The 249,158-nt window shown below is 42.1% G+C and overlaps 2 protein-coding genes across 2 annotated transcripts in view; one reads left to right on the forward strand and one right to left on the reverse strand.

The window, feature by feature from the left end:
* Positions 1-6,088, forward strand: part of SEC22A (SEC22 homolog A, vesicle trafficking protein) — a 17,888-nt gene extending 11,800 nt beyond the window's left edge. The window contains 4 exon segments of the mRNA XM_086615695.1: positions 741-806; positions 5,108-5,144; positions 5,147-5,272; positions 5,275-6,088. Coding sequence (XP_086471821.1) covers positions 741-806; positions 5,108-5,144; positions 5,147-5,272; positions 5,275-5,306 — 261 coding nt within the window. The 3' untranslated portion in view covers positions 5,307-6,088.
* An 8,934-nt stretch (positions 6,089-15,022) lies between these two features.
* ADCY5 (adenylate cyclase 5) lies at positions 15,023-243,063 on the reverse strand. The gene is made up of 21 exons (XM_086615250.1): positions 242,053-243,063; positions 106,386-106,535; positions 101,182-101,303; positions 73,365-73,476; positions 73,061-73,188; positions 69,342-69,500; positions 68,169-68,310; positions 58,974-59,114; positions 45,873-45,895; positions 41,126-41,270; positions 39,383-39,480; positions 36,553-36,640; positions 29,771-29,887; positions 28,043-28,207; positions 25,639-25,814; positions 21,668-21,694; positions 20,704-20,836; positions 18,054-18,317; positions 17,529-17,733; positions 16,606-16,730; positions 15,023-15,151 (listed from the first exon to the last, which is right to left on the reverse strand). The coding sequence occupies exons 1-21, from the start codon at positions 243,061-243,063 to the stop codon at positions 15,023-15,025; spliced, it is 3,660 nt and encodes a 1,219-aa protein (XP_086471376.1).
* Between the last annotated feature and the right edge of the window lie 6,095 nt (positions 243,064-249,158).

Raw genomic sequence — 249,158 nt, forward strand, 5'->3', positions numbered from 1 at the left:
TTCCTGGGAAAGTTTCTGATTGTCGCAGACGTTTGTTGGAAATGCAGTTAGAATGATCACCGAGCATGTACATTTATTCTGCTCAGCCCTATAGAAACTATTAACAACCCGTTTGAATAAGTTAGAAGGAATTTTTGTTGTTTTGTTTTCTGAATGCATAGTGAAAAGATCTATCCCTTCAAGTAAATGTTTCCATCTTTTCCATCAAGAAAACTTAATTTTCCAATACTCTCTCTGATGCCTTCATGAGCTTTTGTTTGTCCTCACCGCCATGGGCGCTGAGCTGCCAGCCTTACGCTCTGGGTGGAATTTTACCACACCCTGGTGGCCAGTTCGTGTCTTTTCCTTTTATCTCGTTTCCATTTTGTGAAGCTGGAGGAAGGCACAGTTCTACCAAGTTGATATTAAAAGTAGTTGCCGGTATTTAGACTTGGATTTTCAAAGGCGTCTGAAGACAAAAAGTGTCCAGTGTTAGCTGCCTTCAAGGCTTTGAAAATCTCAGCATTAGTTGTCTGTTGTGAATAAACATTTTGTTCAGATTCCAGATCGTGGTGGGTTTTTTACCAGACATATAATAAGCAATGATTAGTGCTAACTCTTTTAGTTTAGCTAGTATAGGAATTATTATAAATCTCTATGTGAGACTATGTTAACATACAATAATTAATAACTTTTATACTGTAAATATCTGGTATTCATGGAAACATTGTAAAACATGGCTTTTTGTTTTATTTTCACAGAATGAAGGCGAAGATTTCAGCTATGTTATTGCATTTTTTCTTGGAACAGCAGCCTGTTTGTACCAGGTGAGTTCTTCTGCTTGCATAATTCACTAGAGTTTAGAAACATTACTCACTCACGCGTAAATGTCATAGTGTTTTCTTAAATGTCACAGATACTTGAATAGGGCAATTAGAAAAATAATTTCTGCTCTGTTTTATTTCATTAATCATAAACTGTCGTACAGTAGATTGATACAAAGAGCTTCTGTTCGCTGGCATTTTTCTCCAGTTAGTTGATTAAGATTTGGTGTACTTTTCTGTCTGGAGCTTACAATTTATCTCAAGTCACAAGCAGCAGAGGTTATGTTGTTTCCTTAAAGTAGCAATTTCATAGTTCAAGTAAACTTAACCATCTGAACAAATGCCTTACTGCTTCTTTCCTTTGGGAAGATTTGAGGTAAATACAGAGATACCTAGGTACTACACCTCAGAATTTTCCTCACTTTGTATGTTATCGTGCATCTTCTTCCTTTTCAGAGAGCTTTCAGCCACTTTTCACTATGTTTTCCTTCTCATGTCTGATATTTCACATTGCATTTCATGTCTGTAGGTTTTCTGCATTTGAATTTGACTTTCCTGTATAACGTGTAGCAAGGTATTCTGGTGCCCACTGGCATTTATCATTCAGTGGCACTGCTGTTATGTTTATCTGTGACTAGAATGTCTGTCATGCTTAATTGCTGTTACTATAATTCTTTTGACTTTTAATCTGTTGCACTTGTGGATTATGCAGTTTCTAATTGTTTCTGTATGCCAATGTTTAGTACTGTGTCAGACCATAAAATAGAATAGTGTCTCAGGATTTTCCTTTTATATCAGTCAGCCTTTTGTCCAGGTTACCTGTAATCTCCATTCTCTACATCTGTAGCAAAATGTCACAGTACAACTTGTGTTCTTCACTCCTTTTTGACTTTTCATCAGCTTCTGCCTTAAGTAATTCTTCAGATTGGTGTTAATTTTCCATGCCAACAGTCTGTTCCATATCAGAGAAGGTAGAGCTTCTCCATTCTTTATTTTTTGTGTGAGAAATACACATTCTTCCCTCCTTTACCAAATTAGAAACCTTGTTCTTTATAAAGTATTCATATCTTTGCATTGAGACATAAAGACAAATGTCTTCCCCCACTGTCTGACTTGAATAGATCTGTTTTAAAGAAGGAATCCATGCAGTTTGGAATGTAAGCTTTTTCTTAATATTCAAAATATATCTGGCAAGACTTTGTTGTGCACCCTCTAGTGTGATTGATACAATATGTAGTTGGTCATTTTCCTGAACTAAGAGGGCTGGCAGTTCTGTGGCATGTTCTGATGTTCATTTGCCACATTTAGGAGTTTGGGAGATTAATTCCATATGTTGCATGACAGCACATTTCATTACCATTCACCGACAAGGCTTCCATAATGTTGTATTCTCTTATTCACTTAATAATAGCATAGCAGTGTGTTTCTTTTTCTGGTTTCCCAGCAAATGTTTGTAAACTAGGTGTGCAGGCAAAAAATGGGACTTAGATGGAGCAGGGTATTTTAGGCTCACTAACAGTGTGCAACAATGAAGAATGTAATTTTGTCATGATCATTAGGAGCCAATAAATGCATAAACTGAAGAGTTTCTATGCCAGCTCTTTCTGCATTTGAAGTGAAGCTCTTTGGACCACGATGAGCATCTTCGCAGTCTGTCTCTAATACTGAGAACAAGTGTGAGGGTAGACAGCATTTTTGCTACTTTTGAAGTATTGTAGTAATTCATGGGATGTATTGAGTGGTCAGTTAAGGCTGCAGGTGTATACCTGCATGTATCGAACTGAAATGGTGTAGTGTTCCCTTTACATTTTCACATACGGTATGCAATCTGGGTGTTTTCACATTGTCTAAGAAGAAAAGTAGCAGCTGTTCTAGTGTTGCGGGGGAATAGTCCATCACCATACCATATACTCTCTAAAACCTTTCATTTCAAGATGATGCTATTAATATCTAGGTTTGCTTTTATATAAAAATCAAATGTAAAGCTTTAGGACACTTTCTTAGCAGGATTAAAATATAAACTATGATTTTTAATTGCTCAAGGTTTTTTTTACATTTGGGATTTTTTTTTTGCATACTTGAAAGTGCCATTTTAAAGTAAACTCTTAAGTTACTCTGTTTCTGGTTTATGGCCTATTTTGCTTATAAAATTGTAACTGAGTATTGCAATACTGACAAAATAGCAATGCTATAATGTTCACAGGGTAAAATAGCTAAGATTAGGAGCTCTGATAATACATCCAAGAAATCGAGAAATGCTTGTTCCAGTTTAGAGCTGACATGTTTAGTGTTCCTCCATAGTTTCTAGTCTCTTCTGAGGAAGAAAGTGTACAAAAGTAATAACTGTCACAGTTGTAAGTGCAAAGTGTAAGGAGCTGACCTTTCAGTTATTTAACTTTTCTTAAAAATAAATGAATAAAAATCAAAAATAAAAATCTTTTCTGAAGTAGCAGAGAAACCTTCTGCCTAAAAACGTGCTCAGTAATTGCCATGTTAACACTTCCCTCCACTACAAGGCGAAAAGCCCTCAGGAATTTCATAACAGCACCTGTAGCAAGGTGTTAAAACCAGTGTTTTGGCCTTTTAGCTGGTGCTCTCTTTTATAAGTGGCGAATCTTCTAGCATCTCAAACCCAGACTACTGAAAAAATAAGCCCCAGAATTCATTTTAAACAGATTTTCAGTAAAATTCTCAAAAAATTCAACATCATGGTGCAGTTACATTTTTAAACCTCCATAGTATTTTTGGTTTTTAAACCCTACAAGTTTATTAATCTTTTTGATGAAGCATATCCTGACTCCTCATTTTAATCTTGGAAGCAGTTACGCTTCTTCATATGTTGTCAGTGGAGTGACACACTAGGAAATTATCTGAATTCTTACTGCTGAGATACTAGTACCAACTAATGCTCTTTTAGATGTGATTTGTAAAACTGTCAGCTCAAGTAGCTTGCTTTTGCTCTGCTCAAAATGCCAAGCAGGCTCAGAGGAATTCCATCTAGATTCTGAAACACGCAGGTTACTTATCCCTAGTTTTACTTTGCTGTGGAGGAAGGACATACACAATCTTACCGATTGTCAGTACTCACAGCTCTGAAGATACTTAGATATCCAGAAGCCACAAGTAGTTTCCTTAATCTGAGCCACAGCTACAGTGGAAATGCATGCTTTATGATAAAGTGGTGAAGTTTCGAATAGAATATAAAGTAACTTCAATAAATTGCATTGCTCAGTTGTGAGCGTACAATGCTTTTGCCCTTTTGCATTGAAGCAATAGAAAAATGAAAAAAAATTAAGTAGAGTTTCTCTGACTCTTATAAAATGTTGCAAACGCGCAAGAAGAACAGAAATGACATGTAGATAATCTGATGATGAATGCTGTTAAAAAATTTGTGTAGTATAGATATATATCCTCTGGGAACAGATTTGGCGAATACAAAGTAAGCCCAGCTGATGTTGTTCGTCTGCCTTGAAGCTCAGCAAAAACTGTCTTCATCAGACAGAAATGGCTAGAAGCCAGAGGGGGCAAACAATTTTTTGTGGAAGTCAAGGAAGTAGTTTGAACAGTAACAGAAGTAAAAGTAATGTCCACAAAAAAGTATTGGACAGCTGTGTCCTTTTAGAGGTGAAAACTGAGGTGAGAGACTCGAACAGGTTTCCAGTTGCAGTAGGAAGAAGGCGGAGTGGGAAACTGTGGGCAGTCCTGATGTTCTGCACGGCTTGCAGAGACTGACCCTTGAAACGTGGTAGAACTACAGGGAAGTTGCTGTGCATTTCCAGATGCGATCCATCTTGCCACCACCCAAAGAAGGTCAGCAGATCCTTGTGGCCCTCTGCATCCACCAGTTAACCTCTGCATTAACCCTAACAGGACGCTGGGTTGGTGTCTGGGGGATTACGTGTGCTGAGTACTCCTGGTTTCAGGGCCCTGTCCTTCCCATTGCTTTGCCTGAAGAATACTTAACACTGGCTCTCGTTCCTTCTCCATTGTTTGGGTGGAACAGAGTGTATTTTGACTAGAGATTGCCAAGAACATCCACTTTCCTTTGTCATGAGCCACTCGTTTATTGCAGGTTGTAATCATTATTATGAGAGTTGTTCTCAAGGGCTGAATTGAAGCAAAATGTAGCCTGGTATTGAGAGCAGGTACTTTCCACCCTTCCCTGACCACTAAATCGTACCCTTCTTACATGTTTGATTTAGAGTTCTGCTTGTTTCAGTTTGTGATTTCTCAATAACCAGTGAAGTTTCTTCAGTGGCAATGATTTTCTATGTGGTAATCTGATTTCTTTTTTCTTCCCACAGTGTTACCTGTTTGTCTACTACACAGGCTGGAGGAATGCCAATCCTTCCTGACTTTTGGGTTAATTTGCCTGTGTAACATGTATCTTTATGAACTGCGCAACTTGTGGCAGCTCTTCTTTCACGTGACTGTGGGAGCATTTTCTACCTTACAAATTCGACTGCGACAACCACAGGGAAGTCCCCTGATTACAATGTCTGACAAGTCCTGGAACATTCAGAGGCAGCCTTATTCCAACAGTTACTCACTCTCAGGAATGTAAAGCTGTTCTCCGAAAGAAGAAGCTGTCTGGATGGGGCTTTTTTTTTCGCTTTTTTTTTTTTTTTTTAATAAAACAATGCAGGATGGCTGTGGACATTTTCACTTGATAGTTAACTTTTTTTTTTTTTTTTTTGAAGGACACAAAGAATATGGGACTAGAGGAGGAAAATGGATCATATCCATGGCAGTGCAATGTATGTAGGGACACCAAGATTGGGGAATTTGACTGGCAGCATAAAAAAGCTTCATTTGAAAGTATGGTAATGGAAGGAATGTACAGAGTATGTCTTCTGCATATCATGTAAGCTCTTCACTTCCAAAATCAATTTTGCCTTTGTGAGGCAGTAGAGGATAGGCTAAATGAAAAATAATAATAATAATAATGCTATTGCATATTAGCAAAATAGATTTGGAATATGTAAGATATTAAATTTGGAATGTTTGTTTCACATTGACACATGTGAATGTTTCTTAATTAAAAGGTAACCTGGAAACTCTTTCTGGGGATCACCTTTATGGCACCTGTGGCCCCTCTGTCTAGTGCTATAAATAACATTTTGCCATTTATAATTTCCTTTTAATTATCTTTTGAAAGTGATCTATGTGGACAAGGTTTCTCTTTAGTAATTATTCAGAAAGTTTTGCCACTTAACCCAGGATTTTTGCATCTGTTTGAACTCTGGAAAGGTTGAAAGGAAATTGATTGTGAGTAATGGAGTGACTTGTGCCTGTTGGACTATTGTTCTTCTTTTTGTATACTTTAGAATGGATGAATAATTAGCTCAAACCTAAGATAAAGAACTGGTGACAGGAAAATAATAAATTAGTCTGATGAGCTTAAGCAAGAAAAGACCAGGGATTTGTTTATTTTTCTTGCCTTATGGGTTGGGTGTTTTTGTGCTGGGGTAGAACCTCCTTGATCTAGACTTGTATTTGAGAGAACTGTTGTGTATGGCTGAAGTTTGTGAATCAAGTAGCAAACCCCAAAAACTTAGAATAGCAACTATATAGTACCACCATCAGTTACACTGGTTTTTTTTACAATTACATGATGGTTATTTATGATGTTTCATGCTGTACAAGTAGAGAGATACGGATAGATTTTTATATGTGACCTGGAATAATGTAAGGGTTCACTGGAATGCTGAGGGGAAAAAAATAAAAGAAAAAAGCAAGCTTTAATGTCAAGGAGGTTGCCGTGCTACTTGTGTTGTTGGATTTGGGGATTGACAGAGCTTTGCTGTGCTATGAAGTGTTGCTCCAGGCAAATTTCTTTGGGCACTTCATACCAAAATGTTATGTGTTTCAGTAAGTTATTTAGTGTCAGATTATGACCAAGAAGAAGGGAGCTAGATTTTTTTTTTCTTTTTAAACAGGTGGTATTAGTCAAGAAAATTATGCGTAATACAACCAAGAAGAATTAGAGAACAAAATTGTAAAGCGAAGTGAACAGGAGCAATATGTGTTATATTATTCATCACGTCTGTTTCTCAGACCGATGTCTGAGATCAAGACCTTGAAAACGCCTTGGTCTGCAGCCTCAGAGATTGGTGCTGGAGGTGATGTCCTTTGCGGTTAATTCTCTTCCCTCCCCGCTTTGAGACAGAGAAGAACAGGGTCTGCTTTTGTTTAGGGAATCCACAAGACAGGGAAAGGATAAAGAGGAGGACTGGATTGAAGTTTACAGGAATTGTAGGAAATGTTTACACCATGAATATTTTAAAAATCCAAAACAACAGAGAACGCCTTTGCTTAGTGCTGAGAAGTTTGCTTGTTTTAGCATTCAGTGCACGTTTCCGAACACTGGACACCAGACAAGGTGAAAAGCCGTCCTTTAGCGTTTTAAGTCAGTGATGGAAAAATAGAGCTGTTCGTGTTTTAAGTGTAAAACCAGGTTTTTATCTTGCTTAGCAAAGTCTAGGAGACCCTTTATACCTATCTTTTCACTTCATCTGCATTGATGGGCAGGGAAGCTGTTATGAATGCCTGAAGTACCGCTTAGTTTTTAACTCAGCTGTTGTGCACGTGAAGAATTTTCTGTTGCATCATTTCTTCAGTTTATATGTTGGCAGAAAATCTTGTTTTCTCTGAGACTCCTTCCCTTCTTGCTATTCCTAAATATGCATTTTTTAAGGAATGAAAACTTCCTTTGTCATAACCTCTGGAGCCATTATTCCATTCCAGTTATGCTGGCGTTAAACTAATTGCTGATTAGCAGGTATAATGAACACCTGCAACAGTCAGTGTAGTGGAAGACAGGGTTTTGTTTGCTTGTTTTTACGGCACTGATAAAAATCCCATTTCACAATGCGAAGTTAATGAGCATGACTGTTCTTCATTACCTGATATTACTAGGTGCTAAAAACATGGCTTTTGAACATACTACTTTAGTTTGACTATATTATTAGAACTTGCTGAAATTTTGTGTGAGATGAGAAACAAGACACACCAGGCGAAGTTGGAGGTGAAAATTAGTGAAAATTCCCAGGATTTCCCATTTGCTTATACAGATTCAGCATTCAGAGAAATAGTAGGTGCTTCCCTGCTGATTTTACCAGATACTTGAGTTACTAGACTTAGGAAGATGAACTTAGGAATGATTACTCTCAACAACATGGGCTGGTTTAGTTTGAATGGCACAAGGCCATTTGTAGTAGCTTGATATTTCTGTGGGGTTTAGTAGAAGCAGAGCATTTCATGCTCTGTTTATAAAGTAAGCCCTCTTTAAGGTTGGAATGGGTCCATCCAACACCCGCAATACCAGATTTTTCTGAATAAAGTATCACTGTTTACATTCCCTTTCAGGAAGGGATGGCCAAAAGTTTGGCTGACTTCCACAAGGTATATATAATGCTGTTTGAGGTTTGTTTACCTCAGAGTCCCCTATTTGAGCTTCTAGAGATGTAATGACATTCTTCCTTATTGTATTTTTCTTTAATATCTGAGGTTTTTCACAGTGGTCTGCTCTCTTGTATTCAATGTCTGGGCCAATAGCTGAGGATGAGATCTGTATCATTTGTGAATTGTCAGATTTTGCTAGGAAATAACTTTTCAGACCCTGGAAATGTGTAGACCCCTTCTTCTTTCACACTGCTTCATGGAAGACTGACACACATACATGTGTATAAGATACATAAGAATATATCTAGAGTGAGAGAAAGGTTGTAGAAAAGAATGCAGCCTTGTATGAGGGAATGTATGCATGTGTTACTTGGATTGATTTTAGCTGTGTCAAAGCTAGCAGAGAACAAGAAGATGATGGAAGCTGGTTTCCTTTGGAGACATCATGATTACTTAACATTCACTGTGGCTTCTGTAATAAATTGATGGTTTCTTTATCAAAGGACTGAGGAACGTTTTTTTAGGGATATTACCTTTCAGCCTCCTGCCTTTCATTCCCCATTTCCATTGCAAGTACTGTGACAGGATTGTTCTTGCTTTCATGGTTCGCATTGGAAAAAAGAAGCCCATTAACATTTGCAAACCCTAAAGACATGCTGCTTGCCTCAGCTCTTTGTCAGAATAGGTAGCATTCTAGATATGTGTTATGGCTTGCAAAAATCCATGCTTTCTGAAGGGCGTTAATATAAAGGCATGTATTACAGGAGGGCTTTTTGCCCTGATTAGAGGTAATTGATGAGAAGGGTAGCAGTAGGGAGTCTGCTTCAATGGCAGCTGCAGCCCTGTGTTGACATGAGTCCAGCTGATTGCTCACCAGGAGTCTGAGGAAGTCTGGAACATCCAGCTATGTGTGCAGTTCCAGTCATGCTGGTCAAACATTCCAGGTACCTGTTTACTTCGGTAAGGCCGGGTGATTTCTCAGTGTCCTTTCGTTAACAGAATCGCGGTTCATGAGTTTTATTGATCAAATTGTTTGCCAGTGAACTTTATGGAGCATGTTGGTCAGTTGGTACACTTTCATTTGCTATCCTGGCTTTACATAGCTATCCAAAAGTTGTTCAGACCTCTTGGAGCATTTTTGGAGTCTTCGTTTTCCTTGGTAATGTTTCTTTCTTCCTCAGAGGCAAAGCTTCCTGGGACAGGTAGATGACAAGTACGTGTTCAGAAAGTTTGGGGTATGTTCAGTGGGGGTTGCCCAGGCACTATACGGGTACCTGCCTCCTGTACAGCATGCAAAGCTCCGACCTGGGCGTCTGGCTCAGCTTGCAGTAGGAACGTAAGATGTCCCTGTAGGTTAGCCCACTAACCTGTATACTGAGCAGAGCTTAAGAATGTGCTGTAGTTGTCAAGGACCATGCAAAGCCTGAAAGCAAATGGAAATGTGCTGCATGTCTCATACTGAAGCTGCTGCAGGAATGGCATGAGAAGAGAGGGCAAGAGAGAAGGATGTTATCTGCTGGGTGTTCCTGCAGTCACCTAGCCAGGGAGGCCTGGTGCCTGCTTTCAGCATGAGCTTAAATAATGCGACAGTAAATAATTCCAAAGGCAGAGCCAGCTCTACTCTATCTTCTCCCTGTCTTTTCAGGACACAAGCTGCATCACTTTGGTTCTTCAGGCAACTTACAGTGAGCCCTGTCTCCTAGCAGAAGGTGTGTAGCACCAAGGCAGCACTCTGGACCCCTTTATTCTGTTCTCTCTGCATGCCCCGCAGGGCTATGGTGTGCTCCGTGCTGAGCAGGTGGAAAGGAGAGGTAGGATGTCCATTAGCCCCTATTTCGTTTCAGACCAAATAGAACAGTCAGTCACTTGAAGGACAGGACAGTGTTAAGCATACCTGAGTGGTAAGAGCAGGAGGTTCTTGGCTCTTACTCCCTCAGTACAGGAAGGACTGAAACCATTGTGCCAAGGGCACAGCAGGGTCACTGGTAACGGCTTTGTCCTGGGTTTGGTGGAGCTCAAGGTACACAATGCCAGACCAGGTAAAGGAACAGAGTAACATGATTTGGCCGCCACAGAACAAGGCGTTTTATGGCTCCTGCTGGAACTTGGGCTGCACCACACCAGAAGTTTGTCATGAGGTGGGGAGGCCTCCTCTCCAGGGACTTCCTAGGGCCCTCTCGTAGTGAGGAGCAGCAGCAGCAGGGTATGTATGGTAGGGTCTTGTTTTGTTGCACTGCTGTCTGCTGGGCTGTCGGGGGCGTTGGGGGGGGGGGGGTGGATGATGACACACATACCTCGGATGATTATTTTTTTTGCTTATCTGTAAGTTGCGTTTGACAGTTTGTGTCTAATCAGTTACTTTGGAAGGAGGGACGGCCTTTAGGTTGTGACGTGCTCCCCTCCCTGCCATGGAAGGGGGTTTTGTGCAGGCATGGACATCTCTCAGCCTGATCCTGTGCAGTACTGGGGAGCAGCGGTAACATCGCCTGCCTAAGGCTGCGCAGGTCCGTTTCCAGTAGGTGGCAATAGTTATTTGCATCGGAAATTCCGTGTTTAAAGGAAAGATCTCGGGCCAGCTGCTTACAGGGGAAGCTCACAACTCTCCAGCGGTTCTCCTGTGGGACTTTTAGTTCAAGCGGCACCTGTGCTGTGCTGCACCAGCGTGGCCGCTGAGCCTGTCAACACTGGGCTCTCACTGTGCCGCTGCAGTTCCCACTTGGCACCTGCCACCCGCTTACCCGCTCTGGTCCGCACTGGCTTCCAGCGGGAGCCGCAGGGGATAGGGCTGGCACCAACAGCGTGGCCTCGCCGCCTGCGCTGCAGGCAGAGCGCCAGGGCAGAGCAGGGCAGGGAGGGACTGCGAGGTGCTCAGGGACAGAAATTAAAAAATACAAGCCTGCTTTTTACAGCAAGCTACATGGCTGCCAGATGGCAGAAAAATGTTGCTGCTGCTGTCCCCCATCGCTCCTGAAAATGTTCTCAGTCCTGGCCCCTATCCTGTCCGGGTTCCTCTGGCTCCTTGAATGGAGAAGCCTGTGACAGAGAGGGACAAGAGAACAGAAACTGAGTTTTTTCACCTTAAACCAGCTGAACTGCCCTTTTTCAGGCTGCAGTCCAAGCTATCGCTCCGCGCCAGCCCCTGAACTTTAAACTAGAACTGATGATGCCCTGAGGAGCAGTCAGGAAGGTTAACAGAATGAAAATATATGCCTCTGGGCATAGTTTTTAGCCAGATGTTTGTATGTTGTGTAATGCACAGACAGCAAGGCCAGGGATAGTGCAGTGCAGGACACACGTAAGAAATTTGGTGCATCCCAAATGTATCATTTTATTACGTGCAGGCAGACACGTGACATAGCCAGCTTTGTGTCAGGGAGGAGTGGCTGAATGCCTTAAAAATTCATCAAAATACCTTCTGGGTAGGGAAGAGATGTATTTAGGGAAAATAGTTCAGCCAGTCAGTGGTACAGCAATTTAAAGGAGCGGGCACAGCACTGGAGGCTACTGGTTTCCCTCCCCTTGGGAATACCCTTCTCCAGAGAGTTTCAAAAACTGCCTACATCAGATAATGTCCAAAACTGCTGTTTATATGCTTATGTAGGAGAACACGTAAGGTATTAAATAGTTCTTCCCCATCTCTCTTAAAGACTGATATTTTAAGTACTTGTGGCTTTTTCTTAGTGCAGCTATGTTCTCAGTACACTTATAAAATCCCTCCTAACAAATAACACATTGTAAGTCATTCAGTTTTTTGTTGCCTAACGTCTCCTGAACTAAAAAAGTCAGTTTAAAGCTGGAGCTTTTTGTTTCTCAGTTACACTTCAGACTTCTGTTAATTGGTGTAGTCATGTAGTCATTTACTGTTATCTATGAAGATTGAAAATGTTGCATTGGCCAGCCCTGCCGCCTCCTTCCAGGTGTCCTGGAGAGTACAAGTACCGAGGTACCTGGGGAATTCTTTGGCAAAGGTGAGGTACTTTTTTAAAATACACAACGTTTTCTTTTTTTTTTTTTTTAAATAGGATAGAAAAATTTTCTAAGCTGTTCAGTTTTACCAATATATTTAACCACAATGCCACAACGAGGCTTTGTCAGCTATCCTGAGACTGGCATTTCAAGGCGAGTGGGTGCACAAGAGGGACCCTGGGGATGGTCACAGTGCAAACAAGCCCTTGAGGCTCTGTAACTGGGTGTTGTGTAGTGCCAGTGTGGTCCAAACGGCCATCCATCCATCCATCCATCCATCCATCCATCCATCCATCCATCCATCCATCCATCGCTAGTCAAGAACTGGATGTTTCTACGTGCAAAATCAGTATCATCTCCTGCACAACTGATGCCCGATCTCTTCACTGGCCAGATGCAGCTAAAAGAAAACAGAGACACTTTACCAGTGAAACAGTGTTTAATATAGTTAAATTACTTAAATAGATTTCAATTTCCATGGGAAATCATAACTGTATCCATTTTTGCAAGATCCAGAGTAAAGAGTGTGTGAATACCCCTTGAAATGATCATGACACACTGTCAACAATCACAGCTAGAGATACCGGGGACTTGAAATTTCATTGACACACAACTTCGTAAGATGAATCGAAAGTTAAGACGACTGCAGACTTTCGTAAAGCAGAAAGCAAACCTGAAAACCGAGTGGATGGCACAAAGGTAATGAAACTCAGTGAGGGGGAAAAGGGATGGAAAGGGGGCAGGGAGGGGAGAAAGGCGTGACAGCGTGATGCAACTTAAGTAATTTGCAAACCAGGAACGATGTAAAGGAGCAAAAGTATAGTACAAGGGCAGACTTGGCAGTTTCACAGAAGTCAATATACTATACTTTTCGGAGATGTTTCCTAGTGGAAGCGGGAAGGAAAGGGGCGATGCCATTTAAGCTCACGTTTAAATGGCTTAATGCTCAGGTTATGCTTAGCAATATGGCAAATTAATTAAGACAGGCCCATGGATTATCACTTATTCTCGTTGTCAAGTAGGAAAAAATAAATCACCACCACCATAGTGCAATCATTAGGCTGTTAGTACTACAATAATTCTGCCCTGAGAAGAGTGGAAAAGAACTTTATTAAATGTCAAAAGATTGGAGTCATTTTTAGTGCTAGCCAAATTCAATATCAAAACTCTCCCCTCATAGAATATAAAAAATATAGCTTTTTTTAAATTATTTTCTTTTTTTTTTTAATAAAATATCAAGGGATTTTTCTTTAATAGTTAAAAAAGGTACATAAATGATAACAGTGAACTATTCATAAACCCCCCCCACTAGTGATAAAGATGCCCAACACAATATCAATGGCACTGTATTTTAAGGTCAACCACCTCATATACACATTTGCCATCATAACCTTTTTTGAAGATCACCTAATTCCTGAAAATTGAAAATCTGTGACTCAGTTTAAATGAGTGCCAGCTACAGGAAAGTCAACTCAATGCTGCAGTACATAGTTCCTTGTAATGTCAAATGGCAGTTACAACATCAGACAACTCTCGTATCAGCAGGATTCTATTAAGACCATCTATGAAAAATGATTTTTTTAAAAGTAAAGTTCAAATGAGCTTATTTTTTTTCCTCTTCTTATGAGAGCTCCTGTTACAGTTAGTTAGAAGATTTGCTTAGAGCTCTTTTTAACAAGTTGGACTGATACCGTCTCAGTAGCTAAAACTCAAAGGTCCTGTTTCCTTTTAAGATGCCACCCTTGGCTTGAATGCTGCATGGAACAACTCTGTGACTACAGTGTTTTGTGTTTTCCTCTTCTTTGGGGTTGTAGATTTTTTCTGGATTTTCATTTTAAAATGCATCTGATTCAGCCTGGAAACTCGCCTGTTTGTTGTTGGTTGAGTGTATAATGATAATCTGAAAACTGCCAAGTCTGTGTTCAGAGTTTTACGCACAAAAAAATTACACAAAGTCTACAGGTTATATACACTCCCACCACACCTTGGTGTGGACAGCCTGCCTTCTAATTTATGTATAATTTACAAAATATAGAATTTGGTATATCTGTTAGATCTCCATGTTTTCAATATTACAAAATAAAAAATACAAAAAAAACCACAACAAATTTCAGGGGAGTTCCCCCCACAAAGTGTCTCTTGTTTACATCTTTCCCATGTAAACTGATCTATACCAAAGAAGAGCACAGAAGACGTTTTAATAAATATGGTTGTAGAGCCGTCCTGCTTTATCTCCATCTTCCCCTCCATCGGATGTGCCAGCCCCGCTCAGATGAGCAGTTATTTAGCCACGTAGAAGAGGGGAAAAAGAGGGGGCTAGGCCTAGAATGTCTTCCACACTACTGATGCCCTTCTAAAGGCCTTTTGTGTGCTGCAACAGTGGGTGTCAATTTTGAAAGCCCATTCAAAACAGCTAATAAAAGCACAGTGGTACACCCTCAATAGCTGGCAGTATGGGATGGAAACATTATGGCAGTGCAAATCCATTCCAAAATAATGCTTTGTAGTGAATCATACATTCCTTCAACCAAGTAAATGTTGCGTTGCCTCAATAAATACTTAAATAGCTTCTCATATCATCCCGTGGTAGCAGCCTTTTTAAAAATTCCAAATTCAGGTCTTATCTGTGAGCTCTGTAGTACACATCTTTGGTCGATTAGCACTCAGCCAGGAACAACTCCAAGGTGGTTTCCTTCGATTGCCTTTCATGATGGGTGGCCAAAGAGTTTGCTGACACCAGCTCAGAGTCCCAGTGTGAAATCTCAGCTTCACTGCCAAAAAGCGAGTCTTCTCTGATTCACAATCTTGGGTAATGCAGGTTCCGTCATCACGTGACGCTGCAATCGGTGCTAACTGATGGGAGGCCCTTCGTTTAGAAAGTAGGTGGTCATTTCTCCTTTGCCTTTGACTTTAATTACCCCTCGATATTCCAGCTGATAGTTGTTGGCTGCTAAAACCTGGTACATGTCTGTAGTTACCTGCAGAATAAACAAGAGTAAGCAGATGCTTGTTGTGCCTTCCACACAGTCATTTCATTTGCTTTGGGAGTAATCCATGGACAAAATTAAAGTAGGATCACCTATTTCGTTTCTAAGTCAACTTTTGCATATCAGTTACTAAAAGGTTGGCACAAGTTGCAGAACAAACACCACCTTTAGAAACGGAGAAACTACAGAATTCACGTGGGGCACACAATTTGAAGAGAACCGCATTTTTCGAGGAGGTCAAAGGATAAAAAGAAACAAGTCTGGTTTTTACAAACACCTGGCAGTTCAGGGTACTTGGATGCATTCATTGTATCACTGGAGTGGTAGTAGGAAAACAGGTTAAAAATATTTTAAAAGCTCTCAAAAAATGGCTTAAAAATTATACAGTGGATGTGTAATTTAGAAGGTGTCATTCAGGGATTTGTTTTTATAGAAGAGAAGGTAAGGGGCAATGAGAAAGACCAAACAAATGGAATAATCCAGCCAGCGTCCAAATTCCTTGGGCAGATGCCATTAAAAAATAATCACTTGTACTGCAGAGCAGAAGTGTAAATACCAGATTTCCTGGGATATTTATTGCAGTGTATTTTCTCACCCTTTTTCAGGTGGCTTTAAATATTGCCACTTCGGACTTCCTGTTGCTGTAACATTGCTCTGCTGATCCGCTTAACTAGAATAAAAATTGTTGAGGGATTGTCTTGTAGGAAAGTCGAAAGGGTGTTGGATAAATATTGATCCAGTTAACTGACAGCTTAATTGGAAAGAAACAGCATGGCTTCCCCTCTTGGGTTTTACATCAGTTACTCAACTATTTTTACATCCCTTCAGCACTTTCCCCAAGGAATGACAATTCGTTGCTGTGGACATTGACTCAGCGAAAGCAAGACAGTGGAATTGAATCACTGGAAAGGTCACTGTCTGAAGGCCAAGGAGATGTTGGGTTGCAAGACAGTTTCCATTAACCCCTTAAACTGTCGTCTTGCTCTAGTTGTATATTCCCATCCTGCTGACGCCTGGATCCCTGCTGGCCTCACGACACACACAGTGTTGTGAACAGAGGTGTGATTTACAGAAACACGTATCTGAATCAAGCCCCTGGGAAACCAAACGACCTGCAGTTGCACGTAGCCGGACAGCAACGCCGGCAGCACGAGTGACTCATCATCGCAGCAGGACTGTGCTCACAGTGCCAGCAGTGCCAGCTCAACACTTCCACCCACAACTGAACCGCGAGTTTTTGACCAGAGGTGGCAAAGTTGGTCAGGATTAACAAGCAAAACGTGATGGTACCGGTAGCGTTTCCCAGTTGGCTTTCCTTTCAGTACCGTGTGAAGAAATATATAGCATAAAGGAATAAAATGAAACCAAACTTCCAGTTCTAATTACGTTGCAAAACGTGAAAGTGGCACAGGGCTGGCAATGCAGTTTTCCAGTGAATTCCTTACCTGAATCCGGTCAGGCACACCTGTACTGTCCATTCGGCTGGCTACATTCACCGTGTTGCCCCATATGTCATACTGGGGTTTGCGTGCTCCTATCACCCCAGCTACGACAGGGCCAATATTGAGGCCTGGAAGGAGAGAAGAAATCCCACAGCGCTCAGATCCATCACATGTGAACCACATGAAGCTCGAGGCAAGCTATTTTTCAGACAATAAAATACATCCTGAGGTTCATTGGTTCTAGCCATGCTGACATATGTCTAGCCAAAGTGTGAGGAAAGAAACTTTTAAAGAAAAGTTGGCTTCTTTGATCCATCATGCCTGTCTGACTGGTAGCACGGGCTCAATCTGCTCAATCCAGACCTACCTTCCAGTACCAGATAACAGGATAAGGTTTATTTGCCATCTGGCTGCCAAGCAAACTGTTCACTTGGAAGTCAGCACACAGCTGCAGTGATGCTGAGTGCCTGTGAGGCAGCAGCCTGGTGGCCTTCCAGAACAAACACCACACAACATCCTCACATTCCTTCTCCTTCTCCTTTTCTGAATCCTTATATTCCCTGACTTGAAAGACAATTTAATGTCCAAAAACGGCAGAGCCGGTGACCACAGGGGAGGGCAGGGAGCGCATCACAGGCAAAATGAGCCCAAGCTCAGCGACCATGTGAGCCCATCCTGTGGTAAGAGCTTCCCTGCGCCAAGGTCAGTTGCCCAACTGCTCCTGATTCTCCAGGGAGCTTCAGTAATAACGCTGCTACCCTAACAAAACTGCTTTGATGTTTCAGAGAGGCCAAAGTGGTCACCAGGCATAAGACAATTAACGCCACTGTACAGCTAAAGGAACGTCTATGGTTTTTACTCTCCATAAAATCCCAGCTGGGAATGACCACTACCTGTACTTAATCCTGTAAACACAGTGACATTACCTATCTTCATCTGGAAGTTGTTGAATGAATGTTCATTAATGTATTTCATTTGGTCCATTAACCTCATGGCAAAATCAGCCAAAGCTTTGATATGCGTCTTCCCTTCCTTGTCGTAAGTGGAATCGTTGAGGCCCGACGCAGCCATGTATGTACTGCCGATGGTCTTGATCTTCTCCAGCTGCCGAAATTGGTCTTCACTTATAATCTGTTTCACAAGAGAAGAGCAAAAGATGCAAATAAACCTTGAAAAACACATACATGCCGGTAATGTCCTTGCCACGCGTCCTCCCTTGGTGCAAGCACTGGACAGAGCCTCCACTACTCAAGTATAGGAAGAAAGGGGATTAGATATTCAGAGGAGCAACAAGGGAACGGAAGAGATTTTAATGGGGGGAGGGGGGAGAATGAAAGACTTCTAGAGCAAGGAAAAATGAACCATGGCACAAGGACTCAATAAGCCACCTTCCTTCAGGAGCTCAGCAAAGCCCAACCAAACTCATTGATTCGGTTCACTCTGTGACTTACTTCATCAAAATCGGCAATGATCTCGTTGAGCAGTCTCAGACACTCCACCCCTTCGTTGTTGGCCTCCAGCTCCACGTAGAACTCTGAGAAGTTGCTTATGGAGGCAAACATGACAGCCACGCACTCACAGGACTGGTAGTACAGTTCATCATTTCGCCGCTCCTGAGCCAAGAAATGGGCTGCCACGTCCTTCGGCAAAATGTTGTGGAGGAGGCGTCTGTTATAGGCCTGCAGCTCCTCCATTTCTTCTTTCTCTTCAGTGGCCTAGTTTAGGAGAGAGAGACAGTGATGTGTTTACTCTTTTGGTAACCGCTCTGGGGAGGGAAAAAAAAGCTGAAAATGAACTTGCAAGGAAGACAGAAACAGAAGAAAGGGGAAAACTGCAAAGGAGGGCAGAACCAGAGAGATGCAGGAACTTGTGTTTTGCAGTGGAAGATGGTCCATCTCTTTGTGTGCACACATGTATGTAAAAGCAGACATAGAATAAAACCAAAATCCAATGTTGCTATATTTCTGGGCCCAGAACTGGGTAACCTCTACATGTTCTGTTCCTTTTGGGGAACTCCACCACCATCCTACCATCCACAAAAACACACATTTGGCTTTCCCAGTCAAGCACAACAGGTTTCAGGAGAACAAACACAGCTCATCATTGCTAAAGTCTGACTGTGTGAGTGGCATTGAATTCCAATCCTCTCTCTCCTCCCCAAACGCTCATGTAGCTAAATAAAAGGGCCCTCCCTTTCCACAAGGTTTTCTAGGGTGCAATGACAGCCATGAAGTACAGGTACCATCGAGCCCATGAAACAGGCAGGTCTGACACTCTGGAGAGGACTTTTCAGCAGCCTGTAAAGCCCCTGTCTCCTGCGCTAGTGGGGGTACGGCGGGTGAAGGGGAACGTGAAGAGGATGCGTTGTCTTGTTTCTGCACTAATGGGTATGGATTTGGGTTTAATGTTCAGATGGAACCAGAGCTTCAGGAAGGATGCACCTAGGATGTACCTAGGCCACTGTGACTAAAATAAAAGAAGCATTCAGAGGAGTTCACTAGACTAATCAGACTCCAGAACCAGATTTGATTTCTCTTTGCAGACTTGCACGGTACCAGCATTACCTCAGTTCATTGCTTCTGGTTTGTTTGTGTACTGATCTCCTCTCTCTCCCGCATTACCTCATGACAGCAGTAGCTTCCCCTCTTGTTTTACTTTTTGCCACTTTGAATATTTCTGAGCAAAGGAAAAAACTGGGTCAGGCAAGGACTGGGGACAGCACAGCTGAGACAGGGGTCGCACACAGTGGTTCGGCTAATGGGAGCCCCGAAGACCTGTCCTGTGTACGGCATCCTCTGCTTCAGCAAAGGCACCAGGCAAAACGTACAGCCTTTTGAAATGGGTTTTCTTCAAACCTTTTTTCCCCAGAGACTTTTGTCATAGCTGGAGAGCTCAAGCCAGAAAAGGGAAAGACTTTCCTAGCACACTTGGGTCTTGGCGTGGACAAACATAGCTCAGCCATAATCTCCAGCCCTCGCTTTGAGAGGGGAGAAGGGATAACCTCCCTGCATCCCTTAATTACATGTTGGCAAAGGCACAAGCAATACTTGCAAAGCGCTTATGACTTTTCTCGTGGATGCTGGTCTCTGAAACAGGACATTTGAAACTGGAAATGAAGTTAAATAAGGAAGGACTCTTGAGGAGGTGATATGTCTGGACAGAACAAGGAAAACTCTTGACTCTGCCTGGGGAAGCAAATGCTTTGGCCAGCTGAGCCTAGATCTGGAACAGGCAAGTCAGCTCATCCCTTCCATTGTTTTACCATTTATAAAGGAGGATAACAATGTTTATCTGCTTCCCAAGGAGCTTTAATTAAGTGGTGCTTCCTCAGCGCCTCCTAGTCAAACCGCTGAGACCTGTTATTAGAACGAAGCCCTGCCATCCAGAAGGCAAAAAACCTATATAAAACCTGCAGTCCTGCGGTCCTCCAGCTACGAGTCCTGGGCTGAGCTGGTATCTGTCCTGCTTACTTGAGAATCACATACGATGCCCCAGCATCACCCATGGGCACAAGTAGTAAAAAAAATTAACACGGACCCCAGGGACAGGAGCACAGTGGCATTACCTGTAACGTGCTGGTTATCCGGTACTGCTGCCTGGGGGCTAATGAAGGTTGGATATCAAGCCAGTTCCCACTGCTTAACAAGAAAGTGAATGACAATGCAAATGTGAATCCTTCACACCCCTGAACACAGCGAACTAAAGCTCACTGAACTCTGGGAAATAATTCAGCAGCGAATATGAGCTTCTTATATTTACAAATGGTGTTGTTACAGGTTCCTGCAACAGTGGCAGGCTCAGTTGCCCAAATTCATTAACCCAGAATTCATTCCGCTCTACAACCCTTTACTGTGGGGACCATCCAAAGTGCATTTACAGGGAAACAAGAGGTTAAAGTAAATAACCAGGATGAGAGGCATTGAGTATGCAAAGTAGCAAGGAAGAGCAGAAGGTTACTAGTATGCCCAGTTACAAAGCAGATCTAAATTAAATTCAAAAGCACTTTATAACACTCCTCAACTCGACAGTGAATAGCTCAGTAGTTTTGTACTAACGTCAGTGACTATGTACATTCCTCCAACACAGCAAACACCCACTAACCTGGAGTTTCCAGAGGAAATCAAGCCTTGCAGTGGATTCCACTTGCTGGGCATGCAAGTACAGTGCCAGGACAAAGACAGTAATGATGACAGGGGTCACAATCTTCAGCGCAACTCGTGTCATCGCTGGAGAGCTGCAGCCAATGGAAGAGCAGAATTTCCAGTAAGACTCAGCGTGGAGGAACACAGCTTAGCCACATGCCCCAGTTCTCACTTTAAGGCTAACCAACCTCCAAGAAAAGGCTTTTTTCTTTCTTCTCAAAGCACGTGTTCGTAAGGGGACAAACAATATCTGCAAAAAGCTGAGGATTTTGGCTCATAGGTGCTGGCTTCTAAAGCAGAACTTTGAAACTGGAAATTTAATCCAACTTCTTAAAAAGGGTTAACATCAATATAAAAGCCATTTATTAGAGAATGGCCATACCTGTTCAGCCACCACTATGCTTGGCAAAACCAAAATGCTGACAGCTCTTCAGATTGCATTCACTGTGTTTCCTGCACTGGCTTCCCCAGCCTCCTAAGTCTGGAACTGTTCTACACTTACTGCTTCTCTAATTAGTCACTTCTTAATGGCCTTTGTTTTGTAAGTATTCTATAAACTGAAAAGAGCACTAAGACACATTCCCACCCCTCCTGACAAGCAAGCAAATAAAAACTGTTAAATCTGAATTACAGGGTTATACAGTATGAAAATATTCTTTTAATAAAACCTTTGACTTGTAATTACAAGTAAGCTCTATGAAGTGCTCTAAAGCAAGTTGACATAAGTCCCACAGGAAAGAAGATGCTCTGAGAATAGGCATACATACAAAAGGGCAATACTGCGGCCACTTAGGGCATTTGCAGTGTCTTGCACCAGCTCACAGCAATGCATAGTCAAGTACCAGACGTGCTGATACTGCACCCTGTGAACAGAAAATGCCTACTAAAACCCCATAAAAATACTTCATGCCAAAGTGACTCACCATGATAACGTTGCATTTGCAGACACACTGAAAAAAACCCATAAACACAAGGTTAGCAGAGTGTTTGCTCCCCCCCAGCACTCCTCCTCCTGTACTTCAGTCAACAGCACCTCTGCAATGCGGCGCCGCCAACACTGCGTGGGGCTACAGCTCTTTAAAGCAGAAAACTACGAAAAGATCGAGTGGGGGAGAAAAAAGGTCGACAGCGCTACACTCAAAGATCCATAGTTAATGTGGTTAAAATATCTAAGAAGCATTAAGAGTCAGAGAATCATTAGGGATTTTAGTGTCAGTGTGGGATACTTAGCAAAGGCTTGTGCATCCGTCACTACTTCATTAGGTCAGGCTGGAAAATTTGACCTAAAGAAGGAAGCTTTGAGGCTGCTATTTTGTGAGGGATAGCTCCTCTCCTCTCCACGAATTGTGGAGATGCATTTAATTCCTTTAACTCTAGCACTACTCCCTTCTTCTGCAAGTTGCTCCTCTCCAGTGCTGTGCCTAGCTATGGGCACCGCACACGAGTACGTACAGAAAGCCCTTGCGCGCGTTGCTGTTACTATCCACAACACGGCAAAGTACTCGTAGGAAGCAGAGCTGCTGGAGAAGATGGAGGGTGTGCTTTTCTTACAGTGAGCAGATGGAAAGGAGTTTTCTGGTAGGTAGTAGCTGGCTGAGTTCCTGACTGATCGATTGCTTAACACTGCTGAGTTTCTTCTCAAGTGTGGGTGGAGTATTAGGTGGCTGAGAACCAGGTACGTGTATCTTTTAAAACGCTATTGAAATGGAAAGGAGGAGATCAGTGCTAAAATTTGTGTAGTGGCATTGATGCAATCACAGCTTTGCAGGCTACTAACATGATACGTCTTTACCCTCAGAAACTCATAGCTGTCCTGAGAGCTTCAGGCCACAGTTTTCTGGGGCTGGGGAGGACCTCTCACTACAGAATCAGAGCTACAAATCATCAAAATCAAAATAGGTGAGGGAGCCTAACTGGGCATAAAATTAAAAAATAAAAGCATAATGACTCTCTAACCTTGTTTGTTCCGAGATATTTTCTGCACGTCTGAGCATGGCATTTTTTCTGACATGGATTTTGCAACCCACTGTTGTCTTGCACACGATCTATTGTGGGGCCTCTCGGTCAGCTCCAGCACTGAACACGTGTGCTTAGATGTGGACCCAGTTGGGGAGTCCCGGGGACAGCAGCTCCCATACTAAAGGTTGGATCTAGTTGGAGCTGGAGACACTTCCCACATGCAGTGTTATTCCCCTACTCCCCTAAATCACTACCTGGCCAAGGATGACTGATTGCCCCCCATTATCACACTGTCTTATGATGGGAGCATGGCAGATCTGACCCTCTGCACTGGGGCTGCAGCTCACTGTGGGTGTTACGTTTGCTCTAAAATCCTCAGCAGAGACTATGAAATGGAGCAAACCCAATATTTACAGTAACGCTTTGGAGGAGTGAAAATGCCCCATGCAAGCAATAATGCTGTTGCATTGGTAGGTTGCTCTCACATGGAACAGACACTTCCAGTAGCAGATGGCTCTTTACTGGAAGGTAACACAGAGAGAAGCGTGCCAAATACACTCTTACTCAAGTTAAGTGCACATTTTTAGCAGGAAACGTGGTTGATTCAGGGACAGCTCCCCTAGGACAGGAGCATCTCCCTTTTCACAGCCACGATGCCAAGGACAGACAGCCTTCAACCACAAACCAGAGCTCAAACAGAATTGATGGGCTTGATGAACAAATCACTGGGCAAAGCTCTTTGGGCTCCACTATGTAGGAACTCAACTTCGAAGATCACATTGGTCCATGACATCTTTAAAACCAATGCATTAGTTTTACCGTCTGCACAGGGAAAAGGTGACATGACAGCAGCAACATGCAACCAGTTATACTTCACACGTCACCACACTGGTGTGTCGCTGCAGTCAAGTCTAGCAGCTCCCAATGTACTATCATCAGCCTTTCAGTTGCTTGCATGCTGGGTTGGTTTGTACACAGAAGTGTGAAGTGACATCTGCATCACTTCTAATTAGTCAGAGTGCCATAAAGGCTGCAGAGCAGACAGTAATTATGTAGCTACCACAGGCACCCAATTAAAGTAGTATGAGGTCATGGTGTTTTTTTTTTAATACCAGCTGGACAATAAGGTACACCTCTGAACTATGTGCTACACGCTGAGCTCCCTTTTCCCACAACACACAAATGGACTGCCAGATGTCGGGACAATAAACAGCAGTCCATGGAGCTCTTCGGACAAAACAAATACCAGTTAGTGAGAGATAATATAGCATCACAGCAAGCTATTTCTGGGAAAACATGCTAACCTTCTCCACTTTATTACTGACACTTTGATTGTGATGTAAATCGTACTTCTAAGTGCTGTAATTTCTCTTACTGCTTGACTTACAAGAATGAAATGATATTTGGGATATAAAATGCTTTTATTTCTCTAATTGTGCTAGAAAATGCTCAATAGCTTCTGCTGTTGGAATACATAACATCTGCAAAAAGAGGAGGGAAACCTCATTCTCCCCATACCCCCACAGAGAGCTCCATGGAGTTTCCTACATAATTTCGTTTGCTTGAGTTAACAAAATAATTTAAGTGATTACTGCCAATGGCAGTAAAAGCCTTACCTCCATTAATCATTACTGGGCACACAGGAATGCTAAAATCATGGAATATTTATGTGAAGGACAGAAGTAACCAGATGCATCCGGCTTGAAAGGGTTAATGACTGTTAAGAAATTTGAGCAACTACACAAGCTAGTTTATAACATACAAGATAGTACTGGGAAGGACCATGGGAATCCTCTCAACCACTCTCCTGTCCAAGACAGGAGCAAACACAGCTATCATCCTTGACAAATATTTCACCTAAATTGGTGCTTTCTAGATCTCTGATTGTTCTTTGCTGCTCTGGACTCTCCATTATCGTGAACTTGCCTTCTTGCCCCAAACTGGAAAACATATTCCAGGTTTGGCCTTCCCACACCCAAATACAGCAATGGTCTACTTCTCATGTCTTACAGGCAACTCTCCTTATTACACATCCTAGCACCATGTTCACCTTTAGACAACGTCATGATTTTATTGAGTCACATTCAAGTGATTCAAGTACTATTGTTGCCTACAAGGGGAATTCATCAAAACAAGTAGTTAACACAGCAATGCAGCTCCCAGTGGGAAATCAAACTTGTGGAGCAGAGCAGGTTGGCAGATGTGCTAAATTTCCCTCCCCGGAGTGACCTTCAGAAGAGGGGTAACCATGTCAGGGGAAGGAGGTTACTATCATGATTGACATGTGACCTGGTGATGACAAACTACTTTTTGTATCCAAAAAGGCAACTGTCAACTCCCACTTAGCCTAGACCCCTGTGCTGGGAATTGCGCTGAGACTGGCTGCGATGCTGGATTTTCAAACGTGGACATGTGTCCAACGGCAACTGACACGAGATCACTAGTCAAATGTCAACCACCATTCCACCACCCCAACCTGCGCTGAACAGACCAGATGTCTGAACATCTCAGTGGTTCATTATCACACCCCTGAGCCAGCTCAAGTTTGATGGAGTTGGTTTTTTTCTTTTTTGAGAAAAGACATTTCTATATTGGGAGCGTAATACCAGAAGAAGTGAGAATGACTAACTACAGCTCCCCATTTCTGGAAGAAAAAGAAACACAGATCCACTCCGATTCCAGTTATATTTTCTTATTAATAGATAGTTCATTAGTCAAGTTCCAGATTAAAAAGATCTTAAAGGGAACTGTGTTCTACTCTTCAGAGGTGGAGAGCAGCATTTACAGAGCCTTTAGTTTACAGTCACGCCTTCTCTGGTATCATGCACTTCCCTTGCTCGCACCACAGCCTCGGCGCTCCCGTCTATCTAATGTCACACTGAAATCATTGGGTGAAGGAAATTAGGTGAAGATTTCAGAAGTGAAAGGCACTTACTAGGTGTTAGCTGTAACCAGGAGATCTGCATTGTCAAAAAGGTTGACCCCTGGCACTTCCACAATGAGAACATATATAAATTCAATGATTAACATAAGGATCAGTTTTCCAATACAGCTGATCTGAAGGAACACAGAGCAGGCCAGGAGACTCAATAAGACACTGTAGGTAAAGTACTGTATAAAGACAAAAAGGGAAAAAAAACAACAGAAGAGAGATGAATGTCAGCTGGATAAATCAAAACTGAAAACAAAGGAAACTAAACAGAGGGATAGAGAGGGATTGGGAGTTACGTAGTTGAGCTGACCAAACATGTAAACCTGGGGCTGCCTGTGGGATCCTCCCACGTTACAGGGGATTTAAGTGTTAAAACTGAATCGATGGAGAAGAAAACTCTTGCATTCTTCATGATTTGCCTTACACTCAAGAGGCATAGCGGTACCCAAGGTTGTGATGTAGGTTTGCCCTGGACACGGATACCAAATTAGCAGAAAGCACCATCCAGTTATGCTGGAGTACTTCCTGCTTTAAGGTCAAATTCTGGTCTCAAATTCAGATATCTACACAATACATGAGACCAAGGGTATTAGCAATTCACACCAGCAGGACAGATACCCACTTGGGGCCGGTTGGAAAGTATTGCCCCTGCTGATGTGACACACTGAATCCACCAGCAAGATACGGGCTGGACAAACTTCTGCCAATGCCCAACACCACGATCATTTTTTCTGCCAGTGGTTGCAGAAGTGCTCGCATGTGAGGTAGTGTCGGCCTCCGCCACACCTGGGTGTTGAGGGAGCAACTTCTGCCAATCTGAGAGCTGAATGTTCAGCATTCCGGTGCTTTCAAATGCAATTGCAGACTGCAGGTGCCATTTATGGCTCCTGGGAAAGCTAGCATCGATGTAAAACGAAGAGAGGCAGGTTATCCACCTCATCACCTACTTGCTATCAAAACTGTGAAGATTTAACCTTCCATTCTGTCTGACCAAAAACCTCTATCAGATGCCTGAGGCAATCCATCTTTTCAGTTGAAAGCAAGCCTAGTTGAAGTAGAAATATGCTTATATTCTGAGCTCATTTATTAATAGTTCATCACTGATATATTAAATTAGAGAAAATAACTTATACAGCTTGTAACTCGACCCTTCAGTTTCTACAAAACGGTGGATGTTCCCTGTGGCTAAGGAGTAGGATCCCACCATATCCTGAAAGCACACTGAGAGCAACAGACAATGCCTGTACCAGATCCAACATCTGCCCTGCAGAGCACAGGGGAGGGAATCCTCACTTCTTATCCCACTGGCCAGCATGACCTGGCTCGATGCTGCCATAGCACCCTGAGCACGCAAAACCATTGTTCCTCATTGCTTAAAATCCCTCTCTGTCCTGATCCAGCACTCCTGCCAACTTCATGATGGGCACAGATGGTTTCTGGTTCTCCATTGTGCCAGATTTTGCTCCTGGGTCTTTCTGCGGATATACTAAGAGTCTTTGCAGGGCTGAAAGTCACAGTAATGGTGGTCTCAGAAACCTCACTGAATCAGATAGGGATCATATTCCTGTTAGGCTAAATGGAAACAGGTTCAGCGGGATATCAGGGCTTTCAGTAGCACCTTGGACATCTGGATGATAACAGATCAGCCATAAACCTCTCAGGTCCCCATAAATCCAGATGATCTTGATGTAAATTCTGCCCCCATTCTAGACAGATTTTTTTTTTCCTTTTCAATTTCCAGTAGACAACACACATAATGGCCATGATGTAAAAACTCAGAGAAAGGTCTTGAATAGCTATGCAAAAAGATCATTTTTCTTTGGCAAAGTATTCTACCAGTGTGTAAAATATATCTGGGTTTTTTTGGCATTAGAAGCATTTTTATCTGAAGACGTAGGATTTGCATTTGCAAATTGAAGTAGACCACCATCAGGGCTGCTAACCTGCCTGAGGCCAGAATCTATCATACCTAGTGAAAGAAGATATAAGTGAAGTTTTTCATCAGGACATAGAACAATGGAGGGAAGCGTTATATCTATGACTAGACACTGATTTTCAGTGAACCGATTTTCAAGTCACATTGAGTGCCCACAAACTCCTTTGAAATGACTTGCAGTTCTGCATGCCATTAAGGACTTCATGGGGAAAGGCCATTTCCTCTGCTACAGGCAGGATCCAACAATTATAAAAGCCTACTGATTATTCAGCCCTGAAAGAACTTAAAGATTAATGTGGACTCATGGTAATAACTTCAGACACTTAAGTTTGTGCGTAGTAGCCTTTGTCAGTCCTATAACGTCAGTCAGGAGCAACCTTGCTTTCCTCTGAATCACTGAGATTTATCACACAGGTTTTATAGCCCCTTCTTGGATCAAGCTCTGCGACTCATTTTTTTTTCAAGCAATACCTCTGGAAAGTTGCAGTTGGGCAAAGGACTGTCACAGAATCCCTGCAAGGTGCCCAGGCTGTAGTTGGAAGTCAGGTTGCTGATAAGGCATATGTCTACCCGGTCAGGAGTGATGTTGTATTCTGCGGCCATGCAGCTGGCAAGATCCACAGTGCTGCACATGAACTGAACAAAAAGATGGTATTAAACTCAACAGCATAGACAAGGAGAAGAAAACAAAATAATTCGTATCAATTAAAAAGCCTCTTGGAAATGGTTGCAACAATGTGCAAAATATGCAAAATGAAATCACCGGCTTATGTTTTACAGCATGGGCAACGGCCATGATTTTTCTCCCCCAAAGTATTAATTAATAAAATCCAGGCTGTGCCCTCTAGAAAGCTAGTTTTGTGCTCAACTTCACGTACAACTTCATGTCTGAAAGTTCGCAGGCAGAAGCGCTGTAGATATTACACATACAAATATATCCTGCAGTCTGTGATAAGGTCCTGGTGTTGCTCTATTTCTGCTGACGGGAATTTCTGAGCTGATAACTTTCCCCTGCTATCTCTAAAGCTTCTGCTGTGGAACCTTCTACAGGGAAGACTTTAGCAGCAAGGCTCAAAGGCTGATGCGCTATGTTATGCTGAGGAGGCAGCAAAGGCCCATTCTGATCTCCTCCACGTGCAGCTCTGACTGTCCATTTTGCTGATTTTTACACTAAGCAGTTTATGAATGCAGAGAATCACACACCATGTAGAAAAACACAGCTCTAATTCCTGCATGGTGCTTAGCAGCCCACACCAGCTCTCTGCAGGTGCCTCTGGGGGAAGGCAGTGGGGTGTCGATGCCACTGAGCTGGCACCTCCCATTCAAATGCCTCAACAGAGCATAAAACTGTTTCTAAATCTCCACTATGTGGGAAGATAAGGCAAGAGGAAGTAGTGGTCTGATTTTTAGGTGTTTCAGCCTCTCTGTGCCAGTGGAAGTCAGCGCTGCCTCAGCGAGGCCATAACTGAGAGGACCAGAGGGCCACGGGAAGTCTTGGTAGCTATCCCTGAGCTCAGGGCTTTAACCCCAGGCCCATCTCCTATTTTCCTCTCTCTTAGAAAATGAAATAGATGCATGCAAGGTAGAGAACATCCAAGTGGTCTCTTTAAAACACATTCAGCCTTCAAGCCATTTGTACAAGTGAGACACAGCAGCTGCAGGGTGCTGAAGAACAGCCTGTCCCTTGCCCAGCCCGAGATCAGCAGCGGCGTTGGGATACGAAGCTAAACCACCCCAGCCCCAAAAGTGCAAGTCAAGACAAAGTCTTCAGAGCCCCTGTTAGGCGGTTACTGCTCTCGGAGCAGGACGCAGCACCGTGCAGGAGGCCGGCACAAAGCCTACGCCACGCTTCAGTCCCACTCAATGTGGTGGGAGTTAAATGACGCATCGGCCTCGTGCTGGCCCTTCACGCAGGGGTACGCTTCCGGGTCGGCTCACGTAGTTGGAGCAGAAGCATTTAAAGAATTGCAAAGGAACATGGGCACGAATCGGTGCCAGGTATATAATGTGCTATAGGGATGGCAGCTGTCAGGCTCCATTTCTTTTCTGTGCCCGAAAAGCACACAGGAACTGATCACAGGCACTGGAAGCATTGGGCAGAATTTCACTAAACCCAGGGGTTTAAGGGTTAGGATGCTGCAGAGCACCATCAGAAAACCATGCAGAACCCAGTGGGTCAAAAGGAAATAACACACATACCATGTTGACAAAGGCAGATAGAAAAACCAGGATAATGGCAAAGACTCCAACTAAGGTACTATTGGTCCTGGACTGTACAATCTTCCTAGAAAGAGTCTGGAGAGGAGCTGGGAAAAGCTGCATGTGGAAAAAAAAAAAAAAGATTAAATAAACATGTAAGATAGTTGTTTGTTTTACAAATTACAACCTGCATTTGAGCTGCCCGCATCCTTCAGTGTGGCATCTGCGCAGATGCTGCACAGGGGTTAGAGAATGGTGATGGGGGATGGCAGCTCCAGGACAAGGGTGTGCAGGAACGTGACCGTCTTGTGGCAGCAGGCCCAGCTGGCTCACCAAATCGACTTAGTCCTTCCTAATGGGAATGATGGCTCCCGAGCCAAGATAGCATGGCTTGCAGGGCTGTGTTCATCCTGTCGTGAGAAGCAAACCACAAGCCATCTGTAACCAAAATAGCCAGGAGCTTGAGCCTGTAAGTTACTGGATCAAAAATTAAAAAAAGCAGAAATGAGAAAACACATGCCATGTCCCTTTGATCACAAAGGCGTATCACAGGACTTTCTGGTGCCATTTCAGAAACAGACTGTTAGAAAGCCCAGGCTAGTCTCACGATCTGTCAGACCCTCGGTGAAAGGCACTGGAGAAATCAGCTGGCCCTGTCTGGTCTGCAGTAGTCAGCACCACAGATACATGGGGCTAAAACCAGCCGCTGGTGAGGGCGATCACAGAGGTCCCCTGGACAGGCTGTCCCAGTGACTCACTGCTATCAGAGCTACAAGCTTTCTTCTAACTGCTTTCTGACTGCAGGCCACCAGCGTGCCTTGCTTCAGGTGCTGCATCGTACCCTGGGTAGAAACAGTCCCTGTGTTGAAGGGGAGACTAACCAGGCGCCCTTTGCAGACGGGCCACCCCTCGGCGTCGCACGAAGCCTCCTCGCATTGCGTGAGCTACCAGAGGAGTCCAGAAGACAACGAAACCAACCCCTTCTCTTCATGTGCCACCACCGCCCCAGGGTAAGCTCAGGGCTGGAGCAGGAGACGGACGGCAGGAGACCCTCGCGCACTGACGCCCTCCCGCCGGTGAGCGTCAGCCCCGTGGCGCCCTTCCCCTCCACGCCATCACACCGCGGCAGAGGGGCTCTGCTGAAGATGGTCAAAGCTTTTTCCAGAACCCGACTCTCCTTTCCCCACCAGCACGCTGCATGAAAAACGAATCCACTACAGGGTATTTTTAGAGACACAAAGAAGCCAGCAGCGCGGCGACACGGCACTGCAATTTAACTATGACTAATGTTTCTATTAAAAGTCTTGCTTTTCCCTTTTATCCTTCACTCTTACATCTTCAAAGATGCAACATTTTGTCAGTGCATAGCTTCCCACACAGCAGTCCTACAACGTAATTACGAAGCGTTTCAACGGCCAAAGCACTGATTAGCTGGTGAATTTTACAGGGGGAGAGAGAGGTTGTGGCAAGAGGTTTGAAAGAGCTGATTTCACCTGCCACCAGCACGCGCACAAAAATCCAGCTAACTCCAGGCGAGAGGAGAAGGCACAGCCCTGTGCGGGACGGGAGGAAAGGGGAAATCGGGGTTATGACTTACTTGCACTGAATGAGGATTCATTCAAATTCACCGAAAGCTTATGCAATCCTTCAGGCTCAGGCAGCCATTGTAAAACAAAGCAAAACACCTCTCAGAAATAAACCTTGCTGATACAGAAATCCTTGGCTCTGTTGACAAGCCGTGAACCAGAACACCTCCTTGCTCTACCATGTCCAGCTGTTTCCTCTCGGACAGCAGCTAACAGAACTCTACCAGCGCAGGGATGTTGGAAATGCCATGGGGCTCTCCTCTACTCTCACTTTTATAGGATTTGGAGGGAGGAAGAGGATTTGTTCTGCATTTAGACAATTTTCTCACTAGATTAGAGCAGGACAGGTTTTCCTGCCATCTCTTTGTTTAGGCCTCAAGGTCAAGCTCCACAAAGGTACACAGGGACCTAACCTCCTTCTGTAATCTCTGGGAAATCAGGCACCTAAATAAAACTTAGGAGTGCTTTGTTGTGGATTTTGGCTTAAGCCCCTGCTGCCAATGATCCCAAAAAAGCCTGAATTTGAACCAAGCCTGAAATATCAAGCAAAGCTATCAGTGGAAGACACTTAAATTCTAATGAAAACATGTTTTCTTTGTATTAATTTGGGTTCTCGTTACTTTTCAAACTAGGGAAAAATTTCGGTCAGTAAACAAGTACAGCTGGAGAAAGTCCTGAAGAGGAAACAAATGCCAAAAACCATAGGAGGTCATGATTGCAACAGAGAACACAACAGCACAGCCACACTGCACATCTGAGGAACCTCTGCCTTGCAAACAACCTTCATGGAGGCTCTATGAGTAATACTCTCCCCATTTCACAGGGGCAGATAGAGACCAGGAATACTTGCAGCTTGGAGGACTTCTGTGGTAGAAATGGAGGACCTGTCTCAGCTCTGACAATTCAGCTCCACTCTAGCAATGATCCCTCCATAAAAACATCCACAAGTCAGGGGTATGACAAAAAAGAAGAATAAGAAAAGAAGATGACTTCCTCTCCCATTCTCCAATAACAGAAAATAAAATATAAAATAAAATAAAATAAAATAAAATAAAATAAAATAAAATAAAATAAAATAAAATAAAATAAAATAAAATAAAATAAAATAAAATAAAATAAAATAAAATAAAATAAAATAAAATAAAATCCCTTTTGTCCTAGGAAAAGAAGTGGATCATTAGGACATTAAAGTACAGTGAAAATCCATGCACTGTTGCTGGTTAGCCCATTGGTTTGTACTGTCCAACATCATTTGCTCCTTTTAACAGGACTCAAATCTTGCCTCAGTGAAGAACAGGACAACAGAATGTCTGATGAAGTGACTGCATGTGCACTACCGGGAACAAAGGCTGAAAGAGAGGATGTGATCTATTTGGGCAGCCAAGATTCACGTTTTGGTTGCCACACAAGCTTGAGGTCACTCATTAGCCCTCTTAAAATCCCCATGTAAAGAAAAATAACCACAGTGGGAAAAAGGAAATTGGATTGTCCAGTTGATTCCAGTTCATTCTGAACTGAAATGCATAAATGCTCCTCCAAGACGTTATCTCCCAGAAAGGAGAGGCTCTGAAAGCATGCAGGTACCAAGGAATATAGAAGTGGAAGGTAGGGCACTGTTGTACAGGCGAAAGTCCGAATTTAAAAAGTGATCCAGCAAGTACTAGTGGCACACACCCTCCACGACCTCCACTCCTTTGCATGACAAAAATACACTAAATAAAAACTGTACTTTGCAACAACAGCTGATCACGGACAGAAGAGTAATATTTCTCCTTTTTGTCTTCTTAACATATATTGTGGACATTGAAAGCTGCTTAGATAATTGCTGTTGTGTCGTAAGATGAAAAAAACTGAGGTCTTTAAGTTTTAATTTTTCAATTTGTAATAAAAGCCTTTGAGTCATTTTGAAGTACATTAAGATGCTTCTGGAGCAAAAGACATCATCTCCAGGCAACTTGATGTTGCAAGTCTATTTATGGAACTTATTTCACAGTGATTTATTAGTCTATTAAAAAAAGTACAGTTTTCAGAGGTATTATTCCCCTTGCTCCCTTCAGGAACATCTAGAGCACCTTTGGGAGGCAAAGAAACAGGTAGGCAAGCTGCATTTATCTAAGGCTACAGAAAAACTTGTTTTCTTGTAAAGGATAACTTGAAATTTCTCTTATACATGCTCCCAGGAACATGTAAGAAGTTCAATTCCACCCAGCAGTGTAGATACCAGAAGTTAAAGATTTTAAGAAGAAACACAAACTTGGTAAGTCAGTAGCAAAACAGATGTCTGTCAGTGGAGTATTTGTAAAGAGACTCTGATTCCCACGACCTTAGACTCTGTTGGGAAGGAACACCATCTCACAGTGGCCAAGTCTTCATGGAGCATCAAAGTGAAGAACTGGAAGTCTCTTGTTTATTACAGCTGAAGAAACTTGGAAAGCCAAGCTGGCTGCATTGGCAGTTCCAGGATCAACTTCTAGTCCATGGAGAGTTTTATAGTGGAAGATAATAATGACAGCAAAAGAAAATAAAACATGATCAAGCTGTCCAGAAAGAGCCTGCTGGCCACTGTCAAAGCCAGACATGGAGAGGCCAAGACGGGGAAGGAAAATCTCACATGAAAGCTGGAAAGAGGAAGAAAAAAGAGCCACTTATCATGTAACAGCATGGCAAACAGGCAAAAGTTATGCTTATGCAGATATCCTGGGGGGGACACCTGCTTTCTAACTTCGTGTGGAATGAACCATTGGTATGTAAAACACATGCTTTCCTGTCCCACATCCCAGTGTGAAACAAAACAAACAATGTTGACATCCCTGTGTCTTAAAATTGCATCTAAAGGATTGGTAAAAGCACTTTTCTTGTGCATATATGTAAAAAGGCTTCCTGGAGCAATGCGGACTACAGAAATAAAGTAACGCTCCTTAACCAAGAGCTGGGTAAGCCCATTGCTTAAAAAACTCTGACTTGAAACACCAAAACCTTTAATGGCAGAAGCAGGTTGCAGCTACTGGGAGCTGCTGCCATAGACAGGTAGCTGACAAGCTAGAAGTACCCATCCCCCTAAACAGGTCGTCTCATAATCAGATGTGGTCAGCAGAGGCTAATTTGGAGCACTAAAAAGGGGTAATCAAAAAGGTACTGGAGCTAGAAGGCCAAATATATTCAATATCTGCAATCTTTGCACAGAAGGCACCAGCTACACTGAACACTACACATAAGCACCTTGCAGGTCTGGGCCAACACGCTGAAAACTCACTTTGGAAATACCAGGAGCTTCGTGAAATCCCATTGAATTCTGATGTTAGTCTGAATTCCCACTGATGTCTTATGTTTCCAGGGCCTGTGCACTGAGCCAAAACCAGACTAAAAACAGTCGCAGGCACCACCGAATCGGCCTCTTCTACAGGAATTTGGAAGATCAAGGCAAAGAAGGCAAGATTGAACATCCACCTAGGGTCATGGAGACTGAAAAATCCTGTGTGCCTTTTAAATTAATCGCTAATTAAGATCAGTAATAATATTAAACCGAAAAGCCCAAACCCAAACCCAAACGTCTGAATGATGACAGGAGGAGTGAGTGCTGCTGTCAGTATGTGTAAGCAACCCAAGCCTGTCAGGACCAGTGGGTGCCAAACATCTATGCGCCTTGAAATCCATTTGGTTGCAAGTCAGGCAGCTCAAATGCTTCAGACGTCTGGGTCTACCACAGCTCCTGCCCCAGTATTTCTACAGCACCAGTAGAGCTGGTGTGTTGGTGTGGCTCTGCACAGCTGGCAGTGTGCTGGGATGTTGCTGCCGGTGGCACTGCAGCATAAGTAGGCTCCAGCACACCTCTGCCTCGAGTTTCCAAGTCCTTTGTGGCTGTAACCAAAAGCTTTCTATGTTGTGTGTTAATCAACTGCTAATCATATTAACTGCTGATATCAGTTTACAAACTAATGATACTCAGTAGCATCCTCATGTACAGTGGACATACTAAGTATATAACCAGGCATCTTTGGGTACCATTTCCCAGCTCAAGGGATCCAAGCCTTCCTATTAGCACTGTTATTTCTGACTTGCAATTGCTGGTAAACAAGCAGGACCATCAGGATGTTGTGCTTATGAGCTAGGCTCCCTTTCAAATTGTCATAAGCCCAAGGGAAGCCCCGTGAGTGAGTTAAGTTCAAATATAACCTGAAGCTTCTTTCACTGGGAACAGTTTGGAGCTCTTATTAAATGAGAAGGCAAAGCTTAATTCTCCAAAGCTAACTTTCAAAAATCAGAGAGACGTGAAAGGTGCAAGTCTGTCAAGAGCACCCACATTCAACTGTTGAAAATAGCACAGAGAAGATAATGAAAGTGAGGCAAATCATCTGCCTGACATAATCCATTACCCCACTGATTCTTCTGCAGGAAACATAATGCTACTGAGCTATTTTATTCCAGGCTCTGAGGAACAACACTGAGCTTGGGCGAAGGAGCCTGAATCTGAACACTTTCCACGTTCAGACACTGCTAGACCAGAAGGATCCCCAAAACTGCAAATACAACCAACTAGCATCAACATTTTAACACGAATACCTTTGAGCGAAAAAGATGAGCACAACACCCTTCCCAAAGCACTGACTGCCAATTTACCACAGACTGCCAGGAAGAATTAATATGTTTTCAGATTTTACACAATGTATGTATTTGCTTATCACAACCAGTTCAAGAAAGTGCCCACTGAATGTTGGAAGCTCTGTACACTCATCTGAGAAAGGCTGATAAACTTCTGTATGTTTACAGCTTTTACTTTCCCCTAGGACATTTTTCCTTGATGATATTCTGCTTCTGATTATTTGCCCAGCCAAACATGCATATGCAGCAGGGGCCAGTACACAGGCGACTCTGCAGGAAGTTTACAGGGAGGAAACGAATGGTCAGTGTTTTGTTCCACATTGGGAAATGTATTCTTCTCATATCAATATGAGAGTGCCTGCAGGGGACTTAATAGACATGCAGATCCACACAGCGATTACTTCTCGCTGAGCTAAAGAGATGCCAACCCTAACATCTGTTTGCAGTTCATTCTGTCTTATCAAAGGCTTTTTCTGTAACCCTTATCACATAGTGTGGAAAGGACGGCTAACAAAACATGCTCTGTTAGCTGAAGAAACAGATTGCTGATCCGGTTAGCTTAGGCAAAGGACTCTACAAAGAAACCAAAGTACTCACCTTGACACAGGAGTAAATGACCGAAACAAACACCACTGTGGTCAGGATCAGGAAACAGGTCAGGTAGAAACCCAGCATAAATGTAGAGCTGAAATCAAGGAGATTTTTTTTTTTTTTTCAAATGCACACCATATAGGATAGCTACAGCTCTGCTCTCCAGAATATGACATTTGTACAAGCTATGACACACTGCATGGGCTTTCCAATTAGGCTAGCAGTAGGAGACACGAGGTGCCTTGAATACCAACAGATACTCTGTCCTATTTCGAATTACTCACGCAGGTTGTGGAGCAGACAATACTGCATCTTTTACAGCAATCCCCTTCCTGCTGGAGTGACAGCAGAGGGACTGAGGAATATTTCATGTGCTAGAGGAGCTGACAGAACAATTTGTTATGGCGGGTGGGCCCCCGGCTGGCTGTGGGCAGGAGACCCCTGGGAAGGAAAGCGCGCTGAGCGCTGCACTGCAGCTGAGTGGGAATAGCCTTAGTGGGAATAGCTACCCGTCCTTGCTGGGCACAGGGAATGCCTGTGCTGCACCATTCTCCGTGCTCTGTCTTGTAAATGGGACAGGAGCAACCATGCCACAAAGATAGTCAGGGGAAACAGCCTTAGCTCAGCCAACTTGATAGGTTCCTGTTCCTGCCAACTTCGAAGTATAAACAGGGCCAACTTGGTACTATGCATTCTCATCTGTTTTGACCATGATGACATTCAACAACAGTTTCCCAGTGACTGGTCTCAGTGTGACAGGACAGGCCTCCTCCCAGGAGTTAGCCTTGTCATAATTTAAAGCAAGTATTCTTGCAACGTGATGTTGAGGCCAACCACACCAAAGCCAGGTGGCCTCTGTGTTCTCTCATGACTACTAAGATAATTGCACTTGCTAATTCACTGTTTGAGCCTTTGTGAAATTCATTAAAGCTATTCCTCTTTATCATCATAAATGATCATTGCCATTTTGTCTCTAGTTTCACATTCAAATTCCATGTTGTATCTTTCATGAAGCTCTGATGGTGACACGTATACACCTGTGGTTTCAGTTGCTGCTTAACCGTTACCTTCAATAACAGATCAAAACTATGTAATTGAAATATAAGGAAAAACAAAGCAAAAGGCGAAGGAAAGTATATCTAACCTGCAGTTAAAATAAGGAATTTTATTTACTCTTGAACCAAATCATCTTTGAGACAGGCCAGGCTGTGCAAGGCCATTTCAGAACTTCCCAAAAAAACCCAATCACCACCCTTATGGATGGTGTGGAAGGAGACTGAGCAGCGTGACATTTACACCATGCTGCCATAAGGGATTGGCTCCTGTGTAATACAAAGGAGTAAGCCATATGGTTGCCACAGATCAAAAATTGTCAAGTTGTCATTTAAATGTTAAACTGGGTTTTATGGAAACAGCTTAGAAGCTGCTTAGGGAGTTTGATGAGCAATACAAAGGCTGGTAGAGGGCCTCTGCAGGTGTGAAATCACAGCAGTAATACCCAGAGATCCAAAGCGTAAGCCCTTGCTAAACCAATTACTCTCAAATAACAGTTTTGGACGTAATTAACGATGAGTTAATTGCTGGGACTGATCTAGTTTGAATTTTGAACCCCTTTCAGCTTCACTTCCAGTTTCCCAAAGTGGATCTCTCTGTTTACACAGTGCATCTGTACTGATGTTGTTTTGCTGATTCAATCTGTGAGCAGAAATGAATGTCCTCCTGCCTGGAAGAGTGAATGACCTCAAACATCAGACTGTGTGTTGTTTCACTGACCTTATGAGTATCGGATCTGAACAGTGCAAACTAATCTCTACTCTGAAAAGATCTGTGGTGTGAATAGAAGCAGAAAGCCATTGTAATGGTGTATAAGTAATATCAGAGTTCTCTTTAAATAATTTTTTGTCTTCTTGTAATGAAGATGAACTTGGAGCATTTTCAGAGCTTCTGTGATCTTGTTCTTCAGATTAAAAATGACTAACTCCAAATTTATTTCCAACACAGCAGTGCTCAGTGAATGATATATTATTGCTACTAAACTAGAGCACGGGAAATACCAACATGCTTTAATTTTAAGAGATTTTTTATGAACTCTTTGAGAAGAAATACCATGTCTGCAGAGTTCACTGCTGGAACAGACCCAAAGGCCAGGGTTACACTGTGCCTTTCAGACAAAGCATTTCACTGCAGGGTCCAAAAGCACTGTGCCCCACAGCCCTGAGGAGCTTATGTCACTCTTGCCCAGGGAAGAAAATGACTGCAACCCCCAAACCCTGAGTGAGCTACCCAAAGCATAGGCAACTGTAGCTCAACTCCTTCTCTGCCTTTCTTCTTGCACTGGTACTCTGAGTCCAGAAGAATAAATGCATGAGAAGTTATGCCTCATCTGTGAAGCAGACCCTGAGACCTCAGTGCTCTGAGCAATGAGGCTGTGATGAGTTTTTCACCTCCCTGTCCCACTGCCTTCAGATAAGAGGACAACCTAGCTTCATGTTGTGAATGCATACTATGCCTTAGTAGGCAATTCTTCCTACTTAGTGATATTTGTTTTTCAAAAGCTTATAAATGTGCTGAACTGAATTTTCTAAGATGGAGGTAAATGGTAAGAGAAATCACACTGGGAAAACAGAAATCCTCACGTGCCAGTGAGGAGGTTTTAATCTGCACTAGAAATGAATGAAAACAATAAGCACCACGCATCACTTGAGCATGAATTATTTAAGGAGTTTTCTCTTCCCCTTGGTGCTCTGAATCCTCAAGAAAAAAAAAAAAACAAAGAAAAGTAGGCCAGAATAGAGGTGGGGAGCAGATGGGAGCAAAGGGATGAAAAGGTACTCACTGTGGCACGATTATGATTTGAACAAAGCAGATGAAGAGGAAGACTAGGGAGGCACAAGCCACGTAGGCTCCAAACCTGTCATCCACCTGCTTGGAGTACTGCGAAAAATGCAAACAGGGTTATGTTAGTGGGAAATTTGCCTGGCTGCCTTTTCTCCACAAAAACTTCTTTCTTGGCTTCCATTTAGGTCCTTGGAAAGCAGGACTGGTAGGAAATGACTAACATTACAAACTCCCCTTCTCCCTGGGCAAGCTGTAAGGGCATGAACAGACCCGAAGGCCAGGGAACAAACCCACACAGCTGGGTGGAGAGGAGATTCGCCATCTGCCCCTTGCACGAGAGGAACAGGGATGGATTAACTGGGGCCAGGATTCTAGGTCACCACCGTCAGACATAAACTTCTTCCATGGGAAGTTTCCTCCAACAGGCATGAATGTTGCTAATGAGAAAACCTTGTATGTTGTGCAGACGGCTTGGCTCGTTTTAATGATAGTGTGAGGATGCTGCGGTTTTCACATAGTCACTCCTTCCAACTACTTGTCAACATATTGGTCACATGGGAGCTGCATCCGATTCCCAAAGATGCTTTATTTAGCTTGAAGCACGGTTCTCACTACAGACAGTCTCAATGTTTGAACCACAAAATAAAAGGTGCTCAGAACAGGTGAACTGCTAATTTCCCTGGCAGTTTTCAGCTATAAAATTGAAGGGAAGGAGTGTGGGGAAATTACATGCTTGAGCTTTTATCAATTCCCACACTGATTCATTGAATAGCCGTAAATCCTGCAAAGGTCTGCTTTTGCAATAGGTTGTAATTTCTGTCATTGAAAGAGTGTTTCTAAACAAAATGATAAATAATTAGTGCAAACTTATTACTGAAGCATTTTCCATTGAATAATGAGTTTAATCTGAACACCACTCAAGTGTTTCGAGGAGCTGTGCTTGGATTAAAAAAAAAGGAAAGAAAAAAGACTTTGACTTTCTTTGGGCAGTTAAAACCAGCAGTTTATATAGTGCCCTCAATAACAGCATCTGGGTACCTCTGGACTTAACTGAATTTAACTTTGCAGACATCTAGAGTAGATGCTGTCTCTATTATGTAGACAGAGAAATTGAAATAATCTTTGCTTCACAACAATGATATCTGAAACAAAATCAGGAAGCAACCAGCTATTGGGGAGCCCTAGGTCTGTTAATCCCCTTTCTTGCATTTGTGAGATAGAGAACTCTACTTGTTGCTTAAAATGGGCTCTCAAAAATGACCAGAGTACGAATTGCATCCCAATGAACCGTAGTAGTACCTGGGGCTCCCTGAGGCGGAACAAAGGGCAGGGAAAAGCCCCTCCAGAGGTGATTTGGAGCTCAGGCAGGCAGAAGTGGGTTTCTCCAGTGATTTGAGGGAGATAAGGGGCGACTGTAATCTCAGTTTGGATGCCTGAAGGTCAAAGAAACAAATCTGGTTTATTCTGGATTACCTTTCCAGCTCATCATTGTATACTCGTGTGTCTGACAGAAACGGCTCGATTTTCCTGCCCAGTGCTCCCTTTGGATGACTGTGGCTTTCTAGGGACATGGATATTCAGGTTTCCATGAAGAAGCATGGATTTTTTAAGTTCACAACCCCACCTCCAACACCTACAACCTAGCTTTACAGACAGATATAAAAACTTGACCTTATGTAGGGGTATTAAAACTCACAACAAGCTTGACTGATATGTTGCAATGATTTTTAGACAACGTTACCTTTTTCTCCAAGTCAGGTTCCCTGAATGTTAAGAGGAACTTGCGCACATGCTCAGAGCGTAACCGATCAATACTTCTGGCATCGATGGCACGGCCCAGAAACTCATCCACTTCATCTTCTGGGTTCATACTTTCCTGTGTATTCCTGAGGATGTCAAGAAAAGGGAGCATAAGAGGACAAGATAATTTCCCCCTCTTCACCATATGTTATCATTTCACTGCATAACAAGCTGGAGGTTAATGGCATTTTGCTTATGACAGCTTCAAGTCGGAAAAGGGATTATGAGCTGAGAGGAAAATGATATCAGCTCTAGAGCTCATTGCTAGTCCTGAGTCCACCTCTGAAAGGATTTGATTTACTTGCCCTTTTTCTATACCACATACATCTGTTTTCTTGCCTTGCAGTCTCTGTACCGTCCCTCATTCTCTAAAACTGGTCGGTAGTCTCCTACTAGTCCTCTGACTTACTCTTCCCTGCACTGCTGTGCTGTCATAGCTGTTAGTGCTTGAACTGGCAAAATGATTTATGCAACCAGTCGTATTTCTTGCTTCCAATAATAATTTCTGTAAATATTTATGTGAAAATTTCCAAACTTGAACAATTCTCCATTTTTGAGAAAAAATTGTTCACAGAACAAACATGTGGGGAAAAAAATGTGTCCTGACGTCCCACTGCCTCCCCTTCAGGCAGTTATTTGAGTGTAAAGTATAAACCAGACAAAACTTTCTGTTTACAAGATATTTACTTAACTGAAGGAAAGGCTGCAAAAGAAAAAGGTTACTGAAAGAAAAAAATACAAATTAGATTCTGCTTTCTAAATACATGGAACAAGATTTCTAAATTGCTTATAATCTTTAGTATCAGTGTGTTTCTCATGCTCAGTTATAGCTTCAGAAAAATGAGGCTGATTTTCAAAAACTGTTGTAAAAATAACACTGAAAACTTAATCTCCCTGAGGCATTTTGCACTGAGGATCAGGAAACCTGAAGTACCTCTCCAAACTTTCTAGTTATTTTTAAAATCTAACAGGATTTTAATGACTTGATGCTGCCACTTTAATAGCTACAGGCAGAAACTAAAAGCTAATCCTGAAGTGCTGTTTTTCTGCTCTGCTTGCATGATTGCTAAGGTTATCCACAGGATATGCCAATAGTTATCCATTGGAATACACTCCCCACTTGCACTGGGGCATATTCCAGCTAATAAATACTTCTGTGTGCAAACCCCATGATGGCACAGCAACTTACAGCTCATGTTCTGTGACCTTCCCCTTAGGCACTCTGGAGGAAAAATCCTGAGGTCTGACAAGCATGATGAAAAGCTACACTGCTTTATTTTCTTGGTTTGTTTGTACCGCATGACAGTGCGTAACGCACGAACCCTGTGTTGCAGCCAGTGGGCCCCTACAGGTACGACTGTGCTGTAGAGCAGAGACCGCCCAAAGCAGCTTACACACCAGAATGTGACACTGTTTGAAAAGTTAAAAAGGTCCCTTTCCAAAAGAAAGGGTCTCCAAAGGCCTTCTGCAAAAACGGACTAGATTTCAAGAAGCCCTGTGTACCCCAACTCTACCATGGACCTCTTGCCAACAGACAAATAAATCAGGTCTATCTACTCGTTTCCATTCCAACTCCCTCTGTCCCAGCCAGTGAGCTGAACGCATCTACACCTCAGTTGGGTCATGACAACACACCATGGCATCTATTTAGTGACCATATGGCATTGCAGACCTAGTTTGTCTCGAGGTCTTATCTCTATTTTAGCCAATCTTAATATTTCAGTGGAGATGGAGAAAGTTTTTTATTTTCGGGCTCTAGAGTTATTTAATTCCTTGAACTGTATTTATTCCACTTTGAAATTAAAAGTGGTTTTGCCCCTAGAAGGACGGACATTTGATTTACTTCTAGATGCTTCTTTATAGGAAGTACATTTGCCTGAGCATTCAAGATGATGCTGTTTATTTTCATTCAGCTCTCACAATGTCTTTGGGACTCATAAAAATGAGCAAGGAAATCATTAGGCTTCATATTTACAGGATGTCTTCCAAGATCCTGTGGGTTATTTACATATTTGGGTCATTCATATTTAGTCATTTCATAGCACATATGAGAGATGCAATACGTTTTCCCCCAAAACTAAAGCAAAAGAGTCGGCTCAGCATCTTGGCAAATCTCAGTTAGATTTCAAATTCCCATCTAAAAGCGTCACTCAGGAAGATGCAAAGAGAAGAGGAAACTGCCTGCTTGGGCTTTGGCCTCAATTGCCTCCGGTTTTGTAATAGGTCATTATACTGCTGAGGGTATCTCCACTACTACAGCAACTTCTGTGGCTTCAGATGTTGTAGAAATACCCCTGCAGGTTTTCAATTGCCTTGCTGGGATATTTGCCGTGCGGCAGCCATCTTCACGTAGACCACATGGAAGCTTAGTCAACCTGCATACACCTAGCTGCTCAGGTGACTTCTACAGCCAGTTGTACCCAAATTAAATTACTGTACAGTAAGTTTGGGTACATTTGCATAAATTAAATTTTAAATTCAAATACAAAATTTCCCTGTGCTAAGGAATGCCTGGAGGCAGTGCCTGTAAGTCAGAGCTAAGGTACTGCCATAGACTAATGAAATTCATATGTGGAAATACTTATTGATATATTGATCGTGTGAGTGAGGGGGGAAACCAAGGATTTCAGGCTGTCACGAAACTCCCAGAAACACCTCTTAAAAGCACGTCTGAGATTTCTCCAAATGCAGTCAACAGAAAATTGTTGCAAGGGACAGGAACAGCACGAACAGAGCTCGGAGCAACCTTTGCACTCTGCTCGCAAATGTGAACGCTAGCAATTAACCCAGAGATGCTGGCTTCAGAGGAATCCAAAAATGTTCTGCTGATTTAATTACTTTCTGCAAATGAAGAGTGTGATCACTGCCAAAACTACACGTATGCTATAATTTTAAATGCTGCATGCCTAGATTCAATAACTAAATCTGCATTCAGGAACGTAAGTGTCGAGTCCTGTTTTCAGACATGTGTTGTGCCTACATCTTCCTTCGCTGTAAGAGGAAAGTATTGATGCTCAGTGTTCCTGGACGTGAAGGCACTGGGTGGAGTGCTTAGCATGGTTTAGGTACCTGATTTTAACGAATATCACCATGAACATTTTCTGCTAGAGGTTTGTTTTGGCCGAATCTTAGTTCTTGAGTTAAACAGATTTCTGGATCAAGAGAATCTGAGGCAAATAGTAGCTTCTTTTGGTGCTGAACAGAAACACAAAAATCCTGCAGTCTGTATAATCAGATGGTGTCACACTGAATCAGCACTGTAAGTACACAGCTCTTAGCTACTGGCCGTAACACCTCAAGTAACCTTTGCAAACTATACAACGGAGGAGAGACATTACCGTCCTTGGAGCAACAGTGGAGATGCCATTCTTTGCCAGCTGTGTAATTCTGTTGTGGACCAACACTGAGGCAGCTGAATTTATGTTTCCTTGCACAAACTATGAGGAGAGATGCTGTTTCATGAGGGATATTTGAAATTTCTGTATTCCTAAGAATTATTTTGACGTTATCTGTTAGCTCTTTTTCCATCTAAAGTATATCTAACATCAACTGAGTTTCCAGCAGCCACAGATGCAAGAAGAAACCCTGGTGACACACCTTGTAGCACCAGCGAAACATTCTGGGGTGCACAGAGCTAAACGTTATGAAAATCAAGTTTGTAGTGAAGGGCAAGGGAAGGAGAGAATGATTCTTAACATTGCCATATTCAAACTTATCATTTCCCTTTACTTTTAGGGAGTTGCTCTCAATACTCAATCACCATAATGTGAATTTTCCCAAAGCCAGACAGTTAGGGCCCACAGAAGCATTTAGCTGTCCCAGCTCACAGAGGTCCACTTAGTCCTGACTGGCAACCTGAGAAACATGATAAGGAGCATCAGCAACATATTTTAGGCATCAGTTTCCTCTACTGTCACCTCTCTTGCTCTAATCAAGCTCAAAATTAATGCCATTCAGTAGCACTGAACATGAAAATATTCAAAACACCTTCAATACAGGAAATGCTTTTGTTATGTCCAGCTGTAGAAGTTAAAAAGTGAATATGGTTGGGTTTTTTTTTCCTCCAAAATCAATTTTTGAAAATACCAGTCTTGTTAAATTGTTATTTTAACCATTTTTTTTAAAGTTCTATATAAAAAAAAAAGAAATTGCTGCTTTAATGTGGCCATATTTTAAAGCATGAAAGTTTGAATTTAGTTTTTCAAATAAGCTGTCATTTTTGAGTTCATTTTTATATAGTGAGATAAGTAATATGTAATAATAAGTAATATAAAATACATATAAATAATCTCAGAAACTAGATATATTTTTCAGTACATACATAAGTTTTCTTATTGGAGATATTCAACACTTAGACATACTTTACAGTAAGATTTTGTTCTTGGGATATTTTCAAAGCAGCAAATAGCAAAGAATATTGAGGGCAAGGGGAAGAGTAGCAAAAGAATTTTAATTACAAAAGCAAGTTAGAACCACACAAATGAATAAATGTTTTGGGGGCAGCGGCAGTTCTGAATGCACATCAGTCAAGGCCGTGCCCTCGACTGGCTGTCCCTCCAGAAGAAACCTCTGGGGAGTCCAGGCATTATTCTTGGCTGCCGGGCATTAATTTTTGTCTTTTTTTAATATGAGAAAAAAATCCGAAATGTGCAAACATAACAGTGTATGACAGAAGTGAATTTGCTTACTTGTCCTTGGGGTCCTCAAAACCCTGAAAGAAAGGAAAAGGACACAAGGGTTAGGAAACAGGCTGACCTTGAGAACACAAAGTATCCTGAGAAGAGCATTTCACAGCGGAGTTTACAGGGTACTCATTTGTTAGGTGTGGATGGATAGCCTTACTCACCCACAGCAATTTTTGTGCTGCCGTGTCATCAGGCAGACAGAGCAGTTTTAGAAAAACACATGCCTTCAGATACAAATTTATGGAAGTGGAGATAATGGAAATGCTTCAGCTGACTGCTGGCACGCTTTATTTCGGGTGTCTTCTATTTTGCAGTCACCATTACAAATGATACAACAGAAATTATGCTGATATTATAACTGAAGATGTATTTTACTTGAAACAAAACTCAGAATGGTAACATAGGTCAACTATGGTATTTCCACAAGGATGGACTTCTTTGTGTCGGGGCTTGGCTAAGGGAGCTGGATGCACTTTGGTTTTCATCTTTTCAGAAGAAAGCTCAAGGGGTCTCCTTCCTTCTCCCCTCACTGCATGCACACACAAAACATGTTTTCTTGAATAAGATAACAGGAATTATTTATAATATCTGTAATAGCCAAAATGTTCACAATTCCTTCAGGGCCACCTGACCTGAGTAAGTGTATGTATTTATGGGTCATTCATAGGTTAAGTGGCTAGAAGGCCTCAGAGAAAAATATGTACGGAGGCATAATTTCATATGTTTAGCATTAACATACCTAACAGGCCAAATTGCATCAAAATGGCTATTTTGCATGGGCTGAGACAAAATCTGCCCTCTGACATCTTGGCTTAAATTTAACTGAAGTCAAAAAAAGTTGTATATTTGACAAGTAGGGTCAAATACTCAGGCACAGAGTTTGTACCCTGTGTTCCAAAACATAAACCAAATGAAGCTGGGAGATAGGAAGAATTCCTTTTGTTTTCCTCCCAGAGACCTCAGGGCAAAACTGCTCAGAGCATATGAGGATATCCCAGCTGCTGGATCTGCAGCTGCTACCAGGCTGGGGGCCACAAACTGAAATCCGTCCTGACTGTAAAAAAGTAAAAAAGTTTGGGCAAAAGTCTTCCCATGGCCACCTTGTCCAACACCATCAGAAACAAGAACGTTCACCAGATACTAAACGAGAACAGATTTTACCCTCGCAACTAGCTAGTGCTGTGGCAATATGGTGAGAGGCAGAAGTAAAGCCAACACAGTCCCCCGGAACAGCATCATCCTTGCAAGAGGAAAAAAGGGGGTTTTGCCACTTAGGTCAACAGCCAGGACTGTGATTCACTGAGAGAGCAATTTCCATCTTTACACTCCCTGTTTCAGACTAAAACCACACTTTAAAATAGAAATTGCAACTCCAACTTAACCCATTAGAAATTCAGATACAGGAAGTCTCTCAGTCCCATGTAACATCCACCAGGAGATACAGTGGGAAGAAGGAAATAGTGGTGTTGATTAAAAGGTAGCATGTCCAGCTTTCCAAGCCAAAAAAATAATGTACTTTTTGATTTCACATTGAAGAGTGATGAAGTGATCATTCAACTTCTTGTTGCGTGGCTTCTTTTTTTTCCTTTGCTTAATCATTTTACAGTTGTCAGGAATATCTGATTGATTTATTTATTTATCCTCTAAGCAATGCTACAACACAGTGCCAAAACTGAAAGCTCACTGATTAATCATGGAGACAAAATGCTCACTAATTTATCTGGTGTCATAGTTAGTTAGGCTGAAAAAAAAAAAAAAAAGAAAATCAGCTGAACATGAATAGCTGCCAGACAAGAAATAAGAGGAGGGAACCGATGAGAAAACAGCCAGTACTTGCTTATGAGATAGACATCAAGTTCACATTTTCAAGCTCAGCCACATGGGAACTGGATGACTGACTGCAGTGGGAGAGTCCCCTAAAATGGTCTGATTTTCACGGTCAGCTGCGTAACCATTCATCCCACTGAAATCCTGAAACTAAACACAGATCTCATACTCCTGCCTTCTAGGTGCACAAGTTTGACGATACAGGCCAACCCGGTCAAGTTACCAAAACACCTCAGCAAGCATATCCTCAAAAAACTCTCTACTATTTCAAGTGTGGAAAAATATGTAGGTTGCATACTTAACTGGTCGTTTATACGGGTGATCACTTGACCAACATGGAATTTGATTCTCCCCTGCTTCTGTCCCTCAGGAAAACTGTTACAAGGAAAGTCTCTAAAATAATACAGAACTAATTGATTGAATTTTTCAATTTAAAATACTAAATTGTGCTTCACATCCTGGAAATTATTCATGCTGGTAGCTCAAATTAAGTCGGTATTTCAAAATTTCAACTCAAAAATGTATGTATCAGGTAAAGCAAAAAAGGAAAAGATTATTACATTTTCTTTCCTGGATCTTCATTTAACGAGGCTAAATATTTAAGAGTGACTTGAACTTTAATTAGCAAGAATCAGCTTAAAATTAAATATAGTAGGAACCTCTTTAAGTTAAGCAAATTAAATTATTCGCTCCAAACGTTCCCATTTCATACGAAAGATTCTTCAAGCAGAATTGCCAAAAATGGAATTGTTATGGAGAAGGGTCTGCATGATTACTTTAGGAAGAAAAACCTCAAACATAGCTTCTTAAAAACTGCTCATTTATTACAGGAGATCTTTCTTATTTGCACTGAAAGACTTTGCCAGGATACAGAGCAAATATACCTCTAGGATCTGGCTGTGACCAGAGATTTTCTTCCCTATCCACTAATGTGTCTGTGTCTCAATCACATACCAGGAAGCCTTTTAAAGTGGAGGAGACGATCGCACGCACAGGGTCACAATGCTCACCCTGTTTTGGGTTGGGAGGGAAATTTCCTCCTGGGTTTTGGTTAATGTGTTTTCACCTCCTACTACTTCGTCGGCACGCTCGGTGCATTGAAAAATCTGCACTTGAATTATTTCCTTCCCCTTGCACAAGGCTTGGGCACTAATAACACATTAGTCTTTTTTCTCCTCCGCAGCTGGCAAACAGTTCAGCTTCTTTAGGACTCAGATGCTTTGCGTCCATTAAAATCCTTTGGCTCAGCATAAGGCTGCTTGCAGGAATTGCAATGGTCTGTGTTACACACAGGACAAGCACTAAGCACCATCAATCCTGTAGAAATACGGTCTACATGGATTTGCCTTCATTCCTGAAGGACTAACACACTCATGATCTAGTAGACAAATTTCCAAGGTCAAGCAGGAAAGTGAAATAATGGGGGCTGCTGCTGCGAGTGTGTCTATAAAGCCACTCTCCAGCCCCCCTGATCTCACCTGTCTGTGCTCGCTGCTGCAGGCTGGGTAGCTGGGCTGGGGCTGTACCCAGCCTGGTCGGGTACAGAACAGCTTTTGAGCTACACAAAGGTATGTCAAGATTGGCATTTCTGCGAACACATATATAGAAATTTAAATGCCCAGAAAACAGCTGATAAAAATGAGGTGCCTATCATTTAGGAGAGGTGGAGTAAGAGGGTAGGAAGAGAAACAGCCAATTCCTGGAGTTAAGTATATAAATGCCCTCATGACTTCTTATGGATATGTGCCCAGCAGACTGAAGCACTGCTGATGGCTTTCTAGGGTACTATGAAGAAAAGGCTGGGAATTGTCAGCACGGATGAAAATGGCAAAAGTGGTGATGGCTACAAGAATCAGACAGATAGGAGTTCAAGAATAGCTCCATAATCATGGAGTTCAAGAATAGCTCCATAATCATGATGACAAAGTAGCCTTCGTTAAGGCCAAAATTCCTTTTCTCTAAAAAGGAACATAAGGCATGAGATAGGTCTTATTGCAGTGCAGTACTAATGGATTGCTGCATATAGGACCTCATGCAATTTTTATTCAGTCTCATTTTAAATATCCCTGATACTGGAGTTTTCCCCCTTCCCCCAGGAGGCTGCATTATTCTGCCATCAGATTGCAAATCTAAAGGTAATAGCATTTAATAATTGCTCTGAGACCAAGACAGTTCTTTCTCTGACTTCAGGAATATTAACCCAAACTTAGCTGAATCAGCTCCCTTAAAGGCACTAGTACCTACTAAAGAACAGTCCTGATCTTCTTTTCTACATGAGGTCCTTAAAAACCCGTATTTTTTATGGCAGGTCAGGTGGCTTTGAATTTACAAGCCCTTACTTTTAATGACCATCCTCAGTGGGAGTAGACATGTGCAGGAGGAAAAGAAGAGGGAATGTTATATTATTCCATCTGTCCCTAAGGCTTACTATCTTATGGGGGATATTTTATGAATATCTATTGTGATAAAAGCTCATATGACTGCCATCTCTCTGCTTGACTTCTAAATTAACTAAGCCCTTTTCTTTGAAGATTAAAACTGCTTCCTTAAATAGAACGATAAAGTGTTTGTCAAAGCCATGACAAGCTGACTGCTATACCATAATGCTTCAAATCAAGAGCCATTAGAAATAATAACTCTAACTTTGAGAACATTAGCTGCAATTATTAACATATTGTAAATATGCAAAGAAAAGTGGAATAGACTTTACATCCTTTTAACTTTTCATTTAGCTCCAAAAATAAGACAGTAGAAAGGCTGATGAGCTCTGTGACCTTCTTAATGGCAACGTGGCTGGAAAGCATGGATTCCACCTTAAAAACTTCCCTAGCAACTCCAGCAAAGATTCTACGAGGAAAAATAACAGAGAAACTAATTTTTTTTCCCCTTTTTTCGTCTCTAGAACAAAGGTAAACGGGACTTACATGATGTTAAACCAGAAATTGAAAGAACTTTAGACTTAGGGACAAAATGAGCTTTGTAAGAAATGAGGCCAACTTGCAAAGCAAAGGCGCTTCACAGAGACAGTGACCATCGGAAACAGAAGAGTGACAGGCTGAGAGTGGATGTAGCTAAAAACAAACCTGCTTTGGCCCCACTGCAAAACTAATTATTCACATCTGTTTTCAGCAGTGTTATACATTCTGCTTTTGTCCCTCTGGCCAACAAGACAAGGCTATGAAGACAGATGCTGTCAGGTGTAAAAGCAGAAACAAAACTGAAGCGCTTCAAAGCACTCAAGCCAGAAATAACACAATTTCTATACCAGAGTCCAGAAAGAACTGGCACAGAAAATACTAAGCCTGATAGGAAGGATATTTAACAAGCATCTAAGTGCAGAACAACAAACTGGCAGAAAACCAGTTTATGAAACAGATTAGAGGATGAGTGTGTCTGCCATAGCTGGAACACAGACTAATGAGCTCCAAAAAGGAAAGCTGAAGTGCTCCCTTTCTGCAACCCACCCCACTTGATAAATAGACTTTCATTCCTCTGCACTGGTCACAGACGGTGAAACCCTCTACTTTGTTCTACTCAGAATGATTTTGTACATCACCCCTGGCTGGTAGACTGGACCTGGCCAAATCCATGAATTTATTTGGCCCATTAGATTTATATCTATAGAACATAAGTAGGTGATGTTGAAATAGACTTTCCCCCCTTACTTTTAATTAACTTCTGGCTCTGAACTCACAGCTCTGAGAAGCGCAGGTTGCTCACACTTCCCATTTTTTTGTGAACTTTGAATCCAAATTTCTTCAGTTCAAAGGCCACGTTTTCCAGTGAAATGGTATGTGGTTCTGCCCCTCACTTGTGAACAGTCACCAGAACTTGCAAAACAGAAAAAGACATAAAAATAGGTAGTCCTAGAAATGCTCTGAATCAGTTCCTGGCTCCCTAATCTCTGTCCTTTCATCTCTACACTGCAATCGATGACAAACACAACAAACTCCTACAGAAACTACTGTCAAATAGCCTTCTAATCAGATGCAGACAGACTGAATCCAAGTCTAACCAGCCTTAACTGAAATCGCCCACTGGCGCTGGCCAGAGCTGCTCACCCTCTCTGAAAACCAGACCCAAACCTGCTGACCTGCATCCTCTTGTCATTAAAGCTTACTGTCTGCTTTAGGAAGCTTTGGAAATCATTCTGGTAAGCGCCAGAACTCCACATCTGATGTCCACCGGAGCAATGCTGCCACAAACATCAGAGGAAATGCTTCTGTGAATACAGGGGAATCGGTATCTTTATTTCTGTAAGCTTAATTTAGTCCCACTCAGAAACTGTCTGATGCTTTTGAGTAGTGTCTCGATCCAAACTGCCTTTTCCCATGTGACTACGGTCTGCTCAAGAAAAGGGTATTGGATAATGGAAAACTATCAGTGCAAGACTTCCAAGCAAACACTAAACTCTACGTAAGTTTGACAAAAGCAGCTGCAGATCAGCTGTTGCATCTCACTGATTCTTATCCCTCTTTTAAAGAATTAATCAAGAATGATAGCAAGCCCTGATCAACTGGAATAAAAGTTAAAGTTCGCAGATGAGGATACAAAACTGTACGAAATCTCTGACAATTTGAGCAACATACAATGTTTTATACGGCTCCCACTTATTTATATGAGATCACACGCAACATGTGAATCAGGCAAATCCTCTTTTCAGAAGCACCAAAGCAATTGTATAGCATAACTGCAGGATAGGATTCCTCCTCTTGCTGTTTGTGAGCTAGCTAAACCAAATTGGCTACATAAAATCTGACTAGACTAACAATTTCCTCCCAGGTCTACAGCAATACATGGAGATTACAGCAGAAGGGGTTGCTCGAGGGTTTCTCCCTGCTTGATTAGGAGTTCAGGGGATTCTGCATACTACAATAGCAGTGAAAAAATGCTGAGTCAAATCCTTCTCCATTGGGTGCCCCTGTCCAGCTCTGCTGAAGTCAATATTGCTACTACCAGATTTAACAGATGATTGCTGGAAAAGAGGATAATGGTGACCTTCAGTTAAATGAAACCTTTAGAAGGAGGGTGAACCCTCGGTGCCTCATTCATGGACTCAAATCCACTTCTCTTTGCTGGGGCTGCACTATTGACTGAGGAAAAACTTGCCCTACTGAGTTTTATTTTAATTTTTTAATCATGTCTGATGTTTAAGGCGTAGAGTTGGCACAGAACCAGCTAGAGTATCTGTTTCTCTGATGCACCTGTTCCCCAATTTTGATTTCTGAGTAACAAGAAAATCTATTGTAAGGGCAAGACATGAAGGAAGTGAGCTGTATTTGCAGTGCCACATGCAGAGAATTGTTTGATTTAGGACAGGGTGAATGGGACAAAGAATTATATTTTATGGTTGAATGACCAGGCTTCCAGATGAGTGTTGTTTCATTAGAAAGTAAACGCCAAGCAATCAAATAACACGTAGAAGACTCTGCAGAGCTCTGAGCAGCGCCGCAAGGAATCAGGCAGTGCCTACCTGAAAGAAGAGCTTGTTCTTTATTGCACTGGCCATATCCAGGATGCATTTTCATGGCCTTGCCTCACATTTTAAACATCTGCATTCAGTCATTCCCTAGAAGTGTATAATCCCTGTTTGATTCTATTTCAGTTTTTACTTTTTAACTGACGTTGATGTCATACACAAATTCATTGCAAATTCAATGCTTCATTAGTTGTACTCAGACTCATGACAAAAGCATGGTCAGACTGAAATCAGTATTGCAGATCTTCAGGGTTTCCTCTTTCTGCTGCTAAACTTCCTCATGCTAAACCTTTCCAGTAGCCGAAAAAATAAAAGGAAAGCTGCCAGGCACCTACAACTGGGCTCAGTAATCACATTAGCCACTCTGCTCACATTTGATTACAAGGACTCAGAGGTACCTGTTTCTGAAGTAAACCTTCCCTAAAGCATGTATCACTGGAACAAGCTAAGCTGCTCAGTCATACTAACCAGTGTAAAATAAATATAATAGCTGCATGGCAGCCTTAAGATCCAACAGCAGGACTTTCCACAGCTGAGTACATCTCATGACACAACGACTTTTTTTTTTTTTTTTTAAGTCAGACAGCATTAGGCTGTGTCAAGTCTGGTTGTAACACCTCAAAAATGACCGATGTCTTCTGGACAGTACTAATAAAACCCCAGTAGGAGTGCTGAGTTCAGGGTGGGTGCTCAATGAAACAGCAAGTGCTCAGAGGGGAACAAAAACAACCACCGGGCTGGAAAGGGAACAAACTTGAGGAGGGAATCAGAGCTGAGCAGAGACACAGGAATAGTCTTCGAATACAGACAAGGTAACTGTAGAGGGAAGAAAATTAAACTGTCCTCTGTCTACTCCGAATAGCTCACACAGCACTGTGTTTTAAAATTGAAGTGAGGGAATGTGAAACAAAACATCAAGAAAAATAATCAAACCGTTCAACAGGATGCCCAGCAAGACTGTGAGATTTCCATCCTTTGAGGTTTTTAAACAAGGGCTAGATATCTGTCAGAAACGTTGTGGGTAAGCAAGCTGGCTCCTGTACAAGGGGGGAGATCAATGCCTCGAAGTTCTGTGCCAGCCTAGACTGAAAACTTCATGAAATCTTTACAACTACCTCATATTATTCTTATATTCTTTATTCCCTATAAATTCTCCTAATATAGTTTTTTTTTTATGTTACTGTTTCTATATTTGCAAAGGATTTTGTGATGCCCCTTCAGACTGGAAAGCCCTAAATAAAATAAAATGTTTTCAGGAAAATCCAGAATTCCACAAGTTCCTTATACAGTCTATTCCTTCCATCTAAGCTTTTTCTTAGCTTAGATCCTCCTCACAGCAAATTAAGATGGTAATTTTTAATCCTGCCCTTTGCAATCATGAAGAATGACTTATTATTATCTTCTGTCCTTACAAACCTTCATGTATTTGAAGACTTCTGTTTCTGCCAAACCTTTTCCTTTCTAGACTGAACAAATCAAATACTTCAACACTTCTTCACAGGTCACATTGTTGAAATTCTCCTAATTTCTAATTTTCTCCACAGGACTGTCTCCAATTCATCCATGTTCTCCTAAAGGATTGTAATTGCAAACTGGATGTGGTTTTCCAGCTACGACCTTAATAATGCTGAGCAGGGTAAAAGATGCAAGAGAGTCATTTGTCATCTAGAACAGCCGTCATTTTGGAAGGTATCAACATCTCCCTTTTTATTGCTGTTTACAACAAACCTCTTTCAGTTTACAGTCAACTACAATCCCCAAATTGTTTTCTTTAATAGTAGTTTTGTTTTGCTGATGAAAACTGAGACATGAGTATTAATTCCAAAAGTCTCAAATCCATCAATATTTATAAAAGCACACCAAAATCTATACTGGGAAAAGCAAAGTATTTTTCAGCGGTGCATAAGTATTGTTATAGCTATAAATACACCTGTACTCTCAAATACTTTCATGTCAGTTTGGTTTTGACTCTTGCAATCGAAAATGGACCAAAGAGACAGTGGGGAAGACAAAGCTGGTGCTCAGAGACTTGGGAGAACGCTGCTCCTCTGCATAAACCATGAGCAGTACTGAAGTCTGCATTTCCAGAGAGATATAGCCACTGGTCCTGGACTGACCGCTTTTGTTTAGGAAACAAAAAAACATGCTGTAAAAGCAATGGAAATAGAAAGCAGCTGTGCTGCTCTTCTGCTGTGCTCTGGCTCTTTCCACACTCTGCATACAGCCACAAAGCTGATCCTGTGCAGGCTTCTCCGCCTGCCCAGAGCAAGCGAGGCAGCCCTCAACCCGCCCCGTGCCGGCACCATCACCCTGTCCAACAACTTGGGCTCCCACGACCAGGGCTCCAGCAGAGGCTGCCAGCTCTGAGCAAGGCTCTTTGCCCTCCCACGCAATTTGTAACTGATCTTCCTCAGCTGCAAATTTACCATTTTTCAGGGGCAGCCACTGAGCCGGTAGCACAACTGGCTTTCTCGGGGCAGTGGCTCCACCAGCTAATGGGATCAGGGTCAGCAATGGGCAACATCAGTGTCTCCTGCTTGCTGCCTCCCTGGAGGCTCTGCACGGCAAGAAAGGTCACTGTTGAGCAACGGGAGGGGAAAAAGGAGGATTGGGGATGGTCTGGAAAGCAGACTAGTGCATGAGGGAGACGGAGGGGCTGTTGGGCAGGTTGGGATGAGCCAGCACAGCTGCAATCTCAGCTGACTCGGGCTCCAATTAGCTAGGACAGAACTAGGAAAATAACTCTGGTTTTCCAGGACATTTTAGATTACTGCTGCATAGACATGTGTAGGATATTTTGTCTTATGTATATGTGTGTGCAAGTGCCTAAACAAACTCCTGTGTGCCCAGGGGAACAACTTAGTCTAAGAGCATTATGGAAAGTCAGCTGGACCCAGCAGAGGTTAAGCTCCAAGCCACAACACGAGAAGCAGGGACCAAAGACCTCCCCATGCCGCTGGCCAGGCTGCCCTCCCGCTCAAACCCCACCACATGTACTGCCAGTGTGCCCAGGCATGGCAGCATGTTGAAATGCCATGACAAAATAATACGGGGGGCAGGAAAAAAGGAGTATATGGCTACCTTTGATACTAATCCGTCTCATCCAGGACTACTGATAATATATTCTAAGAATAGAGACAGCCACCAGAGCCAGCATTCAAAGGAAAGAAAAATGGCTCAAATAATTCTGTTTTCTATTAAATATAACAGTTGCCTCCCAAAAATGCAGTTCAGGGAACTTTAATATCCTCTTTCAGGGAATTGTAAGCAGCACCACAAAAAACCTCTCTCTTTTTTCTGGAAATATGGTTGTCGTTATCATGAGAAATGTTCTATGTTTGTGACAAAAAACTGTGTCCTTTATAACCATCCATATTACTCCCTACCCACAAATGTATTCATCTCTACATATCAATATAACATAACTGCACATCACTGCAACATTACCTGGCTCCTGCCTGAGGACTATCTCACAATTACCCTTATAATCACCTGTTTTGAAATTACAGGGCTAAGGAGCTCTAGGTTTTAAAGAGAAAGGCAATGTTTCGCTGCCTGCCTTCGGCGTACCACTTTGACTAATCCAACCTTACACGTTCACAGTTCCCAAGAAAAAAGGCTACCTATAATTACATGCAAGAGGTCTTGGGGAAAGGTGGGTGATGTGGAACAAAGAGCACATTTTCAGGAGCTTTGAAAGCTGCTGCGGCTTACTAAGATCAATGACTTGTCATCCCAGAGGAGCACTGAAAAAAGCCTTTGTAGTTCTGCTCCCCTTCTGTCTGTCTATATTTTGTATTTCTAAGCAGGCAGTTTGCAGCCAGCATGCATGTGCGTGCAGCCAGTGTGAACTGTGCATACATTTAAGCACACATGGCATCTATGTAATACAATGTTGGAAATTACAGGTTAATAAGTACTGTGCAAAGGTGAGTGGTGCAAAGAAATGCGTATTTAAATTAAAAGTTAGCACAAAGAGAGAGAAAGAGTTGAGACAAGAGATGGAGAAATTGTTCCTATGATCTAATCAATAAAATGTCCATCTAGCAGATATTAAAATGGTCTCTAGGCCACAGAGAGTAGTATGTTTTCATTTTGACTAATGCATCTCAGACATAAAGCAGTGGGAAATACTGTAAATAACAGGTTTTTAAAACCATTCCCCAAGAACAACAAAAAGTCTAGCTGAAAATAATACATCTGAATCAGGTTTAAATTGGTTTTCAAAAAATAGCCTGACGCACGCAATACAGACAACATCAGCCTCCCAAAAAAGAGCTTAATACAGAAGGCAGTACAGAAGCAGATTGAGTCGAAAATATTTTCTGAGCTCCTGAATTTATAAAAAGGTAAATACCATTACAGGGAAAGTTTCAAGATAAGGAGGAAAAAAAAAAAAAAAGAGAAGCTTTTCCTCCTACAAGTGAGGTGCAGTGACATTTTTAGGACTCAACTTGATATTTCAATAAATAATTATGTTTTTCCAACTGAACAACCAGCTAGACATGGCAAACTGTAATTAACACCAAGAAGCATAATACTATTTGGCATGCTTACACCTTGTTTCTGAACAGGAGGCTGCAAGAATCCCTTAAAAGCTATTCAAAGAAACTTATAATTATGTGCTAGCGTGATTAGGCTCTTCTAATAATGTCGTGCCTATTGAGCGTGCCCTATTGAAAAGCCCCCATGAAAATGCACAGTTCCACTGATCTGTACGCTTGTGTCAGAAGCCCTCATTTGGAGATCTGAGAAATGAAAGAAACATTACTATGGAGATTAAGAAACTCGGTTTAGCACTGTAAAATAATATTATGATTGAATAATATTAGCGCCAACTATTAATAAATGTGCCAGCATTTCCCATTAGAAGCCACCATACGCAGTTGCTTACAGCTATGCCAAAATTGTTAGGCCGTGGGAGCGAATCTCATGTTAAAAAGTTCTTTGTATACTGTAAGGCTTTGGTGACCTGGAGTGGAACTTCGACTATCAGCAACAAAGTGGGCAACAAATACACACGTTTGACAGGGTATGAAGGGTCAAAACAGCATTAAGAAGGTCACAGAGCAATCTATTTACACATGCAATTATAGAGTTGCTGCTATAATAGAAACTATCTTTTCTTCATCTCCATCGGAGGAAACAAAGATATCATCTACAACTTTATGTAAAATAACCCATAAAAGGGCTCTCAGTCCAACTGCAGCGGTAACTAGCTCTTGTTCATTTTAATTTAGAAGGACTGAAGGGTATAAGCAAGAAATGAAGATGCCTGCTACCTTAGGCCAATTAATCCATGTACTTGAGGATTTAGTCTTGAGAGTTTAACACAGCAGCATGATTCCTGGGGATCCATGAATATACATGGGCATGTAGCTTATAGAAGGTGAACAGCATCTGGCTGTTATCATGCAAGCAAGAAATCTTTGCAGGTGCTGAAGTGTCTAATGATCTAGTACAAATGTATGTCAGCTGCTGTTTGAATGCTTGGGCTACTGAGCAATTTTTGTAGATAATCACATCTCACACAGCCTGGATGAGTTTTCAGAACATGGGACAAGTCTTCTTTGTGCCATTCAGCTCCCCTTCCCCTCTCAAACAACCTTGCGCCTCATCTTACAATCATTCACATCCAGATGTACCAATTATTGTTATTTCTGGAGTCAAAGTAGAATTTACCACCCCCACTTAGAAAATGCCTTTGGGGCTGCAAAAACATTCAGACAAAGCAGGGAGGGATATATAATGCTGCATTAGTAAGAAAAGAAATTAATGTCCATAAAGGAAGGCATTACCATTCTCTTCATCTCCTTGGAGACCTGGTGAGCTCCAAGGTGGTTATAAAAGGGCCGGTCAACACCCCAGTGTGGCGGGTTATGGCTGATGGAATTAGCGCGCTGACGGTTCATCTTGGCTATTGTGGCTTTCTCGTCTTTCTGAAATACAAATGAGAGAGAAATGCAGAATAAATTTTGAAACATTTACATGGCAGTCATTCCCCAAACATCTCTCACTTCTAATCTCTCACTCCAGAAGTTGGCTTTGCGCCTTGAACTTTATGAAGTGGCTGCTGACCAGGAGTAGTCCCAGTCCACCATTATTTTTCTTCTCATTTTTTGGAACGCTAAGTGGTGCCCACCATTTTACTCCTTCGCTTGTTTTGAATAACCATCATAACCTGTGTAAACACTGGGAGCATTCCAAAATGGAGACATCTATTTTCCTTTTTAGTAAACTGAATCAAACTGAATAACTTCAGACAGGAAATTGCAGTTCCAAGCTGAGGTACTACATAGAGGGTCCTGAAAAAAAAAAAAAAGACTGATGTGTCTGCAAAAGAAACGACACATAGAGCGATCTGGTTGAAGAAAAGGAGCCTTGAATCTCCTTGAAGCTATGGGAATAAAGAGCATCTTTCTCTGTAGGTACAGGCAAATCATTCTCCACATTTGCAAGAGCATCTTCCTAGACATGCTAAGGGAAGCATATAAACCTTGCAAACAACTTAATTGTGTACCTGTTACGGGTAATGGTATTGCAGAGTGCGACAAAATGGTCCACTCTACCCTAATGCTACCTGCAAATTTTAATCATTGACGACTAACTTTCCTGAAGTTTGGACAGAGTCTTTGGTTTTGTTATTAGAGCTGGTTTTGAATCTTGGTTGTAATTGAAGCTTGCTGCAAAGTTTGCATGGGATCTGTTGGAAAGGTTTCATTCAAGCCCAACACAGAAGTGCAGCATGTAACCAGGCTAAACGACAGGCTGGTTAGTTCCTTATTTTAAACACATACTCTAGCTAAAAAGACAGGCAAGTTTTCATGTGGAATATGTTCTGTGGAAAGACAGGAGTTTATTGCACAAGATCAAACCCTTTGATCTCTGACAAGGACTGCACTGGAGACTTTCTCAGTGAGGACTGTGTGATTCACCTGTACTGACTCAGAAGGCAGAGAGGTGGTAACTATTACATCCCTGCTTAAAAGTGACAGACTCTGGAGAGGTTGAAAGTTCCGACAGTAGGGATAGCTACAGCTTGGCTGTTTATTACTTGAGAGATTAAACTTTTTCAAGAGAATTGCTGCTTCCATGAGATTACTGAAAAAATTAGACGTAATAGTTACTTTTTGATTTCAGAAGCATTCAGACAACTGAATAATTTAAAAAGAAAGCATCAGTTGTTTTAAACTCTAGAATTTTGGTTCAAGTGTTGTATGACAATACAGGTAGGTTTGCATCTTTTTTTTGCCTGGAGTCTGCTTTCCCTACCTATTTACTTTGATTCTCCACTATTCACTGCAACTTGTACCGGTCAGGAGTTTGCAAAATATCTGGTGTTATTTCCATGGTAACCAGAGAGTTAAATGTCAAGTGTTATGATGCCTTAAATTATTTTTTTTAAAAAGAAATTTTAAAAAGCCTGCTAAAATTCAGTGCTGGGGAAAGCTGCCCGATTGACAAGCATGGGAATTCATAATCTCTTTTCCTTGCAAAGAACAGACAGCTACAATGACAACATTTCCCATGAGGCCACAAGCTCACCACGCAGGCACCAAACGTTCCCGGGAATGTAGTGCTGCAGGCTTCATGGCCACTAGCTGGGGACACGGTGCCACTTGTGACAGGAGCCCTGTGTCGGACACCCAACTGGCCCTTGTGACAGTAAGCAGCAGTGGTCACTGCAGCCCCAGGGTGCCTGCAAAGATGTTTTTCCACTCAGCCAGGACAAGTGTAGGATCTCAAGGAAACCCAGTGAATTTCACATAAGCATTCATGACAGAGCCACTGGATAGCCTCCAGGAGAGCTGGGTTTCAAATGTTTCTAAAAATACACTAGTGTGATGCAACACTGATGTCCAGATATGAGTTGGTTTGAGGTTTTGTTTTTTAAAAGTCACTGCTCTTTATGGTCTCTGTCATCATTTGTAGCACTTTCTTGAGTTTTTTCAGTTATGCAATCTTTTTCACAGTTACGCTTCCTTCTCTGTGATGTCATGCCAGAAAACCGATAGGAAATACAGTTTCATTATCTTTGAGTAAATATATATTGCTTTCAATAATAGAAGTGACACTGTCAATCCATTTTTTTACAACTTAGTGAAGGGTTTTCAACCAAAAGTAATCAAAAAACCCAGACCAGTCTGAGGAGCTATAAAAGCAAAGCTGTTTGGTTACACTACAAATGCCTTTACATCAACAGATGATAAAAGATACGTACAGCAGGTTTCCCCCTTGAGTTAGTAAATGAGTTAGTAAATTTGGTTAGAATTTGAGAAAAGCCTAAAATCCAAGTAGATGTACTAAGCCCTCTCAGCCAGTGAGTGATCCTTCTACCTGCTGCTAGTGCTGGTGACTCTGAAGCATCACTTGATTAATTTCAAGGGAATAAAAGACCTCATATACATGTTTATTGCCACATCTGGGTTGAGGTAAGAGCAGGGAAAATGGGTAAATATGTACTTCTGAGATCGTTTCCAACCATGAGGCCAGGCACCATAAATTTTCTGTGGCTACACAAACTCTAGCAGTATTTCCCCCCAGCCCCTGTAGAAGGTTTCCACTGGATTGTGAACTATGTTTCAGTAATATTTCCAATCAGATTAAAACACATATATACAAACACAGTGAATTTTTGGTTTCCCACATTACCTACTGTGCTACTATATTATCTTGAACAATAGGACTTTGTTGTTAACATCAATACTTATTCAAAACTTTTTTTTAAAAACCTGATATTTTTAAAAGCTGAGCTAATTTATTTTCTGAAGAATCACTTGTTCAGTGGGTGGTGATAATAACGAGCCCTAAAAATGAAGAATTAGAAGGATCACAGCTCCTCTGTAGAAATTTATGAGGCTCCTTCCTCTGTTTCTTCCTGGCTAAGTGACAGCACGAGGACAACTTGCACACAGGGCTACCTCAGGCATAACAAGACTGGAAAGAAGAATAAAGAAAAGGAAGCGATGAAAACCTTTCAGTCCTACTCATTACAGGTACTATCAACAACAGGGGCAAGTAGAATAGTTTCTGACAGCACTGGTTTTTCAGATGTAAAGTGGCTAAACTCCAGAAAGCTGTTGTGGGAACTTTTGAAATCTGGACTCGCAAAGAGACTGTAAATCTTATTCCCAGAGGTTTTATTGTGTTCCCACTACCAGTTCCCACACACTGAGCTACAGTAATGCTATGGCAAAACCGCAGAAATAGTTGAGATTTTCTTATACTTATCAATTGTATCAAGAATGCCTGCTACTTCTTTAGTGTGTGATAGGACTTTCCAACATATTGATCACTATCAGTGCAACAAAGCAGTGAAATCTGAGCATAGATCAGCCATTTCAGATTCAGCTACATATTATTCTTTAAATTGTCTTGAAGACCTATTGACACGTGAACGATATTTCTTGCAGTGCTGCATGCTCCAAACCATTGCCTTCACAAATCTACATGGGTGAAACCCTGCCGAGCTGTGAATAAATTTCTTAAATTGAGGAATCATCACACTAGATTGATTGTGTTTTAGGAAAGTCACATGCACAACATTTAAAGGACCACTTTGTTTCTTCAGCTGGATGGAATTGCAGGACACTATTTAGAAAAGAACGAGAATTGTTTTTCTAGGAGGTATGGCCAAAGTTTTGTTGAGATGTTTTAAGGCCACCATCAACAATTCTTTCTGAAACTGTTGTGTACCTGCTATTGTTAAAAGAAACACACGTTTACTGCAACTGAAAGACATTAGAAAAAAAACAAAACACATTTTTTTTCAGTTTGCCAACTTTGTGCACACAGCACAGTGTGTTTGGTCAGCAGTACTGCTCATCTGTTGACAGTCACGTTTGGTTTCCACTTGTGTTCAAAGCAAAGCGTTTCCCCAGACTTCTGACAATTCTGAGGACAACAAAACTAACTGTAAACCTAATGTGCTGTTAAAATTCTGTTCACCTTAAGGTCTATTTCTCACTCCTCCAGACACATACTTTTCCACCCTTCTTGGAGTAAAGCTGTTATCAATTATTAGAAATGATGAGAAAAGTAGTTGTGATGGTTCTGCAAATTAATGCAGCACTTGATCCCAAAGAAGAGCAGGAAGTTGCCAACAGCCACCAAGTGACGCACTCCTGTACAAACTCCAGAAACTTGGGACAGCACTAGAACTGAGACTACTGGATACTACAACAGTAATTAAACTGAGTATTGTAAGAATAGCAGGGGTGTGATAGGATAGCAGTAGTGACTGGGACTGGTGTCTTAAATAAAATGCAGAAGGACAGATATAAAAGTTGTGGAAGTGGAGGACAGAGCTGTGTGTTAGCAATGCTGCACTGCGAAGGGTAAACTTTAAAAATAAAAGTATAACAAGAAAAAAAATGGCTCTGTAGAAGGATAAAGACATTGTACTGAGTAATGCTGGGTAGTTCGCTACAATGCCTCAGGGTTGAGTTTGGGAATCAGTACAGATGTGGGTAATAGTGCTAGTAATTCTAGCTGATAATTCACTGTTTATCTGGAAACACAGACTTTCAGATAAAGAATAAAGATGTAAAGCCAGTAATGGAGGAAAGGCAAAGATCTCCTTGGAGAACTGAATTCCTTTCACTCTAAGGTACTAAGTCCATGAGAAACGCATATCCAAATGAATGATAAAAATACTGAATAAGGATAGAAATTACTCTAAGTCACCCTATATCACCCGAGGATAACAGAAACTTTAAAACCTGCATTACTCTGGAACTGAAGGAACAGGTTATTTCTCTTCAGATAATCGCTACTGCCACAGTAGAGGCAAAAGGGAGGAGAGATCGTAATTGCAGGGTTATAAATGGAAAACACGACTAAGTTGGAAGAAAAACTTAAGTGTGATGTGCTGAAGTCAGAAGGACAACTTCCATCCCAGATCTGTACAATACTGCCAACTGCAATTTCAGTTCTGGTAACAGATACTTTTAATAACTATTTAGTCCGGGATCATGACACAGAACTTGTAGAGTAGCAAATGCTGGGCTTAGATTAATAGCCCTGAGAGCATCCAAGTTTTTCTAAACAGAAAAAATATACAGTAGCTCTCACTGGCCTTGTTTTTTCCATAGAGCATTTGACAGAGTGCTGTGGTGGAGACTAATGGCTAAGACAGATGGGGGATACAAAGCTGGGCAGAGAGCTGTTTACCAGTAAAATAGCAAGAGATAGTTTTGAATGAGAAAGTATTTGGCTGGATAAAACTTACTAGTAGAGTTACTCAATGATTAGTCTTGGGGCAGACTTTGTTTAATTTTTTCTTATCGCATCTAGCACCAAGTGTAGCAAAGATAGACTTTGCTAATGAGAGAAGCAGGGGTAGTATCTGATAGATAAGAAAAAAAAAGAGTATTAGCACCTGATATTTGAGGACTGACATAGTAGAAAGGGGATCTGAGACATTCAAGTGCACAAAATGCATGATTATTCACTTAGAGATTACAGTCAGAAACTTCATTATCAGGCATCACATTAGTTCATCACAGAATAAATATCAGACACCAAGATAATGCAACTATGCAGAAGATAAAGGTTTCCTTTGGCGATCATGAAAATGAAGAGCCTGCTGTAAGAGCTTCTGCTTGTCTCTTCTTCATTGTGAGAAGACATTAGAAGAGTTTGTCTTAGGAGAAAAAGAGCTGAGAGAGAGAGAAGGGATACAATTGCTGTCTGACAGCAGACACCAGACAACCAGAGCAACCAGGCACCAGAGCAAACAGGTTTTAGAGCAGCCCACTGTTAGCACTAATGGGAGCAAACAAACCACAGCAAAAGATTCAACAGACCTTTACGGTGGAGCCTGCTAATTTTATGACAAGAATTACTTAATATATATAAAAATATTTATATACATGTCTCTCTGTGTGTGTATATATATATGTTCATATTACAATGAAATGCGTGGCACCCTTTGTATCTCACACAGTTAAGACTGTTTTATATTTTAATTATCAAAACCCTAGCCTAAGGAATTGAAAGCAAACAAAAGAAAAACAAATTTGGAACTTTGGATCTATGCTTTCAAAAAAAACCCCGTGAAAACTTTTATCTAGGGAACATAACACTACAATAATAAAGTTGCTTCTGCACTGCTCTGGGGTATCTGAGCAGCATCATCACAGGACATGGCAAACAGAAAGGTGAAAGCAGATCTGGAGGTAAAGACGAGGAGAGAGAAACTTGAACAGACTGGTTTTTAAAACTTTGCAGTTTATTCTCTTTCAATAGAAAGCAATTGTTCTGTGTACCAGATAGAAAACGACGACTATGTTTTCAGCTCTACGGAGGTTATTTAAAGACTGTGTGATCAGAATCTAGCTTTTTTCCCCCCTAAAACTCAACTAAATATATTCCAGTTAAGAGCATCCTTAAGAAGGAAAAAAAACTAATTTCAAAGAAGGAGCTAGTTTGAGTTCCTGGAACGAAAATATTAGATAAATGTTCCTCCCATTTACTCTGTGCCAAGAAATGGCATCAACACGATGAAAAAGTCAAATAAACAAAAAAGATGGGAAATATAAAGTTATGGCTCCCCATGGCAACAGTAAGTAGAACGGGTATGGAACAGATGCCGTCATGTTTTATACATTCATCGTAACTCCTGGTATTGTTGGGTTTTGATGGCTGATGGGCCAGGTACTCAGATAGTTCAAGTCTGCCAATGTGAACTGAGGAATAGCTCAGACAAACAGTTACTTGGGTCAACTGTGCATCTGCTCTCAGGCCAATGCAAATCCTGTGCCTTGTGTATGAGGATAGCAGGAACCCAGACACACCTCACAGGAACCCATTACTAAGTTAGGTGAACATTTTATGGCCATTACTGGAATAGACTGAACTGAAAACCTCGCCAAACACATCACAAAAAGTCATTAAAATCAAGCAGAAACGGAAGGAAAAATTGAAGTGCTAGAACTTTGCCTAGCATCAAGCAAAATATTCAAGACTGACTGAGCTGACTATGGGAGAAAGCTTTTCTCACTTCTGATCTTCATATTAAGTGAAAATGAGTTTTTAAAGAGGGAGAGAGAACTTGAAACTATTCACAAAGGGATGTAAAAGGGCTATGGGAGCAAGGAAGTTGCAGCAGTATGGGCAAGCCAGGAGCCCCTCAAACTCTAAACATTAATATCCATGACCTTGGGTAGCAGTTTCTTTATGTTTCAATTTAGCACAATAATTACACAGGCCATGCGCATGTCCCAATTCTTAGTTACTCTGGGATGCAGCACATTAGAGCAGCATTATAGTAGTGCCTAGAGACTTCAGCTAAGGGCTACACTGGGCAACAGAGCTGCAATAAATACATATAAAGCAGTGAAAGAATGATGGGGGGACAACCTATTTTATTTTATCATGGAAAATCAAGGCATAAAGATGCAAGTTCCTCAAAATCTAAGTCTGGAATGGAATCCACATCTCTCCTGAGTCTCTGTCCACTCTCCTAGTCGAAAGACAGCCCTGCGTTCAAAAATGAAGCAAAGTCCCAAGTGCTCTGTGTTTCTATTTCTGAGTTTTTTGTCTGTACTGGCAAGGAGCAGAATCCTGATTTTAGGTCTTCCTCTTCTCTCCAGAGAAATGTTCTCCACAAGAACATGCAGATAACTTGGTGAGTGCATGATTTAAGAAGTCAATATAGCTTCTCCATCCCAGGAGATGGGGCCTGACCATAACAGCATTTTGGTTTATATTCTATGATCTACTCAGCAAAGAAAAAGTGGTTTAGGTATAAACATCAACTGGCCCACTGACAGGCAGTGATGCTCAGGAAGCAATAATCTTGCACTGCAAGCTCTAATCCTCTTTTGAAGATTGACAATTGTTAATGAGATTTCTCTTATGAGCAGATAGAAACCAAAACATCAGCTTCTCTCTTTAGCAGATGATAAGGGATTTTCTTGGAGATTTTTTACACAATATCCATTAAGGAGATTTGAGGCTTCCATTCTCTCAGGAAATGAGGCAATGGTAGCAAAATATTTCTGTATAGGTGTTACAGCTATTGAAAACAACCATGCTATTGGAACACGTCTCAAAACACTAATTAATTTAATCTCACGGTAGTCATATTTACGGCTGTGGGGAGGTTTAATTGGTCTTAGATTCAGAAATACTTGCAATGATTTTCAGTTCAGGACAATCACTTGCCCGTACTGTGAACAGTAAAGCAGTCTCTATAGTGCAGAAATCACTTAGAGAAATATTATTGGCCAGGCTCAACTAAATGATCAAAAAAGTCCTTTGCTAGTATTACAGTCTACCATTATTTAAAAGAATATAAGCTAGTGATAACATTAACCCATTAACCCTAACTGTTATTAGAAGTGTCACAAAAAGAAGATATATTGGCTGAAGTCCACTTGAGTTTGACTTGACTCAAGTTCAAGTCAGTAATGCCCTAATAGCCTTATTTTGTGCAGCCTGACCTGTGTCACAGCAGTAGGTATGATCTCATTCCACTGTCACAGTGATCATCCATCATTACAGTAGGCCAGATTTTCCCATCTTCAGAAACAGAGGCTGAACAGTAATGAGAACTGCTCTAATCTTTATGTTTATGGCAATACAATGAGCAGGTGGACAAAACCACCTGTCTGTAATGTGACAGGGAAGAAATCTTTGTGGCTTTAATCTATTGCTTTAAGAACTTTTACAAGTATCAAATTTAATGGGAAAAATACACAACTATATTAAAAACATTCTTCAAAATTATTTTGAAAACAACTCAGGACAGCTTCTTTGATAGATCTAGAAAGTACTTGGTGCAGAAACCTTATTCAGAAGGTGGCTACACTCTCTTCTATGCATGCAGAAGTTTAGGAAGAGGAGAGAGAAACAGGAATTTTTGTCACTGAAGGTCAGGTAGTCAACTCACTCACCTATAAAGGTTGGTGTTCACTCTACTTTGATGTTTTGGAGACCACCTAGTTATTAAAAGTACCTAAAACCTGCATTAGTTTGTTTGGTCTTACCCGCTTCTGGCTGCACCGTACAATCAAGAAGGTCTCAATACTGTGCTCTTTCAGATAAGCGTTGCGCTCCCCTCCAAAGCCCAGCTCCACCTCATAGTCTCCATTGAGATAGTTCAGGGTTGCTTTTGTTATGTGGATGCGCCTTGAATGAGACAAAAGACAAGCCAGTTTTGTAAGCTCTGAAAACTTGTCACCTAAAAAGCAGTTTCTGTCAGTGACAGGTTCCATGTACTGGAACAAACAAGCAATAAAAAACAATTTATTTAGCCACACCACTACTCTTACAGATGTAGTACAGGAGTTTCATCTGTTTTAAAGGAAGCAGGCCAGGAGGCATCTTCTTAAAGAGAGAGGTGTTCACGTTAAGCATCTTACATATCCATTTATAAGCACCTCCTTAGATACAAAGCACTCATTCTTTTATTCACTTGGCTCTAATGCACAGCAGATACATTTTTTTGGCAAACATGGGCCCTTCCCAAGGACATGTCTGCTCAGCAGACACAGGTAATATATACTGTAGCATGTATCTTTTTTGTTGTATCACATTAATCACTGTGGTACAAGAGCATCTTTGTAGATGTATCCTATCAAGTACTATAGTCTCATGCTTTCTTCCAGAGCAGAGAAAAGATGGAAAGGCACATAGAAAAATTATCTCATGAAGTCAACTTGGCAGCAACTCAGTCTTCAATTGGTTCATATAGTGGTGAAACAAGAACTGATTCTGCTCTCTCATGGGAATGTTTCAAAACAAAAGCCTGGTCTGAAACAACACTTCATACAACATCCATGGATAGCTGTGATGCTCTCCAGCAAACGCTGTTAACATACGGTCATATCTCTTTGTAACTGTGACCAGCTCTGCTAGTGTTTGCACAGACCTGCTCACTTCTATTGTATCTATCAGCTTTGTTTCAGAGAAGGAGTTCAGTTCTTGCCACAGAAGAATACGCCCATCTTGGGATTTTGTAGACTTTCTGTAACTAAGGACATATAGACAGGGAACCTTGCTAACATTTGTACGTGCCTAAACCACTACACCCATGGTTCATTTTACAGCAGACATACAGACTCTCTGAAGCTCTGTCTCCCATTTCCCCACCTCACTGTGACAGGTTAGGCACAAAACGACACACAGATTAACACGACAGCTTTGATGAAGCAACTTACCCAGCTTTGCCTCCTGCTTCCATGTGGTTGGCTAGTGTAACGTCATTGGACCACACATCAAACTGCCACTTCCTAAGGCCCAAGACCCCGCAGTGAACTCTCCCGCTGTGGATTCCAACCCTCATATTGACATTTACTCCTGTCACCTCCCGGACTAATCTGAAAAGAGATATGGGAAAAAAGGACATTGCTAAGAACTGCATGGTTGTAGTTGGCGGCACAACTTGCACCCAGAACAGAAAAATCCATAATGATCCATAAATTATTCACACATACACACGGTGCCACTCATTCACGACAATAGGGCAACAAAACAAAACCAGACTGGCTGTACTGCTCTTGGATGGCCTGGATGGCCAAGCAGAGCACTAATTAGAAAGTGGAGCCCTTGGAGTAAATCCATGTACTCTGAACCCATGCTCACATCGAGAAGTCATTAAAAAAATATCTTTGGGGCAGTAAAAGGAATAAAGTGCTGGTCTCTGATTTCCATACCAAAGCTGGACACAACCTGCCAGCACTCAGCCTCATTAAGAGTAATAGCATGTTGCAAAGAGAAAAAGGAAATGATTTCAGAGATCTTAATTTGTCTGTATGGCACCAAGCATCAGCTCTTCCACAGATGAAATATGATATGTGTGTGAAATACCCCACTGCAGTTGGAAAGCTTGAACAGGGCTTACAGCTGCAGTCACAGCGGCAAAACCAGAGAACCACATCTATTGCAGTCACTCCAAACAGGCAGCTACAAATACTTAAGCGCTGATTTTAATGAGGTTTTGGATGCTCTGCTTAATCCCAAAATGACTGCTGGAATACTTTGTGGGTTTTGTCCTTTTAGGGCAAAAGTTAACTTCAAGAGCTGTTCACATGGAAAATATATTTAGGAGTACGGGTAGGGGAAAGTCTTGACGAAGCCATCAGAACAACTTTGCTTCTCGTTATTGCTGATCACATCATTCCCAGAATGTCCATGTTTCATAAGTCAATTCACCTACATCACATAGCACAGTCCTTTTCTTTGAGTTAGCTACTTGCAGCATGAAGTTGTACTTTATACTTACCAGATTTCAACCTCTTTGGTTTTCAGGTTCTAGTCCTTTCTAGATAACATCCTCTGGACAGGTAAGTCCTCCTAACTTCCTAATATCAAGACAGATCTAATACTTATGCTTTAGTTATTAATGAAAATGAATGATTAAAGATAGACCAATTCTGGACTCTAGCTCACTCATCACAGTGTAATATGCCCCTTAAAAGACCGTTCAAGATGATTTCTTGTTGAAACAGCTCCCACCCTCTTACAACCCCTAACTTACATTTCACTGTCTACTCCCTGAGTGACATTCATTATTTTTATTAACAAGCAGCAGAGATTCTCTAGCAGGGAAGAGAAGCTGCATATGGGTAAGGTGCCACAGGCTTATGAACTGAAAGAGCTCCAACCACAACACTTGGGAAAGCATCAGGAACCAGGGTAATGACAATGCAGCTGCAGTCAGAATCCTTCCAATGACAACAGCAGCTGCAGTGTGGGTACAGCACCAGGGAGGGAGGAAGAACATGCTGCACAAGTGCTACAAATCCTAATGCACCCTCTACCAAGTCACATTACTGACACAAGACCAGGGGACTTCTCCCAGTACAGTCATTGATAAGAAGGTGATTTTCTCCAAACTTTGCAGTAAAAAAATGAGTTTGGTTATCCTTTATAGACAATTGAAATACACTTTGTTACCTTTCTATTTTTTTCTTTCATTTATACCAGCAGTACATTGAAAATAATTCCGTCTTTCTGATCTGGGATCACACTCCCTGCTGTTATTGCACACAGATGAAATCAGCCTGTGGGCAGGGCCCAGTGTTGGTGAAGGCTGCAATCAAATGTTCACTACCTATTGGTTACATTAATTGTGAAACCTCTTATGTTGATCCTTTGGGGAGGAGGACGTGGCAGGGGCTGGAGAAAGGGGAAGCAGGGGTAGTGAGAACAGAGTCACCTTCCAGACTTATTAAGAGATTAAGATTGTTAAATGCGTTCATCATGCATAAAGTGGGAAACAAGTTTTAAAGGCTGCTGAAGAGCTATTTGTAAACAAACATTGAGTGCACTTCAACTCCATGTTTATTTGAAGGTAAGGTGGGTTGCAGTTAATCAATGAAGTCTAGACATCCTGGTGTTACTCAGCCTTGGGGGGGATTACACAGCAACGTGTCAAGGTCTCTGGATTTCATCAGGCTAACTACTGAAGAAAGTGAGACTCTTCTAGGCAATGTACACTGTACCTTCTTTGTAGGGCTCGTGGCTAAGAATTGCTGCTTCTCGTGTTTGACAAGACATATTGTCACCTGCCACTTAATTGTACTTCACATGGAAGAAATAGCATCCTTTCAAGGTCTACTGAAAACTAGTTACTTCCAACTCCTTTTGTGTTTTGTATACAAACTCTGAAACAAGACTAATGCAAAGCAATAGAGTTTAAAACCAGGTAAGTAAAGGTAGGAATCCTGACAGCGTTCACTGTATACAAAGCAAGGGAATGCTGCTGCGTACTGCTCTTTGAATGGGGTCTTCTGGGTGAACACACTGCTTTTCAAACTATGTATCTGTGTTATGAAAATGAGGCTGAAAAATGTGAGTGAGTATTCCTGTCCTTGCAGAAATTCAAATGTAAGGATGTATTGTATCAAGCTCAGCAAATATGTAGCTCTAGTTTTATAAAGATGAAGTGGAAACTCCATCAATTTACTGAACAGAATGAGAGGAGAACTGCACAGAGATCTTATGCTTCTCTGTTGGTACCATTGATACTTTAGAAAATGCTTTCACAAAATAAAAAAATAGAAAAGAGGGGAAAAAGCAGAGTCTGTGCAGCAGGGATGATGTAGATATTAAGGTCAGCTCAGTTACCATTCAAAACTGACTGAACTCTGTGCCTAAACTTGCATACACTTCAGATGACCAAATAAATCTTCCTTCCCTGAATTCAGAAAGAATTCGCCAGTGAAAGCTCATCTGATGCAAACAATATTCAACATTGTCTGCAATCCCCCAAGTAATATAACTAGATATGAGTCTCATATTTGTTCCTCTCTACAGACAGGAATGGTCTGGACAAACACTGGATTGCTAGTCTGACCTCAGGAGCAGGCAAAGCTTCAGAACGGGTTTCAGAAGGGAAAATAAAGACGGGGAAGTAAGTGGAAATAAAGGAAAAAACACCCTGGATCTGTCCCAGTCTGTGCCAGACCAACTTTATGGTTTTCTTCAATAATTAATTTAAGTAAGAAGGATTAGTTAAACTAGACAAGACAGACTTTAGCAGAGGAATTGCAAGGTGAGTAAAAAGCTCGTTTAAAGACAGATAAGTGAACAGTGACTGAAATGTAATAAAGTTATTATTAATCCTCTGATTTCCCATTTCTGTAGTTCACTGGAATCCTCCTTTGGGAATGAGACTTCCAGTAATTACAGTAACCTTTGCCTTTCTCATCAGCAGATTGAGCTCTGATAACCACGTGGCTGTAATGGACTTAAGCGTCTGTCCTGCTGTCAAACCTTTACTGTATTTTGTTTTCTTGTTCCAGCTGGTTTCCTTTTTTGCTGGCATCAGATCCCTGGTTTGGCTACCTTGCTACTAATGTAAGGAAGATCTAATGGGAAAGAGAATCTACAGGCTATTTGTTCTGAAATTCTCCATAGGGAATACAGTACTTACGAGATGGCCTCTATCATATCCATTCCCATTTCAACACAGCAGTGTGCATGGTCAGCTCTTGCTTCTGGCAACCCAGACACACAGTAATAGCAATCACCCAGGATCTTGATACGTAAACAGTGGTTCTCCTAAAAGATAAATAAATAATAATAAGAAAGGAGAGAAGTATTCAGCTTATATTCATGCTTGCAATAGCTTGCCTTTTAGGGCAGTGAATATTTACAGAAATCCAGTGAACCAGCACAGTATGTCATTCTTGCAACAGGAAAAAAAAAAAAAATCAGAATTATAATAGAAAACTTACAGCTGCTAGCTTATCAAATCTGGCAAAGAGCTCGTTCAGCGTCATGACCAGCTCCTGAGCAGTGCATTGGGAGGCCAGACTTGTGAAACCCTCTATGTCTGCAAAGAGGATGCTTGGGAAAAAAGAGAAAAAAAAATATGAAAGTGTCACAAAATATGTTGTTGATATTTATGTAAGTTCTAGGCTAGAAGTCCAGGGATAGGGAGGCACGGAGGGGTGTCCCATCTCTACAAAAGCAAGATGATGAGCACCCCTCATGCCACCTTATGCTACAGCCTCTATCACACTTAAAGCCCTGAGGGGCACAGCCTCATCTATGAGATTAGAAAGGGCGAGAAAACTCCACAAGCCTTTCATCCCCCACCCCTGCCTCATGTCCAGAAAATTTACAGTACACTGGGAGCTGGTGGTGGCATGATAATGCTATCGGTCATTATTAACAACAAGGCACTCCTAGACAATGACCAAGTTAGCCCAGCTATAAAATCAACACTTACCCATTTTGTTCACATTCCTCAACCTCTCAGCTAATTAACGTCGCCTGTGTCTTAACTCTGCTGCAGAAAAGCCACACTCCTCTGCCCGCTTCCCCCGCTGTCAAAGCGCAGCCACAAAATAAAGTCCCTCTCCAGTGAATAACCTTAACATGCCTACCACAGCTTCCACCCCCGCTTTGGTGGTCTGCTTCCACGGACGCGCCCCAGCCCCACGGCTGGCAGCACCCTGCCCTGTGCCCTGTGCCTGGCGGACACGCTCCGGCAATGTAATAAATGCACAAAGCCAGGCGCCACGGCACCGCGCGCTGCCAGGACGAAGGGTGCAGCGGGGCTGGCTGGCCGTGCCCTGACACACTCGGCTGTCCTGGTGAAGACTTACCATCGGGCTTTTATGCTCTTCGTTCTCCGGAGAAGGAATTCTACGCTGATTTACTCTATTCAACTCCCAGCTGTACATGCTTCTCACTCACTGCTTTTTTTTTCTTTTTTTTGCTCAGCTTCTACAGAACTACAGAACTGAAACCTCCCATATGTACCACACCTTCCATCTGGCTTGGCCCCTGAAACACTATAATAATATACACCTACAGCACTCAGGAGCTCCTCTCAGCAAGGCTGCAAGGAGGATGACAAGTACAGCCCTTGCCAACTAAGGCAAACCTCTGCTACTGCAACAGGGACACTGAATCGCTCCCATCCGCCCAGCATGGACCAGGAAAGCCCTCTGAAAGCAATATGGACTGTTTTGAAAGCACAATTATTCAAATCACAAGTGTTAATAATGATTCCTTGATTTCAATTAATCAATTTTAATGTTGTACTGCAAAGATTTTTTTTGTTAAACAGGTAAAAGATTCTGTCTCATTGATAATGACAACATTGAAAATATTGATTTGCAATCAAATACAGTCATTATGCTAAATTAAAAACTGTTCAGTAAAACAAGTACCAGACTATGTCTATATAGGTCTAAAATAAAATGTATATATGCACATACATTTACAGAAATATAAAATTCATAAGCTATATATTGCAACATTTATCAAGTAGTGGATTTTTTCTTTGAAGTTGATTATTGCATCAAGCTGTACTTGAATAGGAAGAGAAATTAAAAGTGTAAACAACGAGCACTTTGGAATTGTTTCTGCTTTGAAAAATAAAACTCCAACATGTTTTAAGCAAATTGTTTTCAGTTGGAATTCCCTGCAATGTCTTCAGATGGAAAGCAAAGACAAGAAAAATATTTTCACAAGCATTTTTTTTCAAAAACCTTGAAACACATTTCAATTCTGGCATGCTTTTCATATTTTCCTTCTACATTTCAACTCAAATAAATCATCAACCAAACATATTGCATTAAATATTTCTTTGTTAGTCAGACTGAAACTAAAATGTACAAGAAAAAAGCAAGAGAGGAATGCAGAGATGTCTGAATCAAAATATACTTCGCCATTTTTAAAATACTTGAGATAATACACAAAAACCAAATCAAGATTTCACATATTTACAAATAAAAGTAAACCTCCCAAAGAAATACAGTTGAAATTAACTGAAATCTTAGTGATAACTATATTGCTGGTTAAGTAACTTCAGTATGTTTTAATATGCAATGCACAAATAAGAAATGTCTCCAGTTTTTGTGACAGCAGCAAAGTGTATCTTGTTGCAAGCATGTTCCTTTTCTAGCATGGGGCAAATTGCAAATTACAGAATCATAGAATCATAGAACAGTTTGGGTTGGAAGGGATCTCAAAGATCTTCTAGTTCCAAGCCCCCTGCCATGGGCAGGGAAACCCTCCACTACACAAATTCCTCACTAGTGGACACGCTCACACTCTTTGCTTGTGTGCGTGTTGTAACAGCCATGTGTTATATATAACAGGAGGGGTAGAGCAATTGTTACTCTGATGTTCAGACAGCAATGGATATATCTGAAAACACCACACGGGGATGCCCTGAGTCACCTCCTCATGCCTGATTCAGAAAATTAGTGCTACTGTAGCATCCTAATAAACATGGATAAACCACTGAAGGTTGCCCTTCCCCATTACTAACACGCCAGATAAATGGATCAGACTTTCCTAGAAGTTAAATGGTGGCAATATTTTCTACCAGACAAATGAAGCAATCAGCAGAGACTTATGGAGCCAACCTATGCACAGATTTACGCCTTTTCAAATTGAAGCTAATTGATTACAACATTTTCTCAAACTTGTAACCTTCTATGGGTGACCAGTAAACTGTTCTTTGTTCAAATTTAGCAGCTATCTCCTTCATCTTGATCCTTGTCTTGCACTTCCAAGGACAGCATGGTTGCAGCTCCACATGCAGCTCTGGCTGACTTCTAGAAAACTACAAGCAACTATGAAAGGGTTTACTATGAGAATAAAACCTGGAAAGGTTGCACAATGGGACTCAGAAATGCATTCTGCATGTGAGCCACTACCAATATTGGATAGTTAACATTGTCTGACACCTCTGTTAGGAGGCTAACATTTACTACATGAGATGTTTCTCTGGATGAGTGTTTTGTTTGAAGAAAGAGGGATGCATGAAACATTTCAGCAAAGCCAGTTTTATAATTTTGGTGAGGGAAGTCAAGGAAAAAGAAGTTTGCTTCAAGTCTCGTCTCACTCTTGAACACGGACATGAGTCTTGGCAATAAGGGGAAAAGCTTCATCTGGCACATACCTTTTGCTCTTTACATGAAAACTTACTCAGAATCATAGAATGGCTTGGGTTGGAAGGGACCTCAAAGATCATTGAGTTCCAACCCCCCTGCCATGGGCAGGGAAACCCTCCACTACAACAGGTTGCTCAAAGCCTCATCCAACCTGGCCTTGAACACTTCCAGGGATGGGGCATCTACAACTTGCACAACTCAGTTTTTGCACACTTTGTGATTAACATAGACGTCTCTACCTGCACGGTCCATCCCTTTGCACCTCTTCCATGTCAGCTATCCAAATAACATATGTACCTGTTGCAGCACCTGAGCATATTCCATCACAGGCTCCAGATAGCTGTGTGACCTGCTCTGCTGCCAAATAGCTATGCCACTGAGCTGTCAGAAGACACTGCCTGGGACACATGGGCTTCAGGGAATGGAAAACCTCATCAGGGTATGGAAAGGCCACATGGGAGATGGCAGAGGACACAGCAGTGATCTGGGAACTAAAGACAGAGAGGGGAAAGACACATTTGTGGCAGGAGACTGGAGAAAGGACAGCACACGACTGTCAGAGAAAACAGCCTCTCTGCAAACAGGAACCCATCCTGAAGCCTCTCTGTACTCTGCTCTCAACAGACAGCTCTGAAAGCCACTAAATCACATTTTACTCCTCCTGCCTAATCTGTTCCCTCCACACACTCCTGCTAGCACTGCAGCTCCAGCAGCAGAGACAACAACCAGGTTTATTGCTCCCAACCCTGCTAATGACCCGCAAGGGAGGAATGGGGACCCGTGTACATGGTGCTGTGCCATGCCACTTCTGTTCCTTTTGTTATCAGCCCCAGTAACCCTTAAATTCAGCCTTCTCCCTTTAAAATATCCAACAGCCCAGAAGCAACTAGGAAAAATGTAGATTTCTCTTACATTAGCCATTGGGGAACAGCACATGATCCTCACCTGTGTTTAGTCAGAGTTTTTCTTTAAAAACAAAGCTCACTATATCTCCTTACACACACAACACGCACGCAGTGAGGTTGCAGGAGCATCTCTCAGTCCTGCCAGTGCATCTTATCCAGACTAGGAGCCTTAGAGTTTAAACACAGCTTCCCCACTACCCTTATGTCCTCACTCCACACTTCCAGTCCTTCATGTCAGACTAGCCTTAGCAATGAAAAGATTTTATTAAAGGATGATGGTGATGGATGGTTGTGATGAAGGGCATAATGCAAGCCAACTATTTGTCAGTCTTCAGAGGGATAGGCATTTCCTTGCTGGTGGGAGAACAATGCCAGTAATAAGCCTTCCTTGTGCCAAAATGTGGGGTAAATGACAGTGGTCAACAAAAGGTCAAATGAAATAATTATTATAGCTATAAAATATCGTGAGATAAGTAAGGCAATGGTTTAGAAGTACTATTAGCTGAAGCTGACTGGAAGGGATTGACCACACAATCTGCCGTCTGGGTGTCAGCAACCACCATCAACCCTGAGTCTCAGTCCCTTCATCTGGAAGGCTACTGCTTTGTGGAAAAAACAGTTTAGCATGTAATTAAAATGTTGTAATGGCTTCAAAGCTCTTGATATATTTTCCATTCTGTCACTGCTTTCAGATTTACCATCTGATTGGGTTTTGTCCAGCAGTAACCAGGGTATGACCTCAAAAAAGACAAAAAGAGTTTATTTCTGGGAAAGACAGACAAAAAAAAAGAGGAATTATCATTCATTTTATAAGTTTTTTTAAAAAATTATTTCTGTTTAATTTTGGTCAAAAAGTACCACAAATTGTGTTATAGGGTAGAGGTGAATACTTTCCTAATCTCCTATTTCCAGCAAGGACTGGCTGAAGATTTCACAGCTGTACAAGGCAAACTCAGTTTTGTGCCTGTTGCCCTATGTGGGTCATGATGCTGACAGGAAAGAAAAATGAAAAGGAGCTTGGGTAGCTTCCAGATCCTACCATCCTCCCCTCTGCTTACGGACCAGCCTGATACCTGCCTGCTCTCGGTCAAGCTCCAGGCAGGGGAGCAGGAAAAACTGATGCATGGACTGGAGCATTTGAATCCTGCTGATTCCAAGAGGCCAGGGCTGATGGGCAGCACAGGGCAGGCGGGGCACACAGCTCTAGCTGCCGCTGCCACTGAGATGCCAGCCTCTGCCTAAGCTTGACCCTTAACAAAACCACCACCACCACCACTGTGGACTGTGAGACCTCCATGAGCAGGATGTCTAGATGCTTTTTGCACAGTGCTTCACATAGGTGCAAAGGCAGAGTGAGGCGAAATGGACAGAGAAGCAGCTAAGATGCAGAGCCAGGAGGAGAAAATTCCCAAAGTGCTTTCCCATTTTTTGGTCTGTAATGCATTCACAGAACAGTTAAGATACACACAACCTGGCAGAAGCCTTGCTGCAACACCCCAGAGCTCAGCAGTGTTAGTCTGCCCAGCCTGGGCTGCTTTCACAGTTTGTGCTCAGGTCCATCCCACTGCACCTTGGGTCCTACCACTGCAGGTCATTTAAAACTATCTCCCGTGATTCAGGTGATCCTTCATGTGACTGCACTGCTAATATACTCTGAGGCAGAAGCATCACAGGATCTTTCGGATGGCAAAGGAGAAGGTTCTTAGCAAGAGTGTGGGAATGGGAGAGATCTTGGCAGAAAGCAAAGAACAATGTAAGGAGTGGAAAGAGCTAAGGACAAGGTGGGAAGCGGGAAACCCACGAGACATTTTGAATGATTTTGAAGTGCAGCCTTAAATGTCTGAAGCTAACAGAGTTATCAAAGAAGGGACACGACACAGCCAGGTTTCCCTGCAAATGCAGGATTATCCAAAATGCTAAATTAAATTATCAGTGCTTCTAACGTAAAAACAAAAAACCAGTCGTGTTCTATTTCGAGACATGTGCGTGCCACGCACGCCAGTCACAACATAAATCAAGCAAGGCAAGAAACACAAACCCTATCACCATCACAACCGTAATGCCAGTCATGAATATAAACACCATGTGTTACTGGAAACTGAGCACCACAGGCACTGCATGGGAAACAGAACAAAACCCCAGACTCGGTGAGCTTTAATGACTTACAAAAACAGCAAAGTGCATCTGACTGCATGTGAATCAAAGCCATGGTATTTTACTGCAATGAACACTACCTACAAGAGAAGATGTACCATAACAAAATAATCACTGGTCACTAAATACAAGCTCATTAATTTGCATTCACGAGCAAAGGTGTAACAAGAGAAAGCCATTTGCTGTAGACAAGTCTGCTCTTGTCAGTGAATTCACTTGGCTAATTGGTAAGGACAATGTCTCTGGGTGCTACTGTTATTTTACACCACCATCCACTACTATTGGTGTTGATGACAAACCTCTCAGTTGAAGGGCTGGGTCGAGCCCTTAACACCAAACTAGGCTTTCACAGAATCACAGAATGGTTGAGATTGGAAGGGACCTCTGGAGGACATCTTGTCCAACCCCCTTGCTCAAGCAGGGCCACCTAGAGCTGGTTACCCAAGACCATGTTCAGACATCTTTTGAGTGTCTCCAAGGTGGGAGCATCTCTTGAGCAGTTTGGTAAATGAGTCAATTTTCACACTTGGACATCTGTTTAAAAGCCAGTTCCCCGCCAGCACTGTAAGCCCAGAAGTTATTTTCCAGCTCCAGCAGCATAAACATAGTATTAAGTTCATCTAGAAGTTCCTAGAATAGACATGGCATCAAGATACACCCAGTCTCTCTTTCCTGGCTATAGTCACTTGGGGATGGGATGATAAGGACATCTCTGTGTGCTCTCTCTTCTACAAAAAGGATTTAAACTTCCAGAAACACTAAATGAGAACACAATCTCACAATACTCTTTCCCTCCTGAATTTAACAGCAGCAACAACAAAAGGACAAAACAAACCAAGCTGAGGACAAGTTCATAGCAGTGGCACAGTGACCGCCGTCAGGCAGCACGCCTAGGTAAAGCAGAATAAATGTGAGCAAGGGCAGCAAAACACACCTACGGAAGGTGAAGTGGCCCACACAGATCATTGTGCTGACATCCCAGTGACTGGCCCAGCAAAGGCTGCAAGCTACTTCCAGACTAATTCAGGTCTCAACAGCACGTCAGCCTTGCTCTCTAGGGATGTCTATGCGACAGGCTAAGGTCTTAGCCTTAGCGATACAAAAATGTTCTCCAGAACAGCAGGACATCAGACAGACCAGAGGTTAAAATATTTCCTTTTCTTACAGTCATGGAAAAAAAAAAAAAGTCCAACAGTAAAAAGATACACTTTCTTTCCTAAACTTATATGGTCATTTCAGAGAAGATCCATTTACTGTTGGAAATCACCTATTGTTTCAAATGAGCCCTAGCACTTCTGTGACACACCAGCTGGCACAGCTGCTTCTAGGGAAGTGGGACTCCACCATGCACCACAACAGTGCTCCATCTTAAGATTAGTCATGCTGGCTCCCACTTGCTCAAGAGGGTGAGGAGACATGTATGTACATAAATGCTGTGATGAGCAAAGCAATACTTTAGAGAGAGGAAGTATAACACAAAATAGGAGGAATTACACACAAAACCCCTACAAAACCAAAACCCCAGAAAACTGTGCGCCTTTTCACCTTTTTCTTTAGAGTAAGAGGCAGAAAGCCTCCTGTGCCTCTTCCAAAGCAGCCAAAAATGTACACGAATCCACATCCCATGTTTGAGAAGTAGTTTGCTCTGTAAGACCATACCAACTGAAACTGGTGACAGAGTAAAAACTGATAAAGAAGCAGGGGACCAGATGGCTCTCAGAGACACTGGTGGCAACGTGCAGACTGCCATCCGCAGAGTCACTGCATGACGACAGCAAGACTCATTGCAAAGATATAAACTGCAGAACCCTGCCTTTACTTGATTTTCCCATGTTTGCTTTCAAATGAGCGTTACCGGAGGGTAGAATTGCCTGGGGGACTCAGCTGGGAGATGCACATCTCCAGCACAAACTCTCAGCATTTGCGGTTGCAGCTCTGTCTGCTTCAGCAATGTGCTTCTGGGAATGCCCCGCTGAGAGCGTCTGACACTGCTGGCACTCAAGAGCTGCTGAGAAAAATGGCACCATACTTTCCATCATGGTCAATGCTCCTCATCTCGATGCCTGTGGTCTGTCCTTCACTGTCAATGCAGGAAATGAGAAGAAATTAAGATCCTGAGATCACCAACCAGAAGGGGAAGACTGCACCAGTCATACAGGGAACAGTTTTTCCATGACCTTCCTAGGTTTGCAGTTTACAAGCATGAGCAGCAACTCCAGTTATTGGAATTTAGTTATAGCTAAGCAGCATCAGTACTTGTTATTTTTTATTTTAAATATGAAGAATTTGCTACCCTCTCCCTCTAAACATCTTGAGTTAAAAGATTTTCCTATTTCAGCAGGCTATATTTAACTAGATTGATTCTTCACTGGAAACAGGAGTAATAAATAGCCTTTTGGGAAGAAAAACTATTTGGGGAAGGCAAAACAAATAAAGATAGACATGCAGTGGCTACCAGCCAAACTATAGGTGGAGCACGTTATAGATGTCTTTGAGACGAGTGGAAGGAATTTTATTACTCCATCATCACAAAGAAAATTAGATCTCGCTGTCTGTCAAACATAAAGAAATCCAAGTGGCCTGAATGAGATTTTTGGCTATTAAGAAGGAGGGATTTTGGACCTTTTTCATGTATGTAAGAAGGAACTGATGGGAATGTGTAAATTTTTCCAATCATTCTGGTCAGGGTAAAAAAAAAAAAAAAAGTGTGAAAGATGCCAGATCTATTCCAACTCCAAGGAAGTTTAGGAAAGAAAAGTTGAAGGATATACATGACCTTTATGACCTTTTGCAGAAAGGTGCAAAGGAATCATGCGTATTGCTGACCTTGACTGTATGTCTTTGCTTTGGCTCTGAGCAAGCCCAGGCCCATCCGGGTCTGCCTGACCAGTGCAAAAGAGCCAGCAGGTCTGTCCAAACTGGAACTGGATCCAGCCCACACCAAAATAAAACTCAGATTCATTTGTCCCACAAGACAGAGCAGATGAGGCGCTTTATAGCCAGATAGGAGCAGCCTCGCGGTCACAAGCCCTGGTCCTCATGGGGGACTTCAACCACCCTGACATCTGTTGGAGAGACAATACGGCAGGGCACAGGCAGTCCAGGAGGTTCCTGGAATGCGTGGATGACAACTTCCTCCTGCAGGTGATAGAGGAGCCGACAAGGAGGGGTGCCATGCTTGACCTTGTGCTCACCAACAGGGAGGGACTGGTGAGCGATGTGAAACTTAAGGACAGCCTTGGCTGCAGTGACCACGACACGGTGGAGTTCAAGATCCATGGGGCAGCAAGGAAACCATTCAGCAAGCTCTGTACCCTAGACTTCAAGAAGGCGGACTTCGGCCTCTTCAAGGACTTGATGGGCAAAGTGCCGTGGGAGGTGGCCCTGGAGGGACGAGGGGCCCAGGAAAGTTGGTCCACATTCAAGGAGCACCTCCTCCAAGCTCAGCAGAGGTGCATCCCGATGAAGAACAAGTCGGGCAAAAAGACCAGGAGGCCTGCGTGGATGAGCAAGGAGCTCCTGGACCAACTGAAAATGAAGAGGTTAGCCTACAGAGGGTGGAAGCAGAGACAGCCTGGGAGGAATACAGAGAAGCTGTACGAGTGACCAGGGATCAAGTGAGGAAGGCTAAAGCCCTGAAGGAATTGAATTTGGCAAGGGATATAAAAAGCAATAAGAAATGCTTCTATAGGTATGTAGGGGACAAAAGGAAGTCCAAGGAGAATGTAGGCCCCCTCCGGAAGGATACTGGTGCTCTGGTCACCCGGGACATAGAGAAGTCTGAGGTACTCAATGAATTTTTTGCCTCAGTCTTCACTGATAAAGCCTCTTGTCTTACCACCCAAGCTGTGGAAAGAACTAGCAGGGACTGTGAGGATGAACCACCGCCCACTGTACTTGAAGAGCAGGTTCGGGAACATCTGAGGAACTTGAAGGTGCACAAGTCCATGGGACCTGATGAGATCCATCCACGGGTCCTGAAGGAACTGGCGGATGAAGTTGCCAAGCCACTGGCCATTGTATTTGAGAAGTCGTGGCGGTCTGGCGAGGTCCCCGATGACTGGAAGAGAGGGAACATAACCCCCATTTTTAAAAAGGGGAACAAGGAGGACCCGGGCAACTACAGGCCGGTCAGCCTCACCTCTGTGCCTGGCAAGGTCATGGAGCAGATTCTCCTGGGAACCATGCTAAGGCACATGGAGACCAAGGAGGTGGTGGGTGACAGCCAACATGGCTTCACCAAAGGCAGATCGTGCCTGACCAACTTGGTGGCCTTCTATGATGGGGTGACAGCATCGGTGGACAAGGGTCGACCAACGGATGTCATCTACCTGGACTTGTGCAAAGCTTTTGACACTGTCCCGCACGACATTCTTCTCTCTAAACTAGAGAGGCATGGGTTTGATGGATGGACCACTCGGTGGATAAGGAATTGGCTCAATGGCCGCACTCAGAGAGTAGTGGTCAACAGCTCGATGTCCATGTGCAGACCGGTCACGAGTGGCATCCCTCAGGGGTCCGTGTTGGGCCCGGCCCTCTTCAACATCTTTGTCGGTGACGTGGACAGTGGCATGGAGTGCACCCTCAGCAAGTTCGCCGATGACACCAAGCTGTGTGGTGCCGTCGACACGCTGGAAGGGAGGGATGCCATCCAGAGGGACCTCGACAGGCTGGAGAGGTGGGCCCGTACCAACCTCATGAAGTTTAACCAGGCCAAGTGCAAGGTCCTACATCTGGGTCGTGGCAATCCCAGGCACAAATACAGACTGGGCGGAGAATGGATCGTGAGCAGCCCTGAGGAGAAGGACTTGGGAGTACTGGTGGACGAGAAGCTCAATATGAGCCGGCAATGTGCTCTTGCGGCCCAGAAGGCCAACCGCGTCCTGGGCTGCATCAAGAGGAGCATGGCCAGCAGGTCGAGGGAGGTGATTCTCCCCCTCTACTCTGCCCTCGTGAGACCTCACTTGGAGTATTGCGTCCAGTTCTGGAGTCCCCAACATAAGAAGGACATGGACCAGTTGGAGAGGGTCCAGAGGAGGGCCACGAGGATGATAAGAGGGCTGGAGCACCTTTCCTATGAGGACAGGCTGAAAGAGTTGGGGCTGTTCAGCCTGGAGAAGAGGAGGCTCCGGGGTGACCTTATAGCGGTCTTCCAGTACCTCAAGGGGGCCTACAAGAAAGATGGGGAGAGGCTGTTCAGGAGGGCCAGTTGTGATAGGACAAGGGGTAATGGTTTTAAAATAGAGGGAGGTAGATTCAGGTTGGATATTAGGAAAAAATTTTTTACCATGAGAGTTGTAGAACACTGGAACAGGTTGCCCAGAGAGGTGGTGGATGCTCCATCCCTGGAGACGTTCAAGGCCCGGTTGGATGTGGCCCTGAGCAACCTGATCTAGTTGGAGATATCCCTGTTCCTTGTAGGGGGGTTGGACTAGATGACCTTTGAAGGTCCCTTCCAGCCCTATCGATTCTATGATTCTATGATCCTATGACAGTCTGAAATCCAGAACTGCATATAAAACTAAAAGGAAAAGCCATGTTATTTTCTGGTTTTCAAACTTCAGGCATGCATTTTGCTGTGGGCATTCTTGCAGTCTGTTTTCTGGCATTAGAGCAATCTCTGATGACAAAATTCTGCCAAAAACTAACAAGAAGGAAGATAGAGCTAAGAGAACTCTGCAAGAAGGGACTATCCATTACCGCCACAGCTGTAAGAGTCTGTCACTCTTCCTCCCTGTCCTCTCGAGAGAATGGCTTGCAAAAGTCTCTGACTGCAGCCAGAGAAGCAGCACAACAGGAAAGAGAAACAACTAAAAACTTAACCATTAAAACAAAAGATAACCTGTTGCATTGAGGCTGTGTGCCAGCAATCAATCGTCAGAGAAAGCAACGCAGTAATAAATTTTGGCATAAACAGATAACAGTTTCACATGTATATCCCAGGTCAGGCACATGGGATAGAGATTGAGTAAGTAAGTTGCACCTAATCAAGTTTGGAAAGCTTTCTGTTATATATTTCTCAGGTCTTTGTCTTTGATAGTGAAAGAATGAGCTCTTCATAGCTGTGGAAATTGCATTCAGTCTGTTACTCCCTGGTATCAGGGATATTCAGTCAAACAATGATGTTTTTGAACTCCCTACCCAAAAAATTGCAGTAATTCTGCGTGCAGCGGTCATTTCAACCTAACCTTACTTCTTCCTTACTCTCTCCACTAGCTTCCTCAGTGTCTTGTCCTTTTGTGATTTATTTACTCTGCAATTTCGGTAACTTGGGGTTTTCCCTCTGGAAAGTCAGTACATAATGAAAACATTACATTAGTATATAAATGTCAGAATTTAAAACATTAAGGAGCAGCTACACCTTTCCTATAGTTAGCTCGTCTTCCCAAGGCGAGTAGGTACCAAAATATGCAGACTGCTTCATAGATGAGCTGGGAACGGACAAGTGATGTGATGTTCTGTATACACAATTACCATTTGTATTTGGGAGCTTACTAGATCTATAATACTGAAGTGGCCATTTTCTGGGAAAACATTGCTGAAGAAAAGGAACATGAGTCTTAGTACCCTTTTTGGAACAGTCAACATGAGTTGACTCACCGTCTCTTCATTTCATACTTTTAAACGTAATCAAGTAGTTGTGCTTTTGAGGAAACTAAAAAGAAATGGACCCAAAGCATACAGAGAAACTTAACTGTGCACACTTTATCATGGCTACTTTTCTGAGAAACATCAATCCAACGTCAGTGGAGAACTTTAAAATGAAGACATAATCCTCTGTTAGTTATTCTGAAAGGTAAAATGGCTGGTGAAAGAACATGGTACAGCTCATTAGATGAGGGATTAACTTGTTATTAATTAATAAACAAACCTGATAAATTTAATAATAAAACACATGATGTTTTCAGTGAGAAGGGAGATTGGCTGTAATTTCAGAATTAAATGAAAAGGAAAAAATCCTGCAGGAAATTGAACTCGTTATCTGGTTATTGCACACCACATTAATATTCCTTACCTGATAAGAACCAGTAATGAATAGATATCCTCAGCTCACGAGCAAAGTTCTCCCAACTTTACGAGGGCTACAATTTAATGTTAAGGGATTTTTTTTCCTTTTTTAAGATGTGATCTACCATCACATCACAATTAATCAATGGCACTTAAGCTGAGATCTATCTTTTGTTCCCTTTGGAAACAGAAAACTCCAGCTGCCATGCAGAAAAAATGTAAGCATAATGAAATTCTCTACAATCAATATCAGCAGTAAAAACACTCCCCCTTAGAAGGCGGTATAGGTGAGCTCGCTAAATGAGTATTTCTATGCAAAGATCATCCTTGAACAGGAAGTATTAAATTCTCTGCACCCCTTCAGCCCCTAATGTACCTCAAATTCCAAATACATTGCATATGTCCATTATTTCACAGGCAGTAAGCAGTGTTAAATCTACTTAAGTGGCATTCAGATCATATACTGTAATATCAGAAAACATTTACACCACTTTTGTTTTATTATGCTGCTCAAGATACTAGCTATCAAGACACCTTGAGTCTAATCTTTGACAGCCCATCATTTGACTCTGTGATCAGTTACTTAGTTGGCTGTCTCAAATTTCTTTCTTTATAAAATAAAATGGACCATTGCATCTCTCGCTTCTTAAGCATATGAAGTCTTCAAAATGGCATTAAGTGACTGTTAAAATGTCATTAGTGCTAGAAAAGTAACACCCCACTATTTTGCACAGACAGCAGTATGGTATATAAAGGGGCTCAAGGTCATGTGGGAAAACCATGGTAAAGCAGGAATGTAAATCCTGGCCTTATGAGTTCAGGGAACATCTGCACAAAACCTACTCCTGAGATGCTGGAGCAGGGAGTGTGGTAAGGCAAGTCTGCCCACTGCATATGAGCATCTTTGTAACTTTCCACTGAATCTCCCCTGATCTTTGCAATCAGTGATTTCTTCTCATAATGAAGCAGGCATATAATTTTAACTTGATTTCAAAAGAATTACTGTAATTTCCACCACTAGAATAATAGATCTGCATATAAAGAAATGGCTTTTCTCTTGCATTTTCCATTGGAAAATTTAATTTCTGTGTTAATGCATTACGATATTTCGCTAAGTCATTTGCTTCCTACACTCAATATTCGCCAAATATCATCTCCAAATGAAGTTCCTGTAAACAGTTATTAGTTTACCAGTGAACTAATACCTATAAAATCAATAGAGTCTAACCAGATCTTTTCTGCAGCATAGAAAGTCACCTTAGAGACCACTTAGAATATGTTTTATGGTAATATGTCTCAGATCATAAAAATAAGAGGAAAGTTATTGTGTCAGATCTTTCTACATCTATGCAAGACCAGTCTAGCTGACTTCTGCTTACTTTGTATGCCGCTACAGTAGCAGCAATTTTGGCTTGAAGATTAAAAAAAAAAAAAAAAAAAAAGAAATAAAGTGCCTGGCATTTGAAAGAATAAGTTCAGTTCAGAACAATGAGTGTCACAACTTCAAAACACTTCAGTATATTCATCTGTTATATATACCACAAAACTAACCGCTACTTCAAGCACGGAGTGAAACTGGAGACGCAGCTTGCTGGTGTTCCAACGTTAACGGTGGCCTTTCACAAAGCCACATGAAACAGAATTGAAGTGCCACGGAGGACACATGCCCAACTGAAGCCTAACATAGCTGGCAAGAACATTGTGGCTAATGAGTCACAGGACAAACAGGTTGGGACTTTCCCTGTGAGGGATTCAGGGAAGCCAGAGCTAAATTCACTTGCAGAGCAGGAAGAAGTTTCAATAAACTGTCTCGTGAAATGTCTTACAGAGCACGTATATTAACAGCAACACAGCTCCTGTCTGTAGCACAGATGCATTCAGGTTTCCAAACAGATTCCTTGGATTAGAATAATTTGCTCTTCCAGACAGGAGTAGCCATGGCTGTAGTAAAGTGTTTCTAAAAGAACATATTTGTGCTCTCACTCGAGGGGTTGTACTGTGACTGCACGAACCAACACTGTCCAAGTTTCCAGCGTGAACTGGGCGCGAGGCTGTCAGGTAGACCCAGAGCAATGGAGAGGGGAGCGAAAGGAAACAGCACGCAAACAAAAGACAAACCGTAAAGATCTTTGAACAAATTGGAATTTGCAAGATGCACACTAAGGCAAGTAGCAGCTGTGGTATTTGATGTTTGTGTAGCTGTTTTTAATGCTCCTGTAGTTCAAATATCAAGAGATGATTCTCTATTCTTCAGTATCAAGCCACTCTCCGGAAGCCTGAAAATGCTTAGTACAGCTACTCTATTTCTTATATACCACAATAAACAAACTTGCAAAGGAGCTGGATTCTAAAAGCCAGTGCAAAGAAAGAAAGAAAGGGGGAAAAAAAAAGCAGCAGCCCACACAGCGTCAAATGTTGGTAGGCTCAGTGCTTAACAGCAGATGATTCTTACTGAATAACTGCCCTAGATTTTGCAAACAATACAAGGAACAAAAATAGAAAACCATTTACATATTGCTGTTAATAACTTTATTTATAGTGTCACAGCTAGAGCACAATAACTGCAGCCACGGCTTAACTTGAAAGCCATTCATTGTGGCAGAGTCAGACAGATACTGTTTTCTCAGTCCTTACGCAACCAAAAAAAATCCTGCTGACAACAGCCAGTCACCAGAATCCTTACAAGCAGAACCAGAAAAACAGTTAACAGTAGTCAAAGGCAAGAGCAAATCATCCCCAGGATCCCACTGGCCTCTGTCCCTCCTGGTTGCTTCAGACCACTGAGGCTAGAAAACCCAGCAGATAAATTATCACTTCATTTTGAGACTTGTGACAACATCTTACAAGAATACTTGACTGGGTTTGGGGTTTTTTGTTGCTGTGTTGTTTGTTTTTGTTTGTTTGTTTTTAATTAACAAATACAGACAGGGCTCAGATTAAGTCAGCAGCTACAATAAAAAGGATATGTGTCCAGCATTTAAGAACATCCCTACCACATTCACGCTGCCTGCTACATGACTGTAGCCAAATCTTTGTTGGGAGCCCATGTTCCTCCCAGCTAAAATACCACTGGCCTGTCACAACAGACTGGCAGTCTTTAAGGAACAGAAATGTACACAGAAATTTGCATCCTTGTTTCCTTAGGATTTTGCAAACACCTGATATGTTGAAGTAAATGGAGTGAGAAGGCAGAAGAGGAAATTGTCTCTTAAGACCCTCTGCCTGAAAAGTGAGAAAACATGGATCTGATTTTTCCTCTGACAACAGGCTATTTTGGACTGGGAACGGGGGAGCCCTCAGGACCTTGTGCTGCAGCTGCTCATTACATATAAAATAGTCAGAATAATTAGAGGCAGAGACAGCAAGCACCCCGCTCTGCCCTGCTGATTATGGCGTGCTCTGTGACATGGGACAGTGGGATGCAAGCCACTGCGCTGGGGTTGGATTCTTTTATATAAAAAAATGAAACAGAGTTAACAAAAGAGAATGAGGACGCCTTCTTCGGTTAGGAACTCTCCTAGGAGATGTGGCCTCAAACGCCCTCTGGCACATGGGAAAACAGAATCCAGATAACCTACACCAGCATGTGGGTTGAACCTTTATGCTCCTGGATGAGCACGGCACGCCTCATCACTTGTGTCTCTTCAGATCTTCACTACCTCTGTGTTTTACTTTCTGCCACCTGGAATGTCAACTCACTGAATAAATTGATCCAGGTTTTCATTTTAGTGAGGAACAGAGACAGACACCCGTTCAGTGCGGCAGCCCCGCTGAAACGTCGCGCCAGTTCTCCCTGCAGATACAGCCAGCAGTCACGAGAAGTCCCCAGCACAAAGAGTGCATGTGTTTGTGCACACTCCCTGCTTGTTCCTTCTGCACAACTCCTCTGCAGCGCAGGCAGGGCAGAGCCTTCCTGGTCTAGTTGTTAGGACGTTTCTGTAACGGGAGCATCTCTGAGCTCTCATCAGCCTCGCTACCAAGTCAATCTCAGCCCCTCCATTCTCCTGCCCTAACCTCTCCTGTGGAGTCGACTGGTAGCAGTGGATACTTACACAGAGTTTGTGAGTGTAAGGCACTAAAAATGCAACGAGGTGTTTCTAGGCAGTGCCCGTTATCCAGCAAGACGACTTAGAATTTGTTCAGTTATTAGTAATACAATAAATGCTGTGTCTGATATGCATAATGGAAAAGTAAAAAGCTGCGGGGCATGACAGACCAACAAAATACAGCTTTTATGATCCTCCACTAGAAATGATTCTTGAATCTGCAGGAAAAATAACCTAAAAAGAGATGAAAGAATACACAAAAGACATTTAAACAAGCCAGTGAATGCACGTATTTAAGTGAAACACACTGATCTCATAAATGCTAATGAAGTCCATATCGGGCTTCTGCATTACAAAAATCTAGCCCTGGATGACTCTCAGCAGACATGCCATTTCATAGTGGATAAACAAATATTTTCACCCTCCTACGCTGTTCTCAAAATTAGAGGTCCCCCAAAACCAACACCTTTCATCCTTAAACACAGCTTTAGTTTTGCACAGTTGTTCTCTAATACTAATTTCTCTCTTTTTTTTTCCCAGCTGTTTTTAAGCTTTCAGAGAAGTTCTGAGAAGTTGTGTTAAACCATAACAATATCATTTTTTATTTATTCATTCCACCATTACACAATCCCAAGGAAAAGGAAGCTCAGCAGGTAAGTCACATCTGCAATTTCAAGCTTTCTGGGCTTTGCCAGAAATTTGTAATTGCTTCCAATGTCAGTGACAAAATTTTATTCAGTTTGCAGCTGTAAATGACGAAGAGTACTGGATCTTAAAAACAGAGTATCACTTACCATTTATATTCTGTAACACAACTTTGTCTCTACATTAGACCTGTCATCCTAATCTGTGACCTGCTGGCCACTATTCTGCAGAAGGGAAGATCCTTAAGGAAGAAAGGTAAGGATGACATGGGTTTTTTCTCCTTTTTAATCGAAACAAAGTAGAACTATAAATCAAAAGCCTTTTTTTTTTTTTTTTTCTGGAAAGAAAAAGAATCTCACAAAGGGGCTTACAGTAGTTTTGAATGCAATCCAGAACAAAAGGTTCCAAATGAAACAGAATAATTACACTTTTATGGATCAGCATTTGGCTTTTGTTGAAGCCTGATTTGCAATTGCTCAAGCTTCTCTAAGCAGAAGCCAAAGTTTTGTTTGCTTTGTTCTACAAACTGATTTTTCTTAGCTCATTCTTTTGAAACAGCCATAGTGGAAAGCAGCAATGCATTGGTGTGCAAGATACCAAGACTGGAGGCTCTCCACCAGAACTGCTATAGCACATAGCTGTCCACTACCTAAAACTGCATGCATGTCTTCCATTTTCTCATCTCCTCTCCTCCAGTCATGAACTAAACAATTACAAAATTTGCTCCTTGCTTTCCAAGTTTTTTTTTTGTCTTTCCCCCCACAAGTATCCCATCAGATCCGTGACACAGGTCTCTCATCTCCTTCATGGTCCGCAATGTTACAAAGCATCTCTCCAACTTGCTACTACATTCAGCACTGATGTATGGGTCTACCAGGCCTTGGAGATAATAGAAATTAAGCCGCTGTCAGAAGAAGGAAGTTTGTCCTGGTACAAAGTAGGAAATGGAGCCAATGTATTATCAGACTCTGCAAAGAGTCACGCTTAAAGTTAAAAAAAGTCACTCAAATCACCACCACCAAAAAAAACCCCAAGCAAATGAGCTGACACGGCATATCAACAAGCTGTCACTACTATCTCTCTGCTGGAAAAACTCCCCACTGCCTCACACACTCAGCCTTCCTCTTCATGTGGAAGGGCAAGTTGTGCTTCCAGACGCTCTGCACAGCTACTGGTGGGGACAAACAGGCATTTACAGGTGATCTTACAACTGAACAAAGCCATGGTCATCCAGCCTTCTGCATGCCACTTACTGGGGAGATCTCTGCAACAGGAGGCTAGGAGAGAATATTTGGCTGATAGTCACACAGATCTCAGTTTCACAAGTGGTCACTGCACTAGGTTTTTGGGCTTGGGGGTTAGCTCTGTAGAACTACAGTTGAGGGAGCTGATTTCAAACCTTGATGATACTCCTATATATTTAAGGGATTAATTTAGGAGTTTGGCTCAAACAGCCACATGGTTACTGGTCAAGAACATCCTTAGAATTTCTCACAGTCTTTGACAGTCTCAGATATTCGCCAAACACACATACAGCAACCACAGACAAAGATTCCAGCTGGCCATGGTATCAGGAAAGCTAATATCTAAATTCCTGTATTTTGTTTGGTTTTTTTATAGTGTATCACACACACACTTCTTTCCAAATTCTGAAAACTATTTGTAAACTTTCAACTCCTCAGAACCTACATGGTCTTACAAATCCTCATTCCCACCATTTAAAACTGTGTGCATCTTTCTGTGTAACAGAAACACACATGGACACAGAAAAATCTCAATTTTCTAAAAAGAGCATCTCTATCACCCCACAAGGCCAATGCCCTACCAACGGAGTGTGTGTGTGTGCTGAAATTAACTTGATCTCCTTGGTCCCTTGCCTCCTGTGCTGTTTTGTGCAGTCCTCTGTTGCTTCTCATTTCTGTTACCTCTGCTTCTGAAGTAACCTGTTCTCCCTTAACTTTTTAACCACTTAGTATCAAACAAAATTAATGAAAAATAAGTTTAAAAATATACTACAACTTTCAGTTACTGGAGGACATAGACTCAAGTTAGCAATGCATTAACTTGAGTCACAGGATACCAGACCACTCGAGAGCTCTTCTCCACTAATTGGTTTCAGCTTTTGCCTCTTCTTCATCATTTACCCAGTGTCAAAATTATATACAAACCAGTAAGAACAGATGCACAAATTAGTAACAATTGTTGAGGGATATAAAAATAGTATAAGACAAGAGAAGTTAATCTATCCCTATCCAAAAAGGTGTCTGTTTTACAGCTTCTGTAAGAGGGCTTTAAATAGTTTTGCGAAGTTCAGTGTGTTACAGAACAAAAAGTTTAACTGATTTTTGCTTTTCAGTCATTATAGTCTAAGGAGGAAGCAAAAAGGTAGGATGATATTAACAAGAACCTCTTCAAACATTATATAAACTCAATGTTCTTAAAAGCACTTTGCATGTTAACTACATGATGAAGTAGTTCGTTAACTGAAATTTAACCAAGTCTTTACAAGAGGAAAGCAAGTCTGTACAATCAGGTGTCCTGGTTTCATCTGGGGCCTGAACCATGACATCAAGTCTTTACAAAAGTAAAGTTTTGGTCAGAGAAGACTCAATTTTCTTGTCAAGGTTACACCAAAAGAGAGAAGACTGGGGCTGGATTAATTTAATAAACACAATCAGACATATTTTTTTACTAGAAGTTCGATACATTTGTTTTTACTACCAGGCCAATCAGCAGTCAGACTTACATTTTTTAAAAATTTAATACATTTTTAGTACTATTGAAGAAAAAAGAGAATCCAAATAACCTTGATGAGTTAAAATACTGCTCTGTAAAATTCTGCAGGCACCTTCATTATTCTCTTCAAATTACTATTCATAGTATTTCATCATTAAAACATCTAACACTCTTCAATCCGTCACCCTGTGAACTTCACAGACCCTTGTGTAAACTCAGAATAGCAGGGTGTGAATTATACATCACAGGCCCTTCCTAATTGCTGATGGCTTGTTAGTGGCTGCAGAGCTGCAGTCACCTGGCACGCTGCACTTTTGGGATGTTATCTTTATTACAACATAGGTGTTTAAGTAACACATCCAGTGGGGTGCCTTGCAGCCAGTTATTTATCTGTTTTGTTCTTCGGAGGATACAAGGTTCTCTCATGCCCCTGAAAACACCAGGAGTTCCCAGTAGGGACCAAGATCACAATATATTCCCAGTTCAAAAAGAAAGATCTGCAGACAGTCAGATGAATACTGAAACAAGTTAGCACGTATTTGTTCTTCTTAAAGGGTGTTGTGCACATGCACAAAGAGGCAGATTTGATAAAATATATAAACCTGCTCTATTCTTTGGCTTAAAAGTTTTCAAGGCTGAACCATTGACACGCCTGTATTGAAAAGAGAGAGTGATCCTGGTTGAAACACTGCCTTTAATATCAATGGCCAGACTTATTGCACAGCTTTGATGTCAAGTTCAGGTATCACAATGGCTGCAAAATAAGCAAATTCCTTTAGCTTGAACATCTTTCTCCAAGAGACACTAACTTTTCCTCTCAAAAAGAACAAATTGGCTAGGAAGAGTTAAGCAATTAGTGGTAGTAAGAGCAGAGTAGTTCACCTTCACCCATAGTTGAAACCTATTTCTACTTCCTAAAAATTATTGCTAACTTAAAAAAAAAATAATTAAATTTTCTGGAAAATTAAAAAGTCAAGATTCACTCCAGGCAGACATAGATGAAGTTCCCAGGAGCTGGCTCTTGACAGGGAAACAGAAGAGTTCCCATGTAGTTAAAATTCACTGCTGTCATTTGGGGAGAGGTGTGGGAAGCCTGATCGTTCCCCTCCTACTCACTTTTCTCAGCCTACAGCCTCAACTAGAAGTTATGGCAATTAAATGCAGGGGGCCCCTGAATCCACATGAAACCCACACAATTTCCGCCTGCCTGCCTGCAAAAATAACCTTCTACTGCTTATGGGCATATGCCTTGAACAAGGAAAAGAAGGTAGAGGTCTTGCTAAGACTTGATGCTGAGCAACAACCAGCTGACCTAGGAACACATTCTGGGAGGAGACTGAAGCTCATGGACTGGTAGGGAGAGCAGTACCAGGAAGCAAGACGTGAATAAAACCTGCTCTTGGGCTTCCTCCTGCTTAATGCTCGTCTTTCTCATCTTCAAACAGAAACCATCAATTTTCATTCTGCCATCCTCCAAAAAGAGGAGAAGACAAGGAGAGAGATTGATTATGTAACAAATATAAAGAATATAGTAAAAATATAGAAAGAGTTACTGCTCCTGCCCTTTCCTGGCCATGAGGCTTTCTACAGAAAATAAAACTAAATAAATTATGGCTGAGATGAGAAATTTGGGGAATCTTTGAAAATATCCATGTCAGAAGTTTATACACACCATCTTGTAGTTTTATTTATTAAAGATGGTAAAATTAAACTGGTTTCCACTTAGCTTCAATAATCTCTCATGAAAAAGTACGAAAACAGAATTGGGATTAGCTCCTGAACAAAGCCAGCCCATTGGCGTAACTACTTCCAAAGACAACCCACTGTGTCACCCGTGCTCGGTTAGGTTATGCCTTGTTGTAAACCTATTTAGCTTTTCAAAAAGCACTGTTAGCAAGCCAGAAAAAACACCCTCAAGCCTATACTCACCAACAAGAATACACCACTAAGCAGCACATTGCTTTGGCAAGCGATGGCACTAACACGTCCTGCTACAGCTATATCCTGGGAACCTCCTACTAGCTACAATCCGAGCTCGGCTTTGTACTACTGGTTACATTGTTAAGTTCTTCAACACCGAGAAACATTAAGACTAGATGTCCTGTGTGTGAGGACACTGGGAGGGAGGAAAAAGATGTCCGCTTAGTTGAAATGTCACCAATTTCATAGCGCACAATTACATAGCACCTCGCAATCTAAGAATTTAACACACTTCATAAGCAGCTAATTAAGCATCACAATGCCTATAAGGCAAAGAGGTTAAGTCAACACGGCTGCTCTGAATATCCTGACACTCAGCCAAAGTGCAATTATTTGGTCGTTTCTAAGGGGAAAATTTTTGGTGTTAGAACGTAACAAAACCAGAAAGCTAGTTAAAAATGTTTTTTGTTTACCAAGCTGAAAGCAAACAGACTGTTTCATTTCTGCAAATGGTTTAGTTCAAGTTGTCAAGTTCAGAGTTTAAAAAACTCTGAGATCAGGTTAATGTTGTTGATTACGACTCATAGAATTATGTGAAGGGGAGAAGAGAGGAAACTGACACTTTCCCACTTGGATGCCAGCCCTAAAGTAAGCTTCTTGAAACAGTTCATCAAAGGAATTTCAATGACAAAGCCAACCTTTATCCCTTCACAGAGGACTTCAAACCTCCTTTTATAGCACAGAGATTACTATATTTGGCCAAACCTAGATAACACGAAAGTCATTATCACTGCAGCAAGATGCTATAAATAGCAATAGCAATGTAAAACATTTAAAATTCTGCCTAGGAAGCACATTAGATAAACAATATTATCTATGCGTATTTTAGGGTTTGTCTTTCAGACATAATCTCATTCATGATAACGTGAACCAATTTAGTTACATAATGCACCTTGTTGTTTACCCAAAATTACTTGCATAGTCTTGGGAACTCCTTTCCTGATTGCACTTGACAATAGACTTTATATTTAACACGCACATATGTGGGAAGGGTCAAATCAGCTCTAAGGTTCTGGATTTGTCAAAGTTAATTCTCATTCAATAAATCAGGATGGGAAACAATTCAGTTCTCTCTTAAATGGTTCTGTTCATTTGCATCAAAAAAGAGCGTATTAACCCCAAACCCCTTCATCTTAGTTTCATCATCATCTTAAATTCTTCAGAAGAATATAATCCTGAGACAAATTTTGTTGCCAAAAAAAGACAGGAAATTTTATTTTCATTGTGGATAAATTAGTCTCTGAACTTTACTTTCCATAACAATAAGCAGGAGATTATGAACTCATTCACAGGAAGTCCTGATAAGGCTCTAAAAAGATTTGCTTTTACCCATTCAGGTCAGAAGGACCACTGTATTTTGCATAAAAACATCATCTTTCCCGAACAGAGAGATAATCCACTCTCTATGAGAAATGTAACACAATAAGCAGTATCAAGGCAGAGTTGCTCCTTATTGGAGGATGATGGCTGCGTTCTACAGATCTACTACCGGCACTTGAGGAAGATGTCTTTTCTACATTGGTTTTAAATAGTTTCTTGTTTTGTTTTTAAAAAAGAAACATGTGACCTTTTTAAAAAGAAAAAAAGAAGCGTGTAACCTAGTATCTAAAACCAAACATATCACAGCAGAATTGGTCATTTAAAGACTCCTAATTTTAAAACAGAAAAAAAAAACCAACACAGTAACTTCACATAATTTTAGAATAACATTTTCTGCTGGTAGAGTGGTTTGGGTTTGGTTTTTAATTAAAATTAGAAGTGGTCCCAAAAGCCTGGACCCAATCATCCCTGAAAATTGAAATATTTAATCTTGTCTGGAACAGAATTTAGTAAACCACTTCTCCCACACAAAATGTCAAACCAGGCTAAGTGCACGAGGCTGCGCTCCTGTGCCTCCCAAGTTCAAAGGGCCAACGTTAAACCCGGATGGATGGAAACCTCCAGTATCAGTAAGACTCATTATTTCCTCACTGACTGTGGAATCAGTGAGCAACCTCACTCTGAAGATCCAGTAAAAATGAGGATCTCAAGATCCAAGCATTATGATGGCAATGAAACTTTTAAATCAATTGCTAATTAAAATTCCCATCTGTTATACTTTACTTTATAATCTTTTTAACTAATCTGGGAGAGCGGGAAAAGAGAATCACTGGATACAGCTGATGGAGGAGGGAAACCCGCACCTCTGTGCAGACACGCAGACCTTCCCACTTGTGCGAACTGCGGAGGAAATGCTCCAGCTCATAAATCATCAACAGGAAGCCAGATTCAATGGCTGGGCACAGCACCCTTGCAACGACCTCACATGCTTCTCAATTGCCTTGACACAATAACATTTAGCTCATAGAAACTTAGATCTTATGACATTTTTGAATAGTGACAAAACCAAAACAAAATTGCTTGGAGCGTTCTCATCTCAAAAGCCTCCCCTTGAGCATTTCCCCATGAAAATTAAAGAGCACACTTGCTTTCATTAAGCCAGTTCATTAATCCACATCATTGAGATGCTACCTCCCCACACCAGTGTGTTTCTGTGTGCACATAAACGCTTCAAAAATCATCCTCAGTCATTCCCACTAGAGATGGCTGCAGTGCACTCAGGCAAGAGCAAAGGCTCCATGCTGAACTCCTAGTGTGAAATGAGTCATTTGTTCCAAACCATGTTTCCTTTTTTCAATATTCGTACTTAGTTATTCATTTCCCTAAAGTACATGAAGATGAGATGTTCCTAAGTTACCTTCTATTTGCTCTCAGTGCATAGACTGTTTTATTTGTATCTCTTATCTCCCTTTTCCAGCCTTTTCCATGATCTCAGTGAGCTTTGATTTAGGACCTTGTAGGCACAGGCGACAAAGTCCATACTTTGAGGATGATACCATTTAAGTTGTTTCCCCTTGCAAGATCTTTTGAGATCTCAGCCTCCCTTTACACTGGAGACAGTCAGCACCTGCAAGGGCTTGATTCTTAAATTTTCATTACTGTGAGGAACAAAGTTAAAATCACTTTTAGGCTGCAGAAGAGAATCTATTACAGAAATGTTCATATTATTCAATAAACACGTAAGATGTGAAAATTAAATGTTTGAAAGCTTCCTGTCAGCTACCCATCAGGACAGCCCAAGGAACTGATTGGTGCATATACTCATTTATGTACACATTTTACCTTTCATGCTGCCTCACAGCCATAATTTCAAATCATAGCAAACTGTTTTCTCTTTCTATACTCTGGGTCATGTATAATTTTTTGTTGTATTTTTTGAGATCTCCATATGTCCATACCAGCCATTATCTTTGGGCTACTTCTTCCCATCATGATAATTCCATCAGCTTCCTCTCTCCCTTTAAAATTGTTCATTTGTAAATTTAGTTTATTATTATTATTTAATTTTTGTTTATTTACTGATATAGTTAAAATTTCAAATCAATATCACCTTGAAGAGATAATCACCTTTACTAAGATTTGACTGCACTGAACAACTTTCAAACCTGCAAATAATGACATATGGAAATTGATGTGAAAGACTATAATACCATACTGACTACTCTCATGTTATATCTAACAAATTGCATTCAGTTTGAATGTCAAGCTGACCTTCGAGTACTGGAAAAAAGTAATTTCTCTATTAAGAAAATTCACAAACAGCATCCATCACAATAAATTTACACATCTTCTCGAACAAGGTCAATGCCATTAAGGAAAAAATGAATGTAAAGACACAAAATAATCTAATCTACTGTAGCACGTACTCTGCTGAGGGCACTCTGGACGGCCTCTTCCCTTCATCTTCATCACCATGTATATATTCTTTATTTTACATCACTGAACCGTTATAGTCTTTGATATCTGAAAATGTTTTTGTCTTCAATGTTGCTAGTGGATCTTTATCTGTTTACTGAGTCACGCCAAAAACATGAAGGGCGAAACAGAAGTCCATCCAAGTCAGCACAAATACTTGCCCTGATTTCTGTGAGTTTTATATCAGCCTCTACATTCAACAGTGAGCAACCTCCTCCCCATTTTCTGCTTGTACATTACCTCTCTCCTCTCCCCTTAATGATAAGGAAATGTCTTCAAATGCTTCAGAATTTCATGTGAATTTCACCACATCATCCATTGGAGATTATGCAGGGTGCAATATATTAGAGATGGAAGAAATCCACTTTTATTTGTTAAGCACCAAGTATCAGAAAATATAATTCACCAACATACTTAAAGCTATATCAGAGAGGGCTATGCAAGCAGTTTACAAGAAAAACTCTTGTTGGAAGGGGAGATGGAGAGGGGAAGAAGGGAGCTCTCTGTCCCCAGTTTCTGTGTCTCAGTAGAAGTATTTATAGACTAACAGAGCTGTTGCACATTTCCAGGACCTGGCTTAGAGACATAAGTGATCTGCAAAGCGGTCAGGTACAACAGCAGAGGTGAAACGCCTCAAGATTAAGTTAAGTTTAACTTTGTAACTGCAGTCCGTAAAGATACCAAGCAACTAAAGTACTAACTTATTGCCTCTTCTCTAGGAAGTGGACAGCGGGAATCTGGTGATGTTCAGAAGCTCATGGGGCTAGACTACCCCAGCAACACGGACTGGGTTTGATTTTGCATGACTTGTCAGAAATTGGATATCCATTTCTTCTGCTCATCCAGGTAGACCAAGGAGCAACACATTGCTGGGTGACTGAACAGGTGCCAATGGCTGTCAGCAACAGATCTCCTGCTTGTAATTCCAAACTGGCAGAGACCACTCCAAGTGATCTCAACCTCTGCTGGGCTCTAAACCCCACCTTATGGGAAAGCATTGCCAATCTTTAACTTGCATCCCATCATGCCTTATCAGAAGGGTGCTTGTAACTGTCAAAAAGTAACTAAACCCAAATATACCACCTTCTCAAAACCACCGAGATTCACTCCGGGAAAAGAAGGGGGAAAAAAAATAATCTAAGGAAAGAGATCAGTTAAAGTTGCTTCTCAGAGGAAGATGTTGCAGGAATGTGGCAATTCTCCTCCTGTCCTATAAACAAACTTTCAAAAGTCAACTGGTGACACTTTAGAGTTTTTACACTTATTTTGGGTTACATGTCGCTGTTATCTTCGTCCCTGGGTGTTAAGTGCCAAGCACTGGGAGGGTTCCTCCAACCCAGCAGCTGGGAGACGAGCTGCTGTTCTTACCTGACATTGTCATGTTTCTGGATGTAGATCTTATGAAACATCATATCTTCCTGTTTGGCATTAATGTCAGCTTTCATCTCCATGGCAACATGTCGAGGAAGTACAGAGAGCAGGAGACGCTCCTGTGGAGTCAGACAGATGAACCAATTAAAACACCTGCTGCCCAGTTAACAAACACACTTTGCTCCTTACTGGGGAGAAATGAGTCATCAGTTTGGTGAGAGATGAGTACAACCAAGTGAAATGGTCTCCATAAACCCAGCAGCTAATCCCCCAACAAGTCATATGTAATTCTGTCCCAGCCCCACAATAAGAATCCAATTATTTTAGAAGAAAAATTACAATTTTTCATCTCAGCTGCACTGGGCTTGTGACTCATGGTTGCCAATTCTTGCAAATGAAAGAGCCATGCAACCCAAAGTGCCCGTGCACCATTCTTGGAAGAACTCCAATAAATGATCCTGTCTGACCTCCCACAGAGCCTCTCCACACCACCATGAAGTCCTCCTTCATATAACACCAGAGGACTGATGCCCCAACACCCTTGGGCACCATTTAAAATTCCTTCCTTTCCTATCTAATCATCTAAGCACATTCCCCCAACAGGCACAAACCTGTTCTTAGCAGCTAAAAGTCAATAAGAATGCCCCGATAAAACTAGCGTGAAAAGCTACTGGCCCAACTGTACACTGCAATATTGTACATCTACACTTAACACCGCTATGAGTGCCCACTTGCATTAAGACCTGTAAACCCACCCACTCACCTACAAGAGTGTTTTCAATAACCACCTCTGTCGTCAACAATTCATGGCTCTCCACCCTCACCTGGCACTTTTCTTTACTGGTAATAGCTTTAGTGTGACTTTCATAACATTATTTTGTAAGCTGTTCCGTATATAGTTTTGCATGCTAGACAAAAACTAGATACATGACAGAATGATGACTTTCTGGTAATTTTCCTAAAAATTCACACAAAAGCCTGTGCTTGTTATTATTCTAAATTTGGTGGCAATTTCATGCAGAAGCTACAGAATTTAAATCTGCAGGTAATATGTGCCCCAGGGATGTATTTGTGTATTTCAGGAATCACACCTCAGAAATTCTGCCCACACCTTCATTTTATTCCCACTCACACCCTTTGCAGTTTGAAAGAAGTTTTTGCTATGACTGGAGAAGGTGGGGAGCATCTCCTATGGGATCAGCTCCACTGGGTCCAACCTGCAGGCAGTGCTCTGCAATAGCTGAAGAATCCCAAAAGCTTGTGCCACTCTCGTCTTTATTTTTCATTTCCTGCAGTGAGCAGAGAGAAGGGCCTGCCTTCCTGACGACACAGACACAATGTGATGTAAACGGAGGTCTCTAACCTTATCTAACAGCTCATTAATTCTCAACAACACAGGGAACAGTAGGGCTTAAATGCAGTCCTGACTCAGAGGGGTCAGCAATCCGGTACTAATTACTCACATCGTCAAACCTCTTGCCCATACTACAGTTATAGGCACATTCCTGGTTTCTAATTCCTAGTTTTAACTGAAAGTTCCCCATTTATTTCTTCCTCTAAGGAGAGAGAGGAACTCTGGGGGAATAAAAGGAAGATGAATTCACTGGAAATGTGCTCAGCATGCTCTGAGACATTTTATAGTCTGCAACACTGCCCAGTATTTCCTTTTTTTTCCCCTTCAATGTGTACCTTAAAGAGACTGATTGTTGTCTCCAGTCTCCAAAGAGTAGTAATAACACAGAAGATGATGTGTTGGAGGGATTTCTATCTCCTCTGCTAAAAACTGCAGCAGTCCTGACAAGATACTTGTTTTTTAAAGCACTCTCACCTCCGCTAGTGTATTGCAGGTGCTAATAGCTACATGTCCAAGTTTTTTTTAAAAAAAAGATCATAAATCATGCACACGTCCTCAGGCTTCTGCCAGCTACTAGCGTACTCCCTGAGCGCAAAAGCACAACACATTTTTATGCTTTCCAGAGTAACTGGTATACACGCCGTTGTAATTTGCATATTATAATAGGCATGTGTGAAAGCTGCTATTTTCTGTGTGATTTTACACAACCTCTAAACACTATGGAGCTTAATGGGAAGTTCAGGGGCACTCACAGGTTTGGAACATTCCCTGTAGGTGCATGAGCATGCAGGGATGTTTTTTTTTTACTTGCTTGCAAATCAGGGACACGTTTCAGGGGACTGAGTTTCTCTCACTAGTACTCCAAGAGATTTTTACATACGTTTCTGGGTAACTTTTGCTTGAGAGCCCCCACCTCTACTCTTCCTGACATATAGGCACTTGCTAGATTAAATCACCAATATTTTCAAGACATTCGAGATCTCCAGGAGATGAATTAATGCTGCTCTAAACTATCACCAATTGGGGAATTGACTTATCAAGTGAAACAAATGCATGAGGCACCGCATTCCAATGCATCTAATTAGGAAGTTGAGCCATGTTACAGGGTTGGGCATTATCTTTATTCCTCTTGTTGGAAGCATCACGATCACTGAAAATAACCTCTGAAGCTAACAGGAGGAGGCTGTAACAAGTGCCTTTGTAAAAAGCACAAGTCATGTTAAAAGACCTTGAAAGCAAAGAAATCCCTATGTTTTATTTCAAATGGAGCAGAGAAATTAAAGTTTCCACTAGAGTACAATTTTCATTTTGCTATAATGACTAGAAAGTACTGCAGCTTTTGCTATAAAATCACTTACTATGCACCAGCAAGGCGACTAGGACTGCTGTTTTACAAGCATAACAAGGTAGCAGTCTGACCTGATCAAAAAAGCAAGAGCAAATTCATATATAATTCTCACTTCAAAATAAGATGCAAGTACAGTTCCACTGAATTATACATTAAACAAATGCATCCCGAGGAGCACTAGTCTCTAGAACAGGCACAGATGAAAGAGTACAATACAGATCTACTCTGTTTACATATGCACACAGATATATGTATATGTGGGCACACACACATCCCTACGACAACTCGGTACTACATAAGAATTTTAACTATTTATGCCATACTCTCCCAAGATAACCTCAAAGCACTACAAATATCTAGTGTCTTATGACTATCCATTTGTCCTCAGGTTTAATAACACTTATTTTCCACCACAAGTTAAGTGATGCAGAGATGAAAAAGAGAAGGAGAGAGCGACTTTTCAGAGGCAAAAGACAAGCAATGCTAGAAGTAATACTGCGCAGTCCTGATAACTCAGATTCTAAGCATTTGCTCACTACAGATTGTGGAGAATACTTGTTTTTTCATCCAAGTGTATTTTGTTCCGGGCAAGCAACAGTGATTCCTGTTATGGCTCTGCACTTGATTATCTCAAATAATGAAATCACAAGGAGGCTCTCTTCTGCATTGGACATTCTCGGTTTTTTTATTCACTTTCTTGCTAATTTTGGGTGCTGGTAGATGCTTAATAAAGGAAAGCACACATTACTTTGCCAGAGATAATCTGCCGGCCTCTAATAGAGAACAGCACACAGGAGCACCATCAGATCTCCAGAAACAGACAAGCAACGACAACAGTGTTGGGCTGTGCACTTATCTTTCCCTCCACTCCTGTTCAGAGACTGGTTCTCCCAGATGCAGGCTGAGCTGCCCTTATTTGTGTCTGCTGTCACCTCAAAATTATCTCAATGCATTATGCATAGGGATGTATCTGAACAGAAACTGGAGATCAATGTCAGTGCAGGTTGTGGCAGCAAATAATCTTATTAGGAGTCCCCAGCTGCCAGGACCAACAGTTACTGCTGGAAGTACTGGAGGGTACTTCTAAGTGACTGGCTTTGACCCATGTTTTTCTGGTGTCCTAGCTTTCTTCTGTATGGTATAGTACTTTCCGGGGAGAGGGGAAGAAAAAGGCATAAAGCTAGGGCACTTGTCAGGGCTTTTTTTCATGAACTATTTCTAATGCAGAAGCTCCTAAATCCAGAACAGCAAAAGCATTTGAGCCTTGCTGCTAAGGCAATGTCTCAGCAGGGAGGACAGAGCTGTAATCAATAAGTAAAATGGGGTATTCTCTTGGCTCAATCCTTTCCTCCATTTCAAGTTGTGGAAGGAGAAGCGGCTGCTCGTTTCATCTTTCTGAGACTATATCCATTACAAAGGAAAAAGAAGCCTTGAGCGCGAATCTCGTTTTTGTACGTACACTACCAAAATAAAGCATGTGTACGTTTTATTTCACAGTAAGGGTTAAACAGTAAGTATATCAGCCAGAAGTACCTCATGAAACACTGCCAAAAGACAAATTCATAGATGCAGATGGGCTGAGACACGAGGAAAAATTAAGCTGTGTTGCCACAGAGATGCAAAGACACTCCAGTTGATTCATTCCCCTGACCTCTTCCCCAAATCCGCAACCAAACGCTGAGATATCTCCCAAGGGATGAGTGGAAGTCCCATTTCATGACTCATTTCAAATTGGACTGGACAGACCACTACAAGATGTACTGCAGGGCAGAGATATGTGTTAGCAAGTGAATAGTCAAGCTGCCCCAAAAGGTCTTTTGTATCTAATTCTGAGGACATAAGAGATTCGTTGCAAGAGAATCCAGGAATGAATTATGGGAGCAGATACTTTCAGTACCCTTGATGGCTAGGCTGTATGCTGGCAGCAATAGGCCTTTTTATAGCAAAAAAACATTTAAGTTTGTGATAATTCTTACTTTTTGAACAAATACAATTCACTTGAGACCTATAACTTATACTGAGGTGTGCAAGCAGGTAGGAACCTTTGGGAAAGGCTCTCTTTGGAGGACCCTCTTTGGAGGCATCAACACAATACGTTTTGTGGAACAATTTTTACCTTTCATTTCCGAAACCTGCCTTACAGCTACCTGTTGGCAGTGGCTTTGCTGACAAACACATCATGCTTTGACCTTACAAAGAGGGTAAATTTGAAGCCTGCGTATTGCATCTGCATTCAACGCGTAGGCTGAATGATGGATCCACAGAGCATAGACCACAAGATTTGTTGATGTCTGTGGAGAAGTCCATCAGCGTATTGAGGAAAAAATGCTCTCCTGAGCTCTCTTTAAAACCTTTAAAAATCCTGCCCTCTACCATCAGCCTATTCTTGCATAGATTATAGAAGAAGCAAGAGGCCTGCAAATCGCATCCTACAGGAACAATTTGCATGCTAATTTTGCTTCAGCAATTTCATTTTTTATTTCCCACTGTTGTTCTTACCTGCTGCTGGTTTTCCCTTTGAGAATGCAGCCTGGCTTGTATGCATTCCCTGGTCTCCTGGAAAGCCTGTCTTTGGGACACCTCTGCTGGGTAGTGGGTACACACGCCTACAATATTTGTACAGGAGAAGATGAGAACATTGGAGACCAGCTGCAACAAAAGAAAAAAAAAATACTTGGTTACACTTTGGAAACCAGCCATCAGTAACAAAGCACCAGCCAGAACCCAGCCCCTCCCACAACTCCTTAATCCAAGCCACGCTTAAACCTCAAGCTCTTAATTCCAGTGTATTTTACCTCTCTAGCCTTTAAAATATAAAACTTCCATATATGGCCTCAAATATATGTTCTTAACACTGTGTATTACTTCACTGGTAAAAAACACAATTCCACTGGTAATTCTGTAATCTTGATTTCAGTAATCTGGTATCTTGGAACTACAAAAATCTATCTAAAAATGCATCATTGCTTCATCAGCTAAGATTCAGCTAAGACTCATGCAGACAGATCTGACAGAGGAAATATTTCCATGGTTGTGTACCTACATATTTGGCTTGAAATCATATCAAAGATACATTAAATCATGATTTTGAAATAGTGCTTAAAATACCAAAGGGAAAATGTTGGTGTTCACAAGGTTTAAGACCAACTGAAATACTTTTATTTATCTAGTTTCAACTTAAAATTTTTTGTTACTGGATTAAAAAAAAAAAAAACAAACAAGTTTTTTACATTTTTGCAAACATGACTACAGAAAGAGTTGTTAAGTCTGAAGCCTATTTGAACTGGACAAGCACGGAGGAAAAGCTACATCACTCTTCTGTGTTCATGTTATATTTCGTAAGGAAGCAGTCACATAACTTTTGCTGAAAACTAGTGTTGTAATCTTTTATTTCCCAACTATTTTTTAATAAAACAGGAAAAAAAATCCATGCCCATTGGCGGCATTCTGTTCATGCAAAATGTTCAAAATCACTTCTGATGGTATCAGGTAAACACTTCTCTTGACAGGGGTCAGTCAGAGCATAACTTCCTGAGAGTTGCACAAAACATACTGCATCTCCCTTTAAGGACAGATTTAATTGAAACACTCTCATCTCTTCTAGGGGGAAAGACTGTCAGACCTTCAAGATTCTTAAAAATAGGGATTCTTTGTTCTATTCCCTCATGAGTCCAAATATATCCTTCACCTTTAGTACTTTTTTATTGCAGAATAAAAAAAGTGATTTCCAGACCAGCCCATTCCCTGAAAATACAGGACTAGGCTCTGAAAGGCAGGAGGGGTGCAGGGCACCCCTCAAGCCTTGAGCTCACAGTGGGTGCTCAGGAGTCCCCAAGCCAACTTGGTCACTGTGCAGGAGAGAGCAGCCACTCCTGTGTCAAACATGGACCCACATCCCGAAGAGTCACAACCTCTCTGAGAGACCTCTCTGGGAATATTCTCTTTGACTACATCCACAAGCTAAGGACAGCAACAATTATTTTATTAACTCTGCTTTGAAACAGGATTTAGGCAGAAAAAACTCATCTTTCAGCTTAAAATAAGCAAGACCTTAAGATACAGCCAGCTGAGGGACTTCTCCTCTCTGTGGACGGCTGCCAGTAGATGGCAACACTCCAACTTCCCAAGCTCCTGCATCAAAGTGCTGCATTTTGGGCTATGTCCCCGCAGTGAATTCCCACACCGATGTATCATACTACAGTACAATAACCTGCAGGTTATACACACCCACTGGTGATTATCATCAATGCCAGCTGTATGTATCTGCAGATAACTGGTTTCCAAGGAGGAAACTGTTCTCATTCCCTACAGATTGCTCCCTCCATCCAAAACGTCCACACTTCAGACAAAGATAGGGTTATTGAAAGTACAAGTCATACACGCGAACATGAAATAAGCCCTGATCCTAAACTCATACGTTCCCTTCACAATTATGTTCTCCATTCAGCTCTTTCTAAGGCTGGTTGGACCCTAACAGATCCAAGATCCTCCATATCTCCCCTAATCAGACATCAGACAAATTCTACCCAGATCCTGCCCAGTTACCCTAACCCAGTGCCACATTCAATGGGCATCTGATGGTATTTTTTTGTTCATAATGATAACTTGCAATGATGAAAAATTCCACTACAGTAAAAAACAACACTAGTGCTTATTATAATGAAGAAGCAGCTTCAAAAGAGAGCAGAAGTAGAGCTTTCCTAGGAGTTACTCTGATTCCTGCTCCACGGCTGCACTGATTGCAACTCACAGCCTGTGAACAACACTTCCACAATCTGAATACAGTTATTAAGGGCCCAAAGGGGTTAACACTAAATAGCATCTTTCGCATGGCTGGATTACAGCAAGACTCCCAAATCATCTCTATTGGAGCTATTCAGTTGCAGAACAAGTGGAAAATTTGTCAGGCCATATAAAACAGCATAAGCACGCGTCATATATCTGAAATGAATAAAAATTGAGGGCATAGAAGATTTTAAGGATATGTGCAGTTTTATTTTTTAATCCCCGAGAATCTGAGACTTCATTTCACTTAGCACAAACCCAAAACAAACTCCCCAAAACAGTAACTCAACTCTTGGAACAAGAACCAAATGCATGTGGTTTAGATGGCAGGCAACATATCAGGACTTAACTGAGCAGAAAAGAGGAACACCTCAGACCTGAAAACAAGCTCTTTTTGGGTATATCTCAGTGCCAACAAAAAGTTCCCCCAGTGGGGCCCACCCATGAAGATACCACTGTTGTGATGACGCCTTAAATAGCCAAGCTGTACGGTTCAAGGCATGCGATTCACATTATGTGTGAGATCAACATTGTCAAAGGGGAGTGCAAAAATCATGATCAGACCTGACATTATTGATAACGTTTGTGGAACGCAAAACAATTTAACTTTTCGGCACTCACTGACGTCATTTTACACAAACCCAAGGGACGTCGCAGACTGATTTACAAGACAGACTCAGATGACCGTGCTTCATCAAGTAGGAATAAAAACTATATTGCAATGTAGTTTTTAAGTATTAAGGGACAGACATCTGTATTTATTCTGCTACACAGAAGCTCCTTTAATTCATAGTATGGCATCTTTGCAACACCCTGAAACATAAGGGGAGAAATTACAGTGTCGTGTTGAAAGTATCAAATATCTGCAGAGATTTAAAACTGAAGCTGCTACTATTTGCAGCAACACTTGTTGTGTGAGCAAGAGCATTTTGTTCAATATCTGTTCACAACAATTTTCTTCACAGGTGTTTTAAAATATATTAAAGAAAAAAAAAAGAAAAAAAGCTTTCTAATCTCATTATTTTTTTTTCACAGTTCTCTGTCTTAATAAAATACATTTATATCCTGCTTGCCAAATGGTACTACTTGCTTATCAGCTTCCTTGACATTTTGCTATGGTAACCAGCTTCAGTCCCAGGAGGAAAGAGATGATGCAGATATTAAAAAACTGATTCCCTAAGCTCCATGGCCTGAAAAGTAAAAACATATTATGGCAACTATTTCAGACAATCTGTGCTTGAAGAGCTGTTCAAGGCAATGGGAAAATATAGCTGTCTATTTTGTAGTTGATTTCCTTCCCCTGCCTAGCTAAAGATCTAGAATAAGAAGATTCCTACCCTTCTCATTTTGGAAACGAATAGTTTGGAAAAGACTATTTCACTTGCCTGTAAGTCCTAGATAAGCTATTGAACCTGACTGCAGTATTGCCACATTTGAGTATTTCATAAACTAATACATTTACTCTTACAGCATTTGTGTGTGGCAGAGAAATGTTATTATCCTAATGTTATTAAGGCAGAGTTCTTTAAAGGTAATTTAATACCTAAGGAAAAGCTATGTACTATGAGGGGTTTTCAAAAACCACCACAACTTCTTAGTTCCACTGAAATAATAGATCACTCAGTCTCAGACAACAAAACAGACCAGACAGTTTCCAGTCACTTTGGTTTCATCGCGCAAACGGAGCACTGCAGTGCTTTTGTTGAATCTCTCGCAGGAAGCTGTTTTCAATATTTTTTCCCTTGGTGACTGAAGGAAAAAAAGAGAGAGATTGGAAAGGTTCAGTTCCACGTGTTCTAGGAGTTATGAAAACCTGGTATTACAAAATCAAAAGCTAAGTTTGGCCTGACACTATTGTTACAAAATTGATGTTTTGGGTGTTTCGGGCCAGGCTGAGGAAGAACTCGGACGGCTCAGTGACCAGGGAAGAGCCTCCCGACCACCACAAGCTGAAAAAAGTGCCAGCTTGCATCAATACTGCCACGCTTCCCCCTGCTGTGTTTCTGTTCGATTATTCTTCAAACACCAGATGCTATTCAATATGTAATTAAGACACAACAACATGCTTAAAAGGGATAGTGTCGAGATAAATTTTGTTAGCTCTCTACCTCTGCCAGAGCAAACAAGGCTGGCTACTGGCAAAAGAAGGTGGGTCATATTCCTCGCAATATCATCGCTTATTATAAAAATCACACCTTCTGTTTTTTCACCCAGTTACTCTGCTTTGGTCCACTTCTCTTGCAGAGCCTCGGGGTTATTTCAGTTCTGAGATCACAGCACTAGGCTATTCCCTGTTAGTTTCCAACATCACTAAGCAGTATTTTGTTTTTCTATTTATTTTTCATTTAAAACAAAATATTGTTTGGATATTTTCATAAAGACCCATTTTGAAAACAACTACATTTTAAGCTTTTACTGTCGGGCAGTAAAACTGTCAGAAGGAGAAGGAAAGCACATACATGGATATTAAAAAATAACGCAAAACAAAACAAACAAAAAACCATCACAAATTACATATTCCTCCTTTCCAGAGTGTGATACTGCTCTGCCTCTGCTATCCAGCTCTCATGATACTCATCCAGTAGCAAATTTTTTGTTAAAACGATTATCAGTGCAACAGCTAGGTTAAAAGCAGGTAACAACTGAGTTTCTAGACTACATTTCACACTGGTTGTATACTGAAATGACAAATTGGTCTAATCATGAATTGCAGAGGCAGACATTGAAGTTAGCTTTACTTTTGAGAGTTCCTTTTTTTAACCATGAAAAATTATTATAAAATCTTTAATACTTATATGAAACAATGTAAGAAAAAAAAGTACAATGGACAACAAAAGCTCTACCTATCCAAGATATTTCTACAGCACCTATGCCTGCAATCCTGAATTGGAAGCATGGATAAACTCTAAAGACAAAAAGCACAAACTTTATGAAAAAAAGTTGTTGTTGTAAAGTATAGCTGGTGCTGTTTTTTAAAACACTTTCCCTGTACAGCAATTAACCCTCTAGTGCCTCTTCTATATACTACTATCTAATAAAAAAATTGGAGCAGCTACAGAGCCAAACGCATAATGAAAATTAAAACGAAAGACAACATCAGCTGGCTCCAAGATCAAGTTACTCATGTATTTGTGCTGTATATACAACATCACCTTTCATCTCCCAGGGCTACAACTAGCAGAGTACTAAGATAGTGAAAACGTGTAGATTATGCTAGAAAGATAATTAAACAGTTAGTCACACGGTCTTCTCTCAGCGTTTGTCCAGTAAAGAACGGGATAAGTACTAGTGAAGAAATTAGGAGAAGTTTTTTATTTTACATGTGATGGGTACTTTTACTGAGTATTTGAAATAACTGCAACAACAAAAAATTACATCAGTACACCAGAGCCTAAAAACAAATGTTCTGAAATTGCTATATGGCACCTTCCCTCTCTGTTCTGCTGCCGCTACACAGCAACCACTTACTTGGATCTTGAGCAGAACAGAAAACTGCTTACAGCCACTATCTTCCACAGACTTCCCTAAGTGAGCTTTATGCACGTGAGTAGAGCAACTGAAGCCAGCTCCAAAAACTTAAATGCTTCCTCAAGTCATAGTATAATTTAAAGATCCTAAAGTAGCAGAATTTATGAGTGTGATGCTCTAGGTATGCACTAAATCTCTTCAGTTGATGTTGAGAACAAAAAATTTCTCTGCAGAAATGCTTCTGAAACTTTTTTGCATATTCCTTCTATTTGTAAAGCCTACAAGCAGAAAAAGCTGTCTACTTTAATCTTTCTACTAGATTCTATATTCAGGATAAAGTTACTTGCTGGCAGCAAAGCAGTGGTATTTTGGCTGAAAACACTAAAAGAACCCTTATGCCACTTGCGAATGTCTCTGTTCAAGAATTAGTCAGTAAAAACATTATATGGAAGCTATCCATTCCGTGTATTTCAGTGACCATCTCACCTTTCCAGCCTCGGTATATGTTGATCTCTTAGGTGTGATGCTCTGTTCTCCCAGAGGAAAGCTAAACAAGTATTTTGTCCCATAAAAGTTCATTCTTTCTTTAGAATACAAAATATTATCTAAATTACCTTTTAAATACATAGTTGCTGGTAGAGACATAATAAACTACACCCCCATCCAGAGCAAAAAATTAAGATTTTTCTATTTTTGAATTCTTCCAGTTGTTTCAGGGATATAAAAATGTTTGACACTGCTTTCTTAATTTCAGTGTCTCATGCCTTTTTCTATACAACATTTTAATTCATTTCTTGATCGCTGTAGTTGTAAACCACCTGTGCATTCTTTCCCACTGATAGTCTTTTTGTCACATAGAATATAGTATTTATGATTTGGGGCTTTTTATAATTAAAACTTTTAAATCCTGATTTTATTAAAGAACAAAATATTACTAATACAGACATATGTTTAGTAAGCATCTCAAGAGGAAACATTCCTATATCAAACTGATAAATTCCACTTCTCATCACTGTTTTATCAATGAATATTTTTCTGCTGGGATTTCAGTGAGGTCCTATTTTCTTTGGTTAGTGAGTGATAAGGTTAAGAAGAGGAGAATATACTGTCCTGACCAAATCTTGGCATAACACCAGCTAAAAGAAGTATTTCTGTGTCTAAATTTTCCTGGAACTCTATCACAATCCCAACAAAGGACCCTCTGTAAGATGGCACAGCCTGGTGGGGAGTAAGTGCTGCCCTTCGCTAGCAATAAATTATCAGGGAAGGAGATTCCCAGGTCCTACCATCCATCCTCATTGAATCTCTGTGGCAACCAAGTTTCTGTGCATCTTCTACTCTGCCCTCGTGAGACCTCACTTGGAGTATTGCGTCCAGTTCTGGAGTCCCCAACATAAGAAGGACATGGACCAGTTGGAGAGGGTCCAGAGGAGGGCCACGAAGATGATAAGAGGGCTGGAGCACCTTTCCTATGAGGACAGGCTGAAAGAGTTGGGGCTGTTCAGCCTGGAGAAGAGGAGGCTCCGGGGTGACCATATAGCGGTCTTCCAGTACCTCAAGGGGGCCTACATGAAAGATGGGGAGAGGCTGTTCAGGAGGGCCAGTTGTGATAGGACAAGGGGTAATGGTTTTAAAATAGAGGGAGGTAGATTCAGGTTGGATATTAGGAAAAAATTTTTTACCATGAGAGTTGTAGAACACTGGAACAGGTTGCCCAGAGAGGTGGTGGATGCTCCATCCCTGGAGACGTTCAAGGCCCGGTTGGATGAGGCCCTGAGCAACCTGATCTAGTTGGAGATATCCCTGTTCCTTGCAGGGGGGTTGGACTAGATGACCTTTGAAGGTCCCTTCCAGCCCTAACGATTCTATGATTCTATGATTCTATGATTCACACTTAAGATACTTTATGAGCTACGCATCAGCACTGGTTTTCATGCGAAGATCCTTGATGGCGAACCAGATGAAGCAAGCTCATGACTAAGCAGGTGAGACTGCCACACGGGAAGACTTCAGTGACCAGATACAACCTTACCAAAATAAAAGCTCTTCAAACAGGACTTTAAACATTGGGTACGTCTCTTTGAGGTCATGAAAGTGGATGAAAACTCGTAGTCTTTCTGTGTGTCACTCACAGCCGTCGTTGAGTAAACATCTTCACACACAAGGTATGTCAAGATAATTTTGACAACTGTAAAAAATTTGCCCAAATACATGATAGCTTAGGCAATTTAGATAATGATTTTAGTTAAGAAAATAAAGCAAAGCTCTGACACTCCAGCAAAATCAGTTGTTCTGCAAATGATTATAAGTATGTTCGAGTTTGGGTTGTCTTCATGGCAGTTCCACCTCCCCGTGTGCTCCCAAGGCAGGAGGAGCTGTTCACATAAGAAGATACAATGTGTTAATTTAAAATGTCTTAAAAGGAAACATTGTAATTGAACAGAAGTTGGATTAAGAAGTCTGATGATGCTTTTGAGATTCTCCACAAAGCCTCTGAAGCTAAAGAAAGCTGCAGTCAGTGAGGAGAAAGGTCGAGAAATGTGCTTGATTCATCTTTTATATTGTATTTCCTTCCTTATCTGGTGCAAGGGATGCGAGGGAAGGAAGCCAAACGCTTAGGTTTTCTATAGGCCCTCTTAAAATTAGTCCACTACACTGAAACACACACGAAACTCCATTTAATATATGCTAACTAACTCAACAAGCAAATATATGTGCTGATTTGACCCATGATGGGACCAGGATTTTGTTCACTTTTTTGCATTTTTTTTTGTTTTGGTTTGTTTGTTTGTATCAGGTTGTGCCTGGCAGCCAGCGTTTACCTACATGATCTCTGCAGAAGAGAACCTCTGCAGCCCATCCTGCAGGATCCCAGTTCACAGCCACCTCCACGGCTGCCACTACCTGCCCTCTCCATGCTCCTGGCAAGGAGTGCTCTGCCTTTCCCAACAGCCTACATGCTACCACCAAACACACTTCACAGAGAAGTTACGTTCCCAAGACCTGTGGTTGCCTTCAATGGCTAAAATATTCATGCTAAATAAGCAAAATCATGAAGATCAGCACCCCTCTGCTTGCCCCCCATCCCAGTGCACCCGATCCTTAGTGTTTCTGGGAATATTTCTGGAAGCCCTGGACTTGGATACAGGCAGTGCATCACCCCTTATCTTCCATAGTCGTTTAAGCACAGGCATCACCCCCAGGTCACTGGGAAAACAAAAATATTTATCTAGTTACATGAAAGCCTTATTTATCTGGGAAAAATGAATGTTCTCCAATTGCTCAGCAGGCAGAAATGAGTGCCCTAAATATGGTCTGTAGGATATAAAAATTGTTATTTCCCAAGCATTTAGAACGTGTGTTTTTGGGAGGTGGTGAGTTAGGTTGGTTCTGTTTGTTTGTGTGGGAAGAAATGTAAAATTGGAGAAAGAATGAAATACAGACGGATTTTTTGGTTTTGATTTAAAGACGACATCCCTTCTTCTTCTGTTGCTGGATTTCAAATCAAGCCAGGGCAGCTTGCCCACAAGCTGTGCTCCTTCCTATTAACATCCCTATCCCAACATACATTTTTAATAAACAAAACTTGCCAAGCACCATCAGCAAAGTTTGAACGCTTGAACTGAAGCAAAGGCTTGTACCAGATGATGTGAAGGAGCAGTGTTCGTAGCAGATAGCAAGGACTGTGCACATCTACCACCAATATACAAGTCAATCTGTAAGGGATCTGACTGGATCACAACTGAATACTCTCCTTTAAAAGCTGATGTGCTCTTTCACCAGTGATTACAGTAAACTAGGCTTACTTCTGAATGACAGGTTTCACACAAGTCCAACATCCGTTACCGTTATCCTATGGTCTGGCTGCTTGAGCAGCTGAGCACACTGATCTCTAAACAGATTTGGTTTCAACGACACAAAAACTATCAGCAGCAAATTTTAACCAAGCACAACGGATAGCTTGAAGGCACGTTTCCTTGGCCTTCAGCTTTGTCATACTGAAATTCAAAGATCTACAGAAATATAGTAGAGATTTTATAGAGAAGGTCTAAAAGACTCTTCAGAATTGTTTATAAAGAGGAGTGTAAGACAATCTAACAACAATGGTTACGCCTGGCTCTGTTTATGATACAAATTACACAGCACAATTTAGCCTGCCTTTATTTCATTATACACAGCCACTCTTCCCTCTGCCTTTGGAGCTGCTCGACTTCACTCTTCATGTGTCTTTCATTCCTCCTCCTTTATACGGTAACTCTTGTTATTATCCACCCAGGACTTTCTTCTCAGCTCCCCAGTCCTGTCTTTCCCACAAACATGCGGCCTCATGATTCCAGGATCAAATCAAATGAATATTTTTGAATTTGCCAAGATGAACCTGATTTTCTTCTGGTAACTCCAACAATTTGGTTACTCTGCTACTACAAGAGCTTTTCACAGCGTACGATACAGAGCACAGTTTTAATTGCTTTGCGGTGCCTGAAGGAAAACATTTCACAGTATACTTTCGAGGCATGTGTATTGAAAACATATCCAAGTCCCATACCACAAGACTGCATCATTAATTTCTGTAAGCATTATGGAATGTCAGGAAGCTGGATTCTTGAATCAAGATATGCTATAGATGAAGGTTATTTTTGTTAGGATCTTAAACGTGCTTTTTCTTGCAGTCAAATGTATAACATGAATATACTGAAAATATTGGCATTACGATACTGTAAAAATTCAAATGTTTAGCAGAAACAAACACATCAACCTCACTTTGCTGGAGATGCACAGTTTGGAAGAGTCTTTGAATTCTGACAATTGAAATAAGCTGGGCCCACTAAGAATTGGGCAGGATAAAAAGAAAATAAATCCAAATTTCTGTAGCTAGTGGAAATTTTTGAGACTGTAATTGAGCATGTACTTTCATCCTCCCAAAGATCATTACCAGAGATTACGCAGCTGAATAGGTTTTCTGAGGTAGAAAATAGACCTAATATCATACTAACCTCCCCAAGAGGATACTGTACACCATAGAACTGGACTTTGAAGAACAGTGAATAACAAATATTTAAAGCAACCTAACCTGAGGAAGACAGAACAAAAAAATGGGAGTACTTATTTTCAAAATTTTTTGTAATATGACCACAAGACAGCAAAGGACCTAAGAGACCTCACGGACTATGTAGTCCATTCCCCACTCGCTTCTTAAATATTGTTGTATACAAAAATTGATACAACAATTCTGTTGAATTTTAAAGGGCATTGAATAATAGTACTTGCTTTTGTAATATTAGATACAATATTTCTCTTAATATATCCCAAAGAGACACTTACTTTTCCTGGAGTGGACAATATTGATCATAAACAAATTAGCTTCAAATGTCCTTTTCCAGTCATCATCATCTGTTGCATCACTGCTTAAATATTTAGTCATGGCATTAGATTTTTCATTTCCAAGAATACAGTACTTGGGCACTTGGCCTTGCCTAGTAACCCTTTCACAAATCAGCACTTGTATTATGTGGAGATTTATTAGTATACTTCAAACCAAAATGAGTTTATGAAATATACTTCAAACATGGAAGATAACTGGACAAATAATTGCTTAAAGAGGAAAAACATAGCTGAAAGAGGTTTTGCTATCAACTGAAAACCAGGTACAGTTATTGCCTTTATGTCTGGGAAATGAGAGCCACAAAGAAACAAATAAAAAATTTATCAAGAGAGAATAATAAGAAAAAATGGTACAAAGTGGTGTAAAACGTTTCAGTATGTGATCAGTTCCGTGACTGTAGTGTGAAATCATAGATTGGTTCTTTGACATGCTACTGTAACATGACAGCATGTGTCAGTCTAAATCCAATAGGGAGCTCCTAAACTGCATTTGACAGGATAAAGATACTGGATCCAGTTCTCTACTCGTATCAATTTAACTCTATCAAATTAATACAGACAGAACTAGAAAAAATTATTGATTTTATCTCTAAGATCTTATCTCATCAAACACTTCTTAGTGCTTTACGATAATCAGTCATAAGCAAATATGAGATATCCCTTCAAAGGCAAAGCAGGTGGTCCTTGACAGATAGCAGTGATAACAGATACATCATCTGGTGCACAAAAGGCCTAATGCTCTAATACGCATCCTGCTACAGAACTGGTAAAAACAGTAAACAGAAGAAAAAGTGAAAAGATAGTGAAAGTCGTAATTCTAGATATGCAGTGCAAAGCCAGAAGAATACAGAAACAGAACAGACTAGAATAAAAGACTTAAATGGGTCTTTTCTGCCATTGATTTCTTCCATCCATTAAAGTCTCCAAGCCAGTCTTTAAAACCAACCAACTGCTCTCTTGAGAATATGAAATACCTTTCCTAGACAAAGAGTAGAAAAGTTTCTCAAAATGGTTCCATCAGAAGTTTCAGAATGTAGCCATATAACTCTTAAAAGACAAACCACAAAATACACTAACTCAGATATATCTTGTTTGCTTACGAATAAAAACCTCCAAAACCCTATTCATTTTTAAGAAACTATTTCAGCAATTTGTAGCAGAAATCAACTGATAAAAGCAACTATTTCAACAATCTGATGATAAGCCATCGGCATAATGCCGAGCAGCACACAGGCATCACAAAGAGTACTGACCACAGCTAAGTTTGTCTAATACTTTTGTTCTTACCAAAATTTGGGCAGAAATTTCTCATATGGTTATCTATCAGTTTGTTTGTTGCAGACATCAGAAGGCCAGAACTATTAAGTTATGGACAGAGAAGCAAAAACATCTGCACTTTTCCTGGAATGAATACACATTTCCTTCTTATAGAGCTTGAAATCAAACCACTGTTTTTTTTCCCCCACTGTTTCTTGTGACTCAGAAGTAACTTCTGCTCAATAACAAACTATGTGTACAGTCCCTTCACCTGGTAGGTCTGCAAAGCAGCAAACGGTCTCTACTGCTACACCTTGCTGGCAGAGAATCTAAGTATTAAACACCGTGTTTATTCTGGGACTGCCTTAAACAAGGAAAGTGAATTGAGGCTGCAGAGGCCACCTAAATGCCAAGTAATGTTCATGGTCTCACAGGCAAGTTTTTATTAGTTTCAAACAAGGCTCAGTAGGCAACGGTCACATTTCCTAGCATGAGTGTCCAACTTCACACAGTTTGCCCTTCAAATATTACTTTTAGAGTGTAATATTGCTATATCTGATTATCAGCACTGAACAGATCAGGAAGAACTATCTTACAAATGGCTGTTCAATTAGTTCAGAGCAAGCTGTGCTCCTTCCAAAGAGACACTAGTTGGAAAATCAGCACCAAGTTTTATTAGATATTCAGTACATATTTGATACAAGTGAATATCCAGGACTTGGACTCCATAGAGCATATTTACCTTCCCCACAGTTTCCTGTCACTGCAGATGGGTCAGATGCTAGCATCTAATTATGATTTCATCCAACTATGCACACATCAGGTCTAAACAGCAGGAATTAAAATGCTAGAAGTTATCTATCTACAAGAATTAAGGAAGGGAATTAGAGATTGAAAACAACAGAAGCAGGAAAACAATGTTGGGTGACTTTCCATGCCTTTCTTTAATTCGAGGAATATGAACAGGGTGATTTCTCAGAGGAGGGAAAGGGTAGAGGAAGACAGACCTAAAGAGTACATTGTCCTAAGTCCCCCATCCTGTATACTATCATAAAAGCCGCTAGAAGTGGAAGTCAACGTAGCTGACACTGAATAGTAATGAAACTTGGTTGATCATGAAGTGCCTCTTTGCAAGCATGCCTTCTCAGCTTTGCTCGTGCTTCTCAGTTTGAGTGCCTAACATCAGCTCCAGCATCAAAGGAACAAAAGATGCACCTGGCAGTAACAGCTTCCACTTCAGGGAGAAAAAGGTCGGCCCCTGGTCTGAATGCAGATGGAAAATGTGCTCAAGTACACTGTTTCTTAAAGTATCTGGAAGCAGTCAAAGATCTCCGACATCGAAAATCGTCTTATTAACAGCAGGTGCAATCCCCTCAGGAGAGGTGAATAACCCTATGCCACGACATCTCAATTTTTCCCCAGCTCTGCAGAATTGCCTCAGTCCAACTACAGTTAAATTTCACCAAGCAGGTGTTCAGTCAAGCTCCTTTTTAGCTCCTCTGTCTGTAATAGCTGTATCAAACAGACAACATATATTTCTTCATGCTGTCCTATGATTAAAAAGACAGGTAGTCTACATCTCTGCTTATCCAGGTATGTAAGATTTCCATTTCTGTTCTCCAGTGTTCCTTGATATGGCTTATACAATAACCCATCACCGACAAGCACTAGGCAATTAAATACCTTTGGTCTTTTGAAACTATTTCCAGTTTCACCAAAAGCCCAACTTTTGAATACTTGATAGAGGACACAACACAGGAGAGCACAGCAAGCAGACGGATAACACGAGAACTTACCCTATTCATGAGAAAGGTTTTAGGCACGCGGGCAGGAGTCCCAGACTACTACCTTTACCTCTGTCCTTAATACATACCCTGGGCATGTCAATAACACTTTTCAACACCCACACTTGAAACCTGCTCAACGTGTGGACATCACCACTGATCAAGGTACTAATGCTGCTTCTACACTGTGCCATGGCTTGAAGCAAGGCTGGTCTGAGGGGATCCCAAGGATGCAAGGCATTGCCAGAGCTCCTCTGTTACAACTTTCTTTCCCTTTTCCCCCAAAAGGCACGCTTTGAAGAATTTACAGGAAAGTCTCCTCCTTCTCCTCCAAGGAAGAAGGTTGAATTCTCCAACTCCAAGCTTGAATCCTTGCAACTGGTTACCCAAGGAAGGCTGGATGCCCTTCCTCCCATGGAGATCAGCTCTGATTTGCAGAACCTCCATCCTGAGCCAAGAACAGTCTTGTTCCAGCTGATGAATGACATCCTAAGGCCCCACTGGCTTTTGAGAAAGGCCAAATTCTGCTGTTGTTGCATCTGCACAACTCAAGCAAGGACAGCAAGGGTACACAGCTACCTAGACATTGACTCCTACTGTTCTTATTTGAGACACTGCTCAAGACCACAAGACTACTCTGTCAGGTCTTCTCAAACCAGGGCAAAAGAATCTCCACCACTGAGTAGCCTGCAACTAACAAACGTGCTGCGAGTATGTGCTATTATTTTCCCCACAGTGTGATTACTATATGGGTCTTCAGAGAAACAACAAATATTTGATTAATTCTTTCTCTACCTTTTACCTCACATAATCAAGCTCTTTGTGGTAAGACTGATAAAATATTGACACCATCACAAGTACGTTATTCACACAGAACAGAATTTATTTAATCACTGAAGCTCTCTCCACTGATTTTTACAACTATCATTTTTTTTTTATCTTTTAAATAAACTATTAAGTTTCTGAAAATAACTTTTTTCATCTATTTCCCTTTCCATCAGAGCCTGCTCTGATCTATAGGGCCCAACTACACTGTTTTCTGACCACCTGAGCATAATTCTAGTCCTTCTCGATTTGGCAAGGCATAGAGAAAATGGAGTTGCAGTCCAGACCTCTAGGATTACGATTCAACCAGGATTTTAGCACTTCTAGGAGACCGTCTATTCAACAGATATCATTAGATCGGGTCTCCTTCCATTTTTATTTTGGTAAACCAGTCCTTCCCTTCTGTCATTTGGCTATTACCTCCCTTTCTTGCTGTGTGTATTACAGAACTCGTTTTTAATTGCCCTGCAACACCTGATTTAAAACAATTCTGTGCATTTTCAAGGTATGCACGTTGGAAATATTCCCCAGATCCTGTGCTGCAGGACTCAGTTACTAATCCATTTAAGCAGCACGAAGTGATAGGAAACTCAAATGCAAATTCAACTGGGAGATAATAAAATTGCTTTTTTCTCCTGGCCCCAGAGGGAAATCAATTTTTGGCATTTGTGCCCACACACTCTAAGATTTTTCAGGTGTATAGCTGTCACCAGTTCATTAACATGGTTTGATGATGTGGTTTTAGGAACCGAAACTCTGTATAAAAAATTTCATTTCTAAAAGCGGTTTAAGTAAACGAACTTTACTTCTACAGTAAAGCATAGTCCTTGGGCACTCAAAATCAAATGTAATTAATGTACTTTTTTAAATTTCAGAAAATCTTAGTTATTGTTCCTCTGTATGTTCTGGTCTAGCAATTATATCCTAAGTTTTGATGGAGACAGACACTGAGAGGTATTAGCAAACACAGCGAGGGTCACTGCTCAGAAGTGGAGAGGCTGTTGATTTTATTTCCCACTGGAATCTACTGGGAATAACTGAACTACAGGATTCCAGAAGAACAGCTTGTTCTCCAGGCTTCACTCTGTTCAAACAGGAAAAACATAAGTTATTAAAATACATACACAGGGCATGAGAACTGAAAACAGGCTGTGAGGTCTTTTGCTCTCAAAATCATGAGCACAAATCCAGACTAGTGCAGGTCAAAGCAACTGCCTTTATTCTTCTTATTGCTTTACTGCTTTTTAGTACTATCCTTATTATTAGCAGTGGCATGTCAGTATTGCTGTCCATACTGCATCCTTCATCATACTACAGAGACTGTCCATATCATAGACATTTCCATTCAAATCAAGCCTTCATAGTGGTTCCAGCAAGGAAGCTAATAATGGAATAAATAAAGGATGGCAGTCCACTTCAAACACACTCAGTCTTTGCAGACCACCACGTATCACTAGCTCTGCTAGATAGGTAAAGCTCCAATTCTGATACTTCAGAGAAAGATAATTCAAGAAATCCCGCGTTAGACCAACCTATCACTAGAATAACCCACATAATACTCCTCCAAAATCTCATTACTTAGATATTGACTCTTCAGCATGAAGGCTAATGTTTCTTTTGCTATCCTACATGCACCATGTAAGTAGGGGAGGTGGGAGCACTGATCATAGCCAGTCCTCTTGGTACTTACCTGCTACGATCTCTTCCCTACCTCCGAAGTCTAGATTTAGTTTCTGATTTTAGCTGCAGAAAGGATAGAGTTAATTTTGTATCATCAGAAACTGCACTAACAAGTGTTATATGATTTCCTACTTGATCATTAACCTGTCAAATTCGGCATAATAAACCCTTCACCAGTTTAAGGAAATACAAAAGACTTGTCACGGAGAGAATTTTAAGAACACGACAATCACGTATAAATTAAAAAAAAAAAGTACTGATGCTACTTTCTACAGCTGGATCCGCAAGAAATAATTCTCCACCTTCACACAGTAAAAGCAATTACCTCTGCAAGTATTTTTTTTCTTTTTTTAAAAAAATTTCTTGAAACTTTCTGACCTTTCAGTCTTGCAAAGAACTCATCTGAATCACAGTCACTTAAAGCGACTCTCGTCATGTTAGCACTGTAGTGCTTTTCAGGAACTAGGCAATGGTCTGGTATACATTAGATTTATGATCTGTATTTCCTTGCAGTCTATCACAATCTAATAAAACTATATCAACAAGCGTTAAGGAGGGAGAACTAACACAGTAATTTTCCAGCCACATTATGCCAGCTCTCAAATGCCAAACTTCTACTCCCAGTGTACCTGCAGCGCGTGCAGAGGCCGTGCATTGAGTGTATCACAATCTAAGCTGTAAGCAAGTTAATGCTGGCTGATTTTCTAATAACAGTGCTCAAACGCAAGAGATAATTCCATGATCTCCACAGGCAGTAGGAGGACAGTATTGCAAGTGCAGTTTGCACTCCTGAGTTTGAAAACATCTGCACTATCAGATAAAGAGCCTTTTATAAGAAGTACCAAGTTAATGAACTTCTCCAAAGTATGAAGAGAGCCACAGAACAGAGATCCTTGAGTGGTAGCACACTGACAAGCCAGGGGTATAATTTTGTGGGAACTATTTTTCTCTCACTCAGTTGTTTCTTCTGGTGGCTAGCTCCACTAGCTATAGCTTTCCTAGAAAGAGGGCCAGGAGGCCAGCCAGGGGTTTCAGGCTTCAGGGTCTACCTGACCATTCAATCAGTGCCTGTTCAGTGTAATCTTTTACCAATATTCTCTGCTGCCCCAGGGTTTAGCACAGCAGTCACCCTGAATCGCCTGATAGAAACCATGAGGTTTGGGATTCTGCTGCAGGAACGGTATTTTCAGTACCCCAAACACTGTATGTCTTTCTCAAGAGATCGTGCCTGTCTGTATGTCACAAAGGTCCATCCTCAAGACTTATGAAGAGAGAGTCTTCAAGGATATCTCAGAAGGCTTCCTCTTTTCCTCATTTTGAGTAACTGACAAACTAAGCCCTTTGGGTATCCACAGAAAGAAGAGCTTCTGGCTATGGACTGGGTATCCCCACTAAGCACATTTTTATACAGCTAACAATTTCACTAGTCAAGTGAGCAGACAATACTTATGGTGGCCTTGCTGGATAGCGGTGGACGAGACTGCCCTTTCTCATTCGCTCACTTCTTTGCTCATAGTCCTGCTTGATTTATTTGTAATGGCAATATATTAATGTTATCTGACAGCTACTATTAAAGTGTCACAAGCATGTGTATGCAATAACACAGATGCTGCAGGGAATTCACTGCAGGTCACTATCTTCCCAGGCACAGAAAGCAAGGGGAGGGAGGGGAAATACCTTATAAAACAGAAATGTTCTACTACTCCCTACTGCTGTTATTCAAAGGGAAAATTGACAGTCAGGGAGAAAAACGAAAGGAACCAAACACATGCAGAAGGCATGGCAACATTCAGATGAACGCTGCAAGTTTTCCCACCTGTGTCCTGAATAATTAAAAACCCTAGCAAACCCAAAACCAAACACAACCACCCAAAGGGCACCATCCAACTCAGGTACCCAGTACAAGAAGCTGGGCAGACTTATGGTGGTGTTGTATTAAGCAGATAAGTGATAACGGGCTGTCAGAATTTCAGGAGACCTCAGAAATGTAATTTCTTTTTAAGCTTCTTTCTTTACAGCAGTGTACAAGTGTGCTGATAAAATGGCATAAGTTTGGTTGATGACATTTCCTGCCTCCATGAGCCCTCAAGTACTTACAGATCTATTCTTATACCACCCTTGAAAATAAGAGATGTTACCCTCTTGTCTCATATATACAGAGCAAGTAAAGAATTTCTCCAAGGTCACAGAACAAAACAGAGGCAAAGCTAGGACTTGCATACAGATTTCTCAAGCACCAGATTGCCCAACACTTTAACAAAAGCATTCACCAGCTGCTTCTTAGTCTCAATCTCTGCGAGAACAGATATACAGGAAGAACCAAGCAAAATATTCTTGTTATGTCACTTGAGGTCAGTAATGTTGAAGAATTTGCCTTAACCATGTACTCTATGAGTTCTGAGACAGGAAAGTGATTCCAGGTCTATAATTTATATGAAGGGCTGGAAACACTTGACAGCTGTAAAAATCTCAGATCATGAGAAATTCAGCCATTGTGATCTAAAGAACAACAACTTCATAGAAAGATCCAGAGAATTATTTCTGTTTCGCATGAGACAGAGCTTTCCATCTGCAAGTATGAGGAGGACATGTAAGAACCTCACTGGCCCTTTTTCATGGTCTCAATGTAACCATAAAGCTGTTTGTTCTCAGTATCCAAAGGACTATGGATCAGAATGATCACTATGACATTCGCTGAAATTCAGTGCACCACATAACATAGTATAATTCTGTTACATTTTCCAAGGAACACTGAAAATAGTCTCCAGAAAGACAGTCTGAGCTGGAATGTTTTTATCAGCTTATCTGCCAAACAAGCACAAACCTCTTCAGACTTCTGTACTAGTAATAAAATTACATTCTCTCTCCCTTCTTTAAAAAAGTTCTCACTGCAAAACACTGCTTTCTATCACATAAATAAATAAAATTTAGCCTATCTTCTTCTTGCTTGGGTGAGTTGACTGAATCAGCTGATGCAGCCTGCTAATTACAAAATGTAGCAACACTGATAACCAGGCAGGGAGTATAAAACAAATGCAAAAAAAGGTGCTACTCAGTATTTATTAGTGCCTGTGCCACCAGTTTGATGTGGTTTGCTAAAGATTCCACCATGTAGGGTCTACCAAATGTATGGCTGGAAAGAGGACTCCGTTTTCTTATGTTGGAGTACTCTTAAACCTCTCCCAAAAGGACACAGGTGCAACGGAACTTTTGCACAACAGTTAGGACAAGCCAAAAGGCTGATTCAAAACATTTACTAAGGAGTCTAGCACCTGTATCAGCAATGGTTCCTGTGGAAACACAGCCGGGCAGGGAACTAAATCTTCCTGGAAAAACTTGCAGCATAGCGCACTTCGCTTCGCCACTGCCATCACTGTCCAAGCACCTTTTCTTGTACTCGGTACGGTCAGCACGACAGCTGATGCTCCCAGGATCAACCAGGAAACAAGCTGTAACCTATTAACTGCATAATCCACCTTCTCTCCGTCCAATGCCAATATCGTTAGCAAAAGTATGGGACAGATTTGCACAAGTATTTAGGCCAGATGAGCAGATAAGCAGCTAAACTATTTAGACATACATTAAATCACATTAAGTGCCTATCTGCACCTTTTTAAACTGAGCTCCTTTCCCTTTATCAGATTCATAGTAATTTAATAGGAGCTGATTAGAAATTAAGGTCTCCAGGGCCAACACAAAAAGTTTACTTCAGTTCACTCCAAGCCACAAAGCCAGCTGCAAACTATCTGTTGCTGAGTGGAGACCCAGTGCAAGCAAAGAGATGCCAGGTGAGTAAACTGGGGAAGTTGGGAGACTTGTGTCATGGGGGACACAAATCGTGAGTGCTGAGCTCCGCAGAGAAACAGAAGATGAGGCTGATGATGGCTACGTTAGCGTGCTGCAGACCGCTACATGTCAAGCTGTGCCTTGGCTTTGGGTCCCCCTAAGGGAGAAAAGTGCACTGAAAACAAAGGCCAAATAAAACATGCTTTAATTTTCAGTCATTAAAACCCCAGCTGCAAATATAACTGAAGCATGTTTCTTTTTAAAGAAACAACACAACACTCTCTCCCTCCAGCCCTGTTGACTTCAAAGGCTTCAAAAGTAACTTGATGCCACGACTAGAGGCAAAGCTGCCATTAAGTGCCGACTCCTGCAGTTGCAGAGATTTTGAGGTCCTGAATTCTGTTTTGATTATTCACCTTCCAATGAATTAAAACAATAAATAGAAATAAGATAAATAAGTTGGGATGCAGTTTCCAACATGGCTGTCTGAATGTACATATGACAAAAGCTGTGGGGTGAGTAAATGCACAGAGTCCCTGGTTGCAAGATGTGATCTCAGAAATACTTCCAATACACTCCAGTGAGGACCATCTCTCCCCACTGCTACATGGCTCATCACAAAGGATTTCTTATGTCTCTAATTGTAGTTTGTGCTACCAGGCTTCATCAAGTTCAGTACTCGCAGAAAACAAGCCTGAAACCCCTTTTAAAGTGACTTCTCCAACGTACATATTTCACAACCCACTGAGTTTAAGGCAGCAGAGCTTTAATCCACAGCTTTTTTTCAACTTCAACAGAAACTGAGTTTCTGCATCCATATCACACACACAGACTCGGGGACTCCCTGAATTCAGCTGCAGATACTGGATGGCTTGTCCTGATCCCTAATTTAGCCTCATGAAACCCTTCTCTTGACCTGGAGCCACAGGCCAGGGTGTCCAGATGAGCTGGTAACTTTAGGAGACTAAAAGCAAAAGAGGATAAGGCACCCACCACACTGCACCATGTCGATATTGCCAGTCCTTTCACTTTTGAAAATCAATCACAGCACAAGCCCCTGTGCTATCAGTACTGCACTCAGCCTAAGCACTACTGGCTAACTAAGAGTTAGAGGGAACAGGGAAAGAAATAACACCAAAAAAGGGACTGAGCCCTGTGGCTACCACGTACTTGGATGAAAGATTGATTCCTCACTTATGCTGATGATGTTCTGGTACAGACTGCACATGAACAGGGCATTCCCGAGCTTTTAATTTATTATGGTGTTCCCAACAAGCACAAACATAAAAGTTACTTTTCAGGCTTTCTTGTCCCTGTGTACTTAAAAACAGTGCAGCCACACTGAACCTCCTTGGCCACTGCTGGGTCCATGGAGAGAAGGATGAATCCAGGCAACAGCCGCTCCTTCCTTTCCAACTTTTTATCAGACAGATGGGAACGCAGGGAGAAGAAAGAAACTGAGGAACAAATGGCTGAGCCGACTCATGCCTTCAAAATGTCCACTTAAAATGACCAAGTAACTACTCTTTAGGTCAAACCAGACTGAATACAAGTCTGCATATAAAAGTATCTTGCATAAATGCAAATGCTAATCATAAAAGCTTAACTTCAAAAGAAATACACTCAAGGATGCTTCCCATTCCCACCAGTTCAATGTCCACGCATCTTGCAATCTTTCAGTTATGGTAATAGGGATGGCAGAGGACTGAGAGCAAACAATCTTAAGGGACAAGGCTGTAATCTAGCCACACTTGCACCTGCATCTACACCATCCTCCAGACAAGAGCTGATGGAATAAACTGGAGAAGTGAGAGCAAAAACAATAAAGAAAATATTTTCTTTTTTTTCTTAAGCATATAATGACAGGACAGAAGACTTCAGCCCAGTTTCCACTTCTGCAGCAGACCTACTATACAACCTGCAGCTACTCACTTAGTATCATTGTGTGCCAGAGCTTGGTTGTGGATAATTTTAGTTTCGTATCTCTCCTCATATTTAATCAGGCCGCTCAGAGAACAGTTGACAGTATGTTACTATGCAGCTTCACAGCATATAGCACAATGCAGCTCCAGTCCTGGTCCTAGGGAGAATAGCTTCATAACAATTTGTTACAAACAGCATGGCCTGCTGGTGGTGGCACGGAAAGGCTGGTGGAAGGCACAGCATACACAGCCCCATTACTCTTCATGATTTAACCCTGTGGTCCTTTCCCTCAAGCAAAGGCTATCTTGGTACCTTCAGAGGGAGTTTGGTCAGAGCAAACCTCTCATTTCTAAAATAAATCAATGCACTTGCAGCAGCATAAAGAACAGTGGTTTCCTGTCATCGACCTCTAAGACCTCAAGTTGTTGAATCCACTCTACCGCCCCAAATCCCAGTCAACTTGCTGTGTTGCAATATGCAGCCATGAAGGCTACCTTCAAATAGCAACCTGAAGGATTGTTTCTTCCTTCCAGGCCAGCCTTGTCTTCCCCAGAGATGTATTTTCCTATGACAATGAATAAAACCTGTTTTGTTTTAAAGCAATTCATAAAAAAGAAACAGTGAAAATAACAGGCAATGCCTTTTTCTTTAAATCTTTCCAACATAAAATAGGAAATCACGGCTAAAGGTTTCCAGGCCAGCAGATTTTTCTTGTTTTGTTTGTTTATTTTAACAAAAGTAATTCAGAAAGCATGAGAGCAGGACGTACTGGTACCAACTATGTTATCTCAGCAGTGCTGCAATTTCCCATGGCCTATACTATCTGCAGGATTTCTGTTTCTTTCTGGTCATGAATTCAGAAACAATGACAGAGCCGAACAAAATCATGCGCCTTGATGAATAGTAGACATAGAAATCCTGCATTTAACCAGGGCTTCCTGGCTGGTGCCTGTACAGAAAAAGCTTGGCATGGGAGATGCCTTAAAAGCTGAAGTACTTACTGTTCAGAAGTCACACAAAACCTCTACTGCCTTAAACCCAACCTTATCACCAGACTCAAATTTTTCTCACTACCCTTCATCTGCAAAGGGTATTGACTGTGTTGAGTACATCTACAGGGTGTTCAGAGGTGGAAAAAGTGAGCACCATGAAAGATGCAGATGGGCAGAAAGCCATGCAGGTGCTCTAACAACAGCAGTAACCCTCCTAAACAGAGCTCAGGACCCTGTGAATGCTAGCTGGCTCGAACAGGCTCACATCTGCCTGCAAAGCATCTTGCAGATGTAGCCTAGTTCTCTCTGCTGAGGCCAGAGAGCTCTTCCGCTGTTGTTGGTTAACAGCTGGCCCTGAGCAGGACACTCTGAGCAGCAGGAACGAGAAATGTCAGGGTCCGACCAGCTGAGCCTCCCCTTCTTAAAAAATCACAGCAATTTCACATTGACTAGCAGCTCTGGATCGTGAATGAATAGCATGTTTGAGAACCTGATGGGGAAAACCCCACAAGAATTCACCTAGTTTTAAGCTGTAGTAGAGAAATTTGCATTTCCCCAGATCAGGGAAGGGAAAATGTGAGGGGACGAATGTACCATACTCTATCATTGGCCAAGTCTAGAAGACAGCAAGTTAACAGCAGCACAGTGTGGAGCTCACAATATAATTTCCCTTCAGACTACTCTAAACTTGGAATGGGGGTTTTTCCAAATTTATTGCTTCTCTGATTTCATAACAAATTAGCTCCATGTACCATTACAAGAATTGCTTTGCTGTCAGCCCTGCAGGCTTAATTTGGGGTCTGGGAAGCAGAGGGCTCTTCCCTTCTCACACATTGTCAACAGCCATACAAGGTTTTGAACACTGAGTTCCACCCACGCTTGTCCTTGTACAACCCCAGTGAAGCCTTTCACAAGGTTGGACAGGTGTAAAATGACAGAACTTGACCTAAAACAGCACTAAAAAGACAAAGCTGGGGAAAAAAAAAAAAGCTGTTGCTCTGACAGTATATACTAGACTTGAATCAACCAAGTGTTTTCAGGTTTTTTTTTTTCTAAAAAAGAACATCAACATATCAAATCAGAATGAAGATAACTGAAGGAAAGGGGTAGGAGGAAAGAGAATTGCTGCCAACAGTCAATGCAATACTACTGTTTTCACAGAGCATGTGTTCCCTTTAAAAGTGGTCTGATAAGCTACAGCCATCCTGCTACTCACACACTGTGAGAATGTAAAATAGATGGTTAGAAACTAGGATCATGGTGTCGCAGGCAATCTTTCACAGATTTATGTAGGTGACTCCTGAATTTAATTATCTTTTTTCATCTCTACTACACAGATCTCTCACTGATCATAAATACTATGTGTCAAACTAGCACAGAAACAGCTCCTGTTGGGTGCCTCTTCTAGCTGGGGCAATGCTCATATTGAGGGGCAAACAGGAGCAAAGGCTGTATATTAAACTGATCCAAGTTAGACTTGGATTTGGTGGCATACACTAATAGAAAAGATTGTCCCAAAGCTGCAGCAGTCCTAAATATGCTGAGTACGTGTGCAAGTAGGCATGTTGTCATGATGCTGACAGACGATAAATTTGTGTAGTGAATACATACAAGTAAGAAGCAGCTGGAAACATATTATAACACGTGTGCTACACAAATCTCATCTCTGCTAATAGTGCTTGGATTCTAGCTGCTGGCCAGCTGGGTGCCACTGAGTGACAACTTCGGTATAAACTTCTGTTTGTGGCCAAAGGACCAAGGAACTTTGGCTGAAGGGCAGATACTTGAGGAAGGGCCAGCATAGGCTATCCTAAAATAGTGCTGTTTGAAGAGGTAGAAACAATACTGTAATCTTCACCTCTAACTTACTCACAGCCAGGGTTTTTTGGTTTGAACACTGTCTTCTGGTTTAAGCCACTCCTCTCTTTCTCGGTTGTCTCATATTTATATATGAAAAAGGGTAAACAAGTACATTTTAAAATATTCAGCATTAACTTTTAAAAAAATAAGGCAAAGTTACTTTCTTTTCATTTCCCTGTGTGACGGAGACTCCATTCCTGTGCTAACACCAGAAGCCCTTCTGCTCACACGTCTAGTTTCCGGTAATTAATTCCCAAGCCTGGCTAACCAGACCTCCATGCAGTATTCCCAGCACCACAAGGTCCCACTCACTGTATGACAGAGCTACTAATCCCCTCTCTTATTGGGAGCACTTCACCGAATGCATCCCAGGGTTGTACTTGCCTTTCACGGCTGCATTGCTACAGCAGCTTAGTCATTCTTGGACTGACTCATGCACTGTGGTCTTTCTCCTTTTCTGTCATTTCCAACTGATGAGGGCTAAGTGCAGAGCTGAAATTAAATCTAACATGATTTAACACCTATCAACTGGTAAGACTCTTCCTCAAGAAGAAAGAGTGCACAACTGTAAAACAAGATTTAAGTCCAAGGATTCTATTTGTCAATTGACATCACAACTGAAATCACCTGGGAGAGCATCCTGACAGTTCACTTAGATGAATTTGCTTTCTCAAATATCCATCTCTATTTGCTCTTCTTCAGACCTAGAGCATCCTCTCCAATTTAATGCATTCATTAAAACTCCTTGCAATTTAATGTACCACTGTTTGCCTGTTTTAGGATGTCTTTATCAATTTTCACCCCTCGCCCCATTTGAGCATGCTTAAAATCTGCTTACATTTAGATGTGGCAATTGCAGCATCATTTCTCTGTATCTCTAGCAATGCTCCTTTCACCTTTTCTCCCCTTCTCCCTCTGCCCTGCTGTTCAGCAGTATTGTCCCGAGGCAAAACAGTTATTCATCTTTAATCCATTCCTAGGTGGTCTTTAACTTTCACCCAGCCTTGGCAGCTGCTGTTCTTTCCTTGCTCTATTTGATCTCTGTAAATATGTTCAGGCAGGCAAAATAAGAAGAACAGAAGTGCTGCAATTAGGTGGGTCGTTAAATGACACAGTGCGATGAAGAAAGTCAAAGTTTGTAACTTTGCACTTCAGAGCCTCATCTACTGTAAGGCCAGGTTGGATGAGGCTTTGGGCAGCCTGGTGTAGTGGAGGGTTTCCCTGCTCATGGCAGGGGGGTTGGAACTAGATGATCTTTGAGGTCCCCTCCAACCCTAACCATTCTATGATTCTATAACCCTGACAGAATTGAACCAAGAGGCAGAACCGCTGAGCCAGAGACAGGTGAGGTATTGCTCATGGCTCTGCCACAAACACAGTATTATTCCTAGGCAATAATGGGGTACAGATAGTGTGCTTGTATTGTGTGCAGTTAGAAATTACTCACTGGCAGTAATCTCACCTTGTGTTTTTGATTATTGCTTAGATCCATTTTTTCTGCTTCTGTAAGGTCAGTTCTAAGAAATAATAAAAACTGATGCACATTAACGAACCTCGAAGCAATCACAGAGCATGGAATCTTTTGGCAGTGTCTCTGGAATTAAATATTTACTGGACACATTTCTATTCTAGGGACTTAGCCAAAATGAGAGAGAAGGTATGTGAAGCCAGCCTTTTCCAAAGCAAGCATAAAACCTCACACACATAATGCCACACATCCCCTGCTGAGAGATCATAAAAACCTGGCTGCCTTGGAGATCATTCATCTGAAAGGGAAAACAAGAGTGGACTGGTAGGCTGGGAGGCACATCAGACAGCCATCTCGGCTGTGGTGTGCCAGGGAATAGCTGATTTGACCCTGCCCCTTGCTCCTTTTTCTCTAGCAAATATTGCTTCTTGCTCCGCCGAGGCAGAACTCTAGCAAATGTTTACATTATTGCATGATTAAGGTAAGGTTTAAAAATATCCTGTTGAAGATTTTACTCTATGTGTGATGAGAGCTTGTGATTGCCATCATGCTCTGAAACCAGCAACTTACTTTTGTTATCACCTTCCTTCTCCCATAGCAACCCTTTCCAACCAAGTAATGCTAACTGATCTTGGAAATCAATCAAACTCCTGTTATGCTTACATACAATAGACCACCGTGACTCACTTTGATTTACTTACAGCCCTTAAGCTCCAAACACTGGTTTAAAACAGGCCACAGATTATTATTATCATGTTTACACAAGAAATATTATATGCCAACCTGTCAAAATATTGTCAATATTTATTCCACATAAATCCATCCCCAAAAACTGAAGCAAAAACTTAATGAAACATTAGAACCGAGGTAGGCTGGGAAAAAGGTAGAAGTAAATATTTGAATTAAACACAAATAATTCATGGATGAAGCTTAAAAAAAGCTGAGAATCAGAGAGAGAGTTGTCCCAAATAAATAAAGTGGCTTCATAACAGACAGTAAGGCACATGAAATGAAAACTTTCCTGGACTATGGAAAACATCAAGACCAAAGAGAAAGGACAGTAGATTGCACTTAGAGTCAGGAGAGAGAAGTGCAGCGCAAACTTGTGTAACGAGAGATGAGAAACTCAACATGAGCCAGCAATGTGCACCAGCAGCCCAGAAAGCCAACCGTATCCTGGGCTGCATCCAAAGAAGTGTGGCCAGCAGGTCCAGGGAGGTGATTCTGCCCCTCTACTCTGCTCTCATGACACCCCACCTGGAATACTGCATTCAGTTCTGGAGTCCCCAACAAAAGAAGGACATGGAGCTACTGGAGCGGGTCCAGAGGAGGACCACGAAGATGATCCAAGGGCTGGAGCACCTCTGCTATGAAGACAGACTGAGAGAGTTGGGGCTGTTCAGCCTGGAGAAGGCTCCAAGCAGACCTTCTCGCAGCCTTCCAGTACCTAAAGGGGGCCTAAAAGAAAGCTGGGGAGGGACTTTTGACAAGGGCATGTAGCAATAGGACAAGGGGTAATGGCTTTAAACTGAAAGAGGGGAGATTTCAACTAGATCTAAGGAAGAAATTCTTCACTCTGAGGGTGGTGAGGCACTGCAACAGGTTGTCCAGAGAAGCTGTGGATGCCACATCCCTGGAAGTGTTCAAGGCCAGGAGAGATGAGGCTTTGAGCAACCTGGTGTAGTGGAAGGTGTCCTTGCCCCTGGCAGGGGGGTGTGAACAAGATGACTCTAACTGGAAAAAAGGCTACCTATACAGAAAAGCAGCTCTAACAGAAAGCAAGTAACATGCCTTGCTTTCTCAGGATAAAAAATAAAAACTCGACGGCCAAGCATCACGGCAAGATGAACTGTATTTCTATGAAGTGGAAACTGGAAATATGTCTTCTTAACTACCACTCCTCAAGTCAACATGCATGTAGCAAGGGGTTACTTTATGCTGAAGGGCAGGAAGGAATCTTTATAAGCAGACTAAGATCGTTAAGTGACTACATTTCATCTGTCCTTGAGGAACCTTTTTCTGACACTGCTGGGGAAAAACAGTTGATGTCCTCATCATTTAGTACCTTTTCTGAGGGATTCTGCTCTGTCCTATGCAATACAAGCTTGGATGGATTTCAGTGGGAGGCAGCAAGTGAAGCTTGCAAACAAATGCCAGGAAGGAACTCCATGTTATTTTTACCTAATCTTATTTTTCCATGTGAAGTCATCTGGGGTAGTTTTGTTCCTACTGGAACCCTGCAGTCCATAGGAGTTTCAGGTAATCCATATCTCGAAGTAAGCACTGCACAAACAAAAGAGCTGACGCATTTGAAAGTTAATGTCCTTCCCTCTTTGCCCACATTTCAATCTGTATAATGTGGGATGATATAAAATGAACCTGAAGGGTTCATAAGCCAGTTCCTATTTCTACAGCTAACTTTTTATGGAAATAATCCATATTCTCAGTTTTGAAGCACAACTCCTCTCAGTTCTATGAGTTCCCACTAAAACTCTTAAATCAGAAGAATCTGATGCTAAGATGAATTCAGTGACTCCCAAAGGCATGTTCAGAACATGAGACCAAATAGAGCATTAACACTACTCACTAGTCATCTCTCATCTTCCTATGGGCTAGATAAGATCTTTTGTTAGGAGTTCATACAGTGCTCAAAACATTAAGGTCCTGGTCCCTAACTGCACATTTACAGTGTGATAGAAAAATAAGCTTTGTAAGAAACTAGTTAGTAGTTATCTCAGTTCCTGACTAACACAGACAAACACACATTTTGTGGGGATAAGACTGTTTCACAACATCAGTTATTCTTGTGGCCATTCTCTGCTGTTACGTTTTCAATTTATCTACAAAAAGTCTTCTAAAAAACAGTCTTTTCATCACCAAGTTATTTTAATTGACTTCTGATCTTGTTCCCCGTTTCTCCCTCTAAAATCGTTAGGGTCTTCAATATTTGCACTGACGTAAACACGCCTTTTATTGCCAAAAGAGTTTGCAGCACTGAATGCAGACCTCGTGGTGTTGGGTTTTTCTTACGCTTGCTTAAAAATACATGCAGAATAGCATCCATTTTTAATTTTTCCTTGTTTAGTTTGCTCCTTAGTATTCAAGTTTTTTCAGATTGGGAGCTAAAGCCTAAACAGAACTGATCACCAATGAAAGGCAGTTCGATTTTGTGTCGTATCAGATATGAAAATACTTGTAATAGAAGTGTAGCTAATCAACACAAAAATCAATCGAGTCTGACCAGTGCCCAATAATTGATCATGGATGGTAACAGATACAGTAGGAGGTGCAAGAAAGTCTTCAGAATAAAATTAGGTGATAATCTGCAAAAGGAAGCATCTTCCTAATCTACACCACTGGCCATAGTTTACGGTTTGAAGCATAGAAGTTTTTCTCTATGAAGAAAAAAGGGGAGCCTACAGGTGGACATGTTCCAAACCTTGGGTAGCCATTATTTTGTTCAGTTCTCATCACTTGTCTACAAAGTGATGCAGCAGAAGTAGAACTGGATCAGTGACAGAAAATGCCTACTAATAATAATGGGAAGTATTATTTGCTGTCCTCTTCCTTGTAATTCTGACATATGTTCTGTAACATCACCACGACATACTGAGCAGACATGTTCATTCAGCTTCTCACAGTGGAAGCTGTGGGAATAAATATTTTTATTCCCCAAAATATTTTTCCACCCACAAACAATGGTTGTTAATTTAAAATCCAACAACGCATACAAATCAGTCTCGTTATTCTTTGTTCCGTGCCTAGCTTGTGACAAAAATGCATTTCATGTGCCATCATGTCCACTCACCTCATTTTGCTCTAGCCTTCCTTAATCTTCATGAACCTCTACAATTCCCTGTCATATATAACTACTACGTCTCCTTCATCACATTTTCCCAACTATACACATAGCATCCATGGATCACAATGTCAAATACTGTTCTGAAGTCCCAACCATTCACTTTGTACAAAAGTAAGTATTCCTAAACCTTTGTTTCCTGTTTCTTGGCAGGATGGTCAAAGTAATCCCACCATTAGGAACAGAAGCAACTCAGAGGAAGAGGATAATAATGGTAGTGAGCAACTTTACAAGCATATTCTGGCCTAGGGGACTCCCCACATGTTGTGCAGTTATTGGCTTCAGAGAAATAGAGAACAATGATGTTTGCAATCCAATATTTAAGAAAACTTTGTGCCCTCTGGCATCAGGGCCAGTTGGGTGATGAAAACTTCCCTCAGCTTCCCAGTAGCTGGATATACCTAAGACATAAAGGAAACATAGGCCTTCGACCTCCTCTTTTCCCCAACAAAGCCTATCCTATGGGTGGAGTTGGTGATGAGTGGGGTGCTAAGATAGATACGTATTTGGTGAGGGGCTAAAATGGGTTAGACTCTACATAAGCAGTTAAAATACAGAGCAGTATTCTTCACTGAAAAATAAATTATGCTGAACTTTCCACAACGATTCTGTCAGAAACTGACCTCAGGTGTTAAACTGACCTGGGAACAAAAGCCTAGGATAGGTTACAGAGCAGTCTTCTCTTTCCCTCCCCATCAGGGAACTTACATTTTCCTACATGCTATTTCATGACAACGTGAGAAGCTTAGACTACTCCTTTTATCCTCTTTATTCCCAAGTGTTGGCTTTGGGTGTACCAAACTGTGCCAGTCATCTCCTGGCCACTTTTTCGGCATATACCACTTCACTAAATAGCAGCAGGGATGAAAGTCAACATCTCCTTAAATGTCTCATTGCAATACAAATGACAGCTGCTATTCTTCTTGAGCATGAGACAAGTTTTTTAGCCATGTTATTTCTCTCATCTCTTTTAGATCCACACGTCAGTAAATTTTTTTTCTCCAATAAATCTTCAGTTACACTCTGAAGCTTTTCATTTCAGAGCTGGGTTCAACAGTAAGGACTGCAGGTCCCTGTCTGCTTTTGCTTTGCTGCTTAAGTGGTAACATATTTCAAATTACACTGGATTGCTGGTTTCTAAAAGCCTTTTCCTCACAAAATGACAGTACAATATATGACTTTGGTTTCTGAGCCTGGTCCTTAACCACAGTGTGTTCTGCACACATCCCAGAGCTTTACATCTCCTCAAAAAACATGACAGCCTTCAGTCCTGCAGCTGTTTTTTGTGAGGTTCAGTTCTTGATAAGAGTTTTGGTCTCAGATGGAAGATGATCTGAACATCTTTTTCTCTGACTGTTTTACCAGTACACAGTATAGATCATAATTGGGACATAACTCTGAAAATAAGCAATTCTATGAAGCTTGAATACACGCCAATTACATTCAAATTATGTTTTTAATCTATAATTAATAATTAATATACTATATCTAGATAATCTGTCCTATTTCAGTACTCTCCATGTTGCCAGTGGTCCAAGATGCACCGTAAGGGAAAACCTTTTTCAGTTGCTTTCAGTTTAGACCATGAGATCTACATGCTTATCAATATGAACTTCAATTTGCAGACTTTTTCATTAGGAAAAGAATATTAGAGATGCCGAAGTAGTTTTGTGCAGAGGGATTTCTTATAGGAAAAGGCATAAATAAAATCGTAAAGGAATATCTTAATGGGAAATTTGAAGTCTGCTCTATTTTTTTTAATTATCCATTTATAGCTATCTATGTTTTCCTTCTCCTGCATTTTTTAGAATTGAGTGGCATTGCATTTTGGTAAATTTTCAGTGAGATCTAATACAGAAGCCCTGTTTGCAAATATTATTAAGATAATAAGAAAGAACTTTATTAGTCTGAACTTTTTCATTTGTTTCTCTGTTTTATTCTTAATCTAATTTTCTATGCAATTTTTCTACCTGAAACTGAAGTACTGTGGGTGTGACACCTTTCAGAGTTAATATGTTTAGGAAGTCACAAAAGAAGACGATTGAGTAATAAGCAAATGTGAAAGAACAGAGTGCTGGTCATGCAAATACCCTTTGTACAGAGATGGACTTCTTAGCACATGGACCTGAATGTTGGTTTATCTGAAGACAGCGTATGTCATATAGGTTCAAGATTGCATTAGATCAGCAATGCTGCCCAACTCTCCCAAGAGTTCCCTTTTCACAGCTTTCAAGCCGTTCCTCATCTCCTTTAGATCTGCCATTGTCGTGGTTTTAGGCTGATCCAGCAACTAAAACTCACACAGTCTCTCCTTCTCCAGTAAAGTAGAGAGGAGAGAAAAAAAAAAACAAAAAACCAAAGGGACTGAGGGTTGAGACAAGAACAGAGGGAGCACCCACCAACCATGGTCCTGGGCAAAACAGGCAGGGCTTTCTCAAAGCAAAACAGTTTATTAATGATTACTTAGAAGGACAAAGGGGAACAAAAAAACGATTACTTGAGAGGACAGAAAGAAACAAAACCAGATCTTAAAACCGACACCTTCCCCCCCCCCCCCCCCATCCTCTTCCTCCCGGCTCTACCTCCTCCCCCCAGCAGCACAGGGGGCAGGGACTGGGGGAGTGCAGGTCAGTTCATTCCGTGCTGTTACTGCTGCTTCTTTCTTAAAGGAGGAGGAGTCCTTACACCCTTTTCCCCTGCTCCAATGGATCCCCTACCCACGAGGAAAAATCCACAAACTTCTCCAGCATGAGTCCAGCCCACTGGAAACAATCCTTCCCCACAGATTGCTCCGGTGTGGGCTTTACCACAGTCTCGGGTACTTAGGGAGCTGTAGCCACTCGCTCCGGCGTGGGTCGTCACGCAGACTCCAGATGCCTCTCTGCCTTGTCGTGCACCCCAACACGACCATCCTCAGGCTCAGGCATCTTCTCCCCACGGGCTGCGAGTGGGTCTCTGCTCCACCGAGGCCGTCCTGGTTGCAGGGGGGCAGCCTGCTATCTCACCATCAGCCGCAGGGGAAACTCGGCTCCGGCACACCTCCTCCCGCTCCATCCTCACTGACCTGCTGTCGATGCAGCTGTTTCTCTCAGATCTCAGTCCTCTCCAGGTGAACTCAGCCCAGTGGGCACCCCGGGAGTGGGGTGCCCCCGAGTTCCCCAGCTGGCTCCGCCGCCGCCATTCTCCGTGGGCGGCGCCGGCCCGACGCAGGCAGCTGCCCGGCCGGGAGCCAGGGAGCGGGGGCAGTGCCCTCCTCCCTTCTCTGCTCGATCCTGGGCGAAGCACCTTTTCCGGTCCCTTTGTCCTGACTTAAATAGGGCAATTCACAGAAGCGCCCTATTGGCTCAACCCCGAGGGGGATGGCAGTCTGATCCGCTGGCCAGAACTAAGCCTAACCCGGTTCCAAAACCGGGGAGGTCGCAGGGAGCAAAACCCCTCTCCTGTCACCAGAACCACCCCCCCCCTCCACATCAAACCATGACAGCCATGAAATAAAAATTCACGGGAGTTTTATTCTATTTATGGCAGTACATAGAAACCCTATGCTGTTCATTCTTCTTTTAAGACATCTGAGAGGCTGTGAACAAGTTCACATGACAGCACAACAGTCCAGAGATACCTGAGTTATTGCTTGCACAAGACAATATGTCTGACTTGGCATAGTTCAAAGCCATGTAAGTCTCAATAACTCTAGTTTAAGATACAGTGAGTTTATTAGGTTGCACTAATGCTAATTCTAAGGAGTTCATTAGTCAGTGACACTCAACCTGACTGCAACCAGCCAGCTCAAGTGTCTTTGCACCGAATTTGTCAACATTCAGTATGGTACGTGTCCAAAAGAGGATGAATGAAGTGTGTCTGCCCACCATACAGAATAGCCCGACCATTTCTTCACTCTTCCCATCCCATCTGTACCCAGCTGATGCCTCTTGCCTTGGTTGCAGCTAGAAAAATCTTTGAGGATGCAGCATTTCCTATCCTGTATTCATTTCTATGTATTTCTTATTAGGAACCACAGCACCTTGTGCTAAGAGCCGAAAACTAGCTAGGTGGGGAAACAAAGCAATTCCTCAAGGTTACAAGGCTCATCAACGCCTGAGTAAGGACTAAGAAATCAGCTATTGATGCCCAGTTCAATTGTTCTACTAGAGCAGCACTTTTAAGCTCTTCCACGCTGACACCCTTTAGGCAGGAATAATGAGAGGCAGATGGGGAAATAAAGCTATATGGGACTCTCCCTTCAAATTCCATAGTCAAAGAACCAAGAAAGAAGATGACTATTGTATCCCTCAAATTCTAGTCCATACTGATTCCCTGGCTTCTATCATCACTTTAAAATATGTGAAGACACATAAACAGCTTACCAGGAGAATGTGCAACAGCTATTCATTAAACTTTTATATTTTGCAGCTTTTTACGGCATGGCACAGAATTCTTCTCTTTGTTGGCATCACACACAGAGAAAATACCAGCTCTAGTTCTGCTTTCTGCCCAAATAGTACGATTGTCTTCCACCTCCCCTAGAATTAACTAATCTCATCACAAAAACGGTGACACTCAAGAATTATCTTCAGCATCTTAAGCTATAAAACCATAAAAAGATCAGGACTATAACTGACATTCTTATTTCTTAGGCATGTTATAAAAATAACTTACCTAAGACATTTCATTACTCTGAACACACGGCTGATGGTATATAATTAACTATTCCTTTCTGAAGTTTGGATCCTTTGAACATCAGCTAAACTCGACTACATAATTTTCAAGGCTAGATAAAGGAATAAAACATTTGCCTATGTGACAGTTCCTCCAACAAATGACACCTCGGTGTTCAACAACACCAAAATGTAAGGTCTTCTACACCACCTGCTTGGACAGTGGCATATGCCAGAGTATCCAATAGTTTGCAGCTTTCTGTAAAATGATAATGATTGCTTAAATTAAGCTGTGGACTGGAATGTGCTAGATGTCAGAAGATGGCCACAAATAGAGAGATATAACTTGTTGGAAGGATTGAAATGACATTTCCTCACCTATTCAGTGGCAGCACTGATAGGTAGTTTTACAGTTGATATCTCTTCAGACTAAAGAGTCTTGAGTTTTTATCATTCTCTCCAAGTCAATGAAATCAATTAACTCAAGCTGTGGTGCCTTATGGGTTTATATATTCCAGTTTAACACATCTCAGAACATCAGAAATGCTGAGATACCATAATACCAAATGACATTGTGAAAATGTTATGATGCCTAACAAAATCAAGGTTCAGATTTTTTAGCCATTTCAAAAATGTGCTGAAAACAATTCAGAGATCATTGCTGAAAGAATAACTTCACCTAAGAATAAACAAAACCACAATACTACAAGACTCTGTGAGACAGTCATTTATGATTACTATTAATCAATTCAGAACTAATAAAACACAGCATAAATTATAAACACCGTAGTTGCTACAATTTTTACCAGCTTTCCTCTATTCCAGCTCTTTATTGCTTCATTATTCCCCCTTTACTCCCAACCTCATCTGATTTTACTTTGAATGAGACCAGCTACACTTTGTATTTAGCTTAAAGACTTTTTCCTGAAGACAACAAGATAAATCAACCATTTGCAAAGTCTTGAGCAGTTTCTTTGATTATCTCAATCCCACAAACAACTATCATTTAAATAAGAGAAGGTCGGTATTTACCAATGTTCTCTATAAGAACTACAGCAAACTGTAATGTTAGAAATAGCGTTTAAATTAGGAAAATGTTCATTCCTCCTTTATACATGCAAGCACTGCAATGCTGTTATTCTATCAGCATTTGTTGCCCACTGCACCAACAGGAGAACAACAAGGATGATTATAGGGACAGAGAACACATCCTATAAGTAGTACTACAATTGCCTGATTTGGGAAAGGGAAGCAAGAGCAACATGACAATATATTCTTCAATATATGAAAGGTTACTACAAAAACATAAGGAAAATCATCTATTCTCCACGTCAGTGTTAGCCAGGACAAGAATTTCATTGCAAAAAAAGATTATCATCATCACCAGCTTGCCTTTTTTTTTTTTCCTTTTTTAAAGGAACAAGCACAACTTTCTAAAGGTGAAGATAATTAAGCAGTGAAATAGATTGCCTAGGGAAGCTGGGAAATCTCAAACTCCAGAGATGTTACATAATAATTTAGATAGGTCAAAAATTACACGAGCAGTTACTTAATCCTTCCATCTTACTTTTTTAATTATAATCTTATGAGCATGACTTTTTAAATGGCAGTTTCTTATAAATTATCAATTAATATGTCAAAGGATTATACATTTCAGTTGGCTTATGCTAGGAGAATGAAACAGATTGAATAAATGGTCAAATTGTTTTATTTATTAGAAACACTTATTTCCTATGAAGACGAAAATGCACTCTTGCTTGTGTAACTATGGGATTCAACAGTGTTCCCAAAGAGGCCAGAACTCACCAATTTAAATGAGATAGCAGTAATTATGAACATCATCATCTATGTAAGGGTTTTAAAAACAAAATCAAAAGAAAAACCAAGCAGAACAATCTCTTGCTTAAGAAGAGAAAAAGCCAACAGTGGTTGGCATGGATGATAAGTTCCTGCTCTATGAGAGAGAGCAACGTACTAGCTCCTTCCTACAATGTGCTTATTTTCTTAATTACATTATTCAAAAGGAATTTCATTCCGTCTGCTTGGTGACACTTTGCTTGTATTATGGAGTTCCTACAAAAGTCAATTACACAAACATAACGGATGTGAAACAGTAACACACATGCAAAATAAGAATGAATGACTCTATTAGTTCAAACGTTCAGGCTGTTTTTCATGTGCCAGTTTTACATTATAGCGAAAAACTTGCTCATCTTCCTAACCACATCATTTTACAATCAATGTTCAAGGAAGAACTGGACCGATCTCTGGACAGTTGTTCAGAGAGGTGTCTAGAAACAGAGTTCAGTAAGGGCGAGCAGCGGAGGAGTTACACGTCTAACACTTCAGAGTTTATGTTAACCTCCAAGCTATTGGCTTTAATAGGAGCAACTTCCTTGGGCAGATTAACTGCTTTCTTCTGGGTTCTGTAAATTGACCTCTGAAGTACCTGGGGCTGGTTACTGTCAAACAGTCTGCAGATGTAATACCATATGCTGCTTCCTACGCTTTGTTTCCAGAAACAGTGCCATGGAGATGTCCTGAAAATGCCCACTTACTTGTATTTTTCCTCAAAGAAGAAAGTCCTTCTGCTAAATTTCCTCAAAAAGAAAGCTGAATCATTATCATTTGAGAAAACCTGTGGTTTAAAATCAATGCAACATGACAATAATCAAAAGTTACTTATATTATTTAATCATTAAATAGAAAGTTAAGAAGCTGAAGTTGTAATAACATCTCCATTGTAAGCAGAGTTCACATGTCAAATGACTTAGTCCATTCTACTTCATGACTACATACTAAGTGGTGTTACAACATGTTTGGCCACCAACCTCAAAATTATTAAAGCTTCACCACTTATTTCAACACGGGATACTCAGCTGCATTCAAAACACACTCTTCCCATGAATTCCAAATTGACGTGTGCTGCGTAATGCAAGTGAACTGCAGAAAGATTTTATATTTTATACTGATAAGGAGAAAAAGCCTTTTCCCTTCCTTGCTACCATACAGCAGATTCCTACATCTCGAGATGGAAAGGGTCTTTGAAAGGCAAGCCTGCTGCCTCCATGTAACAAGCAAATGTTACCTTGCTGGAATTAGCAGTAAGCCTTTGGTACCTAACACTGTGTATGGGTGAATATTATGTTAAGTACTCTCATTAATTTAAAAATAGGTTTTCCATCCTGTGGAATGAACAGCTACAATGACAGACCACTTTCTGGGTTGAGTCCTTAAAACCTCACTGCAATAGGTTTTCTGACTGTCCTTCAAAAGAAATTTTAATTCTGCCTTTAATTAACAGATTAATTAATCTGTTTATCAAAAACGGATGCTACTTCCTTTAAAGAGAAAGGGAAGAGTAGTGTTAATGAGTAGTACTTCTAACGCATGAACCTTTTGCCCTCTTGGGTGCAATGCTGCCACTGAAAAAGCAATGCAAGATGTTATCACTGCAGTAATAAAACCAAGAAAACATTTCACAACAGCAGAGTGTCTTTATCCCAAAGGCTTTGCAGAGATACCAGTAAAGGAATTGCTGCCCTCTGAAATGCAGTGCACACACACACTCAACCTGGTGCCATTAGATGAACCTGTTCCTCTTAGCCTGAAAAGGATAAGGCAGCTCAGTCACACACAGGACAGCAGAAAGGAGGAACTGAAGAGCATCATCTCCCAGGGAAATTCCAGTGGATATTTAGGTAGGTTGAATGCAACCTGGTGCTTAACCAGGTCTAACATCTCTCATTATATAATTTTATTAATAAATATACCTTGCCTATTCCACGTGTGCCAGAACTCCTATTTTTCAATCTGTTCTGGAATGTATTGGTCTCGTATTTAAATGGACTCGAAGAATAAGAAAACCTATCCACTTTGAAAGTTGGAAAAAAGTTACTTAGGACAAAAAAAATCCACCCCACAAACTCCTGTAGATGGTAACTGGCCTTTCAAAAGTCATTAACTACTAGTATGAATTACAAGCTTTCAAACAGAAAAATGCCAGATGGAAAACTATCAAGCATCAATATTTCAAAGGATATAAAACAGTGTCTTCAGCTGTAAAACTCTAAAGCTTTTATGTATGAATTCATAGCTTTTTTGTTTGGTTTACTTGTTGTAATGATGAACTGGAATACAGAGGGAGGAGACGAAAAAGCACAAGGGGCTTCTGTCTTACCAGCAGGCCCCTAAAAGAGCTTTCAGTTCATTAGGAAAGCCCTGGAGAGTCCTCTTCACTCAAGCTAATAATCCTGGAGAGCTCGTTTCTCTGCAGCCTAGCTGTCCAAGACCAACTGAATGAGATTTACTTTGTGACCCTTTAATCTGTGCAACGTAAATTGAACCAACAGGGGCTGGCTGAATCATTAAATTAATGAATGATTCAAGTTCGTTTTTTCTGAGAAGCAAGTGTCTGAGTAGAAAAATAACAGTAAGAAAGGTAAGAGCCCTGAATTGCAGTGGTCTCATGCTGGCTGCACAATATCCATCGTCACAGGATTTAGAAATCCAATGCAGATCTTCATATAATGTTTCATACCACTCTCAGTAAGGCCCTGGATAAGTCCCATCTCTCAAAGTCACATAGGTCAAACTGTATTTATTACTAACTCAGGCTGAGCAGTGCAACAGTATTAACTCCAGCATGAAATACCACAAGCAGCAGATGTCCAGCAACAACTGTTTTCCTACAAATAAACAAACTGTTGTGTTGAATTCTTGAGCAGCATCTAAAGGACACCAAACTTCACCCAGAGACCCAGCAGAGAACTAAAACAAAGCAAAGCATACTGCTGTGAGATGCTGAACTTCCTTATACGGGCAAAAAATGTCTAAGAAAGTCAAACGAAGTCAAGTTTATGTCCTAGAAAGGAGGAGGAGGAAAATATCAATAGATTGAAAATGCTTGTTTTTCTGTAAATAAAGATAAGCTTACGTAAGTACATCATTGTTCATAAAAAGTCCTCAAAGTCAGTTTAGTAAAAACACTTGAATTACTGCTTTAAGTAGATGCTTTCTACACATATTAATTTCAAGCACTATTCTCTGAAAACAGAAGTATCAGCTTTACGAAAGGTGGGGCTTAAAAGACTGAAGAATCAAATTATTCCCTTTGTTTACAGCAGTGTGCTGAACTCCCATTTTTCCCAGCTGCCATATTTAGCTTTCCCATAAAAGGAAACTACTTTGGCTAACTTGAGCTCAGGAGTAAAAAAATCTTTTTGACCCTGACCTGAGAAGTACCCGCAGCAAAACCCTGAAAAGAGTGGAAGATGCTACGCAAATTTCAGAGTGACACCACGGTTCTCCCAATGACGAGACATCAGCATGGCCCACTGAACTGCAAAGAAGAGGATTTTTCAACCAACAGCACTCGGGTGAAAGCGCTGCTCTTACTAAACCACTCGGGGATTAACACCACCCACACAGAGCCTTAGTGCATCCAAGAGACTCCAACGCACAGAGCGACGCGATTCAGTGCAGGTTCAGCACCTCTAACGAAGTCAAGACCAATTAACCCTACTGATTTTCTATACCCGTGTGCCAGAGGAGATTCAGGTTTCTACGCTGTATCCAGCTTAACCAGCTTGAAACAAAACGAGCAGAAAGCTCTATTAGTACTGAGCTACCAGACAAGGCCATGAAATGCTCCTTGTTTTACACTTGGAGGTGCAGGGGATGGAGGACAAGGTTCCGCTTGTATTCTTCCCTATTTTGCTACACACTCAACTTGGACACTTCACTGTGCCCGAGTTTATCATGCTATGCAATGCAACAGAATAATCCTGACCTCCCGTGGGGGATGGCACGTGCTTCAAGATGGTGAGAAACACAGCACATGCTACGTGACACTGGCAAAGCTCTCTACAATCATTCCCTGTTCATAGGGTGCTTGGTACATTCATTGCTCAATACTGAGATGCACTACTACGATGATTAGTTATCATGAGCAATCTAATGCCACTGGTTAACTATTTTCATGTTTCTGCCCTCACAAAAGCAAGTATTTCCTTAAATGTAATTCCTGTGTGTATTTTCCACAGCTGTCTTGTGAGCAAAGAAAACATTTGTCCACTCAGGAGTGCTTTGCTTTGGCAGGGAAACGATGCAGAGCACTATTCCTGCTACAAAACCATTGCATACTACCATCTTTTCCCACTTTCCAGCAAAAATCAAGGTGCTGTTCAAAGCATTGACTGAACAAGCCAGCTCCTCACCATGCACCCTGCAGCATCGCCAGACACCAGCCACAAACACTTTATAGATTTGCCTGCAAATGCTTTCTAGCACTAACTCTGTCCAAAATTACACTGCAAAATTTTAACTTACATTTAGAGGTCAGATGCAAAAGGAGCACGTTCCACATCAGTGGTACCAGTCTCTCGTCTAACACATGGGACTGCTCTTGAGTTAGACTTCCCTCAACAACACTTCAGACACCTGTTTGATTTCCTGAAGTTCCTGTCTTTGAGGACTATGCTAAAGGCAAACTAGTTTGAAAACAACATGTATTGTATGTGGAATATGGCCAGGAAGAAAAGGAAAGGAACTACAAGAGAATATCCTCAAGCTAAATACTAAAGAAAAAATAATCCTATGCTTTTTATATCTTTACAATGAAGCCACTCAACTCAGAAAAAGACAGATGTAACCCACATTCACAGCCTTAAAAATATATATAAATGAACAGTGTACCTGGCAGCTAAAGTTATTGATTTTCTAATTCCTGTGGGACAATAAATCTAAATAAATTGAATTAGGTACTTTAAAAATACCGACCACTTTGTTCCTTTAAAATCAGCGCAGGGGATAGAAATACAAGCTTTTGATTTCAATTTAATCCTGGTTCAAATAGAGAGATTTTTCTATCAAAAAGTACAATATGAGATGGGAAAGCTTCCTGTTGGAAAGCACTGCTAAACGAAGAGATAGATCCTCTTAATTAAGGTTGTCTTGTATTTGTCTCCCTAAAACAGACATGATCAATAGGCGCAGAATAAAATTGATTGCTGCAGCTCATTTCATTAGATGAAGCAAATGTCTCCATAGAGATTAAGCATGTCTTTAATATCCGAAGGTGGTAACATCTGTCTAGTTGAAATTGTGAGCTCTCCAAGGCAAGGTTAAAAAAAAAAAGACCAACAGCCAATCAGATTAGTAGTAGCTGCATAATTCTGACTGCTCTCTCCCCCACTCCAAATCACCGAACCCCATATTACAGAAATTATCCTTAGGGCTCTTATCTAATTGACCCTCTGTACTAGCACTAAATGTCACATCCTTCCCTAGCAACAGCTGCTAGCCTGAGCAAGGTCTTGTCTGTCATGCATATTTCTGCACAGCAGTCATCTGGGACCTCCAGCCAGCGAGCAGCTGGGAGGACGGGGGAAATGGTGCTCCGGCATGGCCAAGACAGGAAGGCGAGGAGGGAAGCTGCAAGCCAGGGGAGTGCTGAGAGGAGTGTCTCAGAGCAGCATTCAGCAGAAAGAACCCTGCCAGAGGAAGACAAACAGTGAGGAGAGTTATCAAGTAAGAGGCTGAGCACAGGTTTACCACAATTACCGCTACATGCGTGCCCTCTCTGCTTTTCCTCTTGCCCCAGTTTTTCCACATCGCCAAGTGCCTGTTTTAAAGGCAATGCAGCCATATCGGAATAACAAACCAGCGTGACGGGATGAGGCAGGCAGGGATGGAAGGACGAAGAGACCAAAACCCATTTCACCACATGTGGGGAGTCTGACTCTACAAGCTTAGCTGCTGGTTCCTGTTTCCAAAAGGAGTTCTTGGTTACTCTTCTGCTTACACCAACCACTTCACCTGCGCAAGGAGGAATGTAGAAGGCGGAAGACAAGATATGGCTGCAGTGTGGGAAGTGTTTTGCAGCAACGTAGATGACTAATAGAGGATCTGAAGCCCTGAAAAACCAATCCCACCATTGTTTCATGTTCCAATTTGGGGAAGGGTAAATAAAAAAGCTTCTTGGAAAGCCAAACAATAGGAAAGAATTAGAATGAAAAGCAGCCGAGCCAGCACTACCCCTTCATCCTGCATCTTTGCTGAGGTGAGGAAATATTATAGGACTCAAGCTACCTGGAATGGCATAACGCAATTTTCTGCCAGCAAGAGCCTCGAGCTGAGGGTTTACGCTCATCCCAGGCCCAGATCCTGCTAGAGCTGCCATACAAGCAAAGAGACATAAACCATTCCCCCACCCATGTTTAAGGAATTGTTTTCATTGTAACTACACTCGCACCATCTGTCTGAGTTGCCTAAACAGTACCATGTGTGCAGTTTGTGCTACCCTCTCTGTACAGATATTTACATACTCTTGCACAATACACTTGCTGAAAGATGGATGAAAAGAAAGCATAATCCCACTGAGGCAGCTGCAGGGAAAAATTAGAGAGAGGCATTCAGACTTGGTATGACTTGAGATGTTCAGCAAATCATTAAAACATTCTCATCAGTGACCCACAAACACATCCATGTACACTGGGAAGGGGCCTGGGAAACAACATTCCCACTTTCCCTGCTCCTCCTAAAATTTACATTTCTGTTGTTGTCAAGTGAAAGTTTAAGTCCTGCAAGAGTTCACTAAAAGGCAGCAGGGTTTTCATTACATGAACACTTTGACTTGAGAAACTTCAGTCAGTCAACTTCTGCTATCGGCATTGAAAGAAACGTTCACTGTAAACAACCACAACCAGAGACCAGGTTAGGAAAGCTAAAGCCTTGATAGAATTAAATCTGGCCAGGGACATCGAGGGCAACAAGAAAAGCTTCCATAGGTACATCGGTGTTGTGGGTGATAAAAGGAAGGCTAGGGAAAACGTGTCCTTCTCTGGAAGGAAACAGAGGACCTGTCTACCCGGGATATGGAGAAGGCTGAGGTACTCAACGACTTTTTTGCCTCAGTCTTCACTGGCAAGAGCTCCAGCTGCACAGCCCAAGTCACAGAAGTCCAGTAGGGACTGGGAGAATAAGGAACTGCCCACTGTAGGAGAAGATCATGTTTGAGACCATCTAAAGAACCTGAATGTGCAGAAGTCCATGAGACTTGATGAGGTGCATCCCCGGGTCCTGAGGGAACTGGTAGATGAAGTTGCTAAGCCACTATCCATCATACTTGAGAAATCAAGGCAGTCCGGTGAAGTTCCCACTGACTGGAAAAGGGGAAACATGGCCCCCATTTTTAAAAAGGAAGACCCAGGGGACTACAGGCCAGTCACTCACTTCTGTGCCTGGCAAGATCATGGAGCAGATCCTCCTGGCAATCATGCTAAGGCACATGGAAAAAAGAGAGGTGATTTGTGACAGCCAACATGGCTTCACTAAGGGCAAATTGTGCCTGACAGATCTGGTGGCCTTCTACAATTAGGTTACAGCATTGATGGATAGGGGAAGAGCAACTGACATCATCTACCTGGACTTGTCCAAAGCATTTCACACTGTCCTGCACAACATCTTTGTCTCTAAATTGGAGAGACATTGATTTGACGGATGGACCATTCAGTGGATAAGGAAAGGAATTGGCTGGATGGTCACACCCAAAGAGTTGCAGTCAACTGATGGAGACCAGTGACAAGTGGCTTACCTCAGGAGTCGGCATTGAGACCGGCACTGTTTTCAATTTTGCAAGTTCTCCTCTCCCTCAAATGAAGCAGATCGGAAACAGCATCAAATCTGTACTGGGACCAGCGCTATTTAACGTCTTTGTTGGAGACATGGACAGTGGGATCGAGTGCACCCTCAGCAAGTTTGCTGACGACACCAAGCTGTGTGGTGTGGTGGACCTGCTGGAGGGAAGGGATGCCATCCAGAGAGACCTTGACAGGCTGGAGAGGTGGGCCTGTGTGAACCTCATGAAGTTCAACGAGGCCAAGTGCAAGGTCCTGCACATGAGTCGGGGCAATCCCAAGCACAAGTACAGGCTGGGTGGAAAATAGATTGAGAGCAGCCCTGAGAAGAAAGACTTGAGGGTGTTGGTTCATGAAAAGCTCAACATGAGCCGGCAATGTGCACTGGCAGCCCAGAAAGCTAACTGTATCCTGGGCTGCATCAAAAGAAGTGTGGCCAGCAGGTCCAGGGAGGAGATTCTGACCCTTTACTCTCCTCTTGTGAGACCCCATCTGCAGTACTGCATTCAGCTCTGGGGCCCCCAACATAAGAAGGACATGGACCAGTTGGAGAGGGTCCAGAGGAGGGCCACGAAGATCATAGAATCATAGAATCGTTAGGGCTGGAAGGGACCTTCAAAGGTCATCTAGTCCAACCCCCCTGCAAGGAACAGGGATATCTCCAACTAGATCAGGTTGCTCAGGGCCTCATCCAACCGGGCCTTGAACGTCTCCAGGGATGGAGCATCCACCACCTCTCTGGGCAACCTGTTCCAGTGTTCTACAACTCTCATGGTAAAAAATTTTTTCCTAATATCCAACCTGAATCTACCTCCCTCTATTTTAAAACCATTACCCCTTGTCCTATCACAACTGGCCCTCCTGAACAGCCTCTCCCCATCTTTCTTGTAGGCCCCCTTGAGGTACTGGAAGACCGCTATAAGGTCACCCCGGAGCCTCCTCTTCTCCAGGCTGAACAGCCCCAACTCTTTCAGCCTGTCCTCATAGGAAAGGTGCTCCAGCCCTCTTATCATCTTCGTGGCCCTCCTCTGGACCCTCTCCAACTGGTCCATGTCCTTCTTATGTTGGGGACTCCAGAACTGGACGCAGTACTCCAAGTGAGGTCTCACGAGGGCAGAGTAGAGGGGGAGAATCACCTCCCTCGACCTGCTGGCCACACTCCTCTTGATGCAGCCCAGGATGCGGTTGGCCTTCTGGGCCGCAAGAGCACATTGCCGGCTCATATTGAGCTTCTCGTCCACCAGTACTCCCAAGTCCTTCTCCTCAGGGCTGCTCACGATCCATTCTCCGCCCAGTCTGTATTTGTGCCTGGGATTGCCATGACCCAGATGTAGGACCTTGCACTTGGCCTGGTTAAACTTCATGAGGTTGGTACGGGCCCACCTCTCCAGCCTGTCGAGGTCCCTCTGGATGGCATCCCTCCCTTCCAGCGTGTCGACGGCACCACACAGCTTGGTGTCATCGGCGAACTTGCTGAGGGTGCACTCCATGCCACTGTCCACGTCACCGACAAAGATGTTGAAGAGGGCCGGGCCCAACACGGACCCCTGAGGGACGCCACTCGTGACCGGTCTCCACATGGACATCGAGTCGTTGACCACTACTCTCTGAGTACGGCCATTGAGCCAATTCCTTATCCACCGAGTGGTCCATCCATCAAACCCATGCCTCTCTAGTTTAGAGAGAAGAATGTCGTGCGGGACAGTGTCAAAAGCTTTGCACAAGTCCAGGTAGATGACATCTGTTGGTCGACCCTTGTCCACCGATGTTGTCACCCCATCATAAAAAGCCACCAAGTTGGTCAGGCACGATCTGCCTTTGGTGAAGCCATGTTGGCTGTCACCCACCACCTCCTTGGTCTCCATGTGCCTTAGCATGGTTCCCAGGAGAATCTGCTCCATGACCTTGCCAGGCACAGAGGTGAGGCTGACCGGCCTGTAGTTGCCCAGGTTCTCCTTGTTCCCCTTTTTAAAAATGGGGGTTATGTTCCCTCTCTTCCAGTCATCGGGGACCTCTCCAGACCGCCACGACTTCTCAAATACAATGGCCAGTGGCTTGGCAACTTCATCCGCCAGTTCCTTCAGGACCCGCGGATGGATCTCATCAGGTCCCATGGACTTGTGCACCTTCAAGTTCCTCAGATGTTCCCGAACCTGCTCTTCAAGTACAGTGGGCGGTGGTTCATCCTCAAGATGATCCAAGGGCTGGAACACCTCTCCTATGAAGACAGAATGAGAGTTGGGGTTGTTCAGCCTGGAGAAGAGAAGCCTCCGGGGAGACCTTAGATCAGTCTTTCAGTAGTTAAAGGGGGCCTAAAAGAAAGCTGGAGAGGGACTTTTTACAAGGGTGTGCAGTGATAGGACAAGGGGCAACAGCTTTAAACTGAAAGAGGGGAGATTTCGATTAGATCTAAGGAAGAAATTCTTCACTCTGAGGGTGGTGAGGCACTGGAATAGGTTGCCCAGAGAAGTTGTGGATGCCCCATCCCTGGAAGTGTTCAAGGCCAGGACAGATGAGGCTTTGGGCAACCTGTTGTAGTGGAAGGTGTCCTTGCCCATGGCAGGGAGTTGGAACTAGATGATCCCTAAGGTCGCATCCAACCTAAACCATTCTATAATTCTATGAATTTTTTATATGGTGCCTTTCCAAAATAAGACTTGTGAGCACTTCACTCTTTTCATGAAGTTTCCCCTTCCACCTCATTTTGGGGAAATATCAGGGAAGTGAGTTGCCTACAGTGATGCAGCAGGCCAACAGAAAAAACAGGCACAAAATCCAGGTAGCCTGCATTGCAGTCTAGTCCTCTGCTCGTCAGGACGCAACATAAGCAGTGCTTTACAGTTTCAACAGAATTTCATCTTTGGGTTTCAGGTTTTCTCCAAATGAAAAGCTTCAGCACCAAGCTGCAAAGAAGCATCCTCCACTCACCCAGCCTACTCTATCTGACAACATACGACTTCGTCCAATACTTGGCAAATGCTTAGTTAATGGTCCTGGAATATGATACGACTTAAAAAACAGGACAGTTTTACAGAAGATATGATGAGATTTAACATTAGGGAAAAAAAAAGCCTAACTAAAGACGTAGAGGGATTACATACTTTCAGGAGGAAAGTCTCAAGTCAGCAGCCAATTGTCAATTAGCCACTGTCAATTTTTCAGAAGAGAAAGTGAGTAAATTATTGTTGTTCTAAAAAAGAATATGTTTGCTTTTTAATGAAACTTTGGAAAAGCAGGGAACTAGATAATTACACTGGTGGCAAACTGGATTGAGAATACGCCAAATCCTTGTGCATAACAGTCACCAGGCTCTCACACTAAAAAAGACGGAAACTTTATAAAAATAATCAGGAAATATTACAAAATCTGCACTCTTCTCATGCCTGGTTGTTTTTAACCCAGTTTTCTCTCTTTGCCTTCAACCCAGAAAAAACATGAATCCTATGAACAGTTCTGAAAAGCTCCAAATTTTTAGCTGAGAATTTTTCAAGTGTGCGGTTCTGGGACAGGTCTCTCCGCATGCGTATGCGGTCTGCCCATGTTCCTGCACCATTTTAACACACCATATTTCATTTTTCCTGTACTCTAGTCTATGAAGTAATATAAACAAACAAAACAATCAACCTGTCAGCAAACAGTAAATTCTCTCCATAATTTATGTGGAAGGTAACAAAGAAGCTGGCTTGCCTGAAAATTTTCTGAGTCTACTGTGAGATGTCTAAACATTTAAGTTCCCTGTGAAAAGGTTCTTTAATAGGTCAAATGCACAGTGATGGGCCCTGAAATAAGATCAAGGTGTAGGCAGACCTGCAATGAAAAACCACAATTTGTACTTAAGCAAAACCCACACAACTGGTATGGAAAGATTAAGAGGGTAACTGTAAGCACCATTCACCCGTTCCTGGGGCTGAGGTTTGTGTCTCCACACTCTCAGACCTAAGAGAAATTTATGACAAACGTTTTTCTGGGTTGTGACTAATAATTTCCAATGAAAGGAGATATTGGCTAGTCTTGTCTAAACAAACCAGATGAGGCATGTTTAGGAAAGGTGTTAGCGAACAAATGTTTGAAACACCACTTAGCACCTACTTCAGGTTTAGCTAAAGCAGTTGGTAAACACTGGTCACTTTCCCAGTCCGGACAGTGGCAGAAGAAGCTGCTTTGTCCAGATTTTTGCTCTGGTGGTTTATACTAACAGCTTATTTTGCTTTAAACAGTTCCTCAAATGGAATAGGCTACGATGTGCATGAGGAATTTTTTCCTCAGGTGTTGCAGGGCTACACAACAGTGTCAGGGAGCACATCCATGCCGTCCTCTTCCCCACCACCTACCCAGAAGCAAAGGTATAGACTGCTACAGAGGTGGGATGAAATAAATCCATCCTCTAAGACGAAGCAAGGCTTGTAAATTGAGCTAATATGTTTTATTAAACTGACATAACCGAAAAAGCAGCTTTCAGACATGCAAATTGTTGTTCTTCACATCTTCTGTCTCTGCCCTCAGACTATTCCACCTCCAGCAAAATTTCTTCCTCTTATGAGGAGAAGAATTGTCCTACTGGTACTTGTTTCTTACCGTTGCCTAGATGATCACCCAGAAGCCTTGCTTAAGGCTTTAGGTATCTACAGTTTTCAGTATCTACATTTAAATAAAATGAATCTCAAACTCCTGACAATTTATTCAAAGGAGACTCACTTACAACGGGACTTAGTTTAGTTTCAAAATTGCAGGAAATTACAATAGAGATGACTGTTTTAGATATAACTCTGATTTACAGCGAAGAACACTCTGAGAGTTCAGAAGGGGAAGGTGATTGACACTGATCTTATCCTCTGAGTGTGGGGGGAAATCAATAAAAGCAACAGAATGAGGATGATGGACTTAAAAAGGCTTCAGTAAATTCAGGGAACCAGCTGGCTGGGCTCTGGGAACAAAAACTTCAGCAGGAAAACACTGAAAAGCTGCCAGAGGGAAAGACTGGACGCAGGGCAGCAGACAAGAAGCCATTAGCTGTTTAAAAATCAGAAATTTTGAAAATCCAACACAGAAACAACTTCTTATGGTTAAGAATAAAAGTAAAATAACAGCGAAGCTCTTCTATGACAAAATCAGAACCTATGTCACAAGAATAGCATTGCAAGTACTGAGGCATATGAAAGATGAAAAAAGAATATCCTATAAATATTCAGAAGGAAGGTACAGCCCTATTGCTTAATAAGGAAGGAGAGAAAATCATCTGACTGAGACACTAAAGTAATCCATGCTTTCATTGCTTCACATCTTCACGAAAAAAGTTAGCTATGACCAGAAACTTCACATTGTTCTAAAAAAGTGTCAAAAACACAGACTAGAATAAGGAAAGAAATAGCTAAAAACTGTAAGACAGGTTAAATGCATTCAAGCCCACAGTTCTGGTGAAATTTAGTACTGAATTCAATCAGAAACCTTTGAACCACTGCCAATCACTTTCAAGAATTTTCTGTGAACATTAAAGACTCAGTAAAGTGGGAAAGTAAAATGTTGCAATTCTCTCTAGAAAATGAAGGCACTGAGGAATAATTACTAGAAGTAGAGGGTGAAAGATCTGGATTAGTTTAGTTTAGAAAAAAGGAAATTGAGAGGAGTGTAGTAACTCTTGATATGTTAGAGATATTTAAAGAAGACAGCAATTAATTGTTCATCACATTTACAGAGTAAAAGACAAGCAGTAGGCTCCATTTGGAGAAGAGGAGGTTTATTTAGGTCAGACCCTAGGGAGTTTTTCCATAGGTATGGACAGTTAAGGATGGGAACATGTCCCAGGGATACTTGTGGACCTGCCCTCACTAAAGATTCTCATGAATAAGAAAAGAGCTATCAGGAATGCCTTGGGATATTGAGTTGTGCCACAGAAAAAGGGAAGGAGTTGTGAAAGATGAAACTATGCAGCTTTTTGAAGTCCCTTCCAGGGGTACATTACACTTCTGTGGTTCCCTAGGGCTTCAGGAGCAAACCTGAGGTGACACTGGGAATGGGGGAGGAAAAAATAAGAACAAACTAGCAAAAAACAAAGTGCACCTCCAGGTTGCTGCTAGTCTCTCAACTTCTGGTTCTTTTAGAAAAGCTGAAATGACTTTGCAAAAGGATTCAGAAGAACATGCTTTTTTTGGACAGTGATTCAAACCTGAAGCTGTGCTGTAGGTGCTCTGAACTGCCCCCAGAAAAGCCTCCCACTTGGCTCATTAGGCTGAGAAAGCAACCTTCACAGCTAAATCAACCCTCCTGAATACTACTCTCGGCTCTTGGTAACAACGACATATCTTAGAACAATATTAACTACCTCGCTTGAAAAACAAGCAAAATCCTGCTTGCAGTGCAGGATAATATATGCGACCCATATTAGTCATGGACCACATACATGAAACCAAAGTTCTCTTTCTCTAAGCTGTCAGCAGCTTACAGACCCTTGCATTTAATCAACTACTGGAGCTGGGGCAAGATTTCATTTGCCTGAGCACCACTGAAGTAACCTGCACTGGTGTGAAGAAAATTTGCACGATTGCTACCAGCAGTTTTTGTGCCATAGGTGGGGTGGCCTTTAGAACAACTGAACAGAAACTCATTTCGCCACCAAAAGGAATGACTTGCAAAATATGCTCCCAGATAGCCTTTGATCGCTCACTGCATGTCTCATCTGTTAAGGATTCTCGTAGTCCGTTCTCCACTTGCAGAACAGCTCTTGTAGTTGATAACCATGGAAGCAAGGACTGCCTTGTAACAGTTGCACAGTAAGGGCAGAGACAGGCAAAATTAAGGTGCAATCACAGAATAAGTCAATTGATGGAGATTAAAAAAAAAAAAAAGAAAAAAAAAAGAGAGGAACATGGATGCTTTGTTTGTTTGGATATAACTAGGGACAAACGGGATAGAAATCAAGGCAAACAGCTACCAGGGCTAGATGCAACAACTTAACCTGCAGGAAAAAAGTACTGTACATGAGAAAAACATGAGCTTGCTTGTCACAGTATCTGGAGTTTCTACAGGCCTCTCAGTATATTCTTGCCCTGAGGTAAACTTGCACCCACCTACAGAAATACAGCTAGGAAATCAGAAGAGTCTATACTTAAATTCAGCTCTTTAAATTTAGTAATGTTGTTGAGAAGCTAATGTCTGTTTAGCTTTTAACAGTATGACATTCCCAGAGGAGGTGGATGATGCAATGAAACAGGAAAAGCTATCTGGACAGCGATGTGCTGTTTATCATTATCAGCCAGACAACAAAATTTACTGATATACTCTTTGGTGATGGACTCTAAAGTGAACCTTTTTTTTTCCCCCTTCTCAAAATGAGAATGCCACCACATTGAAGGAAAATTTTTCTCTTGCCTTGTGTGTAATAGAAAACCACAAGTGTTTTTGCAGGGCAGGATCCTATAACAGGAGGAGATGCATCTATGTGAGACACTGTACCTTATACTATTACAGTAAAATTACCTGCAACAAGCAATGCTTCTTCTATTTGAGTAAAAGACAACACTGCTTACACCACCAGCTCCTGCCAGTACTACAAGGATCATCTTTGCTCTGCCCAGGACTAGCAAATGTTTCTAATAATAGCTATAAAACCCCCAGGGGGTGGGTGGGGGGAGAAGTCTTTGGCTGATATAACATTTATACTAGTTATACACATTAAAAACATTGGAAAAACACGATCTAGTGATACGGTGAAACTGGCTCAGCCAGAACTGCTGCAAGATTGCAAGGCTGATACAAAGGTATTTTTGAGTGAGTAATTGAAACCAGTCCTCCAATAGCTAGTTTGCTGTTCATGAAATCAATAAGGCACAGAAACAAAAATCTTAGGGGAAACACAACTTCACGATTGCTAATATGGAAAGAAGAACACATTCTAGATGACTGAGGCTTTGGTAAATTTAATGCTAACCATGTATTGTAAATACTCTGCTATGAAGCCACACAGCTACAACACAGTGTGGTGAATATAGACCGTCTGCCAAGCTTAACACGTTTGGTTTGTATGCAGATAGAACATCAAGCTACAAGTAAATCTGCTTTGTGTTCTCGTTCTTCTGACTCTTCTTATTGTGAAACACAATGAACTGAAAGAAAAATTGAATTATAGGCTGACTTGAGATCTGTATCTCATTTTGGATCACTCAGGCTGCATCCCTGGGTTTTTACTATGCTACTCTACAGCTATTACAAATACAACAGATGCCCGGTATACTTCCATTGCCATCAGCAGCTCTGCATATTCCGATAGCTGTCCCGAAACACGAATGCTTAGAAAAGCTTCCTGAGGAAGCTCTGCAGAATGCAGTTTGGTGAAAAGGAAAAATGGGAGTTATAAGTATATACCTCACAAAACAGCATAACAGAAACCTTAAATTAATCCATGCAGCAAATTGAATATCTCTATCAAAGGAGAGAACCAAACCCCTTCAAGGAGACCAGTTCTCGCAATAGCCATTTACAGTGGCTCCCACTCATCTATATCATTATTTTATCTGTACTATTGTATTATTTTGAAGGAGTGCCTACTAAGAACTGAGGTCACACTATAGCTTCCTGAACCAGCATATTTTCACAATTCCCACAAAACCCAACTACAAATATTCTGGGGAGACACTAGGCATTAAAGAAACAAGTCCTCCTCATGAAATGCAGTTCAATTCACTGAGGAACAACACCCTACAAGCAGCACCTTCAGGCTATTTCATATTCTAAAATCTGTGCTAACAATCCCACAGAAGAAGTTGATACATGCTTTTGTACACTTTAGGCTGGGACTCCACAAATGTCATTGTGGGATCCACTGAGGCCATCTCTCAGTAGTTAATGTAGAAAGCTTGCCAGCACAAAATTAGTCCACATTTCCTCCAACAGGCAGCACACAGTACATGCAGCATATCAGCACTGCCATGGCAGTTTTGATACTAGAGTATCCATCTATCAGACGAATTTAAGCCAGATTTACTCTACTATCAATCATAATCTCAAAAAAAGTTGAATTTATAACAAAACTTTTATAAATGTTTTCTGTTGTCAAATGACTTCCAAGTAGTTTACACATCTAATCTCAGAGAACTCTTAAGAAGTTTAGATCAATACAATTCCTATTTTACAGTTGCATATAAAAAGCATACCCCAGTGAAGAATTCAACATCATTTCCCCAAATCTGTCAGCTTTGAGTGCAATAACTTAACCTTCAAGTGACACCACTCGGAGATGCAGATGCTCACTAGTAGTAAAGACTCAGTGGTAACAGTTATTTTACTTTGTGTTTCCAGAATAAATTATGGTTTCTGAAAGTTTTCTATGCATTCCTCAAGATCAGGAAAAAAATAGTAGTGACGCTGCAAATAAAGTCTAGATGAAGATATTTTCAGTTATGCACTTCACTCACAAGATACATTGCTTGTTTTTGCAAAAAAAAAAACCACTTAAGCTGAAGAAGTGACATTCCTCTAGCTAACACAGTACATAGCAATGCATTAGCCAAGTATTCTCTTCCCTGAAGTTTGAAAAAGTTGATTTCACCAGCAACGCTGCTCACGGATGACACTCCACCACTTTAGTTTCAAACAATTGCTAGGTCTTTGCAATTTGGAGAGAATTTGGTGGAAAACAGCTGTGAAAAGTTTCTGAAACTGGCAGTTAAAAAAACACCTCCTACAAACTTGGCTTCCTCCTACTGCATTCTCTCCTGGAAGCCACGCCACTCATCCTCAGGCTGGCAGGGTGCTTCCTGTGGCGACACTTGGCTGAGAAGTCCCACATCCCTCACGCAGAGCAAGGGAGCGTTACTTCTGGAGAACAAGCTGCACCAAAGTGGCTTTGCAATGCCGAGCGCAAGCTGCTGAGAGCCCTGGGAGAAAACTGTGGTCCCATCTCATAACCTTATCCTGCATCTGCGCCACCACAGTGTTTTCAGGACGCATCCACCTTACCCCAGAGGATGGATCTGCACGTAGACTGACAGGGACAAACTCTCACAGTACTACAGGAGCCACAGGCAACACGACAAACGACAACTTTGCTTCCAGCTTTCCAGGAACGCACGAGGGAGGCTTATGCTTGCTCTGCTGGAAGTTGTGCTGCTGACAGGGCTTTCACGTGACTGCCTCATGTCCCAGGATAAAACGCTTTACCTTCTAGTGGATGGCATGGGATGAGATTAAAAACAAAGATACCACCGCGTTCCTCCAATGCTCAGCAGAAGTTAGCTGCAAAGAAACCTCGTGTACCTGGTTTACTGCGATACCCTTACTCAGCCAGCAAGTAACTGGGTAGTGAGGTGACACAGGGACCTCACTGCACGAGCTAGGATTTTTATCTTGTGAACACAGGTGTCGGTTAGAGGCTGGCTGGGATCGTGACACTTCCCATCACTCTAACGTATTTCCCACCTCAAAGGCTCCGGTTACTGGTTACTGTGACTGGAGAGGTGTGCACTAGGAGGTCCTGAGGTGGCTGAGGTGGACCCCACATCCCGCTTCTCACCATCTCCTTCCCTCATAAGGCCATGCTTCATGTGAGGAAAGTGCCAACGCCTGAGTTTCGGCAAACTCAGCTCCTTAAAAGCTCTATATAAAAGAAAAGCACAAACAGGTGCAGACACATACCCACGTCAGCTGGAGAAGGAAAGGAGACAGCCAACTTCGGAACACAAGGAGGGGTTGATTTACACACATACACGTAGCCCTGTCTCCTGCTCTTACTGTGGCACTCCCATTCCCCTGCCTCCTGGCAAGGAAAGACCTGCTGGGGCTGATTTGCAACAGTGGCCGTGGGCCACCACCCACCTTCAGGCTGGGCAGCCAACTGCTGCTTCTGGGGCTGAGGTTTGCCTGCCTTAGCCTCAGCAGGGCATGAATTTGGGTCACCTGCCTCTACCCAGATGCTGTTTTATGCAACTTCTGGGAGCCTCATAACCTTTGAGACCTCTTCTGCATTCTCAAATGCGATGGAAAACCAGCAAGATGGTTTAAATCTATCCTAGTGAAGAAGTGGGGCGAATTCACAGTGTGATCACACAGCCTCATTTCCTTGGAAAACCAGGCTGCAAATCCCAAATATAAACAGGAGAGCTTGTCAAAGTTTTTCCTGGTTTCTAAAATCTACTTCAAGGAGCATGTTGGGTGTGAGGAGGAGCTCCAGGAGCTGGCCTGGCTCCTCTCCCTGTCCCACACACAGGGCTATGGGCGAAGGTAAATGCCTCTCCCCCCGCCCCCAGCAGAAGAGAGGCTACATGCCCCTTGGTCTGCCCCAAAACAGGAGCCCGTGTCCCAGAGGAGGGTCTGTGCATTAGACACAAAACAAGCAGACACAAGGAGGGAGCTGACCAGGCCCCTCCTGAGGTATAAAACCACATTCCTTCAGACACAAAAAAAACAATGTTCTCTCCAAACAGTCAGTTGGGTTTTTTTTTTTCCCCATATATAAATAATCCATTTTCCTTTCCCTTTTTAAAAGTGAAATTCAGAACAAAATCCAGCAGTACCTCGTGATCCAGCAGGCACAGAGGGGCTTTCCAGTTTTGCTTTCCCAGCCCTCCAAGGTCACCCTCCGCAGGGTTGTATCCTCCTCGCACTTGCCCACTCTCAGCAGAAAAAGCTAAGAAGAAATCCCCAGGACCCAGGTGAGACCCAACTATCTGCACTGCTGTACCCGTGTTCCAGATGGGACAATGCACAAGGCAGAACACTGATTTTTTTCTAGGAGTACACAAATGTACTAGAAAAAAATCAAAAGTAGCACAGGGCAAGGCTCCAGGGGTTCACAGCCTATTTACAGAAATACAGTCACGTTAGCAGGGCTTCGTTTGCCGCTTAAGCACATGCAATCTTGGATCCCCAAACTGTAAGCATTTTACTGGCATACAACTGACAAAACCACTCAGCCTCTTTTGCAAAAATTTCTAATCCTCCCATGATGTTCCAATAAGGTCTGCTACTAATAACTGTCAACTTTGTGAATAATTTCACATAATTCACTTGGGCAGAAATCTTCCCTACAGATGTGTGCCTAGGATTGAAGTAACCAACCGTTACTCACTTCCACACTGTAACACAGTCACATTTCATCTTATTAACTTTCACCCTCAGTGTCCAACAGTGCTGCCCCAGTGACACTTTTCTATGCGTTGAACTACAGTAATACACAGGAACGGATGTAAGTAGGTGAACCCAGAGCAGCAGCTAATCATCTTTGGATTCAATGCAACCTCCTTCACAGCTGAAGGATTTTCTGAAATCTCTCTTAAGGACCCTCTCCTATACTGTATTCAAGAGAGCATGTCCACTTCTTAACTCTGATGTTATCAGTCTTTCTTCTTCCTAATAAGAGGAAAATGATGAAGAGTTGTGAATCTAGCCTGGACCACAAAGGCACAGGTATTAAAGCACGTTCAGTGCTTCCATAAGCATGATCAAGAGCATCTTTAATCTTAACTTTTTGCAATAGTAGCATTTTTCTCTACTTTCTCGTTTACTTTGTCTCAGAGGAAATACGTGACGGTCAGCGCAGCATGCAAAATTAAATCTTGGCCTAGCAATCAGAGACAAAGCAGTCAAGAAAAGCTGAAGAATTTCTTTCATCTTTCGGGTTTTGTTTTAAGAAATGTGTATCTACAATGACTTTTAGATTGCAAAGCTTTTGATCTTGCAGTGCAACGGAAAGGAAACCTGTGCCTGAAGTTTGCAGCTAACGCTCTGTTCACAGAGCACAAACTTCACCAGCGAGTCCTTATCAGCGCAGGACAAGAGGACCCATCTTTGACAGTGATTTGTAACTTGCCCTGTAATATATACATCTCGTTACCTGCCCTGAACTGTTGCACAGTAGTGCAATATGCTTCTAGTAAGTGGCCACACTCCTTTGCAGAGGTGGGTGAAATGATTCATCTTCTATATATAGACCTGTTGAAGTACAAAATGATGCTGATTTTTTTCCTTGCAGTTGTTCTCAACATATGCTTTTCCATTTCACATCATTATGATTCTGAAAGGGTATGTAGAATATTTATCAGACTGAAATACAAGTTAGCTATGCCATGCCTTATAAATGTAGATTTTAAAAGTTTCTCATATCTTCTGTAAAATTTTGGTGATTCAGAAATAATCTAACAAGAGCATTCCTAGATAAATAATTTCCTCTACCAGTTTGTCAAGTCTAGTTTAGTCGTTCAAGGGTTACAAGATTTAAAAAAATTCCATTTGTGCTTATATATAGTAACACATTAGAATATAATAGAATACAATCAACAAGGTAAATCTCTTTTTGTGTATTCTCCACTTGTCTGTAAGCCATCTGCAGCTGGGAAGTTTCATTGTTAGAGGCCCATTAATGCGATCAATACAAGTTATATCCACAAGGGATTAGCTGGCTCATATGCTATTGAAAGACTCTTGGGTTCAGCAAACTGTTTTGGTTCTCACGTGCCATTACGCCTAACCATGCCCCTCCTTTCCTCCTTTCACAATCCAAAACCTGGAAATGAAAGCATTCCCATTTTTTCCTCAATATCAACTTTCACATTAAAAAAAAAAAAAAAATGGATTTAGAGATCCTAAATTTATTTTCAGTGGATGCTCTGGGAAGGATGAGGGGTAGGTGAAAGGCAAGGCTCTCTGCCAGATATTTCCTCTCCTGTATTTATTAACTGACTTTTTCCCTGCTTTCCTTTGTGGCTTGTCTCAGGTTTAGTTGTGCATTCATCGGCTCTAGTTTTGGTTCCTGAGCAAGCCCAGCTGCAGTCGCTGTCGGCTCACATCAACAGCATTTGTTGGGCTCTTTTGTACCCTCTACTCTAACCCAAGAAGTCGTAACTTTTATTTCTGCATAATAATGGAGGCAGGTGAAAAAATAAATTAATAGACAGCAACAATAATTTTAAAGGCACTCCCTCTGCTTTCATTCCCTAGTGTAAAGAAATAGAAGGACAATAAACACAGAGCTGCGGAGGACAAGAGTCTGCTTGTTTCTCTGGGGAAGAAAAAACATCAAAAACATGTGCATTTGCCATGGAAGAAAGACTGCATTTCTGGTTGTGTCCCAGCTCACATGACAGATACAAGTTGACATAACAGCGCAGGCATATCCCACAGATGTTTAAAGATACCTCTTAATAAATTATGATCACTCACAGTGCCACAAATCCACCAGACCATGAAAGCTAATATTTGCACAATACTAAATACCTAATGGCTTTGCAAGCCTCTGAGGAACCAAATTTGGTTACTGCTTTACTAGTTGGAAAGGCAGCACTTCAGAGAAAATAGATTATTTGGATTTTTTTATCCAGTCATTCAGCCTTCACATTTTCCATCAAACACTCAGAGCACTTAAGTTTTCCGTTTTCAGAAATACTGCACTATCAGCACTTCGGATGCCAGTAAAATGGATTTTCACCTTTGCATTTAGTTTTGCTTTGTTTTGTTTTAACACTGATACAGAAACTGGAAACAGAAAGGGAGTGATGAACAACAGAGCCCTTGAGCACAGTCCTGCCAATGCACCAGGAGGTAAGAAGCAGCTGAAGGAAAGAAGAATCCCTTGCTGCACCCTTTGTCCTGCTTACACCGTGCTTTTCCTGCTCTGGTGGCATTTCCTTCCTTGCCTTTATGAGGAACAGTATGAAGAAGCCTCCATCCACTTTCCATCTGTTTTTCTAAGGAATTTACATGGTCATACTATGGTTTTATATGCGCCACATAAGGGTTTGGGTTTTTTTTAATTTATTGTTAACTGTAATTTTTATCACTGAGGTAGAAAAGTGTTACTGAGAGAGAGTTTTCCTCTCTGACCAGTTTTCTGTATGGGTACAGGTATGCTAGCACAGCCCAGGGCTATGTAAGACGTCCCAGGTTATCCCGGGTACCAGGAAAAGTACAAACAAATCAGTGCAGTTCTTTGCTTGAGCAAATGTCTCATTTCCTCCTTACCACTTGACGTCGCTTTGCACAGCAATGGCAAAACCTGAATTTGAAGAAGTTATGATTTACTTGAAGCAGGCAACAACTGAGGCAAAAATCCTTCAGATAAATTATTTGCTCATTTTCACCCATTATGCAAGGATAAATGCTATAAACAGCAGAAAAGAAGAAAGCTGCTTTGGGTTGCTGGGAAGTACAGTGTCAGTAAATGCAAGGGCCTGTACATGGATAAAATCCACTGAGTTTGTGCATACACAGTTACATGATCTAAATTACCCATTATTACTCAGAAAAGAAATCTTGGAATCATAACACAGAGTTCTCTGAAAGCATCAAGTTGAATGCTCAGGAATGGTAAAAGGGAAAAACAATGTCAGGGATGATTACAAAAGAAACAGAGAACATAATCTCTGCTTATAAACTGAAGTTTTGCCCACATCTTCAATACTATGCACAGTTCTAAAATGGATTTGGGATAATTAAAAAAAGACGGGGAGAAGGAAGACATAAATAGCAGAAGTACAAAACTGCTTCTTTACAAGAACAGATTATCCAGAGGAGAACTTTTCAGCCCGCAAGAGAGACCAATGTGGAGAAGAATATGATTATGGTCTAGTATCATGAAGAGCATAGAGATAGTGAGTGGGAGCAACTGTTCTTATGATGCAAGAAATAGGGGACACTAAATGAAACGATCAGACAGTTAGCTTAAAACAAGAGGGGGCAATTATATTTTTTTTTATTATACACTACATAATTAAGTTGTGGAACTCATTGCCACAGGATGTCTTGAAAGCCAAAAGCATAAATGGATTAAAAGAAAAGCAATTAGACAAATGCATGGAAGAAAGGTCCATCAAGGGCTATTAAATACAATGATGCAGATACAAGCTCTGGCTCAAGTGGTACCCAAACGGCCGACTGCCAGAAGCTGGGAAGGGATACTTCTGCTGCACACTGGCCAGTAGCAGATGCTTTGGGAAAATAGAGCGAAGAACTGAGATACGGTCTAAATCAGGATGTGGGATTAGATGGGTCTTTTCTCTAGCCCAGCATAGCTGTCTTGACATTCTTCTGAAATGGACTAATTTGGTTTTGAGAATCTGGTGCTTATTAACATCCAAGTTACAACATTATTAACATTCAAGTTACAAGTTACAGTTGGCAACCTGGTGTAGTGGAGGGTTTCCCTGCCCATGGCAGGGGGGTTGGAACTAGATGATCTTTGAGGTCCCTTCCAACCCTAACCATTCTATGATTCTAAGTTTAGTTCCTTCCCTATAATAATAAGAGGGGATGACCAGAAATTACTAGAAATATTACAAACAGCAATTATTTAAAATAATGCAATTACCTATACTTTATACTTTCAGATTGCCTTTAATCTGGGAATTGCTACACGATTTAAAAGCCACTCAGCTAAATTTACTGTTGCTGGAAAGTTTGTGACAAAAGCTTTACAGGGCACTACAGTGATGCTTTTATGTTTAAATGCACAAGAAAAATATGTGGTTAAATGCACAACAGTTATTGCTTGGAAGGAGAATGATGTATAAAAGCAACGAAAGGCCCCATCTTCTCTCACATTTATCAGTATAAACTAAATCAACTGCACTGAATTTCCATAGATCAGCAGTGCCATAGAAGGGCAGGATCACCACATAAAAGCCATTAAAGACATATTAGATTGTTTCAACAATACAAATTAACAATTTCATTCTTGCAGGTTTCTCTAAGGGCAGTATAAAGTTGAAGTAAAATCAATTATTGAAATAATACCTAATCAATAATTCAAGGCTATGCAGAAATACACATGCACCACGCTGCACAAATCACTGTCAACTTTGAGTTCTTCTGTTTCTGTTTCAATATTTCCCTAGCATAGTTTAGGATACCGAGTTATTCAGCTGGTTAAGGAACAAGATGAAGCAATTTCATCAAAGTGAGATTTGTTCCTCCTCTGCGTTTTCAAAAAACAAGAAAGATGAGATTCAGGTAGGTGGACAGTTTTGAAGTGAGAGCGTTTTGCACTAAACCTTTTATAACTTTACAAGAGTTTTCAGTTTCTGAAAAGTGTCCACTCCACTTCTCTCAGATGTTCCTCCCAAGGCAGGCTGGAGAGGGCCCTGTTCTGATGTATTCCACAAAACATTTGTGGGGTAGAACTACATACAAAACAAAGGAAAATGTAACGTCACGATGAAAGCATAGCTTTTAAATTCAAATCAGCATTCAAAAGAATTAACATGATTGGTTTCTAAAGCAAGACCCTAAAACAAGCTGTATTACATGAGACAGATGAACTTAAAATTGATCTTGACCAATGTAACATGGAGTTCTCACAATATAAACATGGTCTCAGCGAAGTGACGGAGGGAGATGAAGGTAGGAGGGAAATAGATGCTACAATGAACATACTCACAAGGTAACATCTTCATCCCTCATCATGTGTGGTCCACCTCAGCCACCTCAGGACCTCCCAGTGCATATCAACATCTTCCCCCTCTACTCTGCCCTGGTGAGGCCGCATCTGGAATATTGTGTCCAGTTCTGGGCCCCTCAGTTCAAGAAGGACAAGGAACTGCTAGAGAGAGTCCAGCGCAGGGCCACAAAGATGATTAAGGGAGTGGAGCATCTGCCTTATGAGGAAAGGCTGAGGGAGCTGGGTCTCTATCTTGGAGAAGAGGAGACCTCATTAATGTTTATAAATATGTAAAGGGTGACTGCCATGAGGATGGAACCAGGCTCTTCTCAGTGGCATCCAACGATAGGACAAGGGGAAATGGATATAAGCTGGAACATAGGAGGTTCTGCTTAAACATGAGGAAGAACTTCTTCCCAGTAAGGGTAATAGAACACTGGAACAGGCTTCCCAGAGAGGTTGTGGAGTCTCCTTCTCTGGAGATGTTCAAAACCCGCCTGGATGCATTCTTGTGTGATCTAATCTAGGTGGTCCTGCTCAGGCAGGGGGATTGGACTAGATGATCCTTTGAGGTCCCTTCCAATCCCTAACATTCTGTGATTCATTAGCAAAGATGCCAGAGCAGTCCTTGTAAAGCAGACATTCGCAACTGAGGTTGCATTCCAGGTGTTTGCTTCTCATTGATGTCATCCCACCCTGCCGCAGCTTTAATGGGAGAGGGTATTCATCTTCATCTTCCCCATCCTAAATTGCTGCACAGCAAAATGTAGCTCAGCACTCCTAAATGACTGTCAGATCCCACCACAGACGGCATAGTGTTTTGATAGTGGGAAAGGAATGATTTTTGGGGTGTGTAATCAGCACATTGCCTCCAGTGAGAGGGAGGATGATAAGCAAATGCTAGAAATGAACAACCATTTTAACTGAAAATCGATAATCCTGAAAAAAGGTACGAGAATCCCGTGTTTCCCTGGGCCAGGTGAGTCCCCTTAACATTGTGCAACACAGTAACTCTCCTTTGCTCACTCCTCATTTCCATTCTCTTTCCTGTGAAGTGACACGCTCTGGGAGAAATGTGGAAATGTTTCCTACCACCCTGTTTCCTGCTTAGAGACGACTTAAACTCCATAGTGGCTGAAAAGCCATTTCATGCACAACCGCTCTATTACGTTCTTCACATAAAAGCATCAGCTTAACTCAAACACCACCTTTTCTGGTTCTTCCACCTGAAGTTTAAGGTCTGTGAAGGGATGGTTGCACACACCACTCCTTCAGGAGGGCTTCAACCTGCAGACCTTGGATGCAAAGTGGAATGTGTGTGTGACCAATTCCCAGCCTCCAGAGGAAGGGTGCTACTCAGACACAACACTATCCATAGCTTTTCATAGGAGGGAGATGTCTCACACTCAGCGTGACAATGGTGTAGAGCTCATTCTCAGAGGCCTCACTTCCCAAAGTTACATGCAGGGGACACTGAGAGCCCAACATCTAAGTCCAAATTCCTCTGTGGGCCGACGTCCTGAAACATTAGGTGCACATACTGCAAAATATTTTATGGTATCTGTAAAACAGCATAATTGAATAAAATATTGAAAGCACAATACTAAAGCAGATAAAGGTCATGGTGCAAAGTTCCCAAGCTCAAACAAGATATTGGTTGAGTTGATGCTTCATAGTCTAAGCAAACCATTAAGGTGCATGCCCTACAGCTGCACTGTAAATACACTTCTATTGCTGAACTCCCCAAAGCCCACAAAGCATCCTGTTTCCAGCAGCATCTTCACAGCTAAGAGAGACCAGGTTATCCTTCCTCCTCCTCATGTTGAAAAATCCCTGCATCCAGATCAATATGATTCAAACATAATGAGCCCTTAATGTTGGATGAAAAAAGTTGTAGTAAGGGACCATAGGAAAGGCACACCTTGAGCTTCCACTCCAGCTCTGGGTAAAACAGCTTTCAGTTACCATGGGAACACATCTTCCCGCAGTACCATAATCTCCCATTTACCATGACAAGTGCAATCCAGCATCCTGACACAACTCCTACTTCGAGCAGTTCACCCTCTCCTCTTGCAAGGGCACACAGAAGTATGTAGCATGCATGCACATGCAGGCACAGACTGGCAACAGCCTCACTCTTCTGATTGTCTCCTGGGCCAGATGTGTGCAAGACAGGCTGCCTTCTTCCACTTCCACTTTCTCAGGCTTGAATCTCTTTCAGATTTGTGACAGATGAAGATAGATTAAGCAAAATGGATGTTTTAGTAGCTTGATTCCAATCTGATCTTTGGAACAGCTGAGGCTGACTCCCTGCTTTGCCTGATGCTTCCTTTCACGTGAGTCGTTTCAGCCTTTCTGTGCCTCAGCTGTGCAAAACACAAACTCCGTGCTTTTCCCTTCCAAAGAAGATGGAGTGAAGCATAGCATCTCCTGGCCACAGATGGAAGATGCCAGAGCCCATCATCCTATTACATAAATTACTGTGGCATTTGGGGATTTTTGGGTTCTGGGGACTTTGTTTGTTTTGGCACTATTGACATACATCTGCTCTCAGATCCAGAGCCCCCAGCCATCTTCCTGGAGCAGCATGGCCAGAGAGCTGAGAACAATGCACGTAGAGACCTGACAGAGCTGATGAAGACAGCTATGGAAAATAAGTGGCACTTTGAACTACAACCCTTGCTGCCACCAGCTGAGATGCACAAGTACAGCAGAGCCAGAGCTATGCACAAAGCAAGGGAAAAGCTCTGGGAAAATGGTTTGTATTTTAACAATCTGACTTCAGCTTAAGGACATCACAACCACAGCTTCTCCAGAGGAAATAAAGAAGGTTAAAATGCCAGCTAAGGAAATGCAGCTTGATAGGTCTTTTTTGCACATTCCAACCTTGTTGTTGCAAAGGAGCCTGAAACTTTCCCAACTGACCACCATAACAAGACTATGAAGTGGTTTTTGAATTTCTAGACAACCAGGGCAAATTTATGGCATTTGGGAGTAGCAACTGCCCTCTGACCATCATGTATTAAAGCAAGAATCAATTAAGTACTTAAAACCATACAACGTTCTGCTTTAAACGCATATCAGGTCCTACTTGGAAACAAGCATGGTTCACCGGGAAGCTTGGAAATATGTGTCGGTGGCAGGGAGGAGAGGTTATCCATGGCGCAGTGAGCCTAGTTCAGTTAGGACTGTACATCACGCATTTGACTAAGCTAATTGTTAAGAGACAAGAGATGGCCCATCATTTCAGTTGTTCATCACAATGAAACTTTTTCATCATGCCAAATTGCAATTAAGTGCCTGGACAATTCTGAAAAAGCAACAATTTCAGGGAATCCTTACAGAAAATGATTATTCAGTATCACTAATTGTAGTGATTTATAGCTGATGAGCTATCTATCTCCAGACATACAAACACTCAAATTATTAAGCAAGAAACAGTCTGATCCTAAATAATAAGACAGGAGTACAATGATAGAGGCAAATTACTTTATCAATAAATAGATGTCAGTATTTAGCACCAATAGTCTATAACCCCTTTTATTTCTGGGCCTCAGAGCACTTTACCAACATTAATTAGCTTTGTGAGATAGTTCTGATACCCATTTTATGGGCACAAAGCAATTATGCCTACTTTATGGGCACAGAGCAGTTAAATGGCACTCTCAAGGTCAAAGAAGAGTTCCGGTACCCAGCCACCAAACCTGTCCAGCAACTGACTCCACTAGTAATATATTTAATCCTTATTTCACAGAATCACAGAATGTTAGGGATTGGAAGGGACCTCAAAGGATCATCTAGTCCAATCCCCCAAGATCAGTTTTATCATTTATATTATCCTTTATTAGATCAGTTCCCATGCTTGGGTGGACCATCTGACTGAAGTTTAGAGGATCTGGTATTTCCCACAGGTAGAGAGCTAGGAACTGCAAAACATTCTCCACAGTCTAAATCTACACCAATATCCCACTGAACGGCAAGTCTCAGAACTAGCATTTGAAGCCTTAAAAAATCTGATTTTCCCATAATTGCAGTCAATATCACCACTTAGTGGAGAACATCTAACACCATATAGATAACCACAGCGTATTCATTCTCTTCCTAACCTACAGCCACTAGGTTAGCATTGAGAGACTATAACCAGTCGACACCACCACAAAACTCAGTTCTGCATAAATGATTGCCAATGCACCGTGGCTGAGAGGACATAGGAGAGTTACAGTAGCATGAGAAATGAGCCTTAATACAACCCTTCTACTAAAGCATGGCATAAGCACGAAGACAAGTCCTGCTCAGTCTATCAGCTACAGACAGGTGTTTCCCTCTACCACAAAGGCCAGATTGAGCAGTGATCAAGACACTCAAATGCATGACATTTTCAGTTCTGTCACCAACTTGTGGTGTGACCTTTCACATACTGCTTTGCCCTTGTGTTTGTTTCTCCTTTAATAAAAACTGAGGCAACAACTCTTCTTCCAAATTCAGCCTCCTCTCATTTTTAGTTTGGGAGATCCCTGGCCATTCAGCCACTCAATTATGTATGGAGCTGCATGAATCAGACTTCTCTTTTCTTGAAAAAGCTGTAACCTAATAACCAAAAGTCCTACCCAAAGATGTTATTTATTTTGGTTTTGTTGAGGCTCACAAAGTGACTGCTTTATTATTATTAGCTTCAGATATCCAGATTCCTTTTTCAGATTCAGGTCAATTTAGAGTTAAAGACACCATTTCAAAACAAAACAGAAAATCCAATCCATCTCCTCTCATGCTGTTTTTCTTCTCAGACAAACCTGAACAAATTTGTGGATGAGTCCAACAGCTCCAACTCAAAAGTTGCATCTTCATCATCCTTATAAGCCTGAGAAGTTCACTAAGTTTGTGCCCAATTTTACCTGTCTAGTCACATAGAAAACAAATCATCATTTGGCAAAATGGCCGCACTCAGAGAGTAGTGGTCAACGGCTCGATGTCCAAGTGGAGACCAGTCACGAGTGGCGTCCCTCAGGGGTCCGTGTTGGGCCCGGCCCTCTTCAACATCTTTGTCGGTAACGTGGACAGTGGCATGGAGTGCACCCTCAGCAAGTTCGCCGATGACACCAAGCTGTGTGGTGCCGTCGACACGCTGGAAGGGAGGGATGCCATCCAGAGGGACCTCGACAGGCTGGAGAGGTGGGCCCGTACCAACCTCATGAAGTTTAACCAGGCCAAATGCAAGGTCCTACATCTGGGTCATGGCAATCCCAGGCACAAATACAGACTGGGTGGAGAATGGATCGAGAGCAGCCCTGAGGAGAAGGACTTGGGAGTACTGGTGGACGAGAAGCTCAATATGAGCCGGCAATGTGCTCTTGCGGCCCAGAAGGCCAACCGCATCCTGGGCTGCATCAAGAGGAGCGTGGCCAGCAGGTCGAGGGAGGTGATTCTCCCCCTCTACTCTGCCCTCGTGAGACCTCACCTGGAGTACTGCGTCCAGTTCTGGAGTCCCCAACATAAGAAGGACATGGACCAGTTGGAGAGGGTCCAGAGGAGGGCCACGAAGATGATAAGAGGGCTGAAGCACCTTTCCTATGAGGACAGGCTGAAAGAGTTGGGGCTGTTCAGCCTGGAGAAGAGGAGGCTCCGGGGTGACCTTATAGCGGTCTTCCAGTACCTCAAGGGGGCCTACAAGAAAGATGGGGAGAGGCTGTTCAGGAGGGCCAGTTGTGATAGGACAAGGGGTAATGGTTTTAAAATAGAGGGAGGTAGATTCAGGTTGGATATTAGGAAAAAATTTTTTACCATGAGAGTGGTAGAACACTGGAACAGGTTGCCCAGAGAGGTGGTGGATGCTCCATCCCTGGAGACATTCAAGGCCAGGTTGGACGAGGCCCTGAGCAACCTGATCTAGTTGGAGATATCCCTGTTCCTTGCAGGGGGGTTGGACTAGATGACCTTTGAAGGTCCCTTCCAGCCCTAACGATTCTATGATTCTATGATTTAAATAGGTGCATATGACTTAAGAGGTACTATGTGGTTGCACCATGTAGAGATTAAGAGTATCTTAATGCATCACAGCTACTCAAAGCTTTCTCAGAAACACTTGGATTTGTAACATTTTGTAGTTGCAAATACATGACATGCCACAAAACCCCTTCCACAAACGCTGCCTGCAAGCGCTGGCTAAACAACAGGATCTTGGGCACATTTGCAGGTATGCAGAGCACAGAAGGTGCTTTTTGACGTGTTGGAGGGAGGACTGGATACTATTAAAAGAACAGAGCATCTTTTTTCTCCTTGCAACAATTGCAACCCAGGTTGCTTAAGCCAACAGGGCTATTCTTTGCATGGGAAGAAAATCTGTTTATTTAACCTGCTTAAATTCTGCATGTGAGTATGCATTATAACTTCTTTTCTCCTCAACAAACATATAAATCTATGGCCTAAATACCAGCCAGTTTCTCCCAAAGAGGAAAGTCTCAGAAAAGGGCAAGGCTTGAACACAACCTTTATATAGACATAGTGACAGCCCCTCTTGGTGAAGAGAAGCAGCTCAGGAGCTCCTGGAAGCCATCAAGCTTACAACCATGGAAGAGCAGCTGTGAGACCAATGAGCTGAGGAAAGAAAAGTGAAAGGAAAACCCATGACAGTAAGCAAATACTAGTTCCCTTGGGGATGCTCAATTCTGTTCTGCCTCTCCTCACTCTCTGTTTTCATCCTGTGACCATCAGTGACAGCCCAGCTGAGCTGGGCAGGATGGCTCTGGTCTGGTGACACTACACTGCAGGGTTCAAATGCCTTCCCACTGCTCTCACCTGGCACAAGACACCGAACTTGAGACTGTCATTTCCCCCAAATCAGAGCAAGGCAGGGCAGCAGGGAAGCAAAAGGATATACAGAGTGGTGGATGCTTCCAGGATCTTCCTGTAGCCTGGCGGGTGGAGGGATTTTAGCAGATGAAAGCCATTCCCAGCTCTGCACTATCATCTTCTACACAGATCATGCACAAACAAGGGAACAAAAGAGATGTGTTTGTTCCAGTTCTATTAGAAACACAAAGACATTGTTTTGGTGGGTAATTTGTTTGCTCAGGAAAGCTCAGCTCAATTGCAGGAGTACAAATTGCTGTGAGGTCCTGCAGCTGATTTAAACAGATAAAGTTAAAAACCCCACATTCAAAATTATGTTGAGCAAGACATAAAGATCATAGGCCTTATTTTTAACATCATAGAGAAGTGACTCTAGTTTGCCTGTGCAATCACCTGATTTTTCCGTGTAAAATAATAGAAATTGAAAGATGAGGCTTCCCCTTAGATTAATTTGCACAGTCATTAACTACGTGACCCACAGCAGATACTCAGTCTGCTTGGAAACAAAATTACACTAATCCTCCCAAAGTTTTGTTCCCGTACAAGCAGCATCGACTGGCTTTGCTTTGCCTACCTTGTGGCTTATCCTGAAGTGACACATTATGTATGCATGTCTTATATTGTTTATTTTTTATATTTCCAGACTTTCTGGATAAAAGTGCATGAAATCTAGAAAAACAAGCACAAACAATTTTTTAGAAGTTCTTAGAGCTGTATTCATTTATGAAGAAAAAGCAGTCACATCTGTGCTACATAAGGATGTGTTGGAAGGCCAAGATACAATTATCTCATTGGTGGTTTAAATATAGCTTTCACCAGAGAGAGTTCATCTTCACCCATGCTGTAAATTGGGTTAATTTTTCAGCATGCCAAGTGGCAATTTGTTCTCTTAACATGAATGGCTTTTGTAACATCAGCTGCAGCTTCACAATATTAGCATCTACCCTTTAGAAGAACTCTGAAAAATGAATTATTCACCCTAACTTGAACAACTGCTTCATTTTGAAATCAAGCAAGCAATATTAACCCTAAATTATTCTGCATTAGAATATGCAAGAGCTGTCTGAAACAGAGATCAAGTTAGTATTTACTCCACTGAAAAATTAAGCATCTGTTAGACATACAAGTCCGTGACAGGTGTTACCTACGAGAGTGAGAAGTGCTGAGCTGTTAACGTGTAAAATTTTGCAGAGGGACTGCTCAGCTAAAAAAACATTGGTTCAGCCCGCACAGGATACAGCAAAGTATGTATTTATTTAAATGAATTGCAAAACTAGTGGTGGAGTAGTTGGCAGGTACTTCCACATACGTAACAGAAAACGATGGAGAGTATGGAGAGACTCCAGCCTGTATCGCTCTGCAGGATAATGGTTGTACCTGGTTGAGTAGTTTACAGGGAAAAAACTTTCACGTCAACAAATCCCACTCACTGCACTCATGCTGCTGGACACTTCACAGTCACTAGACTGACCACAAAGGAAAAAACAAAAACAAACCTCCCCTAATTCTACATTTCTTTGTGGCAGAGATGAGGGAGGGAAGTGGCTGTTTTCTAGTTGCAGAAACACTTGGCATTCGCTGGCGAAGGCAGCTAGTCTGCACTTCTGACAAGGCAACTTTAAAACAAACTTTTATTGATTTCAGTGAAAGTTCTATGATACAAAAAAAAAATAATCCCAGAAGTGTTTTCCAATCTTTTTTTTTTTCTTGTGTGGCAGCTCAGATTCTAAAACAATTTTCTAACAGGAAAAGATTTTCTTCATGTTTTCTTGCAGTTGCCCTATTCAGTTCTTCTCGTATTTTATATTGCTTTTTTAAAGTATATTTATATTTGAGAGCTAGACTACTTTTATGTGCAATGAACTGAGATCACTTAACTCTACACAAAACAGGTAACAATCCTACCTCCAGATAGATGATGTCTTCAAAATATGTTCAGAAATTATTTTCAAGGACAACCTTTTTGTCCTCAAAAACTCTAATGACACTACAGGTTGTTCCAAAGGCATTATTTAGCATCTAATGAGCCTGAAAACTGCCAGGTCTTCTTCCCCACATTTACACCTCCAGACTTGAACACAGACATGCACCTACATTGATCTGCACAAGCGTGGAGAGGCAGGTCAGGTACACCTGCTTCCCAGAAATCAAAGTTGCAAAAGCGGAATTACACTATTGCACAAAGGCTTTCCCTTCTTAACCTCACTTTGTATTTTGTACATGATACAATTGTAAAAAAATTCCACGTCCCACAAATCCTTACATTTCATCTTCCTTAAGGAGCAGGGAGGAAATGAACATCTTTTCCCAAAATGTCTCTGAAGTGTGTACTCAAGCCTTTTCCCGATTCAAGTATTTCTCACCTCTAAAGAGGGGAAGAGTTGTCCTCCACAGGAGACAATTCCAAGCATGCGATGGAGCCACCTATATGTTTTACATCTTGTCCCATCTTCCTCATTTAACAATCCAATATTTTCAGTATGGGCAGGCTCTACATGGATTTGTAGGGAGCGAGCAGAGATATTATCATCTCTTTATTAGAAGGACTGGTTGTGCACCAGCTTCCTTCGAGACAGAAGCAGATGCACACCTGGTGCCAAGATACTGCAGGTGCCAGACCTGGCCCAGAAAAATTAGGATTATCTGAGCTATTCTGTTTTCAAAGCCACCTTCATCTGGAAAGAAGGGAAATTAATTCTACCAAAAGCTGACTGATAATGTGAGGTCAGCTCAGTGCAAAGCAGCAATGCAAACAACCTTCAAGGACTACTATTATTGAAGTGAAACTCTTCTCTTTCAGAAGAGTCCCCTATCAGCCCTGCCCACTTAGACACATCACCTCACCCTTCTCTTTTCTCTCCTGCCCATCTTTCTCTAACCATAGCTAAGTATACGTTTACACAAAGGCTAGCAAAAATAGACCCTCACCGTAATCTAATAAAAGAGAATTTATCTTCGGAGTCTGGGTAACTGCCAGAAATAAAATCTGATTTAAATATTATGGTTTATTTTATGTTTCCCTTATTCAAAATGTAGTACTCTATTTACAAGCTAATTAGAAGGTTTTGCAGTGTTTAAAGAAAATCTATTCACATTAGCAAACTGTCAACAACACAAGTCTTGTGCAGATCTCTAGAAGACATCCAACAGAAGCTGGCAGCGTCAATCACCTGTCTTCATTGTCAGTGTAGTTAGTATATTAGTACTACAGCACAGTACTCAAGCACAGAAGAACCAGATTTAACCTAGGAAAACAATTGAAAGAAACAGATTGAATCAACAACAATCTTCTCAGGAACCTTGAATAAGCATTTATTTAACAAAAATCTCAAAGTTACTTTTTATCTTTTGTTGGCATCGTATGTGACAGAACAAATTAACATAAAATACTGACAGCTCTACAAAATAAAGCCCCCTTGTCCATCACAAGTAGTGGCAGTTTTAAAGTCTCCCCTAGGCTAACTCAACCTTGCAACTGACAGTGAACACATTTTAAATCTGTAATTTCTTCTAGGTCTTGGGAAAATATGTTAAGTTAATCTATTGACCCTGGAAACCCATCAAGAATGTGGAACATCTGTGTGAGTGAAAAGCTCAGTCTCTGACCTCTCTGTAATGCATCTTCAGGTTTGATCCTCCCACCTGCAACCATCTGAGCACGCCACACACAAAACCAGACTGGCTGCTGTGCATTTTCCAACCTATTTCCTATCATCCCTGGCTCTCCACTGGCGGTAAGAATTGATGACTGCAGAGTCTGGCAATGGAGTTCTGACTGTAAAAGGTGAGCTATGCTGATGTAGGTGTGGCTGCTTGAGCACCATTCTGCCCTCTCACACTCTGGCTATGATGCTGAAAGGCCACCAGAGCAGGCACCTGGAGACCAGGTCCATCCTTACAGAGCTCAACATGCACACAGTCCCCGCAGGCAGTAAAGGTGCACCTAACTGCTCCCTAATTAAAATCCCCTCCAGCAACACATGCTTACAGTAACTTAAAATGATAGACCCCTGCACTGTAGCTACAAATCATCTGCGCCATGCTGAACTGTAATTTTAGTGTATCTGTCTGCAATGCAATCTGGGTCTGTGTAACAGAACCATTTTGTATCTGTGACTGCACATGGGAGGAGGTGTGGGTGGATGGGTGACAGGTGCAGTAAAATAAAGCCACAAACTAAGCAGTGATGAGGTTGCCCATAAATAAAAAAGGTCTTCAGATAGCCATGTTTCTCAAGAGCTGTGGCAATCAATCACCCGTAAACAGATGACCTGAAAATATCCCTTGCATTCCAGTTCATATACACTTCTCCCAATATTTTTCTTACCCTATATTCAGAAAAAGAAGAGCTTAAATCCACTATCCCAAGACCATCAAGCCATCCAGTGAGCAAACAGAGTGCAAATTCAAGAGACAGCACTGGTAATATGCCCACGGGGCCTCCAGCTAGTAAGATCTGTGAGCACACCCGCACACAAAAATGAAATTGCAGTTTAAGATGAGTTACCTATCGCAGGCTGAGACATAACTGTGTTATCAATTGTTATGGTTCTCTATCATCATCGTATTACAGGATGCTTTGAGAGACTTTGTAGAGCAAACCAGTATGAGCACAAACAGCGGAATATGGCCCATCGAGCATTAGACTTCTCGTGCTGGGGACTGCTGTCTCAGTCTGTTTCATTTGCTTTCTCAGCTTTCTTCTGCATCTTTTGGATATTTCAATTGCAGTATTTCCAGGGTTATTCTCCCTTGGAAGGTTTATGTACAGAAAGCCTTTATTCTGGAATGAAGCATAGTTTTAAAGTGCAACATGCATTTCAGAATATGAAATTAAAAAATTACTCCTGCAAAGTATTTTATTTTGCAACAACAACTACTTGGGTCAGCTCCTCCTTGCAGAAAAGCTTGCTGCGGTTTTACAGGAAAGAACGAGATGAAGGAAAGCATCTCCTCCTTCCCATGCCAGAACAGATTCCTTTAAAACCCTAGTTCAAATTCAAGCATGTCAAAACTTTGGCTGTGGAGAGATATTAACTCTCAGAATCTGCTCGTTGCAATGAAAAGCATCACCATCCACAGCTGTTTGTCACCTGGCCCTTCCTAGGTATCCCAGGAGAAGAGCTGCAGGAGCAGTAGGGCAGCAGTGGGCACTCATCTTCCCTTGCACAGCAGGACGTGAAGCCCACACAGATGTTCTCCATACCCTTCATGGCAAAGGTGGAATGGTACATGGGCAGGAAAAGTCCTGCATATTGCCTTTACATGGTTTGCATGTGACAAGCTGCATACGGAGTTCAGCTTGAGAAACCCTAACTTACAGCTTTAGAGAGCTTCAGGGGCTTGAGCTGTGCCTTTGCCAAGGATGCGGTCCCTAGTCTCAAGGCAGATAAACTGCATGGGCAGAGCAGCGCTGTCCACAAACTCCAGCCTTTCCCAGCCTACTGAGGGTACAGGCAGTGCCATTGGGTATTAACCCAAGGTACTTTTCATCCATGGAGCATACTGCACACGTCTTGCCCTACAAAGCAACGTCAAAAGGCCTGCCCAGGACATGAAGTCATTGAAAGCAAAAAGATGAGCCATGACAAAGTTTTTCTCTTTCTCACAGGCCTTTCCCCTTTAAGTCATGCTGTCCCCTTCATAAATCAAACAATTTACCTTTCCTGACACAACACAATGGCCGTTCATCCCACCTGCATTGTGCTCCCTTTTTGCTGTTTTGATTTGCCTCCAAACATTCACCACAGCCTGGTGAGATCCCAGTGCCTCACCCTTTCAATCACCACCTCCTTCTCAGCAGAGAGGCTGGGATGTCTCTCACGTTTGACCTTGCCCCTACACAAATATGCAGTGCTGCTTCGTTTCCCTTTTATGGTCTCTCTGCTTATTGCTGATGATGGTAATTTTAGTTTGTACCAAATCACAGTTAGATTGGTACCCTGCAATGTTTGCAGTCTCCTATAATGTGTATTTTGGAAATGCTAATAAAAATAATTTTTGAAGAAGAGAAAGGAATGGCATTCAAATTGCTCACAGAGCATGAAGACAAAAAATACCATCTTGCCAAGATTAGCTGTGGGTATCTGACATTATCGTTTAATTATTATTGAAAGGCATTGGCACAGGCTCACATGGGGGAAGACTCTTCTGAGCCTTCTAAAATTCTCAACCCACTGTTTAGATTTGAAGTTTTATAGAATATGGGCTTGCTTTGACCCTGTCCCTGATACCCAATGTGATCACTGCTTGCACATGAAAAGATTGTTTTCATAACAACCTGGAATGGCCTCTTTGAGAAGCAACATGCTGCACATTCAACGTGTGCCCTGAATACGAGGCATTTTCAGGGAATGCAACCGACACCTGAGAAGGAAAAATATAGCTATGGGCACAGAATAGCTGGATCCTGTGCTCTGCTGCCTTTGAAAGGAATGCTGTGCACAAAGGCACAAGATTGATTACATTGTCATTCTCTGCACAAAGTCGAGAATCATTTTTCAGTCTAAATTAATAAATATCTACAGTATCAGCGCTCTTAAAGGAAACTAATGAACTGTTCTATATTCATCTTTCTCATTACAGGTGTTACAGCTTATTACATGAATAATATTCCAGCTCTGAAGAGGAGGAAGAAAAAAACCCCTGTCAGAGAAAAATACTTTGATTTCCCATATGCAGTTAAACATTAACTTAATTAAATAGTATGAAGTCATACAAGTCACTTCAAAGCTGCTAACACAAGATGAACTCCTGCCTTTTCTGTGCAGAGGATGAATTTTTTAAACTATGTACTCTCTAGCTGCTATCAGGGATAAGGCTTTCACAACAGTTTTGGACAGAATTTGATGTAATTTTGCAGCATTATGCATTATTCTGGGAATGAAAGAAGGGCAAGATTTGCTTCTACATCCATACAGGGGAGCAGTTCAGAATTCAGAGTGTAAGGACAGGACAAACTAAAGGGACTTTGTGTCACCTGTTGGCACTCCTGCTCGTGCTCTCCTTTCGTTGCTTCGACCTCTGGGTGTTTCCGAATTATGGTGATCTTGCATGGATGTCCTGTAGGCCACAGCACTGTTCAGAATCTGTACTGCATTATGGACTATACATGTGCCAAATCACGTTAGTCCTGCCTACAAAAATCACTGCCCTCTGAAGCTTTCATGCTGGAGGGATCCTGCTGCAGCCACAAAAGGAACTAGGGCGTTTACAACTCTTGGTAGCAGTTTGAGATTGGAAGTGTCAAAGGGCAAGGATTTCATCCAAAAGAGCCAACAAAACGGCACTTACAAGCACAACGCAGAGTGCTCAGACTCATTCAGTCTGCCACTCGAAGAACAAAATGAAGCTACAATTAAAACTACTTTAACTCTGTGTCGGGGAATATAGTCATACCCATCTATGCAAATCTGACAACACATATGCAAGCTGCATATACAAAAGCATAGCCTTTCTGGGCTATATACTTAATGAAATTTATTGCTAATGTGGTTAAAAATAAGAACAGTTGCAGAAAATCGTATGTCTCCTGAGGTATGTAGATGTTCAATTTTCATTCTAATTCAATACAGAATTCGCACACCCTGAAGTCAGCAAGTTTCCAAGTCCACCAAGCCAAAACTAGTTGTCACCAGAACCTGGAAGTTGCACCTTCAGCAAAACAAGAAAAGACAAAAAAACTATGGCTAAATGGAGACAGGTATCTCGAACCGGCTTACCTGGATGCATTTCACTGACACCAAGGTTTCTGTGATAGTGTTATAATATAGGTGGCTGCCACCTGTCCTTCAGAGAGAAATACAAGGAAAACCCTCAAACAACAGCCCTACTCTACCGGATCAGTGAGAAGCAGCTCTAACGAAGAAGCAGACTATAAAAATAGCCTTCAGAGTTCTACCAGGACTGAGGTGGCTCTGTACCTCAAAAGCCCCACTGAATTCTAAGAGTCTTACTCCAAATAAGGCACTGGACTGGGCACTGAACATCTAGTATTGCAGATTGGCTCTGCTTGCACCTCCAGGCACATCACTTCACTCTGCCTATCATGTTCTCTCTCCTCTATTTTAAGCGTAAATATGACAGAACATCCACAGCTTCTCTCTATGATATTGCTGACAGTGAAGATAGAAAGCCCAGATTTCAGTTAGGGTCTTGAGGCACTCAGGTGACAACAGCATGGTGTAAAGCAAACAGTGACAGTTTCTACCCCAGTGAGTCCTTAACAAGGCTTCCATACGCTAAGAAAATTTACCTGTCCAAAGCTGTTACCATCCCTGAGTAATTTTAGACTCATGGACTGCTGTCTATGAATGTTTGCTACCTTGACTAGCTGAAAGGCTTGAAATTAAAGAAATTGGTATTAAGGATTTAATTCAGATTAGAAATTGATCTCAAAGAGTCCACTCCAAATACTGTTGAATCTTTTCTAAATTAAACAAATTATTCTTAACATTATTTTTTTTCTTATCCAGAGGTCATCTAGTAATAAAATTTCAAATACAAGTCTTCCTGATTATCAAACAATTTCAATTCCCTAGGTAAAAGACAAACATTCATTTACATGCAACATATAATCACTGTTTTTCTGCCCACTCTGGTTAACTAGATTACTAGAGCAGCTACTTGTTGAAAGTCAAACTCTCAAAGATATCAAACAGAATTTTCTAAACAATAAAAAGACCACAGCTTTCATCTCCAAATTCAAATTATCACTGGAGAGAGAAACGGGCATTTATGAGAGAGATAAAGGGGTTTGTGAAGTGTTCAAAAGGTTTTTTGATACCAAAAATGATCGATGATGTTTGACCTTAGCAGTGTGGATCAATCAGAAAGTGAAAGCATTTTGAAGGATGCTTTTAAAACCATAGACCTATGAGAAACCACAAGAAGTTTCAGCTGTGGGACTTTTCTATTTGACAATCAGAAGGTGGTAAGTTTGCTTCCTCATTCAAAGTGACAAGCAGCTACAATCTTCCTAATATCTGAATGTTGCTCACCAGCCTAGGCTGCAGCTCCAAGGATGTCATTGCATCTCCCACACCCAGGAGGAAATGGCCCACCTTTTGTAGGCAGGGCCTAAACTTTAATTAGATAATTACCAATTCAACCCAGCTGGGTAATAGACTTCTAATAATTCCCCCTTTTTGTTTTACGTTTTTTTTTGGTTTTCACAAAGGCTTTATGGTGAGCAGAGACCCAGTTCATTCATTCTGACTCCAGCTTGCTTCTCTCTTTTGGGGTAGCAGCTTTACCTTCTTTATCGAAGGACTTCTCGCTCTGGCTCTTTTGGCTCTGGCGCTGGTGAGGGAATCAGGGTCAAGGTCTTCAAAGTCTCTCGTGAGGAGATCACATCGGGGTCACCAGATGTTGCTCACCAGCCTAGGCTGCAGCTCCAAGGATGTCATTGCATCTCCCACACCCAGGAGGAAATGGCCTGCCTTTTGTAGGCAGGGCCTAAACCTTAATTAGATAATTACCAATTCAACCCAGCTGGGTAATAGCCTTTTAATAATTCCCCCTTTTTGTTTTACAGTTTTTTTGGTTCTCACAAAGGCTTTACGGTGAGCAGAGACCCAGTTCGTTCATTCCGACTCCAGCTCACTTCCCTCTTTTGGGGTAGTGGCTTTACCTTCTTTATCGAAGGACTTCTCGCTCCAGCTCTGGCTCTCGCTCCAGCGAGGGAGTCAGGGTCGAGGTCTTCAGGGTCTCTGGTGAGGGTATCACATCGAGGTCACCAGATGTTGCTCACCAGCCTGAGCTGCAGCTCCAAGGATGTCATTGCATCTCCCACATCCAGGAGGAAATGGCCCGCCTTTTGTAGGCAGGGCCTAAACCTTAATTAGATAATTACCAATTCAACCCAGCTGGGTGATATATCCATATCTGAATACATTAAGTCAACCTACTTTAAAATACACAAAACTGACCAAAGTGCAAAAGGAATGAGGCTCCAATAAATTTTTCTGAACAACACTTATTTTTGAGAACTTCCAGGTTGTTTTGGTATCTAAAAAACTCACTCCCCAAAAAATCACTGTAAGTAGTTCTCCCTATATAAATGATACAACTCAATACAGCAAGCAATGTATACCTAAAAGATACTCAATTCCTCTGGAGGCTCCATTCAGATAGCTTAAATTCCAGCCAAATCTGTAGACCACCAAAACAAGATTGGTATTGTTTTTGTAGAGGTAAAATATTGGTCGATGGTATTAGAGATCAAAATGAAGACTAACCTGTGCTGAAATACATGGTAGGCTTTCTAAAGGCCTGTGAAATCTGGACTGGTGTTTATTTTCATGCCAGATGTATCTTTCAACAAAATGGGAGCTGCAATGTTAAATTGCTGCTTGATGGTTTGATATTTTAATTATTCTTTTATTTATTTAGGAAATACTTCTCTGAATATACTCAAAAAGGAGCTTAAAAGGCACTACTCCGCTTTATTAATTTAAACAAAGAACAGCACGACACAAGACTTATACCAGCTACTCCCAATAGTAAGATTCTTCTCTTCACCTGGTGCCCAGATTACTTTCTCCTCATCTTTTTTCCTAGTTTCCCCATTTCTCTGCACTAAATTTAGCTTCTGCTTACCCCATCTTCAAAGATCCTTTTTCAGTTGGCTCCTCTTTCCTCATTACCTATTCTTCTCACTTTTTCACTTTCCTGAGCCAGCAGTACCAGTTATAAGATCTTTCCATGGCGGAGAAACACAGCTGACTGAAAAGTTGCTAAAACCCAAGAACCTCACAGGAGCTGGAAACCCCAATATCAGTATATTTCTATACAGATGGTGTTTTGGACAGTGGGCAATGCAAAATGCTGGCAGTAGATTCCAATCCACTATCTTTCCCTTGGAAAGGATGGAATAATATTGATGGAGCTTGAATCCATCATTAACCTTTGCCCTCCACTTTCATCCATCTTTAAAACTGCAATAGTCACAGTTACCACTGAGCATTTCATTTCAACACAACTGTGAACAGGGCTGTTTTAAGTTAGTATCATTCTTTGAGGCTAACCAGTCTACTGTCGGCTCCTTAAGTTTGACAAAGTTCATTTTTCCTAAGCATTTTCTGGAACTCATCATTGGGTAAAAATAGTAAAGCGTTATTCTGAGGAGCATTTTTTCCTGCCTGTTCATGTATTTCCTGATGGGTTTCTCTTGTGAAGTTAAACATGCACTCGGAAAGGAGTCTCTGCTAAAGAAACTTCCAATAGCTCACCAGTTCGAAGCGGACCTGGTGTTCATTTCTCCTGACAAAACGTTGACCCTGCTTTGAGCAGTCAGGCCGTTTTTTATCACACAGCATATGAAACATCTGTACAGCAAGGCCAAACTGCCGCTGCTGGATTCATTATTTTTCCAGGCAAAATTAGCTGCTTTGTTAATTAACTGCACATTAATTTTGACTGCCCTATAGATGGAAACCAGCAATAATTACTCCCCATCCCTCCAGCACTTTTCATGGCAGTGGACTGTTTGTTCCCACACTTTATCTTCATGAGGTGTTGTTATGCCACTGCTGATGCAAACAGCTGGTCAGTTTTTACGATGGATGTATTATCACCTGCTGTCACTGCGCAATCTGTAATATATTTGATTGCCTTCTCTTCTGCCATCAGCAGAGATCTACCCATCACACGGCCCACACAAACTTTCCATTAGAAACACTTCTGCAAAAATTAGATGATAAAGCATCATGACATAAGATAGACTAAGAGAGTAAGAGACAGGTCTTATAATATGCAAGACCATATCTGAATAATACATTTAGCCAGCTGTTATATGGCCTGATTTTCAGGGATCCTTAATACCACCCACAAGTGAAATTTGAATGAGTGTTTTGCAGAGAAGCCATTAGCCGGGCCAGGATCTTACTGCATGCTGCAGGATTATAAAACAACAACAGTGTCTAGTGAAAGTAGGTTATAGCTTAATACATATGACTAACAGAGGAGAGGTAAGTGGGCAACAGGGATCAAAGTAACAACAGGATGCTTCAGTACTTGCTAAAGCTAAAGCTCACTAAATTGTTTTTTATTTCAAACCACTACATCATTTTGAAGATTCACATGGCAAAGCGCAGAGAGCTTGCTCACCTTGGATGCTGGTCCTAGGAGCTGCCTCCCTAACCCACCTGCAGTCACCGTCTTGCAGCATCCCAACACTATACAGCAATGAAGTTTGAGTGAAGTGTTTGCCAGGTAGAGGAAAGTGAAGGCAGAGGAACGCGGGGAAGTGAGGGATGAATTCTGCAGAGACCAGCCTCACTGTGTGGTACGCAGCTCATCATGGCAGCCTAAAAGCTTTACTCTAAGTCAAGCCTACCTAACTAGCTGGGTACTTTTTGTGCCACGGCAAGATTTGAACTGGCATTTTTGAGTCTACCCTGAGGCTTCCCATGTTCTTAACACTGGGTGACCAGTTCATGTTACACTGGCTGAGCCAAGGAGCTAAGGACGATTACACCACATAACACCATTTTGTGGATCAGTAACTCATTCAAGTAGTGGATGAAATAGCACAGCAGGACACTGGCCGACAGCCCCAGTGCAGGCCACAGAAAAGGATGGTTTTAGTACAGATTGACTAAAAACATACAAAGGATGAGTTTGGCTGAACTCCACTGACATGAGCAGAGCTCTATTAAATGAGAATCTGGTGGAATACAGTGAACAGTTATTTGCAGCACACACTTGCAACTTAACAACTCAGAGAGCTACAGAAATTCCAACAATCTCAGATTCTAACTTTTTCCCCTTGTTTCCAGTCTCAAAATTTCATAGGCAAAGGTCATCAAGAAAACTTTTTTTAAAAGTAGCAAATGTCTTTTGCATTTTGATATTTCCATGGAAACCTTTAATAGGTTGCACAGCACAATATGTTCTTTAAATGCACTAAACTCAGGAGAGGCTGTACTTTGTCAAGAGAAATGGATAGGCTTGTATTACTGCTGGCAACATACTTAATATAAACAATATCTTGCACTTTCCTTCAAGTGTGTTTATCCTAAGTTTTCCTCTGAAAGAAAATGACCTCACAACATGGGGTCAAAAAGGATACTGGATCCCAGCAAGTGGTTTAGGGCTGTCTCCTGCAGCAGAATTGCCCACTGCAATTCCTCTGAGCAGACATGCTGCAGGATGGCTCAGACAGCTTATCTCTGACATTGGTCTGGTGGCCTATTTCTCCCCAGCAATTTGTCCATTAAAAAATCTGGCATTTTTATTAGACGCTGGCCAAGGTGTGTGTGGGTGTGGAAATGGAAGCTGTAGGGCTCGTCAGGTCACTGTGAGCACACGTTGTGTCACAGACACCTGGAGACCATCTCCTTGCTCCTGTCTGCGCTGTTCATGCTCTGTAAATAGAGTTACACTTCACTTGCCAGAAGGGTTGGCCCAATACATGTCACAAACATGAAGAAAAAGTCATTAATATAAATTACAGCCATTGCTGCCAAAAAAAAAAAGCAGCTTTGTGTAGCAGTAACTGATAATTGTGCAATGCTGTCAAAACTGTATCACAAACTAGATTATCATACATGCCCCCAAAAACTATCCTGTTCCACTTCAGTTTTGTTTTAAACGGTGTGAAGAATTTACAGTTTCCAAAGAAACACATACTACTTTGTGATCATTTCTGCTGTGTTTAAACACACACATGTATTCAGGAATACCAAGGATTATCTGTTTGTTCTCGTATTGTACCCACCAGGCGCAAGACTCGTGCTGTGACAAACTGCACTTGTACTTTCACCTACTGTAAATAAGATAATAAGTTTGCAACATAACAGATCAATAAAGGTTATAACTAGATATTGCAATCACCTGAATAAATTTAAGCAGTCTATTGTTTACCACTGGTAGAAGAATATTTAAAACTGACAGGAGAGATGGCTTTTGTAAAAGTTATATTCTCAATGTAACTAGTATTGGGGGAGGGGCATAATTAGCATCGTCGAGTGCTACTTACTTCTTTAAAAACACATTTTTAGTAACCTAGTGAATATTTCTCTGAGTTCTAGTTAGACAAGTGGGGAGGAAAAAGAGATAAATTAAGGGGGGATGAAAAGGATGTCATCACATCAGTAGACCGCTATAGAGCTGTCTTCCAAGCACAAGGTGAACCATCAGGACTTTTTCTATCTTGCCAAAAGGCAACGTTTTTGGAATTCACTCCCCTTAAGCCTAATTCTGTTCCTATTTAGGTAAAAGGCAAAGCTCCCTTTGACTTCAAGTGGGAGCAGAGTAGGGTCTAAACAAGTGCTTCTGAAAAAACATTTTATAAACACAAATCCGGCATCTTTAATGATCCATGTCACCTATGAATCATAATGAAATATCAATACTATGTTTGCACCAAGAGACAGAACCCACATCAGAAACTTTTACTATTTAACATATCATCACAATGAGATCATTCACAGCCTGCGGAATTCACTATCTAAAGAAGCAAACCCAAAAAAGCTAAAGACTTTCAAGCAATTTGTCCAAAATGGCAGAAGGAGTCTGTGGCAGAACTACCACCACAGATTTCTCCAACCCTGGAGAACCATGCTCAGTCCTGCTGTTTTCCACCTCCAACAGCATGTTCATGCTCTCTGCATTGATAACAATATTAACAACTTCACACTTTTTCCTAGTGAAAACCAGGAAAGCTCCTTTCAGAAAAGAGCTTTGGCACCAAGGCAGAAAAGTGATCTGATAAAAGCTTGGGGAACCCACTCTCCTCTACACAGACACACCCTGCAAGCTATAAAGACTTCAAGCTGGGGCAGTCAGGACTATTTATACAGATGACAGCTCTGTATCAAATTCTTCAATGCTCTGTCTCACCCACTCAGCTCAGTTCACTCCCAAAACTACAGGCATAGATAATACCACACGAGGAAGTAAACAAGAAAAAAATTCACTTAGCTTCTTTGGTGGCAAAACCAAGAGAGACTCGTAATGAAAAAATGGCAGCAAGAAAGGAAGTTTATAGGAACACATTTTTTTGCATTCAAAGTTTTCAAAAGATAGTGTTGCAAAAGAGGACAGAGTTTAACCAAGTCCAGTACTGCAATTAAGAACATAAATCTACTGAATTTATACTCAAGAGACTTTGTGCCTTCCCTTGCAATGATGTGCCAGCCCATTCCTTGGATGCTTGTTCCTGTTCAGGATTCTCCTTTCTTAAGCAATAAATCCAGTGGGCTTGTACACTGGCAGACTCTCAGGTGTAGCGTGTTTCCAGATACAGCCGTATTTCTGGCTTGTTTTCCTGCTGCCAACATTCTTGTGCCTCCAAGAGAGCCTTTGTAAACATGATGTTAGAAATGGCTTTTGAGACAGTTTCCCCCAGGTAAAAAGTGACACACATAAACCCAGTGAGACGCTGGAAAAAAAAACCCTAAGACAAAACAGGGACTAAAAAAATCTTGCTGCACTGATTAAACTGTCAAGCGAGACGGAAGTGTCCATTCTAAGACTTTCTCTGTATCAGGACATTAATCTCAGATTTCTCCAGATCAGGTGAATTTTACACTGAAAGAAATGCCACTAGAGAAAGCTGAACACTTACTCGTGATCCTCTGAGTCTCAGATCTGACGTATTTAAATAGAACACGGCATGTATATCTACTTCTATCTCTATCACGCAGACACAAAGCATGTATCTCTATTGTAGCAACATAAAGGCCACTAAATATAAGCAGTCTGTCTCATGGAATAGTGTTTTCCTTTGCATGTTCACCTACCAAAGTTTAATCATTAAGTGTTCTGATCTCTCTGATAACAAGTTCCCTGTCTCATTTTGGTAAAATAGCCCAATACAATTTTACACGATGGCATGCCTTTACACACACTGACTAACTGGTCCAAGGAGGCTCTCGGGAACTATTCAGTCCTTTCAGATTCTCCATCAGCACTTGGAATACACACATTTTCAGCTTACAGCTGTACATAGGAGAGATTAATAGAAAACCCCATGCCTCAAGCTTCACTGAAGTACAGTCGTAGGAGTTAGTTATCTGCTTGTCCAAGTAAAAGAGCAGCTTCAATTAAAAATGACTCCCTCCTACTCTTTATCACTTCAGTCCCTTCCATCCTACAAGCTGTTTTTGTTCCTAAAAGAAGTTACCAGCCAAGACTGACCACGCACAGAAGACGGTGCATTTACTGCAAGAAAGATGACAAAGAACCAGACATCTTTGCAGACTGTATTTCACAGTTCCCTGCACCATGTATTCTAACTGTATTGCTGTTCTGCTGCATGCACGCACACTCCCAATGGTTCACAACTACAGTTTACTAACCCAAAAAAATGGATATATATTATCAACAGCATTGGCTCAGTGACCAAAATTGTTGGCATTTTGAGGCTGTTGATGGTCTGTATGATAGCAACTGAATTTTAAGTGACTTCCAAGCAAATCCACTTGACTTCACCATCATTAGCAAAAGGAGCGCTCAGGCACCCTTTCTGCCACAGTAGTTAAAGTTTGATCTTGTAAACCTCTTTCCTCAGAAATAAAACCTCCAGTAGAATATGTTGCTGATCAGCACAGGGAAGTCTGCAATACTTCTCCACTCAACTGAGAGTCATCCTGCGGAAATAACTCCTCTACTGCACGCCAGAAATTCCATTTCACAGCCTTCGATCACAACCAACGCAGTACCATCTTGGCTTTTTTGCAAGAACTCTCAGTATTTGTAAGCTTCTGAAGAGAAACAACAGGAGCTAACTGTACCTTAGCAGATTCTTTCTTTACAAGCTACTCCTAACGCCACACTGCAGAAAATTTAGGAGAGAGCAGTGCCTGATGGGACACCACAGATCTTAATCAATATATACATGTTGTGGCAAAATCTATAGAATCAGACATATAATTCCATATTCATTGATAACACAGGGTGTTCTTCTTCCTACCCATCCTTCTACCATCTCTATATTTAGAATTACAGTTGAAACATATGTTCCCAGTACCATAACCACCACTGGATATCTTTAAAGCTTTACCAAATAAAAAGTCAGAGATACACCAGCTACTCTCAAAATGAATACAGTGAATTATTCCCCAAACAGGACCAGACCTGTTTTATGGTTTAAGAGCAAATATCAGGATGGCCTGTTCACCAAAGCAGATGAAACCTATTAAAATGTGTTCATGCCATAATTTTGACCTTTTCATTTTCCAATTATTTCTCTCAGTAACTGAAAAGATTTGGTTTATGATATTCATAATTTAGGGGGCCTTGGCAAGTGCGTACAGTACCTTTCAGTGTTGCTGCCAAACAACTTGAGTTAAAGTAATAAATCAAGTCATAACTGTCCTCTGCTGATAAGCAGAATTACCAGCAACACATGCTTTATAGCTTAAGGATACTAGTTATTTGTATAATTTAGGTCCTACCATCACCTGAGAGAAACGCACACAAAATATAATCACAAAGCAGCAGTGACGTGTTGCACAAACACAGCTAATAATATAACTTTATTGCTGTCCTCTCCATAGTGATTTGGAACAACTTCACTAGTTAGTAATTGCAAGCAACAGTATACTTCATTCAAAGAAAAGTGAGGTAGAAAAGCAGTTTTCTTATTCATCAAGACACAGCCTACTCCTTTCATACAATTTGTTTTCATTTCAGCTGCCTGAACTTTGGAAAAACAAATACTTTAATAAATTGACACAAGGGCATCATAGCACCCTTGACATCTCTGTAAGCCTCATGTTAAGGTCCAGTCCTGCACCTGCTTTCTCCCATACAGCTGCATGTACTTCAAGTCACTGGCCTCTTTTTCAGTGTCACATTTTCATCTGAGGAAACACCATAAAGGATAGGGGAGAAACGCACCAGCAACTACCTGTTGCTACGTGGTATACTACGTGTATATACAACTACGTGTATACTACCATGACTGGATGTGTTTTGCGTGCGGTCAGAATGCAGGGACTGGCATTGATTTGTACAGTATCATAAAATACTAAGGCATGAAACAACATGCAGATTCTTCGCCCTACTCTGAGGTGAGCACAGCCAACCTAGAATGAACTGCTTTAGAAAAGCTTTGCAAAAAGAAAAGTATTAGTTGTCTTCAATGCCCCACAAGCCTGACTTGCTGCTTCCCTTTGGCTAGCCTGTCTCTGTCTTGCGAGGTGTCCCTGGTCAAGAAACAGCTCTTCACCCAATTGGAGCTGGCTCCTCTCCTCAGCAGCTTTAACCATGTGGGGTTTGTGACTTCTCACACCAGCCAGAAGACTCATCTAATGCAAGCGACAATAAAGAAGTGCCAGATTCTATCTGCCCTGGCAGAGATGAGCCTATGGGTCAGCAGCAGGTAGGAAAGCAGCCTGTCCATCATCTCCAATCTCCCATCTCCATCTCGCAAGGTGCAGGCTGGAGGAAGGGAATGGTAGTCTATGCGTGTTAGGGCATCGGAAGAATCTGAGCTGGTAGGTAGGGAGCAGATCACAGCAGAGCCATAGCTACTGCCCCTTTCCCTGTTTGCCAGTCCAAAGAGCTGTAAGTAGGCATGCAGTGTAGCACAGAGAGAGCGCAGTGACCTGCCAGCAAAGGCCAGCAGCTTTCTCCTAGAACGGATTTTAGTTGAATTCTCCATTCCTGCTGGCTGACTTTCAGGTGCTGTCCGGCCTCCTCACATACCTGTGTATGAACTGTGGCTCCAAGGGAGCAGTCACATTCCCTGTGACTTGCCTTCTCTCTTCCTTCATTACAAGAGTATAGTGTCAAGTGGAGAACTCAATGGATGGTGAGAGCTGACTAACCCTTGTCAAAGCTGAGAGGGCTCTAAGTTCACATCTGGAAAGGCTTCTGTATTTTGTTAGAAGATGAATACAGGCATGACCATAAAAGGAGTATTTTTATATCTAAAAATGTTGTAAGAAGGGGTTCAGATTTCCATTTGCCAGTTATGAAGACATTTATTTCAATCTCTAAATTCAGAGCAGAGAGATTTTAAGCAAAAGGCATGCTATTTCAGTGCCAGAGATTTCATTTTTCTTCTTCCCAGTGGAACATATTTTTCATCCTGACACTTTCTGAGTACAGAAATGTGCAATAGAGAAAGTCTGGATATCTAGTAAAATTCCATAGGACTGAAAGAACCACAGCCTCTCCCTGCTGTGCAGCTCCCCCATGACCTGGGGTACACTTACCTCTGTAACAGCCCAGGAGCTTTCCCCTAGTATTTTCCACCACAGAGAACAAAGCACTGTCATGAACTCATTACTAAGCAACTATTCTAACTGAAGAGGGTAAAAGCACTATAGACAGAAGGAGAAAGATTGAACTATTCATAGAAAAACTTACTTTGGGGAAAAACAAGTGTTGAAACAGTGGAAGCCATACAGTCTAACAGGACAGGATAGACCTGGAACCTCAAACATAACCTTGATTTGCTTCAGGGCTTTATTTGTCCATGCCTCTGCCTCCTCTCACCCATAAAACCAGGATTAAATCTTCCTTTGCAGAACTGTTAAAAATGCATTGGCATTTACCATCTGTTCAGCATCCTACTTACCTAGTCTTCACACAAAACACCTTTCTCCTAGTTCTCAGAATAAGAAGCAGAGTTGCAAGAGTTGTCAAAGATTCTGCCTCTCCCTGAACATTACCATCCTTAAAAATTGTCTTAGCTCTTCAGGAAATTAATTCCAATCAGCTGGCCTGGCAGGTTGCTTGGAAAGAAATATAAACTCAGTTTATGAGAAATATAGGCATCAGGGAGGGAGGTGATATTTTGCTTTTAAAAACGCATCTCTAATGAAATCAGGGCAAGAAAGCAGTAAAGCTACACATTTGTCTGGCGCTTTTTTCTTGACTCGATGACAATTTTGTTGACTCAGAACTCTGAATTCTGACATCACCTTGTTACAAAAGAAGCATTTTCAGCCACATGTTATTTTTCTAAAGGGATTTGACTCATTCTTCCAAACTTTAATTTAGAATCAATTGTTTGCTGTGTTATTTTCACACATAAAAGGCGGCACTGGCTCTTATTACCCCACAGAGATTTTTAAAAGCCTAGAATATAGTTGTGAAATAAGTAGCTCATTTATTTAGGGAGAGGACAGAGAGGGGGAGGAGAAGCACAAAAACACCTTCAATTGCTCAAATCACTTAGTTAGCCAAACATCCTAATGCCTTTCTTTTTTGTTTCAAAGAGCAATTCTCCAAGCCACTTGGGGTTTCAAGTTCATGCAACTCAAAGGCTAATAAAACCATTTGACTGTCATTTCTGAGTGGGTGGAAGCTCTCTTCTGAATCCATTTGGAAATGAAGTCACCCACACATTTCCATACTTGATAAAGACCATAGGGCAAGTGACCACCTGCCAGCAGTGAGCAGAGAAAGGAGCGGGGGAGAAATAGAAAAGAAAAATAATAATCTAACACCGGTTTTCCAACCTGCATAATTGTGACAATATGCTAGAGACCAACATTAAACTGCTCAATAAGCTACTGGGATACGGTCAAGTAGGTTTTTCACGACGATTTTTCTCTGCCTCTCAAATAGGCCTCGCAATGACACATAGAACTACTATAACAGTTCCACAAATTCACAAAGATCAATATTGTGCCTTTTAAGAGCCATCTCAAGCAACACAGATTCACAGATCAAAACCTTGCATGAAAACGACATGGAGATAACGCTGCTCAGCAAATCAAGCATCTTCTCCAAGTTGCAACAGTTCACATGGTCAACTTTTTATCATGATGAGAAATACAAACTGTCTGGAAACCCACAGTCAGCTGAAGCAACGACATTACACCCATTTGAATGTTGAACTGATAAGGCAGGTGACATCTTTCCCAAGTGGGGTGCAGAAGATGCAATGAAATGTATTTAAAAAAAAAAAAAACAACACAAAAAACAACCCACACCACCACGAAAATGCATACAAACTTTCCTGGAAACATAGTATTCCCCGCTCTGCACCGACGATCTCAGCCCTGACAAGCGTCCTGTGTGCATCATGCAGTGAACTGCAAATTTGGGCTTAATCTAGGTCTTTCTTGTGTCTAGCCCACTGGCCCCTGGCTGCCTTGGCATCCTGGAAGGACAGTACTGGCATATCTTTTACTAGAAGGCCCCATCCTACTCTAAAGCCCAGCCTGCACAAAAAAAAAAGACTGAAAATCTGAAACAGTTTCAAGGAAAAGTTATTAGAATGATCTGATCTTGAGAACAGATCATAAGGAGCTCATTTACGCAGCTTAACAAAAGTAAGACGGGGAGGCAATTATTCATACACAGAAAAGAGAACTAATGCCACAGAGCTCTTAGTCATGCAGATAAAGGCAGAACATGATCAGAATGTTTTCCATTGAAACATTCCAGTGATCAGAATTTGAGAAAAAAGATATTCAAGCTGGAAACAAAAGGCACTTTTTTACCACACAGGTAATTCCTTATTGTGATGGCTTACAGAGGACAACAGTAATTAACTGTCATTTAAGACCCACTTTAATCAAGACTGAATAGTTTTCATGAAGATCCTTTAATTCATCAGTACGCGGTCCAACTAAAAGCAAGAATTAGTTGGTGAAGTCACACAACGTGTCACCTATGAGGTAAATCTGTAAGCCTGAACATAACCATGACAAGCTATGAATTAATCTTTGTAGGGCTTTCCCAGCTGGGAGTATGAACCAAATAAATCCAAGTTTCTTTGCACAAGTATGCAAATAAGCTGTTATCATCCTCAGGCACATTCCCTTCATTATGGAAGAGATAGCTGCTGAGCAAAGCTGGATTCTGGTACATGCAAGGAAACCTGATCATATTGCCTTGAGATGAGGTGAGGTGGTGGAACTGGATGTACAGTTCCTCTTGCACAGAGAGCTTTTGCTCCTCCATTGCCATCCCCAGAGCAACACATAGTTCTCTCTCCCTACAGCAGTATCCATATATACTCAATTTCATTATATCAACACAAAGTGATGTAGTTTCTAGACATTGCCCATTTTATAGATTAAAATTTTTATTTTTTTTTTGCATGCTTACTCACTAAGCATGGCCACAGCACCTAGTAGGTCAAACGGAGAGGTCTCATGCTTTTGAAGGTGAAGGCTATGGCCTCTATACTGTCAACATCCTGTAGCCAGAACAATGTCTAAAATTTACACCTGGATGCAAAATAGCATATGCCAATTTTATATGAACAGACAGCCCAGATTTGAAGTCTTTCAGCTTTAGAACAAGGTTGTATTTTTGCTTATGTTGTACAGCTGATTTCTTATAGTAACAGGATATAACAGAACTAGGGCAATCTAGCTTCCTCAAGAAGTGATAACAAAAAATGTAGCATCACTAAAAGATGCTCATTTCTAAATATTGGATAAACTGTACATATCCATGCTATAAGCTAAACGTTCCGTAGTAGAGTGCATATTCCTTTTATTAGCAGTAATTCAGAATATGGTACACTGAAGTGACTTTGCTGCTGGCAAATAAAGCACTACTCTTAAGCCTTCTGCAATAAAAGCTTTATACCACATTGTTATTAATTTATCTCATAAATTTTATTATCTTAAGGATGCTTTTCTTAATAACTCCTTTGAAATTGCGAAAGCTGGCTGAAAGCCAGCCATAGTGACATTGAAATTAAAATAAAAGATCCCTGAAAGCTGAAACACAGAGCAATACTCATCAAAAACTAAAGTAAAATGTCAGTGTATTTTAAATTTTTACATTTTAAGTAAACCACGACCTTCTCTCTCTGAAAACTTCAATGTAATCGTTATATAGAACAGGTTCCCCACTAAAACTTCAAGAGACATAGTAATTAAAAACTCTAGAGAAAAAACATGAAGCTCATTCAGCATAAGAACATTGCATTTGAAAATTTCTCATGCTTAAATGGTATAATTTGGTGGATCCTCCCACTACACTAGACTACGCACTGTTTTCTGAAACGTATGCTTGTAGCAGCTGAGGAATGATGCAAAGCCATAGAGAAAATAGATGCCTTCATGTGAACTAGGAGAGGACAGTAGTTCAGAAGAAGTGGACAGGCAGGCAACAAGGTGTGACAAAGACTGTATTGCCATAGGTCTTAACATAAGGCTGTTCTCTAGGCATTATCCAGATCAAACTCCAAGTGAGAGCATGCGGTTTGACAACATGTAGCAGATTTCACCACTAATCAAACAAATGGAGAGAAACTTCCAGCCAGAGGCCTTTCTTTCTTCTGCTGCTCTTCTATCACAAAAACAACACAGAAGTCACAAGATCTCTCCAAGTCCCAGCATCTTGCCAATGGAATTTAGAGAAAAAGCATCTCAACAATGTTTTTTTCTTTTGTGGGACAGAAGTGACTCATGCTTGTGCCAGTGATGCAAGGACAAGCAACTTACACAGCTTGTTGAGCACATGCAAGCACAGTTACATGTGCTTGGGCAGAAACACTAGTTCTTTCACTCTTATTTCAGGACATCTCTGCTGAGTTATGGTGAAGCACAGAGGAGAAGGATATAAATGAGGACAGAGAGAAAGTGAGACTTAGTTTTGTTAGGGAGCCCACCAGGGAGGCCAAAGGGACAAATCCATCTGTCCTACTGTTAGGACTAGGAGTAGAGCACCACATAACTCATCTGAAACACTGTAATTCTCCATCAGCAGAGATCAGCACAGTCTTACAAAACAGGGGACGAGGCTGTGCAAGGTCAATGGTGTCCAAGCAGATAGAAGAGGGAAGGTCATTTATATTATATGGAATCTGTCTCCCACTCCCTTCATTGCTGTGCGGGGATGGCTTTTTAAAATGTGAGGTTCATGAAACTTCACCTATCATGAGCTCAGTAACAGAATGATGTCTTGCCCCAATTCAAGTAACACAGGATTTGAGAAAATTTGCCTGCCTTCAATACAATTATCAACCAAGGGGTGAGTGGAGGGGAGAAGGGAGATAAATCATCAGAAACCACTCACTTAACCAATTGTCATTGCTATTTCTGAGTGCTTTCCTTCAAATTCCTTCTCTTGATGGGAAAGGTAAAAATTAAAGGTGCGTTTTAGTAAGAGTACACTAGGCTATGAAAAATCTTGCTGCTGAGCAATCCCAATACATACCAGACTTTTGCTAGCCTCAAATTTGAGACAATTCTGATACCCCAATTTTGTCTTTCATAATTCATGTTCCTGCTCCCGAGGCTTACGTTCTTACAGAGGCTGTTTAATCCTGTCACAGCCAGGGCATCCTAAGGCTGTACAGGTCGCGTAACTAGCACATAAGGAAATTGTCATCAGGATAGTAAACCAGCTGAAAATGGAATTGATCAACATGGACTGGGAGTGAGAATGAAGTAACTGTAAGTGGAGATCAAAATAAAGCTAAGAGGAGAACTGGAATTTCATGAACTGAAGTAAGATGCTGCTTTCTCCTTACCAGTCCAGAAGGGAAGACTCTTTCAGGCTGTCTGTGATCCACTCTAGATCTAGATCTACTCGGCTTAGATCTGTACAATTTTCAGGTGTTTCAGTGATGACAGTGAAACAAACACGAGGAAGGAAGGCTAAAGAAATAAAGTTGGGTCATAGTAAATATGAACAGCAACTTTAGTTAAAGCTCCAACTAGACTGTATTTGGTAGACACTAAACACTGGCTTACAGATTGGCACATGTCAGCATCCCAGTGAGCTACCAACACTGTTAAAATGGAAACCCCACCAAACACTGTAACTGAAACCAGCTTCTTCCTCCTCAAGTCTTAGGTTTACACATCATTTTAAGCCTGAAGCACAGTACAGTGAAAATATCTCTCCAAGTGCAGTAGATAATGACTAGAGGAAAAAGTTGGAGAAAATATCCCACAGCTTTTTTCTACCTTCCCTGCAAGGTTTGCTTTTTCAAGCAAATGCCTCACACTTGAAGGCAGTAAGGCTGGCTGAAAACTCCAAGATCACAGGAATTATTCAAAATATAAAAAGAAGGGAAGGGGAGAAACAGGCCAAAAACTATCCCTTGGAGGCTATGCATCATGGAGATGAGACTGTAAAGCCCAGGAGTATAACTAGGATTGCTTCTGCTTTGAGAAATTGTTCAGCTGTATTTCTCAAGTTTCCAAAGAATAAAGATGTCATAACAAGAATTAGAGATTGTCAACAGTAAAAACAACTGAAGGAGGATTTATTTGTTTGAATAAGACAGAGACAGTGCAAACAGATCCAGGAGGCCATTCTGAGGCCCCAGCCTTGGGGTTAGCACTGGCTTCCAGTCTAGTCTCCAACAGGACAACCTCACCCTATAGAGTATTGCATATAAATGTAATCCTAATGTGAGGCTCAGCTACGAAAAGAGATATTGCTGCCTATCAATATAAAATGTGTAATTCCCTGAGTACTGGAATTAAGGAAGTTTTGTTTCCTGCCAATCCGCATCTCGGGCGCAGTGACGTCTCAAAGCACAAGCTTTGAGCAATGCTCATCCCACAGCTGGAACAGTGTTGCAGGGCTCTGCCCTGGGCAGATTCTCTAGTGTCCATAGGAAGAAGCTCATCTTAGTAACACAGTTCCCTTCAGGACCTCTACCAGTCTGTAAAATTTGGCAGTGATTGGCCAACAGGTTAAAAAAGGGAGAGGAAAAGAAGAAGGAAGGAAAATGTATGCAGAATCATCTTGCATGCTTCTTTCCTATGGAAACAAGGCTAAACCTCAACACATTACTAAATGAACACTCAGTTTAGCGCCAGTTCTGTTTCACAGCATAAGATGACAGAGAAGCCTCAAACAGCAGAAAGTATTTGTCCTTCACTGTCTCAAGCAGGAATCTGTGTAATAATTGCACTGATCCCTTTTTCATGTTGTATTGTATTGTGGTAGTGCAACGGGGACGGGAGAAAGGAGAGAGCAGATGTCACTAGATTTTGAACACACCTTATCATAGAGATACCTCAACACTGATGCGCTGCTAAAGAGCCAAATTAATGATGTCTATTGGACTGATCTACCTGGATGGTCTAGATTGTTTTAATTATTATTTCTCCCATACAAAAGTCATACAGCTTGCTCCTCACTGATGTGGTTGTCATATATAAACAATACATAGTACACAAAAGGAGAGAGTAAAAGAAAATACATGTAGATTCTTATCTTCTTAGCTTATTTAAGCTTACCAAGTGTTGTCATTTACCTACATGTACAGTTCTCGGAGCTACAAAAGAACAGGAAAAGCTCAAAACACCTTTGCATTTCCATGTCTTCTCTGCAGCATGACTCCTCTTTTAATGTCAAGATGAATCAGCATCATTTTAAGTCAGCTGGACACATTTTAACCCAGAAGAAAGGAATTACTTTCCAAGCCCCTCCTAAGTCACTTGCTTCTAGTGCCATATAAAGCTCTGAATCACCCAATACATAAAACTTACTCTTAAGCAGGCAGCTTTGCAGAATAACTTAATTTCTGTTCTTCAGCACCCACCAGAACCTATCTAAATTACCCGCATGCAGAAAGATAACAACTTCCCCAGGCAGATAACCAAGCTAAACACCAAAAGCTCAAGCATATTGTACCTGAGCTAAAAGAAAAGTCTGTTAGGTGAAATCAATAGCAGAAGACAGAAGGTATTTAAAAGCTCTTCCGTCTACCTCTAGTCAAGTTACTTACCAGCTTAGCAATTGCCTTTTCCAGATCTACCATTGTGCTGGGTTTCTGTGGTGGGGTTTTGGTAGGGAGGGAGATGCTACAGACCCTGTACAGAGCTGCGTCGCTTCCCATCTTCTTGTGGAAACTTACCCTGTCTCAGCCGAACCCAGAAAAACACTTTACTTGCTCATCTGCTCAGGATAGAGACCACTATCTACTGCCCATTGCCCTGGGGCCCAACACAAGGCAGCTTTGCTGGTGGCTTCTTACTTGCTCATCTGCTCAGGATAGAGACCACTATCTACTGCCCATTGCCCTGGGGCCCAACACAAGGCAGCTTTGCTGGTGGCTTCTTTACACTACTGGAGAGCAGACTCTGGGATCTGCCACTAGACAGATACTAACACCTTCAGCTTGAATGGAATTGCTTTGTTGGAAAGGAAATCTTGTCCAAGGACAACAGCCCTTCAGTGCTCTAACAGGGCTGCAAAATCCTCTGAAAGAGGATCTTGCAGTACGAGCCCTCAACACATTTCCCAGCACATGGAAATAAAGGGTGCTTTCTGGCACTGCTAGGAGGGAAATCATGACTTCCATTCAGCCAGATACTAGGCAATGCCATGTCATCCTTCTGTCTTCCAAGCTTCACCAAACACCATTGAGTTGCAAGTATGACATTTTCCACTGCAAAACATTATGATGCCTCCCTACAGTCAAATCTGCCATCACATTTCCAGAAGTACTCCAACCTCTTTATTAAGGACTTGTTGAGCAGGAGACGATCAATTTTCTGGTCACTGGTCAAAACAAATGCTTCCTGTTGTTTGTTTTTTGTAATTTCAGATTCCTTCCCGTTAGAGATTATGCTGTAGTCTAGAGAGACATGCATTCTACCTACCAATCAATCAATAGTTATCCAAGTTACTGTCTCAATATCCTGTTTGGAAAGTTAAAGGACACCATTCTGACATAACAGAAGTAACCTTGTTTTCCTTAGGGTGATTTTGAGACAAGCAACAGGTCCCTAGCTGGAGCCCGTTCTGAAACACAAAGCCTGAGTTTCCGTGTCATCTAACAAGAAGGTGTCTTCTTTCTCTGGTGACACTTACTCACTAGCTCACATCACCCACGCCACTGCTAGAGAGGACTCTCAGCTCTGCAATGGAGCACGGATGCAAACAAGCCAAGGTGCTAAAATATTCAGAGCGACAGAACTAACAAAACCTCCATTCAGGCTGCATGCTGCCTGTCTGCTCTGGAGTGCTCAGAGCCCTCCTGCTCTCAGCCACATGAAACTCATACCTGGAAGCCAAAACTTCCCCAAATGCCATGTCAGCCTCTGCCACTTCTGATGCTCCCTACCTAATGTTGAGATTTAGACTATTTCAGACCACTTCTGATTCCCTCAGGAGGTCTCTGCCACCATGAAGCAGCAATTTCCTTTATCTGCCGTCTTTGACATTAAAGGAGACCAGCATGTTTGATCAGCCCTTTGCCCCCACTCAGGCAACTCAGGGAACAGATCTAGATGTTTGGGCTCCTGGAACAGTCACTTAGGGGAATCAGGTATCTCAGAAAGATGGCACTCCAGACTCTCATGCCATAGCAGGGATTCACCTACATCTCACTAACAGGAGGTGTTTTGTACATGAACATCTCTAAGTCCCCATTTCACCCTAGCATACAGGTGTCAGAATGAGGGCTGAGCACTGGATGTCTTCATGTAGCTGGACATAGAATGTGTGGCCCTTGCCAAAGAGATGCCTGACTGAGCAGGGTTCACTCTCAAATTTTTTTTGGCATATGTGTTGAGGAGCAGGTCATGCTGTCCCTGCTCAGCTTTAAGTAACAGTCCAGAGTATTCAGCCAGCAAAATGAAAGATGCCTTACTCAGTTAAAAGAACATTTAAATTTATTGTACCTGCCTTCCTGCACTATCAGGCTGATCTGGATGAAGGCATTTTCTAAGTGCAGTCAGAATGCAAACACCATGGGAGCAGAAGAGGAACATGGCACCACAGCCCCATGGTTAAAACACTCTCACAGAAGCAGGAGAGCTAGGTGAGAGGTCTCATTCCTATAAACGTAAAACATCTGAAATGCCTGGAACTACATCTAGGTTCATCCAGCTCTCCTCTCTAGGGATATGGTTATTGCAATAGCATAGGCTGTTGAAAAATCAGGACCGAAGCAGGCAATTCTGACGAATGATGGCAATAAACTAGCATATGATGAGTCTTCATCTTTTAAAGGCAGCTCTCTCCACTCTTCTGTAGTGCTATGGATCTTTACATTACTTTAATGAGATGCCAAGATAAAAAAACACTCCAAAAGCAGTACTGAATACTATTTTCTTCTCTCTCCCTTGCTTCAATTTATATTTGTCTTGTCATTTTGCCAGTGCAAATCATCTTATTTGATAATCTCCCTAAAACCTTATGAAACAATTTCGGAAACCTGAGTTAACTGGATGTTGAATTTTGACAAGTTTTTGAGAGAAAGACTTATGCTTAATAAGTGCTTCAATTGGTTGTCTCAAATATTCTGATTTTGAAAAGAAGATTTGGCCTGTAAAAAACAACCTAGATTTTCTTTAGACTTTTTAGCACCTCTGTCTCACCTCAGAGACAGCTGCTCCCTCGTTAGTAGTAGCAGAAGCAAAAGGACAACTAAAGCTTGGTGTAAGCTTTCTGACTGATGACTTACATCACATTGTAAGCCATATTGATGATTTGCACCACATCTTGCCACAGTTGCCCAGTGAAATGAATCTCTAAGACCAAGTGTGTCACTAACAGCACCTTACAGCTCTGAGATTGGCACCTGTACATAAGGAGGCAGCATGGCTGACAGACTAAAAGTATAAAATCACGTAGAGCATCTGTTGAGCATCAGTAGTGCTGCATGGCTGTTTAGCATGGAAGCAGCATCTCAGTTATGTTGTCCTGCTTGAGATACTGGTTGAGATACACAGGGAAGTTTATGAAATGCCATTTTCATTGAGCATTAAGTTACCAAAAGCCAAATAGAAAAATCCCAGAAGGCACATGTAAGTAAAATGGATATATTTTACTAATGTATGTGCAAGAAGGAAGGAAACTGTGAAGAATATCATGACTTCACCAAATGATAAGCTACACGTGCAGCATGCCTTTTGATGGACTGCTGAGAGTCGTCAGGGCATAGGAACTGCAAGCAGAGTGATGAGAGCATCAAAGGAGGCTCTTACCATTTGCATTAATGTAATTGGCTGTAGCACAGGGACGTGGACAGAAGATAATGATGGCAGTAGTTTGTTGTATCCTCTTATTGTTCTTCCTTCTCCTCCCGCAAGTAGAGCAACTAGACACGTAATGCAATGTGAAATTGTATCGACTGAATTTAGTCTACTAGCCTCAGCAGACTGTTTCTGTTTAGTATGTTGTCTTTCCAACATGCAGCACAATGCAATATCAAGAGGCTTAAGATAGATAATGATAAACAGCATGGGCTCATTACAAAGATTCATTACCGATTATGCCATCAACATTGAGCTCTGTTTTTTCCAAAATGAAACATTTGTTTTCTAGTGAGGGAAGCATAGTTATTTCCGTGGCAGAGTCCTGTTGAAATATCTTGTTTGTAAACAGGGTCAGAACATGTCAGGTCTGTTTAAATCTGGGATTGGATAAAGTCACTCAGGTTTCGCTGGAAGGACGTATTCTCCTGTTATCTGGGACAGCTCCGGCATTCTGTCAAGACACAAGAGTGATGACAAAGTGGCTTGGCAACCATCTTGTCAGAAGCAACAACAACAAGGAAAGAATAGCACAGCTTAGAAACAAGAGAACAAACACACCGCTTCCACCAGTGTGACCTTTTCCTCACAAAGGGAGAGAAAGCGCTATTATCAGAAAGATATTAGAAAGGGACCTTGGAAAAAGAGTGCTGCTTAGCCGCTGGTGGAGATTGTTCTGTCCTCATTTGAAGTGTTCAGTGCAACTTGTAATTCCAAAAGTACAGCAAAGAATTCCTAAAAAAAAAAATGTAATAACTTATAATCCACAAAAGAGTGAGGAAGGGTCAACTGAAGTCTTGCCTTACAAATCTCATTCTACAATTTTAAACAAAGTGTGGGCAAAATACACTGACACTTTGGTCTGCAACAGAGCAAAGCATCAAACCCTATATATATAGTTGGGTGGTTTATAACTAGAGGACTGCCACTAATTCTCCATATGAGTGAGACACACATCTTTCATCTAGTTATACAACACAGTCATCATATAGGCGGAGTATGCTGAAGCTACCATGAAAGTTAAAAACAAATGGAAAAGCTGGGTGCACTTAAGGATAACAACATTCATCACTTATGCTTTTATTGACCTTGCAGGAAGGACTAGAGCTGGTGCTTCTGGTGGATTTCAAAGCAAAGTGTAAGTACCTGTGCGCATAAGAGCTATGTCACTACACCACAGTGTGGGAAAAGGGCCTCTGTCTGTCCATGCTGGCAGCTCAGAGGTTCCATTTACTGCATTTCTCACCCTTACAAAATGACAGTTGATTAGGAAATAAAATCCAATCATACATTGAAATTAAGAAAGACAAAGAAATGACCTGCCCTAAATAAATCTTATGATCAGATCTATTTCAAAAGTAAAGGTTGTTTTTCTTTTCCAGCTTGCCTAACTCATGCATTCTTCAACAGCCTCTGTTTTGCAAGCCAAAATGCCTTGGATAAGATTTAGTCAGAATCAGTGCTATTTAGCAAGGTGCTATTTACCAGTTGTTTTTGCCCTGACAGGCGAGAGGATATAGGTCCTCAATGAGGTGTTTTCAGCTACCTTGTTTCCCCTGTCACATCACTTAATTCTGGATGGAAGATAGGGAGAAATAACGAATTTCCCAGTAACTGAACCCTCAAAAGCAAAACACATCTGTGCCTTAAAAACAGGGGCTTCACCAACCCCATCTAAAAAACTACAACACTGGCAATGAGTTATTTATCCAGAAACATCCCTTTCTACCAGGTGGGATTTACACTCCAGCTTGAAAACCAGCTCCTGCTAAAGGTACAAAGCTTGTGCTTCTGAAAGGTTTTATATGGAGCTGAACCTTAAGGAACACCACTCAGACATGAAGGCTCAATTCTTATTTCTATCAAAGCTGTTTAAGGGATCCCTATAAGGTGGTCTTGGTTCCCTATCCAGAGAAAAACAAGATCTAAATGCAAGTGGGAATCCAGCATCCTGAAAGAAGCATCATTTGTTGACTAGATTTGTTTCCAAAGTAAAATTCTAGGAAATGGAAACTTTGTTCATGTATGAAAGATCTGAATTCCTTAGTGATGGCAGTGGGAAACACAGGTTCATCCTCTATGAAAGCCTTGCTACTTGTCTAGCAGAGTCACTTTGCACTCTGAGTAGCCTGTATCCTGAAAAAAAAGGGAGTCGGTGACTTGAGGTGAAGAGAGACACGTTCAGGAAAACATGTTAAAAGTAAATATGCAAAAGCTCTAGCTTAACTCGTGTGACTAGAGCTCAGGGATACTTTATCCAGACTCCACGAACACAACATATTTTAGAAATCTTAACAAGGGGATCTAGCAGCCACTAATAGCTGCAATGCACAACTGAATCCAGAAACAATGGACTGTTTCCAGCTCTGCCACTGACAGGAAGCATGAAAAAGTCTGAGTGCCAAGGCAGCATCGTTAAGAGAGCATCAGAATGAGTTACCCGTTTTTGCTGCTTTGATACATAGGAAAGATCTCTTTGTAGATAAATAGGAGCAATACTAGCTTGTCTTCCTGCTTGTCCCCAGAAAGTGGCATTTGTTTTTCCTTACTTCATAAACAGAGCTTAAATTTTGCAATATGCATCTTCTCAGTTTGTCTTACCAAGCAGGTGCACAAATACACCACACCCAGCATTAAAAAGAGAATGACATATTCCAGTTCTTCTTTGGTTTTGTTCTAATGAAACAGACCCTGAATTCCTAATTTAAATAGCTAGGGAAGCAATACAGCAAAATTTTGGGGAAATAGAGATAAAATTTGTTTTCTTCTCTATCTCACTCAGTCACTTTCTTCTTCATATGTAAATACCAGTTTGTTTTAAACTCTCCTCTGGTTCAGTCACGCTCCTTGCAAGTTCTTCCCCATGCTTCACCAATGCTCTACTTTTTTCCTCTGTCATAACTAAGTCATGGTTATCGTCATCTGTCTTCAGTGTGAATTGCTACCTGCTAAAAACTCTAAACCCACAAGCAGCCATCAAAGGAAAAGAAACTTCCAGCTGCAGCAAATCGAGTCTGAACAACTCTGGATGGCAAAGTTGAAACCATATTTCTTTCTAGGTAATTGCAACACATTCAACCACCTAAAATTGCACGCAGTAAAGACAGACAAGGCATCTTAATGCTGGTTCCTTTTCTCCTTTGCATAGTCCACCCCAGCCTTTCTTCAGGAGAAGGGAAGGCAGCTTTCAGTTATGGTGCACAAGCAAAACAAAACGTAAAAGTTCTTTGGGACAGCCAACAGGGAAGAAAGAGAGGCATTGCACACCCACTGTGTCCTTCTGCCTCAGTCTAGCAGTGACTACTCCAGACGTAAAACCTGGCAAACTGAATCTTCCAGCTCTAGCAGGAAAGTTTCATGGGTTTTCAGACAGAGACCCTCAGCACAGAAAATCTAACAGACATGCTCCAAGATGTGACCTGCACCAGAGTCTGACCTGGGTGAACGTAGAGCTGAAGTTCTCAGCTTCATTAGCAACTGCTGGACATCCTCAGGCTACACAGAGAGCCATGTTAGGCTTAGTGATGGTCAACCTAACAGAAGCAGCAAAGGTACATTATATCAGGTTTAACCACTACCAACTGTAGACTGCTTCTGCCAAGTTGAAATAGTTTACACTGGCACTCAGTACTGATTAGCAATGTCTTAATTAAATTTATTACAGATGTTTCCAATATGACTCATTTTCTAGGTGCAGACAAAGCTATGGGAAAAAAGGAATACCACTTTCCTCTTTTACACAAAGAAGAAATATGAACAATTTTAACACAACAGCAAAGCATTGTATGTTAAGGGCTCAGAGAAATACCTTTAAGTTACCTACAGCAGCTTGTCCTCAGATTTTTATAGTCTGGACAAAAAAAAAAAAAAATCACAGATACAAGCACTGGAGGAACAAGTGAACCACACAGAAATCCCTTCCATATCGTCATAGCAGCTTCTTCAAAAGTAATTTTATCACTAAAACATAGACGTTATTAACAGATAATATCTCTAGGGACACCACTCCAAGCTAACAGCAAGACTGGGAGCCTACTCACAGTTTATGGAGTCACTGTACTGGGCACCATATGAGAAACAAAGAAATGAGCCTAAATACAATTTTTAACACAGGAGTTGAGCTACTCTCAACCTACTGAATTTTTACCACTAAATTCAAGAGAAACAACCGAAGCTTGATTAAAACCATTGAGAAATACAACTACTGCTTAACCATTCTTCATTGAGGGCAGCACATGGGAGTCCAGTTAAAAAAACCCAAACACACAGATTGGCATTCCAGGTAGAGTTTGCACTTCCTGCTTGTTTCTTCTGTAGGGCTGAAGAGGAGCAATGTCAGGTGATAAACATGTTTCTGATGCTGGTTTTATGCACATCCTCCGGAGCCAGGAAATGTCCTGCCAGGAGCTTGGTCGCACTCATAGAGCTGTTCCAGTTTCTGGTTCTCAGGCACCAGCCCTGCAAACACTGAAAGGGAAGCCTCAGTACGTGCCAGCTCTCTGTAGAAATTAATCATCAGTTCCCTGAACCAGGGAAGTAAATGTGGTTTCCTACAGTTTGGTTCTCTAAGATTTAATGAAGTTGTTGATTCAAACTTTTTTTGCAGTTGGGATATTTATAACACCTCTTTCTTCTCTGAGGATTCTCCAGAAATGGCAGAGGTCAATCTTTCAGCAATATCATCTGTCTGACTGGGCACTAATGCATGGGGCATCTTGTCCTCCACCTCCCTAAGTTCATGAGACTTTATCTGAAATTGATACTGTACCTCAGTCATATTTGGTTGAAAATAATCAACAGATTTGAAAGTTATGGTGAGGAAGGAGGGAAAAGAGAAAGATCATTTGAGCTAATTTTCTTTGGAAGCCAGGCCAAATATAGCACAAAACTATTCATATTAGCATTTTATGCTTTAGATCACCTCCAGCTCTGTAAGCTGGTCCTTTGAATTCCAAGAGCATCCTTTAAGAATGCCCTAGAAATCCATGTTGTGCTGAATTTCTTTCAGCATCTTGTTTCGAATATTCTAATTAGAGTGGAAGCAATTAGAAAAAAATTAATTCACCCAGCTGTATGTGTTGTTCAAGCTCTCCTCAAATGCTGAAAAAAATTGACAAATACAAAGTCAGCATGTCAAAGAGCTATTTCTAGCTTGTCATATAAGGTGTGAAGAAATACATGGCATTTCACTAGTTTCTTCTGTCCCTACTGAATTTATGGCTTTGAGGATCAAACTGTCAGAAGGAGTGACTGTCACTGACTGTTAATGGTAATTGCTTCTAACAGCCCATGTGATGATTCTTACATCACTTTAACTAACGCATGTTGTCCAGACCAGCTGTAGACTAAAACAAAACTCCATTTATCAAAACCAAACAACTTGGAACTTCAAAAAAATCAAAAGTTAAGGACCAAATCTATGTCTGAAGTGTTTATTACAATGGTATTTCTCTGTCTATTGGCACAGTTTGTTTGATGTGCCCTCTCTTATGAGATGCAAAGTCTGTTGGGTCAGCCAGACGCTAGCCTGGTGGGGTGACATGAGGAAGGAACAGGGTGACCGAAGAGCTCTGTAACCTTCAGGTCACCTCACTTCCCAACAGAAAGCAGGTCTGGTTAACCTCAGCTTCACATTTCTGCTCCTTGTCTGGGACAAGATCAACAGACATTCATCAGTGACTACAAGCAGTTAGGATTTTATTTCTAGCCTTACAGATAGAAGCCAGAAGAAACGTTCATTCCTGCAAGAGCTCAGGTTCAAGGAGAGGCTTGCTGTACCACTGCTAGTACTGGTAGGCTTACAGGTCTTCCCAGGGTTTTGTCACCTACACATTTGACCGGTATATCTCTTCTGCAAAACACTGAGCAGAAGCAGACCCAGGAGAAAAACATACCTACAAAACCTTACCAACACATCCTTTCATCTGACAGTGAATTCTTCACAACTGCAATAGGATATACGATCATCGAATGGTTATGGTTGGAAGGGACCTCAAAGATCATCTAGTTCCAATCCCTCTGCCATGGGCAGGGACACCCTCCACTACAACAGGTTGCCCAAAGCCTCATCCAACCTGGCCTTGAACACTTCCAGTGATGGGGTATCCACAACTTCTCTGGGCAGCCTGTAATCATTTTGGTCTCTCCTGCTTGACCCCATATTAGGAAAACACACTTGAGATGCCATTTGCTTCTGAGACTGTTGTATGAGACAGAGTCAAAAGCTAACCTGCAGGACATTATTATTATTGTTATTATTATTATAATTTCTCTTACTGCAGTTGCAGAAGGAAACGTGACTGGTTAGATGCTGTTTGTTCTCAGCAAAGCCACTTTGGCTGTTGCTCAGCTCTGTGTTACGTCCCAGCTGCTTGCACACTGCGCTATTGTTTCTTTCAGATTTTTCCAAGACCTGAAGTAAAGCTTGATGGATCTACAATTCCCTAACACTTCTCCCACCTCCCCCCTTTTTTAAAAGGCAGGCATTACATTTGATATTTTCCATTCTTCCACTACCTCAACGACCTCTCAGCTATAATCAGTACTGTAACAAGGAGGTTCTAGCCACTTCTTTAAGTGTCCTAGCAGGCCTTCTCCTGACAGCAAATCACAGAATCACAGAATGTTAGGGATTGGAAGGGACCTCAAAGGATCATCTAGTCCTATCCCCCTGCCTGAGCAGGACCACCTAGACTAGATCACACAAGAATGCGTCCAGGCGGGTTTTGAACATCTCCAGAGAAGGAGACTCCACAACCTCTCTGGGAAGCCTGTTCCAGCATTCTGTTACCCTTACTGGGAAGAAGTTCTTCCTCATGTTTAAGCGGAACCTCCTATGGTCCAGCTTATATCTATTACCCCTTGTCCTATCATTGGATGCCACTGAGAAGAGCCTGGCTCCATCAAATGAGGCTTTTAAGAAAATGGCTCCTACTCACAGAGAGAAGCACCAATGCTCCAATGCCTGGTGCACAGGTTGTCAACTAGAGGGCATGACAAACAGTTTTCTGGCAGTTGCATCAATCTCTCATCATATGAGAAGGTCACCAAAGGTTTGAATGTAACACAGGGTTATGTATTTGCTCCTGAAACAAAACCTCTGAAAATCCAATAGCCTGGAATAAAAGCCTTGTTAACATCCTGATGTGGTGTATCTAGCTCTACTACTCTCACAAAAAGCAGTGCAACTTCCCTAGCGTGGATGAAACTACATTACTATGAGTACACTTAAAACATTTTATTTGTGTACAAAACCACAAGCCTCTCTGTAAAAGGTACTGCATACTGTCACACAGCTGAATACAAGCTAAGAGCCATGTTGATATAAGCCATCATCATGCTTTAAAATAAATACTTATCTGCTAGAAGTCCCAGGTATAAGCCAAGCCTAACATGCCCCACAGCCAAAAGCAACATTTAAATCATTTAAACTCTTTGTTTAGGTGGATTGCTTTTGCTTTTAACTGTGACAATAGACTCTCGCAATTTTTTTTACACTTTCATTTAAAATGGATATATACATTCTGTGTCCAATTTCATATCTATAAAATTCATATCTATAAAACTTCTCAAACTGACTGCAATGAGGTACTTGCAGAAAATTCGCACCTAATCTTACTTTCAGAAGAATAGCCATTTGCCAACTATAATATTTAGGAACTCCTCCTCTTCCAGCAGAGGAAGATTAAAAACATTTATCTCAAAGAGTTCAGGAAGTTCTGTACATCCATTTGGGAGTTTGTCCTAGAGGGTAGAATTAGGTGAAGATGAAAATATTAATTGTTTCATACACAAGTTATACTGAGCTCATCTCGAACACCTTAGGTTGACAGCAACCTAGCTGGTTTCCCTGGTAACTAGAGATACCTAAACAAGAAATGAAGTTTGAGGAAAAGTGCCTAGTACAAAACCATTTGCACAAACAAGAAGCTATTTTGGAAGATTTGGAAAAAGTCATTGAAGAGGAGATTTCGATATTGTAAAGAAATCTGATGTTGCTCCAGCTTTGAGGCAGCCTTGCCTTGATGAGTTATGGAAAAGGCATCTAGGAAATGCAAGCCTACTGTTAGCAGGTTTAAAATCTCTCCACAGTTCCCTTGGAAGCAAAGGCTTTTCTCAAAGCCCTGCAAAAAATATGGATGGTCTCTGCCTCAAACAGTTAAATCATTACCTTCTTCCTGACTACTCTTTAAAGAGTACATATAGGTGCCTGGTTCAGGAAGGTTTCTGTGCTCTGGAGCAAGTGCCTAAATGCATCCCCTTAATTAGGTATTTAAACACAGAAAACTCTGTAAGCTTCTTCTCAGCATGTTATTGCTTGCTTGCATCATCCTGCAACTTTTCTTGTACAAGAAGTCCATGATGCCTACATCTGGGCTTCTGATTCAGTTCTGGGGAGCAAACACATAAGTACCCAAGACTTTAACCCAATTTAATCTTGAGGCATCAGACCAGCTTTCACTTTTGCATCATTCTTTTTCCCAAGAGAATGCAAATGTATTAAAATACCTTGCTTTTAGGACAGATTCTGATATTTAATTGAGAGATTTCATAGATTTCATAGATTTCTAGGTTGGAAAAGACCTTAGAGATCATCGAGTCCAACCATCCCTAATCCCCATTAAACCATATCCTCAAGTAGATCATCCACCCTATTCTTAAACACGTCCAGGGATGGGGACTCAACCACCTCCCTGGGCAGCCTATTCCAGTGGCTGACAACCCTTTCAGAGAAGAAATACTTCCTAACATCCAACCTGTACCTCCCCTGACTAAGCTTAAAGAATAAATTAAAGAGTATTCTTTAATTCCATAAAGAATACTCCTGTTACTCCAATATTTCCTCATTTATTTTACATACTTTGGGTTTAAAATATTCCTATTCATGGTCCTGAGAACCTTAGTAATTAAAATGTCGCAATCCACAACGATAGCATTTCCCAGTTATATGATGAAGGCAATAAAATATGCTAGACACTATCCAAAGCCTGTAAATTCAGTCGTATAGACAGCTCTTGCTCCTCATAGAAGTTGCTCTGTTCTTCAGAAAAAGCCCTTATTAAATAGGTAGTTTAAGGTGAAGGTCCCAAAGGTCAACCTACTTTGGCAGAGATTATCATAGAAAGGACAATTAAGGTAGACTTACATCCATGTGCAATCATTAAGAGATAGAGCCAAAACCAGGAGCTCTAAATTGGGAAATGGCACCTACGGTATCCAGCAGAGTTCCAAATTTCCATCTCCATTCCAGCGTATCGCTCCTTCGGGAAAACTAATGAACCTCAGAAATAGCAAAGGGTGGAAACTGTCAACAGGAACTATTCTAGAAGCTCTGCAGGCTAGCCCAATTTCCTACAAAGGCAATAGAAAGATTCCTAATGGTTTCAAGAGGGAACTAGATCACATTTGCACAATTCATCCGTGTAAGTCTGAAATAACTCCATGGATGTTTAACTTCCTTAGCCCATGCAAGATGCACACTGGCTTAAAAGAGTTAAAGCTGATGCACAGCATCTGCACAACCTCTGTCTGTGGAAGGCTTTTTGCAAGTTTTTCAGTTGCAGGTAACTTTAATATGTAGTCTCACATTTGCTTATCTGCTATACAACAATATTCAGGTCAGACTTTATACACCTAGAAAAGGTTTCTTCCAGCATCTGACCCTTTTATTTGATATACCAGAAAGTGTATTGATACCACGGACTCCCACAATTCTTTTTTTTTTTTTTTTTTTTTTTTTTTAGAGTGATCAAACTTAGTCTTTATTATTTATTTCCTGGTCTATCATTCTATTGCTCTAACAAAGGTCTGTATGTCACTGAGACATACAACAATGTTGATAAATATCATTCGAAACTTCATTTTTTGACACAGGAGATGGGGGGGGAAGACTCTGAATAGTACCGTCTCTACTAATTAGCTTGTTATCAGCTTTCTCCCACAAGGCTAAGAGTGGACAAGCCATCCTGTGAACTAGAAGAAATTGTAGGTATTTCTCTATCCCTTCACTGACAGTGGTGAAGTGCTGTCAGCTAAATTTAGTTCTTGATTATACCTTTGGAGGATTGTTGCCTCCTGACCCTTAGATGCAATGGTGTGGTTGGTGATGAATGGTAACTGGTTACAAGTCACCAACTGTAAAGAAATTAAATTTATATGACATTCAGGAATTCTAGAGAAATCTGCTACCCCACCTCTTACCAGAGCACCTGAGAATACTTTTCTGTTAAATTACTCTGAAGAGTCTCAAATCAGTCAATATTGTTCTTTGGTTACAAACAACCAATTTGGAAATTAATTGTAATTTCCAATTACAATTTGGAAAATAAGGTGGAAAAACGAAAAATAGAGTGAAAAGAGAGGAAGGAACTCAGTCAATGTCATGGCCACAGACAGAAGAGCCTCATCCAATTTCCATCCTTGTTCTCTGTAAAGCAAGTTGACTGAAAGGAAGATACATAGACTTTGCGAAATACTGATAATGTTTATCAAAAAAGTCTTTTAGGAAATTCCCATGTAGCAAGGGTTAGGTTACCAAAATTCATCTCATTTCTCTGGAAAAGCTAAAGCTATCTCAAATATTCAAGTAAGAGCACTGGCATGAGACACAAACATTGTGCAACATACTCCTTTGGAGCGTGGACTTCACAACATCTCACAACATCTTTCACAATGAGAAGATTAACTGAAGAAGGAAATATTTAACAGACAAAATGCAAAGACTGTGGAATAAAAGCAGCCAAGTTGAATGCAAAACAAAAGCAAATTTGACACAGAGAAAGCAGCAACAGATTACAAGAACATTTTTTGTTTACTTCAACATAAATATTTTTAAAAGCTACTTTATTTTTTACACATTCAAACATTACTCCGTATCTAAAAGTATTGCTCTCCAGACACACACTTTCATGTTTCACATGACTTGTAAAAGCTAAACAAGTTAATGAAACATAAACAGCTTTAATCGCAGCTTTCAAGCATGTGTTCAGAGACTCTCATCAACTCTGTGATATTATTTCACTAGTACAATGTCGTTAACTGAAGATTAGGTGCGCTGGTATCCAGCATCAGCTGCTGTGGCAGTCTAGCTGCCTTTTACAAGATGCCAACATTTTACACTCTTCCAAGGTCATACTTTTCTAAGCTCAAAACGACCATTACCACCATTGCCAGTGTCCCATAAGATAAAACGGACTCTCTTCCCAAACATAGTAGGGCTCAGTACCAATAGGAAAAAGGTTTTACAATTTTCTTCATTTTACAGATAGAGATCCCTGAGCAATGATGCACCCAATGTAAACCAGTGACTTAGTGACGGCCAGCACAAGAGCCATGGTCTAATCCCACATCCCTGTCCACTGTAAGCCACAGTTCCTCCTTCCAGGTCTGTAAACCTATGGACTCGACCTACCTTCTAATTGTCAAGAGAGGCAAATCCAACAACGCAAAAAGATGGTGGGTAGACACAACAGGACAGGAAAGGCAGAACCAGGGAAAACTGGCAATGAAAGCAGAGAAAGCAATGACCACTAACCAAAACCATCTGGTTACAGGGAAGGAGTCAGAGCTACTGGAAGCAACAACAACAAAAAGTAGTGATGAGACAGAGCAAAGACATTCCCTTCTCCCTGCATGCAGCAATAACTTGGCAAAGAAACAGAAGCCAAATGAACCGACCAGTCTCTTGGATGGAAGGGTGGTAAAAACAGCAGAAAAATAAGGCAGAAGTTAACTGAATCAACAGAGAAAGTGGTGACAACTCAGTCAAGAAAACAACATGGGATCTGTCAGCAGAAATATACACAGTAGTGTTGGTTGCAGTTGAAAAGCCTTTGCCAAAGGCTACGAAGTTTGCTTCTTTGCAACAATGACCTGGCTTGGTGAAGATGGCAGCTCAGGAGCCAACCACTACAGTTCTTTAAACAGCAAGGCACCCCAGAGCATGGCATTGGTTTTGATGGGGTTATCCCAGGGATTAACCAGCCCTTCATCACTGCTGTGAGCTGCAGGCCTTGCCTCCCCGAGGCACAGGAAGCTGAAGTCAGAACAAGCTGTTCCCTTTTTATCTACTTGCAAATGTCTCCTGGTAAAGAGATAACTCAAGTGGGGGCTGCTCTGCGGGAATCTCCAAGGAGCGCCATCCAAGAAGGCTGGGATACGCGGCAGGGGGAGGGGTGCTCAGCCAGCTAAGCAACAGCCTTTTTTTCCTAATTACACTTTTTTGCCAAGATGTAATTACTTTGCCTGTTTTGTCTTCTGCTTGACAGCCTGCTGATCTCACAGCTACCGCCCCGCGTGCTGACCTGGCAGGAGCTCTTCTCCAGCCCCTCCTGGCATACGAGTATTTTTACTTAAAGCCCTTATGGACTTGATAGGAGTAGTTTTGCTGATTCAGTGAAGTCAATGATTCCTACTTCCATTACATTTGAGTATAAAAATCCACCCAGACCTTCTTCCCACACCTACACAGAGGATTTCGTTCCAGCTATGCAAGGAATAGAAGCTGTAAGTACATATTATCAGCATTATTCCAGACCCTCTGAAATCAACGAACTATTAAGTTAAGCAGTCACTGCAGCAGGACCTGAGTACTTAACTATTAACTGACTGAAATGAACCAACTGTCTTAAAGCAGGGTTGCTCTATGTCCAGCTTAATACCAGGTGAGCTGCTGCAGCACATGGAGTAAGAGCCCGTTACAAAAAGTACGTTAGCCTTCTGAGAATTTGTATTTAAATATTTCCTCTGTGATGGCTCCTGAACCAAAGGAAATCCATCGTCTTCCAGGTTCTGTGGAGTCACCAGATTTATACAACTTAATGTATTCCCATGACAAATCAGTCCAATGCTACAGGCCAAGAAGGACAAAGACTATCCCTGAGATGAGACCCACTTGGAGCCCATATAGGGGGTTGCTCCAGCTAGAAAGCAGCCCTTGCAGTTTGCTCGCTCCACCAATACTACACTGAAATCCTGAAGGAGGTCTCACTTTTTCACTGACGTAGCGTGTGCACCTAGTGCCAAAGGAAAAGACAGCACCCTGCCCTGCCTCTTCAGCTTTGTAATAGAAACTAAGGGCTTTCCCTCTACAGGAGCATTTACAAAGCGCTCAAAATTAACACGCGTTTTCTGTCACCCTGCAAAGGCGTATGGAGTTCCCAAGTACTGAGTGGCTCCAGGGATGCAGCTAAAGCCGTTGATTTCCTCTTTGCATCTGCTCCTTGCAGGAGTGGTGCTAGTTTGCTCCTGCCAGACTAAATTCCCTCCCTAAACTCAGTAGTTGACAGCACAGGTACCCCAGAGGCCCTTCTCCCCACACGTCTTAGATTGCTGATTCTTTGAGGCTGCTGTAGGTTGATTCATTTGCCTCAGAAAGATCAAGTATCAAAGTTTCACCCAGAGTTCACTTCGGCCTCCTCCATGTATTGGCGGGCTTTTATAACAGTGGACAGATCAATGAAAGTAGGCACGGTGGGCTTCTAAATGCATGGTTAGAGGGAAGAAAAAAAAAAAAAAATCTACAAATACAGAGAACCGCAATTCTAGTCTGTGCTGAATCACAGATCTTCCTTGGATGTTCCCAGTGCCCCTCCTCTAGAGGTCCTTCGGCCATTATAGCAGTGAAAGCCTGCATCCTCCATTCCTGCAGCCAGAGTCCTGGACAGCTGGGTTGGTGTTGCAGTAGCTCGCCGATTCACCACTCTGTCTCCTTCAGAAACAATGTGCATCCCCAGGTGGACCAAAATGGAGTAGACATCTCAGACATTCAAAGGGATTTCCTCTCTCTAGTTACCCCACATCACCTGAGACCATCTCTAGTGTTTGGGCCAGAGTACTTTAGGTACCTCCTCTTCATTAGCCTGCTGGACAACTGCTCCCGACTATGAACAGCTTATTTAACACTCCCAGCTCCAGGTGGGACTACTGACAGACACATCCCCACGGACTGGCTTGCACAATACAAAATCTTAAAAATGCATTTATCTTTGCAACCTTGCCAGTTCTCTGGGCCACACATTAGTGCAGATAAACCTAAGAAAAAAGAAAAAAGATACTGTGCCCATTCCCATCTGGGAATGTCTGATTATCCCACACTAAGGATTTTTAAAGCCCATGGGAGCTAGAGTTAAACCCAGTTGCCACCAGTTCCTACTGTGAGCGCTCTTTCAGGAACATGCGTACAGAAAAGCAAGTCTGAACCTTCTGGCGGTTTATCAACCAACTTGAGCGAACCAGGGCTGGTCTGGGGAGCGTTCCTGGCAGGACTGGGTGACAAGGCACAGGTTTGCATCTGTACTTTCGACTTCTCTGTTGTAGGTGTGATGCTGCAGGAACCATGCTGATTGTTGTGTGCAGATAAGTCCAGACAGCTTTGCTTTTCTAGGCTCCATCACTTCTCCTTAAAGGGGAAATCTCCACTGTTTTAATCTAAATCTTCCCACCTGCTGGCAGGCTGTTCCTCACCAGAGGGCATGCATTTTTCTAGGATATATGATTTTCCAGATATTCTTGATAGTGGTAACCACCTGCCTAGGATTCAGATGGATTTCCTTCAGCTCCTGGAACCATATGCTGTGATATGTAGCATGATAGAGAATGGGAATATAAAGACGTGGTGTGACAGCTCCTACCCTGAGATATAACTTGGAGACTGGAGTGGGACATCACACACGTAGCATTGGCCGAAAAATCAGAGCAGATTTAACAAACCAAGCAGTTAGCACTGCAAATGCCACAACTCACAGAGGCTGGTATCCTCCACCCTTGTATCTTGTGGCCAACCCACTTGCTCTAGCTGAAGCTTTTCTGTGGTTTCGGCATTTAGAAAATTTTTGCCTGAGTTGATGCCCCAACTTTCATTCAGGGGGGCATTGACAGTTCAATCTTTTGCCTCCAACCAGGTGGTCCCCCCACTGCTGGGCTGAGAGTTCCCACGTTCACTCCAAAGCCCTGGAGCCCACGCCAGAGGATAGCAGGCACAGGGTACCATCTGAGGTGGGGAAGGGAAAGGCACTTTTCAGAGAAGCAATCTGAACAGACCAATGTGAGTGCCATAGCCTGAGTTAACTTTAGATTTCAAGTGGAAGAGCTGCTGGCAGCTTGCCCAGATTCCCTGGCCTGCTGCCTGCCAAGTCCTCAGAGACTATTTTTATCATTATTTATTTATTAAATTTAACTGTCTTGGGGCTGGACCGCAGACAGACGGAATCTAAAAACGCAGACACTCAACGGAAAGCTAGCTGGGAGGTAGGGGGAGAGGTTAATTATAATATCTGGTCCTGTCCCACTGAAAAGCAAAAAAAAAACTTCTAAGAGAGTTTGTGGCTTAACAGGCTTAAATTCTTGCAATTCTTCTAAGGCACCACGTTGCCTAGAAAGAGAAGGTGCTGGCTCACCTGGCAGGTACAGGTGCCATTTCCATGCAGACTGGGCAACAGCTTATGAATTCAGAGAAAGGCCATGGACTAGCAGGAGCAAGAAAATGACACCATGAGAGCTGACAATCCACTGTACTCATACCGAGCGGGAGAGACCACTTCTAACGAGCAGCCTGAAACAGTAAGCGATTCTCCACTGTGGATCAGTTTTATCTGCTGGGATACTCTACAACAAAGGCACTCTGCACCTTTTTTTCGCTGCCATAGACCACCAAATTATACCACACAGGCTGCTCATAACTAAGCACTCAGTCCAGCTTCTGCCACTAGATACCTAGTGTTTTGCTAGTACCTTATAGACCTAAAGAGAATTCCTTTCAGACCTTCCCAACCTGTGCTGGAACCAAGCCAAAGAGGCCATATATCCCATTATAAAGCCCAAACCACACTCTGCTATTTGGAGAATGCAAACCCCGCCAAAGCCACAAACAAAATGGATTGTTCCAAAATGCATTTCCAGATGGATCACGATGAATGAAATATAGAACACCTACAAAGAGATTTCCATCTTCAAAAGAAACCAGTGCATCTAATCTCCCCAGAAATCAGGTCTGGGGATGGGAAACTATGGCAAGTGAGACTAATTCTTTCTACAACAGAAATACTTCACACTCAGACGAATGCTTTCCACCCACAGACCGTAAAGTACTTTTTTCTAAAAGCAAGTACTATTCTGGTTTCACTCAGAATAGCAGAAGCAAGGCATGTAAACCACTCGTCCAGGGTCATGCAATACAATATGGTATTGTCAGCTCTTTGACCTTGCTTTTCCAGTGCCTACCTTGCCCTATTGTGCTGCCTGGACAATGTGTTGATAGACAACAGGCTTTCTATTCCAACAGAGCCCTGTAAATCACAGTTACCAGTCTGCCCACATCATGACTGGGTTTAACTGAATCAGGAGTTGGTGGCTGTTGCTAGCACAACACTGCTGCAGGAAACCTCATCGTATTCGCACATTAACACCACGAGCCTTGCAAGCATGACACAGCACAGCACTGAGTGCCACGCAGAAATCAGACTTGCTTTTGATGCTACCGGACAGCCGCTCTTCTGCAGGACTAGAGAGTGGGTCACAGCAGTTCACGTGGCTCACACCACTCTGCATATCACCTTGGTAGGATGATTCCTGTGGTTTCAGTGGGATTTCACGATGCAAAAAGATTCACAGGTATATTGACGCTTCAGTACACTCTGAAAAAGCCAGGATGCGTCTGGATTATCTGACAAATTCCAGGTCTCTCCTTTTTGCACTGATCCAGGCCTGGAATTTGAGTATCTTCGTAGGCAGGCTGAAATTACAGCCCAAACCACTGTGATGATATCAGTATGGCATTTTATCAACACCTTACAGACTATACACAAGTGTCCCACTATAGAAAGTTTTATTTGTAGTCCACGCCTCACAGCCTATCAAACATAAAGCACAAAATCTTCCTTTCTCCCATTTAGAAGAACATTTCAGCTAGAAAGGCCATTTCCATGAGATGTGCACACATTTCAAAATGTAAATACAGCAGGGCAGGAAAAGAAAAAGGACTGTTCGACTGTGTGCTGGTTTTGACTGGGATAGAGTTAATTTTTTCCATAGTAACTTGTATGGGACAATGTTTTGGATTTGTGCTGAAAAAAGCGTTGATAATGCAGGGATGTTTTCATCACTGCTAAGCAGTGCTTACTTACACAGAGTCAAGGCCTTTTCTGCTTCTCTCACCACCCTGCCAACAAGTGGGCTGGGGGTGCACAAGAAGTTGGGAGGGGACACAGCCGGGACAGCTGACTCCAACTGACCAAAGGGATATTCCAAACCATCATGCTCAGCATATAATGTTGGGGGAAGAAGGAGAAAAGGGAAGGACGTTCAGAATGACAGTGTTTTGTCTTCCCAAGTAACCATGACATGTGATGGCAGCCCTGCTTTCCTGGAGACAGCTGAACACCTGCCTGCCCATGGGAAGTGGTGAATGAATTCCTTGTTTTGCTTTGCTTGCATGTGTGGCTTTTGCGTTAACCATTAGACTGTCTGTATCTCAATGCACGAGTTTTCTCACTTTTACCCTTCCATTTCTCTCTCCCATCCCACCGAGGGGGAGTGAGCAAGCGAGTGGCTGTGTTAGTTGCTGTATGGGGTTAAACCACAACAAACTTCTGATGAATCACCCTTGTTGAAAGTTTACTTTGGGGCATCCTGCCATCTGAGTCACTTTGCTCTGCACGCTTTTTAGCTTGGCTTTCTCCTGGCTTCATTCACCTGACATACATCTCTCTTTAGGTTGCAGGGATATACACTGCTGCTTTTGTAATTCTGTATGTCATTAGCTGGATGAATATATGGCTATATTTTAAGCTTACCTGCAAGGGCAATGATTAAGGGGACAAAAGTATTCTTTAAAATAGCATTTTTCTTTCAAGAGTAATCTTGATACAGTCAGAACAGCACTTGTATACCACCCCACATCTTCAGCAGAACTTTGCTAAACATTAACTAGTTGCTCCTCATATCACTCGTGGCATGCTCTATAAACATGCATTAATTTCCTCATCAGTTTAACAAAGATGAGACTGATAAATTAAAGTGAGTTGCTAGAGAGCAGAGATTAAATTAAAGACATGCATCAGGACTTGGGCCATCTCAAGCCCTATGATCTGTCCTGTCTGTTAACAGAGGAAGCGTTAACTGATTTCTCTTTTCTATTCTGATGCAGTCCAGGTCAGAGCCCATTCGTTAGATGCACTAAACCAGAAATAACCACCTCGAAAGCTGTGCTCTGGCCAGTCTCACTCCTATTGAACCCATACACAATTTCACCCATACAAGCACTAACAAGCATGTCATGTGTCCTGCCTTCCCCTGTACCACCTGCAAGTGTCCTCCTCCCACTTCCGCAGGTAATTTCAAATTCAGCCAGTTCCCAGATTTGGGTCTCCACATGCCACAAAAATACCTGTGCTGCCACAGCAAACACTTCTTTTGGTGGCTGTGCCAGGCTATGAAGGTTCGTAGTGTGCATTAAACCAGGCCAGAAAATTTCTCTTCTGCTGAGAAGAAATCACATCTGGAGAAGCACATTCCCCATCAGCGCTTCCTCTGACAAACCCCCTCAGAGCTCCACAGTTTAATAAACTACATTGTCACTCCTTCACCCTCAGCAGCTCTCTCCTTCCCTCCATCTAGCCCTTGCAGCCTCCACATCTTCCTTCTTACCTCAACAGGTAAAACATAACTTCAATAAGAGCATGAGAAGAAAGCTGCATCAAGCCTACCCTATGCAAAGCCACAAGGCCCCACAGTCAGGATACACTTATAACACAACATCCCATTCCCTCCGAGTAACACTTCTTCACTTAACTGTTGACCTGTGCTGCTGGACAAGGTGTGCGGAGGGAAAAGGGACTCTGAAGAGTGCTCTGCTTTGCCTGCCGAAGATTTCCTGACAAGAGTAGATGCTGTAAGACATTCTGCAAAGAAAAACTGAAATGCACCCGCTCAGCTTTGAGCCTGACTCACTCACAGCCATGCTAACATCCAGCGTGGGTGCGGCTGAAGTGACACACCAGCTCCGTGTATTCACGGGTCTGTCTGCTTCTAGCAATTCTGTGCATGCAGGAGGACACCGTCACCACGCTGCAGGACACTTGTGATCTGCAAAGTTAACTTTGCACAATTCCACAGGCTCAGAACCTGGAAGAAGAGGTGGTGGCAGCAACGCAAAGACAGGGCATAGGAGCCTGCCAGCAGTTTGCGTTAGATGGATGCTGACCCTCGGATGATAAAGCCTGCCAGCAGTCTGCCCTGTTTACAGTTATACAGCAGATGGTTCCTTTAAAACAGAAAAGCTCAAGAACAAAACAGGAGGTAGCCTTACCACCAAGTTGTTTGGTGAAAGTTTCCTACAATTTTTCCATTGTCAGTCCCAGCTGAGAGTTGTTTGTTATGGAGAAGTCACACATGAAAAAGCGCACAAGCACGTGCATGCCAGGAAACTTTAGTAAGTGTTATTCCCAACATAAGATCCATGGCAAGACATTCTGGGTTTCATCTTCAGCGTACCAGTCTGTCTTTGTTTCTTTCATCCAGCCCCTTGTTCTTGCCTCCTTCTTTGAAGCATCTTTCAGCCAATTTTGAGCAATCATTACCCACTCAGCCTGTTGCCATATACCCACTGCCCCATTCCAAGGCAGCAGCAGGGCTTGGGCATACTAGGCCCATTTTGGTGCCCCATCCCTTTGCCACAGGCAAGGCTCTGTGCTCCACCACATCCTACACAGCACACTGTCAGACTGCTAATTCAGCTAGCTCATGAGATTTTGCTCAGCAGGCACCAGATAACGCTTCACAACTCATTTTAATTGCAGCTTCTTTGTAACGTTTTCCTTTGTTTGAAGGAGAGAAGAAAATTAAAGAATTGGTTGATCTGGTCTATGTTATAATACTGGTCCAGATCTAAAACAATCCTTGCTTTTAAAAGAACAGAAATAAGTTTACTCTGGAAAAATAACAACCCCAAGTGATGTCTCACAGCTGCCTCTCCCCAGCTCCATGCACCATCTTACTGATCTTCCTGGTGTCTCTTTCAGCCTGCTGCCCCCACCACCTCCATACAGACCCATAAGCCTTCTCCATCTCACACACGGTCCTTGCTGTCTCCTCACACACAAGCTCTCCTTCACAGTCCATTTTCAGTTTGACTCTCCTGAGGGTCCCACAGACCTAACTCCACCATCCTGTATAATATCTCACCACTTCTCAACCATGAGCTGCCACTGCCTTCTCTTGCCATGATGGCACAGAACGTGATGGAGAACAGAAGAAAACAGGCAGACAGGACTGCAAGCACAGAATTCAATACAGAAGCTGTAGCCCAACCATTAGCATCCCTGAGTGCTCGCCCTTCACCACAGCACAGACCATGCCCTTCCTCTTCAGGGCGACACATGAAGCATTTTTCAATAGTAACCTGTTCCCTTTTGCTCTCCCAGCAAAGTCAAAGCTGTATTCCCATTGAAAATGTTTCTCTGCTTTAACAAAACCCGACAGACACCTAGCCTCTGAGTCTACTGTGTTTTTTTCCATTTCTAGCAGAAGTCTGCTGTTCAGAGTTTAGTCAAAGGCACAGTGAGAATCCTTTCTGCTCTACCACACCAATTTCCACTGCTGATCACATAAGTAGTCAGTGTGCTGTGGTGTGCTTGTGCCTATTCAAGTGCAGCTACATCCAGAAGCTTAACTGAACGGTAGGTAATATAGAAACCCACAAGCTTATTATTTATTCTGTAGAAGTAACTAGAGGCAAGAGGAGGCAGTCATACCATTTAGTCAATGAAAAATGCTTTTTAGGAAGATTTTAAATGCCTAAATTCAGAAGATCCACTTGGGAGCTTTCGGATGCCTGAGGCATCCCATGTTGACAGCTTAGGCATTACAGGAAAGAATGGCTTTGGAAACTTTGTTTCACAGGTTAACTGGCCCAAGACAAGGCAAGAAGGTTTTAACTCTTCCTCAGACCTCTCCTCCACTCCCTCATTTTTGAGGATGGAAAGCCAAGGACCTCAGGAAGCCATATGCACTCCCCTTACGCTGCGAGGTAGATCGATCAAAAGAGCTGTCCTATCGGTTCACTGCGACAAGCACTGGACGCTCCCCAACGTACCTGAACCCACTTTCATTCAGCACCACATTCCTACCATGATCAAGACAAGACACCCTCTGTGCACACTCATCAAGGAGGATCAGACTGCTGTCCTCCTCACACTCCTCAAACACCCTGCCACAGAGAGGGATTCTGCTGGCTCAAAGGGCTGATCAAGTGAAGAAACCATTGGATCAGACACATGATCATTGCAGAGGGCTAGAATACAGTCTCCCAGACTCAAAGCAAGGGAACACTCAAACACAGCTTTTCGAAAAAAGTCTCCCTGTTCCATATGCTTTTCCATTAGGACTAGTTATTCTGGTCTGCTTTGGTTTTAGAAAAAGTAGCTCAGTTCAAACAAAGCCCAGCCATCATTTTCTACACCACAGTTTCATAAAAGCCTTTAAGGCAGATGCTAACCTACAGCTATGCATGCAACAGCCACAGAAACGCTGTGAACAAGAACCAGTTCAGAGAACAGTTATGGAAAGAGGTGTCAGTTCAGCTTCCTCGGCCACCACTGACAATGCTGTTTTGTTCTTCTGTAAAGCTGTTTTTTTTAGGGCCCTTTTTGGAAATTCCATGACGACACATGTGCGAAACGCCAGCACAGGCATATGTGGTCCTCCAGGTTTGTTTTCACCACAGTTAATATCCCAACCCGCAAGACCTCCTCAACCACAGTCCGTTATTATGTTCATTACTTCATGAGCAGCAATATACAGTCCTGTCCACACACAGTTTCTGCCTGCCTGTCCCCACTCCTCCCAAAAGTCACCAAGTGCTGCTGCGGAAGCTGCTTTTCATCAACTTTGGAGTTGGCTTTGAAGGCAGCCACAATGACCAGGCTCACACACCCTCTGTGAACTCCATCCACCTTTGTAAATCACACGAGCCTGTGGTCCTGAGGACACAATATCACAGCTCAATGCACACTTCTGTTACAGAAACATTTAGCAGCATAGCAACGTAGGACCTCAGCACAAGAAAGTTCGGAAACACTTGAGTATTAATGCTAGCTAAGTAAAAAGCTCCTCGTTTCCTCAACAAAACAGCACTTGACCCACATTATCTAGAAAGCAACAGCTTGCTTGTTGCTCCGTGCGAACCCTACTTAAAAAGAAAGAAAAACTGGCCCACATTTGAACTGTTTCAATAATCAGTGGTGCATAAGAAAAAGGTTCCTAAAGTAACACCATTAATCCAGTGCATCATCTTTACTAGAAGGTTTTTGTAAGGCAATTTTTCTTTCGCAGAGATTAATGCTGAACTTTTTCTTCTTGCCTACAGCATCCAGTCAGAGTAAAGCACCTTACTTCATACTCCTGTCCAGGCAATCCTGCCCCATGAAAAAACAGCATCCACCTCAAAAATAAATTTCATAAGCCAACAGCTTCCTATTAAGAGACATTAGGAGACACCGCGCAGATATTGCTTGCGAGGCATTCAGCAAACAAGCCCAGATGGGTGGTCCATAGTGCAAGGTGCTCTGCTGCAGTAAGCAAAGCCATACAAAGACAGGCACCAAAACTTTGTGATCACGTGAACATGCCCCATCCGCACTTCCATGACCTCCTCTTATAGTCAGTGTCTTGTAAGGTCTTTTCTAGTATTTTAACCCATTACTTTTCCTATAATCAGTGAGTATTCAACTGCAAGTTTGTTTTGACAGATCTTCCCTATCCAGTCTCATTTTAAAAATCTTTCTGGTTAATGCACATATCATGTAACTCTATATATATGTATGTGGAGTTTATACACACTTCATCTATAGGCCTGGGTATACACACTCCAGAGAGTCATAGCCAGTCACAAACAAACACTGGGTATCACAGATATTTTAAGATCCTGTCGCTGTGATACCTAAATCAAAAAGACGGATAAGAGAATTGCTCTGCAATTTCCCATCAGCACATTCCTTTGCCAGGTGATGCCATCTGCAGCGCAGTTCATCAGAAACTAGCCCAATGTTCTGCTGAAAAAAGATCAGGGAGAGATGGTGCTGGAGGTCTGTGAGACCCAGCTGCAGCATGTTGGGCAAGTCATGGCCTGATGTGCTAGAAATAGGCATCATTTCCTCTGCAGCACTGGTAGCAGAACAGGCAGGTGGGCCAGGCTGGGCAGCAGAAGAAAGAGGCAGAATGCCAAGGTAAGCCTGAAGCAAATTAAATATCAGAAGGCAACAGGTTGCTTTGAGACTGCTTGGTTGCTCTTTTGGCAGAGGAGAAAAGCAAGCCATTAAAAGGCAGAATACACCCGTGTGGACTTCATTTGCAGCACTAATTGCCATGCACATGCACTAATTGCCCTCACATGAAGTGCAAGGCAGCAGGCACTGCTTGAATCCCATGCAGTACATGAGGCTTCTAAAAGAATGCTTGTTGGATCATGCTCTCTCACCAGACACTCCGCTCATACCAAAGCAAAATGGAGGCAACTGGGGCAGTGTCCTTTTTTTAAATAAAATTATTGCAGTTTATTTAAAGACTAAAGAGAAAGCTTTCAGCCAGACCACTGAAGACATTCAAGACAAATATAAACAAATTTCAGAGCTTCTTACCAAGGTAAGAGGAAGCAACATCCACTGAAACGAACAGGTCTCTGCTGTCGCTTTGGAGCACAGGGCAACCGAGATCTGCTCTGCAGCGGCAGGTACCTTATGCAACTGTCTCTCCCTTTTTCAGTAAGCAACACCGTTTGATTGCTGTCAGTGAAAGCTAATCGTTACCAGGGCTCATCCTTGCTACCTGCACAGGTAAAGCGCACCAGAAAAATAAGCACCAGTAGCAGGAACACAGAGCTGCACTGCCTGAGGCCTTCTCCTGCAGCTGTTCACATCATTAAGGAGGTGAAAACAAGGAAACAGGAAAAGAAAGGTGGGCTACAGCAGGTGGAAATACCATGCTTGGCCATCCTCTCTCCTGTTATTTTAAGGGTTTCTTGGAAATAGGGCTTTATGCCTTTCCCTCCAGCAAAGTCTGAAAGCAGCATACATCCCTATCAGGATGTTGTCCTTAACATCCTTCAGCTGCATCTGTGTTTGCTCCTAGCTCCTTGACATTGTTTTCTCTGCAGATGATCTGTAGATAATCATGATGATACCCACCCCTCTGATCTGCCAACTCAGGTGCATATGTGCACTCTCAACACCATTTTGGTCCCAATAAATGGACTAACCTAACTTTGGTTGAGTTGGGCTGAAACTAGCCTGGGAGCAAAAAACATTACAGTTACTGAGTTTGATAGTTTCTTTGGGAGGGTCGCAGGTACCGCTGCTAAAGTACACATGACCAAAACGCTACAAAACCAAAGCCTCAGTGATCCATTACCACATGGGTGAAGAAGAGGAAAATGCACTTCTTGCTACTAAATTTTTTTACAGTATTTCTTCTCAAGTCTTTTTTCCCCAGGACCTACAGAGGAGTCAGGCTGAAGAGAGAGACAGGAGACACTGCAGACACAGCTTCCACCAGCATCTCTGAAAAATGTGCACTGCAGGGTGGCTAGTACAAGACAGATGCCTTTCAGTAATGCGAGGATTGATCAGTGTAAGTCAGTCACTATTGTTCTACACCAGCTGTCCCTTCATACAGAAAAGCCCCCAGGGGAGTTAAAGGCACTTTGCAAGCAGACAGAGGGGAAAAAGGTATTTTTGGTGATGGGCAGAATGCATGTAGATTCCAACTAATTCTTGTGGTGCTAAATAAAAACTAAGCAAGGCAACAAGGATTTGGGGTATAATTTGAACAGAAGTGAGATTCCTGTTAGATGTGGCTGGGATAGGGAATAGCAGAGGGATAAGGAGGTACCCTGGCCATTAAGATTCAAAAATTGATTAACTTGGCCCAAGAAATTGCAGACCTGCCTAAGGCCACTGTTTGTGCAGAAGGCACCTTTCAGGTGTTTTTTCCTCTTTACTGAAAGGAAATCAACACTTTCTCCCACTCTGCCTAGACTCAAACACTGAGCAAGCCAATGTTATAATGCCATCCATTTGAACGGAGCACAGTATTTCTCCTACATCTCCAGCAGAAGGTTTGACGGGCAGGAAGCCGTCAGCATCTCTCCCCATGAAGTTCTACATGCAGTGGATGTGCTCACATTGCGCTAAGGCGCTGGCTGAACAGTGCATGCAGTATTGCAAACAGCTCAAAAAGAGGAAGAACTGATGTAAACCAAGGGAGCTTCTTCCAGGAAAGACGTGGAAGAGCATCACCCATCACTTCAGTATTTAACAACCTGAGATCCTTGACCTACATCTTATTACAGTATCTTGTCACAGTCGCAGCTGCTAAGCAATTGGCAATGAAAAGGTTTACTCTCGGCCACAAGCAAGAGGCCAGGAGCCCTGAAAGCAGGTCACTTCTCTGCGAAGGATGAGTTGCAAGCAGACACAGCAGACTCGCAGAAAGTGGTCACGTTGAGGAGACATTTGTGACCAGGCTCCTGTGCAGCAGCTTTGGTAACGGGGTCAAGGGCTGGCTAAACGTGACAGATAAGCTCCTCTCTTGACTCTGTCCCTATCACAACCAGCCTCAGCCCTTGCCGAGGGTTAAGCATGTAGCACAGAGGGTGACACTATCTCTTCTAATAGAACACAGCATATATGGACATGCACTAAGTTAATAATATAAAGTACTCCTGACTTACACAAGCTACAGCCTTACCCTGGAGATATTATGGTAAGATTGGTCTGTTCAGAAAGTTCATCAAAATAAATTGAAGAAAATTATTTAAACCTGTGTGAACACTCCTCTTAACAACCACGATTCTATTTAGGTTGCATTCCCTCTGGACGTGAATTAAATTAACTAGGTCTATTTGCATCTAAAATAGAAGAGTAAGGTGATTTCAGCAGCGGACTACTGTCCTCTATACAGTGGGCTCTATATTGTGGCTTAACTAATCCACCCAGAGTTACCTTTCCTAGACATTGTTCCTTGGACAAACCTTTAGTGTCATGACTACACCCAGATACTTGTTATCCACATTAGGGAAGAAGGAAAAAAAAAATTAAAATGCAGTCTCCTGATTTTCTCTAATGAGAGATGAAAATATTTTCAGGAAATACTTCCTTAAGTATTTGTTCACAGTCATTTGACCATAGTTGCAAAAAGCATACACTTTTAAGAGCCCCTGGAGCACTAACAAGGCTCAGTACACTCATCCTAACAGCTGAGAAGGACTAGGCACTGAAAGTGAAGTCACTTGCAAAAGGACGTTTAAACCATTGAGCTTATTGCTTGTTCTGCAGTGCTTTCAAGAAGGCCTCATTCGGGAATGAGACCCAGCTGTGCCAGATGTCATACAAATGTGCTGTTTGTGACAAATAGAGAACTGCAAACTTTGGGTGGGGTGGGAACTAAAGACAGGTGAAACAATGGAAGCAAAAGCCAGCTTCAGTTAAGAGCAGACAGAGAGCTCTAGTCATGGACATCTCTCTTTGCTATCTGCTCCTACCCAGGGCTATGATTGCTTGTTCACTTAAAAAAAACCTCAACAAACCAACCAAACAAGAAAACACACCAGAACCTTTATGACCCCAAGAGCACATATACAAAGAAGGGTGTTTTTTTTTTTTTCAGATGGATGTGCAATCAGACCTGCCACAAAGGATTTTATCTGACTTGGTCTTGTCTTGGTGCAGTGGGATGGTGTAGCTGACCTCTGGAAGTATCTTTCAACCATATCATCTCTGGTTTTGTAGCCTTCAAAAGTTACCAGTGCATCTGTCGTACCAGGGAAATGACACTTGCTCCAGCACGCTAACATGACTAAGATACAAGCCTGAGCTCTATTCCCTCATTTTTCTGGCTTGTCAACAGCCTTGCAAGTTTCTCAGATATGACAGTAAAACCCACATATGCACAGCAGCTATTTGGTGGTGGTGCCATCATGTACCGCTAAAGAGTCCAGAATAGAAATGGAGCAAAGAAAAACGCCATATTTTAACAATGAAGAAGGAAGGAACATAATTACCCAGGATGAAATCTGGGCATGATGTCAGACCCCCTTCTCAAACTAACATGATCATCTGTGTTATGTTTTAAGTAGAAGATGCCATGCTAAGCTTGAAAATATCCCAAATATGTTCCACTACAGGACATTATAATCCTGTCTTATTAAAAAGGGAGAGGGAAAAAAGTACTGGTTCAGTTCACCTTCAGTTCAGAGTTCATTGCAGATTGCTTTTTCAAGTGAAAAATACTGTGCAATTCAGCATTTTTTTCTTTTTTTTCTCCATACTATCTGAATAGAAGAAGTCATTCAGTGTAAGAACAGAATTGTTCAGTGAGCAGTGTTAAACAAGCTCAGTAGTTCCTCCTGGCCTTAAGATCCAGAGAGTTCACTACACAAAAGCAGCTCCCACACTAGTAACCTACTTCATGCTTAACAGTTTTAAAGGCTGCAGTTAGCTTTTAGCACGAGTGAGATTGACATTTTAATTACACAGTCTCCCACTACACTGCAGAGTATCTTCCTTTTCTATTACTGCAGAGCATTTCTTCCTTTCCTCTATGAGATTACTAGTAACCACCTGCCCGAAAAAAAAAGAAATCCCATTCAATTAGAAATATCTTCATTAATATCGTATTCCTTGGTCCACCCATTTGTGCAATTCTGTGCATAAATACTCACACATTCAGCAAGAATACACACAAAGCTGCTGTTGGTACCTCCCAGTAAACGGAAAGAGTTCATCACTCAGCAAGCATGTCTGAGCAGCTCTGTCATCTGTGGGCTGACCAGCATAACTACTGTTTTAGAAATACTGATTTGAGTAGTCCCTTACCACATCACTAGCTCTAAGAACTCAGTTTTCAGAGTCTGAGGGACACAGAGATCAGTGCTTGTACCATTTAGTCTAGAGCAGGGAATAAAGGGAAGGAGCCATGGCTTTTTCTGGAGGGGAAAAGACAGCCAGGGAACTGTCTGCATTAGCAATGTTTTATGACAGATTCTTGCAAGCAATGTCATAGCCTTTTCTTTGATTATGAAGTGAGACAGAATGTCTTATACAAGCTGCAAACACATTTAAGGAATAAACAGTTTGTGTAAGTTGCTGCTGTGAGAGATCAAGTTCTAATATCTGGGGGGAAAGAAAAAAAAGGATACACAAACCTTTCTTCATTTATATTCCCCCTCTGTTGCATGAGCCCAGTCCTTTGTTTACTGTCTGCAAAGATGCACTCTGATACTAGTAGAATGTGTATGTTAAATTTGTACAGCAGCTTTAATCCCCAACTCAACCTCCCAAAAGCAAAGTTTCCCAGGAAAAGGGAGGGTAATAGCTAAGCAGCACAGTACCACAAAGGCACAATTCACAGCAGAAATTCTTATGGATGTTGCATGAACATGTAAATCTTTTCATGAAAAGAAAAGGAAGTTTAATATTTCATCTGAAAACTCATCACTCAAACTGCAGAAGCAGCAGTCTAGCTAGAGGAATTAAAAACAAAATCAGGGCAGGATTGAGGATGCTTTGAAATATACTTTTCTTTCGGTATTTCTGCTGCTATGAAGTAGGAGAAGCCACAAACGATGACCATACAGTGCACACTGGATTTGCTTGATGCTATTACTATGGACAGTCTGGATAACAGCCTAAGCACACAAACATGATTTGTGTTCTTGATGTCTGGGGAAGAGAGTAAGGATACATCACAATTGCATTAGTGACTTATAAATATGAAGAAAAAAAGCACATAAATATATTTCATTTGCAGAACAAAGCCTGACAATACAATAGAACTTTCTATAGCGAATGCTGTAACGAAAATCCTACTCAGCATCAGCGAGGCCAGCCTGGCACTAGAAGCAACGCTGCTGGTGATGCCAACACTGTTCATGAATTCTTAAAGTGTGGGGACTCTTACCACTTGTAATGCATCACTTTTGTGGTGCAAAACTGACTGTGCCTGGCTGAAGCAATTCCCAAGCTCACCTAACTACCAGGCTTCTGATGGGAGAAGGGCTTCTCGAATGTTCAAATGCAAGGCTGAAAGCAGAAGTTAAAGGCAGAGCTTTAAATTGTGTTCAGTCCATTTCTGAGGATCAGAACACCACCATTTCATGCTAAATTCTACTGTAGATCTGTTCATTGATGCCATTCCTGTACCTGGCAGCAACGAGGCTGACAAGTCTCATCACTATCATAAGACATCAAGTACAGATTTCCTTGAGAGTGGTCCAGTTGCAGGTGTTAAGAAGCATTTTGATTCTTGTCTTGGCCTGCCAGCCACTTTACATGTGATCTTATTAACTGCTAGAAACTTCAAGCTTTCCTATGATAAGGTGAGAACATTTTGGAGTTCAGGAGACAAATATTAAAATTCTTGTCTGTTTCTCACACCCCCCTCATAACTAGATTATCCTTTTTAATATCTCTGGGGTTGTGTTTTTTCGTTCACATGAGATTTCCCCTTGGGTTTTTACCTAGCCTGAGGACACCATAATAATGAATCAAATTAAACTTCTGGCAGCAGCGGAATACATCTCAGGTAAAGACAATTTTTTTTTTTAAAGTATCATCAATCTCAAAACAAAAAGAAGAAAGAGCATCCCTTGAATGCAAGATATCACAAGTTCAGATCACCAGGCTAGACTTCAGAAAGAGGGAAGGAACTAACATCAAGTATATCCCACATCAAAACACAGGACTCACAGGAGATGAAAAAAGTCACACACCAGTTACACAGGAACCCCACCCACTTCCCAGAAGCTGTGAATTTTCACATTCCTTGCACACACTTTGTCACTGTCCTACCCCTCTGGGCCATAAAAAAAAACACCCACATGTAGCACATCATGAAATCATGCAGCAGCCGGAAGGCTCAGGGGAGCCTCTGATGCACACCAGCTCCCTCCTCACTAAGTTTTCTGGGTACACACTACCTGTGCAAGGTGCCATGTAAATCCTGCAGTATAAAGCAGACGGGAAGATGAAGCTTGCCCAAGGCTAGCAAAACTTGGAGCCCTGTCTTCTACTTCCCCAAACAAAAGCGGGTGTTTTCTCTGAACTGTACCCACCTGCACAGGGTGGAAAAAAAAAAGGGGGGAGAACAGGAACTTTTTAAAGCACCAGTTCTCAGAAGCTGCTACCAGCTACAAGGCGGACCATTTTACCACACACGGAAGCTGCTCTCAAAATAATTCCAATTTTTACCTCTCAGTGTTTCAGCTGCTGCTGGAGATTTTTTCCTTGCATCTTCCACTAGGACAGAAGGAAAGTTCTTTTAGTTCAATTAGAAGATGAGAGTAACGTCCAGTATCAAAATATGAAGACAAAATCAGCTATTCCCAAAAGACTGTAACTATTCCAAGTATTGCAATGGCCAAAAAGTTAGTAATTGTTCTGATTTTCTTAAAAGACAGAGCGAGCTATGGTGCATGACTGAAGGACTAGCTAATCAAATACAAACTGAATGCATTTGGAGAACAGTTTGGTGCCCAAAGTTCACATTCTAGCTGGGCAGAGTCCCAGTCCTCTTCCACCTCACACCTCAGCAGCACTGCCCAAGCAACAGCAAACGGCATTTAAGAAGCACAACCAGCTCCAGTGAGCCCTTAGCACTAGGATAATCACCATTTTCCTTCTACTGCTGTTCAGGTTTATAAATCATCTGAATGTGGTTAATCACAAAAGATCATGTAAATAAGATGTCCTGCCTTGGTCAGGTCTCTGACAGACTACAGGGGTCACATTAGTGTCAAACCAAGCCATCAAGTCCAGGACACTGAAGGAAAAGTCAATGGCTGCTTTGTAAGATTCGGGCATGGAAAGCTATCCTTCTGCCTCATGCATCTTGATGAATCCCAACATTTTGCTGAAGTATTTTCGCCTCTCCAGAAATAAATGGAACTACCACATCCTGCCTTTTCAAGCATGTCAAAAATGCCTAGAAGGACAACCCTTTTGCTAGGATTAGTCCATCTGGCAGAGCAATGCACCTAAATCATCCCCATCAGGTTTGTCTTCAATTCCCCAAGATCCAAGCCAGCTCTAAGACTGTGATTGCTACTGCAATGCTGAAAGAAGTGAGTCAAACAGGTCAGTTTACTGAGACAACGAACCTATTGAGAATCCAGGAACACAGAGAAACTGGATGCACAGCACTCAAACACTACTGCACCAACAGTTGTTATATCAGTGGACATTACAGTGAAATACCGAACTAATGCAGGATGGTGAGAAGAAGGATAAAGCAAAGCGGGGAGATTAGGAGGTGGCAGGATCATAGGTAATTTAGGAGATAAGAAAAACAGATACTTCTTTGTAAACCTCAAGCAACACATGCATTCCCAAGAGATACAGACAATATTCCTACTAAGGACTAATTGATACACAATACCTCAGTGATTTAATTAATTACTTCTGTTAACAGAATTACACTAGGGAGGCAACTATCAACGCAACAGTTACTGGACATTTTGGGTTGCCATTTTTTCCCTGAACAAAAGACCACAAATCATCAATTTTTAATAACCAGTCAAAATACTGCTCAGGCAGGTTCTTCAGTTGTTGGCAGTGCTGGAGCACATCTTACTGCACGAGAGCTCTACTGATATCGATGTCTATGCAGAACAGGACATTAAGTGCTGTTTGAGGCAACGGTATCTGGCCCCATATGGCCAAGTGCCTTAAAAGCACATCCTAAACGAACACTACTCAAATTTCTTTTCCACGTGGACAAAGGTAAAACAGGCAGCAAACAACCATAAGAAAAGTGACACACAGATCTATCCGCACTTCAGGTAGCTCATCTCTCCTTCTTTATGAATAAAGGCCACTCAAAGACAATGAAAGTGAAATACAGTGACTTGACTAACCCACCTCTGAGAATCTGTTAGTCTCGAAATCAATCACCTACATATCTTCAGCACGCTGAGACTAAGATGGAACATACAGTACTACTTCTGCTATGTGACTAGCTTCTCATTGAATGCCATTTAAATTGCACCTAAAAAGCATCTTTACAAGATGCTAGAAGATACCCACAAGACTCAAGTCAATATCCTATTACAGTAAGAAGTTGGTTTTGGCCCTGCTGAACTGACAGTTTATTTAGGGAAAGGAAAAAGAGAGACCATGCTTGTTTTCATACCAACATCTTCCTAGAAATGGTTAAACCAAAACGCTACGCTTCCCAGAGAGCCACCATGCAGCTGCAGATCAATAACGTATCATTAACATGGATTGACAGGGAGACAGGCCAACACATAGACAGTTCTCAGAAATGAAGGATGAGGAGTACTAATGTAATGTTGTTATGATGGAGGCGTTTGTAAAGAGACCGAGCAAGAGAGAGGTCAACATGAGGAGACTCTTGTTTATGGCACTCTGATTCAAGACATGTGCTGGGGCAGCTGTTCGGAACTGTGCTATCAGAGATCCTTTGCAGAAGGTCTGCAGTAGTATTTGGAGAGGAAAGATCACAGCATTTCAGTTTCTCTTTCGATGAGGTTACTGACACAAGACAAAAAAATGAAAGTATCTTTCCTAGCCTGTTTTCATGGTACCTTAACAGTCACCCAACCACACTGAGTTAATAAACTACAAAGGCTTAACTGTATCCTTGAACAAGGAACCTCAGAAAGTTACAATAAAACAGGTTTGGATGGGAAAACAGGAGTAAATCTAACCTCAGTCCATGGGTTTGTTTGATGTTTGTATATGGCATTCATATCCCTTACCCCTGGTCCCCCACTCACTCCCACACAATCCCCCTCCTTTTCAAAGTCTGATTCAGAGCCCAATAAACTCTGTTGTGAAATTCCCTGTCTTTTAGCCCCTAGTCTTCCAAAAATGCCAGTGCTTACTCAAGACTATCTGCACTGAGGGCAGCTGCTCTACTCACATGACTTCAGCTCAGCATCCGCAACCCGTACACCGTAAGTTCTTCCCATGCATCTGTACAGTCTGTGGGTCAACTAGGTAGTTTGTTTCTACCGGAACATAGAATAAATCTTAGTATCATCTTCGTTGTGAATTCAAGACAATTTATTGATAAATAGCATATTTCATTCTCAGTTAAGTATTAGTCTCATTTGCATGTAAATTACTTCTAACACGAATCCTGGTGTTGAATAAGTTTTCAGAGCATGAAAGTATATCAAAACCAACACACGGAAAGGCTAGCCTAAAAAAAAAATACACTACATACACAGAGAGGAAGACAGACTTGTGCGCACTGAATCACACTTGCAATCCCAGCATAGCACAAGGACACAAACCTGAAGACAAATGCAGCCATCCCCTCCCCAATGTATCTGAAAGCACTCTCTCTAGAATTAATTGGTCACTGGTGTACAAAAAAACCTTAAGCAATCAAGATTTGTAACTGGCGGAGTTCCATACATTTAATGTGCTCTGCTTCCAGCAGCAGTCTTTGGATGCAAGTAAATTCTAAAACACATGATTTTTTTTTTTCTCCCGTCCCTCAGCATTGGATAACTTTTGTGTACAATGCAATAATTTGTATTAATTAGCTTTTTTTGTTCCAATCAAACATCAATTTAAGAAGCCAAGGTCATTGCCTCTACCTGATCAGGCTCACAGGGGTACCAAGTATACCTGCTGCTTCTGCTGGGGGTGCTCAGGGCACTCTTGAAAGACAGACCCCAAAATCTTTCAGGTAGCAAAGAGAAGTCAAAGCTTACTTTCAAAGTCCAGTGACTCCAGAATAATTATTAAAAAAAGCAGCTCGGTTAAGACTGAACAATCACAGCTACCTTTACTCCTGTCACCTTACCAATTCAGAAATAGCGGACTGCCTTAACCCCTTCGTGAAGCCTGACTAGCATAGCCTCGGACCAGACAGTCTGGTGACAGACAAGTCCAGTAGTGCTAGGAGAAGGTAATTCAGGCAATAAAATCACACATCCTCAGCAAGGGAATTCAACAAGTTGCCTTTCTCCTGAAAGGGACCTACAATGAAGAATTTCCCTCTCCTGAGAAAGAGGAGCAACGAGGTTTTTAACAGGCTCCTGAGCCTCATAAAAGTGCTCAGGAGTCTGCACAAGAGTCACCCAGCTTCGACTGTTAGTGGATCATAATAAGTGTGTATGATTTTTCCTGGCTTGGAAACAACTGGGAGAAGATTAAAAGAAAAAAGGCCACATAAGGAAGAACTCACTTAAGTATTATGGTTAAAAATACCATGAAAAAGAGAGGAAAAGGGATACACATCCTAATCAGCCTTTCTTCTGTGTCTGTCGTGGATAAAGAACCATCTGGTCACGTAGTCACCAATGCATTCACATCCACTCCTGCTCCACAAAACCCAGGCTGATGTGACTGCCAGCATGAAGTCACTGAAGACAACTTAACCCCCTCCTCTCAGTTTATCTAGTCTTCACCTACCCTTGCCCCTGTTAGTCTGAAGGGGGAATACAGGGCTTGCGTGCATCAGTGGGGCAGTGCTGAACACAACAGATTTCCATGGCAACGAGATACAGCCCCAGCAAGGAAGGCCTGTTAATAGCTATGAGGCGATGTGCTCGGCAGAAACAGATTTTTCTATCAGACAGCCAGAGATAGCAGCTCATGTTCATACGCAAACGTGCAAGGAATCTGATTCCTGGCCTTGTGCAACCCCACTGAATTCAGTCAGAGCTACGCCAACATAGACGACAGCAAGATAGAGACTGGCATTTGGTGTTAGTAGGAAAAATAAACATGCAATATGGAGAGACACTCTGCCTTTAAAAACAAAGTAAGAGCACTCTAAGACACTCCTCGTTAATTGAACATTTGTTGCCACACTGCAGGAAAACCCAGCACTAGTATCAAAGGGAAAGTAACTGTGTAACGCACAGATTTGTGCATACTGTACCATCACCTACTGCCCATGCTTTCGCCTTCAACAAGTGCACACTTATACACAAGCTCAACCTCTTACAGAAAAATCTGCTGCGTGCGGAAAGGAAGGAAGCTATCATTATCCCAGTTCTCTACTGAGAGAGTCAGTCATTTGGCCTTTGTGATTTAGGGTCCTTTCCATTAAAACACAGTTACCAACACAACGATATTTTATGCACTCATTAGTATCCTCCAAACTCAACTTTGCTCGTAACAGACTGATTATGGATCTTCCAGCCATAATCATGACGAGCTTTGCCTTCATATGTAAGAATACAGTCTCCAAATACACTGAATTCAATCGGACGAGTCTCGGTTTATAAAGTTATGAGCACGCAGAAGGCTCTTCAGGACCAGAGCCTCAGCAAGGAAGAGCTGAAGCCATGAGCAAACTTTTCCAAGTCAAGCAGAAAAACAGCAACTGTCCCGCTTACAGTGTATGCTCTGCTGGAAATGTACAAAAAGCCATTTATATCAAGCCTAAGAAAAATATGCCATGTACAGTTTATAAAAATATCTGTAACAAACTAAGAGCAAAGCCAGAAACTGTCCAAGCAGGCTTAACTGGGGGGGGGGGGGGGAGGGGGGGAGAAGAAAGAGTAATTTCATGGGCTATTTTGTACAGCAGAACAGCAACATCGCCATCCTAACTGAAGTTTTAAGCCCTACGTCTTTTCCTGACACTGCAATAGGTAGAAAAAAACAACTGAGAAGTCTAAGACCCAAGGCAGGCGCTGCAAGTGCAAGGCTTTATTTTTTATTATGCGATAGAGCTGTAAAGCTGCCAAACACCCGACTTTAATAAACAATCTCCAGTGACGTACAAGCATCAGGGCTAACTCCGTGACAGGCTCATCCTTGTTCAGAGTTCTGCTCATCAGAGGGATGGCGATTACCACATAGCTATGATGTTTTAAGTCAATGGCTTCCCGATTGCCAAGGTGTCTGGTAAGCTTAAAGCACATGAGCCCCAAGGCTGCTCGCTTCGCTTGAAAAGAAGAGTGGCGCCTTGTACTGCCATTGTTTATACAGATATGGTAATTAAAAATTGCACTGTAATGGACTTGATAATAGTCGTATTGTTCCCATGAATTGAGCTGCTCCAGTTAAACATGACATCACAGCTAAATAATAATCTGCATTTATACTTATTTTTGAACTTTTTTTTTCTGGCTGTATATGAACTGTGGGCATCTTCACTATAGATATTTCCAGCACATCTCAGAGCAAACACTTCTGCTAAAGCAAAAGCCTGTTCCACGTCCCCGTGGAGCACACTCTCCAAAGCCTATGCAAGCACCGCACCAACACCGACCCCAGACTCGGAGTGACACACGAGGATAACCTCTAGCCGATAAAAACGGCAAGACTTTCCACACATTTCTCAGTAGCACGGCAGCACACGTGGATACCATTCCACAGGTGTGCTTAGCGCAGAGATGTTTACATTAAACACAACTGAAGGGTATTAGCAGGGCCGGCTGACAGTGTTGGAGCAGTGGTCACAGGAAACCAGTAAGGCACATTCCTTAAACGTTTAGAGACTTAATGAAAAGCAGCAACAAGGAAAACACCACAGCTGTAAAAGAAGCAAGATTACAGGCTAGCCACCACGTCGTACAACATCTCATCTTGTGGCAGGTAACCTAGGGGTTTGATAGAATGCCCCATCAGCCTTCCAGCATTGGGCAGGCCTGTGGAAGCCAGGCAATCCCACTTTCCTCACCCTTCAACACAGCAGGCAGGTGAGGGCTGCTGAGCGCACAACCGAAACGGCTTGGGGCTCGCCTACCTGCTTCAGGAGGAACTTGTCCTCCGCGTTGATCTTGAGGGAGACGGCCAGATGGATGGCAGAGAGCACCACCCCGCTGATGACTGCGGCCCTCATCCGCACTGGCAGCAGCGTGTAGATGCTGTAGATAAAGAAGACAGTCCACCAGATGCCCTCTGAGGCACTCCTGGGCCACACCAGCAGAACCCCTACCACTTGCACTGCCAGGATCACCAGGATGACAGAGTAGCACGCCAACCACATGTGGTCCTGGTGGAAGTCGTTGCGGTTGCACACCATGCACAGCACCACCATCAGCAGGATGGCCAGAGAGAGCACCACGACGTAGGATACCTCATAGTGGCCGTGCGCGGCATGGAAGATCAGCATGACCACACAGACCAGCACCAGAACAGCCATGAGCATGGTGAGGCTGCTCTGGTTGAGCCGGAAGAAGTAGCGCTGATAGAGGCGCTCTAGTTTCTCCGACTGGAACTTCTTGGACCTGAAGATTTGCAGCAGGATGCTGCAACAGCTGCCCATGGAGAAGGCCGCCTCGGAGTCTCCCTCGTCCCCGTCCTCTTCCTCCAGCTCCTCGATCTTGGCCTTGATGCGTCTCTCCTCCAGCCCCAGCTCCACAGACCGGGGCCGTACCTCCCCCTGCTCCCCCAGCTGCCGGGGGCTGGCATTGTTGGGGGCAGCGGGGGAATCACTGCCAGGCGGGTGGCGGGACCGGTGACGTCGGCTGTCGTCACCATGCTCCTGCCAGGCGGACTTGGACCTAAAGCTCATCATCCTGCAGCCACTCTCCCTGAGGCTCCGGCTCGCCTGGGGCTCGTAGTCTTCCTCGCTCCTCCACCTGCTCGACATGCGGGAGGCCTTCTTGCCCGAGGGCGTGTTGGGAGGCGGCGGGTAGGAGTAGCCATTGGCCCGGGCCTCCGCTTCGCCCCAGGCCGAGCGGTGCTGTTCCGTGCCCGCCCAGGGCGTGGGGCCGCCGAAGCCCGGAGGGCTGACGCTGTTGGACCGGGACATGCCCTGAAGGAAGGGGTAGCGGGTGAGGGGACAGCCGCCGGGCAGGCGCGGGGGACCTCCCACCACAGGGGATGATCGGCTGGGAGAAAAACCCCAAAAGACAGCAGGGAGGGGGAAAAAAAATAAAATAATAATTAAAAAAAAAAAAAAGGCAAAACCTGCAAACGCCCCCAAAGTCTCTGGAGCGGCCAGGCGTCCCCTAGAGCCGAGATCGCCCCGGCGGGGCCCTCAGGGCAGCGCGGCGGGCGCCATCGCCGGCCCCAGCGCTTCGACACCCCCGAGCGAGCTCGGCACGGCCGCGGCTGGGACGCCCCCGCCTCACGGCAGCTCGCCCTCAGCCGAGCCGCGGCGGCCGCAGGGGCTCCGGGCGCCGCGGGGAAGCCGCATCGCAGCGCGCCGCGCCGGCCCGGCACCCGCCGCTCGGGGCCGGGCGCGGGGCGGGCGGGCGGCGGCACCGGCCGCCCCCCGGGAAGGCGGGCGGCTCGGCCGCGGGCCGGTCGGCGGGGAGGGCACGGAGGCTCAGGCTCGTAGGACAGCGGCAGCCGGCGACAGCATCCCCTGCCAGGGGGGCCCCGGGCGCGGCGGGGGGGCTGCCCAGGGCGGGCCGGGCTGCGGCGCCCCTGCCTCGCCTCGCTTCCCGGCGGCGGCGGCGCCCCGGCTGCAAGACGAGGCCGGCGGCAGCCGCGCTGCTCATGCACACGGCCGCCGCCGCTCCGGCTGCCGCTCCCGCTACGCCGCGGTGCCTTCGGGCGGCGGGAGCGCCTCTTCCACAGGCACCGCAGAAGGGGAGAAACGAGCAAATCTGAAGGGAAAAGGAGAAAAAAAAGGAAAAAGGCGGGGGCTTGGCGCTCCCTCCCCTGCGCTGTCAGAGGCACGGAGCGGCAGCGGCGCGGGACTACGGGCAGCAGCGGCCCCGCGCGCGCCTCTGCCAGGGACGGCGGCGACGGCCCGCCCCGGCCGCGCGCCGCTTTGTACTCCCCATTCAACCGGCGCCGGCCGCGCCGGCCCCCGCCACCGCCCCCCGCCGGCCCCCATTGGCGCGCCCCCCGCCGCCGCCCGCCGCCATTGGTCGCCGCCGTCAGCCGGCCCGCCAATGCGCGCTGCCGATGGGCGGGCCGCGGCGGGGCGGCCGTTAACTCTTTCGGGACCGCGCCCCTCGCGGGATCGCCCTCATCGCCGGTACCACCCGCCAGGGAGGCAAACGGGGGCATCTCCGTGTTCCGCCTCATGTCGACGCCTGTGGGCTCCTGCGTGAGAGCTTTCCCTGGAGGAAGGGGCAAAAGAGGAACCGCCTCTTGCTCGAGATGACAGGAACATTGATGCCAAGCACCGGTGGAAGGTAAAGCCCCGAAGAAACCTCCCCCAACCTCAGTACCTATTACTAGACCTCCTACTAGCACAGCAATTAAGGCTAAAATACAATTACAGGCTTTGGGGTCTGTTGGTGGGTTGGGTTTTTTTTTGCGCACGTTTTCATCTGACGATGCTGTGTCTTACGGGAGGGTGTAGTCTCTCACCTGGTTATCCAGACTGGTCAGGGGGCACGGTGAGGGTACCGCAGCAGTGCCCAACACATTTCAGACACCAGACTCTTCTACAGTGTTCTTTCAGATGATCCACTCTCTATGGACGTGAATCAGTCAACTAATAATTTAGAGTTTTGAAGGTAGGTAAGCATCGTATGTACTAAGAATGCAATCGCTTCGTGTTCTGTATCATGTTTATTAAAAACAAACTGTCAAATTGGGTAACTGCTTAGCTTAAGCAGCTGAAACTGAAAATTTTCTAGATGTTTGTCCAAGCATTGAAAATCGCTGCTCACAAGTAGCCGTTAGTAGTAGCAGAGCTGAAGCTGTGGTTATCAAAGGGCAGAGATGAGGTGAGGTTTGTAGAGAGGTAGCATTAGTGGATACAGCTGGAAAAAATAGATAAACTTCCAAACACATGCCCTTTGCGTGTCTTTTACACTTGCAAGTATTCTACAAATTACAGCAATTTAGGCCTTTCTGCATTTCAGTTTGTAAAATCATATGCTGAACTTTCAGCAGCTGCTTCCACAAAGCATATTTTGCTCACCAGGAGTATACAGCTAAAGATTTTCACTAAAAAAAAAAAAAAAAAGTAACTATTACAGTGGTGCTCACTTATGTGGCATTTTCCTCCCAGATGCTACATACTGCAGCTGATCAAGATTGCCCTCACAGTTCCATGATGAGACTTTATATATATATATACACTACTGTATTTCAGATGTAATTTATCTTTTCTTGGGATATTATACAACGCTATCACCATCCATACAGTAGAGTAGAACAAAGCTCAAGAATTCTGTGGTTGGTTACTCTGTCTGCACAGTGCCTGAACTCTAGGGATAAAGACAGTGAAATGATTCTTCAGTGAGTCATAAATCGGGACAGGTCTTTTTGTTTTGCACACAAAGTCCCATGTCGGAGTTCTTTTCTCAAAGCCAGCAGAAAAAGATCTCACTTTTTCACAAAAATGTACAACTGTAAAACCAAGTAAAGGTAGAAAGATGATCCACAACAACTTAATGTTTAAAATTAATTCTGCTTGACAGAAAATGACTAAGTAGGTATGTATAAGAACCAGGCACATTCCAGATCCAACATCGATGCGTTACTACATTTAGTTCTGGATATCAACAAACCATTGCTCAGGTAATGGGCCAAATAATTTTAAGGTTCCTATGCTTCACCACCAGGACTAAGTCAGGTCTCATTAGGCTTTTGCATCATGATAGCCTCTCGAAGCCTGAATCCAAGGCAAGACTGCACTGTACAGTAAGCTATAGCCCCTTCTCCAGCAATTTTATGTATACAGTTTCAATTCTAGAGTATCATTCATATTTCTTTTCATTATGTCATTTTGTTTGAAATACAAATTGTTTTTGTTTGAAAACATTGTTTTTTCCTAATGTTACAATAATTGATGCTAAAGCTGAAGACATCAAAGTTGTTCTTTTAAAAAAATTCCTAAGCCAGAGGAGAAAAAAAGCTTTGTCTTTACTAGAGGGGAAAAAAGTCTTCAATTAAAAGTTCGTAACTTTAAAAACAGGTAGGTAAATATAAAGTGGCGAGTTTAAAGAAAGGTAAAGGAGCAGTCTAGAAGGGCTAATGTTCCACCTTCCACCCTAGCCTAGCCTTCCTGAATTCTATTCACCCAGTCATAAAAGCTATTCCTTTTTTGGGGGAGCAAAAGTCCATCGTAGAATCATAGAATGGTTTGGTTGGAAGAAACATTAAAGATCATCATCTTCTGCACCTCTACTCTGCTCTCATGAGACCCCACCTGGAATACTGCATTCAGCTCTGGAGTCCCCAACACAGGGACATGGAGCTGCTGGAGCAAGTCCAGAGGAGGGCTGGAGATCAGAAGATGATCCGAGGGCTGGAGCACTTCTCCTATGAAGACAGGCTGAGAGAGTTGGGGCTGTTCAGCCTGGAGAAGAGAAGGCTCCGGGGTGATCTTATCGCAGCCTTCCAGTACTTAAAGGGGCCTACAGGAAAGCTGGAGAGGGACTTTTTACAAGGGCATGTAGTGATAAGACAAGAGGAAATGGATTTAAACTGAAAGAGGGGAGATTTAGATTGGATGTAAGAAAGAAATTTTTCACTCAGAGGGTGGTGAGGCACTGGAACAGGTTGCCCAGAGAAGTTGTGGATGCCCCATCCCTGGAAGTGTTCAAGGCCAGGCTGTATGAGGCTTTGGGCAACCTGTTGTAGTGGAGGGTTTCCCTGCCCATGGCAGGGGGGTTGGAACTAGAAGATCCTTGAGGTCGCTTCCAACCCAAACCATTCTATGATTCTATCTAGTTCCAGACCCCCTGCCATGGGCAGAGACACCTTTCCCTAGATCAGGTTGCTCAAAGTGTCATCCAGTCTGGCCTTGAACACTTCCAGGGATGGGATTAGGTACCTTCAATCATAATTTAATCAAACTCTGGATTAAAATAGAATCCTGCCTCTTTGGGCTTCTGTTTCAAAAAATGTTCCTGTCATTAAAAGAATACCTAAATGGAAGTACACACATGGAAGATTTAGAGAACGCTAATACAAAATTACTAGAATAATATCAACTCCACAAGATCCTTCAGGAAGCCATAAGAGAACCAACAAGTACAATCAGAGAGCTAAGCAAAGCACAGATCTAGAGTTCTTCAACACACAAACAGTTCACACAAATTCTAATTTCAGGTGTAGCCTCATAAATCTGTATCAAAACATTTTAAAATTTATTATCACTACACCAGGTGAAGTAGACAAACACTAGCATTTTTTCTTTGCATTATTTTCTTAAAATGAGCAATAACATCTAGCTAGTGACCACCAAACACGTCACACATTTCACTTTTCATGACCTTCCTGTGCTGCAAGATTCATGCAAGTATTTGATCCAGAACTCTAAAATATCTGTGCTCCCTAAATTAGTGAAGCTTTTATAAAACAGGTTCTTGGTCCTTTCACCAACTATCTTTGCATCGTCCAAAGCAGCCCTCTGAAACCCAGAGCTAATAAAGGAATCCAACTTGGAGGCATGAAATACTGAAACTGAACAAGCTGTCATTATATATTCTCTTGCTTCCCTCCATAATCTGATGATTCACAAGGAACAGAACCAAAAGTGAGTAGAAAACGCAAAACCACTGCCCTTTAAAAAATAAACAAAAAGCCCAACCCAAAATAACCTGACACATCACTGACTTTTAGGGGTACATAGAAGCCTAGCAAGACAAGATGCTTACTGAATCAGGTTTATTAGCTTTTCACAGCAGCATCCACAACATCTCACCCCAAATGCAGAACTGAAAATACTTGCATTCCTGTGCCGTTTAGGACAAGCTAGAGCTGGGATGCAGATCTGCAACACATGCATGTGCACATATGCAATACAGGAGGACTGCATAATGAAATTCACCATAACACAAATAATTTATGAGGTCATTCACAGGGTTTTCACTTAATCCTGATAGCAAGAAAAAAGCAGCCCAAGATTCCAGTTCTTCACAAAGACGGTGAACACAGCAGCTCATTTGTTAACTGTAGCCCATGTCTACCTTAGTATTCAGCCTTGCTTTAGTCTTGCTAGCTCACCTACGGATAACACCAGAACAATGTTAACATGACTGAAATATTTGTCTTGAGTGGACTTCTGTAACCTGTATGAAGCTCAGATTTCAACAGTTACGTTTTTGGCACATAAGCTATACAGCTTGAATATCGAGTTTACCTTTATACAAGCTGTTGCTCAGTCTTAAGTTCCACCTACAAAATTACTATACTTATCTGCAGTACAGCCACAAATAGTTAAGGGGCACCAATAGTTAAGGTGACCCATACCCCAAACAGAAGCATGTGATAGGCCTTGTCATTATAGCACTAAGCACTCATCAACTTCCACTACCAGGAAGCCTACCTTCAGTACACCTGAAGACAGGCCTGAGTTAGGTGATTTTGCCCATCAAGTCTACACTGCAAAAAACAGACTTGTCATAATTATGTGAAGAACCAGAAGCCAGTGGGTGGAAAAGTGTTACTCTGTGTACACGACTAGCAAAACGTTGTCTCAAATGTTTTCATCTGATTTTCTCTGTCCAACCCCCTCCTTATTTACTGTGACATAAGACTAGCACATGCTGTAAATAGTCTCAGCTAAGCAGAGACACAAGTTGTAGGAATTTCTCTGAGACTTCTATCCTTTCAAATCTGGCTAGTACTTCTTAACGACTGTAGTCCCAGGCAGGAACAGGGAAACAGGCCCAAACCACCCAAAATTATTGCCTACCCTGTCTTCACGAAAGCCAGGCTTGAATAAAAATATACAAAACTGGACAATTTTATTTATTGAAAAGTTATTCTGATTTACACAACTTCAATAAGCAGATAAGAATACACTGTACAGTACATTTATTCTTAAGAATTCATATAATAGGACTCCAATAACAGTTTATTCTTCAAACAAGTATCAGTTTAAAACATGTAACTGAGAACAACTAAATCATATGATTTTTAACACCAGTGGTACGTAGTAGTTTTACATCTTTCCACCAGCAATTTCTTTCTTCAAAATGTGGCAAG

This window comes from Tauraco erythrolophus, chromosome 8 (genome assembly GCF_009769465.1).
Source record: "Tauraco erythrolophus isolate bTauEry1 chromosome 8, bTauEry1.pri, whole genome shotgun sequence".
Lineage (NCBI taxonomy): Eukaryota > Metazoa > Chordata > Aves > Musophagiformes > Musophagidae > Tauraco > Tauraco erythrolophus.

Bases quoted from the DNA above. Each gene is read 5' to 3' on its own strand.
- ADCY5 (XM_086615250.1), bottom strand. From the start codon at position 243,063: ATGTCCCGGTCCAACAGCGTCAGCCCTCCGGGCTTCGGCGGCCCCACG. The intron at 29,888-36,552 runs GTGAGTACTTTG...TTCCACATGCAG, and splicing joins TCATTTACTCCTGTGTCAAG to CTTTTCCCAGCTCCTCTCCA. The intron at 15,152-16,605 runs GTAAGGAATTCA...TTTATTCTGCAG, and splicing joins GTGTGCCTGACCGGATTCAG to GTAACTACAGACATGTACCA.